The following is a 215942-nucleotide window of genomic DNA, read 5'->3' as shown; positions in this document are numbered from 1 at the left end:
ACATTACATTTTTGAGATTTCTACAGCAGTAGACTTTTATATATGTAGGATATTATAATTTTTCAAAGGACTTTTGATTATAGGATAATAGAGGCAAGATAAGTACCCTTGAATAAAACAAGTTAAGAATATTGGTTTAAGATACGTGGGATGATAGAAGATATTTAAGATATCAGAATGGTGATCTTCTCTTTACTGGATGGGGACTAGCACTGCAACATCTGTACCAGCTCGGGCTTTGTATAGTTGCCAGTAATTTTTAAATAATTTTTCAATGGAGTGTTTGCCACTAATGATAAAGAAATCTGACAATGTAAAAAGCATCAGATTTTAATCCAAATACTCTGGATAAACTTGTGTCATCTCATTTCCAGAACTGATTGCATGTTTCTTCTTGTTATCGATGATAATAAATGTAGGCCCAGGTTCTTTCCCAGAATTTGTATCAAAAAGCTTCAGTGCCTAACCCTGTTTGTCTTTGTACATAGAAGCCTATACAGATCCCAGTTCTAGCTAGATACTGTAAAGCTTATCTGCCTTCCCATTTTCTAGTAGTTCAACCACTTATATACACTCACCCTGTTATGGGTGTTCCATTTAAATCCATCATGCTAAGAAAAGAAACAGTCTTATTTTTGTCATCGTTCACTGGATCTAAGAGTTTGTGTAGCAACCTTTTTTTTCAGTGCTGATAGAATATCTTATAAGACAGTGAAACTACTTGTAACACAATAGCCACATTTATAGTCTCAAAAAACTGGCTCTTAGAAAGCAAAGCAGTCACTGCCTTCCGTTCGATGCATGGTCACTTCTTCACAGTTTAAAATATTAGAAATGATACAAAATTTCTGAGATTGTACCATATTCCAAAGGAGGAAACAACTGAGTTTTTTTTTTTTTTTTTTTTAACTATTGAGCAATAATATGATCAAAGAAAGGCAATCAAATTTAGAAATAGTCATTGATCCATTTATCAAGAATTTTTTTGGCAGGAGTTTCCATGATCTACTTTGCCAGGAAAGAACATTTTAATTTTTAAAATAAATCTTACTGCAGAGAATAATGCATTTGACAAAAAGGGATTTCTACAAAGCAGCATCTATTTTTTGTTCTGTTTCCATTCTAAGCTGGTTGAATTCTCATATTGGAAGGAACAATCTCTTGAGACTTATTTTGAAATAAAAGGTGTGAAAGAAACAGTAAAATGAAAGCCAGGTTCCTTACGTATTTAATAAAAATCTGCATAGATCAGCTAGACGTTATAGCTTTTACTGAACAGCATCAGTTTTTGCTTTACTGTGAGTTGCAACTCCCAGCGATTCCCACTCACGCTTAACTTCCCCGATGATTGGAATGCCTTCTGTGTTGGAAAACTCCTGACTTCACACATACAACTCCTAGAATTTTGTTTCCCTTCCCCTCCTCTAGGTATTTGCAAGGTACTAATAATTCAGCTATGCTTCGGTCTTACATTAAGCCATGATTACATGATGGCACCACAGGGAGCCTCAGCTTCAAAGTCCTCCTGATAAATGTTTTCTTGTTCATCAATATGTAACTGAAATCTTGTTTGTTTTTACATGGCATATCCATTTTGAATTTTCAAAGGACAAAAACGGTAAAGAAAATTTAAGAGAAAAATTTTATTTCCTACTCTTAAACTTTTGTATCTTGAATTTATGATGATGAGAAATTTAGAAGAAGAATCATAGCAGAAAATTAAGATTAAAATTTAACTTAATAAGTAGGTTTTTTGTTTTCTTGTTTTGCTTTGTTTGTTGAAGCAATGTATTTAAAATGTTTAGATGCGCAGAATAGTCCACAGCAAATTGTTTTCCTTCTGGTGCAATTAAAAACAGTTGTTACTTGAAAAGAGTTCCACGTTTCCTACCTTTGCTTACCAGACGTGTGTATAGGCTTGTGGGAACACGGCTTTTGTAGGAAAACACATTCCATGGTGCATGATGAGAGTGCCCCAGGAAGCCAGGAGAGGTTGTGTGTGTATAACCAGAACGATGTGACCTAGGAAGCCCTTCATGCGATTGCCCTATTGTAAAAATCTTCAAAGTATGTTTCTAGGTTTGGATTTAAGGTAAGTATGGCTCATGAAGGCTAGTAAATATATTTTTCCCTATATTTGTCCTTAATTTTTTTCAATCTTCATAAGCATTTATGAAGTACCTGTTGTATTCAGGGCTTACTCTACTACATTCTTAGATACTGGGGTAGGAAGACAAAGTGCACGCATTCTGCCACCAAGAGCCTCTGAGCTGAATGGAAGACTGGCTATGTAAACCAGAATTATAATAAAGAAATAGCATTTACTGCTATTCATTCAGTCTCAATAAAACTTGGACTGGTGGGTCTGTTGCAGAACCGTATATGTCCATTTCATGACAGTGACATGGCTGGGCTTCTAATTAAAGAGTCTGCATGATTTCCTATGGGAAGTACTGTGTAATTAATACCGTTTTGTTTTGCTGGGTTTCCATTTTTTTTTTTTTTTTTTTTTTTTTTTTTTTTTTTTACAATCAAAATACTGACCTGCAAAGCGGTGTAAGATTTTCTGCCCACAAGACCATTTAGTACTATATAATAGAAAATGCATTTGCAAAGATTTGGGACATGTTGATAAGGGTCCTGAAGTAGGTCATTCTGGTCCCTTTTCTAAATATAATTTTTCAGGCTGGATATGAAAGTGGAGTGGATAAATTGTTATTTTGATAATTGATAAATTATTTAATACCAAACTATAAATTGATTATTGATTAATTATTGACAAATTGATAATATTTGATGGATTATTTGATTAATACAAAAACTGTTTCACTTGACTGGTTAAGATTGTAAATTTTTAACATTTACACAAAACTGAATTCAGAGGGGTTCAGAAGGTTTTGGAAGGTTTGTGATTAGACGCTGGTAAAAGGTCCACCTCAATATTGATATATTTAAGATTCAGAAATACTTGTACCAGTATAATGCTTAACACATGGTAAGATAATTTTTTAATGAGATATCAAATACTAAATTAAATGTATCATAGTACTTCATTGTCATGTGAATTATAGTGTATTCTATAAAATTCTTAAGAATGTAAGAATACACTAAATACACTAAAATTTAGTGTATAGAATACACTAAAATATAGTGTATTCTATAAAATTCTTAAGAATGTAAGAACCTTGTTTTATGATTGGGGCCGGGGGGATGGGGTCCTATTTCCAACCCCATCTAGCTTGATTCTTAGCACAGACTATTAGACCATCTTACAAATAAAAAACACTAAGTCGGTATGGCTCAATACAAAAGCTTAATTATTGGTCAACATGAAATTCTTGTTGATGTGAATTGGGTAGTCTTCCTCCATCTTTAGGTATGCCATCTGGAACTCATGGCCTCAGATGCTGTCAAATCAGGAAAACCACAGTCTAGCAGGTGGTCGTGGATGTTTTTACAGACCAGACCTGAAAAAGACCTGCCTTCTACCTACATTGCTTTGTCCAACACCTAGACGTCTGGAATCAGCCTCACTACCAACAAGACTAGGTGGTATAGAAAATGCAGCTGTTTGATGGGCATTGATGGTTTGCTACCTAATGCAGGTGTGTGTGTGTGTGTGTGTGTGTGTGTGTGTGTGTGTGTGAGAGATATTTCATCCATTCAGTCATTTACTTCAAAAAATAACCAGCAAAACCTATTACCTGGTGCAAGGGGTTTATTGCTGATTATTAAAGTCACATATTGTTAATTTTGGGAAGGAGTGTATTTTAAGGAATGTATTTAAGGCTTCTTTTATACTCTCTATAAAAAGAGTATTTTCATACTATAAAGTTTTAAGGAATTCAGATGGTAGTTTTACACAGTTATTAAAATATCCACATTGCACAGAACATTCACAATTTCTTTTGATTCCTTGAGAGAATATTAATCTTTCTGTTTTTGAACAGTTAGTAAGAGACTCAGAATCTAAGATCATGTAGCTAGTAAGTGGTAAAATTGGAACTTAAAACCCAGATTTTTTTTTAATATTTACTTATTTTTGAGAGAGAGTGTAAGCAGATGAGGGGCAGAGAGAGAGAGGGAGACAGAGAATCCCAAGCAGGCTCTGTGCTGTCAGCAACGAGCCAGACACGGGGCTCAAACTCATGAACTGCGAGATCATGACCTGAGCCGAAATCGAGTTGAATGCCTAACCAACAGCCATCCAGGTGCCACAAAACCCAGATCTTTCTGAGCCCTAAATTTCCAGCTTATTCTAGACTGCTACAGGACTTTTTGGTATCCGTTTTTAGGTGAAATTACTCGATTCTTTACCCATAATTCGCCACTCTATAATTTTCTGCACTAAAGTGTTGGTCATTCATTCCCAGTGCAAGGCTCACTTTTGTTTTTGTGAATGGTTACCATGGCAGTCATTCTGAATTGGACATTTACCTTTTCAAGACAGGGGCATTAAGGATCTAATTCAAATAGCTCATCCCATGTAAATAGAGTAGAGGCCACTGAGGAATCCCAAGATATACCTACACGGCCTGCTTTTTCTGCCGTCTTTGTTCACTCTTGGCAATGTTAGTGTTTGTGTGCCATGTCCCTCTGTGACTACAGTCACAGTGACCAAAAACACTTTTATTGTGCACAGGTAATAGGTTTTTTATTTATTTATTTTTTATTTTTGAGACAGAGACAGCATGAGCCCGGGAGGGGCAGAGGGAGAGGGAGACACAGAATCTGAAGCAGGCTTCAGGCTCTGAGCCGTCAGCACAGAGCCCGATGTGGGGCTCGAACTCACAGACAGATCATGACCTGAGCTGAAGTCGGACGCTTAACTGACTGAGCCACACAGGCGCCCTGGTAATAGAGAGTTTTTAAATGTCACTGTGTGGTGAAACGTGGGGCATTTGTGGTTACAAATTTGTGGCACCGCAGTTACAACTGGCGGTGGTGCAAAGCAGTGGGAACATCACATATGGTCCCTCTTCCAACTTCTCGGCTGCCACCTTAGCATGAAAGCTGTCATAGTAGGCAAATAAATTAAAATGATTGCATTAGCATAAAACTTTATTATGGTCCCGGAAATTGAATTTCATGCATTTTTACATGCCTCAAGATACTCTTCCTTTGAGGGTGGCAGTAGTGGGCTTGACCAGGCATGGGCTTGACCAGGCACCATCCCAGCTGCTAGAATGGTGTGCCAGGGGCATAACCAGCAATTCCAATCCCATCACGGCAAACTCATGTTTGACCCTGTAGATAAGTGATGGAAACCCAATTGGAAGTAACTGAGGCAAAAGAATTTGGCAGCTTATCTTACGAAACACTGGTGACGTGCCCCAACAGAACAGGATGCCAAATCCGCAGTTGGAAATACAGGGCAAAGGGTCCCTCCCATCAGGAGAAGGAGCTGGCAAGGCCTGTGGAGGCTGCCGGAACCTCAGGCCCATGGGCAGACTCCAGTCCCCACAGCATGTGAGCAGAAACCCAGTCTTAGGGACCAGGCCAGTGTTTCTCATCCACAGCTATGTGGGAGAAATCAGTGACAGTAAAGTATTCATGCTCGCAAATGAATTCCTTTTATCGGTGTTTCTTAGAGCAAATTCGAGCTTATCCCTATTGTCATTCCCACACACTTGAACTTCATTACGTTTCTTGAGAGCAACAGAGGCTGACTGGAAAAAACACAGTAGCCTGGGCAGCAAGATTGCTATCAAGAGAAGACCACTGCAGGAGCCCACATTTCACCACCTCAAAGACTGGAGCACATACAAGGTGCTCTCAGGCTACCAACGGGCTGCTGGTGTTGGTCAATTTGCCCCAGAACTAGATGGTTCTCAAGCTACATGTTGAAATTCGTCACTTCTGCCTCAAAGTCATAGAATATTCTTCCCATTGAGGTTTGGAAAGAGTCGTCCAAAGCTTTTTGCTTAGCCTACATTTTCTCCTGGAATTCCTCAGAAAGATGGTCTGAGCCATTGCTGGCTAACCATGGGCAGTAGGAAAGAGGTCTGAAATGAGGTCGCCAAAGTCAGGATATTGGGATTACGTTATTTACTTTCTGGAAGCTGCCTGTGCACGCTGCCCTCTTAGGAGACACCGGGGCAAAGTAAAGCGAGAAGAATGGGGGCAGTGGTGCTGATGGCAGGTGACAGAAGCAGGCCGGAAGATTGTAGCTCTAAAGTCCACTTTGTGCACTGTCGACATGAAGAGGGGAGAACAGGCCTATCTCTTCAATCACCTGTGCAGAAATCCTGTCTTCAGCTCCCCAAAGCTGAGTGTGTGTTCAGAGGATGAACTATTGTTACAGAATTGGCTCAATTTAATATCCGGGGAAACGGAGCTAGCACTGGTTCAGTTTGCTGAGGCTCTTTCTTTCCCCAAGGGCAGGATTATATTTTATGACATCTCTGTATTGGCAGAGTTCTCTGTCCCAACCATTACTGCTACAACTAGACAGGAAGCTCTGGAGAGGAGGGTCTCTGAGAAGCCTGCAACAGAAGGGCTGTACCCCAGGGGTCCTGCAGGGTGGCTTGAGCTCCAATCCCAGACAGTGGTCTTCGGAACTGCTCCTTGAACCTGTGGACCCAGGGACAGGAACTGCAGCCTGCAAGATTCAGCCCTGGACACCCTGCATCACTTGCCTGGGGAGTTTAAAAACTATCTTCCTTCACACCTGGGGACTTACTTTTTCTCTAAGAGAAGACCCTAATGTGAAAACTCTCACTCCTTTGCTTTGTTTTGTTTTTGTTTTCTGTTTTGTTTTTCTTCTAAGATTTTGTTTATATTCCAATTAGTCAACATACAGTGCAGTATTGGTTTCAGGAGCAGAATTTAGTGATTTATCACATATATACAACACCCAGTGCTAATCACAAAGTGCCCTTAATGCCTGTCACCCATTTAGCCCAACCGCCCCCCCCAATCAACCCTCAATTTGTTCTCTATAGTTAAAAGTCTCTTATGGTTTGCCTGTTTTTATCTTGTTTTTCCTTCTCTTCCCCTATGTTCATCTGTTTTGTTTCTTAAATTCCACATATGAGTAAAAGCATATGCTATTTGTCTTTGACTGACTTATTTCACTTAGCATACAACATTATAGTTCCATCCCCATTGTTGCAAATGGCAAGATTTCATTCTTTTTGATGACTAATACTCCATCGTGTGTGTGTGTGTATACATGATGTGTATATACAATGGAATGCATGAGTGTGTGTGTGAGTGTGTGTATACCACATCTTTATCCATTCATCAGTCGATGGATATTTGAGCTCTTTCCATAATTTGGCTGTTGACAGTGCTGCTATAAACATTGGGGTGCATGTACCCCTTCAAATCAGTATTTTTCACTCTTGGATAAATATCTAGTAGTGCAATTGCTGGGATGTAGGGTAGTTCTATCTTTAACTTTCTGAGGACACTCCACACTGTTTTCCAGAATGGCTGCACCAGTTTGCATTTCCGTAAACAATGGAAATTCATCCTTGCCAACATTTGTTTTTTCCTGTATTGTTAATTTTAGCCATTTTGAAAGGTGTGAGGTGGTATCTCATTGTAGTTTTGATTTGTATTTCCCTGATAATGAGTGATGTTGAGTATTTGTTCATGTGTCTATTAGCCATTTGTATATCTTCTTTGGAGAAGTGTCTGTTCATGTCTTCTGCCCATTTCTTAACTGGGTTATTTTTTGGGTGTTGAATTTCATAAGTTATTTATGGTTTTTGGTGCAACTGTAAGTGGGATCGATTCCTTGATTTCTCTTTCTACTGCTTCATTTTTGGTGTATAGAAATGCAACAGATTCTGTATGTTGATTTTGCATCCTGTGACTTAGCTGAATTCATATATCAGTTCTAGCAATTTTTTGATGAAATCTTTCAGGTTTTCCATGTAGAGTATCATGTTGTTTGTGAAGAGTGAAAGTTTGACTTCTTCCTTGCCAGTGTGGATGCCTTTGATTTCTTTTTGTTGTCTGAATGCTGAGACTAGAACTTCCAGTACTATGTTGAACAACAGTGGTGAGAATGGACATCCCTCTCATGTTCCTGACCTTAGGAGGAAGCTCAGTTTTTCCCCATTGAGGATATTAGTAGTGGGTCTTTCGTAGATGGCCTTTATAATGTTGAGGTATGTTCTTTCCATCTCTACTTTCTTGAGGGTTTTTATCAAGAAAGATGCTATATTTTGTCAATTGCTTTTTCTGCATCTATTGAGGGAATCATATAGTTCTTATCCTGTCTTTTATTAATATGGTGTATCATGTTGATTGATTTGCTGATATTGAACCACCCCTGCGGCCCAGGAATGAATCCCACTTGATCCTGGTGAATAATTCTTTTAATGCATTGCTGGATTTGATTTGCTAGTATCTTGTTGAGAATTTTTACATTGATGTTCATCAGGGATATTGCTCTGTAATTCTCCTTTTTAAGTGGGGTCTTTCGTTTTCAAATCAAGGTAATGCTGGCCTCATAGAGTGAGTTTGGAAGTTTTCCTTCCACTTATATTTTTTGGAACAGTTTCAAAAGAATAGATATTAATGCTTCTTTAACTGTTTGGTAGAATTCCCCTGGGAAGCCATCTGACCCTAGACTCTTGTTTGTTGGGAGATTTTTTTATTACTAATTCAGTTTCTTTACTGTTTATGGGTCTGTTCAAATTTCCTGTTTCTTCCTGTTTCAGTTTTGGTAGTGTATGTTTCTAGGAATTTATCCATTTCTTCCAAATTTCCCAATTTGTTGGCATATAATTGCTCATAATAGTCTCTTGTAATTGTATTTCTGAGGTGCTGCTTGTGATCTCTCTTCTTTCATTTGTGATTTTATCTATTTTTGTCCTTTCTCTTTTCTTTTTGAGAAGTCTGGCTAGGGGTTTATCAGTTTTGTTAATTCTTTCAAAGAACAATCTCCAAGTTTGGTTGATCTGTTCTACTGTTTTTTGTGATTTCTGTATCATTTATTTCTGCTCTAATCTTTATTATTGCCTTCTTTTTCTGGTTTTGGGCTTTATTTGCTCTTCTTTTGCCAGTTCCTTTAGATGTAAGGTTAAGTTGTGTGTTTGAGACATTTATTCCTTCTTGAGAAAGGCCTGTATTGCTATATACTTCCCTCTTAGAACCAACCTTTGCTGCATCCCAAAAGTTTTGGACTGTCATGTTTTCATTTTCACTTGGCTTCCATGTATTTTTTTATTCTTTGATTTCCTGGTTAACCCATTCATTCTTTAGTAGGATGCTCTTTAACCTCCATGTATTTGTGGTCTTTCCAAATTTTTTTCTTGTGGTTGACTTCAAGTTCCATAGCAGTGTGGTCTGAAGATATACATGCGATGATCTCAGTCTTTTTGTACTGGTTGAGGCCTGATTTTTGACCCAGTATGTAGTCTGTTCTGGAGAATGTTCCATGTGCACTCAAAAATAATGTGTATTCTGCTGTGTTAGGGTAAAATCCTCTGAATATATCTGTTAAGTGCATGTACTCCAGTATGTCATTCAAGGCCATTGTTTCTTTGTTGATCTTCTGCTTAGATGATCTGTCCATTGCTGTAAGTAAGGTGTTAAAGTCCCTTACTATTATTGTATTATTATCAATGAGTTTCTTTGAGTTTGTTATTAATTGATTTGTATATTTGGCTGCTTTAAAGTTGGGGACATAAATATTTACAATTATTAAATCTTGTTGAATAGACCTTTTTATTATGATATAGTGCCCATCTTCATCCCTTATTATAGCCTTTGGTTTAAAATCTGATGTGTCTGATGTATTTCAGCTTTCTTTTGATGTCCATGTAGCATGATAAATGGTTCTCCACCTCCTCACTTTCCATCTGGATGTGTCCTTGGGTCTAAAATGAGTTTCTAGTAAACAGCATATTGATGGGTCTTGTTTTGTTTTTGTTTTTGTTTTGTGTTTTTTTTTTTTTTGTTTTTTTTTTACCCGTTCTGATACTCTCTGTCTTTTGATTGGAGCATTTAACCCATTTACATTCAGAGTAATTATTGATAGATATTTACTTAGTGTATTACCTGTAAAGTTGCTGTTCCTATAGATTGTCTCTGTTTCTTCCTAGTCTTTGTTGCTTTTGGTCTCTCTTTCCCGCTCAAAGAGTCCCCTTTAATAATTCTTGCAGAGCTGGTTTAGTATTCACAAACTGTTTGGTTTTTGCTTGTCTTAGAAACTCTTTATCTCTCCTTCTATTCTGAATGACAGCCATGCTGGATAAAGCATTCTTGGCTGCATATTTTTCCCATTTGCACATTGAATATATCATGGCACTCCCTTCTGGCCTGCCAAGTTTCTGTGGACAGGTCTGCTGCTAACCTTATGTGTCTATCCTTTAGGTTAAGGACCTTTTATCCTAGCTGCTTTCAGAATTCTCTATCATGTATTTTGCAAGTTTCACTATAATATGTCTCGGTGTTCATCTGTTTTTATCAATTTTTAGAGGAGGTCTCTATGCCTCTTGGGCTTGAATGTCTGTTTCCTTCCCCAAATTAGGGAAGTTCTCAGCTATATTTTGTTCAAATAAACCTTCTGTCCCTTTTTCCCTCTCTTCTTCTGGGATGCCTATGATATGGATATCATTGTGCTTTATGGAATTGCTCATTTCCCTAACTCTATATTCGTGATCTAATAGTTTTCTTTCACTCTCCTTAACGGCTTCATTATCTTCCACAATTTTATCTTCTGTATCACCTATTGAATCCTCTGCTACTTCTGTCCTCATTGTGATTACATCCAGTCGGTTTTGCATCTCAATTGTAGCATTTTTTTTAAATATTAGCATGAATAGTTTTTAGGTCTTTTATCTCTGTCACAAGGGTTTCTCTGGTGTCTTCTATGCCTTTTTCCAAGGTCAGCTAGTATTCTTATGACTGTTGTTCTAAATTCTTGTTGAGATATATTATGTATATCTGTTTTAAGTTCATCCCTGGCTGTGGTTTCTTCTTGATCTTTCTTTGGGGGAAAATTCCTCCGTCTTGTCATTTTGTCTAGGTTCCTGTCTTTTACATGTTATGAAACCTTGCTATACTTCCTGATCCTGAGAGTAATGCTACATTACGAAGGGGCTATACACCATCCAGGGCCTGGTGCTTCAGGAAGTGTCTCTGGTGTATGCTGTGTGCGCTCTTCTGCTGTGATGTGGCTGCTCTTTCCCTCAAGTCAGTCTTCTGCAGAGCTCTCCTTGCTTGCACTGGGGAGCGATTGGACTTGAAATGGGTGTGTTTTGGTTTTGAAAACTCTCACTTCTAATGTGAAAACTCTCACTTTAGGTGAATGACTTCGATAAATATGTGAAAATAAAATCCCCAACAGGATTCTAAAAGAATTCTCCTTTCTCGGATTTTTTTTTTTTTCTCCCAGGGATGGTGTATTCATTCACCTTGTCCTGTCCCCCAGCAGTCATCTCTAAATGATTCCACTTCCTCTGTTCAAGTCTGGGGAACCTATCTCCTCCTGCCCATGTACATTCTAGGGGGCAGAGGACAGTGCCCTGGCAGTCCAGTTTGGCCCCCAAAAGGGGTTGGTCTGCCCTTTTCTGATAATAAAATCAAATTCAGCTAACAGGAGGGATGTGATTCTCTTATGTTTGAGTGTGTGCTGTATAAACAGCCAATGTATGCACAAATAAGGAAAGGACAAGGCAAACTGTGATTAATCAAAAGATTCTTTTTTTTTTTAAGTTTATTTTTGCAGAGAGAGAGAGACAGAGCATGAGTAGGGGAGGGTCAGAGAGAGGGGGAGACACAGAATCCGAAGCAGGCTCCAGGCTCTGAGCTGTCAGCACAGAGCCCGACGTGGGGCTCGAACTCACAGACTGAGATCATGACCTGAGCCAAAGTCGGATGCTCAACCGACTGAGCCACCCACGCGCCCCATTAATCAAAAGATTCTCACTGCTCAGTCAGGTCATCTTCTCTGGGATCATGTATATACATCCAAGTCTTACAGATTGCTTCCGTGTCCTAACCTAGCTCAGTGCTCAGTTTCTGAAGCTGATCAAGAAAGCAGCAGTGTGCAGACCAGAAGGTGTTTGTGTCAAACTGACCAGTCAGTATTTATAAAGTCCAGGTCAGAGTATCTCTCCAAACAGTCTCTTAGATGACTACCAGTTCTGAGACATACAGAAAGAATCTTAATTTCAAGTGACTCATTTAACATAGAAGCAGCCTATTAAGTTGTCTATTTTGAAATTTCAGTGTATAAAATTTTTAAACGGCGTCTAAATGAGTGTTCAGCTCTATTATGGCATGTGAAGAACATTGTTTTAAAAAAAAAAAAGATTCTCAATGCATAAAGAATAATGGGGTCATCCTCCCACTACCAAACATTTAGAGCAGAGCCTAAGATCCTCTACCCCTTTCTCCATGTCTCCTACATGGGGACACTCACACCCTGGAACAATTCCAAGGGAACTCTCTTTTCCCATCTCCTGCTGGAGATGGGTGCAAGGACAGGTTGGTTATGGATTATATTCCAGTCCTGGGCCTGTCATGGCCAAGCTGTGTGCCTTCAGGCAAGTTGTCCAACTTCTCTGAGCCTTGTTTTTTCAACTGCCAAAAAGACGATTCCAGCACAGTCCTTGATTGACAAGTACGAGACACTGCCGCTATGGTGGAAGGATCATCTAGTTCAATGTTGAGTCATGTCTCTGTCAAGCTGCCCATACTCCTCACTCAGAGGTTTCAACGTTAATGCAGGAGAATCAAACATAAGGAGGTACAGTGCTTTCAAGTTGAGAAAATTTGCAAATGTAGATTCAAGGCTCATTTGGGCCCCACAGCAATCATGGAAACACAACCTCCGGGTAACATTACTATCCCCTGCTAGAGATGAACAAACTGAGATTAGGTGAGGTCAGGTAATCCACTCCTGAGCACAATGCTAACATGTAGCATAAGAAGAACCCAGGCCTTCAACTCTGGGTATTATAGATTTTCTCTTATTCTCCAAAAAAGACAGGTCAGACCAGGCATGGCCCAGCCAGTTTTATGAGTGTCAAGTAGGTGGTGACTTTTACTTCCTAAAGCCTTTATTTCACCCAAGCAGAACTAGAAGGGGAACTCGGTCCTTCTTTGTGTTTCCACGGGGAAAACTCTCTACTAGGCATTGCTGAGTAATGTGGATCTCATGAGATTTTATATCAGTTTGAGATGGAGATGAAGGCCTGAGGATTTGACCTTGTACCCCAATGCCCCACAACATCCTCACCTCCACAGACTAGTCTCTTACAATCCCGTCTCTCTGCCTCAGCCTGGGCCAAGTAGTCCAGAGACAGGGAGGGAGTTTACACGTGATGTCACATGTAAGCACTGAAGTTGATTCTCTACTCCCAAACCAATGACTGTAACCAACATCCAATCACACCCAGGAGAGAGGGACAACTTCAGACTTCCCATAAAGAAGAGTTTTGCTTGACAACAGATGTTGGCGAGGATGCAGAGAAAGAGGAATCCTTTTGCACTGCTGGTGGGAATGCAAACTGGGGCAGCCACTCTGGAAAACAGTATGGAGGTTCCTCAAAAAATTAAAAGTAGAACTACCCTAGGACCCAGCAATTGCACTACTAGGTATTTGTCCAAAGGATATAGGAGTGCTGTTTCGAAGGGGCACATGTACCCCAATGTTTATAGCCGCTCTATCAACAATAGCCAAGAGCCCACATGTCCACTGACTGATGAATGGATAAAGATGTGCTATATATACAATGGAATATTACTCGGCAATCAAAAAGAATGAAATCTTGACATTTGTAACAATGTGGATGGAACTACAGTGTATTATGATAGGTGAAATTAGAGAAAAACAAATATATGACTTCACTCATGTGGAATTTAAGATACAAAACAAATGAAGATAAGAGAAGCAAAACTAATATAATGGAGAGGGATGGGGCACCTGGGTGGCTCAGCCGGTTGAGTATCTGACTTTGGCTCCGGTCATGATTTGTGGGTTTGAGTCCCACGTTGGGCTCTGTGCCAACAGCTCAGAGCCTGGAGCCTGCTTCGGATTCTGTGTCTCCCCCTCTCTCTGCCCCTACCCCTCTCATGCTCTGTCTCTCTCTCAGAAATAAGAAAACATTAAAAAAAATTGTTTTTAATTAAAAAAAAACAGGGAGGGGGACAAAACATAAGAGACTCTTAAGTACAGAAAACAAACTGAAGTTTTCTGGAGGGTTTGGGGCGGGAGGACATTAAGGAGGACACTTGCTGGGATGAGCACTGGGTGTTATATGTAGGTGATGAATCACTGGATTCTACTCCTGAAATCATTATTACACTATATACTAACTTGGATATAACATAACATAACATAACATAACATAACATAACATAACATAAAAAAGAGGAGAAAAAAAAAGGAGTCTAGCTTGGAGGCCCAAATCTAGCAGGACGGGGGTGGGGATTGTCTTGAAGCTACATTTGTAAAGCAAGCATGCTGTTTTCATGATGGGACAAAGTGTGTGGAGGAAAAAGAAGACAAAGTGACCAAAGAGACTTCAGCATTCTTCCAGGTGCAAGAAATGGGCCCAAGATATTCCTGCTCTCTGGGGCTCACAGCCTAGAGGTGGGAGATCACACAGGATGAGCCAAACAACATGGAATAAGCTTGGGAGAAGGTGCCAGGCAGGGGCTGGAGCTGCACCACATGACAAAATACTTAGAACCTTCTAGTTATTTAAAGCTAACAGACCAATTTTCCTTTCCTTCCCAACCTCACTGGCCACCACCATCTACTTCCCTCCTGTAAAGGGGCAACTTTGGCTCATGTGAAAAAGACAAGCTTCCTTAGGACCAGAATAACTGGTTTATCAAGCCAAGAAGCAGCCAGGCCTGGTTTTTAAGGGCAGAAGGCCCTTCCTCTCTTGTCTTTTGGCCTGTCTTCTCTTCCCATGGGCCAGTTCAACACGAGGCCTGACTCCTCAAATAGCATTAACCAGTTTGTTTAAATACACACTCACCATTATATATAATATTGGGTACAGAAAAAAAGACTACTAGAAACACTTTTAAACACATGCTTATCTTTGAATGGTGAGATTACAGCTGTTTTTATTTATTTTCCTTATGAGTTTCTGTGCTTTCCAAATTTTTATTTACAATGAATAAACATTACTTTGGAGAACAGAAAATAATTGGTGTTGCAAAAAAAAAAAAAAAAAAAAAAGCCAACAGGAGTGGAGGGAAATATGAATACACAGGCAAGGAGGTGAGAAATGGAAACCCAAACCCAAACCAAATCTTGGAAAACCAGGGCAGGTCCCTGAAGGGTGAAGCTCTTCCGCATCCCTGCTAGACAAGCCTCCGACCCCTCCTGCTGCCGCGCGCCCCGCCCCTCGCGGGCCCGCACCTGCTCCGCCAGAGGGCACCCTGGGACCGCCGCCTGGCGTCCTCGCCCCAGCAGCTAGATCTCCTGCAGGGGAGAGTCGTCCTCCCACCGCCGCGGACCCACCAGCGGGAAGGCGGGACACCCGTGCACAGCGAAGCAGGCTCTGTACACAGTGGTCATTGGCACACCACACCTCACCCTGCCCACAGGTAAACACCGTCCCGCGCAGCTCAAGGGCCGCCTGCCCCCCCGCCCCCGGGGCTTTTCCAGCGGCCCGCGGGCCCGGGTTGCCTCGGGCTTCTGCGCTGGAGTCTTCCTCCTGGCCCTCGCACCAGCCTCCTGCTTGGAGGCAGGGGTGCCCGGCCGGGTCACCTCTGCGCCCCCAAGACTCACGCGGGGCGGGGGAGGTGCTCGCGACTGGACTCCACCGCTCCCAAGAGTGATTGCTTTGGCTTTTGCCATTAAACAAAAATTAGGGGGGCCTCCTGGGGGGCTCAGGTGGTTAGGCACACGGCTTTGCTCAGATCATGATCTCGGTCGTTGGGTTCGAGCCCAGAGTTGGGCTTGGTGCTGACAGCTCAGGGCCTGGAGCCTGCTTCTGGATTCTGTGTCTTCCTCTCTCTCTGCCCCTCCCCTGCTCACACTCTCTCCCTTCTCTGTCTCTCTCTCAAAAATAAACATTAAAAATTAAAAAAAAAAAAATTAGGGAAGTAAAACATAGTAATATGTCGTTATGTCAAATCCAAATTATGTGTATATTAAAAAAATCAGTCTCCCTTCACTACCACTTTACCAACTCTCCTCTCCATAAATAACTAGTAATAGGTTCTTATAAATACACTTCTATGCATGTAGTAAGTATATCGTTGTGGAGATCTGTATGTTTGTCCATGCATCCATTCGTGCCTGGAAGATGGATCAAAATGTTAACCGTGGTCATTTGTCGGTGGTAGAATTAGAATGATTTCTATTTTCTCCGTGTTCTGCAGGGAAAATGTTTGAGGCAGGGGAGTCGTTACCATTTTTGAAACCCCTCCCCTCTTAAGACTGTCCTCACCTGCACATAAACAGACCTAACTCCTGCTGGCAGCTCTGAGACTCTTGGCGTGGAGAGACTCCTCGGGATCCTGTCCTGGCTTCACCAAGCGCTGTGGGTCCCCTGGGAACAACTTGAGGGTTGTGTCTCCGTGATTAATGACTATGATGGACTAGGCTCGGCTCCTGCCTACATACTTACCAGCTTTAAGAGCAGATTCATCCGGAAAGTGTGGGCTGCTGGTTTCTGGGAAATAACAATAGAATCCCAATGATAGTTTTATCAAAACACTGTGGATTAAGAACCCATAGGAAGGGGCATTTTTTTTTTCTTTGTGATTCTTGAAAAGCGATTTTGAAAGTTTTCTGTGATTTTGGAGGCCCGAGAACCCAAGTTCTGAACTCAAGCTTGTTCTAACTAACGCTGACTCTTTATTGTCTTTGAGCGTCATGTGGTAATTACAAGTTTCCTCCTTTCTCCTTCCTGGTTTCTGAAAAGCAGAAAAGGGTTTGGTGCTGTGTTCTAAACACACGGAGCCTGACCAGGTCTTTTGAGGATCTTTGTGAGGAGTAGATGTATAAAGCCGAGAGGCTCCCCTTCAAGACTGCCTTTCAAGGGTGGTCGGATTTGAGTTCTGTAGATGTAACCAATATTAAAAATACATATATTTTGTTTATTAAACATTTTTGTTAATGTTTGTTTATTTTTGAGAGAAAGAGAGCACGATCAGGGGAGGGGAGGGGAAGAGAGAGAGATACACACACAGAATCCAAAGCAGGCTCCAGGCTCTGAGCTGTCAGCACCGAGCCCGACATGGAGCTTGAACTCACGAACTGTGAGATCATGACCTGAGCCAGAGTCAGATGCTTAAGCCACTGAGCCACCCAGGCGTCCAGCACTACTGTTTTTATAAAAGAAAGGACACATTGACATAAAAGGGACATGATCTCAGAATAAAGGACTGTCTTAAAGAGTAAACTTTGCTTTGTAAAACGTTTTACCGTATTTTCTTTAATTTTTCACGTTTCCAAAGTGAAAGTGTCACCGGCTTGCATTTTGCCCATTTTCATGTGTTAGCCACTAGAGCACAAGACCTGTAGTTCAATCTTTATTTGATCAGAGCTTTTCTTGCACTATTTTAGGGCAGTCATGCTGAGTATTAGTGAACATTGTTAAGTACATGGAGGTGAGAAGTAGTAGACATTTGGGTGAAATTATACTAATTAGGACTTTACACTAATCCTACGATCCTATACTAATCCTGGATCCAAACCTTCCAACTTAGACAAGTGTACCACCATTTAGTATTTCAGTTTTAGATTGCTTTTGTTGTTTCTGTTGGGTTTGGACTTTTAGTGCTTGCTAGATCATTGAAGGTCCTTCTACTTGGATTCTCCTCAGTTGAAGGCATTTTGCTAATGATCACCCAAAGAACTGAGTCTTTTGATACCATATTCTTTGGCGTAAAGTATTTTCCAAATTATAATCAGCGAATTTCAAAGAAACAAGTTTTGAAAGTGGGTTATACTAGCCAGCTGCTTAAAATCAGAAGGGGAGGGGAGGGGGGAGAGGAGCAAGGCGTGAAGGCAGAGGAGAGGGGAACAACAAGAAGAATCAATTAAAATGAAAGGGATGCTGTATGCCATTTTTTTAACCTTTTCTAGAATTGAAGCAGATATTAGGACCAACAATCAACCTCCCATTTCTTTTTTTTTTTTTTAATTTATTTATTTAAAAAAAATTTTTTTTTTAACATTTATTTATTTTTGGGACAGAGAGAGACAGAGCATGAATGGGGGAGGGGCAGAGAGAGAGGAAGACACAGAATCGGAAGCAGGCTCCAGGCTTTGAGCCATCAGCCCAGAGCCCGACGCGGGGCTCGAACTCACGGACTGCGAGATCGTGACCTGAGCTGAAGTCGGACGCTTAACCGACTGAGCCACCCAGGCACCCCCAACCTCCCATTTCTTAAAAGCAATCAGGCCATTAAATCACCCTGCAGTTGAAAGCAGTTTGTAGACGAGGTGCCCTCTGATCTGCATCCCTCACCACACATACCTCAGCCTGCTGACGTTGCCCAGCCCCAGACCTGGTGATATAATGACAAGGCAGCTCCCTGGATGACGAGGGAGGCGGGAGGTTTTCCGGGCACAGGCTCTACTGTATTACAGAGTAGTAATGGAAACCACAACCTTCAATATGACTTTTCCCCCCGAACCTAGCATTAGCTGGTGTTAAAGTATTTCAGCCAGGGAAAGCAAAAGCTTTTAGTGGTTTTACCTTGTCTTGAAAGGGAGAGTTTGACCCAGGTCCTAGATGTCTGGGAAAAGGATGCATTTGCAACTTCAACTCTCTTGAGCTTCAATTTCCAAAGAACCTTCCATCAGAATAGACTTTGCAGGGAACTCACACCACATTGGCACTCTCCAGTCTTCATCCTCGACTCTGTTCCCTCATTCTTTTCTGGTCAAGCCATCCCAAACTGTGTCTGCAGCCGTCACATAGACGCACACTCCTGAGTTGGTACTTTTATCCCTGACTTGTTTCCAGAGCTCCAGACGTATATTTGTGTCTGTTTGCTGAATGTCTTCTACCCAACAGGCGCCTGCAACTCAGCATATTCCAGATTAAACCAATCAATTCTCTCCATCACTGGGAGCAGCCTCCTTCGCCTTCTCTATCCCTTTCTTTATTTTGGTGAGCCACATCGTCATTTATCAGATTGTTCAGGCTGAAAACCTTGGTGTCCTCCCCCCCCCATTTCCTAATTGTCACTAAGGTCCATCCTCCTGTACCCTAGCGTGTCTCACTCTCCCTTCTCTTTTTCTCCACCTCACTGTCACAGCCCTGGTCCAGGCCTTCATCAGCTCTCACCCGCGCTGGGAAACTGCCTTCTAACTGATCTTGGGGTCACAGTAGCATCTCACCAGAAGAGCTCGCCTGCACAGCTGTCAGAGGATCCCTGGAAAACATTGCTCAGTTTCCATCTGTCTCTCACTTAAACCTATCTGATGGCTCTCATTGCCAGTATGATAAGGTCCAAACTTCTGGTCACACCACATCAAGTTCTTCCCATCTGGTTCCTGGCCATCCCGGTGTCTTCCTGGGACACTCTCTACCATGTGTCATGCAGGAGAGACTACGGTCTGCCCGCCACCCCCCCCACCCCCCCAATTTATGTTCTCTCCTGCTTCCGGATTAAAATAATGACAATTGCTGGGGCTCCTGGGTGGCTCAGTCAGTTAAGCATCCAGACTTCGGCTCAGGTCATGATCTTGTGGTTTGTGAGTTCGAGCCCCGCATCAGGCTGTGTGCTGACCGCTCAGAGCCTGGAGCCTGCTTCGGATTCTGCCCCTCCCCCACACTTGCTCGCTCGCTCTCTTGCTTTCTCTCTCTCTCTCTCTCAAAAATAAACATTTAAAAAATACAATGACAATTGCTAATTCCTGTTACAGTCTTTCTTGCAATTCAATGTGGCCAGGTGACAAAGTTCTGGATAGTGGAATGAAGCAAAAGTATCATGAGAAAGTTTCCAAGAACTTTTGCAGGAGGACATGACCTTTACCCCTCCTCTGTTCCCCCTTTTTCCATCCTACAGTCTGGAACAACAGTGTGACGGCTTCCATCTTGGACCATGAAGATGCGGGGGACACCCCAGGGAAAGGAAAGCAGCAAGCCGGGAGGTGCCACAGAGCAGAATTGCCACAGCCCTGACTGCCTACATCTGGAATTTTCAGTGATAGATGAACTTCTAACTTGGTTGAGCCACTGTTATTCTGAGTCTCTGTCCCTTGCTGCTGAGCCTACGCCTAACCGACATCGAATCTGCTAGCAGGTAGAAGATGCTCTAGGTAACCTCGTGTTTGTCTTTTCCTTTCTCTGCGCTCCAGAGAAGCCAGCCAACCCCGTGGTCTTTCAACTTTTCACTCTTTCCATAAACGTTTATTGCCATAGCGTCTTGGCTTTCCGATGTTTTGGTTTCCATAGACACCTTTTGTCCCAGGTGACCTCCTGTGATCATTTAAATAACGCTTTTGCCACTGCACACCGTAGACAGGTGGGGTTTGCAAACTGTATCTGACTGGCAGAGTTCCTTCCGGAACCATAACTTCAAGGCCTTCTGGAAATGCGGCTTCGTTCCCAGTTCTGCAGAACAGGCAAGCACACTGGGAACGGCTGTGGCCTGGGTCAGTCCGGAGTGTCCAGCTCATTGTTCTCTGTCCATCCCCTGCGACACCTCTCCCTTCCATAGACTTCCTTCCGTAGACTTCCCAAGGTGTTTCATGCCTCCTTTAGGTCACTTCTGCATTTTCCCTCTGCCTTGAATCTTGCCCTTCCCCCACCCTCACTTCCTGTGGGTTTATGCTCATCTCCTAGGATCCAAATCCAGTGCCACCCTTGGCAGAACAAATGGGTCCCGCCTGCTGCGCGGTCTAAGTAGCACTTTGGACATCCTTTGGAAATTGTCCTGGCTGAGTCATGCTCCCTGGCTTACAGCTCTCTCTTCTCTACTAGAGCGTGAGCTCCTCGGGGGCTGCGTTATCGGCACCCGTGTGCCTGTGCCCTTCTCTGCATTCCTCTTTGTATTCTCGGGCACAGGGCAGGCACTGAGGAAATATTTGCTGAACTAGTGAATACTGGTGAGGGCTCCAGAAAAAGCTATCTCCTCCCCCCAGACCGTTTAGGGTTGACAGTACGGACTCCTGAGCACAGAACTGCTAGTGTAGTCATCTCAGCTCCTCCACGTGCCGGCTGAGGGCATCTCGGGCGTATTATGTAACCTCCCTGTTGAATGAGTTCAGTAAACCCTACAGGGTTCTTGTGAAGATTAAGTAACAGTTTCTGTGGAGCACTTAGCACACAGTACCTGGCCCACAGATAGAACTCAGCAAACACCGGCCATTATCGTTTCGTGGTTGTCTCTCTCTTTCATGCTGGTTCCCTCTTCTCTCCTCTGTCTGTACTTTGCTTTTCAATAATGTTTTGACACAACAAACATCTTCTGAGCCCCAGGACTGTGCCAGGACAAACAGTCGCCGTGCTGGGGAGCACACTGGCTTTGGGGGAGGCAGACACATAAACCCTGAGCTGCAGCAAAGCTGAATGATGGAGGTTCTCCCCAGTTTTTGTGGAAGCACAGGGAAGGGGAGAGGGCAGGTCAGGAAATGATTCACAGAGGAGGTGGTCCTCCAGTTGATGCTCGAAACGGGAGTGGGAGGGAGAGGTACCTGCTGGGCAGTGAGGGGAGTGTGTAAAGGTGTGCAGATGGCCAGCACAGTGTGGCCTGGGGAGCTGCCAGTGGTTCAGAAGACTAGGCCCACGGTTCTCACACTGGAGCGTGCATCACAATCCTCTGGAAGCCTTGGTAGATTGCTTGGCCTCTTTACCAGTGTTTCAGATTTATCAAGTCCGGGGTAAGTGCATTTTTTTTTAATGTTTATTTATTTTTCAGAGAGAGAGGGAAAGAGAGAGAGAGACTGAGCCGGGGATGGGGAGGGGCAGAGAGAGAGGGAGACACAGAATCCGAAGCAGGTTCCAGGCTCTGAGCTGTCAGCACAGAGCCCGATGCAGGGCTCGAACTCACAAACCGTGAGATCATGACCTGAGCCAAAGTAGGACGCTTAACCCACTGAGCCACCTAGGCACCACTGAGATTTTGCATTTTTAATACATTTCTGTGTTGCACTCCTGTTGCTGGCCAGGGACCCCCTCTGGGTGGGGGCGAGGCACAGGGATGGTGGGAAGAAGAGAGGATTTAAGACACCAACTCAGCAGTTTAGTTTTTTTTTTTTTAACTTATTTATTTTGAGAGAGACAGACAGAATGAGCAGGGGAGGGGTACAGAGAGGAAGAGAGAGAATCCCAAGCAGGCTCTGCACTGTCAGCACAGAGCCTGATGCGGGACTCCATCTCCTGAACCATGACATCACGACCTGAGCCGAAATCAAGGGTCGGACACTTAACCAACGGAGCCACCCAGGCATCCCAGGAATTTAGATTCTATAACAACGGTGACAGCCAGAACTATGAAAGTGTTTTTAGGGGAAGAGCATCCAATCAGATCGGTGTGGCACAAGTAGGTTTTAAGGGCACACGACTTCAGAAGGGAAGGCACATGAGCAGTTGAATCCCGGTGAGTTGTGGGTGGTCTGGGCTGTGCTGGGCATGGAGCCCAGTCTGTGCAGAAGCCCCAGCCTCCCAGCCCTGGCCTCTCTCCCCTTGCTGCTCTTTTCTCCCGCTCACAGAGGAAGAGGTGCGTCCCTCTTTTCCAGGGCCACCATGCTGTCTCCTCCGGACAGACCGTCTTCCAAACATCTTCAGTTGTTCCCCGACCTCTTCCTGTTGGGCGTAGTTGAAGCCAAACCTTCACACGCACCCCAGCTTCTAGAATCACACTACCCATCGGCTCCTTTTGGCTGCTATTCTTGCTACAAAATTTATTTATTCTGTATTTCGGTATAGTTGATATACAATGTTCCATTAGCTTCAGGTGAGCAACATAGTGATTCTACACGTTTATAGAACATGCTGGGCTCACCATCTGTCCCCATACAGCGCTGTTAAAGTACTGTTGACTATATTCCCTGTTGTACCTTTCATCCCGGTGACGTATTCATTCCGTGGCTGGAAGCTTGTACCTGCCCCCTCCCCCGCACTCCCCCCTCCCCCACCAATCTGCTTCACCCATTTTGCCCCCCCATCCAACCTCCTCTTTTCTGCCAGCCATCAGTTTGTTTTGTAGTTGTGGGTCCGTTTCTGCTTTTTGTTTGCTTATTCATTTGTCTTTTTTTAGAGTTCACATATTGAAATGTCGATAACTTTGTTTTTTTAACCAAAAACTTCTCAGTGAATGGTCATGCCCGCCCCATTTCTTCACCCCAGGGCTTGACTGCCTCAGTCTCATTTGCACCTGCCTAAACAATGAAATGCAACTTGTTTTCCTTGTTTGCTTTAATAGCATCACCACTACTCCCACCAACATGTCTTTTTTTTTTTTTAAGTTTTACTTTATTTGAGGGAGACAGAAAGAGTGTGAGTGGCGGAGGGGCAGAGAGAGCAGGGATAGAGAGAATCCCAAGCAGACTCTGAGCCGCCATTGCAGAACCCGAGGCAGGGCTCGAACTCCCGAAACTGTGAGATCATGACCTGAGCCGAAACCAAGAGTCGGATGCTTAACCAACTGAGTCACCCAGGTGCCCACCCCAACCTCCCCGCCACCAACATGTCTTAAAGAGAACCCACATAAAAAGCTCTGACAAAAATAGTTAATAAATGTGGAAAATGCCTGAACAGAATTGAGTTTTTAGTCCTCCAGGCCTTTGTCAACCTTTCTACTGCAAAACAGCTTACAGGAAATCTGTATGTGGCGGGAATATTTTATTGTCCCTGAGTCAGCCGACACAATCCGATTTGTCTGAACTGATGAAATCAGAAGAAAATGGAGACTTATGTTAAGTGTCATTCCACAGAGACATTATGTCTTATACTCTCCTGGTCTGTGTACAGCCCAGTTCCTTAGAAACACGATTTCTTCACCTTTGCACTAACGACGGTAAAGAAGTGGTCATGAATTGTCCACCATTTGTTTCTACATTCTAAATTTTTTAAAGGCTTGAAATAAAAATGGGGACTTTGGGGGTCTGGGAGCAGAAGCAAAGACTGCTCTTAAAGGTTCTTCATTAACAGTTCTGCACTGACAGTGCCTGGGATTCTCCCTTTCTCTCTGCCCCTCCCCAACTTGCTCGCTCTTGAAATAAATAACCTTAAGACAAAACAAAACAAGGGGCGCCTGGGTGGCTCAGTCGGTTGAGCGTCGGACTTCGGCTCAGGTCATGATCTCACGGTTTGTGGGTTCGAGCCCTGTGTCGGGCTCTGTGCCGACAGCTCGGAGCCTGGAGCCTGATTCGGATTCTGTGTTCCCCTCTGTCTCCATCCCACCCCTGCTTGTGCTCTGTCTCTGTCTTTCAAAAATGAATAAACATAAAAAAAAAAGTTTAAAAAAAAAAGGCAAAACAAAACAAAAGGTTCTTCATTCAAATGTTGTAAACAAAACACGAAATGTTCACTGAATCCAGTTCACCCTCTTGAATGTGTAACAGGGACTGGCTTCCTTCCTGAAGAGGCTGTTTTCTGAGTGTTGCTTATAGCCAGAGATCTCACTTTTCTGTTTTGAACTTTCCCCCTTCTACTGGACCATTTCTCTTTTTGCTGTAAATGCTTGAGGCCATGTAGTCTTTTCACAGGTACCTTCCAACAGTGAGGGAGCTGAAATATCCCCCAAATAAATTTCTGACTCATAATGTCAATGAATCTGAAGAGCTGGGAAGTTACGGAAAGCAGGCAGAGAGGCCCTTCTCTTATTAGTAAGTGTTCCCCTTTAAATGTTTCTCCTCCACTTTCTTCCTTCTGTGGCTTTGCAAAAATCCACAGCTTTCTCAGCCGTTCGTGTTCTTCCCTGGGAGCAAAAGTGAAGATTCTATTTTTCTAGTCCAGGAGAGCACCAGCAACTCTTCCTTGTAAGCATCTTCTTGGGTGAAGGGCTTCTCTCTTTTTTAAGCCAGCAACTTCTTCTTTTAAACACAATTCTGGATTTACTCACTGTATTTGTTGAGAGGACACAGAGCAAAAACCCTGTGATCTTAACCCCCAACCTCTTCCTCCCCAGAGAGCTCCCAGGGAGGCAGGAGGAAGGGTAAGAGACTCCCCGGGAATCCGTGCTGGGAGAGCAGAACCTGGGCTGCGTTCCTGGAGGGAGCCCCGGAAGCCCAGTGGGACAGGGGTGGAGGAGGGGTGGGGAGAGGACAAGGAGGTGTTTGCCCCCCTCCAACTCTGAGGACCCTCTCCAAATCAGAAGAGAAGATTGGTCACATTATTTTATACTTGAGGCAACCCAGTGAGATCCACGTGTTCATGTTTCTGGTCTATTTGTTCTCTCAACTGGAAAGAATTTAGAAGTCTGAAAAAAACTGCCAGAATATTGTCTCCTTCACTCTGGCTCCTGCCAACTTAATTTGAAATTGGCTTTCTCAGTTCTCTCTTTCCCATCTGGGAAGAACCCAGACAGATTTCTGCCTGCAGATGGTAAAACCCTGCCCCACATCCACGCGAGATCTTCTTCTTCTAGTCCAAATTAGGAGGTTGGCTCAAAATGATGTTGGTGACCTTTCGGGCCACACTGGGGATTGTCCCAAGGGCAATTAGACGGCTGCCCAGGGCCTGATGGTTTTCCTAAAGACTTGCAGTTTTTCAGAAAGGGCGCGGTAGGGAATTGGAGAGAAACTATAATAAGAGAAAGTCTGAAATGCCCTGGAACGTCTTCAGGTATGACATCATGGAAGTAGTGCCAGTTCTTAGAAAGTTATCCCAAGGCTGAGCACACTATAGGCTCAGTCAGACACTTGCTAAATATTTATAGGATGAATGAATAAACACACTACTAGAATGAACTAAATAAACACTCGATAAATACGAGGGATGTTCTTTATGTTTTCTTTCATTTGTTTTGATCGAAAAATATCTTAGCCATTTCCCACAATTTTGTTTTCAGATTCAATCTTGTTTCCAAATTGATGAATACAATGGCTGCTGGCCCAAAGACCCCTTCCCACCATCAGCAAAGGTGACTGCTACGATGGCATTCCATCTCTCTGTCCCTGTTAAATTTGAGTATACCAGTGGGAAGGTTGGAAAACATTTCTGCCCCTGAAAATATATCAGACACTATCGTGTGCTGAGGATTCTACAGGCTGCATGTGACTATCAAGAAAACAATCAATCTATGAACCGCAGAGGTGGGTGTGAACACCACTGCCCTGGGGCTGTTTACATTCCTCCCAGCTGCCAGGTGAAGGCATCAGATGGAAGGTGGAGATGTCATTCCCTCTTTGCTGCCAGATGGAGGTGGTCAGGTGACATTCCTCCCAGCTGCCAGCTGAAGGTGATCTGATGGTTTTCTTCCTTGTTTGCAGTCAGCATTTCTGGAGTTTGCCCCCCAGGTATGCCATCCAGGAAGACCTCGAGCACAACGGGGTGATTGTAGGCAAGACCGAAGATGTCAGCCCTTGCCAAAGGAAGGTTATGGAGAGTGGTGGGGTTGTGTACATGAATGACCTCCCAGTCTACACTCAGGTGGGTCCCAGGACCAGAGCTCCTCAGCACCTTCCCCAGATCAGCACCCCAGGGGTCATGGAACCCAATGCCTACTCTCCTGAATCAATGCCGTACTGAGTTGCTCAGTGGTTTTCTTTTCTTTAAAAAACAATTTTTTTAAATTTTTTTGTTTATTTTTGAGAGAGACAGACCGCAAGCAGAGGAGAGACAGAGGGAGGGAGACAGAGAATCCGAAGAAGGCTCCAGGCTCTGAGCTGTCAGCACAGAGTCCAGTGCGGGGCTTGAGCTCACAAGCTGAGAGATTCTGACCTGAGCCGAAGTCAGACACTTAACCGACTGAGCCACCCAGGCGCCCTGCTCAGTGGTTTTCAAACTGTGATCTGCACAATCTGAGATATTCTGCCCAGAATGAGCAAAAATTCAAGCATTCCCACTTCTAAACTGAAGAGCTCTACTTTTTTTTTTTTTTATTATTGATTTTGTATTTTAGGCTTCCATGCTTTTATTAGAAGGGAATGCTGCATTCTTCAAGCAACAATGATAGCCAGTGAGGCCAAGGATAAGGGGTCTGACGGTTCTAACATAGGACCCTGTTTCCTATAGGCACTTAACGCATGTTCATTAGATTGAAGAAGCACCGCTTTCTCTGAACTTCATTTCCAAATTGAAACCTTTAGGACTGAGTCTGCATTCTTGTGACTTTCACTGCAGGGAAACTGAAACCAACCTGAAGTTGGACCGTGTTTATTTGCTATCGTTTAACCCAACCAACACCTCTTGTTTACAGAACACCCAGCTCATAGGGAGCACTCAATGAGTGTTTGTTGAATGGATGAGTCAAATGTAAGATGTGTAATCCTATGCAAGGGACTTGCCCTCATTTGTAAAATGAGCCTAAATCCACCTTCTTTGTAGTTTGTAGTGAGGATTAAATGGAAGAAGATAGGTGAGTTGTTTAGCACATAATAGGATCAAGAAATTTTATTTTATGCTCTTCTCTTTCACATAAGCAATAGATATACCCTGCGTGTACTTGAGGGAGGTGATCTCATAAGTGAAGAACCAGGCAGTGAAGAACATGCTGGTGGCCAACAGCAGCGTAATTGGAGGGGGAGGACAGCCAGGTGCACCGGGCTGGTATGTCTCCTCATGGTCTCCGGCTCTGTTTTGCTGGCAGAAAAGGATCGTCCACCATTCTGCCCTGTCTGGGTTTTCATCTGCTGCTCTGGACCTTCTTGCTGGGGTTCAGGCAGAGGCTGTGATGACATCAGGAAGATTGGCCAGAATGATCCTATCAAAAAGTAAGCTCTGCATGGGAAACGTGGTGGCCAAGACAAAAGTTGTCTTTCGGTGAGTTGTTTTTATTTTATTTTTTTTAACGTTTTTATTTATTTTTGAGACAGAGAGAGATAGAGCATGAACGGGGGAGGGGCAGAGAGAGAGGGAGACACAGAATCGGAAGCAGACTCCAGGCTCTGAGCCATCAGCCCAGAGCCCGACGCGGGGCTCGAACTCACGGACCGCGAGATCGTGACCTGAGCTGAAATCGGACGCTTAACCGACTGAGCCACCCAGGCGCCCCTCGGTGAGTTGTTTTTAAAATCTATGGAACGTGAGCAAAGGGGAGCATTGCACAGAAAAAAAAAAATCTGAATAAATATATGAACACACAAATAACCTAATGCATGATCTGTCTGCAGACAGTAACGGGATCCATAGAAAAGTGACAGTGGTTTCCTTACTCCATAAAAGCCTCTTCTTGCTCTGGACACAGCCATTCTGAATGCTCAAAATGGACCATGTAATTTCCACCTTGTTTAGGGCTTCCCCTGCATTAAAGCTTGCACTTTTTGTCATAATCTAGGTTTCAGCATAGGGTGAACGGATATACATTAGAAACATAGTATTTCCTTCCTACTGAGCGTTGCCATCTTCAGACAGCACACAATCACTGTCCTTCAGTGAAACTTTCTGCCTCTCAGGGCTGATTGCATGGACTGTACATATACACTTTAATGTTACTTACTTCAAGGTGAAGAGAACTGGGGAAGAATTTCCTTCTAGTCCTAAAAGATTTCCTAGGAGTTTTAAAGACGTTGTGTTTTACTCATAGACTTTGCATCCAGTCTGGATGTAAAAATCGCTCCTCTCTATGCACTGCGACAACAAGAGTGGTTTTATAATTTGAAGGGGATAGGTTAGCATCACTACTGAGATGGAGGGCGACATGTATATTTCAGATACAATGTAGGGATCTAGGTGTGTGGTTTAAGTTGGATCAAAGTGCCAGTAAAATGTTAAATTATTTTTATACAATATTCTTTTTTTTAAATGTTCTTATCTATTTTTGAGACAGAGAGAGAGCATGGGCAGGGGAGGGGCAGAGAGAGAGGGAGACACAGAATCCGAAGCAGGCTCCAGGCTCCAAGCTGTCAGCACACAGCCTGACACGGGGCTTGAACCCACGGACCGTGAGATCATGACCTGAGCCGAAGTCGGATGCTTAACCGACTGAGCCACCCAGGTGCCCCTATAATATTCTAACATATCATCCTTTTCCTCTCTTTGAGCTGATGTTGGCACACCACCGTAATGATATCTGTCAACAAACAAACTGACCTTGAGCTGCATAGAAAAACACACAATAGCTTTGTCTATGGGATCGACATCAAGATAAGCAAACAAAGCATTTCGGGTTGGGCATGTCCCCAGCTCAACATAAAATGGACTCAAGGTATGAGATGTTTTCTAGTTATACTCCAGTCTTTGACAAACCTCATTTGGTTGCTGTCCAAGAGACAAGAAGTAAACTTTAAGAGAAGCCTGCTCCACAACTCTCACGTCAGAGTGGTTAATGACCGTCATTGTCAAGTCCTTATTTCCTACACCTCGGCATAGTGGTGTGCTGATAAAATGCCTCTCAAAACCAAAAACCAAACCCAAATATCGGATGATTGATTTGTGATATTTGCCAACTTCCGTAATGTAAATACTCCTGCTGTGGCTGATTTTGAGCTACCAACAGTTGCTGGTTTGCAAAATCCCTGAATACTTAGCAGTTAGATCTGGTGAGCTGCCACAAGGTGCCTCTGATGCACCTTTGTGTCTGTTTCTCTTCCATGCTTCCTACGTCTGGGGCTTTATACCTGCTCTTACTTCTGCCTGGAATGTGCCGGTGACCCTACTCCTTACTCTGCAGTCCGGCTCTTCAGTTAATGTTGTTGGAATCCTTAAGGGAATTAAACAGTGATACAAAGCACTTGGAAGAGTGCCAGTTGTACAGTGAATGCTATTTAGGGGATGTTTATTAATATTCTTTTCCTTTAGTGACCATCAAGACTGAATTAGGCATTCCTCTTGTGTGTGCCCCGTCTGCTCTGTTTCTCCTCCTGTGCTACCCACCCCCCCCCCCCCCCCAAGACTGCGTTGTACTGGTTTCCTTTCTGGCCCTTGTTGGGTCAAGCTTCATAATGGAAGCACTGACCTCATTTTCTGTTGCATCCCTGGCTAGCATAGTGCCTGGAAACTGGAAGACACTCGATGTATACTTGTTAAGTAATAACCTGTTAGGGCATTGAATCTGTTGTTTACTACCAACTTAAGTTAGAAATTAAGAGGGTAAGGAGCAACTCGGTCGCTCAGTCCATTAAGCATCCAACTCTTGGTTTTGGCTCAGGTCATGATCTCGCGGTCCGCGGGTTTGAGCTTGGTTTCCGCTCAGGTCATGATCTCACGGTCCGTGGGTTTGAGCCCTGTGTCGGGCTCCATGCTGATAGTGCAGAGCCTGCTGAAGACTCATGCTCTCCCTCTCTCTCTGCCCCTCCCCCCTCAAAATAAATAAATAAACATAAAAAAAGACATTTAGAAGGTCAGTGTGCATGTCAGAAATGATTATGAGGAAAGGGTGGAGGGGAAGATACAGTGATAGCTAAAGAAGATGTATTTTCTGGGGCTGTAGTAGGCTTTATTTGTGCTGACAGAAAGGGTGTTCCGTTGATTGGAGTAGCCAAAGTAGGGTCTGATTCAGTTTGTGGTCTTCTGGTGCTTCCATGGACAACTGCATTATCATGGAGGGTAGTGACTTGTTGGGCATCATAAGAACACTTGTAAGTTCAGGAACTCTCTTTCTATTTAAGACCCTTATCCTGAGTGTGTGTCTTTGGCAGGGAAAGGTGGTAGGGAGAGGTTGTCTCTAAAACAGCTCTAATGAAATCCTTTTTTTTTTTTTTTTTTTGATTGACTGTAAGTGCTTCTTAACCACTTTGAGGTTACAGATTCCTTTTAAGAATTTGATAAAAGCTTCTAACCAAAAGAATGCTCTGTGTACATAAATACATAAATCTTACACACAATTTATTTGTGTACTTCCAAAGAACCCCAGTGTAATGCTCCTGTCTTCATGCATTTTGTCTGATTTATCTTCATAATATTTCTTTGAAGTTGGTAGGGGTGGAAACGAAGAGTGATGAGTTCATTTGCCCAGAATACATAATGGTAGCAATTGCATAATTGATTAGGATGGCATAAATAATGTCACCTGGCCATCCGGAGTGACTACTGGAAATTGAAGTGCTATTTTAAGGGAACTTGCTTTTATTATGAGGTACTATCTTTTATTTTTTTATTTTTATTTTTTATGTTTTATTTCTTTTTGAAAGAGAGAGAGAAAGACAGAGTGGGAGTGGGGGAGGGGCAGAGAGAGGGAGACACAGAATCCAAAGCAGGCTCCAGGCTCAGAGCTGTCTGTCAGCACAGAGCCTGATGTGGGGCTCGAACCCACGGACGTGAGGTCATGACCTGAGCCGAAGTCAGACGCTTAACTGAGCCACCCAGGCATCCCCATGAGGTAATATCTTAAACATTTAATCAAGTCCTGGAATCTTCTGCAGTTTCATCTGGTCTACGCCATGTTGGGAATCATCATAGTCATTCTTGTGTTCATTACTCACCATTGCAAACAGACAATTGGATGGGTTTTAAGCTAGCCTGAGACCCAATAATTACCTAAAATTCTATCCTTTCAGTTGTATATTATGTAAGAGCTGGACTCCAAACACAGACATTAACAATGAGATTCTCTGAACTTTCTCATGTTTCTGCTAATGGAGGGTGGGGTGCGGTAGAGGAGGCTAACAAAAACCAGTTACTCTGTATTTGCAGTACATTTGGAAAGCCAGTTTCTTTTCCTAATTTTTTCTTGCCCATGTGAATAGTTTAATGCATCTCTATTTCCTGGAGACAAACCAGGCCAATGGAAGCAAGTCAGGTCTTCTCTAAAAGGAGGGATTAAGTTTGTAGTTTCCAGTGTCTCTTCTGTTCTAACATCCCATGGTTGTCTGAAGCTGTCTTGGAGACTCTGGGGACGCAGAAAAAGGCCAAGCAGGATTAAACATGTTCTTCAGATAATCAACTGTTTTCACTTTAGCAATTAAATATGAAAAACTTCTGGGGTACTGGGTGGCTCAGTCAGTTAAGCATCCGACTCTTGCTTTTGGCTCAGGTCATGATCTCAAGGTTCCTGAATTTGAGCCCCACCTTGGGCTCTGTGTTGGCAGTGTGGAGCCTGCTTGGAATCCTCTCTCTCCCTTTCTCTCCGCCCCTCCTTTGCTCTCTCTCTCTCTCTCAAAATAAGTAATAAACTTAATATAAATAAGTAAGTAAGTAAATAAATAAATAAATAAGAAAGACTTCCGTTCTCAATCTCTTGCCAAGTTTCACAAGAACAGTGAGAGACTTATTTCTAACAATGTTGTAGACAAGTAGAGGTTTGAGAAATGAAATACTAAGCCTTATATAATGACACATATTTCAGGAAGAGAAATGGGATATTCTGAAACAAAATATCCATGTGAATGACTTTCCAAGGGCAAAAATATAAAGAACCTCTTCACCAGCATCAGAATATTTATTGGGCAGGAGTCGACAATGTTATAAGCATCTTGGGAGGTAAGTGTGACTTGAAAAAAACAGCAAGATCATCAATGAGTACAGCACCATCAAGCTTCTTTTCTCTAGGAGTTAATTCTACTTGGTTAAAAGTTTCATCTCGGATATAATTTTGAATGCTGCCGGGAACAACAGAAGTTTTCTTTCCTAAGCCCAAGTCTTCTAAATTCCTGGAGACAGAATTAATATACAAAGTACATTGTACACCTGTGTGTTTGTGGGGGTGGGGTAGGGGAGGGGGGCCGGGGGCTGGGGAGTAAAGCTTGTTCACTCACATGTACCAGATATCTGAGTTAATTCTCTGTAGGTCCTGTGACTTACTTTGTAACAGTAAACAAATTACACTTAAGAATGGGAAAATCTTAGATGAGATAATGGAATTATCTGGAGCTTTGGCTAAACAGCTTGAAAGGTTTTATTAGAGCTGTTTTAGAGATAGCTTACCCCTATCTTCCTGCCCGTGCACATACACGTAAGATAAGGAGCTTGAAAAAATAGGGAGAGAGCCCCTGAGTATACACCAAACCCAAAACAAGGAAAGATATCCCCAACAAAGGGGTAAGTCCCGCACAGGCTGTGATGGCTCCTTATCTCCACGCAAGGGAATGCTCCGGGCCCATGGTACTCTTCAGCAGCTGTGCAAGGGTCAACAAACTGCTGCCTTTCCCAACACAGATCTATCTCTTCCTAGCGGTGTTGGCCAAGTTATTGAACCTTGCTGAGTTGTTTCCTCATCTGTAAAATAGGAGATAGAAATAATAATGTCAATAATAATACCTACTTTGTACAGTTTAAGGATTAAACATGATAATGAATATACGGGGGGAAAATACATCAGTATTATGCCTAGCACATAAGTGCTCAGTAAATGGTATCAAAAAGTCAAGGAACCGAACTTCAGTCTGCCCATGGTACTGTGTTCCCTGGGCGGGAAGGAAGTGGAGACATTCAGTTACCCATTTCAGAAACATTTATTGAATGTCTTTTATGTATCAGACACTATTCCAAGTGACAAGACTTCAGACATGAATAAGAAGAATCTCTTCTGATGGTTAAGTTAAGCCACTCACCAAATAAATGTAATGTTGGGGTTGATGAATGCTTGAAGAAAAATGAGGCCAAGTAGGGTGATTTCATGTGAGAAAGAGTATTAAAGAGAGGCTGATCAGGAGAACTATGTGGAGGTAACAGATGAGCAGAGACCTGAAACAAGTGGTGGGAAAAGCCTCGAGAAGCTTGAGGAAGAGTGTTCTAAGCAGAGGGACCGGTGACTGCAAAGGCCCTGAGGGAAGAACAAGGTAGGATGTCAAAGAGTGGGAAGAAGCCACTCAGCAAGAAAGACTGAAGGCCAATGACAAGCAAAACCCAGCAGTCTAGAGCATTAGAGGTCCTGGTAAAGACTTTGGGTTTAACTTGGAATGTGTTGGATAATAATACAAAGAATATGACTTACAATTTTGAAAGATAATTCTGGCTGCTTTCGAGGGGACAAGAACAAAAGCGTTCAAATAGGGGCTATTGCAGCACGTTTGGAAAGAGTTGATGCTTATTTGGACTAAGGTATGATGGAGGAGGTGAGAAATGTTTAGGGGGAGAGCTTGAAGTTGATGGGTTAAGACATGGTATGTGGGAGAGAGAAGGGGCTTTGCCTGAACAGTCTGGTGATTGGCTAGGGGATTACTGAGATGGGGAACATTGGAGAAGGAACAGGTGTGGGGGGAGGGGGGAATCAGGAGCTCATCTTCCACAGGGTGAGTTTGAGATGCCCATTTAATGCCCAAATGGCAGTACGAAGTGGGCCATTAAAAGTGCAAATCTGGAGCTCAAGTGAGAGATTAGAGTGAAGATATAAAGCTGGGAATCATAAGCATATAGATTGTATTTAAAGTCATGGGATTGATTGAAATTATTCAAAAAGTGAGCATGGATTAAGAAGAAAAGAGGTCAAAGAGGGAGCCCTGGGACAGGGATCAGGAAGATGAGGGCATCCTACAAAGAAGGCAGGGAAGGAATAGCCACATCCCCACTTGACGATAGAGATACTGAGCCTTGGAATGGGCTCCTTTCTGGCCCACAAGTCCCCCCACCTTCATCCCAACCTTAAGCCCAGTGCAGCCTTCTCTTCAGCCAGCAATGCATTTAAAGGGATTAATCCAGAATCAGTTTAGGACATTGTAACACTCTACACATATTCATTAAATAGTATGTACAAGTGGATGAATAGATGACTATTGACAGATTTTATTTTATTCCTCCTTAAATACTTATTTATAAATATTTACTTGCATTTGATTTTTCTCCCTGGAGAAAAGATTGCACTTGCTTTGTTTTAAGGTCTATCAGAGAAAATTTTTGCTGAAGCCAGAAATCTTTTCTGTTAGCTTTGATGGCATAAACCTTGGAGAACTTTTATAAAGTAATAATGAAAACATTTGTTCTTAAAGAAAGGGATATGCAAATTTTAAATCTTACAATTTCACTGGATAAGATATTAGAGGTACCATCTATTAATATTCATTTACTGATTTCATTATGAAACCAAAACTTATGTAATGCTTATTTGTACAAAGCATACGATTAGCTGCGTGTAGGATATGGTAATTGATACTCCAGTAAGAACAGTAATGAAAATTAGTAGTAATATGTGTCAGGTCCAAAGGCTTTTACATGCATTTAGTTTTGTTTTGTTTTTTAATTTTTTTCAATGTTTATTATTGAGAGACAAAGAAAGACAGAGCATGAGCATGGGAGGGGCAGAGAGAGGAGGAGACACAGACTCTGAAGCAGGCTCCAAGCTCTGAGCTGCCAGCACAGAGTCCGACATGGGACTCGAACTCACACAAACTGGGGAGATCATGACCTGAGCCCAAGTCGGACGCTCAACCGACTGACCCACCCAGGCGCCCTGCATTTCATTTTTGTTCATGATTCCCAAGGCATCCTGTGAGAATCATACTGTTATTACTTGTTTTGTACAAAATCAAAATTCTAAGAGTTAAATAACATTCTCGTAGTCAAATGATTAGAATTGAGCAGATTTGAACGCAGCTCTGTGTGTTGACAGAGCTTGAACTCTTTTTTTTTTAATGTTTTCAATGTTTATTGATTTTTGAGAGAGAGAGAGAGCACGAGAGAACACAAGCCACGAGCAGAGGAAGGGCAGAGAGAGAGGGAGACATAGAACCCGAAGCAGGCTCCAGGCTCTGAGCTGTCAGCACAGAGCAGGAGGCAGAGCTCAACCCCACAAACCGTGAGATCACGACCTGAGCCGGAGACACCCAGGCGCCCCAACTGAGCTTGAGCTCTTAATCACTCTGCTCTGGGACCCCTTTTCACTAATCAACATCATCATCTTATTCATAGCTTAAAACTGAAAACATCATTAACAAGCTTGACCAACATAAATAAGCATGTGTTTCCAAACAAACAAAAATACATAAGTGAAATTCTGAAATCCACATTGAAGCAAGAGAAAAACCCATTCACGTTTCTATAAAAAATGGTAACATTTTCTGTAACATCTCCTGGAAAGCGCAAGCCCCAAACTGGAACTTGGGTGTCCCAGCAAAGCGCAAGGGCAATGCAGAGGCTGCAGGGAGGCGCCCCAGCAAGGACCCTGGCAGCCGCTGTCCTGGCGGGAAGCGCCGTGGAGGCCTCGGCAGCAAGAGCGGAAGCAAACACACTTGGAAGAAAGCAAAACCCAACACAGATGGTCTTGGGCTATACGAGCAGTGGTACCAGAGCCCCGATAGCGGCGGTGCAGCCTCGGCAACATTACGCACGGAGCCAAAGAAGCAAAAACCCTAAGGGACAAAGAGAGAGGAGGAAGAGGAAATTCTCTGGCATCTTCACAAAGGCAAGGGACTAACGTTGGTAGTAATCATGCCACCAAATTCAAGGACTGAACTTCAGATATCTATTTGGAATATGCTTAAGAGACACAATGATCTGAATCTGTGACTGATCATCCGCTGGATGTGTTTTAATAGGATCATACATACTAAAGTGCATTGTATATAGCAACATGGCAACTGAAAATAATTACTTATACTATTGCTATTGATTATATAATAATGATCACAAATATTATTAGTAAATAAATGGGTGATTTTAAAAACTCCATACCAAAGAGGCTTTTGTTATTTTGCCATTATTAATTCAATCTGTAATTTAAATGGCCCTATTTTCTATGTTTTTGTTTCTGTGGATAGTCACCATATAGTAAGGTTCTTACGTTGCCAGGATGACCAACTGGTTGTTATCTGATAAATCTGAGCTCAAGGATGTTAATCATTCTGTTTATGATTCCATTACTTCATTTGCCCAGGCCCTTTGCTTTCCCATAGTAATTCTTCCTGTCTTCAGAATTCTTAACGTGATCATTTTAATTGTTCCCCATTACTTCCTATTTTAAATTTTGTTAGATGGCATTTAATAAGGCTTCAGTTTTGATTATAGAATGGACGCTTTTTAAAAATTTTACGTGGCTCTGTTTCTTCACTTAAAATCACAGCAGTAGGGTTCTGTTTCCCATCAAAAGGTATCTATCCTACATAGCTTATTTCCCTTGGTTCAAAGATTCCACTGGAGAGCCACCAATTAATTTCAGATTGTCCCACACATATAAGGTAGGTCTTACTCCTCTACCAATTCTGAAAGAACACATCTTCCAATTGTGTGAATTCCAATCCTGAAAGAACACATCTTCCATTGATGAAGAAAAAAAATCTCTAACTAGGGTTGCCCAGGCAATAGAGATGGGATTTAAGGAATGTACAATTATGGCCACGGCTGTCTGGTTCTCGTTCATACTAGAACAACTCATGGTACTTTTTTTTCTTGCACTGGAAAGGAATATTAAAAAAAAAAAAAAAAAAAGCTAAGAGCCAGGGTTAGATAACTTGTGATTTTAATCAGAATTTTCAACTATAAAAAATAAGAACTTGAAGATTGGGGTTTGAAACAAAAACAGTTATGACATAATATTGCAAAATATTCTTATCGCTTAGTAAAGGCAAACTGTAAATTATAAACCTTTTTCCACACATTTGATCTTGTATCAAGTCAAAGCCCAATTATTTCTGAGGAGTGGGTCTTCTTTCAAAATAAGAGATTGTACTCTCAAAGCTTTAAAAACACCCCCCTCCCTGACACGTACACATAAACTGTCAAAGAAACATTTGCAGAGAGTCAGAGACATTTCTGTAAATGCTATGAGAAGATTGTGCATCCTAGTGTCTTCTTGACACGTATTCTGCTTGCTTTGGGATTCAAAAACGAGAGATGTGAAAAGCAAGGAGAGGCAAAGCAGCAATAATAGCAGCAGCCCCCAAAGGAGCAGCAGCCGCAGTGACACCTCTGTCCCTGTTGGTCTCCACTGTTTGGCAGCTGCTAAGTGGACACCTTTTTGGTGGCTGTCCATGCATGCAGACAGAGCCTTTTTTTTTTTTTTTTAAGTTTATTTATTTATTTTGAGAGAGGGGGCAAGGGAGAGAGAGAGAAAGAGCAGGGGAGAGGCAGAGAGAGAGGGAGAATCCCAAGCAGGCTCTAAGCCATCAGCGTAGAGCCCAATATGGGCTCAAATTCACCAATCGTGAGATCATGACCTGAGCCAAAACCAGGAGTCATGCTTAACTGACTCGCCACCCGGGTGCCCCTGAGAAGCCATTTTAAAAAGTCAGGCTTTACAGGTTGTCACGTTTTTCCTAAACTTCTCTCATTGGAGTACAAGAGGACACATTGCTTCTGAGTCTCTGCATTCAAGATGGACTGGCTCAAATAAGGTAGGATTTTAAGAGATGAATGTAAAATTCTTTTTTCATGAAACAAACTGACTGCATGGATAAAAGATGAAAGAGACCTGGCTGAACAATATTTCCTGTCAGACATAGCAAGGAGTTTTAGTTGATCATGAATTCATTATGAGCCAAGAGGTATATCACTGCCTAGAAAGCTAAGACATGGTTAATGCCCAGAAAGCGTTAAGGCATGTCAGCCCATACGAGGTAACAATTTTGCTATATGCTGCATTGGCCAGACCATGCCCGACCTGGAATGTACAGATTAGCTTTGCACCACATCCTTCAAGTTCATCAAAAAAGGTTATGGGTGATGGGGTACCTGGGTGGCTCAGTCGGTTGAGCATCCGACTCGGCTCAGGTCGTGATCTCGCGGTTTGTGAGTTCGAGCCCTGCATGGAGCTCTGTGCTGATGGCTCAGAGCCTGGAGCCTGCTTCAGATCCTGTGCCTCCCTTTCTCTCTGCCCCTCCCCCACTCATGCTTTGTCTCTCTCTCTGTCTCTCTCTCAAAAATAAAAATAAAAAATAAAACATTAAAAAGAGGTTATGAGTGAGATGGCAAGAAGTCTGGAAACTATGTTATAGGAGGAACAGTTGAGGGAATTTGATTTATTTAGCCCCAAAAAGGAAAGCTTTGGAAAGCAGAAGAGGAGGAGATACTGGTTGTTCATCTTCGATGCCTGAAGAGTACCTTGTGGAAAAGCTATCATAGTTGCTCTGGAGGTTCCCAAGGGAAAACCTAGGAACAGTTAGGGTCATAGTAGACAATTTCCAGCTCAAGGTTAAGAAGCTTTTTGTAATTACTATTTCCTTAAAGTATGCTGGGCTGCTTACTCAATGGGGTGGTCACCTTGTTATATCTGGAAGATCCCAGTAAAGGCTGAACGCTTTCGCTTATAGGAGGGGAAGATGGATGTAAGATGGGACTCTGAGAGTTTCTATTCAAAGTGTGGAAAGGATGGCTCATGGAGAGTTTGGAAGCCATCCTGGCCCACGCTGCACCCTCTCGTGGTGGAGTCTTAGACTGTGTCACCCTAATGGTGACCCTGTTTTTTCCATCGCTGCGAACCAGACTGTGGTCTTGTTATCTAATTTAAATTACCATCTACCAAAATCACATTGCTATGGTTGTTGAAAACGGCCCTAGGAGGCTGTGTTCCTCTATCTGAACTGACGATTCTTGCTCAAAGGTGGTGAGGGATGAGGCTCCCAGGCATCTGACCAGCCTGAGCCTTGTTCTTCTTGGGGATGGAGACTGAATAGCATGGTTAAGATCCTGCCTTTGGAGCTACACTAAGTTCAAATCCTAGCTCCACACATCACTATCTGTATGAAACTGTTTAACTTCTGGTGCCCCTTCATCTGTAAACTAGAGATGACACTAGTTTGAGTCTGTCTCGTGGGTTGTTGTGAGAATTAAATGAGCAAAGGGGTATTACCTACTGTGAACAGAGCCCACTGCTACTTTCATATTTAATTTTTAACCCGTATACCTCAGGCTGACACCTGCATTGAAATGTTTGCTCGAGCTAGCCTCAAAAATGATTTCAGTACGTGGAAACGCCACTTAGATTCAACCCTAAGGTGTCATCCCACCAAGCTGTAATCAGTTCTTGAAAAACAAATTGGGTTTAGAAGACCACCTAAATATTCAAGTTCCAAAGGACAGGATCTATTGAGGCAGTGGTTCTCAGAGTGTGGTCCTTACATTGGCCGCATCAGCCCCAGCTGGTGCCTTGGTCCTCTCAGGCTGCTATAACAGAAGTAGCAAGGACTGCGTGGCTTAAACAACAAACACATATTTTTTACAGTTCTGGAGGCTGGGAAGTCCAAGAGCGAGTCCCTGGCAGATTTGGTGTCTGGTGAGAGCCCACTTCTTAGCTCAAAGATGGCTCTCTTCTCATTGTGTCCTCACAAGGCAGCAGGAAGGTGATGGGACTCTCTAGAGTCCTTTTTATAAGGGCACCAATTTTATTCAGGAGGATGCCTACTTCATGACCTGATTACCTCTCAAAGTCCCCGGCTCCTAGTGCCATCTCCTATTTTCTGTACCCCTCTTAGTCTTTCATGGCTTGCTTCCTTGTTTTGGTAAAACACATTCTCTAGTGGTTGCTTGAGCAAGACTGTATGATAGGTAAATATTTTGACGTTTGAAATGACTTTCCCACTTGACTAATAATTTTAGGTGGAAACCATACTCTTTTAGAATTTCAAATGCATTCCTTCATTGTCTTTGAGCTTCAAGCGTTGCTGTTGAGAAATCTGATGATATTCTGATTCTTGATCTTTTGTGACTTGTTTTTTTTTTTTTCTCTAGAAGCTGTTAGGATCTATTCTTGGCCTTTTCATTCCGAAACCTCAAGTGCTTCAGTCCTGGAAGTTTTTCTTGAATTACTTAATTGATGATTTCTTATCTGCTGGACTGCTCTCCCAATTTTCTTATCTTTCTCCTGGAAGGACATTAGAGAATTTACCCACTCCAGAGAATGAAACCTCCAGACTTCAGTCGAGATGGGAGAGAGATAGTTGCCTAGAGACATAAGCCTGGAGAAATGATCTGCTTGTTAAGCAGCTTTCACCATATTCCCCTTATTTTCAGACAGCCTCTCCCTATTCCCCCTTTACTCTAATTCTTGAGGTACCTCTTGCAGTTCTGGAACATTTTAAGGATTCTGTGGTTTAAACTGGGTTGTTTCTCAGCTTTCCATACTTTTGGGGTTTGGGGTACTTACCTCTCATGCTTTCCAGCTTCCAAAACGAGGTTGCTGTCATCTTGTCCTTGTGGGCTTAAGTTTTTACTGGAGTTTAAGCATGAGAGGAAGCAAAATTAGATGCTTGTATTCAGAACAAATATGTGTATCTTAAAAATCTTTTAGCCATTCACTGGGGGACATGATCAAAAAAGATGTTAACTGCCAGTTGACCCATGAGCTGGACCCAGGTGATTGGAGGCTCCTCACCCGCGCACCTGTCCTTGGAATACAGGTTCCGCTTGCCTTTCCTGCTCCCAGAGGCTGCTCCAAGGACATAACCTTGAGGTGGTGATGTGGTGGTAAAAACATCTGCACGGTATTATGTGCAGGGAGAGAGAGGGAGGCACAGAATCTGAAGCAGACGTAGAGGGCAGCCACAGGGATCCATTCGTCTTGCTGCTGTCCAAGAGGAGCCTCGTATGTAAGTTCTCTTTGCTGTTCTTAAAACTGCCACCTAGCAACCTGGAGTGGCTGCCTCTGTCTTTGGTCTCTCCCTGCCCTCTGTGCATGGGGGCCGGTTTCAGAGCACCCCAGGAGAGCTCCTGAGACATGAACCTACAGTTGGTGGCAGCCCTCACTGTTTTCCATGTCCCAGCTCATGAGGCACTGACAACCCCCTCTGGCAATCCGGAAGCTGATGCCCCCTTGTTTCAGGTACAAGCTTTAGCTAAAGACCCTGCAGTAGATACAGCAGACTGGGTGCACAGAAAGAATGGCCATCACGAGGCCCAGGTGGGATGGTGTATTGCCAAAGATGCCAAAATTGCCTTTGAAGTACAGTGACATTGCTAATGAAGTGACAGGCTATCCCATGTGTTCTAAACACCCAAGGCAACTGCTGAAAGAATCTGGGGCCATTCACTGGAGTTCCCAACCAGTGAGGGACTGGCCAGTTGATCGTATTGGTCCCCTCCAAGTGAGGGTTCTAAATATGCCCTGGTTTCTGTGGACGCAGCATCTGGCCTGACCCAAGCCATCCCCTGCAGCAATGCAAAACAGGCTGCCACCATAAGGAGATTAGAGAGAGTGAGTGCCATTTATGGACACCTTCATCAGATAGCAACTGGGGTCGGGCGTGGTGGTCACATTTCAAAGGTCATGCTGTATAAGACTGGGCAAAAAAAAAATGACATTAAATGGAGGTTTCATCTCCTCTATAATCCACCAGCGGCAGGGTTGGTAGAAAGAAAACATATTAAGATAGCATGTTAAATTGTTAACAGATAAAACCAGGTGGAATAATACATTTGGATACTCAGTGAGCAGGGCCAGTTGCCCCATATGCCAGACTGGGGACCCCTGGCAAGGCCCCCAACACGAAAAAGGTGTGGAAATGACGGAAAACAGCCGTTGCCCCAGCTCTCCACCGTGGATCAATATGCTATCTGCTGAGAATGCCAAGCCCCGTCACACCTGGGAAAGGAATGATTTACTGGAAACTGCAACAGGGCATACCGCCAGGGCTGGTGAGTTCCTTCAGATTCCTGGGTGGGGAGAAACTGCCCAGTCTCCACCGGGGTCCCCTTGTTTTGCCGCAAGCCGGACCTGTTGAAATGTACTGTGTCTGAAACAGAACGTACAGCCTGAGAGAGAAGAGAAGATGGGGGTTCCTCTTCTGGCACATCCTGTCCTCGGTCTATCTCGTCACACCTCACAGTACTGCCCCCCAGGGCCAACATGTGTAGTGTGCACAACTAAGGTTCCTAAAGCTGCCAACCTCCCTCTCCTCAAGGCCAGGTAGACACTGTCTTTCACTGGTATGATTATTTGGCTACTGTCTTTGCTCCCTCCATAGGCCTGGAGGATGGTATAGCATACACAGAAGTCCTTACTAAATTCAGTCAGCACGCCCTGAACGATAGCCAAAAAACCAAAACCAAAACCAAAAAAAAACCTGTCCTTACTGAACACTGAAATGACTCTAGTGAGAAAAACTGTCTTCTTTTTAAAAAAAATTTTTTTAGTGTTTATTACTTATTTTTGAGAGAGAGACAGAGTGAGAGCAGGGGAGGGGCAGGGAGAGAGAGGGAGGCACAGAATCTGAAGCAGTCTCCAGGCTCTGAGCTGTCAGCACAGAGCCCGACACGGGACTCAAACTCACGAACCGTGAGATCATAACCCAAGCCGAAGTTGGACGCTTAACTGACTGAGTCACCCCAAGCAAAACTATCTTCTAAAATAGGATGTCCTTGGACATTATTACTACCTCACAAGGAGGTGCCTTGTGAGGCACCAAAATGTTCTGAGCTCATACCTTATGAGTATGCTAATGTAGATCTTTATCGAATCACATGAGGACACAGGTGAAAATGCCCTGAGTGATCCAACCCCAGGCTAGAAGATTGATTAAATCAATGGCTTGGATCCTAGGGCTCTTAATAGAAAGAGGTGTCACTAATTTGGGGAATTATTGTCTTAATCTGTGTTTTCTCTAACAGGTGCCTGTATTGTTGCTGTGGCATCCTCCTCCAATGCAGCAGATAGCCATCAAAAGAGCCACCTCCACGTTAATGAAACCCCTTGCTGACCCTTCAGGCATGTGAGATTGTAAGAGCCTGTTACTGAGGGTGGCGCATTGGGGAATGTCATCAAAAAGACATGCCCGCCTGCCCGTTGACCTGTGAGCACTCTGAGGCTCCTCACCCGCGCCCCTGTCCTTGGAATACAGGTTCCGCTTGCCTTTCCTGCTCCCAGAGGCTGCTCCAAGGACATAACCTTGAGGTGGTGATGTGGTGGTAAAAACATCTGCATGGTATTATGTGCCTGAGCCCAGTTAGGGCCTCTTGATAAGCTTTTTAAGACGTGGAGGGCAGCCACAGGGATCCCTTCGTCTTGCCGCTGTCCAAGAGGAGCCTCGTATGTAAGTTCCCTTTGCTGTTTTGTTAAAACTGCCACCTAGCAACCTGGAGTGGCTGCCTCTGTCTTTGGTCTCTCCCTGCCCTCTGTGAATGGGGGCCGGTTTCAGAGCACCGCAGGAGAGCTCCCTAACCCGCACCATTCCAACCATGTTGCTCAGTCATCTCTTTCAAAGCCCCCTGCTTCTCATTTGGGGGACTGCTTCCACGTTTATACTGCACGAGGAGTACAAAGGCCACGACACAAAGACAGGTGTAGAGTGCTGAGGGGGTGTCTGTGAGTTTGAGGGAGTGATGATATTTACTTGATTGAGTCAGCAGGTCTGCTGGGGGCATGAGGCACTGGCTTGCCAGGGGAGATGTTCACCACAGCCTTTCTCCTTCACCCGACCTTCATGTCCCCAGTGGCCCAGACTGCTCAGCCCCTCCCACGCCATCACCTCTGCCCTGAGGCAGGGTCTGCCTTGCTGAGAGGCTGGACCTGAGCCACCAGTTGGAGGAACATAGTCCTGCCGGGCAGTGACTGCCGTCATGGCCCTGCCGCTGCTCTGTCGCCTGTGCCTCCTCGCCCGCCGGCCACGTGGCATTCCTGGGCTCGCTCTGCTGCTGCTGCTGGTGCTGCCACTCTGGGCAGGGGCCCGCTGCCCTTGCCAGGATCCAGCGTTGTGCCAACCCATCCGCCACCACCCTGACTTCGAGGTCAGTGCCTCTCCCCTGCCCCTCCAGGTCCGGTCCTCGTGGCCCTGTAAGAAAAGCAAAACTGAGCCCTAAGAAGAGGTGGTGTGGGTGTAGTCACCCACCTTGACCACTCCCTGAGGGCCTGCCTTCAGCCGATGATGAGGAAACTCGGAGAGGTTGAGTAACCTCCCAGGTCTCACAGTTAGTGCCTGCCCGAAAGAGGCAGGCAGGCATTCAAACCCAGGTCTGACCTCAAATGCAAATTTGTTTCATTGCCCTGCTGTGCCCCTCGGGTGGCACTCTGGGCACACTAGCAAGGAAGTAGGATGATGAGGTATTTCCCAAGCAGCACGTTCCATCGTTTTGCAAGAAAATGAATATTTAGTTTGAAAGAATCTCAGACCTACAACAGTACATTGGAAGGCAGGATGTTCTGCTTACCTTTGCTTTTCCCTATCTACCAGCCCTTTCTGTTAGGTACCTCAAAACAACCCAAGAAGGGCGGTAAAAATCGGTCTTTAATTTTTCCTTTCGCCCACCTAACAATGTCTAAGGCTTTTGGGAACTAATCAAACACCCTTTGGCGGGCAGGATGAAAACCACGTGACACCTAGAGTTTGATGACTCCTGGTTCAACTCCTGTTGAACGAGGAAAGACTTAGTCCTGTGAAAATCAGAAGGAAACCTCCTTTGGAATGGAGTCAGGAGGCCAAGCAGGGGGAGCTCTCACACTGACCACTCCTTATCAACGAGGAGAGCTGGGGCACCTCGCCTGTGGATACCACTCTACTACCCTAGCAGGGGGAAGAAGGGCTTTCTTCCTCCCTGGCAACAGCCCAGCCAATGAGACGTCGTTACAACTTAGCCAATGAAAGGCCACTATACTTCAGACTCCTAGTTTACTCCGATTGACTGTTTTTAACAGCCTTCCTAACTTCTCCTTTTCTTCCATAAAAGAGTACTTTTTTTCTCCTTTGTTCTGTGGATCTGCCTATGGTTTTGCTGTAGCCTGTTTGTCCTGGTTTGCAATTCTCTGCTATTCCCGAAAAAACACTTTTTTTTTTTTTTTTGCTGGTAAAATAGCTGGCAGTTTTATTTTCAAGGTTAATATTACTTAGTGAGCAGAAGTGGGATCTAGAGAAGACCCCCAACAGCTCTGAAGGTGGTGAGCAAATGGGTGCTGGTACCCAGAGAGCCTGGGTTCACTGCTTTCTCGCCCACCCTGGGGTTTGAGGGTAAGTTTTATCCTGGATTTCGAGCTCCATGCTTTGTGTTTGAATTCTCCAGGCATTATTTGGGATTTGTTTTAAGGCCTTGGCTTTTGTTTGTTTTGTTTGTTTGTCTTTTTTTTTTTTTTTCTTTGTATGAGAATACTCATTTGGCCTTTGGTGGGACTCCTGTTTGGAACCAGACTGTTTCTACTGGAACTGTGCTGGCCTTTGGTTTGATTCCTTTTGGAACCAGGCTGTATCTATTAAAACTGCTGTTTAGAAATTTTTCTCTTTGCTCTAGAGAAAAACCTCCATGAAATGGGATTCCAGTCATCAGAATGCTTTGAGGGTGCCCCCCCCCCCCACCAGACTCTGGCTGGTTTTGTTTTAAAACAATGGTCCCTCCCTGCACGCATTTATAACTAAATGGACTGACTTAACCAAAATTTAGAACATCAATGGCTGTTATGGGGAATTTCTATCTCCCCAAACTGGTTTTACTCAAAATTAAATTAGAAAGCTGAGGCTCTAAAACAAAGCAAAAAACTGAATGGGATGCTTATATTAAATTGTACCCTGAGGCTCCCAGATATTTTCAGGATTCTAAGTTTGCCTCTTTGCAAGATACTATTTCTAATCTGAGGCAAACCAACAATTGAAAGGAATCAAAATGGCTTTTGAGGCCCCTTTCCCCTCCCTCTTTGCAGACAGGAATCTCTCTCCCCTCCTTCCTCTCCTGAGCCTGTTAAAACCTTCCTCTTTAAAGTGAAGTCTTTTGAGGATCTAAATAAAACCCAAGTTTCTTATTTTCCCTGGACTAAGACCGAATTGTGTGTGAGTCATGAAGTTTCCTAAAGTGACTGACGACCCCCATAAATTTGCTGAAGAATTTAGCATCGTTTTTCAGACTTAACTTCATTTCTCAGATTTATATTAGTTCACCTGCTTGGTGGTGAGGACCAGGCCAAAGATTGGATGAAACTAGCCCCGAGGTAACATCCTGAAGGGGATTTAGAGAAACCCCTAACTTTTGGCAACAGGGTAGAACACTCACTGGAAATCTCTACCGAGCAATTAGGGTAGCTTTTGTTAAACCTGCTAATTGAAACAAGATTCAGGCTTCCACACAGAAGCCTCATGAACCTGTTCATGACTATTTACAATCAACTCCAAATTGTATTTTAAGAATTTTTTCCTCTTCCTTTAGATGTTGAGTCTACCTGGGTAGCATTTAGTTCTGTTTATTAATGGGCTTACCTGGGATCTTTCTCTTTTAGTTAAAAGGATCAGGATGAAACAGGAAACTCACCATTACAGATTTAGTTAATTTGGCAAATCTGCTCGCTCACATCTTAGACGAATCACCTAAAAGACTGCTAAAATTCTCGATTTTCAACTCCAGCAAATGAAGCCCCCTAAACAAAATGAAAAACAAACAAACAAAAAACAACCCTTAGTTTCTGTTGTTACTGCAGAGAGCCAGGACATTGGGGAAAAAAGATTTTTATGAATTTAAGTGTTTCAAGTACCTTCAGCCTTCTAGTTGGTCTTTCCAATGTCCTCTTAATTCCCAGTGACAGAGCTCCAAGGAATTATAGGGACTCTTCTCAATCCTCCCTCTTAATTGGCTTCAGAGAAACCACTGCCCAGACTGGGAATGAAAATCTCTCTGTTCTTATTGACCCCAGAGCTACACTCTCAGGGTTTAACCCTATTGCTACAAAGCAGTGCCTTAGAGCACTAAAACAGTTAAAATAGTGGGTATCTCTAAAAAACCTCAACAGGATCCTATTTCTGAACCTTTTCCCTTTTGTCTAGGCCCTTGGAGACATACCCTTTTTCTCCTTAGTTATTCCACCCCTATGCATTTATTGGGCTGAGATTTCTTAGATAAGTATCATGCCAAAATATTTCCCAAAAGGGGGAAATAATTCTTGAATTTGACAATAGTAATAAAAGCCAATCAGGGAAATTAAATTAGCTTCTATTGGCTGAGCTACCCTCCTTTTTATGGGCAAAAGCCTCAGTTGACATCGGCAAGATGCACAGTGAACCTCCCATCAAGATTCAAATAGATCTCTTAAACCCTCTCGTATAATTAACACCCTATAAATAAACCTCTCAAGGAGACATCAAGCCCATTATAGGATATTACAAGGCTTGGGGCTTCCTTATCCTGCTCTTGGCCTGTAATACCCCTCTTTACCTATGAGAAAACCCAACGTCTGAGGATGGAGGTTTGTCTAGGACCTGCCAGCAATAAATAACCTTGTTATTCCTTGGCACCCTGTGGCTTCTAACACCCACATGCCACTAACATCAATTCCCACTGATAGCAAATTCTTAAGTGAGTAATTGATCTATGCAGCATGTTTTTAGTATTCCAGCTGGTGAGGATAGCCAATATCTTTTGGCTTTTACTTGGAAAGAAGGGAAATATACCTGAACAGTGATGCCCCAGCGTTTCTTGAACAGTCCTTTTTACTTTTCATGAAACTTAAAAGCTGATTTGGATGTGATAAAGTTTTATGCAGGCTCTATCCTGTTACAATATGTAGACAATTTGCTTTTCTGCTCCTCTTTTCAAACTGCTCCACAGGAAGAATATACCTGTTCAAACTTTTTTAATTTTTAACGTTTATTATTTATTTTTGAGAGAGACAAAGTCACAATGCAAGTGGGTTAGGGACAGAGAGAGAGGGAGACACAATTCAAAGCAGGCTTCAGGCTCCAAGCTGTCAGCACAGAGCACGACGCAGGACTCGAACCCACGAGCTGTGAGATCATGACTTGAGCCAAAGTCGGACGCTCAACCGACTGACCCACGCAGGCGCCCCTTTTTAAATTTTTTTTTTAAATTTTTAATGTTTGTTTATTTTTGAGAGCGAGAGAAACAGAGAATGAGTGGGGGAGGGCCAGAGAGAGAGGGAGACATAGAATCCAAAGCAGGCTCCAGGCTCTGAGCGGTCAGCACAGAACCAGATGTGGGGCTCAAACTCACAGACCGTGAGATCATGAGCTGAGCTGAAGTTGGTGGCTTAACCGACTGAGCCACCCAGAGGCCCCTCAAACTTTTGGACTTCAAAGGACTTAAAGTCTACAAAGAAAAACTGCAGTTTGCTCAAACTCAGGTTTGATCATTGAGGCACCTGATCTGAGAATAAGGACTACATTTGCATCCAGGCGAAACCCCTCATGACTGCTTGGTGCTGACAGATTACCTTTGAATCCCTGTGGCAATTTATATGAAACTGCTGTGAGTGCAGGTTTTTCATGGTTTACTGACTGATGGTCCTTACCTAAAGGATAAACATGATAAGTAGGATACTGAATATCCTAGTGCAACTCCTTTTGAAGTCCTTGAAACAGCACCTTTATATTTTGTATACTTCAGCCCAACATGCTGACGCCTATGGCTTTACTTGAATTTCTACTGTAGCCAAGGGTAAAACCACAAGCATTTATACTGTTAGTTGGTATGACTTTGGAATATTATGGAAACAATGGGATGTCCTTACTTCCAATGGAAATAGAATTTAGAATGGCTCCTATGTCCAAAATGTATTAGATGCCATATTTTTGTCGACCCACCTGACTCTTAAGGTTCCTGGGCATTCCAGACTCACTCCCTGTAGGCCAAAGTAATCCACCTCACTGATATTTCTGCCAAAATTGCTACTCTCAAGGAAATCAATAGCCAAACCTCTGCCACAGCTCAACGGGCTGTTCTCCCAAATGATAATTTTGGAAAAATTGGTAAGAGATGCCTAATAGCTGGCCCTAGAGAGGGAAAAACAATATTGGCTCCATAATAATAATTGTTGGCTGCATAAAAATAGAACCCTGGTTTGAACCAAATAACAATCTGGCCTTACCAGAAATTCTAAAATTTCCCATATTTCCCGCTGTACATGCATTGAACCATGCTGACAGAGGATGGCATTTATGAACCAGTTTTGGTAAAGAAAAGTTAATGAGGCTATCCAAAGTGCCTACTATCCAGAGAAACCTATTCCTACAAATGGATTTTATACAACCTCCCCTCTCATGGCTAAATGTGTTTTAGTAATGGTTTGTATGTTTTCTCACTGGACCGAAGCTTTCTCTTATAGACAGGCTAATGCTTCTGTTTGAAAAGATTATACCTGGGGAACCCCTCTCAAACTTCATAGTGATCAGGGAACCTGTTTTACTGTTTTACTATTTTACAGATGTGTTTATAATTCTGTGTGGTTTGGCTGGTTTTACAACACTTCCATTGTGCATACCATCTTCAAACAGCACTATTTAGACCCACCTCTCAAAATTTATAGAGATCTTCCAAATACCTTGGCCTAAAGCACTGTTGTTGGTCCCTCTAAATCTCGGATCCACCCACACTGGCACTCTGAGGGTCTCACCCTTTGTAATAGCACAGAATACCCAGTGCACTTAGCCCCTGCCTCCTCTGACCCACAGTTAATAAAAGGAAATCCACTTCAGGATTGTAAAAGCCTAATTGCTTCTGTTAAAGATAACCATACTTTGTTGTTTTTTTAAAAAAATTAATTCCAGTATGATTAGCATATAGTGTTTATTAATTTCAGTTGTACAATACAGTGAGTCAACAGTCCTATACATTACTCAGTGCTCATCATAAGTGTACTCTTAATCCCCTTCACCTATTTTACCCGTCCTCCAATCCCCCTCCCCTCAGGTAACCATCAGTTTGTTCTCTATATTTAACAGGGTTTTCTGTTTTCTCTTTTTTTCCTTTGTTTCTTAAATTCTACATATGAGTAAAATCATATGGCATTTGTCTTTCTCTGATTTATTTCACTGAGCATTATACCCTTTTTTAAATTCATAGGGAATGGGCTCCTTTGGAGCTCAATGGAGCTCAAGCTCCTTTCCATTGGTTCTCACAAAGTATGCTTCTCTGGGTGGGGCAGGCTGGTGCCTTTCATCAGTTGAACCCAAGTACCTTTCTCTTTGGCTTCCTTTTTCTGGTCATTTTCCTTCACACACTGTAGGAAGCTATCTCAGCTCTTTGAGTGCTTAATATGCTCACTACATGCATTAATTCTCTTGGTAAGAATCTTGCCCTTGTTTACAAAAACGCCAATAACATGCTGGCTAACACTGTAGACTCTTCCAGTTTTGCTATGGTAACGTTTGTGGGGTGTTCTTTTTTGAACAGTGCCCATTCCCTTGATGTCCACAATATCACCTTTCTTGTAGATTCCTATGTATGTGGCTGAGGGAACAACTCCATGTTTTCCAAAAGGTCTAAAGAACATATAGCATGCACCTCTCCTTTTTCCCTTTGTGTTGGTCATTTTGGTGAATTACTGGAAGATGGTTGTTCTGGCTGAAAGGCAGCATTATACCCTTTAGATCCTTCCATGTTGTCACAAATGGCAATATATCATTCTTTCTGATGGCTGAGTAATATTCCACTGTGTGTGGTGTGTGTGTGCATGTGTGTGTGTGTGTGTGTACACACATCTTTTTTTTTTTTTTTAAGTTTATTTATTTTGAGAGAGAAAGAGCGCACACAAGCATGAACAGGGGAGGGGCAGAGAGAGAAGAAGAGAGGGAATCCCAAGCAGGGTCCATGCTGTCAGTGCAGGGCCAGACACTGGGCTCAGTCCCACAAACTCTGAGATCATGACCTGAGCTGAAACTGAGTCAGATGCTCAACTGACTGAGCCACCCAGGTGCCCCCCACACCACGTCTTCTTTATCTATTGATGGACACTTCGGCTTCTTCCATAATTTGGCTATTGTAGATAATGCTGTAATAAATGTTAAGCATGCACATATCTTTGCAAATTGATGTTTTCATATTATTTGGGTAAATACCCAGTAGTGAAGTTATTGGATCTTATAGTAGCTCTATTTTTAATTTTTTTGAGGAACCTCCATACTGTTTTTTAACAGTGGCTGCATTTCCACTAAGAGTGCATGAAGCTTCCTTTTCCTCCACCACCTCACCAACACTTGTTGTTTCTTAGCTATTCTGACAAATGTGAGGTGATATCTCTTTATGGTTTTGCTTTGTATTTCCCTGATGATTAGCGATGTTGAGCATCTTTTCATGTGTGTGTTGGCCATCCCAATGTTGTCTTTGAAGAAATGTCTGTTCATGTCTTCTGCCCATTTTTTAATTGGATCATTTGGGATTTACGTTGTTGTGTAAGTTCTTTATGTATTTTGGATACTAACTCTTTATCAGATATGTCACCTGCAAATATCTTTTCCCATTCTGTAGGGTGCCTTTTAGTTTTGTTGATTGTTTCCTTCCTTGTGCAGAAGCTTTTTATTTTGATGTAGTCCCAATAGTTTATTTTTGCTTTTTTTTCTTGCCTCAGGAGACATCTAGAAAAATGATGCTATGGCCAGTGTCAGAGAAATTACTGCCTGTATTCTCCTCTAGGATTTTTATGGTTTCGGTCTCACTTGTAGGTCTTTAATCCCTTTTGAGTTTATTTTTCTGTATGATTTGAGAAACTGGTCCAATTTCATTCTTTTGCATGTAGCTATCTAGTTTTCTCAACACCATTTGTTGATGAGACTCTCTTTTTCCCATTGCATATTCTTGCCTCCTTTGTCAAAGATTAATTGTCCGTATAATTGTGTGTTTATTTCTGGGCTATATATTCTCTTTCATGGATCTATGTGTCTATTTTTTGTGCCATACCATGCTGTTCTGTTTTGATTACTACGGCTTTGCAGTATATCTTGAAATCTGGGATTGTGATACCTCCAGTTTCGTTCTTCTTTTTCAAGATTGCTTTGGCTATTTGAAGTCTTTTGTGGTTCCAGAGAAATTTTATTATTCTCTTAGTTTTATGAAAAAATACTGTTGGTATTTTGATAGGGATTGCATTAAATCTGTACATTGCTTTGGGTAGTATGGACATTTTAACAATATTGGCCCTTCCAATCCATGATCATGGAATATCTTTCAATTTTTGTTGTCTTCAGTTTCTCTCATCAGTGTTTTATAGTTTTCAGAGTACAGGTCTTTCACCTCCTTGGATGTTTGTTCCTAAGTATTTTATTATTTTTGGTGCACTTGTAAATGGGATTGTTTTCTTAATTTCTCTTTTTGCTACTTTATTATTAGTGTTAGAAATGTAACACTAATGTTATATTTACATGTAACACTAATGTTACAGTGTTAGAGAAATGTAGTTTCTCTATGTTGATTTTATAGCCTATGATCTTACTGAATTCATTTATCAGTTATAGCAGTTTTTTTGGTGAAGTTTTTAGGGTTTTCTTATATTTAGTATCATGTTATCTACAAGTAGTGACAGTTTTACTTCTTTATTACCAATTTGGGTGCCTTATATTTCTCTTCCTTGTCTGATGGCTGTGGCTAGGACTTCTGGTACTATGTTGACTAAAAGTGGTGAGAATAGACACCCTGGTCTTGTTCCTGATCTTAGGGGGAAAGCTCTCAGTTTTTCACCATTGAATATGATGTTAGTTGTGAATTTTTCTTATATAGCCTTTATTATGTTGAGGTACTTTCCTTCTAAATCTACTTTGTTGCCAGTTGAATGGATGTTGTACTTTGTCAAATGCATTTTCTGCATCTACTGAAATGATCATATGTTCTTATCCTTTCTCTTGCTGATGTGATGTATCACAATGATTGATTTGTGAATATTGAACCATACTTCCATTCCAGGAATAAATCCCACTTGATCGTGAGGAATGAATTTTTTTAATGTATTGTTGGATTCAGTTTGCTAATACTTTGTTGAGGATTTTTTTGTGTCTGTTCATCAGACATATTGGCCTATAGTTCATTCTCTCTCTCTCTCTCTCTCTCTCTCTCTCTCTCTCTCCCTCTCTCCCTCTCTCCCTCTCTCCCTCTCCTTCTCTTTTGGTAGTGTCTGTCTGGTTTTGGTATCCAGGTAATGTTGGCCTTATTGAATGAATTTGAAAGCTTTCCTTCCTCTTCTATTATTTGGAGTAGAGAAGACTAGATATTAACTGTTTTTTAAATGTTTGGTAGAATTTACCTGTGAAGCCATCTGGTCCTGGATTTTTGTTTGTTGGGCATTTTTTGATTACTGATTCATGTTCATTGTTAGTGATTAGACTGTTCAAATTTTCTATTATCTTCTTGATTCCATTTCAGGAAGTTATAGGTTTCTAGGAATTTAATCATTTCTTCTAGGTTTTCCAATTTGTTGGCATATAAGTTTTCATAATATTCTCATAATCCTTTGTATTTCTGTGATATTGTTTGTTATTTCTCCTCTTTCATTTCTGACTTGGTGTCCTCTCTTTTTCTTTCTCTTTCTTTCTTTCTTTCTTTCTTTCTTTTCCTTCCTTCCTTCCTTCCTTCCTTCCTTCCTTCCTTCCTTCCTTCCTTCCTTTGATAGTTCTGGTTACAGTTTGTTAATTTTGTTGATCTGTTCAAAGAACTGGCTCTTAATTTCATTGATCTGTTCTATTGTTTTTTAGTTTCCATTTCACTTATTTCTAATCTTTATTATTTTCTTCCTTCTACTGGTTTTGGGTTTTGTTTGTTCTTCTTTTCCTAGCTCCTTTAGGTGTAAAGTTAGGTTGTTTGAGATTTTTCTTCTTTTTAAAAAAAATAATAATTTTTTTTATAATGTTTATGTATTTTTGAGAGAGAGAGTGCAAGCAGGGGAAGAGCAGAGAGAAAGGGAAACACAGGATCTGCAGCAGACTCTAGACTCTGAGCTGTTAGTACAGAGCCTGATATGGAGCTCAAACCAGGAACTGTGAGATCATGACCTGAGCCGAAGTAGGATGCTTAACCAACTGAGCCACCCAGACACCCTCCCCCATTTTTTAAAAATTTTTATTTATTTTAGAGAGAATGAGAGAGAGAGAGAGAGAGAGAGAGAGAGAGAGAGAGAGAGACAGAGTGTGAGCAGGGGAGGGACAGAGAGAGAGGGAGACACAGAATCTGAAGCAGGCTTCAGGCTCTGAGCTGTCAGCACAGAGCCGGATGCAGGGCTTGAACTCATGAACCATGAGATCATGACCTGAGTCAAAGTTAGATGCTTAACTGACTGAGCCACCCAGGCCCCCTCTTTCTGAGAATAGCTTTTGCTCCATCCCAAAGATTTTGGATGGTTGTATTTTCATTTTCATTTGTCTCTATGAATTTTTAAATTTTCTCTATAATTTCTTGGTTGGCCCTTTAATTGTTTAGTAGTATGTTGTTTAATTTTCATGTATTTGTGGTCTTTCCAGATGTTTTCTTGTGGCTCATTTCTAGTTTCATAGCATTCTATTCAGAAAAGATGCATGGTATGACTTCTGTCTTTTTTAATTTATTGAGATTTGTTTTGTGGTCTTACCTGTGATCTATCCTAGACGATGTTCCATGTGCACTTGAAAAGGATGTGTATTCTGCTGTTTGAGAATGGAATTGAGTATATCTATTAGATCTATCTGGTCCAGTGTGTCACTCAAAGCCACTGTTTCCTTGTTGATTCTGTTTAGATAATCTATCCATTGATGTAAGTAGGGTATTAAAGTCCCCGCCTATTATTGCATTACTATTGATTACTTCCTTTATGTTATTTGCTGCTTTATGTATTTGGGTGCTCTCTTGTTGGGTGCATAAATGTTTATATTTGTTATATCTTCTTGTTGGATTGTCCCTTTTATTATTATATAGTGTCTTCTTTGTCTCTTGTTACATCTTTTTTTTAAAGTCTTTTGTCTGATATAAGTATTGTTACGACAGCTTTCTTTTCTCTTCCATTTTCATGATAAATGCTTTTCAGTCCCTTCACTTTCAATCTGCATGTCTTTAGGTCTAAAATGTGTCTCTGTCACCCTATATCTTTTGATTGGAGGCTTAAGTCCATTTACATTCAATGTAATTATTGATAGGTATGTCCTTAATGCCATTTTGTTACTTGTTTTACCCTGTTCCTATGTAGTTTTTCTCTGTTCCTTTTTTCTTTTACTGTCTTCCCCCAGTTTTCTGGCTTTCTTTAATGATATACTTGGATTCCTTTCTCTTTATTTTTTGTATATTTCTGGTTTTTTATTTGGTTGATCTGGTTACCATTAAGTTTATTTATAACATTTTTAGGCATATAGCAGTCTATTTTAAGTGGATAGTCACTGAAGTTTGAATCCATTCTGAAAGCACTAAATTTTTACTCCTCTCACCTCCATGTTTTAGGTATATGGTGTCATACTTTACATCCTGTTAGTTTGTGAATCCCTTGACTGATTTTTATAGATACACTTAATTTCACTGCTTTTGTGCTTCCTGCCTTTTAATTTTTTTTTTAATTTTTAAATTTTATTTAAATCTAAGTTAATAATAGTGTAATAATAGTTTCAGGAGTAGAATTTAGTGAGTCATCACTTAAGTATGACACCCAGTGCTTATCCCAACAAGTGTCTTCCTTAATGCCCATTACCCATTTAGCCCATCCCCCTCCAGCAACCCTGTTTGTTCTCTGTATTTAAGAGTCTCTTATGGGTTGCCTCCCTTTCTATTTTTATCTTATTTTTCCTTCCCTTTCCCTGTGTTCATCTGTTTTGTGTCTTAAATTCCACATGAGTAAAAACATATGACATTTATCTTTTTATGACTGACTTATTTTGTTTAGCATAATACACTCTAGTTCCATCCATGTTGTTGCAAATGGCAAGCAAGATTTCATTCTTTTGATCACTGAGTGATATTCCGTTGTATTTATATACTACATTTTCTTTATCCATTCGTCAGTCAATGGGCATTTGGGCTCTTTCCATAATTTGGCTATATTGATAGTTCTGCTATAAACATTGGGGTGCATGGCTTCCTGCTTTCCTTGCTCTTCCCTATGGTCTTTCCTTTCCACTCAGAGTTCCCTTGAACATTTCCTGTGGTGCTGGGTTAGTGGTGATGAATTCCTTTAACTTTAACCTTTGTTTGGGAAACTCTCCTTCTATTCTAAATAATAGGCTTGTTTGATAGGATATTCTTGGTTGCAGATTTGTCTCTTTCATCACTTTGAATGTATCATGCCACTCCCTTCTGGCCAGCCTGCAAAGTTTCTGCTGAAAAATTAGCTGATAGCCTTATGGGATTTCTCGTGTATGTAACTGTTTTCTCTTGCTGTTTTAAAAATTCTCTGATCATTACTTCTTGCCATTTTAATTACTAGGTGTCTTGATGTGGACCTCCCTGGGTTGGTTTTTTGGGGGACCCTCTGTGCCTCCTGTATTTGGATATCTGTTTCTTTCCCCAGATTAAGGAAGTTTTCAGCTAGTATTTCTTCAAATACATTTTCTGTTCCTCCTGGGATCCCTATAATGTGAATGTTATTATGCTTGATGATATTGTTGATTTTCCTTAATCAATCTTTCTTTCTTTCTTTCTTTCTTTCTTTCTTTCTTTCTTTCCTTCCTTCCTTCCTTCCTTCCTTCCTTCCTTCCTTCCTTCCTTCCTTCCTTTCTTTCTTTCTTTCTTTCTTTCTTTCTTTCTTTCTTTCTTTCTTTCTTTCTTTCTTTCTTTCTTTCTCTTCTCCTGGTCAGCTTGAATGCTTTCCATTACTCTGTCCTCCAGGTTGCTGATCCAGTCTTCTGTTTCCTCTGGTTTACTATTTATTCCCTCCAGTGTGCTTTTTAATTTCTGTTATTGAGTTCTTCATGTCTGATTGGTTCCTTTTTTCTTTTTTTTTTTTTCTTTTTTTTTTAAATTTTTTTTTCAACGTTTTTTATTTATTTTTGGGACAGAGAGAGACAGAGCATGAACGGGGGAGGGGCAGAGAGAGAGGGAGACACAGAATTGGAAGCAGGCTCCAGGCTCCGAGCCATCAGCCCAGAGCCTGACGCGGGGCTCGAACTCACAGACCGCGAGATCGTGACCTGGCTGAAGTCGGACGCTTAACCGACTGTGCCACCCAGGCGCCCCTGATTGGTTCCTTTTTATGTTTTCTGTCCCTTTGTTGAGGGTCTCATGAAGGTCCCTCCACTTGTTTCCCAAGTCCAATGAATATCTTTATGACTGTTACTTTAAATTCTCTATCAGGCATGTTACTTATCTCTGTTTCAGTTAGCTCTCTTGTGGTTTTGTCCTGTTCTTTCATTTGGGACACATTCTTCTCTGTCTTCATTTTGACTAACTCTTTGTGTCTGTTTCTATGTGTTAGGAAATTCAGCTATGTCTCTTGCTCTTGGAAGTAGTGGACTTATGAATAAGAGGTTCTGTAGTGCCCTGCAGTGCAACAACCTTTGTTCTCCAGAACCTGGCACTTCTCTCCTATGTGTGTTGCATGCACCCTACTATTGTGGCTGAGCCATGTTTGCCTTCAGTCCAGTCATCTGCAATGGCTCTTTTTTGCCTGTTGTGGGAAGGACTTAGTCCCTGTGTTGTTAGTGTGCCAGACTGGGGCTGCCTTTGGCTTGGGTTGAGTTTGACCAGGTATTTGTCAGGGATGCAGTAGCATGGAACTACAGGGTACTTGCCCTGTGTTGTCCCTTGAGAAGTTTTCTTTGGTGGGTGGGGCAACCAGATGTCTGTCCCTAGCCCACTGCTGGGCCGTGGTTGTGCTGGTCTGTGAAGTTATGTTCCTCTCTCCCCAGGGCAGGAGTCACTTTGGAGTGGTGCTGGCCTCTGTGGGGGGTGCTTGCACACTGCCAGGTTTGTGGCACTACTTTGGATGGGCTCTGAGTAAGGCTGTATGTACTGGGGGGTCTGGTCTACAGGAGAATGTGGGGTCAGGGGTGTGTTGTGCCAGCAAGGCCTGTGCTGATCCAGAGTGGGAGAGGATCTGCAGCCATCCAGGAAAACTTCTGAGGCCAGCCAATTTGGAGGAGACAGATCTACAGAGACACGTGGGGGTGGGGCATGCTTTTAGCAAGCTAGGTGGAGAGTGTTCCTGCTGCATTGTTTTCTGCCAGTGTCTGTGTATCTAGGCAGGGGGAGGGAAATGGTGCAGGCCGGCTCTTTTGTTATTGAAGTCTCCCAAAGATCTCTGCCCTTCCAGCACACACTCTTGAGTTTATTAAATAAATCTCCTTCCTGTATACCCCTGGAATTTTTCAAGTTGCTGCTCTATGCTGGATCTCAGTGGGGCTGTTTGTTGTGCTGTCTCTTTAAGGGACAGTTTCCTATTGCCCTCTGGCTCTCTCAGAGCCAAGCCAGCTGATTTTTTAAGTTCAAAGTGTTACGCCTCTTTGATTGTAAGAACTCCGGAAATTCAACCCTCCCATTTTCAAAGCCAAATGTTTGTGGGCATTTGTCTTCCCAGTGTGGGTCCTTTGTGCCTGTTGTGGGGTCTACTCCCCACCCTGATACCCAGACCTGCGGCATCCCTCCCTCTCATGGACAGTCCTGTGGGTCAGTTTGGCTCCTGACCACATCAGTGCTTCCTAACCTCCTTGATGTGGCCTCTTCTTTACATTTGGTTGTGGAGTCTGTTCTTCCAGTCTTTAGGTCATCTTCCGGGTTCAAAAATAACCATACTTAGGTAGAGCAATATTTTTACCATGCACCCTCAGGAGAAGGTGACCTGAAACATCATCACATCTTGCAACCTGGAGATTTTGTTGGGAAAAAAACAAAAAAAGCCCACCTCCATAGAGAGTCTTCTACCTCATTGGAAATGCCCTTCCTTATCAGGAACTGCAAACCAAGTCTTATGCCACAAAACTCCAGGGAATAGATTCACATGACATATCTAAAGAAAGCACCAAACCATGACCGGACCCGCATACATCTAATGACGTGAAAGTTAAGATTTCCTGGAATTAAAGCAGATGGCATCTGACAAGACAGCTTTCCCAAGATGTCTGGACCAGGCCTGTATACTTTTTTCTCACCGTTGTGTCTTCTGTCTTTTTTGTGGGAAGACAATACCTCATCTGTATTTCCCAAGCCCTTGTGGAAGGGGGAACCCTCTTCTTTTGATTATAGCTTTTTGGAAAGAGCCTTATCATGCTCCTGGGACAAGCTACTTTTTCACTTTATTTTTGAAAGGTAGGAAGTTCAGAATTCACAATTTCATCTGAACTGTTAACTGACATTGGATTCTTATCCAGATTCATGGTTTCTGAGTTTGCAGCCTTACAGATTCTTTTCTTTCTTTCTTTCTTTCTTTCTTTCTTTCTTTCTTTCTTTCTTTCTTTCTTTCTTAGCTTATTTATTTATCTTGAGGGAGAGAGCATAAGCAAGGGAGGGGCAGAGAGAGGGGGGAAAGAGAATCTGAAACAGAGCCTGATGCTGGGCTCAAGCTCATGAACCATGAGATCATGACCTGAAACAAAATCAAGTTGGATGCTTAACAGACTAAGCCACCCAGGCGCCCCCAACCTGTATTTTCAGTAACACATTTGGTTCCAAGCAGTCTTTTGAGATAAGAATACTGTTTTAAAACATCTTTCAAGTTGTGCTGTTTTACAAAAAATTCGTCAGCCCTTGCTTCAAGTTTACACCTACACTGTAACTTCTCAAGATGCCTCAGTTAATTCCTTTACTGTGGGCTTGCAGTATTTATGATTCTGTTTTCATGGTTTCTTTTTTTTTTTAGTTTTTAAAAAAGTTTATTTTTGAGGGGGAAGGGGCAGAGAGAGAGAGGGAAACAGAGGACCCAAAGTGGGCTCCCCACTGTCAGTGCAGAGCCCAATGTGAAACTTGAACCCCAAACTGTGAGATCATGACCTGAGCCAAAGTCAGACGCTTAACTCAGCCACCTAGGTGCTCCTGTTTTCATGGTTTCTTTAAGTGGAGCCTTCCAGGAGGCATACATGACTCCACCTCTGCCTACATAGGAGGAACCTTTCTCCCCTAAATTGGAGTAAGTGTCAGTAAATATTTCTGTGGCTACTTCTAGACCTAGTGTCCTGGTTTAGAATCATTATACAATTTGGAGTTGTTATGCTACTTCCTCTTTGTATAATTAAATTTCATACTTTGTGGCCTGTTGGACTTAAAAAAAAAATGTATCCAGTAATGTGATGCTGGCTCAACTCTTCGAGATTATTTCCAGTAGTAAGGACCTTGAATGGATACAGACTTTAGGTGGGAATACCTGAGTTTCTCTCTCCTAATCTTTCTTGTTACTCAAATGTGGCCTGAAGTGCTTTCCAACTATAGCAGTACTTTTCCTCTAATACAGGATGTGACAATCAGGGAAGATCCTTCCAGGTATTAGGGACAAAATCACTAAATGTGGAAAACTTGCCTCTTGATCAGTGATGCTTCCAAAAAAGGATCTTGATCAAAAGTGGGAAGTGTGAAAATTAATAAAAAGAAACCTCATTTAGACTGGAGTTGGGAGACTGGCAGAGGGAGCTCTGATGTCCTACCTGTCATCGATTGAAGACCCAATGGGGAAGAGCAGAGGTACCCTGCACATGGATACTACTTTAGTATCTTAGCAAGAAGAAAGGATTTCCTCCTGCCCCATTAATGCCCAAGCAATTAGACTGTCATAATTCAGCCAACCAAACGCCACCATACTTCAAGCTTCCAGTATATTCTGATTGACTTTGTGTTTATAATAGCCTTCTCACTTTCCTCCTTTCCTCTATAAAAGAGCATTCTTCTCCTTTGTTCTGCAGATTTACCAGTGCTGTTGCCATAGCTTGCTTGTCCCAGCTAAACGCAGTTTTTTGCTGGTAAAATAACTGGTAGTTTTTATTTTTATGGCTAACAGTGTAAAGAGCAATTCTATTGTAAAGATAGGGACAATTTCCAGTTCTTAATCTAACAGATTTTGAGGCAAGGCATTTAAATGCCAGTAAAAAGGCATATGTACATTGCTTAAGGTAAGTAAAGGTGGTAAAGTGTTTATAAAGAACCTACTCAGTGTGGAAACCTAACATCTGAAAGACTTCCTGTAGCACCCAATACCTCTTCATGGATTGGGCAGTGTATGTGGGCATTTGGAAAATCAATTATGCAAAGAAGAAAAATTTTTTTCATTTGTAAGTTCATGGTTTTTTTCTTTACTGACCTATATTCTTCAAACACAGACTACATTGCTCTTTTTTCCCTTATACTTTCAGTTGATTCATCCAGCTATATTTTTAGGATTTGTATTATGTCACAAGCTTTCAGTATTTTTAAAAACAAATTCAATCTTAATTATTGGAATTAAAATAGGGGAGAAGGTTTGTGATGTAAATATGCTAAAAACTCCAAAATATAATGGCCATTCCAATTTCACATTCTGTAATTTTTATTTTAGTGGGAAGTTACCTAGGAGAAAAATGGATTATACATAGTTAATTCTGAAAACAGAAATGAAATAATGAAATGAAATGAAATAACGGAATGAAATAAGAGAAATGAAATAATTCTGAAAACAGAAATGAATAAAAATGAAATAATTTTTTTAAATTGAGAAAATTAAGAAATGTCTGTTTTAACTATTATATCTCCCCTCCCCCTTCCATTCTCCTCATAGTGGCCCAGTGATTTTTGATCTCTCCCTCTTTCTCATTTATTAATGCAAATTTTATGTCCCTCCCCTGCTTAAACACTCTAATGGCTTCCCATTACATCTCAGGATAAAATACAAAATTCTGAGTATCTACAAAGCCCTACTTGATCTTGCCACATTGATCTTTTGGTTCTCTCCTGAGAACGCTCTTTTTTTTGTTCATAGGTAACCTTCCATCGTGTCCAGATCATTACCCAGATTTCAGTTTTCCCCCAAAGTGTGTAGCTCTACCCTGCCCTACCAGGGTAGCAGGCCCCCTTCATATGGTGTCATGGCCTCTTGCATTTCCATGCAGCCCTTGACACTATTGTAATTGAACAGCTAAAGGACCTGGTTTCTTTAACTTCTGTCACTAATGTCTAGCGAGGTGCATTCCCCATACCTTATTGGAATTCAATAAATATTTGCTAAATCAGTGAATTAAAACTTTATTTGGAATAAAATTATCAGTGAGACTTCTGTGCTTCTAGAATTATCTGTGAAGGGAAAATACTGGTGAAGCATAACATCCACCACCTTAGAACTTAACTTGAGGACTTCTTAAGCAGTTTGTTTCACCAAAAACCATTCGTAGTAAATGCAGTTATCTGGGGCGTTTGCATAGAGGCAGTGGCTCCAGCTGCTGCAGCCAGAAACTTCAATATGAATCAACCTCCTTTCTTTTACTTTACTCGTTCAATCATCACAGAATTATGTTAATTTTGCCCTTAGGATCTTCCAGATCTGTTCATTTATCTGGCTTATCTCTGCTGCTCCACAATTTTAACTGAGGTCACCTTCATCTTTTGCCTGGATTCTTCCAACAGCTTTCCTGTTAGCAGTGCTGCTTCCAGTTTTAGCCTCTCTTCCCATTTCAGCTTAAGGAATTTTTCTAAAATGCTTATGTAAATGTATACTTAACATGTATACATTCTTTTAAAACCCTTTCTCTCAGGATAATATGCTAATTTCTCAAGAGGGCTTATAAGGCCTTTCATGAGTTAACCCTGCCTAGATCTCTTTGGTTCTTTACTGCTGTCTCCTTCCAAATCCTAGGTGTCAGCTATACTCAATACTGAGTTGCAGAATCACCATACTTTGCCTCTAGGCCTTGGCTCTTTCCACATTTCTCTCTAGCCCGACTTTCGAGGCCTGGTTGATTTCCCCTGCCACCAATGATACTGGGACACCTATGTCTTGTTCACTGTTGTACTCTCAGTGCCTGGTATATGATCAGTGTTTAATGTTATTTTGGGTGGTCAGCATTGTATTCTCTTTGATTTAAGCAATGATGCTTATCTTTGTTGTTTTGGCAGGTCTTTGTGTTTGATGTTGGATATAAAACTTGGAAATTTTATGACTGGTCACAGATTACAACTGTGGTAATTTTTGGAAAATATGATCCAGAACTTATGTGCTATGCTCATTCACACGGAGCCAGAGTAGTGCTAAAAGGTGGGTAACAGTTTTTCACTAGATGTGTCCAGCCAATCAGTAAGTTTACTTGCATTTCTTGTCATCTTGACTTTCCAAAAAATTCCCTTTTCGTGTTTATCTGGTATGTGCTTTATCATCCTAAAATTAATCTCCGATACTGTTTAATTCATTTCACAGATAGTTATTTTTTAAAGAATTAAATAAACTACTCTGATTTTGAGCAAAATGTGAATCCTAATTAGCCTGATGACTTTTAGCTAGTCAGTCTACAATTTCTACTTCTAATTTGAGAATGATTTTACTAGTTATTCATAATGGTTATTTTGGAGATTGAGTAATGACTTTCTATTTTGGTATATTATTTCTCTATTTGGCAAACTTAAATTGGGGGCTTAGTATTCCAAGATAATGAGATGTTTTAAGGTGTTGTGAAATAAATTTCATTAAACTATGAAAAGCACATATGCACAAAAGATGTATATTTCTTCCATAGGAGACATACCCTTAAAAGATATAATTGATCCTACTTTCAGAGCATCCTGGATAGCTCAAAAAGTTAAGTTGGCCAAGGCACAATATATGGACGGAATGAATATAGACATAGAGCAAGAAGCTAATTGTTTTTCACCTGAATATTATGCATTAACTGCTTTAGTCAAAGAAGCCACAGACTCTTTCCATCGTGAAATTAAGGGATCACAGGTAAAAATTCATTTGCTACTTTTTGGAAACTCATTTTCTCTATCAAAATGTATTCATGAAGGTATGACTAATAGAATCTCAGCTTTATTGAGTAGGAAAGAATTTCAGCACATATATCCTAAAAATATTTTCTGGAACTTTTGAGGTTCTTAATTAGAGAAGTTTTACAGAATTTTAAAGTGCTAAATCTGTTTTCTATTCATAGCACAATACAACATTGAGACTGCCCGACCTACTTGCCTTGCAGCAAGGTTAGAGATATTAAATAGGCAACTGGATTGGCAAGAATCAGAAAGTGCTTAGCCATCCAGGCCCTGCTTTCATCAGTGCAGGACAGAAATCCCTCTTGTCTAAGAGTAGAGGTAGTTTGGGGAAGTCACTTGCTTCATAGGCTCTGAATTACTTGCAAACTGAGGTCCAATAAGTCTCAAAGGACTAACTCTATAGAACTTGACAGAGCTATGGCAAAAGGCTTCCCTACTGCCATAGTGAGCATGATTAGAGCAGAAGATCTTTTAGCTTTTTGCTAAAAGAGCAAAAGGCATATTTACAGGCAATATAGGTAACAAAAGATAATGTGGCCCTGGATCAGTGATCTCAAACCTGGCCTCATAACAAGATAACCAAGAGTATTTAAACACACATACACTCTCTCTCTCTCTGCAACAAAGCAAGTTAAATGAATTTTTTTGGCCTTCTAGTGCATATAAGTTATGTTTACATTGTACTGTAGCCAATTATTAAGTGTGCAATAGTATGTTTGAAAAATAATGTAAATACCTTAATTAAAAAATACTTTATTGCTATAAATGCAAACCACCATCTGAGCTTTTCACCAAGTTGTAATATTTTTGCTGGGGGAGAGTCTGGCCTCGATGTTGATGGCTGTGACTGATCAGGGTGTTGGTTGCTGAAGTTTGGGGTGGCTGTGGCAATTTCTTAAAACAAGACAGCAGTGAAGTTTGCTGCACTGATCAGCTCCTCCTTTGATGAACAATTCCTCCGTAGCATGCAGTGTGGTTTACTAGCATTTTATCCACAATAGAACTACTTCCAAAATTGGAGTCAATCCTCTCAAACTCTGCTCCTGCTTTATTGACTAAATTTATGTAATATTATAAACCTTTTATTGTCATTTCAACAATATTCACAGCATCTTCACCAGGAATAGATTCCATCTCAAACCACTTTCTCATCCACAAGAAGCAACTCCTCCACTGTGAAAGTTTTACATGAGATTGCAGCCATTCAATCACATCTTTAGGCTGTACTTCTAATCCTAGTTCTCCTAATGTTTCCACCACATCTGTAGTTATTTCTTCCACTAAAGTCTTACACCCTTCAAAGTCTTCAGTGAGGGTGGGTATCAACCCTCCTGTTCCAAACTCCTGTTAATGTTGATATTTTTTTTCCCATGAATCACGAACGTTCTTAATGGCATCTAGAATGGTGAATCCTTCCCAGAAGGTTTTCAATTAGCTTTTCCCAGATCCTTCAGCAGAATCATTGTCTATGGCAGCTATAGTCCTACTAAATATGTCTCTTAAATAATAAGGTTTGAAGTTTGGAATGACTCCTTGATCCATTGACTGCAGAATGGATGCTGTGTTAGCAGGCATGAAAACAAAATTTATCTCATTGTCCATCTCCATCAGAGCTCTTAAATGACCAGGTACATTGTCAATGAGCAGTCATATTTTGAATAGAAACTTTCTTCAGTAGGTCTCAACAGTAGGCTTAAAACATTCACTAAGCCATATTGTAAACAGGTGTGCCTTCATCCAGACTTTGTTGTTCCATTTATAGAGCACAGACAGAGTGGACATAGCATAATTTTTAAAATTTACTTATTTTTTAATTTACATCCAAGTTAGGCAGCATATAGTGTTATAATGATTTCAAGAGTAGATGCCAGTGATTCATCTCCTATGTATAAACACCTAAGGCTCATCACAACAAATGTCCTTCCTAATGCCCCTGCCCCATTTAGCCCATCCCTCCACCCACAACCCCTCCAGCAACCCTCAGTTTGTTCTCTGTATTTAAGAGTCTCTTATGTTTTGTCCCCCTCCTTGTTTTTATATTATTTTTACTTCCCTTTCCTTATGTTCATCTGTTTTGTATCTTTAAGTCCTCATATGAGTGAAGTCTTACGATATTTGTCTTTCTCTGACTGATTTATTTCGTTTAGCATAATCTTCTAGTTCCATCCACATAATTGCAAATGGCAAGATTTCATTCTTTTTGTTTAGTAATACTTCATTTTATATATATATATACATGCCACATCTTCTTTATCCATACATCTGTTGATGGACATTTGGACTCTTTCTATACTTTGGCTATTGTTGATAGAGCTGCTATAAACATTGGGGTGCATGTGGCCCTTTGAAACAGCATACCTGTATCCCTTGGATAAATACCTAGTAGTGCAATTGCTGGGTCATAGGGTAGTTCTATTTCTAATTTTTTGAGGACCCTCCATACTGTTTTCCAGAGTTGCTGTATCAGTCTGCATTCCCACCAGCAGTGCAAAAGAGATCCTCTTTCTCTGCATCCTCTCCAACATCTGTTGTTGCCTGAGTTGTTAATTTTAGCCATTCTGACTGGTGTGAGGTGATATCTCATTGTGTTTTAATTTGTATTTCCCTGATGATGAGTGATGTTTCGCATTTTTTCATGTGTCTGTTAGCCATCTGGATGTCTTCTTTGGAGGAGTGTCTATTCACGTCTTTTACCCATTTCTTCACTGGATTATTTGTTGTTTGGGTCTTGAGTTTGGTAAGTTCTTTATACATTTTAGATACTAACCCTTTATCTGATATGTCATTTGCAAATATCTTCTCCCATTCCGTTGGTTGCCTTTTAGTTTTGCTGATTGTTTCTTTCGCTGTGTAGAAGCTTTTTATTTTGAGGAGGTCCCAGTAGTTCATTTTTGCTTTTGTTTCCTTGCCTCTGGAGACGTGTTGAATAAGAAGTTGCTGCGGCCAAGGTCAGAGAGGTTTTTGCCTGCTTTCGCCTCTAGCATTTTGATTACTTCCTGTCTTATGTTTAGGTCTTTCATCCATGTTGAGTTTCTTTTGTGTATGGTGTAAAAAATGGTCCAGGTTCATTTTTCTGCATGTTGCTGTCCAGTTTTCCCAGCACCACTTGCTGGAGAGACTGTCTTTATTCCACTGGATATTCTTTCCTGCTTTGTCAAAGATTAGTTGGCCATGTGTTTGTGGGTCCATTTCTGGGTTCTCTATTCTACTGATCTATGTGTCTGTTTTTGTGCCAGTACCATACTGTCTTGATGATTACAGCTTTGTAATACAGCTTGAAGTCCAGGATTGTGATGCCTCCAGCTTTAGTTATCTTTTTCAGGATTAGTTTGGTTATTCAGGGTCTTTTCTGGTTCCATACAAATTTTAGGATTGTTTGTTCTAGCTCTGTGAAGAATGCTGGTGTTATTTTGATAGGAATTGCATTGAAGATGTAGATTTCTTTGGGTAGTATTGACATTTTAACAAAATTTGTTCTTCCAATCCATAAGCTTGGAATATTTTTCCATTTCTTTTTTTGTGCTGCCTTCAATTTCTTTTATAAGCTTTCTGTAGTTTTCAATGTATAGATTTTTCACCTCTTTTTTTTTTAAACAAAGGGTAGTTTATTAAAAAATAATCAAAACAGAAACTAAGTACCAGCGTGTACATTGTACATATTTAAATGACTCACAAGAATAAAGTTTTTTTCCTATACATTAAGATCATACCACCTTGCTGTTTATCAAAAGATGTTCAAGGAGAAATCTGACTCCAAACTGCATACAAGACTGCCATCTTAAACAGACCACATTTCAAACATGCAACAACACCACTGATAATAAAGCTTTGGAATGGGTGTTCATTCTATTATTCAACTGCAAACAGGATAGAAAGCAAGATCAGTTGAGAATTTAATCTAAAATAGAATAGAAGCTGTCATTTTCTGCACCAGCACTCCTCACTCCTCTGCTGCCATCTTTAGTCAAAAATACTCCTTGTTGATCTTGAAGAGTTTCCATCCCTCTTCACTGGACAGATCAGAAGCACCTCTTTTTTTGTAGAAGTTGATCGATGGTTCATTCCATTCAGCTACCAAGAAGTGCATGCTGCTGCAGTGACATTTCATGGCAACCTGGCTTAGGTTCTTCAGAATTTCTGATCCTATGCCAAAGCCTCTATAATCACTCATTCCTAAGAAGTCCTCAAGATACAACAGTTTGCCAATCCACGGGTCATAGGTAAAGTAGTACATGGCGAAACCAACAACACTGTGTCCTTCCGGAGACCAGTGCTCCTTGGGCACTTCTGCAACCAGGCAGTGGTAGAAAGGGTGCTCTCCGAAACCATCCTCTAATAGATCTTTTTCAGTTCATATTACTTGCTCTTCCATATATTCGTATTTGGCCAGTTCCTTGATCAGCTGCAGGATGTCACTGCAGTCTGCGGCAGTGGCCAGGCGGATCACGAATTTAGCCATTTTCGTCTTTTGCTTTTCTTCCCTTTGCGGACCAGGCCCCTATAGTTGAACAGCAGGAGGAGGTGGTTCCTCATTCATCTCCCGGGAGCATCCTTTTCTCAGTCAGGCTGGCACCATGACCCGGCGAACCTTTGCAAGTGACGAAAAAGCTTCACCTGTCAGTGACTAGTGCTGCAACTCACCTCTTTAGTTAGGTTTATTCCTACATATTTTATAGCTTTTGTGCAATTGTAAATGGGATCGATTCCTTGATTTCTCTTTCTGTTGCTTCATTATTGGTGTATAGAAATCAACTAATTTATGTGCATTGATTTTATATCCTGTGACTTGGCTGAATTCATGGATCAGTTCTAGCAGTTTTTTGGTGGAGTCTTTTGGGTTTTCCACATACAGTATGTCAGACACGAAGAGTGAAAGTTTGAATTCCTCCTGGCCAATTTGGATGCCTTTTATTCCTTTGTGTTGTCTGATTGCTGAGGCTGGGACTTCCAATACTATGTTGAATAACAGTGGTAAGAGTGGACATCCCTGTCGTGTTCTTGACTTTAGGGGGAAAGCTCTCGGGTTTTTTTTTTGTCCATTGAGGATGATATTAGTAGTGGGTCTTTCATATATGGCGTTTATGATCTTGAGGTACGATCCTTCTATTTCTACAGTCTTGAGGGTTTTTATCAAGAAAGGATGCTATGTTTTGTCAAATGCTTTCTCTGCATCTATTGAGAGGATCATGTGGTTCTTGTCCTTTCTTTTATTGATGTGATGTATCACATTGATTGTTTTGAGGATATTGAACCCATTCTGCATTCCAGGTCTAAATCCCACTTGGTCATGGTGAATAGTTCTTTTAATGTATTGTTGGATCCGTTTGGTTAGTATCTTGTTGAGGATTTTTGCATCCATGTTCATCAGGGAAACTGACCTGTAGTTTTCCTTTTTAGAGGGATCTTTGGTTTTGGAATCAAGGTAATGCTGGCTTCATAGAATGAGTTTGGAAGTTTTCCTTCCATTTCTATTTTTTGGAATAGCTTCAAAAGAGTAGGTGTTAACTCTTCTTTAAATGTTTGGTAGAATTTCCCTGGAAAGCTATCCAGCACTGGACTCTTGTTTTTTGGGAGATTTTTGATTACTAATTTGATTTCCTTACTGGTTATGGGTCTGTTCAAATTTGCTATTTCTTCCTGTTTTAGTTTTAATAGTTTATATGTTTCTTGGAATTTGACGATTTCTTCCAGATTGCCTATTTTATTGGTGTATAATTGCTCATAATATTCTCATTAATTTCTGCAAATTCTCTTATTTATTTCTGCAGTGTTGGTTGTGATCTCTCTTTCATTCTTGATTTTATTTATTTGGGGCTTTCCTTTTTCTTTTTGTTCAAACTGACTAAGGATTTATCAATTTTGTTAATTCTTTCAAAGAACCAGCTCCTGGTTTTATTGATCTGTTCTGCTTTTTTGATTTCAATAGCATTGATTTCTGCTCTAATCTTTATTTCCTGTCTTCTGTTTTTTTTTTTAATTTTTAAATATTTGTTTATTTTTGAGAGAGAGAGAGAAAGAGAGAGGGAGGGAGGGTGGGTGAGGGGAAGAGAAAGGGAAACACAGAATCTGAAGCAGGCTCCAGGCTCCCAGCTGCCAGCCCAGAGACTGATGCAGGGCTCAAACCCATGAACTGCGAGATCGTGACCGGAGCGAAGTTGGGAGCTTAATCGACTGAGCCACTCAGGTGTCCCCTGGGTTTTATTTGCTGTTCTTTTTCCAGCTCTTTAAGGTGTAAAGTTAGGTTGTGTATCTGAGACCTTTCTTCCTTTTTTAGGAAGACTTGGATTGCTATGTACTTCCCTCTTATGACCACCTTTGCTGCATACCAGAGGTTTTGGACTGTGGTGTTATTTTCATTGGCTTCCATGTACTTTTTAATTTCCTCTTTTTAACTTCTTGTTTAGCCTGCTTATTGTTTAGTAGGATGTTCTTTAGTCTCCAAGTATTTGTTACCTTTGCAAATTTTTTCTTGTGGTTGATTTCAAGTTTCATAGTGTTGTGGTCTGAAAATATGCACAGTATGATCTCGATCTTTTTGTACTTGTTGAGGGCTGATTTGTGTCCTGGTATGTGATCTATTCTGGAGAATGTTCCATGTGCACTCGAGTAGAATATTTATTGTATTCCATTGCTTTAGGATGAAATGTTTTGAATATATCTGGTAAGTCCATCCAGTCCAGTGTGTCATTCAAAGTCATTGTTTCCTTGATTATTTTCTATTTATATGATCTGTCCATTGCTGTAAGTGGGGGTGTTGAAGTCCCCTACTATTATGGTATTATTATCAATGAGTTTCTGTATGTTTGTGATTAATTGATTTATATATTTGGGTTCTTCCACGTTTGGAGCATAAATGTTTACAATTGTTAGCTCTTGGTGGGAAGACCCATTAATTATGATATAATGCCCTTCTTCATCTGTTACAGTCTTTATTTTAAAATCTAGATTGTCTGATATGAGTATGGCTACTCCAGCTTTGTTTTGGCGACCATTAGCATGTTAGATGGTTCTCCATCCCCTTATTTTCAATCTGAAGGTGTCTTTAGGTCTAAAATGGGTCTCTTGTAAACAGCATATAGATGGATCTTGTTTTCTTATCCATTCTGTTACCCTGTGTCTTTTGATTGGAGCATTGAGTCCATTGACGTTTAGAGTGAGTACTGAAAGATATGAATTTATTGCCATTATGTTGCCTGTAGAGTTGGAGTTTCTGGTGGTGTTCTTGGTCCTTTTAGTCTTTGTTGCTTTTGGAATTTTTTTTTCCTTTTTTTTTTCTCCCCTCAGAGTGTACCCTTTAAACTTTCTTGCAGGGCTGGTTTAGTTGTCACAAATTCCTTTAATTTTTGTTTGTCTGGGAAACTTTTTCTCTCTCCTATTTTGAATGACAGTCTTGCTGGATAAAGAATTCTTGGCTGCATATTTTTCCGATTCAGCACATGAATACATCCTGCCACTCCTTTCTGGCCTGCCAAGTTTCTGTGGATAAGTCTGCTGCAAACCTGATCTGTCTTCCCTTGTAGGTTAAGGACTTTTTTTTCCTTGCTGCTTTCATGATTCTTTCCTTGCCTGAGTATTTTGTGAATTTGACTATGATATGCCTTGTTGATGGTCAGTTTCTGTTGAATCTGATGGGAGTTCTCTGTGCTTCCTGGATTTTGATGCCTGTGTCTTTCCCCAGGTTAGGAAAGTTTTCTGCTATGATTTGCTCACATAACCCTTCTACCCCTTTCTCTCTCTCTTCATCTTCTGGGACCCCCTAAGATTCAGATGTTATTCCTTTTTAATGAGTCACTGAGTTCTCTAATTCTTGTATCATGCTCTTTTGCCTCAGTTTCCCTCTTTTTTTTCCTGCTTCATTATTCTCCATAAGTTTGTCCTCTGTACTGCTGATTCGCTGATCTGCTTCATCCATCCTTGCTGCCATGGGAACCATTCAAGATTGCAGCTCAGTTATAGCATTTTTTATTTCGTTCTGACTAGATTTTACTTCTTTTATCTCTGCAGAAAGGAATTCTATGCTTTTTACAACCCCAGTTAGTATTCTTCTTGTCGTGATTCTAAATTCTGGTTCAACATCTTGCTTGTATCTGTGTTGATTAAGTCCCTGGCTGTCATTTCTTCCTGTTCTTTCTTTTGGGGTGAATTCCTTTGTTTCATCATTTTGAAGGAAGAAAAAGAATTAATAAAATTAAAAAATTAAAAAATTAAAATTAAAAACTTAAAAACAACACACACAAAAAATCAAATAAAGGATGCTAGATATTAGGTATATTTAGGTCTGGTTGTTGAAAGAAGTGTGACAGAATAGATTAAAAAAAGGGAAAGAAAAGAAAAAAAGGGGAAAAAAAAGGAAAATGAAAATTAAAAAATAAAATAAATAATAAATAAATAAATAAAATAGAATAAAGTGAAACGATGAAAGTAAAATAGAATTCCAGAAATTTACAAAAAAGTAAAAATATAGAAAAAAATTAAAGAAAAATCTTTTTTATAAAAACGGATAATAAAAATAAACTTTTTCTTTCTGTATTCAAGAATAAGAAAATAAAAAGAAAAAAAAATGAATAGAGGGACCAGCGAACAGAATGAAATACGATTGAAATTACATCCATTTTCCCCTAGAATTCAAACTATGAAGCACTTTATAATCTGTAAACTAAGCAGGTGGAGAGATTTGTGGTGTTCCTCTAGAGTGCGGTTGGCCCAGTTGGGCGGGGCTTGGTGTAATGGCTCTGTTGTCCACTAGATGGCACTGCTTAGTTTACTGGGGTGACACGTGTAGACATATATGCCCTTACGCAGGAGGGGTGAAAATGGTGTCACCCAGCTACCTAGTCTCTAATATCAGAATTCTGTGCTCTCACTGACTGGCAATCATGCACCCTTCCTTTGTCTCTGGCTTCTGTCCACTCCCCACTTCTACACAGTCCATGACAAAGCCGTCAACCACCAGGGGCACCTCCCTCCAGAGTTTTATCTCAGAGGGGGCTGTTTCCAAACCCCTCACTTCTGAGGGACTGTGGCTTTCACCCACTCAAACCCTCTGGGGGATGGTCTCGCTGAGCAATGGTCGGGTGCCAGCCCACCCCCTGGAATGTTCATGCACCTGTAACTGCTGCAGATGCCCAGAGACTGCAGCTGGGTGCCAGCCCACCCCAGAAAAAGTTTGTGTGATCATGCAGCATTTCAGGGATTATGATAAATCACAACACACACCTGGTGCCAGGTTTCTCCCTTAATGTCCTTGTTCCAACACCAGTGAATGTGGCTACTCTCCAGGGTCTGCTGGGACCTTTGCCTGTGGGGAGGCCACACAGCCTCTACCAAATGTCCTCCCAGCAGGGGAATCACCTCTCCCCATGTTCCCTGAGGACCCCTCGGACCTTGCGCTCTGCTCCTGGGGATTTGCCCTTCCCACCAGAGCTCTGCCAGATATTGAGCTGCAGAGTTTCAGACTCTGTTCTCCCCTGTTTATAGAGACTTAATGGTATATAAGCCCTCTTTCTACTTTCTCCCCCCCCCCCCTTTTTTTTGGCTTGCAGTCCCTTTTTCTCTTTTTTGTTCAGTCCACTCTTTCTCCTTCTCTCGATCTGCTTTTGGGGGCTGGGGGGGAGTGCTTTTCCTGTACTCTCCCCTGTCTCTGTCCTCTCTCCACAAGCAAAAACAGCTCCCTACCCTCCGTGGCTTCTGTCTCTCCCCAATTCATCTCTCCATGCCATGTAACTGCTAAGTTCTGTGGTTCAAGTTGTGTAGATTGTTGTGTTAATCCTCAAATCAGTTTTCCAGGTGTGCAAGATAGTTTGGTGTTGATCTAGCTGCATTTCAGAAATAAGAAAGGCAAAAAAAAAGTTCCATGCTGCTCCAGCATCATGGCCCCCTCTTCCAGGTTTAGCATAATTCTCAAGGGCCCTAGATTTTTCATGATGGTGAATGAGAATTGGCTTCAGCTTAAAGTCACCAGCTATTTTAGTCCTTAACAAGAGACTTTGTCTGTCCTATGAAGCTTTGAAGTCAGAAATTGACTGACTTCTTTCTAGCTATGGAATTCCTTAGATAACATCTTCTTCCAATTAAGGCTGTTTTGTCAATCTTGAAAATCTATTGTTTAGTGTAGCCACCTTCATTAATTATCTTAGCTAGATCTTCTGGATAACTTGCTGCAGCTTCTACGTCAGCACTTCTTGCTTCACCTTGCACTTTTATGTTATGGAGAAAGGTTTTTTTCCCCTTCAACCTCATGAACCAACTGCTGCTGCTTCAAACTTTTCTTTTGCAGCTTCCTCACCTCTCCCAGCCTTCAAAGAATTGAAGAGTTAAGGACTTTCTCCCTGGATTTGGCTTAAGGGAATGTTGTGGCTGGTTTGATCTTCCATCTAAACCATTAATACTTTCTCCATATCAGCAATATGGCTTTCACTTTCTTATAATTTTTACTTTCTTACAATTTTTACTTTCTTATAATTCATGTTCTTACTGGAGTAGCACTTTTAATTTCCTTCAAGAACTTTTTGCTTTCACAACTTGGCTGTTTGGCACAAAAAGTTTAGCTTTTGGCCTGTCTCAGCTTTGACATGCCTTCCTCACTAAGCTTGATCATTTCTACCTTTTGATTCAAGTGAGAGATATGTGACTCTTCCTTTCACTTGAACACTTACAGGCCATTTTAGAGTTATTAATTGGCCTAATTTAAATGTTGTGTCTCAGGGAATAGGGGTGCCCAAGCAGAGGGACAGAGACATGGCAAAAACCACTGGGTGCAGTCAGAACACACACAATATTCTGGGTTGTTTGCCATTTTATATGGGCATGGTTTGTGGCACCCTGAAACTATTGCAATAGTAACATTAAAAATAACTATTCAGAAATCAGAAAAATAATAAAAAAGTTGATTTGTTGACTCATTTGTTGTTTAGTAGCATGTTGTTTAGCTTCCGTGTGTTTGGTTTTTTTCTTTCTTTTTTTTTTTTTTTTTGTAATTGATTTTTAGTTTCATTCCTTTGTGGTTGGAAAATATGTTTGATATTTCAGTTTTCTTGAATTTATTGAGACTTGTTTTTGTGGCCTAACACATCCTCTATCTTGGAGAATGTTATATATATAGATATAGATATAGATATATGTATATATATGTATAGATAGATATATGTTCTATATATATGTATATATATATGTTCTATATCTATATATATCTATATAGATATATCCGTTAAGTCCATCTAGTCTGATGTGTCATTGAAAACCACTGTTTCCCTGTTGATTTTATGTCTGAATGATCAAATCCATTGATGTACGTTGGGTTTAAAGTCCCCTGCCACTATTATATTACTGTCCATTTTTTCCTTTAGGTCTGTTAAGTTTTGCTTTATGTAGTTAGGTGCTTCAGTGTTGGGTGCATAGATATTTACAACTGTTATATCCTCTCATTGGATTGATGCTTTCATCTTATGTATGTTCTTTTCTGTTTCTTGTTATAGTCTTAAAGTCTATTATGTCTGAGATAAGTATTGCCCCACCTTTTTCTTTCCTTCCATTTGCATGGGGTATTTTTCCATCCTGTTACTTTCAGTCCATATGTGGTTTTAGGTCTGAAATGAGTCTCTTGTAGGAACATATCAATGAGTCTTTTTTTTTTTTTTTTTTTTAACCATTCTGTCACTCTGTCTTTTGATTGGAATATTTAGACTATTCACATTTATAGTAATTATTGATAGGTATGTACTTACTGCTATTTTGTTGTTTTCTGATTGTTTTGTAGTTTTTGTCTTCTTGCTCTTATTGTGATGGGTGGCTTTTTAGTGTTATGTTTTGATTTCTTTCTCTTAATTTTTTGTGTATCCATCATAGATTTTTGGTTTGTAGTTACCAAGAGGTTCATATATCTTAAGTATATAGCAGTCTATAATAAGTTGGTCAGTTATGTTCAAACACATTTTGTACATAGTTCATTTTTCTCCCCCTCATTTTATGTATGTTGTCACATTTTATATCTTTTTACTTTGTGAGCCCCATCACTACATTTTTAGATATAATTGATTTTACTACTTTTGTCTATTAACCTTCATACTAGCTACATAAGTGATTGTTCTACCTTTGTTGTATCTCCTTTTACTGGTGAAATTTTTCATAATTTTGTTCTAATTATGGCCTTTTTCTTTACATGTAAAGAAGTCCCTTGAACATTTCTCGTAACTGTGGTGATAAATTTCTTTAACTTTTGTTTGGAAAACTCTCTCTCCCCTTCAATTCTGACTGATAACCTTGCCAGTTAGAGTATTCTTGGAAGTTTTTCCCTTTCTGTGCTTTGACTAGATCATGCCAGTTCTCTCTGGCTTATAAAGTTTCTGTTGAAAACTCATCAAATAGCTTTAACCCTTGTATGTAACTAACTCCTTGTGCTGCTTTTAAAATTATGTCTTTAATCTTTAACACTTTGATTATTGTCTTGTGTACCTCCTTGAGTTCATCTTATTTGGAACTCTCTGATTCTTGAAATTAGATGTCTGTTTCCTTCCCCATGTTAGGGACATTTTTGGCTATTATTTCTTCAAATAAATTTTCTGTCCTCCTCTCCCTCCTCCTCTCCCTTTTCTCCTCCTGGAACCCCTAGAATGTGAATTGATGTCCAAGATATTCCTTACCATATCCCCATTTAAAATTTTTTTTTCTTTTTGCTGTTCAGGTTGAGTGCTTTCCATTATCCTGTCCTAGATTTTTGGTCCATTCTTATGCATCCTCTAATCCACTCTTGGTTCCCTCTTGTGTATCTTTCATCTCCATTACCATATTCAACTCTGATTTTTTTTTTTTAAAGTTTCTGTCTCCTCTTAATGTTTTGAGTCTATCCATTCTTCTCTGGTGAGCATCTTTATGACTATTACTTTAGAGTCTTTATTGGGTAGATAGCTTATATTCATTTCATTTAGTTCCTTTTCTGAATTCTTTTGTTTGAAGCATATTCTTCTTTGTCATTTTGCTTGACTTTCTGAGTTTGTTTCTATGAATTAGGTAGAATGGCTACTTCTAAACTTGAAGGAATGGTCCTATGTGTGTAATCATCCCCTGTGTAGACTGTGTGCACCTGGTAATTTTGGCCAGCTGGCTGGAGTAGTGGCTAGGATGAGTTCCCCTGCAGGGTGGGGCCACCCTGCTGAGATGTCAGAGTTGAAGTGGGCATAGGCTGGGACAGTCCCAGGGTTCTTTGTGCAGAGGGTGCCTTGGCAGGACAGGTGAAGCTTAAGTGGGTAGACTTCTCAGGACATTTGTGCACGGGTACTCTGGCAGGGTGGCTGGAGTCGAGGCAGGCACAGGCCAGGGTGTCTCAGCATGCTTTTCTGGGTGGGGAATGCCCTGGAAAATTGCCTGGAGCCAAAGCAGTGCAGGCCTGAAAAGTTTTAGGGTGTTGTGCACCTCTGTCACTTTGGTGAGACAGCTGTAACTATGGTAAATGCTGACCAGGGTTGTCTTATGTGCTCCGTATTCGATCTGCCTTGTGGGATGGGTAGGGCTGGTGTGGACTAGGAGCCTAGGGCTTACTGAAGTGGTAAGCTGCCTTGGGTACCCACCCAGGCCCTGCTCCTGTTCGTGATGTCAAGGTAGTGAGGGAATGTAAACCCTGGTGCTTGCCAACCCTTCTGACCCAAAGATTTCTAGCAGCTCCCCCACTTTTTGACAGAGTTCTAGGGCTGGATTTTGTATATTCTAATTGATTGATTCATTATTTATTTATTTTTGGGAGATAGAGCACAAGTGGGGCAGGGGCTAAGAGAGAGAAAGAGAGGGAGACACAGAATCTGAAGCAAGCTCCAGGCTCTGAGCTGTCAGCACAGAGCCTGACACAGGGCTCAAACCCATGAACAGTAAGATCATGACCCGAGCCAAAGTCAGAGGCTTAACCAACTGTGCCACCCAGGAGCCCCTCTAATCTTTTATTAAAAAGTTGCTTTTTTCCCCCTGAACCAAGGCAGACAAATCTTCTCATGGTCTCCCAGTATATATCCCTCCCCACTGCAAGTAGCAGCATCAGGGGGGTGGGGACTTCCTTTGTAGCCGTGTCTACATCTCTCTTGCTGTCTTCTAGGTGGTGTGTTTCTCTTCTGTTGTGCAAAAGCTGCTCAGTCAGTCCTCAGTTCTTTCAGAGGAACTGCTCTATAGGTGTAGATTTAGTATGTCTGTGGAGCAGGTGGTTTCTGGGTTTTCCTACATCATCATCTTGGACCTTCCCTCCTCAGACAAATACAGTTTAGATCAAGAATAGCAAATACCTGGTACACAGGTCAACATACTTCTCTCCTCACAAATTTTGTTCTCAGAAAACGTTTCCTTCATTTTCTAGATTGCTGTTACTAAGAGACTAGAGTTAGTGTAAGGGAAACAACCTCTTTGCTAGCCCAGATTATGCTACAGTGAAAGGGCAGGGAGGAAGAAATTGAACAGATTTGCAATAGGAGTGTCTATTTCTAATTTTGAGGGGCAAGTAGAACAATTTGGCCTATTATGTCAAATTCATGTATCGAAATTAGTGGAAGGTACAGTTGCTAAGGCATGCCAGATTGTGGAAGGTCCAGAATGTCAGACTGAAGCATATGCATTTTATTCTGTATGTGGTGTGTTACATGGTAGAAAGTGTTTGGGGAAGGTTATTCCATAGTAGTATGTATAATAGTCTAGAGGAGAAATGGAAACCAGTAAATACTAATCCAAGTCTAATAACTTGAGATTTATAGTTTGGATTAGGATGATGGCATAACCCTAACACTCAGGAAGTCTTCAATAAATATTGAAAATTAATGGAAAGAAAGAAGCAGAACCAGTTATGAGAAGCCACCCAAAGGAAAATGGGAGATTAGTTATGGGGTGTGAGAGAAGTCAGATAATAGCCCTAAAGTTCTTAAACTGGCCACAAAAAAAAAAAAAAAAAAAAAAAAAAAGACAAATAGAGTCTGGAAGGAGAAATGAGGTTTGGGGAAATGATGATTAAGATTACAGAATTATGCTCTTTTATTAATGTGATGTATCACATTGATTTGAGAATGGATAAAGAAATTGTGGTTTATATATGCAATGGAATACTATGTGGCAATGAGAAAGAATGAAATACAGCCTTTTGTAGCAACGTGGATGGAACTGGAGAGTGTTATGCTAAGTGAAATAAGTCATACAGAGAAAGACAGATACCACATGTTTTCACTCTTGTGTGGATCCTGAGAAACTTAACAGAAGACCATGGAGGAGGGGAAGGGGAAAAAAAAATGTTAGGGAGGGAGCCAAAACATAAGAGACTCTTAAAAACTGAGAACAAACTGAAGGTTAAGGGGAGGGAGGGAGGGGGAGGATGAGTGATGGGTATTGAGGAGGGCACCTGTTGGGATGAGCACTGGGTGTTGTATGGAAACCAATTTGTCAATAAATTTCATATTTAAAAAAAAATCATTTTGCCTATATAAATAAAAAAAAGATTACGGAATTATGGTCCTAGAATTAAAGAGCTAGAAATATGCCAGAAGAGTTCTTTCCACACAATGATTTTTTTACAGGTAGGAAAACCAATTCAGATGTTTTTAGAGACACAGACCTAATTATAACAGAGCCAAAACTAGAACCAAAATCATTTTGATTTGTCTAATATACGAATGCTGCTTTCTCAAAAATAGGAGATTAACCATTACAAGAAATCCAGGTAAAAATAGTCTTTCTTTTTTCTGAGGGAGAGAGAGGGTGCAAGTGAATGAGGGCAAAGAGAGAGAGAATCCCATGAGGGGCAGAGAAACAGAAAGGGAGAGACAGAGAAGTGAGGCTCACAAGAAGCAGGGCTCAAGCTCACTGGATGTGGGGTTCGAACTCACTAACCGTGAGATCATGACCTGAGCCGAAATCAAGAATCAGATGCTTAACCGACTAAGCCACCCAGGTGCCCCAGGTAAAAGTACTAATGCTCAGGAGAGGTAAGGACTTCTACAGTGGATTTGAAATTTTCCTTTTTAGAGGTGATCATTTGGTTTCTCTGTTACTATAGTATAGCTCCATTTTATAATAGGAACCAGTGATAAAATGGGATTGGATGTGTAAAAAATTCACTTTATAACCTATTTTGCTGTAGTGCTATTGAGGAAAGCTTGTACTTATAAAGCTGAGATTCCATTAGTGTTAATAGATAATTACAACTCTTTTTAGGACTTTGTCAAAATTCTATAACAATAAATTGGCCAAAGTGTAAAAATTTTAATTGCATTATCTTAATTTTCGTAATAATTAATGTGTTTAATGAGTATCTAAAGGAAAAAGAAACCTTTAATGATGCCTTAGAACATTTGCCCATATATAAAATAATGCAAATTAATATCTGGTTAAGGCAATAAATATTTTAAAGAGACTCATCTTTGTTGAAGACTGGCTTACAAAAATGAAAGGTAATTCATCATTCAGGTTTTATTTGAATATTCCCATAAAATAACATTTAAGTGATTTGTTCAACATTTTGAGTTGCTTAGTTTATCCCTACAGCCATAAACCACTTTCTTTAACTGTAATGTTGGATTAAACCTATCATGTAACATAATTGAATATTAGACTCCCAACCCAGGACAGTCAACTTGTACCAAGAGATGACCTATCTAGCCCACACAATATTTTTAACAACTTCTGTACTTGAATTATTTTAGTTGTGCTTACTCTTTGGTTGCTTAGTGACCCACCTACACCCTATTGTCATTACGTCTCTTTCAATCAGTTGAGGTACCAGTCTAGCCTCTAAAGACATTTAAAATTCCTCTTCTACACAGTGCCCTGCTCCTGGTCATTGTATCTGTCCAAATATATGTCTGGGTTAACCCATCGGGGAAAAAATATCTTAGAACTGTTCTTCTTCTATAAGTATATAGAACCCTATGTTCATATATGTTAATAGATCTTTTTTTCTTGGGTAGTATGAAGCAAATATATGTAATAAAAAACTGACATAATAAGCATATTTGATCATGTTACATAAAATGGTACGTGTTTTTCCACAGGTAACCTTTGATGTAACTTGGTCTCCAAAGTGCAAAGACAGGTGCTATAATTACACTGGAATTGCAGATGCTTGTGACTTTCTCTTTGTGATGTCTTATGATGAACAAAGTCCGGCCTTGTCAGAATGTATTGCAGCAGCCAATGCTCCCTATAAGGAGACATTAACTGGTAAGAATCCACAAAATGATCACTTTAACATTAAGGTTATTTTAGTATTTCTAAATCATTTGTATACCTTTTCCATTTGTAAAGCTTTCTTGAAACATGAATATCACTTAATTTGGAGAGCTTTCAAGTTTACATAAAGTTTTCACTTAATTCTTCTAAAAATTTTGTGGGATAGATATATTATTAATCCTCTATTATAGATGGGATGATGAGTGTTAAGTTCTCTTTGTATTGCTACTAAGTATTATTTAGTTGGGGCTCAAGCAGGTGTTCTAACTTCAAGTCAAAACTTTTCTCCCAAAGTTACATAAAGGAGATTATTTGCTTATCTAGAATTTGACATGATATTTTTGTTGAAATAACCAATGTTAGCTAATAGCAAAGATAGTTATAATGTGAGTAGCTACTGTGCATGATTGATAGAGGACTGTCTTATTTGGCATTTATTATTAGCACCCATGCTATATCACTATTAGAATTAAGAGTACTTCTGATCTATCATTCATATCACATCAGCCAATTCAATAAAAGATTTCTTGCTATCTTTTGGACTCAAGTGAAATTTTCTGAGATAATTGGCCCTGCTTTAAGTATTGATTAATAAAAAATATTTTTCAATTTAGAGAGAAAAATCTTAGAACCTATCCTTATCATGTCCAAATTAATAATCTGATCATATGCATATGCCACTTATAATATGGAAAATAACTGTTATAACTACAAAGTAATTCATTTTTCCAAACTGTGTTTCATAAAGGAGATAATTGTGTCCTAACAATATTAGGCTCATTATCAAATATGTTTGTGAAATAAGGCATACTCTACCCCTCTCTTGGATATTTAACAGTACACAATAAAGGCTCTTAAAAACAGCAAATTTACTTAATTCAACTTTCTGATAATCTTGGAACATCTTTGGGTGGGAAAACATTTTGCAGCATTGGGCACAGCAGGGACTGACCAGGAATCTGTTCATATTTCTTTGTTTCCTAACTATAGATTGAGTACAGAGTAATTGGGGGACATTTCTTGTCCCTAGCTGTAATTCATACTTATAGAAAGCACAATTGTTCCATGTTATAGAAATATGCCATATGAAATTCTGAGGCCATCCCTGCCAGAGAGTTATATCATGTCTTAGCAGTTAATACACAATTAACATGCTTTCCTGAAATGTGTCATTCTTCCTAGAAATAAATTTTATGAGTTTTTTGCTACAATTTGATCTTGTTTTAAATGTGTTCTAATATTCAAAACAAATCACTTATGTCATATTAGAGAAACACTCTGTTGGTATTTTGCATAAATGTACTTGTTTTTTCAAACTTAGCTTCCGAATGGTTGAATAGCTTGTATAAACCCATTAGTAGAATATAAAGTGAAAAAATATGCCTTTTCCGTCCCAACTTGATTAGGGTATGATGACTACATCAAGATCGGCATTAACCCTGAGAAACTTGTAATGGGTATCCCCTGGTATGGTTATGACTATACCTGTCTAAAGCTATTGGAGGTAAGAACAGATTATTTCCTATATGATTTTTTTCTCTATTATATTTTTGGAGCCTGTTTTGTTTTGTATATGAACATAGTTTGAGACTAAAAAGGTAGCGTTTAATTATTTAATCCCACGGAAGTTTCTGAATGTTACATATTTTCTTTTTACTTTTATTAGGTATAGTCAGGTTATTTATAGTACATATTTTATTTCTAATAGTTTTTGATTACATTTTCTGATTGGGTTTCTAAGACTTGCTTAACTGATAAGTGTATAACATGAACATTTTATATTTCTAGGATCGTGTTTGTACCATTCCAAAAGTCCCTTCCTGGAGGGCCTCTTGTGGTATTGCTTCAGGACAGCAGGTGCCCTATAAAATAATTATGAAGCACGTAAATAGTTCTATTTCTGGAAGCCACTGGGATAAAAATCAGCAGGCCTCTTACTATAACTATAAAGTAAGACTTTTCACAAGTTATGAACATTCTATTTTCATAACTGCATGTTTTCATAATTACATATTTGATATTAAGAATTTCTATCAGTTTTCTTTTAGGGTACAACATAGAGTTTAGATGAGTAAACTTGTAATCAGGTACTTTACTTTCCAGCTGAGCAGTTCAACTTATGCTAATAATATAACTTGTCATGGGCCACTTGTCATGTTAGATAAGGTTATAAAAACATGCATATCACAAACAGGATCTCCTGTAATAATTGACAGCTATGTATGATAACTGTGGCTTTGGGCCAAAATAGGTTACCACTCAGTAAGCCTTCATTTCAAGGTAGCTTAAAGGTTCTGATGAGGCTGTTTTTTATAGGGAGGCATGAGGCTGAGAATAAAGAATGCATCATCATGGAATCAGTGGAAAATGGTATAAACTATGTGACATTAGACACATTATATTACAAACAGAAACTTGAAGAAGTAGAGGAAATGACCAGAGCAATTCTGTCAGGTAGTGTTTGATAAATAGTAATTGCCATACAAAGAGGCAAAAGTAATATTTTTCATAATTTACCTTCAATATAATACAAACTTTTCCACACACCTCAATTACAAGCCATCTTTGAATTTACTTTGGATTCTGTTACTGTAAAAGGAGCCCTAAAATATGATGTAAGTTGATTCCAGTAGGAATTTATATTCCTTAATAATGGCCTGTTCCCAATTTATGAAAAATGACTATAAACCCACATATTTAATAAATGCTTTGGTGTAGAGATTTCTATACCTTTATAAACCCATTAAACTAGGGTATATTATAATCTTGTCTTTGCCAAACAGTGTAATATTTTACACTCTGGGGTACTATTTTTTGTAGTCCCTGACTTATTTTTTTCCTTAATAAATAAGACAAATTCTTTAAGGTTTTACAATTCAGGAAGCCTTTTGATAAACCTTTTGAAAGTCATTTATTTAATGGCACTTTAGACAACAGTTTAGCTATAAAACTGTTTTGTTCCTCTTTTTCACTCATTGTAAAATTCCATAGCAACCAAAATCAAGTTTCTTGTTGTGATTGAAGAGAATCGTTTTTGCTTTCTTATGCTGTTTGAGCCATAGCAGCCTCATCATGCACTCGATATTCCCAAAAGCATATGTATGCCTTAATCATGAATAGATCAATTTTACATATGCTCAGTTTTTCATCCTTTCATCCTTCACTGCTTTGAGGCATTTGAAATTTCTTAACATTATCAAAAGGGCTCAAAGTACTCACTAAATAATGGCAAAGAGATATGTGTCTTTGGATTCATCCCTGAACCTGCAAAAATAAATATTTCTATATTTACATAGAGGTTGCCTTTTAATAGTGAATCACAATTTAAAATTTTAAATAGAATATAAAATATGCTTGTAGTAAATGAGCCTACTATACTTAAATATGCCAGTTTATTCATTTACCAAGTGACTAATGTCCTGCAAAGTAGTCCTAATTCCAGTGGTGCTACCATAAATAAAATTATTACTGGCATCCATTGAGAATTGCCTTTAAAAGTTTCCCAGATGTATATAAAAATCAGTATAATTATTTAAAATCACAGTTGATTCTATTTTTTATTTCCTATCTTTTCCCCCTTTCCTTTACCCTTTGCCTAGTTTTTCTGTTCCTTTTCTCTTTCTTTTATCCAATAGCTTATCTACCTTCTAGGAGAGACTGTGTTAGTACTAGAGGCAGTTGATGCTGAGGAGGACTTTAAAGGGTGGAAGGTGAGCATAAGACCATTTTCAGATTTTCTCATCTACAAAAATGTGTGTGCATAAGTTACCCATGGAATCCACACCCGACAGGCTCTTAAAATCAATTCTGTAAGACCTGGAAAAGGAGATATTTTCCTCACCCATTACCTTTTGATATGACTGATTCATCACAGATGAAGTCATCTGCTGAGTTCTTAATTAGGCACATTTCCAGGAACTGTAGAAGAAAAAAAAAATACATAAACTGGCTTAGAGGACCAGAGCAGTGATCCTCCTTAACTGTGTCTGCATATCAGAATTATCTAATGGAATGGCAAAACACAAAACAAATGTATGCCCTGTCATCAGCCCTGAAGATTTTTTCATGTGGTGTGGGTCCCGGTAGTTTGTGTTTTTTAAAGCCACACAAGTGCTTCAGATGTACATCTTGGTTGATAATCATCAGATCAGACCAAGGAAGGAATCTTAGGGCATGAGAAGGACTTTATATAGAATATATTAGGAAGTTCATTTGTTCTCTTCTGTTGTGAACTCACCACAATCATATCTAGAAAGTACCACATACAGAATCATGGAAGCAGAAAATATTGTGCCCTAAAATCTTTATTTCATTGTATCATTTTTGAGTCATTGGATTTAATATTGTGCTGAATAGTTTAATTTCTTCTTCTAGGATTCTTCTGGCCATTTGCATCAAGTGTGGTATGATAACCCTCAGAGCATTTCTTTAAAGGCAGCATACATACAAAAGCATGGCTTACGAGGCATTGGCATGTGGCACGCAAATTGTCTTGACTACTCTGGAGATGCTGTAGCCAAACAGCAAACCGAAGAAATGTGGAAAGTCTTAAACCCAAAGCTGTGACAGATGAGCATCTTTTGTCAAACTAAGATTTAGAAAAATGATCTGTATAAATAGATCCGTTTCTTGAAGAAATGAAAATGTATACATTTTTGTCATATAATTTAGTTATATTTAAAAGCAATTAAAAGCAGATAAATGCTTTGGTTATCTAAAAACAAAGGTAAGAAGTCAACTTGCTATATTTATTCTTCTGTGTTTAATACTATAATTAGGAAAAATTGTTTTCAGAATTTTATTGCTGATTTTTAAAATATGTATAATTTGAATTGGAAATTATTTGCTTAGACTAGATTTTTTAAAACCTAGTCTTTGAGAAGCAGTTAGCTCTGTACTTTTTGTTCCAAAAATTTTTCTGCTTCCTGATTTCATATAGTACTCAAATTCTCTAAAAGCCTCCAGAGGAAAAAATAAAATATAAGTCATATTTTGAATTAGTATGTTAGAACTGCCTAATATTTTTTACCTAAATTATTTTTATGAGGTTATAGCAGAAACTTTCAGGAAAAACTTAGTGTTGAACATGATTCTATTAATATTCCTTCATTTATGAACATCTATAATTTCTTTCCATTGTTAAATTTTTTTCTATATGTGCATTTTTCCTTTAATTATTTAAAGACATTGGTTTTTCAACTTTTTTCTCTGCACAAAATCTCTCTAAAAGATAATTTTTCTAAATGTAAAGAGGTCTCTGTTCTTTTCCTCAGGGCAATTGTATTACACTTATTAAAAATCTGCATCCTTGAACTCTGGACTTACATAAATCCTGTCTTTGTACATTTCACCCTCTTCCCTCATTTGGAATAAATGATTTGAGAATACTTCCTATTTATCCAATTATTTATGACAGAGTGAAACCAACCATTTTCCATAGTATTTGTTGAATTACTATTGTCTTTGTATTTCTAAAATTTTAAAAATTTGAATTCTTAGATACTAATCTCTATCATAGCTCTGGATGTAAATTCAATATCCCTATTTATAAACTATAATTTCTAGATTGCTTTTAATCAAATACAATGAATAAATGGTCTGTATTTAAATGCAGATAGATTCTTTAAATCATATTTTAATAAATATGAAATATTGCTATTAAACTTTAAGACTATTTTATAAAATATAGTACTGTAAAATGTGTAATAGACTTAAAAACTTCAAAAATAACCAAATAGCTAGTGTTTTGCTTTTTTACATCTAATAGTTCCTGAAACATTTTTTGAAACCCAAATGAAAAGCGAAAAAAATATATAACTTATGATTTATATAAAGTATTGCACCAAGGAAAACAATGGTTACATTTTTTTGGCAAATAAGTTTTAAATTAACATACCCAATTGAGGCTGTACAGATGTGTTATTTTTCTTCTGTGCCAGTTCAGTTTTCAGCATGCGTAAATCTGAAACTGCTTGTTTTCTCACCTACAAAAACAATTACCTTTCAAAAATTAGCTTTCATTTTACTGTTCTAAAATTCAGAGAGTCCTAATTGAATGCTGCTAGTGAAAAGAATCTAGAACTGGGCTATTCAATACAGTAGCTACTTGCCACATATAGCTATATAAATTAACAAATTATATGAAGATTGAATATCAGTTCCTCAGTCACACAACAAGCTACATTTCAAGTGCTCAATATCCTTATGTGGCTAGTGGTTGCTGTATCTGACAGTGCAGATATGGAACACTTCCATCACTGTAGAACAATGGACAGTGCTCATTCTAGAAAGGGGTCATTATTCATGTCATAGAGCTATTTCTGATAAATGAATTTAGAGCATTAATTATATATGCATGAAAATAATCAGAATGAGAGACTTACCCTAGAATGGGTTTAAAAAAAAATTGAGCTCAGAGAGCTAAGTGGTTTGTCAGACTTTCATATATTAGAGTCATCCATAAATAAATTACTTTTAAAATATTGAGACTCTACTGATTCACAAGGTCCTTTTGCTTTAATTCTTAGTGAAATTTTACTTTGGCCTTGTTATAACAGGCATCTTTTCACAGGATTTACTTCTTGCATTTTTCTCACTCATGCTCTTGGTTAAGGTAATGACTTTAAGACAATCTGTACTATCTTTAGGCTTTTGATACCCAAAATTAAAACAATTTATTTCAAGATAAATGTTGTCTGATTAGGAGAAATGCAAATTACCTTAGCTTCCATTATGAGTTTCATTTTGTCAGTATCCAGTTTTCTCTTAAGTTGGTCAATAGCATGCTGTACCTCAGTGATCTGGATTATAAGGTAATTCTGTATGAAACAAAGACATTTAGTAAATTCATTTTTATTTATTTTTATTTTTTTAAGTTTGTTTCTTTATTTTGAGAGAGAATCTCAAGCATGCTCCACGCTGTTAATGTAGAGCCTGATGTGGGGCTTGAACTCACAAACTGTGAGATCATGACTTGAGCCAAAACCAAGAATCAGATACTTAACCAACTAAGCCACCCAGGTGCCCCTATTTATTTTTATTTTTAATTGTCTTGCAAACTATCAAGTGATAATACCAAAAAAGCAAATCATAAGAATAACCTATTGCATAAAATAAACTCATTGCTTTGGAGTAGATTAGAATTGACCTTTTTCTTATGTCTTAGGGACCACATTCCCTTCTGTTGTATTACATTTATTCATGTTTTATAAAAATAAGTAGATATTTGTGCAAGTTGCCTTTGTGGTGCCAATTTAATGGTAAGAAATATTACTATAAAAGGAATATACTAGGTTTAAGATACTAGCAAGGCTTTTGAAATTATCATAACAATTTATCAGCTGAATTGGATAGTATTACTTTAAAATATTTAATAATTAAATACTATATATAAGAAAACCTATTTAATATAAGAAGCTTTTTTAGTTATTTTTGTTCAGAAAAGTTTATGAGGTATAATGGTCAACAAAAACTATTTAAAATTTTAAGCTGCCTCCGTGAAAAAAAATTGTATATTGAACTTGATAAAACAAAAAAATCAGCTATGCAAGATAATTAGTATCAGCTAAGATGGATAATCCATTACTTGAGCCTATTTGAGTTTTACATTAGATTTATCTAAAATGGTAAACTTTTACTCATAGAAACAGAGAACAGATTGGTGGTTGCCAGAGGGTAGAAAATGAAAGGAAATGGGTGAAAGTGGTCAAAAGGCACAAACTTGTAGTGAAAATAAGTTCTAAGAATGTAATGTACAGCATGATAACTACAATTAACAGTATTGTATATTTGAAATTGCTTAGGAAATAGACCTTAAAAGTTCTCATTACAAGAAAAATAATCTGTAACTGTGAGATGATGGATGTTAACTAAATTTATTATGGTAATCATTTCATAATACATACATAAATAATTATGTTATATACCTTACTGAGATATAATTGGTGTATAATATTAGTGTAAGACTGGAGAAAAGTTTTATATATTCTTCTTTAGGAGGCAGATAGCCCTACTTGCCATTGGCAACTCTATTGGTACCATGAGGACAAGCAGTCTTATAATGAAGCCAATGCTGAAAATAATAGGTAAGGAATGCCAGAAGCACATAGTCCCTTAAAGATCTCATTAAGCTCCTAATTGTATCCTCTCAGCACCCATTACATGAGATCATAAATTTTCTTATTGGTTAAGTCAAGTTTTTGTTACCCGTAGCCCAAAGCATTCTACCTATGATAATACTAGCAATAATAAAACATGCATTTTGAGTAGAACTTCTCTAATAGAATGTGAACACATTTAGTAATAAGTACCTTAGAGTCTGTGATGTTTGCCAAATTCTTTGGTCTCATCTTAATGTCCCTGGCTTCAAGCTGCATGAGCAGTTTTTTATAGTAAAGTTCTAAATCTTCTCGAAGTTTTGTTAAAACCTCCTCCAACGATGCTGTGATTTTCTTTGTTTCAAAGTATTTTTTCTTCCAATCATCACAGGCTACAAAAAAAGCAAGGACTATAATGTGAGTCTGACTAAAGGATTAAACTTTTCAACTCGGAAAGGACCCTTGAGTTAATTTAAACCCTTCTACTCCCCCACTCTTCCTTCCTCATATGCTGAGGAAATTAAAGCAAAGACTGAAATGTTTATTAGATAATAAAAGGCTTGGCCTACAAATATAGAAAATAGTGATGAATCCAGGAACCAAACCAAGTTCTTTAAGCTTGTAATTATTTCTGAAAAATCTTGATTAAAAATACTACCTATAGAAAAATGTGTATATTTATTTTGATTACTTTTTCCATAGTCTGATTTCAAATCATAATTAAAACAATGAAGAGAAAGGCATAATATTTTTTCATCCCCTTAAATGACTTATGTTTTATAAAATAAGCTGATTCTGATTTATCACTTATTAAAATTATTCCAAATATATCCCCAAATGTATGTAGGGCAGAATTTAAGCCTGAGTAGTTGAGAAAATTAGAAATCAAATACTGCCAATTTAGGGAATCATTTTGACCCAATGAGATTCTAAATACAAACTTAACAGGAACACAAACTGCATGCTACTATATCAGAATATGCTTATGTTTCTCTTTTAAAAAATTATCAAAGAAATGAAAACCCCAGATATAAAAGTTGATTTCATTAAAATTCTACAACTTTATGGGATTTTAACTCAAGATTTTAACTATTTATTTCCCTCATGTCCTATATCTAATCCCTCAGCAAGTTCTATTGGTACTACTGTAAAATACTTCCAGCATCTGGCACATTCTGTCTTCTTCAATGCTATGTCCCTAGTCAGTGCACAATCATCTTTTGAAAGTGGATTATGTTTCTAACTGGTCTCTCTGCTTCCATTCCTGCCCCTCTATGGGCTATTCCATACAGCAGTCATTCTGATGTTCTAAAAATATTTTTAAAGTCCTATACATCTCTAAAAATCCTCCAATGGCTTCTCCTCTTAGAATAGAATCTAAACTCCTTAAATTGGCCTGTCTGTTCCTTGGTGAGCTTTTGATTTTATCTTCCTCTACATTCCTCCATATTAAGTTCCAGCCACACTGGCCTTATTTCAGCTCCTTAATACTGCAAGTTCACTTCCATCTCTGGACCTTGACATTTTAGTGTTCCTTCTGTTTGGACTGTTGTTTTTTTTTTTTTTTTTCTCTTATCTCTTTAGATGCCTGCCTCCTTATTAATCACATCTTAATGATATCTCCTCAGTGATGCCTTCTTTGAAAATTCAAGCTAAAACATTTTTTTCTGCCCCATCACTCTTTGCTCTTTTAAAGGGACTTTTGAGCTCTAATCAGGAGCTGATATTGTCTTATTTGTTTACATCTCCTTTCATTAGAAGAAAGCTCCTTAAGGGCAGGGCCATGTTCATCTTGTTTACTGTATCCTCAGCATTTAAAACAATGCAAGGAATTGATGCACATAGTAGGCTCCCTACGTATTTGATAGCTGATACATGCCTTTTATCTTGAAACATTCCTGTTGAAATAGAAAGTAATCATTCTCATTTTAAATGTTTATTTTTGAGAGAGAGCAAGAGAGCACATAAGCAGGGGAGGGGGCAAAAAGAGAAAGAGATACAGAATCCAAAGCAGGCTCCAGGCTCTGAGCTGTCAGCACAGAGTCTGACGCGGGGATTTGAACCCATGAGCCATGAGATCATGACCTAAGCCAAAGTTTGACACTTAACCAACTGAGCCACCTAGGCACCCCTGATACTCTCATTTTATAAACAGAAAAAGGAAGGCACAAAGAGGAGAAATAACTTGTCTACATAAATCACTGATCTGGTATTAGAATCCTGGTCCTGTGATTTCTAGTCCATTACTCAAATTTGTCTGATAAAATCACTTTTAACAGTACGACAAAACTTAGTCATTGCCATCATTTCCAGGATACCACTTAATAAGGTAGAACCTGCAGAAATACCTCCTGACATTGCCTATAACATTCAGTCAGTTCTAACACTGAAGTAATAATTTTGCTGCAAATTGAGAATCCTACAACCAGTTAATTCCATATATACCTTTTATTCATATAATCCTCCAATACCACCCAAAATGCAGTCCTCTCAAATCCTTTAACATCTCTCTACCCTGGCTTGTTTTTCCATTTCTACCTAGTCCTAGTAACACTTGTTTCTAATTCTGTTGCAGGAAAACTACCTATTTTTCTACTTAATTTCTCTTATTCATTCATTCATTTAGTTTGGCAAAACAGACACACGTACCACAAAATTAAGCATGTAGAGAAGACTAAGGGACTCAGGGGATGATTCTAGAGTAATATCTAAGCTGAGATTGAATGATTAGTAGGAACTAGCCAGGTAAACTGGGAAGGGGTGGGTAGAAGGAAAAGGAGATGTAGATGGCAGAGGGAAAGCATGTCTGAAAGTCTACAGCCAAGAGGAGGCACACTTCAGATTTAAGCATATTTAACAGTTTTCGGGGAAGCCTTTCTTGATCTCTTCCATCTAATTTAGGTGTTCTTCTTCTGTACTCCTGTGCATACAATTCTGTAATTCCTTTATCATAGCATCATCAGGATGTATTGTTACTGTTTTCTTATCATTTCCCCAATGGACTATAAGCTCTTTGAGGGCAGAGACAAAATTGTGTCTGCCTATTATCTCCTCAGCCCCTAGAACAGTGGCTAAGTTCAGTAGACAATACATACTTATTTAGTAAATGAATAAAGGAATGTTATAAAAAAATTTGAACTTAAATTTTAAAAAACCTTATGTAAAGTATGTTAATTAATGATAAAATAGTGATAAAAGATGTAATAAATTTTACCGTGACATTGCTTCAACTTGCTTTGTTCAAATAGTTTTTCAACTTTTTTAATTAGTTCTTCTCTAATTCTTTCCAGATATCTTCTTTCTTTCTTTACTTGTTTCAGTTGTTCAATAATCTTCTCTCCTAAAAGATTATAACCCGTCAATGTCCAAAAGCTAAAAGTTGGGAGTGTAAAACTTAAAAGTGCTTAAAATAGCAAGAATAAATTTTACCCGCAAATAATATTACTGATTAAATATATGCAGTAATTAACATATAATTCACATACTTTAAAATAATTTAACATTTTTGTGGTAAAATACACATAATAAAATTTACAGTTTTAACCTCTTTTAAATGTACAGTTCAGTGGCATTATGTACTTTTATGATGCTGTACAACCATCACCACTGTCCATCTCTAGAACTTTTTTATCTTCCGAAATTAAAACTCTGTACCTATTGGACAATAATTCCCCATTAATATTTTTTTATTAAAAAAAATTTTTTTTTTTAAATCTTCATTCACTTTTGAGAGAGAGACAGAGCGCGAGCAGGGGAAGAGCAGAGACACAGCGAGACACAGAATCTGAAGCAGGCTCCAGGCCCTGAGCTGGCAGCACAGAGCCCGACACAGGGCTCGAACTCACGAACTGTGAGATCATGACCTGAGCCGAAGTCGGATGCTCAACCGACTGAGCCACCCAGGTGCCCCTCCATTAATATTTAACTTTACCTCACAGAGTTATTTGTACTTACGGTATCATCATACTTACTTTCAATCTGTAATAAAGAGATATCAGTTATTACTGGAGAAACAGCAGGTTGACAAGGAAGTGAAGGAAAATCAATAAGATCTGGTAGGGTGATGCACTCTTTCTTACCTATCTGTAAGCAAACATGAAAGCCAGTAAGATCTGGTAGAATAACACATTTTTCACCTGTCTGTAAGCATGTGATAATGTACAACAGCAATGCATTTTTTTTTTTTTTTTTACTTATATGGTGACAAAATCCCAAATCTGTATTTATAACTATAGATTCTCTCTTGTGCTTCAACTTCTCTATTCCACTATTACTTGGACATTATACACAGGTACTTCAAACTTAAAAGAAAAAAAAATCCATTATTACTTTGTAAACATGATTTCTTTCCAAGATTTCTTATAACTTTAACATTTTTCTAAGATGACTATTGATTTTTTTTTATCTTGAGCCAATTTTGATAACTTATGTCTGCTTAGAAAATAAGAAAATTAATTGCATTTTCAAAATTTAGCATATATTTTATTGGCTCTGTATTTGTGTTTGTGTCACTTTTATCTTTCTTAACTTTTGTGTTTCTACCCTTTTATGATAAACTACCTCGAGCCTTACCAATGTGGATGTCTCTCCCACCATCACTTCATAGATCTTGAGTTTTCAATTCTGCTAGTTTTTTACCTCTAAGTTATTAGTGTCTCCTTCTATCTTCATTAAGCCCTTACTCCTTTGTTTTACTGTTCTTTTTCTGGTTTTTAATGTTATGTTACATTATTAACTTATAAGTTCAGTCTCCTGCAGAATAATGGCAACCACCTAAATTACAATCTCTCCACATATCCTTCCAATTGCTATAAAAAGAGAGCAAATAATACCCATAACTTATGTCTACAGCATAACTAGGACACAAAATCCGTTAATTTACATATACTTTAATTTGCATATAACTGGGGAAATAAACACCCTAGACCAGCAGAGTGTGCTCAGGAGCCCACCTCCAAGCAGATGTGGACTGCTTAAGCATTAGAGGCCACTATACAAAGATAACACAATAAACATCAACCATGATTTAGTCTGGAAGGAGGGGGCTCCACATGCATAGGAGAAATCCTGAGAGTAAGGATAAAATCTTGTAAATCAGAGCACTTTTGATGAGGAGGCCAAATGAAAGGGGATTATAAAATGTAGGGGGCCTGAGTGGTAATCATGGGAAGACAGCTTTGAAGAGAGGAAAATACTTTGGAAGAGATATTCCCTCAGGGATAGCTGGTAAGAGAAAAGAAGAAAGTGGCCAAGATAACAGCTCTGCTGAATTAAGTTAGTAGAAAAGAATTCAAAGAAAACAGACCCCAAAAGCTCCATTTATTTAAAAATAAATAAATAACTGCATTTCACTATATGAACAGAAGAGGGAGCACCCAACCTAAGAAGCAAAAGAAACCACCAACACAGGGCTCCCTGTTCCTCTATAAAAATAAAAATAAAAAATATATAAAAATAAGTTATTACTTAAACAGAAAAATTAACACAAATAAACATGAACAATATCTACAAATTATTCAAGCATCCACACAAATTTACATTTTAAAAAAACCTTCACAATTGAGAACTAAAACCAAACAGACAGCCATGAAGCAGAGAAAAACTTAAACAATACTTCCAACACAGATTAAATATAAATAAACATTTGCAGATACCACAGACACAATAAATCAAGAATTTTAAAACTCAGAATAAAAATGGAAAAGCAGGAAGATGTGAAATGGAAGTTGGCTAAAGTGAAGAAAGAAATTAAAAAACAAAATTGTCTCAGAAATGAATAAATTAGCAAGTACCCAAGAAGCAACAAATATGACCAAAAATACAGTAAGGATAGTGGAGAATACAAATAAAAGATGCAAATGAAATGAAACATAAAAAAAAAAGTGAAATAGATCAGAGAAAAGATAACGTATATAAAAGGTAAAGAAAAAAATGAAACAATAGATCTGCTACCTAAATTATTTTCTGAAATTATAATTTTAGGAAATGCTCTTGAAATATGTCTGGATTTTCATACTGCAAGGATCCACTGTGTATCCAGAAAAACCTGATCTAGAATTCTGAGCTAAGATTCAGCCCGGTAAAACTAGTACACGTTAAATGAATCCTCTGGCCTTCCAGACAAATATACCCAAGCTAGTTTGCAAAGAAAAGAAAACCAGGCATCACACTTTTTAACAGTAACATATAAAACATCAGTAGAGCAACATTTTGAAGAAACTCAAGGGAAAAAAAGATGTAAGCCAAGGATGTGACATCCAATCAAGCTATTCTTCAGGTATCAAAACTTTAGACAATGATGAACAAATTTTGTAAAGGGCCAGAGAGTAAATAATTTAGGCTTTGTGGGCCACATATTGTCTCTGTCATGATTCTTTTCCTTAAATTCCTTAAAAATGTAAAAAACCAGGGCACTTGGGTGGCTTAGTCAGTTAAGCATCTGACTTCAGCACAGGTCATAATCTCACAGTTCGTGGGTTCAAGCCCTGCATCAGGCTCTGCGTTGACAGCTCAGAGCCTGGAACCTGCTTCAGATTCTGTGTCTCCCTTTCTCTCTGCCCCTCCCCCACTTGTGCTTTCTCTCTCTCAAAAATAAACAAAATAAAATAAAAAAATATTTGTAGGTCCAAGGCCTTACAAAATAGTCTGCAGGCCCTAGTTTGCTGATCTCTGCTCTAGACAAAGTTTTAAATGTGGAAGAAGAGAATATTGTAGCTAGGTGCTTTTTCTAAATTGAACTTAATCCAACCAAGAGATGATTGAAAAGTCTTCTGTAAAAGAACTGGCAGTGTGCTGAACATATTTAATTACAGATCTGAGACTAAAACAAAGGTGAGAGGTTAAGTCTAGAAGTATGGCATATAAATGTTATATGCTCTGACAAAATAGAAGTAACGCAACTTAAAATACATAAGAAAGATTTTTTTGATTGCCCTGAATAGGACAGATCAGTGGATAGTTTTAGAGGTAACAAATGAAAAGCATAAGCATAAATTTTAAAAAACGGGAAAAGAACACTAGTATACTAACATAAATGTATTTCCGTAAACACTAGAACAAAAATACAACCTTCCTAAAACACGAGGAGAGGGGAAACGTACAAATAAACCACATAGTAACTCACAGTAACTGTAACATAAAATGACAAATCTTAAGTCAAACACATCAGTCCTATCAATAACATAAGTTGACATAATTCATCTACTAAATAAAAAATATTTTCACACACTCTCACAAAACAAAACCCAACTCTATCTGGGCTATATGTAAAAGACATATCTAAAACAAAGCAATTCAGAAAGGCTGGGGGGAAAAAGTGTGAAGGAAGATGAGGGTATATCAAATAAATGTATGCAAAAACAAAGTACAGGTTAGTATCTTGATATGCAATAAAGGAGAATTCAGACCAAAAAAAGCACTTAAGGAGTCAAAAAAAGGATACTTCATAGCACAAAAGTGATATTAGTATTCACATAAGAACAACTTTGCGCCAAGTAACACATAGAAATCTAAACAAACCAGAAACCACAGGAGATACAGGGATAAACAGTAACACACTAATAATAGGAGATGCCAATACACCATTGCTATATACGCAATATACGCAGATACCTAGCAAGAGAATGTGGGAAAAAATAAGGATAAGAAATACTAAGCAAGGTATTCAGCAAGGTAGACTATAGGCACAGAGTAGGGGAAGATACTTGCAACATAAATAAGCATCAAATAAATATCTCTAGAGTATATTAAAAACTTACACAAATCAGAAACATATGACAACCCAAAAGAAACACTTGAAAATGCACTTCCAAAAAAAGTTACCAAACTGAAGTCCATAAAAATATTAAAACATGATCAACTTTATGGGTAACCTGGGAAATTAAAATTCAAACCACAAATAGCAGTAAGCATCCACTAGACTGACAAAAATTTTAAAGCATGAAGATAGCATATTTTATTAATATCTAGATTTTATTAAAATCTAGCATATTTTATTAATATCTAATTGTCCTATTACGATAGGACAATTATTGCTGAAGATGGTGTGCCTTTTGCTCTGAAACCCAAGAGCTCTGAGCTGTGATTCGCCTACAGGACATGACGCAGACTGCACTCAGTACTCCAGCACTTGATCAGCTGGACATTAAAACACAAGTGGCAACATTGTTTGCAATGTCTCTCAGATCACCTTGTGAGCCTTCACTTCCTTTGGGCCCAAAGTTGGCGGTCTTTTGGATTACTTGATTCAAAAAAAAAAAGACTGGAGCAGTACATCCAAATGTGGCAAATCTCTCTCCAAATTCCAAAGATGTCCATCAAATGACTCATTCTCAGTGATAAATGGGGCAAGATATAAAAACCTGGCTTTCACTTTAGGACATACCTCAATATGTCCTATCCATACCACAGTATACCCAAAGATTTCACTGAATTGGTAAGCTCCTGAATTTTTTTGAGGCTTACCTCCCATCCTCTCACCTCTAAGATTAGAAAACTTAGACATTTTAAGCTGCAGTTTTGTTTCAGTTTCAGTATAAATATTATGTTGCAATACCCCATTTAAACAAAAAATATTTAAATCATACCTGATTGTTCTCTGTTCTAATGGTATTAACTCTATCATCTTCATTTTTCCAAAGAAACAGACTTAAAGGGAATGACAGATTTGAAAGTCATATTAAAAAATGATTCCATGAATATTAGCTTTTCATATTTTATCTTATTTGACATTCTGTAAACACAAATGTAACATTAAAGCCTCAAAAAGCCTGAGAACATTATATTTCAAGTTCATAAACTACATTTAGTATGAGTACTAGCTAAATTCAAATCACATTATAATATCTATAGCAAAGTAAAATAAAATTTTGGAAACACATTTTGTTTGTAATTCTTTTGTGAATGATTGTTTATAAAATCCCTTCTATTAATTTCAAAAGACTGTATGAAAAACTGTTGCCTTAAGTACTGTAATTCTCCATGAAATGATACCATGTGAAACTCAAGCATACTGATTAGTTTACCCATAACCAAGAATCTAAGTGAGGTAGAACAACTAATTCTAAGAAAGGCAAAGACAAAATTTTCTGTCAGTAGGCTGCCCCTGATGACATAAGAATTATAATAGAAATAAATTTAAGCAATAATTATTCCTCATTATTAAAGATTAGAATCAAGGTAATTTTAATTAAAAATATCCCTAATTTCACTATTTATTTATTATTTATTTATTATTATTAATTTCACTAATTTCACTAATCACTAATTTGTTGTAATTAGAAGTTCTTGTAACAGTACCCTGGTTATCTCATTCTTTATAGTTTAGATTATGACATGTAGAATCAACATCTATACTAGTTACCTTTTTTTGTTTCTTAAATCACTATTTGATTCTTCTGATGATCCTGGCACTTCAGAATTTCCAATTTGATTTTTTCCACTTTGGTTTTCTTTTGGAGTGGCTTTTCCCTCTGCTGATGTTCATGTTCATCCATGGCAAATAAAGTTAATAATATTAAGAAAATAGTAAAATAAAATTTTATACAAATATGTATATATATGGACATACTCTAATCTTGTCCTGTGTCCTTTTCCATGAACTCTACTACACATGATATAAGGCAACAGTTTCCAAAGTAAATTTCATAAAACAGTTTATGTGAAAGGAGAATTCTTTGTGTCAATTCAGTTTGAGGAAAAGAAAGGATTAAGAAACCCTACCAGGAAAACAATCACACACCCCCTTGTAGGATTTCTCTGTTTTTATGTACAATGTGAATCTACAAGATGGGGCTAAGTTAGGTTTTACTTAAACTTAATTGTCTTTAGAAAGCTTTGGCCAAAAGCATCTTTTGAAATTGTATTGAGGAAACTTCTCTGGAAAAGGCTGGTATAAATACAGAGCATATAACGTCATTTGTTATTTCACATACATTTCTATTTATAAAACCTCCCTTCATTTTAACAGAATTTCCCTATATAGGAAAACTATACAATGTCTTTAAAATGTTAACATTAATGTTCTATATGATCTATATGAACAAAAGATCCATGAACCTCACAATATTAATGCAGATATTTTTCCTTTGGATAAATCAAATTTTTTAATTTAGAAAAAATTAATGAGTCATGTTAATATTTGAAAAACCATTTTACAAGAGTTGCCACAGAATTTTGCAACCTGAAGCCTGTACTGGTTTAATTTTAGTCTAGCTGCTATATTTCCCAGCTGGTATATTTGAAATAGTCTTTTAAAGACAATAAACAGGGATTTTCTAAAGGATATATTCAATGCAAAATGAACAAAAACCAGAGGTATCAGCTGCTTAAAAGTTAATAATAAAATACTACTCCCCCCCCCCCCACCAAAGAAAGAAAAAACAATGCAAAATTCAGTAGATTCTAAGTAATTTTGATAGGGATCTGGCACATGTATCTCATTCGTAGTAACAGTCAAGAGCATGATGCACCGCACCATTCATACCTATGCAGTTTAATAACATAAAGAAATCAGGCCTATTCACTTTTGAAAAAAATCATAATAGTGTCTTGAGAGTTACAGTAATATATGCATAAAATGTTATAGATTCACAGAAAAGGATATGATAACTGTGAAACTATGTTTTGAACTATGAGATGTTTGCCTGGCAAAGAAGAGAGCAAGAAGAATTTAAGCAAAGAAAATGGCATTTGCAAAATACACAGTACAAATATATGCAGCATTTTTGGCAATAGTGAAAAGTTCAGTGTGACTCTAGCATGGTGTTGTAAATAAAGCATGGGCTTTAGTCAAACACACAGGAGTTCAAGTCTTGGCACTGTCACAGCAGGTGTGACCTCAGCTAAGTTGTTTTTTTAACCTACGTTTCCTTATCTCTAAAATGGCACGGTGCATGGAAAGCACGCAGCACAGTACCGAATCCTTAGGAGTGTCTCGACTTCAAGTTCTGATTTCTGTTCCACTGCATTTCATATTTTAGATCTTTATCACCTCAATCTATTCTCCATAGTGTCACCTAAGTGGTTTTGCTAGAATTGAAATCCAATCATGTTACTCCTATTAAAACAAAGCGGGAAAGAATACCCACTGGAGAAAAGACAGTCTTTGCAACAAATGGTGTTGGGAACATGCAAAAGATGTAACATGGTACATGGTAACGTGCAAAAGAATGAAACTGGACCACTTTCTTACACCATACACAAAAATCAATTCAAATTGGATGAAAGACCTAAATGTGAGACAAGAGAAACAAACCCTAGAGGAGAACACAGGTAGCAACTTCTTCCGACATGAGCCATAGCAGTAACTTACTAGATACATCTCTGGAGGCAAGGGAAAAATGAACTATTGGGACTTCATGAAGATAAAAAGTTTCTGCACAGCGAAGGAAACAGTCAACAAAACTAAAAGGCAGCCAACAGAATGGGAGAAGATATTTGCAAATGACATATCTTTTTTTAATTAAAAAATGTTTTTAAGCTTTATTTTTGAGAGAGAGAGAGCATGAGTGGGGGAGGAGCAGGGAGAGGGAGACACAGAATGTGAAGCAGGGCTCAAACCCACAAACCACAGGATCATGACCTGAGCTGAAGTCAGATGCTTACCCGACTGAGCCACCCAGGTGCCCCTGCAAATGACATATCTGATGAAGGGTTAGTATCCAAAATGTATAAAGAACTTATCAAATTCAACACTCAAAAAACAAATAATCCAGTTAAGAAATGGGCAGAAGACATGAATAGACATTTTTCCAAAGAAGACAGATGGGTAACAGACACATGAAAAGATGTTCAACATCGCTCATTATCAGGGAAATACAAATCAAAACTACAATGAGACATCATCTCACACTTGTCAGAATGCCTAAAATTAACAACACAGAAACAACAGATGTTTTCGAGGATGCAGAAAAAGGGGACTACTCTGACCCTGTTGATGGGAATGCAAACTGGTGCAGCCAATCTGGAAGGTGGTATAGAGGTTCCTCAAAAAGTTAAAAATAGAACTTCCCTATGATCCAGCAATTGCACCACTAGGTATTTACCCAAATGACACATGCACCTCAATGTTTACTGCAGAATTATCAACAATAGCCAAATTATGGAAAGAGCCCAAATGTCCATCAACTGATGAATAGAGGAAGATGTTGTGGTATATATATACAATGAAATATTACTCAGCCATAAAAAAGAATGAAATTTTGCTATTTGTGATGATATGGTTGGAGCTGGAGTGTATTATGCTAAGAGAAATAAGTCAGAGAAAGACAAATACTGTATGATCTCACTCATATGTGGAATTTAAAAAATGAAACAGATAAACACGGGGGAAAAAAGAGAGAGGCAAACCATAAAACTCTTAACTATGGAGAAGAAACTGAGGGTTACTGGAGGAGTGTTGGGTGGGAAATGGGCTAAAAGGGTGATGGCCATTAAGGAGAGCACTTGTTGTGATGAGCACTGGATGTTATATGTAAGTGATGAATCACTAAATTCTACTCCTGAAACTAATATTACACTATATATTAACTAACTAGAATTTAAATAAAAACTTGAAACAAACGAAGTTAATATGGCTTCCCGCTGCTTAAACATTCCTTAGTTTTGGAACCAAGGCTCTTGCAGTTCAAGTTTCTACCTACTTCTCCAGTTGTACCTCATGGTGCTTCTTCCTCCCCTTTATCCATAAACTATAATAATTATAATAATAATAAGAAGAATAGTATTACTACTAATAATAGCTAAAAGTTACTGAACCAATTACCACATTAAGCAAATCCTGAAAGCCCCATTCATATCATGATCTATGTGAAGGAAGCCTTCTGGAATTAGGCAGTGAACAATCTGCATGGCCAAACATTTGCAACCCTGGGTTTGAAGTATGAATATAAAGGGTTCTCAATGCCATCTTAAAGAACTTGGGCCTTAAGTAGTAATCAACGAGTCTTCCAAAGGTTTTTAAGCAGAGAGATAAATAATCCAGCTTGTAACAACAAGAATGATGCTGACTGCACTCTGCAGAATAGACTGGAAAGCAGATTATAAGCAAGGGGGTTACAATATGGTTTTTAAGGTTCCTTTATATATATATATATATATACACATATATATATGTATAAATACATATACATATGTATATACATATATACACACATATATATATGTATATATACACATATATACATATACATATATATGTGTATATATATATTATATATAATATATATAATATATATACATATATAAAGTCTACAGTAAGGATTATTTCAAAGCTTAAACAACTGGAAGAGTGATGAAACCAAAGAAGTCAAAGTACACTAGTTTGGGGGCAACAGTGGAGTCAAGTATTAAATATGTTAAGGTTGAGGCATGTCAAAAATGTAGAGGTGTTTAGCACAGACCCATGGGAAAGAACAGAAGACAACTAATGGAAAGAAATAGGCACTTCAATATGAAAATGGGTAAAGCATTACTCTTTCCTCCTTCATTAAAGGACTTGTAAAACATACTATGCACATTATTTTAAAAAACTTTTTTTAATGTTTATTTTTGGGAGAGAGAGAGAGAGAGAGAGAGAGAGAGAGAGGCAGAGAGAGAGGGAAACCCAGAATCTGAAGATGGCTCCAGGCTCTGAGCTGTCAGTACAGAGCCTGACGTGGGGCTTGAACTCACAAGCTGTGAGATCATGACCTGAGCCAAAGTTGGGTGCTTAACAGACTGAGCCACCCAGGTGCCCCACTATGCGCATTGTAACTGTCTATATTTGATAATGTAATGTTAGAGTTCAGATATTTTGCATTATCATGCACCACTAAAGAGTAATTTGGTATTTTAAAGAAACTATACAACTACCATCAACAAATGGAAGTGTACATATGGGAAAAAAATTAAGGAACTTTATTCACATCACACATAAAAATTTGTTCCAGGTAGATTAATAAACTGAATTGGAAAAGCAAACCAAGACATGTTTGAAAGACAATACATGACCTCAGGGTAGAAAAGGGATTAAAAAAAAAAGACATAAATAACACTATCCATAAATGAAAATATCAATAAACTTGACTATATTAAAATGTAAGAACTGCAGTTCCATTTGTGCTCAGGATTATAGAAAGATGAAACAATGCTCCCACTGGAACAAGAAGAAAAGGTAAATAATCAATAAAATAATAACTTTTCTTGAATTCATCAGAGAATTATGGTTGTGGGGAATTGAATTCCAATTCTCTCCTAGGAGAAAATGGTTTCATCTTTGGCAGAGCACAGGAGGAAGTGGTAACTGCTATTAAAAGAAATAAGAAAACAGCTAAAATTTTAAGTAATTCTAAAGGCCAGTGTGGGCTACGAGGATAGTTTGGAATCTCTGGGATCTTCAGACACAAAGGGAAGTCAATACTTAATAGCAAATTCCCTTCCAGGTACCTGTATCATATGCTCACATGGAAGACTAGGGGCAGGGCAGGAGACCTGCCAGGAGAGCCATCAGTGGCAAAAAAGTATGACATTCCATCCTTCTCAGTACTCTTCTTTCACACAAAGCAAAAGCCTTAAGCCAATTGGGGAGGAACTGGAAGCTCTTCCTTCTCAGGATCCAGGAAAAAATGTATTGGTCCTCAAGGAGGAACAGAGGCAAAAGCCATCTGCTTTGGAGGAAGAGTAAGTGACTCTCCTTTCAACAATATTAGCTTTGAAAAATCTTACCACTGAGGAAGGAGTGGAAAACCTCATCACCAGTCCTAGGCAAAGCCTGAAGGAAGGGTAGAAGCAAAAGCTGTAAGGATTATCTTGGCCCCAGGATCATGCACTGATCCTGTTTACTGTAGTAAACAAAGCATTGGTTTACTACCACTGGGTTGGGGGAGGGGGAAGAAACTCTCTCCTAAATATAAAAAATCATTTTTCCCTTACTTTAAAATTCTTTAAAAGATAACAGTGTAAAATAAAAATGGTAAAAATGTATTGTGGAGTTATATACAGAAGTAAAATATATGACAACAGCACAAAGGAATTGGGGGAGAAAACAGAAGTAATACTGCTGTAAGGTTCTTAAATTATATATGAAGTTGTATACAATTTGAAAGGAAACTTCAAATTTAAAGGCTCACTGTATATAGTTTAGAGCAAGAGTAGTAAACTTTTCCTTAAAAGGCCATATAATACATTTTTCAGGCTTATGGACCACTGAGTCTTTGTCACATCTCCTCACATCTGTCATTGTAGTATAAAAACAGTCACTGAAAATATGTAAACAAAATGGTATGGCTGTGTTCCAATAAAAGTTTATAAAAAACAATCCATAAGGCATGGCTTAAAATAAAATAAAATAGGGGTGCCTGGTTGGCTTAATCAGTGGAGCATGCAACTCTTGATCTTGGGATTTTGAGTTTGAGCTCCATATTGATATTATAATATTAATATATATTAATAGAGATTAAAAAGTTTAAATCTTAAAAAAATAAGTATAAATATAGATGTTGATGACCTCTACCTTATAGCAACCACTAAAAGTTTTCTTTTTTTAAAAAAAATTTTTTAATGTTTATATTTGAGAGAGAGACAGACAGAGCATGAGCTGGGGAGGGACAGAGAGAGAGACACACACACAGAATCCAAAGCAGGCTCCAGGCTCTGAGCTGTCAGCACAAAGCCCAACACGGGGCTTGAACCCATGAACCACGAGATCATGATCTGAGCTTAAGTCAGACAGTTAAACTGAGCCACCCAGATGCACCTAAAAGTTTTCTTAAAATGAGAAATAACTAATGAGACAACAGTGGAGATAAAATTGAATCACAAAAAACTTCTCAATCAAGAAAGAGGCAAGAAAATGGAAAAATAGAAGATGGAAGAAATGAGACAAATAGAAAATAAATAGCAAGATGGTAGATTTAAGACAAACCACATCAATAATAATTACAATGAATGTAAATGGTCTAAATACCCCTAGTAAAAGATATAGATTGCCAAATTGGACTAAAAAGTAAGATCTAAATACATGCTGTCTATAAGAAACCCACTTTGGATATTCAGTAACAGATAAAACAATGGAGAAAGATATACCATGCAAACACCAATCAAAAAAAAGCTAGAGGGGTGCATGCGTGGCTCAGTTAAGCCTCTGACTCTTGATCTTGGCTCAGGTCATGTTTTCACAGTTCATGGGATCACCCCATCAGTACCAGAGTCTGCTTGGGATTCTCTTTTTTCCTCTCTCTCTGCCCCTCCCTCAATCACATGCACATGCTTTTTCTCTCTCAAAGTAAATAAAAAATAAAAGCTAGAATAATTATATTAATATTAGAGCAATTAACCTTTAAAATAAAAACTATTACCAGAAGTAAAAGAAACATTGTATAATTACATTGGGGTCAGTTTATCAAGAAGACATAATAATCCTAAATGTCACTCATCTAATAACAGCTTCAAATATGTAAAGCAAAACTGATGAAGAGTTGATGTCAACACATTTCTTTGTAATTTTAGAGCATGTTGACAAAATTTAAGAATTCCTTTCATCAAAAGAATCATAAAGAGAATAAAAAGAAGCCACAAACTAAAATCTAGAATGAATTATATACAAACATACAAACACACACACACACACATGCACGCACACATATGGTGGAAAAAACATATATGTATATAAAATGGAGCTATATTTAAAAGAAAGAAAATGGGCAAAACATTTGAATAAAGGCAAATCCAAATGGCCATAAACATATGAAAACATGCTCAACCAAAGGGAACCATTAGAAAAGAAAAGTAAAATATTTGGAATTAAAAATTCAGTGTAAGGATTTAATAGCAGATAAGACACAACTAAAGAGAGAATCAGTAAAATAGATTTGGAAGAAAAATCTGTAGAAATTATCTACAACTTAAAGCAGAGAAACAGGAGACCGAAAATATCTGATAGGATGACAAGTTATGGTTCAATAGGAACTTTCAGACATTGCCAATGGGTACAACCACTCTGGAAAACACATGGGCATTATTTGTAAAGCTGAATATGTGCAAACAATGCCAACGCTAGTTACATTCTCTGAGATCCTCATGGACCTATACATTTAAGAGTCATGTAGAAGAATGTACATATTTGTAATATCCCTAAACTGGCAATAAACCAAATGTCTATCATCAGAACAAATAAATTATGGTATAGTCTTATAATAGAATATTACACAACAATGAAAAAAATAGTATTATATGTGAAACATGACTGAATCTTACAATGTTGAGCAAAAGAAACAAGTCAAAAATAAAATACTTTCAATATGAGTCCATCTAAATTAAATTAAAAACATTCAAAACTAAACTATTGTTAAGAAATACATATTTAGGGGCGCCTGGGTGTCTCAGTTGGTTAAGCGTCCTACTTCAGCTCAGCTCATAATCTTTCAGTCTGTGAGTTCGAGCCCCATGTTGGGGTCTGTGTTGAAAGCTCAGAGCCTGGAGCCTGCTTCAGATCTGTATCTCCCTCTCTCTCTGCCCCTCCTCCACTCACACTCTGTCTCTGTTTCTCAAAAATGAGTAAATGAAGACAATTTAAAAAAAAAATAAATACATATTCAGTTGGTAAAACTATAAATAAAAGCAAGAAAACAATTATCTCAAAAAATCAAAGTAATAGGTTATCGGGGAAGAAATAAGATGTGACAGAGAAAGACACACAAGGTTGGAAAGTGCTTGTAAGAAAAAGAACAACAAAAAATACAGCCTTAGAAACAGCCATTAAACTTCTAAAAAATAACAGGACAAATGCACGAAGTACTTAAAAAAATGTTGCTCCTCAAAAATAAATAAACGTTAAAAAAAAAAAATTAAAAAAAAAATGTTGCTCGCAGCAGTATTCATAATAGCAAAAACACTAACACAGGGTTGGATACATAAATTATACCACAAGGAATTCTATAATGATGTAGATCTATATTTATTTATATGAAATGTTTATGACATATTCTAAAATACAAGAAGAGGCTTTAAGGGTTCATATGTGCCCTCATTTTTAAAAGCCAAAAAATATTTATTATATACAAGAACTGAAAAAAAAAATAACTGAAAGAATATATGCCAGAACACTAACAGAAGCCATCTCTGGATGGTGAAATTATTGTTATCTTCTTTATAGTTACTGTTATATCTAGAACTTTTTAAAATGAGCATATGCTGGCCTCTTATAAAGTATAATTAAACTTTTTGAAGTGAAGCACCAAGATATTAATACCATTTAAAAACTACACTTTCACAAAATTCAAGGGTTAAATATTCTCACCAAAGATTGTTTTGGGTTTTGTGCAAATATCATAATTCAAGAATCTGGCCAGTAGCCCAGGATATGAAATATGACACTACTCACAGCTTTATGTGGGGCAATTGCCTACTTCATCAATCACTTGACCTTGTACTTTTCAGGAATACTGGGATTCCACTCTGAATTTTTTTCCCAGGTATTTTTTCCCTTTAACCTTTTAAGTGATATTATGACTGGAAAGCAATATTTAACACTGTAGTAAGAAGACTCGATCAAGAAGGAAGTAAAGATTCTCACTGAGCATCTTGCTGACATCAAATAATAAAGTAGGTGGGTCTCATCCACATTTCTCATCAGAAATAGTAAAACACATCAGAAGAGTAAATACTAAATGGACCTATGATTAAAGAAGGTGTTAAGTTTGAGTTGTCATTGGATATAGCATAAACTTAGAATATAAGAATGGTTATAATTGAAGATGGAGAAAAATGTTAGTGGTTAAGAACGTCTATATTTTGCAGCTGTAATGGATGTTGCCATTAACTGGGGGGTGGGGGTCATTTCAGTTATAAATATTTAATATATCTGCTTTTCCATCACAGTTTATTTCCCATAGGCATTATTTTTTTCAGTAGGTTCTTAGACAATAGTTCCACCTTTATATATTTGTTTAATTATCTATCACTTTTTAAGAACTGAATTATCAGTAAATTGATGAAAGTAATGAGATAAAAATTTACAATTCTTTGAAATACAAATGTCGCCCAGCATTAAAATTGTTTTGCTTCTGTTTGATACTATTTTCGTGGCTAAGATCCTTCTCACTTATAGTAATAATACCAGGGTTCTATGCAGTAATCACTTCCTTTCTCCTTCAGCCTTAACTATCTGAAACTATTATAAAAGAAGGTAGTGGAGTTTATTTATGTGCTATAAGTATTTTGACTTGATTTTTAACATAGTACTTAAATTGCGTTTTTTTCTCTCACTTGGTGAAACTATTTTTAAAAATCCCCCAATGGACTTGTAGCTTTCCTTTTATACTGCCACATTTGTAAGGCTAGATTTACCCAGAATTTGCTCACCGACCTGACTACTAAAATGTACTATAATAACCTCTTTGTTTTTCCCATTCCAGTTGAAATCACCTTCTTCTCGATTCTTGTTAAGAAGCTCTTTCAAAGTGTTTACTAAAAAACTGGGATCTGTTCCAGGTTCTTCCTTCACCAAAGTTACACTAACTGGTCTGTGGATTATTCCATCAGCCTCAGCAACACCGGTATTAGTCTGCCGCTCATCTAAAGAAACTGTTGATGCTGAATAAATATTTCCTAAGTGATCCATTATAGGAAGCAAATATAATTCTGGCTGAAGAGCCTAAAACACATAGGAAATTTAAAAAAATTAGCTTGTAATTTAAAAAACAGTTAAGTTAAAAAATTAGCATAAGTTCAAAATGTCACATTACATACATATGGAGGAACAAATGACTTGAGTTTCAGTTCTGATTCTTGCTTTGCCTTCACCTAGAAACAAATAAATGAGGAAAAAAATAAAGCTTTTGTATATTTTCAATTATTTTTAGTCCAACTTTTTTTTTTTTTTTGCAGAAGGCACACATCTGTGACATACAAATCAAACTTAAAAGCTGATAACTGAGGTTAGAGTCTAGAAAATGTAGAATATAATCCTATTTCTATTCACTGCACAAAACATAAAAGAAATTCCATGTCATTTAGTCATAATGACTATGGCTATCACTTGCATGGACTCACTATATGCTAAGCACTATTCTAAGTGCCCTACGCGTAATAGCTCAGTTAATCTCCACAGTTCCATGTGATGGACACACGTTTTAGTTCACAGACAACAAGAGTGAGGCAAAGAGAAGTTAAATAACTTGTCCATGATGTTATAACCAGGAAGTTTCCAAGTTGGGACTCAAAACCAGGAAATCTGGCTTCAGAGTCCAAAGCTGTATACTTTATTTCCTAAATATATAACCCATGGAGTTCATCTGTTATTCATCCATCCATCCATTCATTCATTCAACAAATACTGAGGGCATACTATGGGTCAGGCAGTATTCTCTATGGTAGGAGATACAACAGTAAACAATGCAGAGTTCTTGCTTTCATGTAGCTTCTATTCTACTTATGAGAACAGATGTTAAAGAAACAAGATTTAGAACAGTGATATGTGATTTATGAAAACAAAAGAGTGATGGAATACAGAGTAATTTAAGAGTAAGAATATCTAAAAAGTAGGTGGTCAGAGAAGGCCCTTTGGAAAAGATAATACTTGAGCTCGAGACTTGAATTATGAAAAGATGAAGCAAGCTATTTGAAAATCAAGGGGAAGTAATTTCCAGGCAAGTTCAAAGAACATAAATCAGAACAAAGTTTGCTATATTTGAGGACCACACAAAGATTTTTGTGGTTAAAATGGAAAATCAAGGAGCAAATTGCAGTAGATGAAATCTAAGAAGCAGCTTATTCCTTAGGCCCTCCATATCTCTGGCCTAACCACGGCAAGTCTCCTAGTTATAAACCCTGCCTCTAGTCTCTTAAGGCTCTCATCATGTCACATTTGATCAAAAACTCCAACGCTTCAGAAACAAACAAAACTCATTAATCTGGCATTGAAGAACTTCAACAAATGACTTTACAATTTGTTCTCTACTATTTCTTTTCACACCATGTTCCAACTAAAAAAAAAGAAAAACTCCACTCTTTCTTAGCTGCCTACTTTTTCCACTTTGCTCCTCATTCTATTTTCTCTTCTCAGAAAGCTTTCCCCACCCAACATCTTTGCAAGATCAAGTATTTATCTTACAAACTCCAAACTGAATATATCTCTTCTTTGTCAAAGTTCTCCATCTCCCCTCTTCTCCTGCTGGAAGTAATCCCTTTTTCTTCTGAATATACAAAATATGCTAATTTAATTTCTCTCCACCACTACACTGAATACTCTTTAAGGGAAGGATCCATATCCAATTCTTTTTTCTCATTTTGTTTATAGAAAAACATCAATAAATATTTGTTGAAAACAGTAAAATATTAGAAGAATTTTGGAAGTTCACTTAAATTACCTTCCAACCTAGGATTCTGTGATTGATATTGTGTAATTTTAGATATCATGAAAAAGAATAAAAAGTTATGAGAACTGTTCTTAGTCTTCTTTGAGAAAAACTTAATGAGTAAATTAAGAATCTACCATACTGAATAGAACTCAAGTGACAAAAACTTCAAATCTAGCTGCTGATCCTGAGAATTCCACATAGAAAATTTTGGGATGAGCACTGGGTGTTGTATGGAAACCAATTTGACAGTAAATTTCATATATTAAAAAATAAAAAAAAATAAATAAAAAAAAATAAAATAAAATCTGACTAAATATAGAAAAAAAAAATAAAAAAAAATAAAATAAAATCTGACTAAATATAGAAAAAAAAAAAAAAAAGAAAATTCCTTAATAGTACTACTTGGAGGGAAATGTTTCTTTTTTTTCCATTATCATTCATTATTTGTCCAATAAACATTTAGAGGTCTTTAAGAGCTAAACACCTTGCTAGGCACTGTATAAATACAATAGTGAATAAAATAAAGTCCCTGCTCACAGGAAGCTATAGTCTAATGGCAGAATCAGATGTTAAATAAATAATCACATGAATACATAATAATGACATAATATGTTAACCAGAATGGAATAGGAATTTTTTTTTTTTTTTAAACATGGAAAGTCTTGATTAAAGAAAGAAACCTCATGTTGATATGAGAAACCAGAAACTTTTGAGATCCAATGGCTTAAGAATTAAGAATTTCAGCTGGAGAAACTGAGAAAAGCCTGCCATTAAATCACAAAAACTACAAATAGGATTGTTCAACAGATAATAGCTGAAACCCCCCAAAATATATGTACATATGCTGGAGTCCTATCATTTCACACCAAATGAAGCTAGCTGTGGCCCAAACAATGAGGATCCATTTCTGTCCAGAACACAAGTACTTATTTAAAATGTTTTTAAACCTATCATTTAAATTTAAAAATACATATTACTTATACAATCACATTTTAACTTTGTCTTCCTTTTCTTCCCAAGGAAACGCACACCTGAAAATATCCCCATCATTTTAGTGTCCAATAATATGCTAATAAGACCCATCTTTTTTTTTTTAATGTTTATTTTTGAGAGAGAGAGAGAGAGAGAGAGAGAAAACGACTGGGGAAGGGGTAGAGAGAGAGGGAACAGAGGTTCCAAAAAGGGCTCTGAGCTGACAGCAGTGAGCCAGACGCAGGGCTTGTTCTGAACTCAGGAACCTTAAGATCATCACCTTAGCCCTAGTTGGTTGCTCAACCAACTGAGCCACACAGGTGCCCCACAACCCATCTTTTCTTAATGATCTATGTATTTAGTTATACTGTCATTTCATTATGATTGATATTACTTATGTTAAGAAGCTGAGTTGATAAGCATTTAAGAAACATAATTTCTTAAGGTATGCTTTCTTTAATCAAAAAGAAAAAATAAGAAAACTTACCACAGCTAGATTATTTCCAATGCATTTCAGAAATAAAAATTTTTCTGCAACAGCATCTTCACCAAGGAACTCACCGAGACGCTCTCTCAGGGCTTGTAAAGTAAGGTGAGGAGATACTCTGAAATATGACATTGCTTTATAATGTAAAATGAAATAGGTTTCAGCTGTACTACACATTTGATAACATTAGTCAGCTATCTCAAAAATGAATACTAATTTAATATATCATATATGACTTAATATATTGTGGTTTTATATTGCCTGGCACTTTGTAAACCTTCAGGAAATTTTAAAAAATGATTATACAAATAAACACTGTTTATAAAAGCCCTTTCTGTACTGAAAGGAAAATGCTTGCCTATTTTTCTCATCCACATCTAAATGGTATTATTTTTTAAAAATCTTTGTTATGGAACTTACATATTTTTTACACATATATTAAAGAATGATTTACCCACAGATAATTATTTTGGAAGTTTGACAAGATTAGCTGGTGCTTAAAAATTTCCTTGATGATCAAATGTTGTCAGACTCTACACTTTTGCTCATTTAGGGATACTTCATCACTCAAAATCTAAAATTTAAAGCCATCATTTATGCTATTTTTTTGAGTTCTTGTTATTCTAGGATCTTATGGGAAACATTATATAACTAATTCATTCAACCAACAAGTATTTACTGAGCACCCAGTATGTGTCAGACATAGTTCTAAGGAATGGGAATACGGCAATCAACAAGAGAGACAAAAATCTCTGCCCTTACAGACTTTACAATCTAATGATGGGAAAGAAAAAATTAACAAAGTAAGAAAAACATATAAATTATAAGACATTGCTAAGTACTATGGAGAAAAGTAAAGCAGAGAAGGAAGCATAGCTACAATTTAAAATATAGTGATCAGAGATCTAAACAAAAAAGTAATATTGGAGTAAAGACCTGAAGATGAGTGAGATAGGATACATAAGGGCTGAAAGAGCATTCTAGATTAAGAGAACAGCAAGTACAAGTGTCCTGAGGTCCATGTTTGATGTGTTCCAGAACAGAAAAGAGACTGGTATGCTTGAAGTGATGGGGAAGATAAGGAATAATGTCATGTATGCTTCTGTGAATGTGAAAATACACATACATATAAATGTGCACACACATATACTTATATTCTGTTTCTTTTTGAAAAAGTCATTGTGGATACACTGGTTTAACCACTATTCACAGCTTTTCAACAGGTTTCTAATTTCAGATAATTTCTCTCTATATTCTTTTTGTGTGTAACCACAGTAATATACCAGTTATACCTTTTCTGGGTGGCAGTATTATGGTTAAGTGACATCTGTTCCTCCAGTACTTATTAACCGTTATATAACATTATTTATTGATAGTATTAAGTTAGAAACTGGATCCATAACATGGACGAGAATTTTTCACTTATAACCTAAATTTCCAAAAAAAAAAAAAACCCCAAAAAAACAAACAAAAAAACAACCCATTTTTCTCTGCAGAAAAAAAAAAAGAGATTGCTTTTTCAGGCACATCATAACATGACCACAAAATACTTGCCTTATAAATCCAGCTGAAATGAATTTGTTAACAACTTCTATTGAAATGGTATTTAGCTTATAGTTCCATGATCCTTCAGGGACATAGAAAACATGAAGCTCCACCAACTGAATAAATTGAGAAGACATCAGTTAAAATATTTTTAAAATGGAAAAAATCAACTGATGTCCTCTAGAATTTTAAAGTTAATAATCATAATTGAAATAAACATGGAATACATGTATCTTTCTGAACAAACACAAAAAAGAAAATGAAGAGCCAAAATTTTAAGTTGGCTACTTGGCACTTACAGCACATCTTCTCCCTAGAAACAATGTCATAGATGTGGTCTTAAGGTGCCATAACATCCCTGACATACAGTGTTCTTTCTGTGGCTTGAAGTAAGAGTCGCAGACCACCAAGATCAGTTTTCTGATTACCAACCTTTCCCTCTCCCTTGATCCCCACCTACTCAGTTCTGTTATAGTGATCTTGTGGAATCCTTACACTTTACATATTGTCTCCCTAACATTGTTGTGATGATTGCTAGTTCTCAGCAACTGCAACTGTGCAATTCTCAACTGTGGTCTGGGAAATATTTTTGTTTCCCAGAATTCTAGGAAGAACCTATTCCTGACAGAGATGGGGGAAGAAATGGTTGTTCTTATGTAGGGCATGTCTGCCAGCTTAGCTTATCTGTACTTTTAATACCATTTTCTTGGGGCACCTGGGTGGCACAGTGGATTAAGCATCCGACTCTTGGTTTGGACTCAGGTCATGATCTCATGGGTTCCTGGGTTTGAGCCCCACATCTGGCTCCGCATTAACAGTGCAGGGCGTGCTTAGGATTCTCTCCCTCTCCCTCTCTCTCTCTCTCTCTCTCTCTGCCCCTTTCTCGTGCTCTCTCTCCAAATAAAGTAAATAAACTTTAAAAAATTAATAAATACTATTTTCTTTTTTTTAAACATTAAAAAGTTATTTTTAATGTTTATTTATTTTTGAGAGAAACAGAGCACAAGCAGGGGAAGGGCAAAGAGAGAGGGAGACAAAGAATCTGAAGCAGGCCCCAGGCTCCAAGCTGTCAGCACAGAGCCCGACATGGGGCTGGAACTCATCAACCATGAGTTCATGACCTAAGCCAAAGTCAGACACCCAATCGATTGAGCCACCCAGGTGCCCCAATACCATTTTCTTTTCTATTAATGTTTTGTTAAACCTCAATTAGAATCCTTCCACTTAGATGAATATTTAGATTACCACAACAGAAACAAAACAATTAGAACAAATATAGTCTTATCTTTTAGTCTAATGAAGTTTGTTATTCATTGCATATTAAAACTCAAATGATTATACTTTACAGTATTAAATATCTGAGTAAAACTTTAAAAATTTGATTATGACCTACCATTAATATTAGTAATTTTTATAGGAGATAAAATTGGTTCTTGAACTGAATGTGTTGCTCAAGTTGTTTTTATAGACCAAGTAAATTACTTCTATACATTTGATGTGTGTATAGTCTGCTGTAGTTTGAAGTTTGCCATATGCTGTATTTTGAATACCAGAGCATTTAAAAGATAATTTCCTAACTATACTATACTATTCACAGCTAACACTACACTATACTATTTTTTTTAAGTTTATTTATTTTGAGAGAGAGAGAGTGCAAGCAGTGTAGGAACAGAGAAAGAGGGAGAGAGAGAATCCCAAGTGTTGGGCTTGAATTCACGAACTGTGAAATCATAACCAGAACCAGAATCAAGAGCCGGACACTTAACGACTGAGCTAACTGGGCACCCATACACTATACTATTAATACTATAATATTTAATAGCTACATGATTAAATATTTGTAAAACTTTCAGAAGTCTTTAGTAAATATGACCTTATCCTTTATATAAATGCATTAAAATTTTACAGGAGAAAAAATATTTATTGAACTAAACATTTTTACTTTGTTTTTATAAACAAAGTAAATTCTGTCAATATTTCTATAATTCATGAACTATAAATCAAAATGCCTGTATAGATTTAATTCCACAATTGAGTGAGTAGGCAATACAGAGAAAATATAGTTAAAACATTTCTTGGACTTTGAAACATTTTGTGATATAAAATAATTTATAGTGGATTTGTGTTCATTTATTCCCTCAACAAATATTTACTGAATGTCTACCATGTGCCAGCACTGGTCTAGGCATTAGAGATATGCAGTGAGTAAGAAAAAGATCCTTGCTTGTGCATAACTCTACCTTCAAATGAGGTAACAGGACAAGAAGAAGAGTGAGGCAAGTGAGGCACTCACCTCAGATGCAAAATTTAAGGCTGCAACAAAACCTCCGTGATCAAGATAAATACAACATTAAAAAAAAAAACCTATTCAATGTAAAAACTTTCATGATAAGCAAAATATCAAAAATTTAAATAAAGAGAGAAATTAATACTACTATTACAGCCTTAAGCAAAAGGAAAAATATGAACCTCAATACATGTTTCTTAAAAGAAATACATTTCTGGGGGCACCTGGGTGGCTCAGTTGGTTAAGTGTCTGACTCTTGGTTTCAGCTCAGGTCATGATCTCATGGTTCATGGGTTTGAGCCCCGCACTGGGCTCTGTGCTGACAGCTCAGAGCCTGAAGCCTGCTTCAGATTCTGTGTCTCACTCTCTCTCTGCCCTTCTCCTGCTCATGCTCTCTCTCTCTCAAAAGTAAATAAAACAAAAAACAAACAAAAATTCTTAATGGTTAACTTTTTCCAGAATAACAAAATAGTTGAAAAATACTGAGAATTTTAAAAGTATATACTAAAACTCACAACATTATTTTAAGGTTAAATATTCTGTTTATACCAAAACATGAATTTATTATAATTTTACTTTTCTGGCTTTCATGGAGGCAGCTCATCAGTAATATTTTCATCAAAACTACTAGCCATTAAAAAATACATTAAAAGGTGTATTTATAGGCACATATTTTTGCCTTTTGCCTCAGGTTCCAAAATGGCCTATCAGATTCTGTTTCTCTTTAAAATGCTATTAGGATTTCTTTTGCATCAATTTTTTCATTAAAAAAACTTGTATTGAATTATTTATCTTAATTATGGAGGGGTCTTTTGTGTGTGCGGGGGCTTAAATTTTGCACCTCAGGCAAGTGACTCATTTGCCTCAGACTAGACCCAGGTCTGTGAGGGCACAGACAATAAACAGTAAATATAAAACACCGATAAATTATATAGTACATTAGAAAGCGGTCAGTACTGAAAAAAAAGAATAAGTAGAGCAGGGCGAGGAAAACGGTGAATATAAAAGAGGAAGTAGGTTTCAGTGTTTTGTTTTGTTTTGTTTTAATTTGAGAGAGAGAGAAAGAGAGAGACTCTCAAGCAGGCTCCAACACAGAACTGTGAGATCATGGGATTTGCCGAAATCAAGAGTTGGTCGCTCAACTGACTGAGCCACCCAGGCACCCCAGAAAAGGTGAGATTTAAGTAAAGACTGCAGGTGAAGAAGAAATTAGATGAGTGATGATGTAGAAGTAATGATGTAGTAGTGATGTAGAGAGAGACTCTCAAGCAGGCTCCAACACAGAACTGTGAGATCATGTGAGATTTGCCGAAATCAAGAGTTGGTCGCTCAACTGACTGAGCCACCCAGGCGCCCCAGAAAAGGTGAGATTTAAGTAAAGACTGCAGGTGAAGAAGAAATTAGATGAGTGATGATGTAGAAGTAATGATGTAGTAGTGATGTAGAGAGAGACTCTCAAGCAGGCTCCAACACAGAACTGTGAGATCATGTGAGATTTGCCGAAATCAAGAGTTGGTCGCTCAACTGACTGAGCCACCCAGGCGCCCCAGAAAAGGTGAGATTTAAGTAAAGACTGCAGGTGAAGAAGAAATTAGATGAGTGATGATGTAGAAGTAAAAAGTTCCAAGAAGAATTAAAGCAAAGGTCTTAAGGTGAGAAAGTGCTAGTATGCTTAAAGCAGAGAGAGTGAGGGAGAGAGCAGTAAAAGATCAAGTAAGAAAAATGAGGAGGACAAGGAACAAATTAAATAGGGTCTTCCAGGCCACTGTAAGCTCTTTATCTTAGAAAATGAGAAGCCAATTCAGGGTTTTAATAGAAGCACATCTGACATTCATTTTAGATTCTTATTATTTTAATATGAAAAATTCTAAACATACATACAAATAAAAGGAATACTATAAACACCCAAATACTTACTACTTAGATTCAAAAGTAAACATCATGCCACATTTACTTCTTCTCCCCCCCCCCGCCCCCAAACCTCCTTTTTTAAAGGCGACTGCCACATGCAGCACCTTATTTGGATGTGTCTGAAGTCTTGGAAACTTGACTACCCTGCCTTCTACAATCGGACCTTGAGAGATTGTTTGGAGGTTCTAGCAAGGGAGCAGAACTACTTGTATACCCTTTGACTGAAGAATGATCCTCCTCTATAGGGAAGGTCGTCCTCTTCAACCCAGCACACGACTTTTGGAGGGACACATATGGAGTTGTGAGAGAGAAAGAGGACACCCACCTGTCCAGCCAGATCAGTCCAATCAACCTTGGTCATCAATGGGGTGACAGATGTCACAACCAGATTGTCCTCAATCCTCTCTCCCTCCCTTAACAAACCATTCAAAGTAATCAGACATCATGAAAATATAATCCTAAATACTTTCGCATCCATCTCCTAAAAATAAGGACTTGTCTAATTTTTCACATTTTCACATTTAAGAAAATTAACAGTTCCTTAATGTAAAATAATATCCATTCCACATTCAAATTTCCTTAATTGTCCATTTGTTCTCAGAATGTTTTTCAGTCTAGAATCCAATCAAGGATAACACACTGCATTTGGTTTGTCACATCTTTAAAAATCTTAATCTGCAAGTTTTCCAGACCTTTCCCCCCACCCCCTCTTAATGGCATTGACTTTTTAAAGAGACTGGGTAGTTGTTTTAAAGAATGTTTTGCATTCTGAATTTACCTTATTAACTCCTTAGGATACATTTAACTTAATTCTCCAATTCCTCTCTTTTTTTAGCATAGTATAGTTTCTTTTTTTAATCTTTTTTTTTTATCATGAAAAGTATATCCTGTAATCTCCATCTCCTATTTTCCTCATGCCACCCCTTCTGTTTCTATAGTTTTTGTTTTCTATAGCTAAGAGTCTGTTTCTTGGTTTCTTTTTTTCCTTTGCTCGTTTACTTTGTTTCTTAAATTCCACAAATAGGATCACATGGTATTTGTCTTTGACCTATTGTGCTAAGCATTATATTGTCTAGCTCTATGCATAGTGTTGCAAATAGCAAGATTTCATTCTTTTTAATGGCTCTATAATATCCCATTGTATATGTGTGTGTACATACACACACACACACATATAATCACTTTTTTGTATATGTAAAATCACTCCTTTATCCAATCACCTGAGCTGCTTCCATAATTTGACTATTGTAAATGATGCTGTAATAAACACAGGGGTGCATGTATCCCTTTGAATTAGTGTTTTTGTATGCTTTGGGTAAATACCCAGTAGTGAGATTACTGGATTGAAGGATAATTCTATTTTTAATTTTTTGAGGAATCTTCATAATGTTCTGCACAGTGACTGCACCTATTTACATTCCCACTAGCACTGCAAGAAGTTTCCTTCTCCACCTCTCCAACACTTGCTGTTTCTTGTGTTTTCGATTTTAGCCATTCTGACAGGCATCAGGTAATACCTCATTGCAGTTTTGACTTGTATATCCCTGATGATGAGTGATGTTGAGCATCTTTTCATGCCTCTGGTGACCATCTGGATGTCTTCTGCCCATTTTTTATTAGATCATTTGTTTGGGGGCTATCGAGTCATATCAGTTCTTTATATATTTTGGATATTAACCCTTTACCAGATGTCATCTGCAAATATCTTTTCCCATTCCATAGGTTGCCTTTTAGTTTTGTTGAATTGTTTCCTTCACTGTGCAGAAGCTTTTATTTTGATGGTAGTCCCAATAGTTCATTTTTGTTTCCCTTGCCTGAGGAGGCATATCTAGAAAAATACTGCTATGGCCAATGTCAGAGAAATTACTGCCTAGGTTCTCTTCTAGGATTTTTATGGTTTCAGGTCAGGTCTCACATTTAGGCCTTTAATCCATTTTGAGTTTATTTTTTATGTGGTGAAAGAAAGTGGTCCAGGTTCATTCTTTTGCATGTGGCTGTCCAGTTCTCCCAACACCATTTGTTGAAGAATTTTTTTTCCCATTGAATATTCATTTCTTCTTTGTTGAAGATTAACCATATAATAATGGACTTCTGGCTTTCCTGTTCTATTCCACTGATCTATGTGTCTATTTTTATGTCAGTACTATACTGTTTTAATTGCTACTTCTTTATAATATGACTTGAAATCTGGAATTGTGATTCCTCCAGTTTTGTTTTTGTTTCTCAAGATTGCTTTGGCTATTTGAGGTCTTTTGTGGTTCCATACAAATTTTAGGATTGTTTGTCCTAGTTCTGTGAAAAATGCTATGGGTGGGGCACCTAGGTGCCTCAGTTGATTGTGCATCCGACTCTTGGTTTTGGCTCAGGTCATGATCTCACAATCTGTGAGTTTGAACCCTGTGTTGGGCTCTGCAGAGCCTGCTTGGGAGGTGGTGCAGGCTGGTGGTGCAGAGACTGCTTGGGATCCTCTCTCCTCTATTTGCCCCTCCCTCCTGCCTGCTCGCACGCACTGTCAAAATAAAAAAACATAAAAAAAAAACAATTTGAAAGGGGCCTATAAAAAAATTGCTATTTGTATTTTTATGGGGACTGCATTAAACCTGTAGATTGCTTTGGGTAGTTTAGACATTTTAACAATATTTGCTCTTCTAATCCATGAGCATGGGATGTCTTTGTGTCTTCCTGAATTTCTTTTATCAGTGTTTTGTGATTCTCACAGTACAGGTCTTTCACCTCTTTGCTTAAGTTTATTCCTAGATATCTGAGTGTTTTTGGTACAGTTGTATATGGGATTGTTTTCTTAATTTCACTTTCTGCTGCTTCATTATTAGTGTGTAGGAATGGAACAGATTTCTATACATTTATTTTGTATTCTGTGACTTTGCTTGAATTCATTTATGACTTCTAGTAGTTTTTTTTGACGGAGTCTTTAGGGTTTTCTATATATGTCATTTGCAAATAGTGAAAATTATGCTTCTTCCTTACCAATTTGGATGCCTTTTATTTATGTTGTCTAATTATTGTGGCTAGGACTTCCAGTACTATGTTGAATAGAAGTGATGAGAGTGGCTATCCTTATCTTGTTCCTGACCTTAGGGGAAACGCTCTCAGTTTTTCACCATTGAGTACGATGTTGGCTATGGGTTTTTCATACAAGGTCTTCATTATGTTGAAGTATGTTCCCTCTAGACCCACTTTGCAGACAGTTTTTGTCATGAATGGATCTTGTACTTTTTCAGATTTTTTTTTTTTGCATCTATTGAAATGATATGGTTTTTATCCTTTCTCTTATTGATGTATCATGTTTACTGTTTTGTGAATATTGAATCACCCTTTCATGTCAGGAATAAATCCCACTTGATTATGGTGTATGATTTTTTTAATGTATTGTTGGATTTGGTTTGCTAACATTTTGTTGAGGATTTTTGCATCTATATTCATGAGATATATTGGCCTACAGTTCTTTTTTTCTGGTATCTATTTCCTTTTGATATCAAGGTAATACTGGCTTCATAGAATGAATTTGGAAGTATTCCTTCTTGTATTTTTTGGAATAGTTTGAGAAGAATAGGTATTAACTGTTTAAATGTTTGGTAGAATTTGCTGGTGAAGCCATCTAGTCCTGGACTTTGTTTTTTTGGGAGTTTTTTGATTATTGATTTGCTTTCATTGCTGGTAATTGGTCTGGTCAAATTTTCTATTTTTTCCTGCTTTAGTTTTGGTAGGTTATATGTTTTTAGAAATTTATTAATTTAATTTATCCAATTTGTTGGGTGTACAGGTTTCCATAATATTCTGTTACAATTGTTTGTACTTCTGTGGTGTTGGTTGCTATTTCTCCTTTTTCATTAGTGATGTTGTTGACTTGGGTCCTCTCCTTTTTAATGAGTCATGTTAGAGGTTTATTAATTTTGTTGATCTTTTCAAAGAAAAAGCTCCTGGTTTCATTGATCTATTCTATTTATTTTTGTTCTATATCATTTTTTTTGCTTGTGTTCACTGCCTTTATTACTAATATTAAAAAAAATGTTAAAAAGAAAAAAAAATCATTCTCTGTTCTCCAATGGCTCTCATCCTTCCCTCCTGCCCACACAATTCCTGATCCATTTCCTCAGGGCCAGTTCAAAACTGAGCCTGTACACTGCCATTGTCACAGAAAACAACCAGTGCCAGGGATGGAGGGAAGAAAGTTAGATGAGGGTGACAGTACTGTCCAGGTTCTACCCAAAGGTAGGCTGGGTGGATATTCACAGAATTCAGATGAAAGGGCTGGTGGCCTCACAATGACATAGTCTAACTAAAGTGGGCTGGAGAGGAGAGGGTAACCCCTCAGAAGCTTTAGAAGATGTCTCATGGGCTTGTGTCAAACCCAGAAAAACCAACCCCAGAATGGGGAGACCAGGGAGGCTGTCTTGCACAAAGTTTCACAATTCTCCCACATTGGGAGGTACGGAAAGTCTAGAGGGCACGAAGTCTCACTCATTGTGGCAGAAAAACTTAGTCTAGTGTTGGGAAGTCACAAAGCCACGGGCAGAGAGAGGCTACATACAAGGGGATGAACAGTTTCACAAAGCACTGTGGTCAGACCAGACCAGAGCAGTGGGGATCATGCTACTGATGCAGAAACTACAAAATCCAAAAGCAGGGAGAGTGGCCTTTCAGGGAGTAACTGCACCAGTCATCCATACTTGACCCCAGGTCAACCTGGTGAGTTTCACAGAGCAACTGGCAACTTTGGGGGTAAGAGTTGTCACATAAAAAGGACTCAAGCAGCTGGAAGGGAATGGTATGAAACTGCTCCAGGGCTCTCAAGAATCGAGGGCAGTACCGGGGGCTGGGTGGACAGATGCACAAGAAACTGCACCAAAGAGGTTTCCTGTTCAGCAGTGAGTTAGTGAGGGGGAAGAGGATCTAGGAGGCAGTTGAAGTGAGTAAAGATGGGGTCCTGAAGACAAGTCTCTAGAGGCTGAATCAGACAAAAGACCACACACCGGGCACCAGTGATGAAACACAACTCTGGACCCCAAATGGGGAGGTCACAGATGGGGGTGGGTGTCACTGTCTGAGGGCAGTGGGTGGAACAGCCTCACAGTAGCCATCACAGGGCCACAAGGAAATATATGGCTGTTAGGTTATAGAGGGCTCCCTTCAGCCTCGATGGGAAGGCACAGTCTCACAGAGGAGGTCCATTGACACCTGGATGGCAGAAGGCACAGAGGTCCTCATGTTGACAGTGGCCCTTTTTGGCAAAATGTCAGCAGACAGGGTGGTAGGATTTGTCTTCCATAACTTGGGGGCCATACTTGGGTGGGTAGGTATTTTTGATAAGAGACCAACTTTTGAGTCTTTGAGGATTTCTCTGCTCTTTGTGAAAGCCTCCCCTGAAAGGACCTCCATGGCTTGGTCCAGGAAAAAGGAGGTTCAATATTGGCCCTCCACTAACCACAACCACATGGGCCACACCTGGGGCCTAGGCCTCCCCAGACTGGGCCTCTGCCCCAGGAAGGAGGTGGGAGACTCAGCAGTGGTTGAATCATTCATCCCCTTGACCCTGGAAGACCTCTGTGAAGAGCTGACTTAGAGTCACCAGGCTTTCCAGTGGCCATGGGAGTAAGGCCCAGAAGGCTGGGTGGTCCGATGGGACTTCCATGCTCCTCGTCTCCAGTCTCTTTCCGCTCTGGCAGCAGAGGCTGCTGCAGTGGTGGCTGCTGCTGCTAATTCTGCTTCTTTTGTTTCAACATCATGGTTGTGGCAATGGCTGCCTAAATCATTTATTTCTGCTCTAATCTTTATTATTTCCTTGCTTTTGCAGAGTTTGGGTTTTGTTCTTTTTCTAGCTTGTTTAGGTGTAAGGTTGAGATTTTTCTTGCTTCTTGAGGTAGACCCATATTCCTATAAACTTCCCTCTTAGGACCACACTTGAGGAAAAGATTTTGGACTATTGTCTTTTCAATTTTCATTTGTTTCCATGTAATTTTTGCCTTCTTTCTTTGTTGATCCATTCGCTGTTTAGCAGCACGCTATTTTAACCTCAATGTATTTGTGCTCTTTACAGATTTTTTTCCTGTGGTTTTCTAGTTTTAGAGCATTGCGGTCAAAAAAGATGCACAGTAGGACTTTGATTTTTTAAAATTTGTTGAGACTTCTTTTGTGACCTAATATTTGATCTATCTGGAGAGTGTTCTGTGTGCACTTGAAAAGAATGTGTACTCTGCTGTTTTAGGATAGAATGTTCTGAATATATGTTAAATCCATCTGGTCCAGTATGTTATTCAAAGCCACTATACCTTTGTTGATTTTCTATTTGGATGATTTGTCTGTTGATTTAAGTGGGGTGTTAAAGTTCCTTATTATTGTATTATCATCAATTATTTCCTTTATGCTTAACTGTTTTATGTATTTCTGTGCTAAGTTGGGTACATAAATATTATTATATAGTGTCCTTGTCTTGTTACAGTTGTTTTAAAGTCTTATTTTGTCCAACGTAAGTATTGTTATCCCAGGTTACTTTTGACATCCATTTTCATGATAAATATTTCTCCATCCCCTCACTTTCAACCTGCAGGTGTCTTTTGGTCTGAAATGGGTCTCTTGTAGGCAGCATATTGATGGGTCTTGTTAATTTATCCACTCTGTCACCGTATGTCTTTTGATAAGAGCATTTAGTCCATTTATATTCAAAGTAATTATTTATAGGTATGTATTTATTTCCATTGTTATTTGTTTTATGGTTATTTCTACAGATTTTCTTTGATCCTTCTCTTGTTCTCTTTTATAGTGTGTTGGCATTCTTTAGTGATAGACTGGATTCCTCTTTATTCTTTGCATATGTATTACTGGTTTTTGATTTGTGGTTATTAGTTTTGTATATAACATCTTCTGCATATAGCAGTGTATATCAAGTTGATGGTCAGTTTAAGTCTAAACCCATTGTTTATCCCCTCACCCCATTTTAGGTATATGGTATCATACTTTACATCTTTTTATTTTATGAGTCCTTTGATATTTATGATATCAATATTATAAAACAGAAATATTTATTTTTACTGCTTTTCTGCTTTCTACTTTCCATACTCTCACTTATGGTCTTCCCTTTCCACTCAAAGAGTCCCCTTTAATATTTCTTGTAGGGCTGGTTTAATATTCATGAACTCCTTTAGTTTTTATCTGAGAAACTCTTTCTCTCTCCTTTTATTCTGAATTATAGCCTTGCTGGATAGAATATTCTTGGTTGTAGATTTTTCCTTTCACCACTTTGAATATATCATGCCACTCCCTTCTGGCCTGCAAAGTTTCTCCTGAAAAATTCACTGATGGCCTTATGGGGTTTCCTTTGTATTTAACAGTCTTTTTTTTTTTTTCCTCTTGTTGCTTAAAAACTTTTTTCTTTATCACTACTTTTTGCCATTTTAATTACTATGTGTCTTCATGTGGAACTCCTTGGGTTGAATATTTGGAGAGCTCTCTGTGCCTCCTGGATCTGGACATCTATTATCCTCTTCAGAATAGGGAAGTTTTCAGTTATTATTTCTTTAAGTAAATTTTCTGCCCCCTAACCTCTTCTTCTTCTTCTGAGATCCCTTATGACTATTATGCTTGATGGAGTCACTGAGTTCCCTTGCACTATTCTCAATTTGCATAATTTTCTTTCCTCTCCTTTGCTCAGCTTGGTTACTTTTCATTACTTGTCTTCCAGGTCACTAATTTGTTCCTCTGCTTCATCTAGCCTGGTATTTATTCCATCAAATATATTTTCAATTTCATTTACTGTGTTCTTTATCTGTCTCTCTCTTTTTTTAATCTCTTTGTTAAGGGTCTCACTGATGTCTTCAATCTTTTCTCAAGTTTGGTAAGTATCTTTATGATCATTACATTCTCTATGAGGCATATTATTTTTAACTGTTTTGCTTTGGTCTCTTTTGGTGGCTTGGTCCTGTTCTTTCATTTGGGAGATATCTCTGCCTCTCTGTTTGTCCGACTTTCTGTGTCCATTTCTCTGTATTAGGAAAGTCATCTACTTCTCTTGCTCTTAACAATAACAGTCTTATAAAAGAAGAGGTCCTATAGTACCTTGCAGTACAGTGTCCCCTGTTCCTCAGGGCCTAGTGTTTCAGGGAATGTTTCCTACGTGCATTGCATGTGCTCTGCTGTTGAGTCCTAGCATCTTATTTCCTTCAGTCCAGTTGTCTGCAGAGGCTCTCTTTGCCTATTGTGGTCCTCAGCAGGAGTGGCATACATTTTAACATGGTGTGTAGTAGTCAGCTTGTGAAATGGGATCTGCCCCTCCTGCTCCCAGAAATGAGGCCCGCCAAATGTATGTGTCAGCAGATTTGGTGTTGGCAGGGTTTGCACCAGTCTTCTGGGGGAGGAATGTGCAATGTGGGGACTGAGGTAGATGTGACTGGGAAGGGCTGATCTGCCAAAGCATGAGGGGGCAAGACTCAGTGCAAGCAAGTTAGGTAACGAGTGTACCACCCTGGTTCCCACAGGTGGCCAGTATTTATTCCAGAGGAGGGGGAACAGGGAAGGGAAATGGTGCCTGTCTGCTCCTTTTCCTGGAGGCGTCTCTCAGCAATCCCTGTGTCTCTGGGTCACACTCTGTGATGACAAATCACTCACCCTCCCACTTCCCCTGATATGTCTCAAACAGCTGGTTCTACCCTGTGTCTTCATGGACTGTTTGTTGTGCTCTTTATGGGTGGGGCTTTCTACAGCCCTCTATACTCTTCCAGAGTAGAGTATGCTGATTTTTTAAAATTCCAGGCTTTAAGTCCCTTTGGTTGTAAGAACTAAGAAATTTGGCCCCTCTCATTTTCAAAGGCAAATATTATGGGGATTCATCCTCCCTGTTTGTAGGTGCCCCAGTGTGAAAGTCTGTTTTCTGCCTTTCTCTACACCTCTCCTTCTCCACCAAAGATGGCCATAGTCCCTTTTGCTCCTAGACCCCGTCTTTGCCCTTCCTACCTCCTTCGATGTGGCCTCTTCCCTACCTTAGTTGTAGAGTTTGTTCTTCCAGTCCTTCTTAGGTAGTTTTCTTGGTTATTTACAATGATGTGTTATCTAGTTGTATCCTTGGATGAAGCAGGCTTAGGGTCCTCCTACTCTACCATCTTCCCAGCCAACCTTGTTCAACAAGCGTTTTTGAAACAAAGACTTCCCTCTTGTAAACAGTTAACTGTGTATAGTCTTCAACTGACACAAATTAGTCAGCTGGGGGCAAGAATACTTTATAAATGGTGCCCTGTATTTCATTTTGCCTTTCAATAGGACACATACAATGTTCTACTTCCAAAGTCTACTATATTCAATAACTATTAAAGGGTTAATACAACAGGCTGTAAGGGTCAAGAAAATGGAACCTGTTATGATGCTATCTGAATAAAGTATGAGATGATGGTGGCTCATTCCAATGTACTAGCAGAAGTGATGGGAAATGGTCATATTTTCATATAATTTGAAGCTATAGTTAGTCCATTGGAAGTGAAGTTTGAGAAACAAACAAAAATGACTCTAAGGCATGTGGCCACAGATACTCAAAGGATGCATTTGCTATCACCTGAGATGGAGAATGTCATGGGGAGAACATGTTTGGGGGAGGGAGAAAAGATCCATAGTTCAGTTTGAGATATGCTAATTTTAAGATGTGTATTGGCCATCCATGTGGGATGGAAGCTGAAAATATGAATCTGCAGTTTGGGAAAGAAGACTAGATTGAGGATATAAATTTGGGAATCCTTAGCCTAAAGATGGTATTTAAAGCTATTATACAGAATGAGACCACCAAGGAATGAGTGCAGATGGAGAAGAAACAAAGAGCTGGCCCCTGAAATTCTCCACTATTAAGTGATCAGGAAGAAGAAGAAAACCCAGCAAAGAAGACTGAAAATGAACAACAAGGAAAGCAGGAGGAAAACCAAGATGTGTATGCTAGAAGCCAAGTGAATTAATTATGTTAAATATGAGTGATCAACAGTGTCAACTGCTGCACACAGATAGACCAAAAATATGCAGGATAAGAATTAAACAACAGATTTAGTAATGTAGAGGTGAATTTAACAAGAGCAATTTTGGTGCAGTAGTGGAGTGAAAACTTGATTGGAGCTGGTTTAAAGAGAAAATGGAGAGAAGGTACTGGGGGTTTGAGAAGGTATGAAATAGTTGTCTAGAACAGTGGAAAAGTAAATGAGTGAGTGGAAGACAGTCTGCCTACCAGCAAAAGGTTCCAGTTGAGATTCATGGTCCTGAATTTAAAGTGAGAACAATGTTCATGTTGGTATATTTTTCTCCAGCCACATTCTATTGTAGGCATAGGTATAGCATAGGTGAAGAATTAGATTAACCAGGGTTTTTGTTTTGCCAAGCAGTATAATGAAATGAGAGAGGGCCAAGGAGTCAAAAGTATCAGAAAGAGAGTAATCCAGATTGTTCTATGGTATTTAAACTGTGGAGGGCATCAAAAGGTGATGAATAAGACAAACAGACAAACAAAAACAAAAAACAGGTGATAGGATCAATGCACTGGGAACCCAATAAAATCAGAGTACTTAGAGGAAATGAACTACAGATAAAAGAACTGGGATAAAATAATTGTAATCAGACAATGGGATACACAGTGGAGTTAATATCTAATACTTTATATAATCCATATTTTGCTTTCTCAGAACTTTTCAAAAACAATATTAAGCAAGCTTTTCTTATATTTTCTTATATTTTAGTTTACAAGATTTTCTTACCTCTGATGAAGAAGGTCGGCTTGGACTGAGGGACATATTCACCAGTGTCTGAATAGGGTGATTATCAGTTGGAATTTTGTGGGGTGTTTTACCTTTCTTCATTTAAGTAGTATATGTAAAGGTTATAACAGATTTTTGACTTGTTTAAGATAGCATTCCACTCAATTCTGGTCTCTGATTCATTCAAAAAGTGAAAAGAAAAACACAAAAGGCTTTAAAATACACTGAAAATGAAAACTTAGGAATGTACACAATCTCATAATTTAAAAAGACCTATTACTAGTAAGTCTGTGTGTGTGTATATACATATATATACACATCTATATATGTATACATATATATATATATCTTCAATACAACTAAATAAATTGTTAAATTACATTATAAAAGACTTGTGACCAGGGCATATTTTACTATTCTAAACAATTTTCTCAAGGTTGAAAATTAAAGTTAAATATATATGGTATTTTATATAAAGTAGAAATATGTTTCTGGAAGTATAAAGACTAAATTTGTGCAAATGGCTATAGAATGATGAAAACTGTTTTACCATAAACATTTCTTCCTGGGCTTGGATATCTCAAGTATAACATGAATAATTATTCCAGATGAAAATGCCAGTTTTTAAGTACTTTAAGCTATGTTTGTGTTGTTTCCTGTATTGTTCTCAGAGGATTTAAAACAGTTTACAAGAATCCACAATAACATTTAAATTATATAATAAAAATTGAAAAGTAAGGTAGCTGAATCACTCTAAACAGGAATTATCAAAGTAGGACAATCCTAAAGTAAACGATGTGATACCAATACCAGAACAGAAGGCTTTTCAAGATTTCAAAGCATTATACAATCTTGATTTATATTAAAACAGTAAGTGCAACAAAATTTAAAATTTCTGTTATTTGGTATTGATTACAGCTCTATGAAATCATATCAGAGACCACTAATTATTCTAATGGTATCAAAATTAAAAAATTACATCCTGGGACATAACATCTTTTAAATCAAGTTAGTTTCACATATTACTTCCTATGCAAATTTCTTACAATAATTAAAACTTAAAATGTTTTGTTATTTTAACCATCTCAAACATTATTTTAATTACATTAGTATTTTTTTTAACTATTTAGATATTTCCATTTCTATACCTACCCAAAGGCTCTTTCTGCCATTGTACTAATATCAGCCTATATTATGAACCTAAACACAACTCAGATACATATATGGTAATGTCTTTATTATATAAAAATTATTTGTAATAACCTATAAGAATTACAGTCCATGGGCATGAAAATTGCTACTGATGTGCAAACTGGGAGGCTGGGATTGTTAATTTCTGTGCATGCATTAAAAGCTTGTCATTTTTGGGGTGCCTGGGTGGCTCAGTTGGTTAAGCTTCTGACTCTTGATTTTGGCTCAGGTCATGATCTCACGGTTCATGAGATGGAACCCAAGATGGGCTCTGCACTGACAGCACGGGCCTGTGCACATGTGCACATTCTCTCTCAAAATAAATTAACATTAAAAAAAAACCTTGACATTTCATTCAGAACAAATTTTTAATTAAGCAAACTCAAGTCATTAACCAAGACCTGCTTTAATATTGTCCTCAGGTAAACTGCCCCATTACATTATCCCTTCTAAAGGTATAGCAAAGAAGCCATACTTTGAATGATACCTCCATTTTGTCATTTCTGACTGGATCAATGCTGAAGACTAAATCCTGGACAATAAAATGGCATTGCATATAAAGATGAGACCTTAGAAATTAGAACTGGGAGAACTCAAGATTCAGAATTTTCAAAAATAGATTATCATTAGTCAATTATGGGTTTGAGAGGGAGTAAGTGCTCGTAGATATATCACCTGTCATCTTTGATCTGGTCTGTACTTTAAAGAGAACGACCTATCGTACTTTCTCTGCATTACTCCAAAAATCATTTTGGAGTAAGCAGCAGAACTAAAAATCAAGCTTAAAAATTTCTGACACTTGATGACCTGGTGTTGAGAATCCAGGGTACTGCCAGCCCAGGCCTACTTCAGCTCTGGGCATCCCACTGGGGTGGCCCCGATGCAGCATGCTACAAAACTCCCAGTCTGTGCCCACTCCAGCTCCAGCCAGCCAGCCAAAGTCACCAGGCACATGCAGTCTACACATGGATGGTTCCTATACAACACCATTCCTTCAAGACTGGGATAGATCGCTGTTTCAACTAATTCATAGAAACATACACAGAAAATGAAACAACATGAGAAGACAGAGGAATATGGTTTCAATGAGAGGAATATTTGTTTAAATGAAAACAAAACCACAGAAAGAACTAAATGAAATGAAGATAAGAAACCTATTTCATAAAGAGTTCAAAGAATGGTCAAAAAGATGCCCACCAGGCTGCAGAAAAGAGTGAATAAATCAAGTGAGTTTCAAGAAAGGGATAAAAACATTCAAAAGAACCAACCAGAGTTGAAGAATATAATAACTGAAATGAAAAATACACTAGAGGAAAACAATAACAGATATAGGGAAACAATAAGAGATTCAGTGATCTGGAAGACAGGGTAACAAAAAGTACCCAAGCTGAACAGCAAAAAGAGAAAAGAATTAAAAAAAAATTTTTTTTTAATGTTTATTTTTAAGAGACAGAGTACAAGTGGGGGAGGCGCAGAGAGAAAGAGAGAGCAAGCAAGCAAGCAAGCGAGCAGGCAGGAGAGGGGCAGAGAGGGTTACAGAATCTGAAGCAAGTTCCAGGCTCGGAGAAGTCAGCACAGAGCCCACGCAGGGCTTGAACTCACGAACCGCAAGATCGGGACCTGAGCCGAATTTGGCGCTTAACTGACTGAGCCACCCAGGCGCCACAAGAGAACAGAATTCTTAAAAATGAGGAAATCTTAAGAGAATTCTGGGACAATATCAAACATACGAACATTTGCAGTGTAGTAATCCCAGAAAGAGAAGAGAAAGGGGCAGAAAATTTATTTGAATAAATAATAGCTGAAAACTTCCTCGACCTGGGTAAGAAAACAGAGAAGTAGGCCCAGGAAGCAGAGAGAGAATCCCAAATAAGATAAACCCAAAAAGGTCCACATCAAACCCCTAATAATTAAAACATCAAAAACTAAAGATTGAGACTTTCAAATATAACAAGAGAAAAACAACTAGTTACATACAAGGAAAACCCCATAAGGCTATCTATCACCTGATTTTTCAGCAGAAACTTTGCAGGCCAGAGGGAGTGGCATGATATATTCAAAGCACTAAAAGGAAAAAAAAAAATACAACCAAAAATACTATATCCGGCAAGGTTATCATTCACAATTGAAGGAAAGATAGAGTCTCCCAAACAAAAATTAAAGGAGTTCATCACCACTAACCTTACAAGAAAAGTTAAAGGGACTTCTTTAAGTGGAAAAGGCCATAACTAGAAGAAAATTATAAAAGGATATAATTTCACTAATAAAAGCAAACATATAGTAAAGGTAGTCAATCATTCACTTACAAAGCTAGTATGAAGGTTAAACATCAAAAGTGGTAAAATCAATTATATGTAAAAAAAAAAGTAGTTAAGGAAGTCACAAAATAAAAAGGTGAAAAATGTGATATATACATAAAACGTGAAGGGGGAAAGAGTAAAAATGTCATGCTTCTAAAATGTGTTCAAGCTTAAGCAGCCATCAACTTATCATAGACTGCTATATACTTAGGATGTTGTATATGAATTTCATAACCACAAACCAAAAGCCTGTAACAGATACACAAATATAAAGACAAAGGAGAACATTAAAGAAAGTCATCACAAGGGAAGAGATCAAGAGAAGAAGAAAGGAATAGAGAACAATAAAAACAACCAGAAAACAATGAAGAAAATTATAGTAAGTACATACCTATCAATAATTACTTCAAATGTAAATGGACTAAATGCTCCAGGTAAGATACAGCGTGACAAAACGCATATAAAAAAAAAACAAACAAAAAAACAAAAAAAAAAACCCTCCAAATGCTGCCTACAAGAAACTCACTTCATACCTAAAGACACAAACTGAAAGTAAAGGGATAGAAAAAGATATTCACACAAATGAAGTGGGAAAAAAAAAAGCTAGGGTAGAAATACTTATATCAGACAAAATAGACTTTAAACAAGGACTGTAACAAGAGACAAAGAAGGGCATTATGTAATGATAAAGTGATTAATACAACAAAAGTATATAACAATTGTAAATATCTGTGCACCTAATATAGGAGTACCTATATATATAAAAGAATATGAACAGACACAAAGGCAGAAATTGACAGTTATATGATCATAGTAGGGAACTTTAACAACACCGCACTTACATCAATGGATAGATCATCCAGACAGAAAATCAACAGAGACTGGCTTTGAATTATGCATTAGACCATATGAACTTAACAGATATATACAGAACACTCCATCCCCAAACAGCAGAATATACATTCTTTTCAAGTGCATATGGAACATTCTCTAGGATTGATCATGTTAGGCCACTAAACAAGTCTCAATAAATTTAAGAAGACTGAAATAAAATCAAGCATCTTTTCTGAACACAAGAATGTGAAACTAGAAATCATTACAAAAAAAAAAAAAGGAAAAAATACAAATGTGGAGATTTGAAAACATGTTACTAAACAACCAATAAGTCATAAATCAAATAGGAAATCAAAACCAAGAGATAAATAAAAATGGAAACACCATGGTTCAAAATTTTGGGGATGTATCAAAAGTAGTTCTAAGAGGGAAGTTTATAATGATATAGGTCTGCCTTGAGAAACAAGAAAAATCTCAAACAATCTAACCTTACACCTAAAGGAACCAGAGAAGAAAGGAAATCCTATCAGAACAGAAATAAATGAAACAGAAGAAAAAAAAAAAAAAATCAGTGAAACTAACAGTGAGTCCTCCGAAAAGATACACAAAATTAATAAACCTGTAGCCAGATTCATCAAGAAAAAAAGGGAGAGGCCTCAATAAAATCAGAAATGAAAGAGAAATAACAAGCTTCATTACAAAAATACAATGAATTATAAGAGGCTGCTATGAGAAATTATATGCCAACAAATTGGACAACCTAGAATAAATTCATAGAAAAACATACAATCTTCCAAGATTGAATCAGAAAGAAATAAAAAATCTGAACAGGCTGATTACTAGTAACAAAATTCAGTTGGTAATCAAAAAGCTCTGGGGCACCTGGGTAGCTCAGTTGCTTAAGCATCTTGACTCTTGATTTTGGCTCAGGTCATAATCTTGAGGTTTTGAGAGTTCGAACCCCACATCAGGGCTCTGTGCTGACAGTGCAGAGCCTGCCTGGGATTCTCTCTTTCCCTCTCTCTCTGCCCCTCCGCTGTTCATGCTTACTCTCTCTCTCTTAAATTTAATAAATAAACTTTTTTAAAAAATTATTTAAAAGGGGCGCCTGGGTGGCTCAGTCGGTTAAGCGTCCGACTTCGGCTCAGGTCATGATCTCGCGGTCTGTGAGTTTGAGCCCCGTGTCAGGGTCTGTGTTGAATGCTCAGAGCCTGGAGCCTGTTTCAGATTCTGTGTCTCCCTCTCTCTCTGACCCTCCCCCATTCATGCTCTGTCTCTCTCTGTCTCAAAAATAAATAAACGTTAAAAAAAATTAAAAAAAATAAAAAATAAAAAAAAATAAAAAATTATTTAAAAAACCACAACTATTAAGACTACACCAAAATAAAAAACTTTTGCACAGCAGAAGAACCATCAACAAAATGAAAAGACAACCTACTGTATGGGAGAAGATTTCTTTTTTTTTTTTTTTTTTTGTAGTTGACATATCTGACAAGGAGTTAATATGCAATATATATAAAGAACTCCTACAACTCTACACCAAACCCACAAATAATCAAATTAAAAAACGGGCAGATGATCTGAATAGACATTTTTCCAAAAAAGACATATAGATGTCCAACAGACACATGAAAAGATGCTCAACATCACTAATCATCAGGGAAATGCAAATCAAAACCACAATGAGATATTTATTACCTTACACATATATAAATGGCTAGAATCAAAAAGACACTAACAAGTGTTGGCAAGGATGTGGAGAAAAAGAATCCCTCATTCACTGTTGGTAGGAATGTAAGTTGGTGTAACCACTGTGGAAAGCACTATGCAGGTTCCTCAAAAATTAAAAACAGAAATACCATATGATTCAGTAATTCCACTACTGGGTATTTGCTCAAAGAAAACAAAAACATGAATTCAAAAAATATATGCACCCCTATGTTTATTGCAGTATTATTTTATAATAGCCAAGATATGGAAGCAACCCAACTGTTCATTGACAGATGGATGGATAAAGAAGAGGTGGTTTATATAAACAATTGAATACTACTCAGCCATAAAGAAGAATGTAGTCTTGCCCTTTGCAACATGAATGGAACTAGAAGGTATTAGGCTAAGTGAAATAAGTCAGACAGAGAGAGACAATCACCATATGATTTCACTTACATGTGGAACCTAAAAAACAAATGAATGAGCAAAACACCAGACCCTTAAATACAAAGAAGAAACTGATGGTTGCCAGAGGACAGTAGGGCGATGAGTGAAATAAAGGGAATTAAGAGGTACAAACTTCCAGTGATAAAATAAGTCATGGAAACAAAAAGTACAGCATAAGAATATAGCCAATAATATTGTGATAATATTGTTTGGTGAGAGATGGTGAGTATGCTGATTGTGATGAGCACTGAGTAATGTATAAAGCTGTTGAATCATTATGTTATACACCTGAAACTAATATAACATTGTATGTTAATCATACTTCAATAACCAAAAAACAATCTGATTAAAAAATGGGCAGAGGACCTGAACTCACATTTTTTTTTAAAGACAACACACAGATGGCCAACAGACATATAAAAAGATCCTCAAAATCAATAATCACCAAGGAAACGCAAATCAAAACCACAAGGAGATCACTTCACACCCCTCAGAGTGCCTAGTTTCAAAAACACAAGAAATAAAAGTGTTGGCAAGGAAGTGAAGAAAAAGGAACTCTCCTGCACTGTTGGTGGGAATGTAAATTGGTGCAGGCATTGTGGAAAACAGTATGCAGGTTCTTCAAAAATTAAAAATAGAAACACTATACCATCTAGTAATTCTGCTACCTGATATTTAGCTGCAGAAAATGAAAACACTAATTTGAAAAGATATATGCACCTCTATGTTTACTGCAGCAATATTTACAACAGCCAAGGTATGGAAGCAACCCAAGTATTCATCAATGGATGAATGTATAAAGAATATGTAGGGGCACCTGAGTGGCTCAGTCGGTTAAGCATCCAATTTCAGCTCAGGTCATGATCTCACGGTTTGTGAGTTCCAGCCCCGCGCCAGGCTCTGTGCTAACCGCTCAGAGCCTGGAGCCTGCTTCGGATTCTGTGTCTCCCCCTCTCTGTCTCTGTCCCTCCTCTGCTCACACTCCATTTCTCTCTCTCTCAAAAATAAATAACACTAAAAAGTTATAAAAAAATGAACATGCAGAATATCATTCAGTAATTTAATATTACTCCTCTATAAAAAAGAATGAGACCTTGCCCTTTGCAACACGGATGGGCCTAAAGAATATTATGCTATGTGAAATACATCAAAGAGTGATGAATACAGTATGATTTCACTTATACGTGAAATCGAAAAAATAAATGAAGGAACAAACAAAACCGGAAAGAGACCCATATACAGAGAACTTACGGTTGCCAGAAGGAAGGAGGGTGGGGGGATGGGCACAATGGACGAAGGGTAATAGTAGGTACAAGATTCCACCTATGGAATGAATAAGTCTCTGGGATAAAAGGTACAGCGAGGAATAGAGTCAACGGTACTGTGATAGCATTGTATGGTGACAGATAGCAGCCACACTTGTGGTGAGCATAGCATAATCAATAGAGTTGTCAAATCACTGTTCTACACCTGAAACTAATGTAACATTGTGTGTCAATTATACTTCAATTAAATTTAAAAAATTGTGGGTAGATTTATTACTTCATTATGAAATGGGGAAACAGTGGCTCAGCAAAGTTCAAATGGCTTTGGCTTGCGGGAGGGGGTGGGGAGGGGTGGTGGTGGAGAATACCAAGGTAAGTGGTAGAGCCAGAATTTAAACCTTGGTTTTTAACCCTAGTTATTACATCTATTGTATGAATTAAACTACTAAAGCACACTGTACATTTTTGTAAAGTGATTCAAACTGTTTAGTAAATAATGTTTTATTTGTCAATTAGAGCAAATTATATGTGGATTTTCTCACTACACAAAAAATCTGAAATGTCTCAGTGATTAAATTATTCACGTTTATAGAAAGAAAACAGTAGTGTATTCCTTGATGTACTTTAATCGTTGAATAGGAAACACTTATCCTAAGCGCTGTGACATAACAAATAAGTTTCCATGGTTGAGACATTCATTGGCTGAGCCTATTTTGCTTGATTAGATACTACTGTTTCTCTCTCCAGCAACTCCTCTGAAGGTCAATTTCAAGCAGCAGGTAATAAGTTACCACTGAAATGCAAAACAAACTTTCCGGAAGCACAAAAAGTTGTTTTATTTTTTAAGGTATAATAAGCGTTAATTCCCCAAGTGAAGTGGATAACAAGATGAGACGGGTGTAATCTTCTGCAAGTACTTTGGCTTCTTCACCACCTCTTCGAGAAAACCAAGAGATGAGCGAGAGAAGCCGAATCCTGAGAAGACGCGCTTTCCCCCTAGCGAACCAGCACCCCTGCTCCCCGCCGCCCCGCTTCCCTCGGTCAGTTACGGCGACCTCCGAGCTCTAAAGAGAGCTTTGGGCCTCAGGGGGGTCTGAGGGCCGGAAACTGGCTGAAGACCGGCCGCCCCACAAACTCGGGTAGCGTTTCAGAGACGCGTCTCTAAGGAGACGGGGTGTCCGTAACTCGCGCCGGCTACTTCAGGCTCCTACTCCTCGGCTGGGCCCTTCTCTTCCCACAACCTCTGCCGCCAAGGCCAACAGGAAAACTGGAACCTCTTTGTCACCTGTCCAGCAGGCCTTTTATAAACTCCTTCAAGCACCCGCCTTTCCTAACCAGTCCTTTTCAGGTTCCCCTCGAGTCTTGGCGGCTAATGAGGAGCTTTTTCTTTACCTCTCCTAAGTCGGCCTCTCGGGAGAGGAAGATGGGCGACGGGTCTCGCTGGCGTCCCGCCGCTCCTCTGCCCAAAGCGCGCTCCTCCCCTTCTCACTCCCTTCTTCCCCTCCCTCCGGCTCCGCTCCTGCGTGGGGAGAGGAGCTGGAACTGAGAGCCGTGGAGGACACGCATGCGCGCCGCGGGTGGAGCCGCTGGGCAAAGAACCGGAAACTTAAGAGACAAAGTTCGGAGCCCCGCCCCCCGCCGCGCTGCCCCGCCGTCAGACCCCGCGGACCCTCTACCGGACCGATTCCCGCAACGACGAATCTGCCCGGCTCTCGCGAGCGCCATGTCGGGTTCCTCCAGCGTCGCCGCTATGAAGAAAGTGGTTCAACAGCTCCGGCTGGAAGCCGGGCTCAACCGCGTGAAGGTGTGCGGGGGCGGGCGGGCGGACGAGGGGGAGGGGAGGGCGGCGGCGGATGGGATCGGGCGGCCGAGGTGGCTGGGGCGAGCGGCACTTTCGTCCCGCTCCTGTTTCCTCTGGGGAGGACGCGCGCTCGGCGGCGACGACCCGATCCGGGAGGGCCAGCTTTAGAGAAGTAGCGGCGCGGATCGGCGCTGTTGTTCGGGGGTCGGTTAGTGCGCCTTTCCGCGCCAGGACTTTCCAAGGCAGGCTGGCCCCGGGGCTGAACCACGGCTTTCCGCATTCCGGTGGCCCTTCTCTCCCTCCCTCCGCCGTGACTCCGCGGCTGGCTTGGGCAACAGCTGCTCCTCCGAGCGCCGTCCGCACCCTTCTAGTCCTTAGTTTACCAGACTCCACCCTTTATTTTCACTGGACAGAGTTTTACCTGGCTTTTAATTCGGAACAGAACCTATTTGCATGTTGGAACGTTCCCAAACCCACTCCTTGCCAGCTCCTCTTATCCACCGAACACAGACTTGAAAACGAATTTTTGCAAACGCAAACTGTAAGTTAAAGAAGCATGTTTGTTTTCGAAACGTCCCCGGTGCCTAAGGTTACCACTGGTGTGTTGTGTACAACCTCATACAAAGCGTGCGTTTCATACTTAGTTGGCAGTTTACTGTGTCTGACCTTGGAAATATCTATTGGTTTGCATACCTTAGTGATCAGAGTGGACCATTCTTACTTGTTTTGCCGTCTAGTTAATACTGACCTTGTCTTGGGGCATTTACCTTGCGGGGAGAAACCTTTGTGTGTGTTGGCAGGACAACCTGACATTCAAGTGCTGTTCCAAGTTTCTCCTGATTTTTAAAATCCTAAATGGATTGGCTTCTTTCTGATGCAGGTCATCTTACAAGTGAAACACTTCTTGTAATTAAAAAAAGAAACAAGAATATAAATCATGCCCTCTGTTGAAAGAAGCAGCCAGTTTTCAAGATGACTTGATTGTGTACTCATCTGGCTAAGTGTTTACTTCTCCCTGAAATGTTTTATGGAGTAAGATAGCCTCCCATTTACCTACTTCCTTAAATAGAAATGTCAGGGACCTAGCTTACTCAGTTGTGGTCACCTCAGGAGGGAAGGGAAATTCCCATCAGTTTGGTGTGGGATTCCCCGCCCTGTCCTTTAAGTGCTGTAGACTACATTGCTGTTTGGAATCCATTTCTCTCATCTCCAGCTTCTTAACTCATCCCAGTGATTTATGGTCAGTCTCGGTTGGATTTAACTCTGAAACTTGAAACCCTATGTTTCTTAACCAACCATTACATTATCACACATGTGCGCCTTTATCACAGGTTAGAGTGGCCCAGGAAAGAAAAAAAATGGGAGTGGGATGCAAAAAAAAAAAAAGCTGGCTGAAAGTAGTAAGTGTTCACTGGGGGTACTTAGTTCCTTGTCTCGAAAGAAAATGAGATGAAGGCCTCAGATTAAAGTACTCTGAGGGTTTTACTATGAAAACCCCGGCCACTCCAGTGACTCTTCCAGGTGATGCCTGCCTCTTGGACATAATTCTTCAGGAGGCTTCTGTTCTGGAGCATTAAAGTCACCACAGGTGGCTTTGGTTTTAGAGTTATTTCATCTCATACTAGGGTTGTAGCAAGGAGGGGAGGGCGTTCCACCTTGGGACTTTAAATGAACTTTTCTTTAACTCTGTTGTAAAGTGTGGTTGGTTTGATTTTATTTTGTGCACCTATTTTATCCATGACTCTGTGCTAGATGCTTTTTTTGGTGATATTTTAAACTAGCACGAGTTTACTGTTAGACCTTTATGTTTAACCACAGTCTAACCACAGTTGATAGAAATTTTCACAAATGCTTGACAAACTATACCATATGTAGGGTGACCATGCATTGTATTGCCAACCAGGGCACTTTGGAGAGTGAAAGAGGGCACTAATAATTATGCCAGGATTATAAGGTTTCAGTCTCCTGGATGGTGATTATTACTGTGCTTTGGGGGCTAGCAGCTTGTTTGAGGTTAGAGCCTTTGTCTCAGTTCACCCACTGCTTGGAATTCTCACTGATGGTTGTTTCCCACTGATAGTTACTTGGCTGGATCTCGTCATTGAGATGTCAGTTTAAATGTCACCTCCTCAGAGACACTTTTCCTTAGGTCAAGATCTAACCACTCTATTTCTGGATAGCTCCTTGTCTGTATTATCTCCTGAACTGTCACCTCCATAACAGGAACCTGGCTATTCTTATGTATTCTCAGTGCCTAGAAGTATATTTGGCACATAGTGGTGCTTGAGAAGTTTGTGAAAGGGAATTAATTAAGTTGGAAGCCTGCCTACACTTTAGGCAGAAAGTTGTCAGATACTTACTTTATCCTTACTGCTAGTTAATGTGAATGAAACCAAGTTTTAAGATTGTGTAAAATGATACCTTGCACTCCCCACTTTAGCTACACCTTCTCTTGGTGGGTAAGCAGGGTGGCCACTTGTAGCACTTGCTAACAGGTATTTACATATTACTTTACACAGTTGCTAACCTGTGGATAAACTGTTGTATAAGTGGATAAAATGCTGTATAATGTACAAACATTTCAAGGCTTGAGATTCATCTTGGGATGATGTATCCTTTTACCAGGTAAATGTCTGGGTTACAGCAGTAATCTGCAGGATTTCTTAGAGTATTTGTGATGCTTTCACCTCCCTTTCAAAATGCCCAACTGAACTGGACACCTGCTCTCACCCTTCTTGGGGATAGTTAAAACTGAAAATAAAATGATTGTTTTTCCCATCTTCCTAAACCTCAAGACTTAGGATCTTGTATTCATTTGGAGCATCTTTTATTCATGTTCTACATCTGAACCGTTCAGTTCACTGTTCTGGTATTCTGTATCACCTAATCAGAATATATACAAATCGTAGGTGTTTAAGTGATACCTAATTCCTTAAGTGCTGTTTGAGTGGCATTGCATACATATATGAAAATTAAATCACATTTAAGCAAATACACTGCTGCTTAAAGGCAGGCTGCTTGGTGAAGTGGCTAAAATAATTCAGTGTTTGCTATCGGCTTTTCAGTTACATGACACTGAACTGTCCAGTTTTGTAACATGAAACAGCAGATGGTACATAATGCCAAAACAATGAACTGAGTGGTTCAGATTTAGAACATGATGTTCATTTTCTCAGTAATATATATGCTTTCAAGACAGTTAACACCTTTTGTTTGCATCTTGTGTACTGCTTTTAGTAAAAAACAAGATGTTGAGTAACCTGAAGGTTGAGTACCTCTGAAGTTTAATAAACTACCCAGATGGGTTTTTCTTTGCAGATGTACTAAATCATTTGATGCTTTTAATAAGCAAGCAAAAGAAAGCATACTATAAACTAGTCCACTGTATGTGCAGTGTTTTGAGTATGATGAGCTCAGTATGACTCTTTATATGTCTTCTTTTGAGTTAAGAGAAGTGTTTATTGCGGGTATTTCAAAGATTTGAGAAAACCTCCCTGAAAACATTCTCACCTCCTCCCACTACCCCCTCCTTTTGTCTTGTACAGGTTTCCCAGGCAGCTGCAGATTTGAAACAATTCTGTCTGCAGAATGCTCAACACGATCCCCTGCTGACCGGAGTATCCTCAAGTACAAATCCCTTCAGACCCCAGAAAGTCTGTTCCTTTTTGTAGTAAAACGAATCTTTGGTAAGTTTCTTTAATATTTAGGTTTTTTGTGTGTGTGTGTGTGTTTTTTTTAAACTGCAGTGTTTATGGGGACAACCTTGAATACGTGTACTACCAATTGATTTGGATTCTGATGTCATTTCTCTAATAGAAACCAGCTGTAGCACAGCATAGCAGAGAATTAATTGGGAATTGGGAATGCAAGAGAAATTCAGGATATAGTTGAATAGACTGACATGGTGTGGACATTTGTAGTGGGGGATAACAGGTTTTACTCTTTATTCTTAGGTAAAGATACAACAAGAGAGAAGTGAAGTGTATGAGAGTTCATGGTGGCAGGCAGTGGATTTGATTTCAGATTTCAGGATGGGCTGGTTTAAAGCATGTATCCATATGTTAATCTGTAGCTTCCATTTCAAGTGTCAGTGTGTGTGCAAAATTGTATAATGTTAATCCAAGAGAGATTTGACCAAAAAAACATGCTGTGGATAATTTAATATGTAATCCAAGGGTGCTGCTACCTTTTATAAATTCACAGTACTTAAGTCAGAGGGTGTACTCATATTGACCTATGAGAAGCAACCAAACTAATGGTGTTAAAAAAAAAAAAAAGACTATGGCACACACCCTTTACAAACATTCTAACTCCTCAAAGTTCAGGAAGCCAGCTTCTTAAAATACCATGTTACATAGTTGGTGCCCTCCCTAATTAAAGCTTTGTGGATTTGGGAGTATCCAGGAAGTCAGCATGTTTCCAGTAAATACAATGATTGGTAAAGATTTTGAAACACCAGAAACCACCTTTGAGTAACAGGTTTTCCATAAGGAAGTAGCTTTTTTTAACAGCCTAACATGTTTGTATTTAATAGTTAATAGTTCTTTGCTTCAGCAATATTAATTCTTCATGGCAGTTTTTGGGTATTTCATATTTTTATGGCTTATTAAAGATTCTTTTTAAACCTCTGTTCCCCATTGTATTCACTTTATAAAGTGGTTTATTTTCATTTGATATAAAATACTGTTAAGAAACGTGGCTTCTTACCTGGCTGTTAACAGTTTCATTTTGTAGGAGTCTGCAGATAAGTGTTTAAATGACTTGCTCAAAATTATAATATAGCTAGGATAAGAACCCAGATTTCAAAGTAAAATAACAGCTACTAATCCTGGCAGTTTAATAAAACAGGTTTATGGATATGATTTTAAACACCTTGGGCCAAGAAAAGGATGTTTGGATGTAAACGTATTTCTTCTCAAACTTGAATGTATCTGCAAATTACCTTGTTAAAATGCAAATTCAAATTCAGTAGGTCTGAATTCTAAGGGCTGAAGGATTTTTTTTTTTTCCTTTTTAATGTTTATTTTTGAGAGTAACTGCACACAAGTGAGGGAGGGCAGAGAGAGAGGGAGACAGAATCCAAAGCAGGCTCCAGGCTCTGAGCCGTCTGCATAGAGCCTGACACAGGGCTTGAATTCATGAACCATGACGTTGGATGCCCAACCAACTGAGCCACCCAGGCATAGGGCTGAAGTATTTCTTACAGATGCCCAGATTATACCGATGGTGGTGGTCCTGGGCCCACACTGAATGGCCGGGATACATAGATTCTATATTTGAGTCTTTATATTTACATCTTTTAAAAATATATAGTTTAAAGAAAGACAGCATAGATAACTTAGCAATAGGTTAGAATACAAGGAAAATACAAAGACCATGATCAGCGGACCTAGAGACAATCATTATTAATCTAGATTTCCTTTTAAGAGGGAAAAAAATTTATATGCTGGTTTACAGACAGTGAGTATGTACAGTTTTTATTCTGCTTTTAAAAAACCTTTATGGATGCCTGGGTGGCTCGGTTGGTTAAGCATCTGACTTCGGCGGCTCAGGTCATGATCTCACGGCTTTTGAGTTTGAGCCCCACTCTGTGCTGACAGCTTAGAGCCTGGAACCTGTTTCGGATTCTATGTCTGTCTGTCTGTCTCTCTCTCTGCCCCTCCCCCTCTCATGCTCTCTCTCTTTCTCTCAAAAATAAAAATTAAAAAAAACCCTTGAACTTTATTTCATTAAAAATTCTTTGTAGGGGCGCCTGGGTGGCTCAGTCGGTTAAGCGGCCGACTTTAGCTCTGGTCATGATCTCGCGGTCCGTGAGTTCGAGCCCCACTTCGGGCTCTGTGCTGACAGCTCAGAGCCTGGAGCCTGTTTCAGATTCTGTGTCTCCCTCTCTCTGACCCTCCCCCGTTCATGCTCTGTCTCTCTCTGTCTCAAAAATAAATAAACATTAAAAAAAAAAAATTAAAAAAAAAATTCTTTGTAAATGAAATTTTTAGTGGCTGTATTATACATCATTAATACAGCTTAAACATCATTAAATATTGCTACACTGAGGCAAATATCTTGGTACTCCTATGTATAGTTTACCTGTTTTCTTTAAGATAAATTTCTAGAAGTAAGATTATTCAGTAAGGAATGACATTTAAAATTTAATAACACTTGCTAACTGGGAACAAACTTTCCACATGGAGCTCAAGAGTGCTTTCTCTTGAGCCCTTGCCAAACAGACCTCAGCCTATTTGCTACTGTTTTCTACTGATCTAGTTTTTTCTAGTTTTTCTACTGATCTAGTAATTCAAATGTTAACTAGTTTTTTCACCATTCTGTTTAAACCCCTTGAACATTCTCGTTCTAAGACAATAGAAATTTCCAAATAAGTATAGAGAACCATGTATCTACCATCCTGAATTAAATAGTTTACCTTACTAATTTTATTTTTTTTTTAATTTTTTTTTAACATTTATTTATTTTTGAGACAGAGAGACAGAGCATGAATGGGGGAGGGGCAGAGAGAGAGGGAGACACAGAATCAGAAGCAGGCTCCAGGCTCTGAGTGGTCAGCACAGAGCCCGACGCGGGGCTCGAACTCACGGACCGTGAGATCGTGACCTGAGCTGAAGTCGGACGCTTAACCGACTGAGCCACCCAGGCGCCCCGTTACTAATTTTCAAAAAGAAATAAAAGACACTTTTTCTACCTTTCTGTATAGGTAACTTACTCTGAAGTGGGTATACCCATGTTTTTACTTTTTACTACGTTTCTTGTGTTTTGTAGTTTTAAAACATAGTTACTGTTTTTTAAGGACCAACTATTGTGTTTGAGATTTGTGTTGATCCTTGTAGATTGTTTTACCTGCTCTCTATCTCTAGTATTCAACGTGTGTATAAACCTCGGTTTGTTTATCCATTCCCCAGCCGAGTTACATTTAGGCTATTCCTAGTTCTTCCCTCTTTAAACACCACGATAGTCAACATCCATGTATGTTTCACTTTATGTATAGGTTTATCTAGGTAAATGTTAAGTGGGGTGTCTGTCCAGTTGAATGGGGGCCCCCACATGTGAGGCAGTGATCGGGTGGAAGTTGATGGTGAGGGAGGTGAAAGAATTTACCCAAAACAGAACAAAGGAGATAGAAATTTATTGCATACACCGTAAGGGACCAGGAAGGCAGGACAGCAGAAAGGCTTGTGCCATGAGGCAGTGGGAATGGAATACACCTTAGGGGGAGCTTTGGGCAGGACAGCAAAGGAGAGGCTTTCTGCAGTGAGGAAGCAGGTAGGGGCTGTTTTTAAAGGGAGAACATGAGGCGGTATGGCGATGTATGGAATCTTCCTTTTGGTAACTGTGCCTAGTTGTAAGTAGCCCATTGGTTAGTTAGGGCCTAAGGATATTTTAATGTGGATCGCCTGATGGGCCTATGTGTATTCAGGCAGGGGATCCATGTGGGCACTTTTTACATTCCATGGCTCAAGCCTGTTTGCCTAAAAGTGGCCCCTACAGTAAATACAAGTGGGATTGCATCTTCTACCTTAGTAGAATTTATCAAACTGCTCTCCTCAATGCTATTGCTTATTTTCTAGGGATATTCAGATTTTTCTGAATTTAAGAGATTTTTATGTTAACTTTTAAAAATTAGGATATAGAGTATATTTGGCAGTGATCTTGGCAAGTTAATCTATAAGTCTGTTTTTTATAAACCATGGGTGATTTGTACTTCAGAGTGGTTGTGAAAATTAAGAGAAAATTCTATTTTATACACCACAGAGATCTATTTCTCATTTTTTCCCTTGAAACCCTGTGATATGTCTACTTCCTAAAAGGCTTGGTTTAATTGAAAGCACTGTATAAGCTAACATGCAAATGAATGCCCTCAAAGTAATAGAAGATGTATTACTTTTCAGAAAAAACTATTGTGTTTTGGTCCTTTCCTCTAATCCACTCTTTTCTTTTCCATTTCAGGTTTTCTAAACCATTTTTCATGAACCAGTGCATATTCAAAGGAGAACTAAATTTGGAGCCTGTATGAAAGCTTATCCCTATAACACGTGCCATACTATATAAACTTCTACTTTTGTCAGTCCTTAACATCTACCTCTCTGAATTTTCATAAATTTCTATTTCACAAGGGTAATTATTTTATATACACTGGCAGCCACATACAATAAAATACTTAGTGTAAAAGTTTTTTGGTTAATTACTGGTATTGAATATACTATGTATTAATTTGTTTTGAACACATAAGATAATGGCAATTTCTCAATGTCATTAATTTACGTTTCAGGGCTTGTTCTACAGCTCATGTCACATAACTGTATACCATACATATGAAAGACTGTTAGAGAATTAAAGATAAGTTGCAAACTTTTTTCTTTCAAGGTCAGGAGGAGGCTGCTAATACTAGTTTCTACATGTGAGTTATTTGCAGGATTAACTTTGTTTTAATAAAAGTATTTAATAAGAAATACTAAAAAACTCCCTTGTGTAGGGTATTACCATTACACCTAAAAATTAATTACTTAATAGACTGCTCTCCTAATAAGGACAGTAGAGAAAAGACATGGGAATATTAGAAGATGTCAAAAACTTCAGAGTTTTACACAATTCTTGAGTGGAATATTACAGTACAATGTAATGAGGTACAAAGTACCAAGAAAAATGGAACTGAAGATTAGCTTCAGTAATTTGCAATTCTGCCTTAAGTCCTTGGTAAACCATTTTGCTTTAAAAATTTGCCATTCTGAAAGGCTTAAGGAAATATTAAAATATCCCAGAAACCTGGCCTCCAAAGATGTGCCAGATCCAAGTTTATTCTGGTAGAAAGCCCCTGGGTTACACAGTATCTACCAAGGACTGTATTTTTTCTCTAGACCGAATGTTCCGTGAAAGTACACATGAGAAACTTACTTTGAATCTTGATTCCAACTTATTCACAATACCTAGAAATTAGAGAATTAAATTTTAGGACTCCTAAACTGCAATTTCTAAACTCACCAAAACGACTTTTATTTGTATTTGCTACATAAACAGTGAAAGATAATTCATGGCACTTGTCCAGACATGAAAGGTTTATGAAACCCAACCAGTAGATGCCATTTTGAAAAGATGCCAGAGTTGAAATCCAAGAGGCCCTGTTGTAGCACAATCCAATACTATTCCTTCAGTACTTTATAAATGGAATTTTCTTCTACTTGTATCCATTTCCCGGGGCTGAAAATTAGAAGGAAAAAAAAAAAGTAAACAATGCTAAAAAAAACCTCTGGGTCCATCTCTGAGACTGAATAGTCTTTAGAAGTTACTGTTCTAATATGTATGTGTGTGTGTGATGAAATATAAAATTTTAAAGTAAATACTTAGGTGAAATATTGCTTATTAGAAAAGAGATGGGTTTTAAAATATTTAAGTTTTCATTTAGGACTTAAAATGATCTCCAAACTTCTACAAAACCTCTATAGCAGTAGTTTTCATACATACAGCAGAATCGTAACGCTTATAAACAGTGCTAGGCCCCTAAGTTGCTGATTGAGTAGGTCTATGGCCCAACAATTTGCCTTCCTTACAGGTTCCTAGGTGATGCTGCTGGTCCCACTTTGAGGACCACTGATCTAATTTAGGATCCTTAAATGAACCAGTGTTAGTCATCAGACCCAAATACCTTATCAGAGACTGGTTCTTTCAAGCTCGTGGAGGTCAGAAACATAAGGTATAAGCACTCAAAGCTTAAAGTACAAAGTTTCCTTCTCATTCTATACTTTTGAAATGATATAAATGGCTCTTCAAAGAATAAGGCACATACCTTATGGACCCATTCATATTCTCCATACTTAGAATCAAAGGTTCCTTTCTGAAGAGATCTTAATTTTAAGGTAAAACGTGGTCCAAGTTCCTGAATTCCCACCTTCTTTTCACTCTTGAATATGTACCTTCAAAGATAAAGAATTAGGGAAAACAGTCTGAATAAGCCAAATGTAATTTCTTTAATGTGACAGAATTCAAAAGATACTTATTTCTCATCTACAATACTTGTCACAATACATTAGAAAACATTTTATGTTGAAAATGTATTTCATAATTGAAATCAGAGTCCATGGAGTTAAATAACCTTCCTCACCTGTGAAATCTGAAGAAGATATAGTCCCGTTGATTGTGGAATGTGGCAACCTGCCTTCCAATAAACTGAGGATTATGGGGAAAGAGAGATGCAAACATACGTCCCACAGAATGACCCAGCCGTGTTGTGAAGTTATTCAAAATTATTTCTGGTACGTGTTCTGTAGGGTCTTTACCTCTTCTCTAGAAAAATTATGAAAAAAAATCACATTAAGGAATTAATATCCTTATTGCAAGTTCAAGTTTCAGAATTTACCTGACAAACTGATAAACTTTAAAGGTATCTTTCTTAATGATCAATTACCACAGATAACTTATCAATTCCATGAAATAGAATACTTCTAAAATAACTTTAACATGTAGTGGTTGTACCAAAAAATCCTACTAGAAAAGAAACTGGTTTCGGAGTAATGAAGGCTATTATTGCCTGTCTGCCATAACTCAATTACAATCTCATAAGAAAACTACTGGTAGATAAAACTTGCTTTAACCAGGAAAGCAAAGGCCATTATAAAAGCAATTAGATCTATATAAGTTACAGAGTTTACTAATCAGAAACTGCAAGGAGACCAATGCCAATTAAGGAACACGTAAAACTTACCTTAATTTCTTTACGTAAACGAACACTGCTCATTTTAAAATGAGCAGTTGGGCCACTGGGCAAGTGACTTAGAATTAATCCATCTGTTCATAAAGCTAAGAACACACTGAACTCGGTTATTTAAATCTTAAATTGCATAAGTAACTGATCCTGTGTATGTCCAAAGGCTCCTAAATTCTGTAGCTAGATGAACAGGTAGATACATGTATTTCTCTGGGTAAAAAGAAATTTTCTTACCATACCTAAAACTAAAGACCATAAGTCAACCCAAATATTTCAGAAAAATAGATTCTATTAGTCCCCCTATAGTAGTCCCACTTTGTCTCTTCATGGTATAATAAATACCTCATCACTCTCAAGAGGGTATGTTGCATATTCAACAAAGTAGGTTTCTTCAAAGAGCTTATATACACTACCCTACTAGGAATGATAGACCAGATGGAATTCTAGTATAATGTTTAGGCCTTATAACCCTAAAAATGCATACTTACACATTTGTATGTACATTTTTTGTACATTTGTAAGTATATGCTGTCAGCTTTGAAATATTGTCCCATAAACCAGAGACTCGGCTCTCTTCTTAAAATCAAGTTATTAGTGTTTCTCAAAAGACCAGCTCTTACTCTTGGGATTACTGTGCCACAAATTAGAATCAACTATTTAATAACCATTTACTGATTGTCTACCACAAACAGACTTGGTGCTAGACACTCTCAACTACAAATGAAGTATAAGAGCCCCACGTACAATCAGCAGGGGTAGCAGTGCTAGGGCTTTAAAAGTCTGGAATGCAGCTAGCTAAGATAACATTCCTCAAATTTTTGTAACAACTTGATTTTTCCAAATACTGAACCTTAAAAGGAGGTCATAATCAGACTACTTATTTCAAATCTAACTGCACACAGTTTTACAAAACAGAGGTTTCCATTTTTGATAAAAGTATCAACATTCTCCCATTAACCCAGATTAAAAACTATGGTTATCTTCAACTTCCTCCTCCTTCCCTTCCTTGCCAAATCCTATTTACCCTCATAAATTCCTCACTTCCATAACTTCCTCTTCACCCTTACTGCTATTGTTAGTTGAGGTCCTTGAGATTTTCCAACTAGATTAAAACAGGATCCTTGCTGGCCTGACGTCTCTCCCACCATTCCAAGTACATTTCTAATACAGACGGTAAATCGAGTTTGTATAGTAGGCTATGGGATGTGACTCATTGTATCTGGACCACTGTTTCTCATGTGCTAACTGAAAAACAAACTAGAAACCTTGAGTCTTGATAACTGTACCTAATTTCAGAATACTCTCACAGCAGCTTATCTACAGAGTAAAAACATCACTGTAACACTCTGTGGCCCCAAACCACCTTTCTAATCTGTATGCCTTCCCCATGTTTCCTAACTGGTAGACACTGACACAGTCTTATACACCATACATATTAATCCTATCATGTACTTTTGTTCATGCTATTTGAAACACCTGCAATATTTAACTCCTCCATTAAGGCTCACTTCATCAGTGAATTCCTTTATGACTATTATATATCTGGGTGCTCCCATGTTGGGGGCATATTTACAAATGTTATATATTCTTGTTAGATTGTCCCTTATATTATGATACAGTGCCCTTCTTCATCTCATTACACTCTGTTTAAAAAGTTTGTCGAATACAAGTACTGCTACTCTGGGTTTTTTGACATCCATTTGCATGATAAATGTTTCTTCATCCCATGTCTTTCATCCCAAGTCTTTCATCACTTGAAATCTGCACGTGTCTTTAGGTCTAAAATAAGTCTCTTGTAGGCAGCACATAGATGGATCTTGTTTCTCTACCCATTCTGACACCCTATTTTTGTTTTGCTTTTTAAGTAGGCTTCACATCCAGCGCGTAGCCCAATGCGGGGCTTGAACTCACAACCCTGAGATTAATGAGTCACACACTTACTTAATCAACTGGGCCACCCAGGCACCCACTCCCCCTGTCTTTTGATTGGAGTATTTACTCCATTTACATTCAGAGAAATTATTGACAGATATGCCTTTAGCGCCATTTAATACTTGTTTTGTCATCGTTTCTGGAGATTTTTCTACTCAGTTCCCTTTAATAATTCTTTCAGGGCTGGTTTAATAGTCACGAACTCCCTTTAATATTTCTTTCAGGGCTGGTTTAATAGTCACGAACTTCCCCGTTTTTGGGGAAATTCTTTTATCTCTTCTATTCTGATAGCCTTGCTGGACTATTTTTGGCTGTAGATTTTTCTCATTCAGCACTTGGAATACATCATGCCACTCCCTTCTGACTTGCCAAGTTTCTGTTGAGAAAGCTGCAGCTAGCCTTATGGGTCTTCCCTTGTTAAGTCAGGGACTTCTTTTGTCTTGCTGCTTTTAAGATGTTTTTATTAGTCTATTTTGCAGGTTTAATTACAATGTATCTTGGTGTTGGACTGCTTTTGATTTTGATCAGAGTCTTTCATTTTCTCAACCCCAGTGAGTATCCTTATGATTGTTGCTTTAAATTCTCCAGCAGACATGTTACTTATATCTGTTTCACTTATCTTGTTCTTTCACTTGGGATTAATTCCTCTGTCTTGGCATTGTTTTTTTCTAGGTGTCTGCCTTCTTCTCTGTGTTAGAAAAGCCCTTTAGGTTTCCTGCTTTTGAGAGTAATGGCTTTATGAAGAGGTCCCATAATGTCCACGGCCTGGCACTTCAGGGAATATCTCGTGCGTGCTGTGTGCGCTCAGTTGTTGTGTTTTGGCTGCTCTATCCTTCAGGCCAGTCATCTGCAGAGGCTGGCCTTGCCTGCAGGGGGCAATGTTTAGTACTTGGCCAGAATGTGGTCAATTTTAACTAGGTGTGCTCTGATCTGCTTATCAAATGAGACATGATACTACTTCCACTAGAACTGAAGCCCTGCGGAGCAATCAGATAGGGAGATGTGGTATGGGCAGGGGTTTCTGTTGGTTTACTGGGGAAGGGCTTGCCGCCTTGGTCACGCAAGCTTGACCAAGAAGGGCAGTACTGTTATTAAGGCTCACTTCAAATGCCACCTCTTTTTACAGTTAACATTAAGCTTTAAATCTCAGCTGTCACTGTTACTTAACTATATATAGCACTTGTCACTGATTTGAGTTATAATTATGTAAATGACTTTCTTCCCAACTAATCTGTTAACTTTTGGAAGATACATTTGTTTCTGATAAATACTAGTGCCTACCACATATCAGATTATCAGTAATGTTTGAATTCCTTCTTTTCAAAATTTCCTTCTTTTCAAAAATTTATCACAGGTTCAACTTCTTGAGGTACAGCCAAAAGTATTTCTGGATCATTTGCACAATGAAAAAAATCATACTCATGGGAGCTAAGAGAGGTAAAGGTAATTTCTTCCAACCTAAATCAACACTTCCAACCTAAATCAAATCTGCAATATCAAACAAATTGCAGATCCCCAACTTTCTAGGACATTGCAACTCAATTGTGGTTTGTCAAAACTACAAAATCCAAAATAATCCTTTCCTACGTACCCACATTGTACAAAAAGCTTTACTTATTCCTAACATAAATTCCTAACATAAATCCTGAAGAATAGGAGTTCATTATCCCTATTTTAGTAACAATGAAAAGAGGTTGAGAAAGGTTAGGTAGATAAGCTCAAATTTCAGAGCTAGGTGGCAGATCATAACAGGTGGGACTACACCTGTGCCCAAGCCCTAATGCATAGAGGTATTTTGTTATGATGACTGAGGCAAAAAGGACTTTTAGTCCCCAAAGGCCAAGAAAGCAAAACAGCCTACAAGCTGCCAAAAGTACACGACAAGGACGTACCTAACTCAAATTTCCATTTAGAAATAATCAATAGAAGATGTTAGGTGTCTCCAGGAAAAACTTCCGTGCTTTCCCCTATACCATAACATTTACTAAAATGCCCACACCAGGACTAAGGTATTATGCCTTAAAAATATAATACCTTAGGGGCGCCTGGGTGGCTCAGTCAGTTAAGCGCCTGACTTCAGCTCATGTGTGATCTTACCATTTGTGAGTTTGAGCCCCGCATGGGGCCTGTGCTGATAACTCAGAGCCTGGAGCCTGCTTCAGATTCTGTGTCTCCCTCTCTCTCTGACCCTCTCCTGGTCACACTCTGTGTCTCACTTTCTCAACAGTAAATAAACATTAAAAAAAAAAATTAAAAAAAGAAACATAATACATTTAATGTGGTCTTTGTGGGAAACCTGAAGATTTAGGTATCATTTCCTATTTTAAAAGATGAGGAAACCAAGTGGCTAAAAAACTTGACAAAAGTCACACGTAATGAAGTCTGTATTTAACATTACATCTGCCTGACCCAAAGCCACCAGACTCAGTTTAGATAGTTGACAAAGCTCTTTTCTAGAGTTAAGTTGAAAATTTATAAGCCATTCCCACCATTTGGCACTACTCTTACACAGCAGCCCTTCTGTATCTTGTCATGCCCCATATTGTAATTTCCCAAAGGCTGTACATCCTCAATTCTTTCAAGTTTTCTCCAAGTGTCATCATTAGGGGTCATGATTTGTTATTTGTAAGCCCATGTTAAGTCCCTAGGAATCATACACCATTTCTATTATGTGCTTACAAATTAGTCTCCCTTTAATTATTTGACATGTTTTTTTCTGGATCATGGCATATATTAACCAGCAGTCCTCTTTCTCCCTCCTTCCTCCACTTGCCTGTCTCATATATCTTCCCCCAGAGTAGCAAAGTCTCCTTTACAAGTTTGTGCACATAGTCTTTGAAGCCAGGATATCTGACCTTATTCAGAATTTCTAGGCCTTATCTTACAAACTTTTTATCCAAGATGGACTTCCAGGGCCCCCCCAGCAATGTCCTCATTAGTCTTGAAGACCATTCTCTGTTAACAGAGAACACAAAAGCAATTTAGGAGGTCTGCTTTCCTAGCTTGTTTCACCAATAATTTCCCATTAACTCATTACTATATATCAATTAGAAAAGAAAATGAAATATCTCTGAAATTATAAAAATCAACATCTAGGCAGGATTATACTGATACAAACTCTATTCATTAGGACTTTTAGAAACTGCTGCATAATTCTATACTCAAAATTTATAATCCTGGGACACCCATACACACCTGTGTGCATATATATTTACGTGTATAGGAGAAGCAATCTCATATTTGGATTACTTCATTAGCCTAGTTATTTCCTTAATATAAATTTGGTCTGTGTACTGATGGTAACTTAATGATCTAATGGTTAACTTACCCTACAAGGTGTCCAATATGGTAATCAGAAAAATATTAATACATTTTGAGTAAAAAGACAATACAATTTTATAAGGAAAAGAGAACATAGCTTTCTAAAGGCAATAGATGGTGTAAGCGAAACGCAGTATCCATATAAAATAGCTCAGATAAAACAAGGATACAATGTTTATTCAATTGATGAATACCTGCTGGCAGCCTTAAAATAATGATGGTTTTTTTAACTGCCAAAAATAAAAGAGGAACACAGACCTTGCCACTTTATTTTGGGAGGTAGTTTTAAGAAGGCAGCAACTACATTTTTAAAAACAGACCTCTTCTGGAATAGTTAAGTATTCAAGAGATTTTAGTTATTTTGGTACATTAACCCACAATCCAAGCCAACTTATAATATGGCCAAAAAAACATCACATTACAAAGCTAGCTTTAGTCTATTTTAGTCTCTAGAAAGCAACTCGTACAAGTGGATAACGTCTTTAACTTCTATTGAAAATAGTAAAAACCATAAAAGTTATCTAGATTTTTAAAAAATAGCTTTGACACCATTTTTTTTAAAGCAGTGTTCATTGATTAAAAAAAAAAAAAAAAAAGTTATCCTGGCAGCAGGAAACTCCTGTCCCCATTTTTTATGAATCCTTAATAATTTTAAGAATTTGACCCATTCAGTTGATCATCTTTAAAATTAGTGATCTCACAGCCACAATTTGATAAATAAGTAAAACAACAGCAACAACAACAAATACAGGCATTCTTTTTATATGATCTCATTTCTGCAAACAGGAAAAAATACCTTGGTTTCAAGTGACACAGTCACCTAGGATCTGAGACTCACAGAAAAAGGATAGAGTATTCTTGGCATCTGAAACAGTAGTAAATACATAAAATGGGCTCATACCTGCCTCAAAAATGTAATCCTGTGATACCACCTCTGGTAACATAAAACATAGCCATATCAAACTACTTGCAGATCCCCAACTGGGTCTGCTCCTTAATGCCTCTGCCGTTACAAATGGTCTCTCTGCACTGGGCACTCTTCCTCTGCCTTATTCACCTCATTCGCCCATATTCACCAAACTGAGTTAAGCATTTTTTCCGGTCAAGTCCTTCCTCCCTGATATCCCCAGGGCAGATTTTTACCAGAGTGTGCACTGTATCCTGTATTTCTCTTTAACTGTACTACCCACTCTACATTTTTGTTAGTTTACATGTCTGTTTTCTCCTACTAGATTATGAACTCCCTAAAGCTCTTGTTTATCTCTGCATCTTTTACTAAGGACTAAAGTAATGTCTTGCCTATAGCATTTGCTTGAGTGAATATTTGCTAAATGAAAAAAATAGTTTATAGATTCTTGGATATACATAATTTTCTCATTTAAAAAATTATGTTCTGAAAGTTATAGAAAACATTTCCTTATTCTTTTAAATATGTTTTAAAAGGGGGTGAAGGTGAGACAGGAAAACTTTAATAAAGAAAGGATACTTGGTGTTTTACGATCTTCATTAATAACGATCAGATCTGTGAAATCTCTTGAAATGCACTGTGGAATAATTTTTTTCAGAGCCAATCCCCTTCTGTAATAAACATGTGAGTTTGGTATAACTGTGGAGAGTTGTTCACAGAGTCGTACTGTTCTCTGCAAAACAAAACAACAGAAATCTTCTGAGGTGAAAAGGAATAAAAATTTTAAGTTGGTATACATTAATAAGGAAAGGAGAAATGATTAATATGTGTTATTAATAAAGAGCAAGGGTAGGGAAAAAAATGAAATCTGAACAGTATTTAATCCTTTATCAAAGACTGACCATCCTAAAGCAGTGGTTCTCAACTGGGGGTGATTATGCCCCACTAGAGGACATTTGACAATATCTAGAAGCATTTTTTGGTGGTTATGACTGGTGGTAATAGTAGGGGACAGCTGGCAGTGGTATCTAGTTGGTAGAGGCCAGGGATACTGCTAAATATCCTCTAATGAACAGGGCAACCCCCATAATAAAAAACTACCCAGCCCCAAATGCTAATGGTGTTGAGGTTGATAAACCCTATCCTGAAGAATCATGCTTAGAGAACCTACATCACATCACCAGTATTCATTTTATTTAGCTTACTCACAGGCATTATCTATTAAATTACTAATTAACTCAGATCTTCTGAAAAGAGTTCTTTTAAATAGTCTAAGTAATGTAAGAAAATTAAGAATTCGTTAACTACACTGATAGATATGTTTACCCCATGAGGTCTATCTGATGTTGTGATGAGAATCTTGGGAGAAGTCTGTCTGTTGAAGTAAGAAGCAAATTCATCTGTAGCTTCATCATAAGCAACCTGTGAACAGAAAAAGGATAATTTTATATCAAACACTCTACTGGGCCAGAATTTTAAAAGTAGCTCCAGCAGTATCCTATGACACTGACCTCCTTCCTGGCTGATAGGGGATCTGAAGACGGCCAGGAGGGACTTATATTAATGGTGACATAAAGAGGTTGGGTGATTTTCTACCTGTAGAATACAAGTATAAAACTGGAAAAAACTGTCAAAAACAATTTCAAGACACAAACTGAGCTGTGTTTATTCTTGAAAAATGGCTAGGGCTGTGGGCAAGAACATCAGGAATCTTCCTTAGAGCTATTCCATTTCTTCCATCAACATGGCTACAAAAATAGTAACTTTATCAACTTCGGGTCTGATGGTAGGCAAGAACCAGCAATCTTGAATCAAAGGTGGTAAACTGGATTTGGGGAGAGGTGGGTTTGAAAACCCTAGCTTTGCCAGTCTAAAGTTAACTGGGCCACTTCAGGGTAGGTGTGGATCAGCCAGAAATTTAAAGGAGAGCTCTGGAAATGTAAGAGCCATAGAGAAGCTGAGATAATCTCTCTACAAATCCCTGGCTGACAGCTGAACTATACATGGGAGAGACCTAAAAAACCAGTGCACACAAAAGAGGGAGACTTGAAAACTGGTTGTAACTTTGAATGCAGTCCTCAACCCACAGGTAGCTCAGTTGATAGGGGCTCAGAGGCTCAAGGTATCTCAACACAATCTCTGCCTGAATCACTGGCTTACGATTGAGCCACACAAACACAAGGACAATCACTCAGGAGGCAGGTTAAAAATAACAATCAAACAAACAAGGAGAGACACAGTGCTGTTAAAGGAAATTCAACTTTTAATGTTTGTGGGCCTTGCTCCTGGGCTCCCAAGGAAGTTATACTTTTACCAAGGTCAGAATGATCTCACCAAACTTCAAAGCCTGGGATCTATTTCTACCCCAAGCAAATAACCTGAAAGAAATACTTTAAACCAAAGATAAGAGTAAAAATCTCCCGGGGTGCCTGGGTGGCTCAAGTTAATCAAGTGTCCAACTCTTGATTTTGGCTCAGGTCAAGATCTCACCGTTTGTGGGACCGAGCCCCACTTAGAGCTCTGTGCTGACAGCACAGATCCTGCTTGGGATTCTCTCTGTCCCTCCCCGACTCATGCTCATGCACACCCACTCTCTCTCTCAAAATAAATAAACAAACCTAAAAAAAAAAAAATTTAAGGAAATCCTACAAGCTGAAAGAAAATGACATCAGATGGTAACTTAGATCCAAGGAAAGGAAAGAAAAGCACTGTAAATGGTAAACACGAAGTTAACTATAAAAGACTTTTTGTGTGTGTTGTATGTGTAACTTAATTTCTTTTTTTAAAAAACAATGAGATATTTAAAAAAAAATTTTTTTTTAATGTTTATTTATTATTGAAAGACAGAGAGACAAATCATTGAGCAGGGGAGGGGCAGAAAGAGGAGGAGACACAGAATCCGAAGCAGGATCCAGGCTCTGAGCTGTCAGCACAGAGCCCGACGCGGGGCTGGAACTCATAAACTGCAAGATCATGACCTGAGCTGAAGTCGGACGCTCAACCGACTGAGCCACCCAGGAGCCCCAACAATGAGATATTTTAAAGCAGAAATTACAACACTGGATTTATAACACAGACAAATGTTATATATGACAACAGCATGAACAAGAGTGAAAGAACAAAGCTACACTGGTGGAAACCTGCTGTATTTACCAGAATCATGTCAGTATGTGCTGGAAGTACACTGTGATAAATTAAAGATGCATGCTGTAATTCCTACAGAAACTACTAAGAAAACCCTTAAATATATAACTTAAAAGATTAAGAGGTGTTAAAATAGCATAATAAAAATATTTTTTTAATATAAAAGAAAGTCAAGGAGGAACAGAATAAAGGTATAAAATATAGTGGGGCACCTGGGTGGCTCAGTTAGTTAAACGTCTGACTTCAACCCAGGTCATGATTTCACGGTTTGTGAGTTTGAGCCTTGTGTCGGGCTCTGTGCTGACAGCCCAGAGCCTGGAGTCTGCTTCAGATTCTGTGTCTCTCTCTCTCACTCTGCCCCTCCCCTACTCATGCTCTGTCTCTGTCTTTCTCAAGAATAAACATTAAAAAAAAGTATTAAAAAAATATATAAAATGTAATGAAAAAAAGTAAAAGGGCAGATGTAAATATGACTGCATCAATAGTTAACATTAAATATTAATTGTCAGGGGTGCCTGGGTGACTCAGTCAGTTAAGCGTCTGACTTGTACTCAGGTCATCATCTCACAGTTCATGGGTTTGAGCCCTGCGTTGGGCTCTGTGATGAGAGCTCAGAGCTTGGATCCTGCTTCAGATTCTGTGTCTCCCTCTCTCTCTGCCCTTCCCCCACTCACACTCTGTCCCTCTCTCTCTCAAAAATAAATAATAAACATTAAAAAAATTTTTTAATTAAAAAAATACATACTAATTGTCAGGCTGAATAAAAAAAGCAACATCTGTGACACTTTATTATTATTATTTTTTAAATGTTTATTTTTGAGAGAGAGTGAGAGAGCAGGGGTAGGGGTGGGGAGAGAGGATCCGAAGCAGGCTCTGCACTGACAGCAAAGAACCCAATGTGGGACGTGAACTCACAAACAATGAGACCATGACCTGAGCTGAAGTCTGACACTTAACTGACTGAGCCACCCAGATGCCCCTGTAAGTGACACTTTAAATTCAAAGATATAAACTGGTTGAAAGTAAAAAGAAGAAATGAAGAAAGTAAAACATGAAAAAAGAAGATATACCATGCAAACAGTAACCATAAAAGAGTTTAGGTGGCTATGTGTATATGAAACAAAATAGACATTAAGAAATATGGCTATGGACAATCGAAGGGATGGGGCAATATGGGACACTGGATTAAGGGTCAATTGAATAAGAAGAGATGAATCATTCAGCAATTATAGTTTGAGGTTTCAATACTCCTCTCTCAGTAACTGATAGAAAATTCAGCAAGAATATAGAAAACATGAACACCACAATCAAACAACTTAAAACAACTCTTAATATACTTCAAAACAGCAAAATATACATTTTCCAAAGGAACACAGAACATTTTCAAGAATAGATCTTACCCTAAAACACAGAACAGTTCTTTACTTGAAAAGGACTAAAATCAAACAGAGTATGTTCCAGAACCACAATAAAATTGAATTAGAAATCAACAGCAGAAATATATGTGGGAAATCCTCAAATATTTGGAAATTAAACAACACACTTCTTGATAATCAATGAGCCAAAGAAGAAATAACAAGAGAAATTAGAAAATATCTTGAGCAGAATGAAAATGAAAACACAACAAACATATCAAAAGGTATGAGATGTAGCTAAAGCAGTGCTTTGGAGGAAAATGATAGCTTTATCAGATTATATTAAAAAGAAAGAAAGTATAAAATCAGTAATGTAAGCTTCCATTTTAAGAAACTAGAAAAAGAATAAATGAAACCTTAAGTAAGTAAAATAAACAATATAATAAGAACCAGGGAAAACAATGAAATAAACGTCAAGCAAAGAAAAAAAAAAAAAGAAATTACCAGAAGAAATGAACAAATCTCCCATTAAAGGAGATACTTAGATTTGAATAATAATGAAGAAACACATCTTAAAACTTGTGGGATATACCAAAAGTGGTACTTAAAGGGAATTTTGTGGCCTTAAGTGCTCACAATAGAAAGGAAGAAACAGAAAGGAAGATGAAAAATGAGTTAAATAAGAAGAATAAACTCAACAGAGTAACAGGAAATAAATTATAAAGATAAGGAGAGATATAAATAAATTAGAAAACAAAATTTCAAGAGATGATCAAAGAAAAAAGTAGTTTGAAAAGAGTAACAAAATAGATGTATCTCTGGTGAAAAGCCCAAATAAATAATATTAGGAATGGAAAGGGACATTTCTGCAGTCTCACTTATAAACATAGATGTACATATTCTAAACAAAGTACTGACAAACCAAAACGTGTAAAAGATAAAACATTGTAATTAAATTGTATTTACCCCAAGAATGCAAAAGAGATTTAACATTAGAAGATCCATTTCATTTCCTACATTGGTACTATAAAGGAGAAAAACTACATATTTATCTCAATATTTGCAGAAAAAGTACATAATTATCTCTATTTTCAGAAAAAGCATTTGATAATGTTTCACATTCATTCATGATAAAACAAACACCCCCCCCCCCCCGCAGCAAAAAAAGAAATAGATTTTCCTTAACATATAAGGAGAATCTACCATTAATGACACAAACATTAAAGATGGCATGTTAGAAGTATTCTCTTTAAAACCAGGACCAGGGCATAGATGCCACTATTGCGTTTTCTATTTGTTTCACATTATGCTGGAGGCTCTAGTCAGCACAAAAGAAATAAATGATTAATGGATTGAAAGTTATTTGTAGAAATGATTAGCTAAACATGAAATGAAAACAATATTTAGACAAATTATTGGAGACGAATCTAGGTGATCTACTGTTTAGAAGATCACAGTCCAAAAATCAATTGTATTTTTATAAATCAGCAAATAAAACAATTCTCAATGAGATGGGATTTACACTGATAAAAAACATAAGATAGCCATCAATAGCTCTAAAAAGATTTATATGTACACCTTGCATGAAGAGAATTATAAAATTCACAGAATTACATTTTTAAAGACCTAAAAAGAGCAATATATAAATAGATCCCCTGAATGATCTACTTTAATACAATTTTTATAATTTTATATGGCAGACCAAAGGTCCAAAAAGAGAATGAACATTCCTGAAGAGAGATTTGAGGATGGATGTGGGGAGGGGCATCTTGCTCTAATAGATAAACTTACCATGAAGATAAGTAATTATAAAAATAAAGAAGTGATACAGTGACAAACTGACCAAACTGACCAACAGCCCAGAAAAAGGCTGATATTTTGTGTGTATATGTGGCACGGTGCTTCGTGCACTGACAGATGCCAAGTTCCTAAAACAGATCCCAGTACACAGCAGGCAGTCAATAAACATTTGCTAGAAGACTGACTGACTGACTGACTGAATGAATGAATGAATGAATGACTATATGAGGAAATAGGAAAGAATGTCAATAATAGTACGGTTTGAAAGCAAACAAACATAACCAAAACCAAATTCCCTACACACACACAAAAAAAATTTAAAACTTGATTCTCTCACCATACTGTAACAAACTATTTAAAAGGAAATGTGAAAAGTGACAAGTGGATGATTATCTTGAAACCAAGAGTTTTATGAGGACACAAAAAATATCAAATGTTATCCTTATATCAAAATTTCTAGTACTATAAAACTCTATAATGAGAAATGCTTTTCAAATGATATTAAAAACAAGAGAAGTACTATAAATTAAATGACAAAAAGTTTACCTGGTCATAAAATATAATACATTTCTATAAAATGAGTAGAATCAAGAGTTTTTCCTATAGCATTATTGAGAAATTCAGTTATGAAACAATCTATAGCAAATAATATACCAACATTATAGCTGAATCAGTCCATTATACAACTTCACCAGCCATGGTGATATGTTAAATATCAACATATGAACAAATAATTTGTCAAATGTGGTCATCCAAATTTATTTAAGACTTCCAACATTACCTCTTCATCATTAGGGTCTACTATAGTTTCATCATGCACTCGCTGGTTGTCAATGGTCTTTGGTATAGGCTTTGGTGGAGCCTAAATTAAAAAAAAAAACAACAAAACAGATTAAGTTTTAGAAGGATTTTACGTTAATAATTTTGCATTTGGGTTAGGGAAGAGTAACAGAAATCTGTAAATAATCCAAAGCCTCAATCTGTTCCTCATTTCCATTGCTGTATCAATCCTAATAATAATACTGAGTAAGAGGTTTTGTTTTTTTTTTTTTAACTCTAAGCAGAGACCTAAACATACTGGAAGAATTGCTAACTGAATGAAATGGTCTAAAACCATTCAGAAGTAGCAGAAAGAAGAAACTGCGATCAAAGTAATTATACACTAAGAAAAATATCAAATAGATTGGAAAAATTATAGTGGACCCTTGATCAACATAGATTTGAACTGTGCAGGCCCACTTATATGTGCATTTTTTATAGTACAATACTATAAGGGTATTTTCTCTTATAATTTTCCAAATAATATTTTCTCTAGCTTATTTTATAGTAAGCATACAAGGGCGCCTGGGTGGCTCAGTCGGTTGAGCGTCCAGCTTCAGTTCAGGTCATGATCTCACAGTTTGTGAGTTCGAGCCCTGCGTCGGGCTCTGTGCTGATGGCTCAGAGCCTGGAGCCTGTTTCAGATTCTGTGTCTCCCTCTCTCTCTGCTCCTCCCCTGCTCATGCTCTGTCTCTCTCTCTCTCTCTCTCTCAAAAATAAACATTAAGAAAAAATTTATAGTAAGCATACAGTATATAATACATATAACACATAAATATGTGTTAATTCGCTTTATGTTATCAGTAAGACTTCAGGCCAATAGTAGGGTATGGGATTTTCACGTGTGCAGGAGTAGAGTTGGTATTCTGCACCCCAAACCCCATGTTGTTCAAGAGTCAAATGTACGAAGGTACATATATATGGAGCTTTGTTCCAATGCTTTCAGAAAGCTCTTCAGAAATAAATAACAAGGGTTGCCTGGGTGGCTCAGTTAGTTGGGCGCCCAACTCTTGATTTCAGCTCAGGTCATGATCCCAGGGACTAGGGATTGAACCCTGTGTGGGGTTCTACGCTAAGCATGGAGCCTGCTTGGGATTCTCCTCTCTCTCTCTCTCTCTGTCCCTCTCCCCACACGCATGCATACATGCACACTCTCTCTAAAATTAAAATTTAAAAAACACCAGAAATAAATAACCAAAGCTACAAATCTATCTGCTGAACTAGTAATTCCAGTTTGAGGCATTTATGGTAAGGTATGAAAGAGAAAAGCAATTTATGAACAGCAAATACAGCAAACATCCAAAAACAGGGTAAAGACTGTGACACTTCAACATAATGGAATATTGTTAGAATTGGCAATCATGTATACTCAGCTTAGACCAAAAAAACTGTGTAAATGAAATGCTACAGAGCAGGAATACAGAACTGTAAGCATATACTGACTAAAACAAATTCAAAACATATGGTTTTGAATGTTAGCAGAGATAGGAAGAAATAAGAACTGCTAAACTCTTTAGGATTTCATTTCTTATTACTCTATGAAACAAATATTAAGTTTTAAGTAATTTTTTAAAGGAGGCAGTTCTAGGAATTCATTTTTTCAGTCCAAAAACAAGAATGGTGATATATCCAAAGGTGATTGGCATATTTGCTATAACTGGCTGATTACTGAGAGTTAAAAGAGAATAACTGCTGATAGAATTCTACAGGTTAAAACAGTCTAAAACTGGCAATTTCATGTGATTTAACCTAGTCCTATTAAGAGAAGGCATGAAAAGGCAGAGTGTTTAGTTTGCATATAATCTTTACATTTTTCATTTTCCTCAAAAATGCTTATCATTCCTTGGTACCTTATCTTAAGAGACAGTAGAGGAGGAAGAGTTGTATGTTCTAAAAATTTTGCAAGCATAAATCAAAATCTAACACTAGCTATAAATAAAATTAAATTAAAGGAAAACAGCTTAGTTGTGGATGTATTTAGCAGTTCTTTTAAAAATTTTCAGTAGGCTTCATTTCTTATCAATATCACAAAAGTAGCCAAATCGTTTTTGGATGTATTATCTTTACTCTCTACTTTGCCATAGTCCATCCAAGTATCTCACTTTCCTCCCACGTGCCATTCTCAGTCTTCAAAGGGTTAATATCCTCTGTATCAGCTTTCATTCCTACACACCTCAATCCTACAACAGAACAGGCTGCATCCTGCCTTTCCCCAAGAGCCTTTGCTTCAAGTCACAAAAACTCCAACCACAGGCCTAAACTGGGAAGCTTCCCCAAAAGCTTTCCAAAGTCAGAAAGATAAGTCCCTATCTCTCAAACACGTAAAATTAAGTAAAATAAGCAAGTTAAAGTAGACATACCATTTACACGAAATTTTGAAAAAAATGCAAAACATCACTATTGTGTTCATTGTTTAGGGACACAAACCTAAAGGTAAGAAAGAAATGCATGGGAACAAGAAAATGGCAATTTCATAAGTGGTTAGCTTTGGAGGGGAAAGCAATCGGTAAGAAGCATCCAAAGGACTTCGAAAATTATTTGCTAATGCAATGTTTTCGAAGCTAGGTAATGAATGGAAAGGGGTTTGTTATTTTATTTTCATATCTTTTATACATTGGAAATATTTTATAGTAAGTTTTATTTTTTTTTATTTTTTTATTTTATTTTTTTAACGTTTATTTATTTTTGAGACAGAGAGAGACAGAGAATGAATGGGGGAGGGTCAGAGAGAGGGAGACACAGAATCCAAAGCAGGCTCCAGGCTCCGAGCCGTCAGCACAGTGCCCGATGCCGGGCTCGAACTCACGGACCGCAAGATCATGACCTGAGCCGAAGTCGGCCGCTTAACCGACTGAGCCACCCAGGCGCCCCTATAGTAAGTTTTAAAAGAAAGCGATACAACATAAACATAAGGGAGCATTACTCAACATAAGACAGAAAGCAGGTGGCTAAAAATGTTATTTACCTTATCACCAAGAGCTTCTCTCTCTTTTTTAAGTTTTTTCTTAATTGCCAACTTTTCCTAAAAGGTTTAAAAAAAAAAACAAAACAGAAAAATATTGAGAAACCACCAGTTATATCACAAACACATACTGAAACTACACATTACTAATGCTACGGCCACTTTATCTCGGCAATCTTTGTAACGCATTAAAGCAAACACCCTGACACAGACTTTCATACCAAAGTGATTGTAAACCAAATAAGCTGGCTAATCAATAAACAAAGGTCTTTCTCCTTCAAAAAACTGAAATTGGCAAGTATGAATATTTAAAGTTTGCCTTTTTACTTTTTATCTTACTATAAAGCCTCAAATTAAGTGAAAATGTGAAACGCCCATCTAAACTAGTTAATACGTTTTTGTGGCTGTTTTATTTTGCATTCCTAACAAGTTGCATTCTAAAGAAAACCATGATGGCTATGCCGGTTGCATCTCTTGGAAAATACTACAAGTAAATGAGAATGGGAGATGCGTTTTCAGATTGCTTCCAATAAACCACCATTAGTTATTCACAAATTTTACAATCAAAATATGCTTTTAAAATTATTAAGGACTTGCAAAGTGAGTTACATTTGTACTGTAAATTTGTACCTGCTGGAAATTTCTGAACAGAATGCTCACTTACACACACACAGAAAGTGCTCTCCCCCCAACGCCTATAGACCCTCCATACATCAAATCTCAGATTATAGTGTTAAGAAGTCTTCGAGGAGGCCCTTCCCGCAAACGCGCCCACCAGAATGAGATTCTCTACGTACTCCAAAAGCACTCTGGCGCTTATGAGTAAGGCACTATTCAGGGCCTCAAAAGATGTAGTATCTAATAAGAGGAGACAGGCAAGTAAAAAGAATATTATGTGCGGGAACTTTTATGATGTACAAGAATAAACAAATGCTTGCTTCCGAGTGCAACGTAACCACAAATAGGCACGGTGATCTTGAGCTTTATTTATCTCCTCATATCTGTTTATCTCCTAGAACAGTATGAGGACAACGCTACAAATATAATTACCAGAAACTTCACAGAAATACTTTAGGTAAGAGTTGCTGCCCAGGAATCAGAAAAGCATCACTGGATTCACGTACTGCCTGTATTACAGGCTCTAGAAATTTGCCAACGTTAGGTGCACGGGTCGAAGCACAGAGATGGGAGACTTTCTCCTTCCAGGTCAGGAGGGGGATTTTTTTTTTTTTTTTTTTTTTTTTTTTTCTCACTGCTAGGAGAGCGGGACTTCTTGCTTTCATTCTCAGCCAGGGAACGTAGGCAGGGGCTGCAAAGGAAGAGAATGCTCGTCGCTCAGGCAAAAAGCTGAACCTAGACAGAATCCCCAAAGCAGTGCGAGGGGACCAGGACATTAGAACGTCAGCGTCATCCTTCTAGATTAATTACCGCCTACGGGACGCCAAGCCACGGCCACCACGCAAGTGCTATTCCCTTCCCCACAGTCGTGCGCGCGCGCGGATGCAGCGCATGCGCCCTGCAGTCTCGGCCCCGTCATACCTTTCGCTGCTGCTGTTTCCACCGCGTGAACATTAAGTGTCGCCGTTGTTTGTTCTTAATTTCCGAAATGCTGAAGCCTGGGGGAAAGGCAGCCGTTTTCGGGGGTTGGACCCCGCTTTCCGTCGCCCCATCCTCAGCGACTGCGGCCTCTTGAGGTTCTTCGGCGGTTGCTTTCCGCTTCAGGCCTTTCTTTCCTTTAGTGCCGCTCTTATCCCCGGCCTTCGCCATGGTGTTCGCCCCGTAGTGTCTGTACGGAAACGGAAATAGCTTACCCCTCCGACTCCCTTACCTAGTCTTTTACTTCCGGGGTCAGGAAGTTCTTAAAGAAAAACGTGGACTACTTTGTGATTTTCAGCAGTTTTAGAAGGTGCTGAAATTTAGTTTTGAGGAAAGTTTAGGGGGGCTGCCCAGCTGTATGAATAGTGGAGTGATGAGTTCGCAGAAGTCTTTATTAAGCATCTGCTATCTGCCGAATCCTCAAAATACTGAAACAAAACAGTCTTTGCTGTATAAAATTTACATTCTACTGGAGAAAGACCTGAAATGAGCACACAAATAGTGTGATGAGCTATAAAGTAACACATGGCAAGGAAAAAATAGAACAGGATAAAGGAAGAAGAGAGGGTAGAGGGGCAGTTGCAGCTTTTAAATAGGATTGTTAGAGAAGCCTTCTGGAAAAAGTTACATTGAGCAAAGATTTGAAAGAGGTAACACATAAACTATGCAGTTATTTGAGAAAAGAGCTGCTCATCTGAGTAAAGCTTTTATCTAGAAAAAAATCTGTCCATGCAACGGAAACATACAATTCCAAGACTCCTAGTCTGCAGCAAGCATGGTACGTTTGGGAAACTGTGGAAGCCAGGAGCAATATGAGAAAGGAGGACAGTGGGTAGGGGAAGGATTTAGAAGTAAGAGATTGTGTAAGATTTTGTAAGAGCTTTGGCTTTTATTTTATGTGAGATGCACATTTCCTGGAGGATTTTAAGAAAAGAAATGACACGATTTGACTTACATTTTGAAAGTATCATCCAGGCCCTTCTTTGGAGAATAGACTTTAGGGGAAGGAAAGTGAAGGAGGGGAGAAATGACAAGTGGCCTGAACCAGAGTGGTTCTAATGGAGGTGGTGAGAAGTGATCAGATTCTTTTGCAAGGTATAGTTCCTGATGATTGAATGAAGTGCATGAGAGAAAGAGAAGAGTTTAGATGACCCCAAGACTTTTGAACTAAGCAACTGGAAGGATGGGGTTATCATCATTTGAGATGAGACAGACTTAAGGTAGAGCTAATTTGAAGGGTAAGATCAAGATTTCAGTTCTGGAAATAATTGAGTTTGAGGCACTTAGTAGTCAACTGATTGTTGTTGTTGGTTGGGATGTATGATTCTGCAGCAGGAGACAAAGGTATGGACTAGAGATAAAAATGTAGGAGTCATTGGAATATAGATAGTATTTTGAATCATTACAGTGAGTGTGGATAAAGAACTGAAAAAAAAAATAGGACCAAGGACTGAGCACTGGAACGATCCTGCAAAAGAGCTGGAAAGAAAAGGAGGACCCGGTAAAGGAGAATGAGAAGGGAAAATGAAGAGAGTGTCATAAGAGCCAAGGGAAGAAAATGTTTCCCCAATGGTTAAATTTTTCTGTATTCTTCATTTTAATTTCATGAAAATTAAACAGAGGCAAAATACTTCCTTTTGGTTTACTGTTAGGAGTTAGTTTTCCAGAAACTGCCTTAATTTGAAATTATATGTTTAAATATTGACATTGAATGTTTTGATAATCCAATATTTTGATGTCCATACTGCATTTTTTACCCATTTAAGTTCTTTTATGCAGGATGTTGAAAACATCAAAACTTCATCTTCCAGAATACAAAACCTGCTATGAAGCCACAAGTCCAAAATCGTGATTAGAAAACTATATATTTAGATACAAAACTGAATTATGCAATATAATAGAAAGGAAAAGATGTTGAGCTCTAAAATTACTGACATACTTTGGTTTGGCTGCAGTAAGTCATAAGATTTTATGTAACATCTAAAGAGGAACAATCAGATCAAGAACGAGAGGAGGGGGAAGCAAGAGGAGACAAACCAAACTTTATCTAAAAAATATAGACTGCAAAAGTATTTTGGAAATGTCTTCTAGTCTTAATATTTTATTTCCCTACATATAATATATACTTTCCTCATAAGAACACAAAATAATCCTGAAATGTATTATTTTTTAAATGTTTATGTATTTTTGAGAGAGAGAGAGTGTGAGTGGGCGAAGGATAGAGAGAGAGAGGGAGACACAGAATCTGAAACAGGCTCCAGGCTCTGAACTGTCAACACAGAGCCTGATGAGGGGCTCGAACTCAGGAATGGCGAGATCATGAGCTAGGCCAAAGTCAGATGCTTAACCAACTGAGTCACCCAGGCACCCCAATCCTGAAATGGATTTAGATAATTGTCTTAAGTTTATTCAGAGGTACTATACAAATGAGATTATAAGGTGATTAATATAGAGACTTCCTATTTTTTCTTCATGGCTTATTTGTCAAAACAGTTGTGTGAGTTGAACGAAAGGATTTCTGTTATCAGAATAAAATCCATATTCTGCAGAAGTCACAAAAGCATTGATCAGTTCTGCCAATATATATTTAAACTGCTCAATAAAGGAACAGTGTGAATGAGTACGATTGAAACAGTGGGCTCGGGGCGCCTGGGTGGCTCAGTCGCTTAGACACTATAAAATCTCAATTAAATCGCATAATCTCTGTGAGCCTCAATTTCTTGATCTGTAAATGGGGCTAATTATATTGTCATGTAGGTTGTTGAGATAATGTATACTAAAGAAACATAGCCAATAACTGCTAACTAGCTGTTTTTATAATTCTGGGTATAAAAGACTATGACAAACAGTGTGGAGAAAAAAGATATCATGATTGCCCTCAAGTAGCTTATAGCTTGGAAAAAGTTGAAGCATAATTCTAGTATATGTATTAAAAAGTGGTTCATGTTGAGTGCTCCTTAACTGGATGTCCATTTTGGCCATTTGCTTTTTCTCACTAATTGCTTCATTGTCTGATATTCTCAGGGTACATTCCCGATATAGTATATGTTGTTTTAAAATGAAACAATTTAAATATTTAATAAATATGTTTTGCTTATCTGTATTCATTCTGACATATGAGATACCCTGAAATAGAACTCTTGGACACCAGATGAATTCAATGATCCAAACTCTTGGACACCAGATGAATTCAATGATCCAAGAGTCTGTTCACAAAATTGGATCTATTATTTTACAATATGACTTAAGCTCTTTGTATCACAAAAATTATTCCAGAGGCACAAAATATTAATCCATTGCATAAGAATAAGGGGTACCAGTTTTGGGATTGGAAGATGTTTTATTTATAATGTGGTATAAACGTTTGACAAACCTTTGTTTGACAAACACTAAACTAATGCTTCCTGAACTTGAATTATGCCATTTAATTTGTTGGTAAGAACTGTTAAAGAAAAAACAAAATGGGGGCCACAGTTTGAAAATATCTCTAGACTAACCAGCACTCATAGTCACATAACCAACACTTAAACTATTCTGATTTCCCCCAAATACTGACCTAAAGCAAAACTTGAGCTTTTTTTTCAAGTCAGTGTCACTTTGTAGCTTCCCAGCTAATCAGCTGCACACAATTAAGCTTGCACAGTGCTACTACACTAAAAAGACTAAGTTTTTAGTTACCAAACACATTAAACAACAATGTACTCTCTCATTCATGCTTTATAAACTGAGTTGTAACTGCTAAAAGCTGAGCTCCTAACCCCTTTTAGCTTGAAATCTCTCTGCAAAGAGTTTTGTTTCTTGCTCAATAAAATGTTCATATCAAACAAAGCTCTCAGAAGTTTCTTTTGACAAAAACAATAGACCTATTACAGAAGTAGCCTGTCAACTGTGGGTGCTTTCATTGGTACTCAAGAGCTGTTATTGGCACTTAAACTACTTATCTCAAGGAATTTTGAGAATCCTCTTTTTTTGTTTATTCTAGACTTCAAGCTGTCTACATGATTAAGGAGGTTTGTTTCTCGGGCTTTACTGACCAGGAAGTTGGTTGAAAAGTTATTACAGGGATTCATAGTGTCAATAGGACTGTCACAGTGGCAGCTTTCCTGTGAAGTTAACGTTAGCTTCATAGTTAAGAGTATAATCAGTACAATTTTGTGAGATGTTAGAACCACACCCCCTCCTACCTGAAACTCAATTAGTGACTCAAACATGAAGATTTTTCAGATATCAAAGACCTGAAGAATAATTGTATGGTGAATGCTGTCATCTTGGTATACTCCACACTGTGAAAGAGACATAATGCATGTGCTACCCTTTCCAGAAACTAGAAATATATTAGGAGACCAGAAGTTTTCTTCCAGAAATAAGTCTTCAGATCATGCCTTTGGAATAATTTCTAATCGTTTCCTTGAGGCATTTAACTTTTTTCAGCATATTCTAAACTCGGCCATGATGCAATAGGATACAAGGGCAGTTTTTACTATATTTCCCGAGTGACTTGATGCTAAGCAATAAGCTTAGTGAGCTATTTGGATAAACAGATTCTTTTCTGCCTGTTAATATTTCCAGAGTGTAGGGGTGCCTGGGTGGCTCAGTCAGTTGAGTGTCCGACTTTGGCTCAGGTCATGATCTCGCAGTCTGTGAGTTCGAGCCCCACGACGGGCTCTGTGCTGACAGTTCAGAGCCTGGAGCTTGCTTCTGATTCTGTGTCTCCCTCTCTCTGCCCCTCCCCCTCTCATGCTCTGTCTCTCTCTCTGTCAAAAATAAACACTAAAAACATTTAAGAAAATATATATTTCCAGAGTATATATAGTTCCACATGTGTCTTACCTGGTGATACACATTCTTGACCCCTACTTGACCAGGGAAAGCAACACCACAATCAAATTGCAGTTTCACTAAAATATCATCTCCTAAAATGATTTCTGGTTGTTTGGGTCATCAAAGGAGCTTTTATGTATATCTTTGGAATGCATATGGTGCCTCTGGCTTATGTTTCTGATAATGGAACAACCATAAATATAATTTAAATAACAGCCTGGAATGGCTTTTATGTGTCTAAGAACTTTTTCTGTTGTTTCATTCATTCAACACATATTTATTAAATCATACTTCATGCCAGATCCTTTGGTTCTAGCAGTCAAAAAGAAACTATTCCCTTCCATCAAACAACTCCACTTGGGAGAGACCAACAATTACACAAGCAAATCCAAAAAGTAGAAGAGATTCTATGACTTCTACCTTATTGTGTAATCAACACCAAATTTAGAATGATACCTTCTCATGTCTTCTTCAAAGAGCCAGATTAGATGCATTTGTACATCCCTCGTTGGTAGCTGAGAATATATTTTCCATAGAAATTAGCCCAAATGTAATGACTAGATCACCCAGACTAGAGACACGATTATTCATTTGTTTCTTTTGTTTTCAGCTGTTTAACTTTTCTCCATATTTATGTTTTAATTTTCCATAATCTTAGAAAGAATTACTATGTGAAATAAAATATTCTCTACTATACATTTCACAAACATAAAGTATAGCAAACATTGGGCACAATTATCAGAAACACAATATTTAAAATGAAAGGTTATGAAGCATAGTCCTTGGCTTAAGAGTAGCAGTTCTCAAACTTTTTGTCTCAGAACCCCTTTAACACTCTTAGAAATTATTGAGAACCCCAAAGAGCTTCTGTTTATTTAGATCATATCAATATGCACCATGTAGAAATTAAAACTGAGAACAAATTAAATATGCATTCATTTATATAAAAATAACAAATCCATTATATGATAATATACACACTCTATGAAAATGACTGTATTTTCAAAAACAAAAAAATTAGCGAGAAAAGTGGCATTTTTTTACATGCTTTGCAAATTTCTTTTATGTTTGGCTTAATAGGAAATAACTTGGTTTATACCTACTTCTGCGTTTAACCAGTTGTGACATACTATTTTGGTTTAGGTACATGAAGAAAATATGGCCTCAAAAACGTATGTGATTGGGAATGGAAGGAATATTTAAGAGCTTTTTCAGGTAACTGTGGATATTCATCTTTAATATTATACCAAAAATTGAGAAGTTTTAAGTTTCTTAAAGGTTAGTTGCAATGTGTAATCTGAAATCATATCAACAGGCTATATGTACTCTATCACATTAAAATCTATTGGTCTAGCTTTCATTTTGAATGGATTTTTTACCCATGCATGACTTTGTAACATCATGCATTATAGTGGTCATTTGGAATATATTGGTGCACTGAGTCGTGCGTATCTTCCAAAAGTTGACACATTTCATTATACAGTATTAAAAAATCACGTTTGTTAAAATCATTGCTAATCTCATCAGAAGAGTCTTCAAATACTGGCATTGGTAAGCTGTCCAGCCTATGGTGGTGGGCAGAGGTTACCCGAAATTCTGATTTTCACTGAATGGGGACTTCCTTCCACCCCCACCCCCTGAACCCTCTGTCACTGATGGCAATGCAGGGGGATAGAAACAGGGGTTCAGGGGAGTCATGTGTGATGGGAGCCTCTTCTTGATGTATACTTCCCAGGGCTAGGTCATGTCCTTGTTACCTTTCTTTTTTATCTGTGGACCCTGAAAGTTGGCTGACTTTTCCTTTGCCACCATTAGTTAGCAAGAACAATCTTATCAGAAACCCTGAATATATTTGGAGTGTACTTGCAGAGGAATCCAAGGAGCGCTTTGTAGAAGTTCTTGTACCCTATTAATTTGTGCAGGATGTAAGCTACCAACCCACCATATGAAGGATCCTAAGGCAGGGTCTTGCAGGATCTAAAGTTTGTACTATTTGTTGCTTCTGACAGAGGATTTTTTCTTTTCTGACCCACTGTGAAAAAGAATGTGTTCTCACATCTTCTCTTCTTGTCCTGAGGCAATCAGCATACCTTTTCAATTTTTCTGAAGTTTCCTTTTTCTTTTTCTTTCTGTAGCAACCAGATGAAATAGAAATAAAATGCACCTTACCCTTTATCTCTTTACACTCTAATAGGGATGATGAGGTCTTATATAATGTTGGTCTATGCCTTCACAAAAACTGAAAAATTGCTAAGCTTCACTTAGGGGAAGTAACAAATGTCAGTAGCTTTCCTGGAATTTCCATCACAAGAGTCAGGAAGGCTTCTGGGAGAGAGAGAGGTAAGGATATGGAAGAACAGTTTGAGGAACTGAAGATATGTTTATGAGATCAGCACTAACATTACTTATTGATACAAGGGTGAAAAAGTGGAGATTAGGGATAAAAGACCTCTCAATAAGTAATGTTTCCAAAAATTTCCACCATGTGCCAGTACACCCCAGGAGATATTACTAATTTAGTTTCCTTACAATTATCCCTCAGTCTGCTGAGTGTCCAACTCTTGATTTTGGCTGAGGTCATTATCCCAAGGTCATGGGATCGAGCCCCGCATCGGGCTCCCTGCTGAGCATGGAGCCTGCTTCAGATTCTCTCTCTCTCTGTCCCTCGGCCCCTCTCCCCTGCTCACACGTGTTCCCTCTCTATCTCAAAACAAAACAAAACACTGCTGAAGAAGAGTGTTACATCCCTCACCCCTATTAATTTCTATTAAACAAGGTAGAGGTCTTGTTTCAGGCCACAAATTTATGGTTCATTTATAATGATATTTTATTATTGTTATAAACAATATTCTATTATTTTTAAAATGAAAGCATTAATTGAAAGGAAGACTGAATGGTAAACACCAGTTTGGAAAACTAATATATTTGTTTTATTCTCTGTTTTAGTTCTTGCACAGATATGGAATGAGATTCAACAGATTCCCTATCTAACTGATAGACAACATATCAAGTTAGGTACCTATAGTTATACCTTGTCAGAACAAAATGACTTTATTCTTCTTTCAGGCAACTACCAAAGAAAGTGATTTTCAAAGTGTAGTATCAGGACCAGTAGCATCCACATCTCCAGAAATATTGTTAGAAATGCAGATGCTGAGAATAGCCCAGACCCTCTGAATCAGAGGCTCTGGGGGTGGGACTCAGAAATCTGTGTTTTAGAAAGCCCTCCAGGTGATCCTGATGCATACCCAAGTTGTACACCCCCTGGTCTTGATCCTTTATTATCTTCTGATTCCCTTCAGCTGACTATTTAAAGTTCTGTTTCTCTAGTGACTATGGTAAGCTTCCCTAACTGGAAACTCAATCAACCTCTATTTGTGTCTTCATGTATGAAAACGTAGGTGTCCACCCTATATGATACCAAAAGAATTATTCTCATGGATATTTAAAAAAATACCCAAGCAATTACGGCAAAGCTCATATTGATGCAATCATCATCTTTAAGTAAATAAAGAAGGGATAGTGGCTGATATAAAATCATGCTTATTTCTTGCTAAAGTCAGTTGAGAACCTAAGACTGTGGTATGCCCAGGTAGCTCTTGGGCTTTCAGTTTACTTTTTACTGTTCACATTAATATTTTGACATGGATTAGCTTCATTGCCCAGAAATGGCTGATTTTTTAAATCTCAGCAGTAAGACATTAAAGTCTGTTTGCAATGTGGTATATGGATTAAATCTTGGAAGTGAAAAAAGACATTAGCAGAAAATGAATGAAATCTGAATAAAGCCCAGAGTTTAGCTAAGAGTAATGTGTCACTGTGGGTCCTTAGTTTTGATAAATGTATTATGGCAAGGTAATATATTAAGATTAGGTAAAACTGGATGAGGGTGTACAGGAACTCTCTATATTATTTTTGCAATATGTCCATAAATCTATAATTATTCCAAAACAAAAAAATATTAAAAAAAAAAACCCAACAACCCTGCCTGACCCTTCACTTAACAAAGCTGTTCAAGTATGACCAGATAAAAGAAATTAAAGAACTTCTCTATACCAACCCAGGCTGCCCATTTGTTAGGTGGAGCAACATTGTTTAATTTGTTTTCTTGGGATGCCAGCAAAGGGATGACTACTAACAATCACCAAACATATTTGTTAAATATATAGGACAGGCAATTAAAGCGGGAAAGGTGCTTCCTTTACTCTTCATTCCTTGAACTTTTATGTATAGTTTCTACTTGAGTACTTTGTACTTGGTGATATGTTGCTTTAATAATAATCCTCAAATCATTTCATGGATGACTGTTCCCATCCACCCCCGCCCTCCCCCAGAGCACTTAATGCAGTGTGATGCAGGAAGTAGGCATTCAGAGCTCAGATTTCTCTGACTAACTGACTGACTCAATGTGCTACCTGTAATTATATTTTAAAATTTAATCAGGGCAGTTCTAGGAACTCAAGGGGATAAAGTCAAAATCAACTATTCAAGTTAGGTTTGCATAAATTGTCTAGAATGAAAAGACTTCATCAAAACTTGTCAAAATGCAGAATTTGTCAGTGGCAACCAGAATATCAAAAATTTAAATCATCCATATGAAATACATTCAAGACTGAAGGTGAATAGTTCGTGTGAAGTTAACACTTCTAAAATAAATTTTGGGATGAACAGAAAGTTACCAGTGTTACTTCTTCCATGCTTTCTGTTTTAGTGTATTTTGTTTTTTAAGGTAATCAAGGATCACAAATATTATCTTGGTCTGGCTGTTGATCTGTCTTGGAAAATGCCTGTAACAGAAGGAACAATTTATCTCTCTGATACTCATCAGCAGTATCTCTGTAAACGAAAGCCAAAGTTAGTTTAAAATATCAAGAATTATGACACATCTAACCTTACAGATTCTCAAAATGTTTCCAATATATCATTTCAGACCTAAAATTCTTATAAATACATACAAGGCAGGAATTATCACCATTTTTTCCAGTGGGAAAGTGGAAACTCAAAGAGATGAAAGACAGCACTCAGATTAAACTACAACTTATAGTACTTAGGCCATTGCTCTTTCAACTAATCGTGTGTCATGCCCTTAGATCAATATTACTTAGAGTAAATTATTAAATGAACACAACCCTATACATCTGCATATAACTGCATATTCTTTTTTCTTGACTCAGCCGGGAGTGTTTAGGAACGAAGCACTTGATAACATGTGGACTCTTTAAAAGAATCAGATGCATGAAGGTTGATGTACTGAATGTAAGAGTCATATTTGTTTCTCATTGAACTATTTCAACCCATTTGTTTCTTGCATCTCTGGTGGAGCTTGATACAATTTTGGCACAAGGACGGGTGCCTGGCTGGCTCAGTCAGTTAAGCGTCCAACTCTTGATTTCAGCTCAGGTCATGATCTTACTGTCTGTGAGTTCGAGCCCCATGTCAGGCTCTGTGCTGACCTCATGGAGCCTGGTCAGATTCTCTTGTCTCCCTCTCTCTGTGCCCCTCCCCAACTTGCTCTTTCTCAAAAGTAAATACACATTTTAAAAAACAAACAAAAAATAATTTCAGCACAATGAAATTAAGCCAAAAATATATACATTTGATATATTATTTCCCATATACTTAATTAAACGAGGAAGACTTATTTTGGGGGTTCCCAATTATAGAAAGTGGGAAAGAATAATCTTTGATTCCCTGAGGTGAGGTAATAAATTGAAAATTATTTGGTTAACACAATTAAAAAATTCTTGATCAGAGGCCAGGAGAGTTATTGATTTTTTTTCCAGATTTCTTTCTCAGGAATAAAAAAAAAATTTTCAGGAATAAGACTTTACATGGTTTAAAATTTGAGTTGCTAAAAGGAGGTTTAACTGTTTTTGAACTGTTAGGAGACTATGCTTTCTACAAAATGAGGATGCACCTAATGTACTTGACATGGCTGATGAAAGACACGCCTTGCAAGGGCTTCTGTACAGTTCTGTGATGTGGGAAGGACCGCTTTTGACACCTTACCTTAGCAATGTTCCCACAGCCTCTTGGTGTTAGGGTCCCCTCACTTGGGGTGTGGCCCTCTTGGGCAGTACCAGCAATTTATTCAAGTTTGGATTTCTTCTCTGGTGTCTTCTGGGAAATCTAAACATCTTGTCACCCTAACTGGTGCTACTTCTTTTTGTTCTCCAATTCTTGTTTTTCTGTTGCTCAGGGTGCTTAGAGTAAATTAGCAAGTCCATTGCCTTGGTAGATGTCCAACCTAGCAATGAGATACTTGTATCTTTTTCTTGAAGGGGTTCTTATCTTTACAATTAATTTGATTGCATTTCCTAACTTGGCTTGTGGGAGGGGAAGAGACACATCATTTGCCCCCAGGGACTCCCTTCATATTCCGTGTGTGTGTGTGTGTGTGTGTGTGTGTGTGTGCACCTGCGCGCGTGTGTACATGTGGGTGCACGCACGCTCAAAGCCAGTTTTGTTGCATCTCATTAACCCAGTGGTTATCTTAAGATGATAAAGTTTCATCGATGCCTGTCTTCTTCAGCTTTGGAGATTTGGAGGAAATTCTGAAAATACAGGGAGAGAATAGTTTGCCATCCTGAAACCTTGCATATGGGAGATAACGGAGAAGAAAGTCAAGGATTATTCCCCATTTCTGATCTAGAAAATGAAGGGATGGTGAGACAGTGAGAAGTTAAGAAAGGACCAGCTAGTCAGGGTAGAGGGGAGGCCCCGGCTTTGATTTTGCATATTTCAAATATGAGGTACTTTTTGAAAACCTAACTGGAGTTATAAGGTAGGTAGTTGGACATATGGCCTGGTGCTCCAAGAAGTCTGAGCCAGAAGTAGAAATTTGGGAGTCATTTGGTATATGGATAATAATTAATGCATATAACCAAGTAGAGAGGATATAGCATGAGAAGAACAGTAGGTCTAGGACTGATCTTTAAAGAACTCCAACAGTTGAAGGTTGAATAGAGGAGGACAATTGGCAAAAGAGTCTGAGGAAGAATAGTAGAAGAAAAAAAAGGAGGACCCAAGAGATGGGAGTGTTTCATAAAGAGAGTGTCATCACTGTGTTGAATGCTGCTGAGAGATCAGGTAAGGTGAGGACTAAAATGTCCATTGGGTTTAACAACCTAGAAGCCATTGGTGACTTAGTGACAGCCATTTCAGGGGACTGGAAACGGAAGTTAGATTGAAGTGGGTCTAAAAAGCAGTGTATAGTGAGAAAAGGAATACAGAGCACATAAATCCTTTCTCAGTTTGTTTGTGGAGGGGAGGACAGCAACAGGGTAGTAGTTAGGGGATGAGGTAGGGTTGAGGGAGGATGTTTTAGAGGTGAAGAGACTGAGTATGTCTGAAAGCTGATGGGAAGGATCCAATACAGAGGGCATTAGAAATTGAATACATGAGAGAAGGCAGTTGGGGTGGCATCCAGGGCATAAGAAGAGGACCAACCTTAGGAAAAGGACTAGTGAGAAAGGGGTTGTGCAATTTTACATAGATGTGTGGATTTCTGTTTGGGAAATTGAGTTTCTGACCTACTGAGGTAGTAGAGGTGAGGTCATAGGGTGAAATTTTAGCTAACTGGAAACAGAGAGTATTCATTATTATTGGTTTGTCATCATCAGTGGAAGCCTTTAGATTTCAAATTCCATTTGACTTACGGCATTTCCCAAGGTAACATGTCTCACTCCCCCTTCAAAACATCCTCACATATTGTTCCAAACATACTAAAATAGCACAGTTATTTTTCCATAGCCAGTAACCTCATTTCACTCATTCATATACATCCTAACAAAGCTAAACCCTAAGAGATTAGGGAGAGGGAAAATATATTTCAGTGATTTCCAAAGTCTTAAGGCTTAATTATCATTAACAAAGCTTTGACCCTGGACCTTACAGCAAGTGCTTATTTTCCTAAGTATCAAAATACACAATGTCCTTTGTCAATTTGTAATAAAAACTACAGAAATAAGTTTGGATTTTTAAGCATCTTCTCATAGAAACAAAGTGACCATATGAAAACTCCTAAACAAACTTATAATATTTCTCATTAAATAACTTTTACTGAGTGACCAGCATGCTTAGAAAACCAGGAAAACCAGTTTTATCTAACAGTAGCTTCACCTGGACTTATAGACTTAGGTGAGTAGATGAATTATTTAAATTCCCTTTGGTGAAAGTCAGTTTTGGAGTAAATGAGTAGAAACTCTCAGATACATGACTGATTAGTAAACCTTGTAACTCTGATCCTAGGAAACAAGACTGACTGAAAATGTGAATAGTGACTCATGAATTAACTGGATTCATTCATTAGTTCTAATTCCCCCACGTTAAGTGGGGCAAAAATTGTTTTTCACCAAGTTCAAGACCTATTCCTGCCTTCCTTCCCAACTAAAAGGTGGCCCCCTTTCTTTTTTGGCCACTCAAATGAAGTAATTCTTTTGGACTCATGTTATTATTTTCCAGTTACTAAGTTCTTATGTGAGAAAGTGTATTCAACCATCCCTTTCGTGGATTTGGATTTGTGTTTATTCTCTTTGCCCCCATTTATTTATCAATTCCTTAAGAGTGATTCTCAGTTATAGTGGTTTTGAATGGTTTCTTATGTCCTGATAGTTACTTCACCAAGAACCTGAATCCTACCATGATGAACAAACTCATATTTACCTGCATTATGTTATTATACTTCTCATTTACTATATTATTTTAATGACCAAAAAATTATGATAGGAAGTACATCTTATTGCATTAATAATGGCAGCTAAAATTTCTTCAGCAATTTTCACATGCCGAGAAATGTTCTAAGTGCTTTACATCTCTGACTCATTTAATTTCCTCCACAATTCCATGTGTTGGGTACTATTGTGAGTTTCATTTTTATTTGAGGCACAGAGAGGTATTTAAGGCACAGGAAGGTTAAGTATCTTGCTGAGAGTGACTCAACCAGAACCTGGATCCACACACAGGCACTCTGGCTCCTACATCCATATTCTTAGGGGCTACGCTATAAAATGATCCACTAAATAAAACCAAGTGCTTCACTAGTAATTAAAAATATGGTAGGGTCACCTGGGTGGCTCTGTCAGTTAAGCATCCAATTCTTGATTTGGGCACAGGTCATGATCTCATGGTTCGTGGGTTCAAGCCCCACATCCGGCTTTGTGTTGAGAGCATGGAGCCTCCTTGGGATTCTCTCTGCCCCTCCCTTGCTCTCTCTCTCTTTCTCAAGATAAATAAACTTTAAAATTTTGATAATATTTTAGAGTATGAACTTTACAACTATATATCTGAAGTGAAGATAAATTAAAATTGCAAAAGTAATAACAGCAACTAAAAAGTAGGCAGAAAGTGATGCACTATGCTTGCAAGTGAACATGGACATTAAGGAAGAATTTGGGGATTCTAATGAAAACCTTATGTCCTACCTAGACCACTTTTCTCTCCCCACTGATAGTCTGCATACCCCTAGTAGAGAATTACTGCTTCAGTCAATATGCTGCATGACTCCCTACTAATGTCTTCTGTGTATGATTCCACGCAGAGTGGGCCCTTGGTGAATATTGGTGTCTGATTGGAAAATTCATTAGTTCGTTCAACAACCATCTGTTCAGAACCTCCCCCCACCAAAACCTCATAGATCTGCAGGAGAGATAAACATATACACAAATAATTACAACACAGTAGAACAAATTTAAAAATAGAGGCAATGTGCAAGACATATAGTGGGGGTACCAAAACAAAGAAGAGCAGTGGTGGGGGGAAAAGGATGACAGGAATAAGAAGGTATCTGGGAGGCATTCCCAAAGAGGAAGTATTTGAATTGGGTGAATGGTTCTCCAGGCAGACAAGGAATAGGGAAGGCCATTCTGAGAAGAGGGTGTGACACGTATAAAGACTCATAGATATGCAATAGGATAATGTGTTCAAGGAACTGTCAATCCCATAGTATTATGAGCACAGAAGTTTCAGGGAAAGAAGGGAATTAAAGATGAACCTGGAGGAAATGGCAGGTCCAGAAGAACATGAAGAATTTGGAACTTTACTGGAAAGAACGGAGAGTCAATAAATGGTTGTAAGCAGGAAAGTGACACGATGTATTTAATGCTCAGTCAAATTGAGCTCCAACTCTTCCAATTGATTATCACACATGAATAATGTATTAAAAAGTAATCAAGTATATGAGATTTTTGTATATCTAAAGTGGCCATCTATAGTGGGCCTGCCCAGCATCCATTCTTTCCTTCTTTCATTTTTTATAATAACACCTCAACTTTTCTTTGGTGGGGTGGGGGTGTTTAATCCTCCCCCAATCCCTATAATCTTCTACAATGAGCAAACAAGTTTCATACTCTCTTTAGCTGAAAGTTGAACAAAGGATCTGAGTAAGCTTCCTCTTTTTCTCCAGGAATTTAAATTTTGTGAAGAATGACCCAAGGATGAGAAAAGATTGTAGTCGATCCGCTTGGTGTCAGCACCCTGGAGGAAGCCCATACTTCCCGGTATCCAGACCACCACATTTACTTCAGTCCTCCCCTTTCTGAAGCTGGGTGCTCTCAGATTGCTTTTGATTCTTTGAACTCTCCCATAACCCTCCAATACATTCCATTTTTGCTTGATGGTAATACATTCTTTTTGCTCAAACAGGTGTAGTTTGCTTCCAAGTGAAGGACCTTGATTTATACCTAGCCTGTGGGGGTGATCTGCTTACCTTTCCCTACTGAAAAGAGCTGGAATTCTGTCCTAAAGTTGCTGTACTCTTACCAGTCTAGACACAGCAGGCAGCCCTTTACTCTGTGGATCTTGCTGCTGGACCAATATGCTGGTGAGAAGGCGGACTAGGTTCTCTTTGCTCTCAGAACCTGCAGACCTCCTCCTCTCTCCTTCTCTTCTCCCCCCAGCCACCAGCGTGGAACAAAGGGGATCTCTACTTGTGAAACTCTTCTTCCCTGTTTGTTTCTGGCCAAGATACTTTTTCCATGTTTAGCATAGAGACTTTCATCTCCTTCACAAAACCACCATGTTCTCCTAAGATCCTGGAAGAGTAATGAAAGATTTACAGGCCTTTTCTGCTTTTGGCTTTGCCCCAAAGCTACTCAGAGGTGATAAACACATAACTTTCTATGTACTTGAAATGGGAAAAGGGTTGGAGGTAGAAGAAGAAAGAAGAAAAATGAAAATACACAGAAGAAGAAAAGAAGTCCATACTTCGAAACACCCCAGTGGTTCAATAATAAAAATAGTGGGAACTTGCAAGACATCTTTACTACCATTCTTTATTGTATTTTTTCTTTGTATATTTTGTTTTACTTAATACTCATGTATGGAGAGTGTACATTTATTGCTAGACGTATTCAGTTGTTCTCTTGGGTCTATAGTGGCTCTTTTTAGTCAGTATAATGCCAGCAATGATTAAGCCTGTGTCCAAAGATGAACAATCTTTACTCATTTTCCAAATCACCTGAAAGAGCTCTTGGAAGACAAGCTTCCTGTCTGAGTGTTTGGGGCACAGCCTGTCCACCTTAAACTTTGACTTTCAGGTCACTGGCAAGGTGTTGTCTTAGTCATCTTTTTCATGCACACCTCCAGACATTGTCATTCAAAGCTTCCTGTATACATTTATGTAACATCAGATCCAGATGGGGGACTATATCATGGGGCAATAAATGACTGTATTTTCTTACATTTCATGACTAGAATTTGTAATGGTGGACTTTCTTTCCTAAGGCTCCACCTCTGCCACATTCTGCAATAATTCTCACCAGCTTGCACAGATCTTCTCATAGAACCAGCGTTCAAGGAAGAAAAATGGTTCCTCCTCGAATCGCGATCACACTCTCATTCTCCATTCCCATGGCATTGCTTTCTTCGACACAGAAACTCTGAGCCCTGTCATACATACAGGCTGGAGGCAAAGAGGAGGAGAACAGGCACCAAAAGGGGGAAAAAGCCAAGAAAGGAAGCTGGCGAGAAGGATGAAAAATTTGAAAGAGAAGGAGGACCCAATACTCTCGAAATATTTTGAAAGTTTTCAAAAGCAGAAGATTAGAAGCAGTCAACAAAAACACAAAAATATCACTTATGCTCCTCTCCTTCTGTTACATCTGCACCCCCACCGCCATCCGTCTCCTCCCCAAGCCTTTCTCATGCAAGCCATTTCAGCAGATACAGGAACACTTCACAGAAGTCACAATGGTTTTGCACTTGTTCTTCCAATGTACATATTAGAGCTGTTTCTCATCATTACTTGGGTTCTTCTAAACAGAGAACTGCTTCTGACTGCCTTCTCATTACCAGTAGTGAATAACCTTCTTGCAGAGGCTTTCCAGGGAGGATGACCCAGGAAGGGAATCAAAGTTTGAACTCACCTCTTGTTGTCATTGTCAGGATGGAGCTAGCTTGTCCTCTGGACCTTGTAATGTCATTGTCTATTCTTGTTCATGTTTGTGTGTATGTGTGTGTGTGTGTGTGTGTGTGTGTATGGGTGTGTGTGTGTGTATGATTTCTTTTCATCTGTATATCCTCAGTATTATTTTAAAACTTTTGTTTGACTCCTGCCCTTTTCTTTGGATGTGAATGTAGCTGATTATAATATAAATGGTACTTTGCTCAAGAGTGATGGCAAAGAAAGTCAAGTCCATTCCTTTTAGTATAGGCTTTCCTTCTAAGGAGAGGCTACATTGAGATGGAGGTAGCATTATTTATGCCACAACGGTTATGTGATTGTGGTGTTCCAGTATTTTATTGTTTTTTAACTTTCCGATATAATAATAAATATCTTCTTTCATCTGGTCACCTTAGAAGGGGATGGTGAGAGGCGGCTTCATCCAATGATGGTATGTCTTTCTTTGGAGATGTGTTTTAATAACCACCTAGGCTTTGATGTCTACGTTTCCATGTTTGTTGCCATTCCTTGATGCTAGAGGTGATTTCCCTCATAACCTTTATCCTCATAACTTTACTCCCCAGAGGCAAAGGACACGCTTTGTGTCTAACTGCATTATGAAATACCTGGGTTTGTCTGACCCATCCCTCCATAGGCTGCACCACCCAGGACACTATGAAAATGAAGTTGCCACGGACTGGAGGTCAGTAGTACTCTGCTGGGTTCAGAAGAGCTTACACCAACATGGAACCCCAAAGGCCAATCTGTAGAGGGTCATCTCTGAATCTGCTTGAAGTAAGTTTTCAGCCACATTATTACTTATTTTAGTGTTGGTTTTGAGATGCTACTTCATTTGGTTTCTAAAAATTTGATGCGCAGTGTGGAGGGATAGACAAAATAGGTGAAGGGGATTAAAAGATACAATCTTCTAGTTATAAAATAATAAAAACTTGGAGATGTACTGTGTAGCATAGAGATAAAGCCAATAATATGTAACAGCTTTGGGACAGATGGTAACTAGACTCGTTATGGTGGTCATTATATAATGTATATGAATATCAAATCACTATGTTGTACACCTGAAACTAAAATAAGGTGGTCTGTCAATGATTCTTCAAATAAAAAGAAAAACAAAACTGTTGCTCCGTATAGAAGCAGGAGATGTCTAAATGCAGGACTTCACAGAATGATGGTGATCATTAGTAGGCTCTCCCTTTTTCCTTTGTTGATATTTTGACTCAGTGCCTTGGGAGAAATACTTCCCAGGACTTAACTCCATTTTATTTTGTAACACTATAGCCAATAAGAAAGAGTTTTGAAGGGGAATGGAAATGAAATTTAAGAATCGATTAATAAAATACATACATTTTAGGTTTTACGTGGCTCACTGCTCATCTTTATACTATAATCAATCTGATTCTCACAGATTACCCCAAATATTATTCATTCAACAAACATCTATGAAATCAGGCACTTTGCAGATAAAGAGAGATTTCAATCAGAACATCAGTTCCATGAGCACAGGATTTTTGTCTATTTCATTCATGGTCCTCCCTAACTGTCAGAACAGTGCCTGGCACAGAGAAGTCATTTAATAAATATTTGTTGATGAATGAATATTAGCGTTTTTTTTTTTTTTAAAGAAATTCATTTTGGAGTAAGAGTTATACTAAGCACATTTGACCCGGAACCGTAAATAGCAAGCAGCAGAAGGCCCAGCATTCAGAAAAAGACTCTGAGGAAGACTTGAAGCAACCAGGTGTCAGAGAAGGCACACTCCTGTATGTTCAGGGGGGCAACTATTTCACATCCCAGACTGGTTTTGCCTCAGAGGTTAATTTCATTGCTATTTTACTCTTTTGGAAGGTAAAAAGACTTTGAACTATAAAAACAATGAATTCATTTTATTCGTTAGTTTTTTCTGTGTGCACTTAGTTCTTGTCTCTAAGGAATTCCAAGAGAATCTTCAGATGGTTATATTACACCTGGCAACTCAGCACAGAGGTTGTGAGCAGCCCTTAGGGTGGGCAGTGTGGGCTTCTGCCCAGAGCTTCGTAGGCAATGCCAAGTGGACTCTTGCTTCAGTCTCTGTGTCTGAATTTTGTATTTGCTCTTCCTCTATTTTCTGTATCCTTTTAGGTCCAGTGGTAAAGACAGGGGGTGGGTGGAGGACTTGGCTGGCACCCTCTCTGTTAGCCACTTTCTTACCTGTCTACCTTGCTCAGGACATCTTTTTTTCCTCTTTGCTCTTCCAGCAGCATAGTCAATGTGGGAGCAAATGCAGACTTGGCCAAGGGCATTCCCCAGGTAGGAGGGTACTATCACCTCCCATTTGTAGTCTCAGGAGCTAAGACTTGAGAGTGACTTTTCCTGGTTACACTGTGTTTGCAGCCGCAAGACCTGAAGTTCTGTCTGAGGCTTGAGCAATTATACTGCTCTATAAAAAGCACACAACACAGCCTAATACTTTTATGTTGCAGTTGAAGTGTTATGGGATTTCATTTTATAAGAACCTAAGTCCAACACATAAATCTCTCTCAGGTCAGTGAGCCTTTGTATTTTGGTTTTGTTTTTGGTTTTGGTTTTTTTCCTTTTCTCTCTTGTAACTCACTCTGAGTTCATCCAAGGCAAATATTTCTAAACCAGTCAGTTGGTTGGAAAAGACACTATGGTGTAGTGGGAAAACATAAGACTGTGAATCAGAATCTCAGTTCTAGATTGGACTCTGTAGCTAACCAGCTGAGTCTAGACTCTGTGCCTCATTTTCTTGGTTTATAAACTAAAGGAATTGTGTGAGATGAATGGTAGCAGCGTGTTCAGCTCTAATGTTCTGTTTGAGCTCCAGACCCTTAATCCCTCCTTTCTAGCTTCTTGAATAATGGAATATAAAGTGTGGGAAAGAACCCTGCCATTGGTTAAGTTAATGTTAATGTTAAGTCTGAGCTAAACTGAATCTAAACAACCTACTTAGTGTATAGAAGAAGAAGAACCTAGGTGAGAACAGAAAAGTCAAGTTACTTACCTAGGTCACACAACTAATTAATAACCCAAACCTGACATTTTTATCAATCAAGAATTTTTTTGTCAAAAAATGTTATCTTTTTATGGCGGTGGGGGTGGGGGTGATAATGTGTGGAGAAGAGACAGAAGTTTTCACAAAAAGGTGGAACTCCTGTTTCTGCTAAGATGGCTTCACCTTTTAGGACGCTTCTTGTACATCTCATGCCAAAATATTGGTGAGTGTTGTGCAGAGGTTTTGTTGGCTGCTTAAGGGTTAAACACAAAGAACCCTACTCTTTAAGAAACTAACACCCTAAGGGGTGCCTGGGCAGCTCAGTTGGTTAAGTGCCTGACTCTTGATTTCCCCTCAGGTCAGAATCCCAGGGTTGTGAGATTGAGGCCCAGGTCAGGCTCTGTGCTGAACACGGATGGAGTCTGCTTGGGATTCTCTCTCTCTCTCTCTCTCTCTCTCTCTCCCTCTGCCCTTCTCCTCCACCCCCTCCCCCAATAAAAGTAATAATAAAAGAAACTAACACCTTAAAATGTTTTTCCTTTTGGGGCACCTGGGTGGCTCAGTTAGTTAAGCATCAGACTTTAGCTTAGGTCATGATGTCACCGCTCCTGAGTTCAAGCCCCGTGTCGGGATCTGTGCTGATAGCTCAGAGCTTGGAGCCTGCTTGGAATTCTGTCTCCTTCTCTCTCTGTTCCTCCCTGTTCATGCTCTGTCTCTCTGTCTCTCTCTCAGATATAAATAAATATTAAAAAAAAAAAAAGGAAGAAGAAGAAGAATGAGGAAGCCTAAGATTCTCTAGGCTCATGCCGATGCTACCTCTTTAAAGTGCAAGGTGCTCTAAAACATAGGAACCAGGGGCGCTGGGTGGCTCAGTTGGCTAAGAGTCTGACTTTGGCTTATTAGTTTGAGCCTTGTGTGGGGCTCTGTGCTGATGGTTCAGAGCCTGGAGCCCCTTTGGATTCTGTATGCTCCTCTTTCTGCCCCTCCCCCACTTGTGCTGTCTCTCCCCCTCTCTCTCAAAAAAAAAACATTAAAAATAATTTTTTTTAACATTTTTCCTTCTGACTTGACTTTTAAAATCATGTTCATCGTTCAAATAGTAAAAGAGCTCAGAAAAATCTGTTCAGAGGAGCAAGAACCAGAAGCTTCAGTTCAGCCTCTGCATGAGTTTTAGAAAATCTGATGGATGAGTAGCGTGAACTAGTATAAAAATGACAACTCTGTGCTACATAGTTTTCCTGCTCTGGAGTGAGTGTTGTCTAAATATGAACTCATCTTGCTCTGGGAGGCTGGCTTTTCCTGACTTCTCTCTTTGATCAGCATCACTATTCTCCAAATTACTCACAGTTTCAAACCTTAGTCATCCCTGACCCCTCCCCTTTCTTTGATAATGTTGAAATAGTCACTAAACTCCATGGATTCCTTTTTTGCAAAGTGTCTTACATCGGTTTTTCTTCTTCATTCGTATTATTTTTCGCATGTGTCACCTAAAGTCATATTTTGTGAGCAGTTAAGCACATAGCTTTGGAGTCCGGCAGAACTGGGTTTGAGTCCTAAGCTCTGCCACTTCCTGCCTGTGTGTCATTATTTAACCTCCCTGACCCTTAGTTACCTTCCTTGTAAAATGGGGTACACAGCTGTATGGGCCTCAAGGGGTTGTTGTGAGAATTAGCTGAGAGAATGTATGTAAAACATTTAGTAGGATGCCTAGCACATAATCAGTGTTGAACACATAATAATAATGATCACTGCTCAGTACTCCTAATTCATTCTACTTTCTGCCCTCAGGTTAATCCTCTTAAAGTCCAGCTCTGACTGGACTTTACTCCTGAAGAGATGCCTAATCACAGGGTGATGAAAAGCTGTCCTTTGCAGTTGGACTGCCTGGGTCATCATTTACTAGCTCTGTACAGGATCTTGAGAAGTTTCTCACCTTCTCTCTGCCTCGGTTCTCTTATGTACAATGGGGATAATCATATCTACCTCAAAGGGTGATTATGAGGTTTATAGTATTTAATATTAACAGTTCATATTTCAAAGTACCTGGTACATAATATGTTAATATTAATTTTTGATAAATAAAAACCTATGTTGGTTTCTTTTATTTGCTCTTTCATAAGCATGTTCTATAGTCATTTCTCTGGTGTTACCATTCCTTCTATCCAGAATGCAGCATGGTTTAATGGAAAGAGTACTTGCAGCGCAGGGAAAGTAGATTTCACTTACATGCCAGATTTGACTTAGTAGTTGTAGTTACCTGGATTACTTGCAAAGTATTCCGAGGCTTTGTCTGATCTCAGTGTGTGATTGGCCAGTTGTGTCTCCCACGGGCCCTGAAGGGAGAAGTGGAGATAACATCCTTACATTTTGCACAATAAAGAAGTCATAGTCGTTTATAAGAATCTCAGTGCTTTCACAATAAAAAATATACAGTTTAGGGTGAAAAATAAATTTTCTTAACACTGATGGCTAAAGAAAAGAATTCTCCATGGCTCTTCATAAACAGTGTATTTCTAACTGCTTTATATACTGGAATTCATTTAGTCTTCACGGCATTCTCTGGGGGAGGTACTATTATGTTTTCAACCTCTTTTTACAGACGAGGAAGCAAAGGTACAAGGAAGTCAAGTAACTTGCATGAGATCATGCAATTCATAAATGGTAGGTCTATGATTTGAAACCTGGGAAGTCGAGCTCTGAAATCTACACCTTTGGCTGTCATACTAAACATTACTCTTGTTTGGGGGGTTGCTTTTTAAGTAAATCTAAATTAACTTTAAAAAGAAGGTAACTTATGCAGTACTTTCAGAGAATTAATTCTATAAAGGCCCAGATCTTGGTTCAAATGTGTATCTCTCTGATGGTTTGGTTTGATACAACAACAAAATTGAGAATATCTTGAGCAATGGATTCAAGCCACTCCCTAAGAGGGCACAGAGGTTTATCTGCATCTGACGATGGTGAGTGGCTGAGGGGCTCTGAGCACCCCCCCCCCCATTTTAATCATGGTAGCTTTATTTATTTAAAAATTGGGGTTCTGAATATGATTTGCTTTGAAGAAAGCAGTCTTTGCCTTTAAGAAAGTGAAAAATCACTAATCTAGAGAAACAAATGGATAACATATTTGGGGGAAACTCTTATTAAATATTATTTCTGGTCAGTAAGCTGCCAGTGTGAGTTTGGCAACAACGTGTGCAAAATTATAGTTTTGGAAAGAAACGGGAGTGCAAATAATGTTATGGTCAGATACATTTTTTTTTTCTGATACATATTTATTGATGGTCTGTGGCACAAAGGGCAATGATAATATTCTCTAACAAAATCTGGAGTACCCAGCTTGGACTCACATAACAGTCACTGGGATGTTCCTGTACTCACTGGGTCATTCCTTGAATTCTAGTGATTTATATGTTGAAATGAAGTATTAGGTCTCCATGTAAACACCCAATTTCTTTGTCTTTATTGTTACTGAGGGGCACATGTTTAAGCTCTTATTCTTGCATAATAGATAGAAGTATTATATCTGGCTTCAATGGATTTTATCTTATTTTTACTGTTCAATTTTTTGAAAAATCCTGCTCTTTAATACGAAGGTGTGCCCAGGTTATCCTGATATTGGAACAGTTTCCTGTAATCTACTTTTCATCAAATTAAAGCACATGTCAACCTTGATTTGGAGTAGAGGAGAGAACTGAAAAGGAGGAGATAAGCAACAAATGGAAGAGTGCTCCTTGGATTTACTCCTAAGAATCCAGGGAAGGCTCTAAACATACCCTGCTCCTCTCCAGGACCAACTTGTCAGAAGGCAAGTCATTGGGTTACCCTGGGTCCTGGATTAGGCCTTTAGGCGTATACCTCAAAAAGGTCATGTCTTCAAATAAGGTATTATTCTATTAGCAACCAGTATCCTAGGAAGCAGGATTGTGGTGCTAGTTATTTAAAACTTTAAGTAGCTTGTCTAGTCTTGGGATATCTTTGTATTATTATCCTGTACTGGATTTTCATTCCTAATTATGGTTGGCTTTAGGTGGGTGATACTTATAATCACTTTAGTTTGAGAAGCACCCGTCAACTGGGAGTAGGTCATGTGGGTTTGGGAGAATGCCGATAGCAGCGGAAAGCCAGACTGGTCTTGACGTTCTATGTAGAAAATGTACCAAAATAGGAATCCACATAGGGAATAACTGAGAGTTGATTTTACAAGCAAAACCCATTACTCTAGGTGATATGTGGCTTTGTTCAGCCGTAACTCCACTATCCATGCCATACCTTGTCAATATCTTTATCTCTAAGAGTGGAATTAAGATTCTGATAGAGCACCAGGAGGGAAATCCTCAGTGCTCACCACCAGCACTGCCAACAAAGCCCTGGATAGCTGCAGACTTAATTTAAAAGAAGACTTTACTTCCTGCTGAAACAAATTTAACACTTGAAAATTTGTAGAACATAAATGCCTGCTTTTGTTTTTTCATTTAAAGTTACCTTTCAAAGGCATTCTTGAAACAGAATCTTATAGGAACTCCTGTGGAAGGCAAAATCGTGATCTGAAACAAGGTTTTGTTGAGTGAACATTCAAACAAAGCACCTTCCAGTGGGGTTTTATAAATGCATTTGGGTTGGGTTTCTTGCAACAACTTTCATTTAGAAGGGAAGAGTTTTGGAGAAGTTGAACAAGTAGTCATATGGAAAATTATGCTCGTTCTTTCTGTAGTGGTTTTGGGTGTATGTTGATGATTCATATCCATGACTTAGCTAAGGAAGTAGAACCTTCAGTTTTTCTGAGCAACACTGCCTCCTTGTGTAAGATAATTACTGTCTAGTCCATTAATTGATATATTTTTTTGGAAGGCATTTTCATTTGAATTAAGTGGCTTAAACAATCCAAACCAGATAGGGTGCCTCATTGAAGAAAGTCTCTTCGTGCCCGTGTTTGACAGTTTCCATTTACAAAACCAACCAACCTTTTCTCTTTTTTTCAGGTACAGTTTGCCCAATTTGACATTACCTATATTTTTTGCTTTTACTCCTAATCCCTTTTATTATGCCTCTAGAGTGATAGGAATAGAGAAAGTGGATGAAATACAAAGCAATATTTTTTCTACTTATTACATCATCTTTGGAAATTTTTGTGGGAAGACAGAAACCCTTGGATAAATGAAAAATATTTGCTAATCAGAAGCTTCACATTATACAGGTGTTCTAACTTTGTCAAAAGCAGTTGATCCAAAGTAGTAAAGCCTAATGAATTTAAGTCACATATTTTCTCACCTTTTTTCTATTTATTCTTGGTTCAGGAGCTGGTGCTATTTGACTTCATGCAATTCATTCAACAAATATCTATGCATATCTGTTAGATACCAGGCACTCTTTTAAGTTCTGGGGATACTGCAGGGAACAAAACAGAGAACTACCCTTCGTCTCATACAGCTTATCTCCTAGTGAGGGGACAGATAAAAAAGATACTAAGGTAAACTATTATTTTTTTTAATGTTTATTTATTTTTGAAGGAGATAGAGACAGAGCACAAGTGGGGAAGGGGCAGAGAGACACAGATTCTGAAGTAGGCTCCAGGCTCTAAGCTGTCAGCACAGAGCCAGATGCGGGGCTTGAACTCATGAGCCGAGAGATCATGACCTGAGCCCAAGTCAGACACTTAACCAACTGAGTCACCCAGGTGCCCCAAATATATATATTTTTAGATGGTGATTAGTGCTAAGGAGAAAAAATAAAACAGAGAAAAGGGGTCAGGAATGTCCAGAGTGAGAGTAATATTACAGTGTTAAATAGGGGAGATGTTAGGTACTGAGGAGGTGACATTTGAGTGAAGTTGTGGAAAAGCAGAGCAAACTACAAGGATATTTGGGATAAGAATGTTCCCTGCACAGGTAACAGCAAGTGCAAAGGTCCTGAGCAGAGTGTGTGTGTGTGCCTGGCTTATGTAAGCCCAACACGGCTGGAACAGAGTGAACAAGGCACAGGGTCATAGGAGATGAGGCCAGACAGGATCTTACAGACTATGTAAGGATTTGGGGTTTTAGGCTGTTGTAGGATTTTAAGCAGAGGAATGAGGTCTTCTGACTTCTTTTTTATTATATTTTTATTTAAAAAAATTTTTTAATGTTTATTTCTGAGACAGAGAGAGACAGAGCATGAGTGGGGGAGGGGCAGAGAGAGAGGGAGACACAGAATCAGAAGCAGGCTCCAGACTCTGGGCTGTCAGCACACAGCCAGACGCGAGGCTCAAACTCACAAACTGTGAGATCATGACCTGAGCCAAAGTCGGTTGCTCAACCGCTCAACCGACTGAGCCACCCAGGCGCCCCGACTGACTTCTTTTTTAAAAGGATAGAAAGAAAGCAGATAAGGGTGAAAATAGAGTGGATGGCTAGATGGCTGGAATTAAAAAAAAAATTTTAATGTTTATTTTTAAGGGGTAGGAGAGGGACAGAGAGAGGGGGAGACACAGAATCCAAAGCAAGCTCTAGCTTCTGAGCGGTCAGCACAGAGCCTGATGCAGGGCTTGAATCCACAAGCCACGAGATCATGACCTGAGCTGAAGTTGGTTGCTTAACCAACTGAGCCACCAGGAACCCCAGAGATCTTGATTTTATAATCATCCCATCTATACTGGAATATGCACACCCTCATGAACCAAGAATTTGTTAGTAATGTACTTGTCATGATCAAGGTTTGTCATTAATAATGAGTTACCATATAATATAAAAGTTGAACACTAACCAGGGAATAATTTTTAAAAATACTCAACAGTTGGCTCAGCAGTAATCAAGGAGATTGTTAAATGAATGATTAGACTTATGAATAGAAATGTAAATATGATTCTAATTAACATTCTGTGTTTGTAGAAACTTGCCCCATTTTCCAAAATTTAGGACATTTAGGAGTAGTCCCTCCTTGACTGTGTTAATCTAGTCTAAAAATTCCAACTAGGAAGTTCTTTTGATAAGAAATGGAATAAAAACATGCTTTCTTTTCTTTTATGTATGGAAACTCAGCCTTCACACCTGTTCTACTTTCCAGCAAAGTCTTTATTTGCATTGCCATTGTTTGTGTTTTCCTAGAATTATTTGAAATGCACTGCATTGTCACTGTAGTCAGTTTATTTTTTTGTAATTAATTATTGGAAAACTTTAACACTGCTATGAAAAGTTTGTCCCTGAAAGCAAACAGTATGTGTGTGCTAGCATACTTCCAGAAAGGGCTTAGCACATTTTTAGATATACAGAGATCTTTCCACAACCCTTTCACACAGGAATCATTGATTCTGGGTACTAAAGCGTATAATAATAATGATGATGTTCAGCTAACACTGATGTGGGGACGCTCAGGGATTCACCCTGTGCTCCCAATGAGACTTTATTGGTGATCTCAGGTCAGAAAAGACTTCAAAAATCCCATGGCTTAATACTCACAAAAATTTTTCATTATTTGTTCATTCAGCATATACTTATTCAACACCTATTACATGCAAGCTGCTGTGGAGAGAGTACAGATATTCAAGAATCAAAAGAAATAGCCTAATAAATGTATGAATTATTTTTAATCTATACTTTTTTTTAGATTTAACCAAATTTTATTTATTTATTTATTTATTTATTTACTTACTTATTTATTTTTTAATATATGAAATTTATTGTCAAACTGGTTTCCATACCACACCCAGCGCTCATCCCAAAAGATGCCCTCTTCAATACCCATCACCTACCCTCTTCTCCCTCCCACCCCCCGTCAACCCTCAGTTTGTTCTCAGTTTTTAAGAGTCTCTTATGCTTTGGCTCTCTCCCACTCTAACCGCTTTTGCACCAGCAATCTATACTTTTCTACTAATAATAACTTTACCACTGACCTTAGGCTTTACTGTTCATAAGCTAAAAATGAATCCTTGTCACATAAAATATTACAAATATAGAATGTTACCTTTTCTGTATTGACTCTGGATTTGAGAATCGCTGTCTTCTCTCTTCCTCAGACTTAGAATAGACAAGGATCTAATATCCCTATCCTTCACTTCTCATCCATGCCCAAAGTTCTTAAACATATATTTCATCTTATCTAATCACAGTCGCTGATTTCCTCTGATTAGCCAAGCTTATTTGTTTGACACAAACCTTGTATTCAAACCTCTGAGGAATTTCTCTGTCAATTCTAGGAGGGATTACCACCTGTGTTCCCTTAATTATGTTTCCTTGGATACCAAAAAAAAATTCAAGCTTTTTGCCTAAACTGTGTTTAGGGCCAGTTTTAGCCGAAGTGTGGAATTTTCCTAGGTGTTCATAGCCTTGCTCAAGGCCCCTCTCCCTTGCAGGCTCTTTGAGCCCCCATGATGTCCCTCCACAGTTTGTGCTCCCCCCTTAGGATCACTTGATAGGTCCTCTTCCTCCCCCAAGCAATCTGAACCTCTCCTAGCTGCTGTTCTCCTTCAATTCTCCATCTAGAATCTTTTAGGATAGATTATTGAACAAATAAACCCTTGTGGATCTCCTCAAACCTCAGCAAATCACCACATTCCACTTTGGGGGTAGTTGCTCTGTAGATTTATAATCATAGCTTATTTTTAAAACTAGAAAGAGGGGCACCTGGGTGGCTCAGTTACGCATCCACCTTCGGCTCAGGTCATGATCTCGTGGTTTGTGAGTTTGAGCCCCGCGTTGGGCTTTCTGCTTTTAGCACAGAGCCTGATCTTCTGTCTCCCTATCTTTCTGCTCCTCCCCTGCCTGCACTCTCTCTCTCTCTCAAACATAAAATAAACATAATAAAATAAAATAAAATAAAATAAAATAAAATAAAATAAAATAAAATAAAATGCCTGGTCTCATCTGCAGCCCATTTCCCTATTGGGTGTTTGACTTGCTTATTTAAAAAATATAATCACTAAAAAAAAAAAAAAATAAAACTAGAAAGAAACTTACAGCTTTTCCATTTTTGTTTGTTTGTTTGTTTTTAATTAGCACGACCTTTTCCTAAAAGAAGCCTTACTTGGAAATCTAGTGTATAAAAACAAGTAAGCATAGAGCAGTGCTAGACAGAATGGCAATCAGTCCCCGGCCTCCCCCAACCTCTCCCCTCCACATCCCAGAGCAGCCCAGAGACCATTGAAACACTCTGCCACAAAGACCTCTGAAAACGGCCTGGTATGCTAGCTGGGGCTTGCCCAAGAGCTTCATTTTGTACTTCTTCCAGCTTCTTGGAGGTCTGATCTCTGTTCTAATGAAACTGAGGCTGTTACTTACCTGCCCCCAACTTACTTGGAGAGCGAGGGGCCAGCCCCCTGGTGGTCACAGGCTTAACACCCTTCGTGAGCGTCATGAGGCTAGGTTTGATGGAGGAGGGTCCCTGAAACTATTCCAGGAGCCTGCACCTCAGTGCTAAGTTTTCACTCATTAGAACATTGCACTCTTAAAAATATTAAGCAAAAACAGAGACTTGTGAAAATGTCCTCCTTTCCAGTGACTTTGGTGGGAAAGCGCTTTCCTGTGAGTTTACAAAGACACCAAACATTTCACATTCTCACCTCAGCTTTTGACCAGCAAAATCCAGCTGCATTTCCTTTCAGATCAATTATCTTTGTCCTTGGAGGAATCTAAGCTTATTTTCATTACTTTAATGGAAGTGGAGGGAGGACTGGCACGAAGCTGATAGTGGTGATGGGCTTTTGGAAAGGTCCACATTAGAGAAGAACATATTGTTTTATTTGCGTGGCCCACATGACAATTTAGGACAGATAGAAGATAATCAGGAAGGCTTGATTGTAGGCAATTTCCTTCGGTTTAGGTTCTGATTTAAAAATAAGGGGCACCTGGGTGGCTCAGTTGGTTAAGCATCCGACTCCAGATTTCTGCTTAGGCCATGATCTCAGGGTTTGTGAGTTTGAGCCCTGCATCCGGCTTTGCACTGACAGCAAGGAGCCTGCTTGGGATTTTCTCTCTCTCCTTCTCTCTGCCCCTCCCCATCTTGCACACACGCACACTCTCTCTCAAAGTAAATAAATAAACTTAAAAAAGAAATAAAATGAAATCTTAAGTTTAATGGTGAGGGAAGAGGAAGGGAACAATGGGAGGGCTCTTTTGTTTTTTCTTGCTTGTAATTAGATTTTGTCATCCCATTAGACCACACCCTTCTGGCAAGGCAATGGGGTAGTGGAGAAAGCACGTGAACTTTCAAGTCCTTTTTTCATTTCTTTTTTTGTCATTAATTTATGCTTTCTCTTCCTTCCTTTTCTTTTTCTTAACAATTTGTTTTTAGGCTCCTAAAACGTGCTTGGTGTTGTTAGCTGCCGGGGGCATAACACTAAATCATACTTTATAGTGCTTATAGCCTGGGGAAGATTCTTTACCATTTACTCCTGAGCATTCTTGGGAAAATCACTTAATCTCTTTGAGCTTCAGTCTCATCTTTTGTAAAATGGGAGTAACTTCTCACAGAGTAGCAACAATTAAAAGGGAATTAAATGAGATAATATATACAAATTACCTCCACAGAGTGCCTGGTACATAGTAGGAGCTTAAAAAATTGGAGCCTATTATAGATTCCCATCTTTGTAATCACTATAACCTGATATTTAGGTTCATCTTGCAACATTCCATGAGAAATTCTCTGAGGGTTTTGGTATCTGGCTCTTAGTTTCATTCTGCCTCATAGAGACTCAGGAACATTCCCCTCCAGTAATTCATAGACCAACAATTGCTTTACCCCAGAGATCCCAAGTTATCAAAACCCCTTTCAGACTCCAGCTTCTGTCCTTTAACCTCTAAATTTACTCTCCCATTAAATGGGTTTTTCTGTCCCTTTGATGTCTCTGGTCTCTGGATCTCATCTTATTTTCCCAAACTGTCAGCCATACCCCTCCACCCTCCACCCTATCCCTTTTCTTCACACCATCTTCATTTCCTTTCATGTTCTTCCTGCATACCACAGCCAAATATTCATTGCCACAATCTCACCAAGACAATACTCTTTGTCCATTGCATTGGCCGTGGCAATCTATAACTCTGAATCATCCTAGTTACTTATTTTTTTTTTCTCATGCCTTTGGTTTACATGTAACTGCTGGAGAAATGCTACTCAACTGTGTTGATGCTCATCTCCTTCAGTTTATATTTGCTGTCCTACTGTCCCCTCTGTACTGCCCAGGGAGTCTTTTACAAATCTTTAATAGGTTTGATTTTCCTTTTCTCATATAGCAACTGCTGTAGCACAGAACCTTTACCCGTCTCCTTAGACCCTCATCTCAGTGTGGTCCTCTGGAAATCACCACTCGCGACCACCATTCAGAAGGCACGTCCTTTCCTGCCGTCCAGCTGTCCCAGAAGAAGATGTATTCTACTCTTTTCCAAGACTCAGTCTGTGCTCTTGATCCTTTCCCCTCCCAACTTCTCTTGAATCTGTGAACCATTCATTCTTCTCTCCTCTTTCCCTCTTCACCGGCTCTTCCTCATTAACCTCCACACATATTCAAGTTAGCTGGTCTTAGGGAAGCATTTCCTGCCCCACTCTCTCCTGTGGGCACCACCCTGTTTCTCTCTTCTACCTCACTGCCAAATTTCTCCATAGTGTTGTTTGTCCTCAGTACTTTTACTTCCTCATTTATCATTCAAATGGTCACTCAAATGGGGTCTTCCCCTCCACCACCGTACTCTTTCGGGGACACCAGAGACCTCCTAAATAACAAAGCCAATGGTTTCTTTAAGTTTTTATACTTCTTGGTTTCCCTTTGGTTTTTGACACTGTTGACTTCTCCCTTCTTGAAATTTTCTCCTCCTTGGTCAAGCTGATAATAGTTTCTCTTGGCTTTCCTCCAAAATCTCTGAGGATTCTGTCTCAGTTTCCACTAATGGTTCTCCTCTTCTGCCCATTCTTTAACTGTTGGTGATGTTCCCCAAGTTCCCATGCTGAGCCCTTTTCTCTTCATTCTATTTTCTCTTTTGATGACCTCACCCACACCCATGACTTCAACACTGACATAAAGGTTGATGATTTTCAAGTCTGTAACTTCATTTCCCAGCCCCTCTCTTGAACCCTAGTTCCTCTGGTCATCACTGACTGGATAGGTTGCAGGCCTTTCAAATTCAGTGAAGGGCATCTGCCCCTCCATAATCTGACCACCCAATCGTTACCACTTATCACTTGTCTGGGCTTTCAGTAATTTCCATAGTGAAAGAAACTAAAACCTTTGTGGAGTTCTGTTTCTTGCCCTCTTTCCTCTATTACAAGCAACTGGTGAGGAGCAAAAGTTACTGGTTAATATTATAAGCAATTCCCTGCCTCAGGCCTTTTCAGAAACTCAGATGTCACCCAAAGAGCTGAAATTATCACGGTGAAAAAGGTCTTACTTTCCAGACTCACTCTGAGTTAGAGATGAAACAAAGAAATAGCCCCAAGCAGGGAGAAATCTGGCACCTGGTCAAAATTTGCCTCCTCTGGTCACACCTAGCAGGAAAGAAAATATTCAGTGTTCTTTAAGTAAGTTTATAATATCCTTACCAATTTTGCATTTAAAGTCTTAATCTTTTTACTAACGATGTCTAATCGCCTTTGTTTTTAGTGGTTTTTTTTTTTTTGGTTTTGTTTTGGATTGAAAAAACAAAAAAAAAAACAACCTGGCTTCTTGGTCAGCAGGGGGAGCACTACTACTTTGCTCTGGCAAGATTTTTACCAAGGCAACAACTATCTTTAATATAGACCACATCCTAGCAACGAGAAGGAAAAAAACAATGATACAATCAATACATTTGCTCCCTCGTGGTTGCAATTGTTAAAAATAGCTTTTTTTTCGCCTTTGTAATTCAATAGTGTTTGCTTAAGAAGATGTCATCTGCTGTCTTTTCATCCTCTCTGTCTTGCCTTTCGGTCACATTCCAATTAGAGAGAGAGGTGTTTATTTAGTCCAGGAGATAGGGTTTTAAATGGGTCACGGAGGCTAGTGTTACAGCACCTGGTCAGCATTTAGGCAGTGTCTATGTGACACAAAAACAGACACTGATTTGCTCAAACTGGCCAATACAGTGAAAGAAATCAGTCAAAACCAGATTTTTGTCTAAAATGACCTTTTGTTTGAGTGAATGGATTCAAGGAGATCGCAATGGGGACACGGTGTCCTTCCCACACTCAGCTGGAGTGAATCCTATCAAGCAAGGGTGCCAGCGCCGTGAAAAGGAACAGTCAGACCAAGTTCTCATCTGGATTCCGCTCGTGATCACGGATGATATATTTCACCCAACTCTTTGTACTATGATTTCTTCTTTTATTAATCTCACAAACGTTTTATGAAGAGGAAGTGATATAATAGATTTGAAAACATCTTGAAAGATCAAGAAATAGCTATGCAATAATTTACACTAAAGATCTCATTTGACACATATAGTGCATGTGTACTCCATGTGTGTGAGTACATACATGTGTATGTGTATATGTGTGTGTATATGTGTGTGTATATATACACATATAGCTAAATAGATATATTTATATCTATAATAAAAAATATGAAATCTCTCTCTCTCTGTATATGCAATCTATACACACAGAAAGTAAACAGGTGAAGACAATTTTTTTCTGAAAGTGTTACACTGTTTATAATAATTATTCATTCCACCCACTCACTAAGAACAATAATAGCTTACAGGCAGAAATAATAAAGAATCCAGGACTCTTGATAAGCATTTACTTTCTAAAATTCTTATCTGGTGAGAAGAAGTTCGTATCTCCTATTTCCCATGCTCAATTTATAAGGAAAGAATTAATGATGATGCTTCAACTAAAGCTTATAATACACACCCATCCTTATCTAATAATACACCTGATTAAAACACTGTGTCAGTTCACTTTTCCCTTGTCTTATTTGTACCTTGAATAGAAGCATGGCATCAAAATTTTTTGTAAGCATTTTGAGAGAAATAAGTGGCAAAAAATATACATGATTCTGAATAAAGAGAAATCTAGTTCAATATGATAAAAAAGCATATATTTTATTCACTTAGTTTCTAAAATGGCTGATTTTTTTCAGTAAATCTTTCTCTTTTCCCAAATGACAACAAATAATTCAATATGACATTAAGATTGTTATTTCTGAAGGTAGTGAATTTTAAAGAAACAAATAGAACAGCTTTCATTTTTACCAATATGTTCTTCCATCAAAGAATGCAATTTGAGCCATTTGATCTATGGCTGGTTAACTCAGAGGTTAACCTAACCTGCGAGGTTAGATTTACTCATTACTATGGCCACAGACACATCTCTAATCTTAAGTATTCATTCATCCTATCAATTATTATTGCTGTCCAGATCTGAGACCAGACAATGAAACGTCATCTGAAGAAGGCAAAAAACCATCTCTATCAATAAGAGGCACCCAACTCTAGTTCCTTACCCTACCTCTAACTGTTTTCAGTATCATCTTGGGACAGCTCTTCATAATTATATTTTATATTTACATAGTACTTAGGAAAGATCGTAGGTTGAAGAATGTTAGGTTTTTTAGTTGAACCCTATAGGAAAACTGATATCATACCAGACAAAAAGCTAAAGTGCAGTGGAAAATATCCAGGACTGGGAGGTAAACATGCAGTATTTGAATCCAACTCTTTCATTTATCACTTTTCAGCACTTAGACACGTCACTTAACATTTTCCAGCCTTGATTTCTTTCTGGAATTGGGGAGAGAAATACCTACCTCCCAGTTTATTATATGAATTAAATAAGATAATGTATGTATATGTAAACTACTTAGCATAGGGTTTGGCACAAAATAAGTAGTCAGTAACTAGTAGCTATCTTTATCCTTCTCATCATTAGTATAAATCCTACTGAAGAGGTATTGTGAGAATTAAATGAATATGGAATATGGACCACGTTCTTTCTTGAGTTGAAAATATTTTGTATAGTATTAAACATTAAATTTATGGAAGGTATTACTCTCTTACTAGAAGGAAATGATGCTAAGAAAAGTTAAATGATTTCTTTATTAATTTAAAAGTCACTTGGCATGTTATGGTGTATTATGCACAAAATACTGAGATAGGTATCAAAAAGTCTTATATAGGACTTTCTTTTCTGGGTAAAATGTAATAGGTCACAGAAGACCAACACTCCTCCTAGTACAACAACTAGGATAATGTATAACTGACAAAAAATTGTACTTTAAACACATCGGGTTGCTATGGAATCACTGAGGATTACATAAACTAAAATTCCAGAGAGAGTAGAATGCTTTCCAAAGTGAGATGACACCATCTGATATTTTTTCCGAAGGGCCTTTGCTGATTCAGAGTGTTTGATGAGGATGTTGCTTAGGCAGAGAACCTCTGCTGGGGCAAAGAAAAATCAGTAAATGTCTTAGCAGTTATAAAGGGATGATATGACAAATAGGGATGGTGTGACAGATAAGAAGGAGGAAGATTCAAACACGTGGCTGATTTCCCCCATAACATATTTGTGGAATTCTGGCACTCTGCAGGAGGCTACAGAGCTAGGGTAAAAGCTTCTAAGAGACAGACTTCACTCTTGAAATGCTTAGGAAACAAAGACCCTTTGGGGAGAACCTTGTTTCAAAATGCTTCTAGTCTCTCAAGACATTCACCGGAGAACAGTTGAAGTTGTGGGGGACAGGTAGGCTGAAGAGCTGGTCTGGAACTTCTGAAGGACAGAGCAGGATCTCCTACAATCTGTCAGGGCTGACGAGATGAAGACTCTTAAGCTCAGAAACACAAGGCCAGGAGAGCTAGGCCCAAGGAACAGGGGCTGGTCACAGGTAGAGCAAGCTTAGTTAAACTGCAGCACGGGCCCAACACATCCCAATTTCTCGTGTAACTGAAGGAGCCAAGCCCTTACCCTCTCTGCCTAACAGAGAAAAGGGGGGACCTTCCCTCATGAAATATAACACTAGGACTCTCTGTGATATTTTTATGTCTAATCCTTGGTATAGGATATAAAACTAATAGACGTGATGAGGCAATAAAATGTGGGTAATGATCAAGGGAAAAGACAGATAATAGAACCAGGCCCACTGATTATCTAGATATTGAAAATAGCAGTCAAGAATTGTAAAATAATTCAGAGCATAAAGGGGAAGACAACAAAGGAACCAACGATTCCAATACAGAACAACAAATTATGATTTCGCTATGATTTGAGAGGGAGTGTCCTCCATCAAGAGAAATTATCCTGTTTCTCTCCCCCTTATATAGGGTGGTGGTAAGAGAAAGGGAGGGATGGTCTTTGGCCTGCACAACAGGACCAGGATCTCAAGTCTTGGGTAGTGAATGAGAATAAATCCAGATTACCAAATGCAAAATTCCAAAGAGAAGCCCAGGAGTATAGCACGAAGTTCAGGAATCAAGACCTGAAGTGTGAAGGTGAGTACTGAAGCAGTACCCTGATCTAACATCCAGTAAAGCAGCACACAGGAGGCAGTCTGGAGGAGATAGATATAAGAGGTATTAAGGAAGCAGAATCAAGAGGAAGTGGTAATCATTTGGATGAGTAGAGGAAGGAAAGAGAAGAATCTCTAATGTCTCCAAAGTTGGGTTACTGGATGAGCGGTTCCCAAACAGGAAAAACAAAAGGGGCAGGTCTGATTAGCAGAAAAGAGTCTTGAATATAGGACATTTTAAGTGCCATTCCAATAGAGATATTTACTGCATTGTTTTACACACTCACCTGCACATAAACACACACATAAGTGAGAACTTTGTCAATAATATATATATGGGTGTCATCAAAGCAATAGTGGATAAGACTGCCTAGGGAGAATGTTTCAAGTGAAAAGAGATCCAGAGATGGAACCCTGAGAAATATTGACACTGAGGTGGAAAGGGAACTTGAAAGGAGGTAGGAAGAAAATAAAGCAGAGCAGTGCCACAGGGACTTGGAGGAAATTATGGCTTATGAAGGGGGGCACAGTGAAATGTGCAAATGAAAAGGTGTAAAGATAAGATTAAAACTTTAAGTAGAGTGCACTGGAAATTAGTAAGAGAAGATTCCTTGGACAAGTGGCCATGAGACTCAGCCCATTCCTAAAAGTTTGATTATGAAGGAAAGGCAAGGCATAGGTCAATTCTGGAAGAGCGTGGGGTGATGTAGGGCCTAGGCAGGTTTGTTTGTTTTGCTTTCAAAGTGGGAGACAGCTAAACATGCTTATATGCTGAGGAGAAAGATCTAGTCGCGAGCACGTGGCTGACAGATAACGTGGGAGGAGAAAAATAACGGCATCAGGTTCTAAAGGAGGTAGGAAGATACGGGATTATATTTAAAAATAGGTATAGCAGCACCTGGGTGGCTCAATAGGTCAAGCATCTGACTTCAGCTCAGGTTCTGATCTCACAGTTCGTGAGTTCAAGCCCTGCATTGGGCTCACTGCTGTCAGCACAGAGCCCACTTTGGATCCTCTCTCCTTCCTCTCTCTGCCCCTTCCCTCCTGGTTCCCTCTCTCTACCTCAAAATAAATAAATAAAAAAGAAATAGGTATATATGTGTATATATATTTGCATATCAGTAAGCCTATATAAGATAAAAATCAACTCTCTCCACGTGGGATTTTTAATATGGTAACATAGAATATAACTAATATTTTAAGTGGAGGTACTATTAATAGCCACATAGCACAACCCAAACCTACATGGTGACTTAAACATTTTATTTTGAAAACTGATTTTTCCAAAATGCTTTACTTTGCCTTCTTAAAATGTTCTGAACATAATTTGACCTTTTCTTGATGATTCATTTTGAACATCAGTCATTGCCCAATGCTATAATGCTGCCATGCCCTCAGGAACATTTGAGATCCTCAGGGCTGTTAGCCCAATACTAAGTGGTTTCAGACAGCTGTAAATTTAGAGATGTTCTGTCTTCCCACCCTGTCATTTGTCACTTCTCTGCTGTTGTCAGTGCGTCCTGACTCCCTGCTTCTCATGCGTTGCCCTCACTCTCTACACGCCTGCTGGCTGAGGGCCTGACAGCAGCTCCCACCCCCCAACCCCAAAGCACAGACACAGAGTCAGGACAACTTGTGTAGCTTCTCAGGTGCCTTCACGCGGACCCGTGGCCCCAAGGATCTGGGCCTTCCCGTCTCGGGGCCCCCACGCAGGCTTCAGGTGGGAGCTGAGGAAGCCGCAAGTCTGACTTCTTGGATATAGGGACACACCTGGCAAGCCCCGCAGCTTGGATCGGCCTCCCGTTGGTCACCAGGCACTCTTCTTCCTCCTGGAGGTGGAGAGATAGACCTGAGTCATCAGGAGGCTCTCATGAAACCCTCATCTGCATATGGTCCTGAGCGACTGGGCACCTGCTATAAATGAGTCACGAAACGACTAGTGTTTTATTTCTGTTTTTGTTTTCCTGGCAACGGGGCCACAATTATTTGGTCCCTGGTAGAAGTGGCTAGATTTTTATAGCTTCTTTTCCAGCTCTCTAGGAACCCGTTAACCCCTGACAGATTACCCTTGAGTCAGAAGCTTTATCTAACCCTCCTCTTCCTTTGGCGGAGCAACCTACCTGCGCGCATGTGCGCGCACACGTGCACGGAGGTAGAGGCAGGTGCTCATTGCTGTCACTTCCCTTGCAATTGGGTCCGTACGTTGACATCCATATTAACTGCAGGGAAGGTTTGACTCTCCTTTCTCTGGCTCCTTCCTTGTTCCTGAGGACTCCCATAGACAAGAAGGAGCTGGCATTCAGGGTTTCAGAATTATGAAGGAAACCACCACGTCACTCCGAAATATGCCATTTTGGCAGAGGATTATTTCGAGCTAAAGGCACTTGAAAAACAACGAGTGCAGGAAGGATGCTTCTGACCTTCCCTTTTCTTCCTAAAAGCAGATGAAACTCCCATGTGAAAGATGCTTTCCCGGGAACAGGAGGAAAGAAACATTCTTATCACCAGAATTGGGTAGTCGAAGCTGAGAGAATTCTGTACAGATTGTTAAAATGATTATTTCCTTCCTTTAACCTTCCCATAGTTTCTTAGTAACTCTTCCACAATTGTCTCTAATGATCAACCTAGTATAAAAGCATTTAGGTTTTGCCACTTTTTTGGGTCTTTGTTTCCTTACGAGGACTCCCATGTCACATAAAACATACTAAATAAAATGTGTGTGATTTTCTCCTGTTAATGTGTTTTATGTCAGTTTAATTCTTAGACCCAGCTGAGGACTCTGGGAGGGTAGAGATAAAGTTTTCCCTGTCTTTCAATTACCTTTGGAATATGATTCCTTTGCCTCTGGAGGAAGTGGTCAGATTTTTCTGTTTTCATCTCCTTTAAAATATCTAGTAAAACTCTAGATGCAGAGGCTTGTATAGTTGCACATCAGGCACAAACATGTAAGTGGAATCACACTTACGGAGGCACCTATGATGCAATCAAGGCTATTGGTAGCAACTGCCAGGGGGTTACTCGGCAGTCAGTTGTCATTAAATTATCAATGGCAAGTGTTGCTAGACAATGCGTGCAGTGATTGTTAAATCATCAATAATGAGATCCTGGAGCCTGTAAAAAGTGAAAATAGTTTCCTGTTTCTCTCTCCCCAAAGCAATTTCTTCCCTTGGGTGTTACGTAATAAAGCTTTATGGGAGCAGTTGGTTATGGTGGTCAAATCTACTTCCAAGTAGGAGAGTGAAAAATTAAAATTCCTAAGAACCACTTACATTTGTTAAAAAAAATGATACCATGTTTTGTGTAAACAAACAAATATATAGATATATGGATACATATAGATATACATAGATATGTGTATATATAGATACATAGAAAATCCTTAAAATGTACAAAAGGGTATTAATCGTAGTTTTGTATGGGTGACGACAGAAGTACTTCGAAAAATATTGACTGGCTCTATAAGGAATACTTTATATACACTCACACAAAATACACTCATTTTAAGCATACAGCTTGAATTTTGACAATGTATACACATTTGTAATCACCAGCCCAATCAAGACAAAACATTTGTATCTCCCCCTGAAGTTTCCTCACGCCCCTTCTAATCAATACCACCTCCCCCAACTGCTCTTTTGCAGCGCTTTGTACTTTCTTCCTTTTGCTTATCTGTGTATTGGAATGTGCTTCAGTGAACATATATCTTTTTTTAATAAAGAAAAAACGTATTTTATTTTCTATTCTTTTTAATTCCCAAATTTAATTAAGACTGTAAACGTTTGAAGATGCTCAATGAACCCCAAACAGAATAAACAAAGTTCAAAACCACATAAACCAAATCACTATATGGTTTAAGAGTATATACATATGGTAAAAACAAAGAAAAACAAACACGAGATTAACCAATATTCAAGATAGTGGTTACCTCTGCGGAGGATGAGGAATGTGGTCAGAGGGCAACACAAAGCTTCAAATGTATTAGTATGTGCTGCAAAAATGTATTTTAAAAGTAAAAATATTTAAAACTGAATCACTAAATTCTACTCCGGAAACCAAAATTACACCATGTGTCAACTAATTAGAATTTAAATAAAAATTTGAAACAAAAAAGTTAAAAAAAGAAAAAAAATTAAAACTCTGATTGAAAATAGGAAAGAAATGCCAAAAAAAAAATTATCTATAAGGCGAAGTCATTTCAAAATTGATGGCTGTATTTCTCCCCCACAACATATGCATCAAAGTATGGGATTTCCATTGCCTGTTTTGCTCCCTGAACTCTAAAGGATTTCCCTCATCCACCCACCTACACACACCCTAGTCATTTAGCTGACCCAACGTTGCTCAGAACAACCCATTTCCCCCAAATCAGCAGCTTACCCCTCCCCTCGTGAATCAGTAGCCTCTAGAGGTTACAACAATCTTCTCACTCCAAATGGAAAAAAGTGAGACAGCCCCCTTTTTCAGAAGGTGGTACATATGTGACATTCATACCAACTGATTGTTTAGGACAATCATTTACATTACTCCTTTTCCTTCAATTCTGTTTGAAATACCTTCCAGTCATAGAGTGATAATTAAACATAGTGGAAGCTTCACACAGTCCAAACATAGAAAAGAGATTGCGTTCCTGAATGTCTCTCCTGCCGAACCATGGCAAACATTTTGAGACTATGGGAAAATGACAAACAGTAGTGAATGAACTAGACAGGATCTTGGGATTAGGGGAATATGGTGCAGACCTGGGAAGCTGGTGACTTCCCTGCCTACAAATGCTATAAAAAGGATCCTAGACTAGCTATGGGGTACACAAGGCACTTTCATTAAAGCCAAAACAAATGATCAAATATTTATTGAACACCTGCCTGCCTAATATCCAGATACAAAGTCTTCCTTTGTACCAAAGTACCACGTACGCTTCAGATGATGCAGCCTAGAAACCCTGAGCAGAGCACCCAGTTTTATTTAGTTAACATTGCCCTAAGGGAGTAGGGAGACAATGTCAACTGCCTGCTTTCCTTGTGTAACAATGTCACATTTATTACTACTCTTCTTAATTTTCTCCATCTCACAGATGAGGAAAGCAAGGCTTTGAGGGTTTAAGTAGATCCCCCGAGGCTGCTTGGAAAGTGGCAGAACTGGAATTTAAGCCTCCAAAGCCCTGCTCCCCTGAAGGGCCTCATGCCTGTTTACTCTGCAAATAATGGCAGCAGCGCCCTTTAGTCTGCTTGTTAATGTTGTACTGAAAGCATTTGCGAAGAATTTTCATGCACATTGGTAGGGTTTATGCCTGTACTTCCCCTTCCCTGAGAATATTCCTCCTGATTTCCTTAAGTGTGAGATAAAGTAAAAAATGACTGGCTTTTATTAGTCTATTTGTTATTGAAAAAACACTATCACCATGGAGAAAGGGAGCAATTCAAATAAATGGCATTCTGTATTCCTTTACTCTATTGACACCAACCTGTTAAACCGATTTCTTCATGGAACCAAGTTGTGGTTTGAATGCACTACAGGCAGAGCTTTTGCTTTTCCCTCAACCTCTGGAGTAATAAGATTAATTAATATAGTTAATATTTGTTGTTCTGATAGTTTAAAATGGAAAAGGGGGAAATTTTGTATGTGCTAGGCACTAAGTGTTTTACATAGATTATCTCATTCCTATTATCAACAGTCTTGTTCTCCAGTTTAGAAAGTGGCTTAGAGAGGTTAAATAATTTGTTCAAGGTCACACTGCTGGTAATTGCTCAAGATCGACAGAGTCAGGTTTCAAAACCAGGGCTATGTGATTTCCGAGCTGTTATACCGTACTATGCTACTTCCCAAATTTAACTGGGCTCTGAAGAGGTAGCATCCTGAATTCATTCAATAATGCTAACATATTTAATATTTCTTTCAAAAAGCTTCAGAAGAAATGAGGAAAAACAACAAAAATCAAGCAATGTTAGAAATAAATGAGTCAAGTGCAAAGAGAAGAAAGGGAGACCAGTTAACAAGGAAAAGGGCATGAAAAGGGGTTAGGCCAGCAGGGATCTTGATCTCTAACCACCACTGCCTAAAGCAGGGAACTGTATTGATGCTTCAAAGGAGATTCAACAGAGACTGATGAGACATTTTAATTGTTTGGCTGGTGTGTGGCTTCTGAAAGACTTTTGTAAAGAGAAATGTCAGGAAGGGTGGGAAGAATGATACTAAGGGATGGACTTTTAAAGTGATTAATTGGAAAGAATGGCATTCATTTGTATGTCTAAGTGCTGGCAAGATGGATAAGAAATCATTTTAATCCCTTTATGGTGCTGTCTCATATAGGCCTGGTCACAGAAGGTTTAACAACTGGTCTAGATGGAGCGTGATTCTAATAAGGTCATAGCCATATAGGCCCTTTTGTAATAGAAGACATCTTTTGCACCTGACCACAATCAGCTGGCCACCTGCAGGATAGTGGTGACAAAGGAATCTCAGTGAGAAACTGTGTGTAAATCCATGATCATCATTACACAAAGGCTTGTATTTATCTTGCCAGTGTTCAGTGATGGGATCTTTTCATGGTACAGAAGCAAATATTTATTGAGTACCTATTAATTTAGAAACGAATTCCTGGTAGATTGTTCTTTCTTTTTTAATGTTTCTCACATTGATCTTTTCCTGTTTCACTTGTTACCATCTTAGGTCAGGACCTCGTCTCTCACATCAGGATTATTGTCAGATCCTCCTAAAATGGAATAGAATAGAAATAAACTGTTTTAGAATGGAAGGGACATCATTTAGTCTAAGTCAGTTTCAAGGCTCAGATCTTATCAGAGACTAACTTCATTTTTTCTCAAGTTCCCAAAGCAGATCATCTTCTTGAGTTGAGCCTAACTCCTCGTGGTTCTCTCCTCAGGTCTGCCTCTGAGACTTTGCTCATACTATTCCTTTCTCCTAGAACATCTTTCTTTCCAATTCCAGCTGTCAAAATTCCATCTGTCCTTGAAGAGCCCTTAATTTCCACGTTTTCAATGAATCCTTCTTGGCTCTTCTAATCTTCATTAATTACCTTTCTCTGAACTGTTAGGGAAATTATAATGCATCCCTTGACTTAGTGTTTAATTATAGAATTTCAGCATTGAAAAGGACTTTAAGATCATCGAGTTCTACCTCTCAATCTATGTGTGATTCCCTCTATCACAGCCTTCCCAGTAAACTTTTGCTCTGCACTCAAACGCATGTCTAGGCAGATCTTGCCATCTTTACATTCATTCATTCAACTCACATTTACTGCACACCCAGTGCTCCAGACAGGGCACAAAAGACAGGGAATTTGACAGTGAACAGGATGTAAAACTCCACTTTCCCTCATGAAGATCATATCACTTAGTGACAAGTGCCAAAATAAAATAAATAAAGGGTGTTGCATTAGAGATGCTAACTTAGGGTGGCCAGAAGAGGCCTCTTCTAAGAAATTACTTCAATGCTGATGGCCTCACTGATGAGAAAAAGGCAGCCATGTGCACATATGGGAGAAAAGTTTTTCAGACAGCAGGAACAGTAAAGGCATGCCTTGAGGAATGGGGGTGAGTTTGGAGAGTTTGAGGAAGAGGAAGAATGGCAGTAGGTGAAGTGCAGTGAGTGGGTGGGGGAAAGGTGGGAGACTGGCTGGAGAGTGAGCCTGGGTATATGCTGTAGAGCTCATGGGTCAAAGCAAGAGGTTTGGATAACACAGCTTGTATTTAATTTGAGCTGAATATGGCTCACTCTATTTTCTGTTCCTTTGTCCTGACTCTGCCTCTAAATGTCATAGGGAACAAATGTAGACTATCCTCCACAGAATATATATTTGAAGAAATCTATCCTGTCCCCAGTGAGTCCTTTTAGGGATAGACATTCCCATTTCCTTCCACTGTTCTTTCTGCTGTCTCAGGAACCATACTATTCCGGCCAACGTCTTCTACTCATCCTCCACTCTGTGTTCCTTATAACAGTGATTATCTAGGTCACCAACACATGATAGAGGTTGTGTATTTCCTTATCCTTTCTAATACATGTTCCACTCACACATCTCAAGATTTTATTAGCTTCTTTTTCTCTTTGCAGCCAGTTATAATGACTTTTTGGCCAAAACCCCTGGATCGTTTTCTATATCATCTACTACTAAACTGTACCTCCCCTCAACCTATACCTCTGTGATGGCCATCGTGCAGGGTTTTTTTTTTTAAATTTGTTTTAATATTTATTTATTTTTGAGAGCGAGACAGAGCGTGAGCAGAGGAGGGGCAGAAAGAGAGGGAGACAGAATCTGAAGCAGGCTCCAGGCTCTGCGCTGTCAGCACAGAGCCCAATGCGGGGCTCGAACTCACAGATTGTGAGATCATGACCTGAGCCAAAGTCGGACACTTAACCGACTGTGCCACCCAGGTGCCCCCTTTTTTTAATTATTATTATTCAAGGGAAGAGTCTTATATTTATCTTTATTGTGTTTAGTATTACTTGGTTTAACCCATTACACCAGCCTTTCAAGGCCCCTTGGGAGGCAATTTTATCTGCTGGATCTGCTATTCCTCTTACCTGCTGGTCATGTACCAATTTAATAAATGTATTTTCTGAATACTCACCAAATTCATCTAAAAATGTTTATGGAGCAAGGCTAAGCAGAGACTTAAGTATAATATTTATGGGGGCAGAGACTGTCTTCTTCATTGTTCCTTTTGCCCATCACAGGATCTAGTACAGAGTATGTTTGATGGAATAAATTGGGAAAAGTGCTTGGATATAACACCATGAACCTCCTTTCACACTGACACAAATCCACTATTACCACGCTTTGAATAATGCGTAAGTTCAATGGACTGTATTCACATTCACCCAATGTTATCATCTTGACCATAAGGATATCAAGAGCGACCTTTGTTTTGTTGCTGCTCAAGTATATCATACCTGTTGCAATCTTATTATCCGCTGGTCTTAGAACTTTTGTAGAAAAGGGAAATGACCCACAGAGAACTTAGTGCATGCTCACACCTGCAGATTGTCTAGTTGATGGCTTTGTAAGTGCTTAAAATTTGGCCCTTTAAAGAGGCACACGGAAACATTCTGGGGATTATGTTTAAGAACACATGTTCCATCTGATTTTGTATATTAAAGTGACATTTGTCTGTCTTCTGTGTTTACTTAATGTTCTCTGGTCTTTCAGTCATTTTCACTGTGATTTGTTGAGCTTGGAAACATGAACTCATTGTAGGGAGCTGTGTGCTCTCTTAAGATTGCTTTGCAGAGGTCTTGATTTAGTTCTCCCTCAGCACTTTTTTTTTTTCTACCTTTTTAGTTTGAATACCAAACTAAGCATCTTTACCAAAAAGACAGAAATAAAAGGTTTTTGTTTTTGTTTTTGGCATTCACAAACTCCTGTTAATTCCAATGTAAATTGTGATTAAATGTAAGTACAAAACTTTTTTTTTGTTAGCCTTACCATTTTTTTTTTGCAATAAGTTTCATAGTACAGTTTCACATAATTCAGTGAACAGATTGGTGCCACTTTAAAGAATTTTTCTTGTTCAATGGGCTTTTTCTCCCATGTTTTAGATGTACCTGTTATAGAGGAGATTGGTAGAAAGCAGGCTGTGTAATTACATTGTTCTCTCCCTTTCTTCCTCATGGAGAAATCACATAGTCAGAATTTCTTTTTGATGATTTCTCAATCTCTTGAGCTATATATCCTTTTAGAATCTTTTGCCATGGAACCATATTATTTTCTGTACCTCAATCTCATACTATCTAAACTTGAACTACATTCAACTTTTCTTTCCCTGATGATCCTCTGGGGACACTTTTCTCCTGGGGCACCATTACTTTCATTTCACCAGCAAACTCCTCCTTGCTTGCAAGTCTTAGGTTCTGAGTTGAAACTTCTCTGGTCATTTCATCTCCTCTTTGGGAAATGACATAGTGTATTTAGCCAAAAATTAGCCAAAAATTGTTTTAGCTGAATGAGACTCTTAGTAAATGTCCAAATATTTGAGACTATAATCAGTACTCTTTCTTATGCTTCCCTACCAAATCCTTCCTAATTCTTCCTGTGAATGTACATTTGTCATGTTGTGCTACAATCTCAAGTGTACCTCCTCTGTAACCCAGCTTCTGTGTTAGTGTGTAAAACATCTGAGATTGTGGGACTTTGAGAGTTGTTTAATGACCCATTTTTCAGTCATTATTTTAATTGAAATGATTTGACACTACATTCACAACTGTCATTCTTATTTCTATATAACTTAGATGAGAATTGTTTGCCTGCGAGAAATAGGTACGTATTCAAGCCAACTTAAACTAAAAATGGGCTAGTTAATGGGAGAACAGAGTCATATGTCATAGAATATGGGACTGGGAGAAGAGCTGGGCTCCACAAGGAACTCATCTGACATCTGGACATTTGGAATTGATATCATTCTGTGCTCCTTTGATCTTGAGGTGAATTTGCACCCTTCTCTGCTTCAGCAAGCACAAGGCAGACAATGGTGATCTGATCTCCAATGGACATGACCCTCCAGATCAAGTGCTCATACCCCAACACTCAGTCTTGATACCCCTACTTCAAACTCTTCTCTGAATCATATTGCCTTGGAATGCCATGAGGCTTATTTTCTTTTGTGTCACAAGCTCACTCAGTCCAGTCATTTGGAGCTGGAGAGGAAAGGGTTGCATGATATAGACTGGGGAAAATAGCTTTTCTAAGAAGCTCACACCTAAGCAGGATGGGAAGGCACAGCAGACATTATTTAGAATTTCGATGTCAGGATTGCCATCTTCCCCCCTAATTATTGCCATATGTCTATTTCTGTGTTCAATGTCTTTTCTCTGGAATTACATTAGGTAGTTTCCAGCCAAACACAACCTAACACTTGTTTGTAAAGTACACTCCCATCTTAGACATGAGTCTTTAATTCCAGTATTTTAAACCATGGTTTAGAATTTAAATTTCATTCATCGTTATCTCCCATATCCTCCTCTTCCTCCCAAAGGGAATCAATGAAAACATCCCCTATAATCTCAAATGTTTCAGTTTCCTTCCAATGACATTATAATTCTGAAGATACTCCCCAGTGTCTCTATAGGAATCAGCATGACTGGGTAACAAGCCTCGGCATATGCTTGAGAAAGATAGTGATACTAGTTTCTTTAGTCTGTTGTAGCTGCTTCTAGCACATCACAATCATGCTACACACAATTGTAGCACGGCATGGTAAATGTACTTTCACAGGAAGCCATAGGAAGGATTTGATGGGAAAGAATAAGAAAGAGTACTGACACAGTTTCAAATATTTGGACACTTACTAAGAGTCTCATTCAGCTAAACCACTTTTGGTTAGTTTGTGGTTAAATACACTATTTTATCTCCCAAAGAGGAGAAGAAATGACTAGAGGAACTACCAACACCAAGCAAGACACATTCTTTCCTCCCAAGGTCAGTATTTGATATTCTTGAACTACTGAGGCTGTTCAATTCCTTTCCAGCATTTTTTCCTCCCTCAAGGAAGGTCTAGTCACTTCTCTGCTCCGCTTCAGTGGGAAGCACATCGTTAGTGTGCATTGCCAGTGGGCCAGCAACTTCTTTGTTTTCTCTCTGTCACATTCTTATACTCTTTATTGTACAGATTCTGATTTTGATTCTCCTCTTCTTTAGATTTTTCTTTTGAGCTTGAGATAAAACCACTTTTCTAGAAGGACTGGATTTACCTTTTGGGGGAAGCTCATACCTTAGTGTATATTTTCAGTCCAATAGAATTTCTTATTCAATTGACCTTTGCTTTCTTTTTTTCATTTTCATTAATTCCTATCTGTGCTGTTGGATTAAGATATGACCCTTTTCACCATTAAAGTCAGGATCTTGTACTTTTTTTTTGTTTGTTTGTTTTAAGTAGGCTTCCTGCCCAGAGCAGAGCCCAAAGCGGGGCTTGAACTCACAACCCTGAGATCAAGACCTGAGCTGAGATCAACGGTCGGACGCTCAACTGATGGAGCCACCCAGGCACCCCAGGATCTTATATTTTTAGTTTCTCTTTTAATCCTATTTTGTTGGAATTATTTATACTCAGATACTTTATGTGAGAATAAAACATATTTTTCAAATCTCTTCATACATTCAAGCATGTAATTTAGCTAGCTAGTATTCAATAGGCCTTTCTTTAGCTTATCTTTGCTTCTGACGGGAAGACAAACTTAGCTTTTTCTCTGCTTTTCATTGAACTAGTGCCATCATGTCCCATGAATTTTGGTGGTATTAAGACATCATATATATGTATTACCCTATATTGCATCATTTTCATTTATTGTCTCTTGGAATATAAGTAAAGAGCATAGCCTTAGAGTTCAGATAGACCTTCTATAATGTTGGGTAAGTTACTGAAGCTTTGTAGACCTCAGTTTCCTTGTCAG

General features: G+C 38.6%; 4 protein-coding genes and 2 pseudogenes across 7 annotated transcripts; 2 read left to right on the top strand and 4 right to left on the bottom strand.

Moving 5' to 3' along the window:
* The first annotated feature begins 44113 nt into the window (after positions 1–44113).
* CTBS (chitobiase) lies at positions 44114–86683 on the top strand. 2 transcript variants are annotated; one of them, XM_042952413.1, is made up of 8 exons: positions 45419–45733; positions 63438–63576; positions 64052–64260; positions 81311–81479; positions 82895–82992; positions 83277–83438; positions 85124–85198; positions 85863–86681. In XM_042952413.1, the coding sequence occupies exons 2-8, from the start codon at positions 63534–63536 to the stop codon at positions 86052–86054; spliced, it is 948 nt and encodes a 315-aa protein (XP_042808347.1). In that variant the 5' UTR covers positions 45419–45733; positions 63438–63533; the 3' UTR covers positions 86055–86681. The 2 variants fall into 2 exon arrangements, with proteins under 2 accessions (XP_042808348.1, XP_042808347.1); XM_042952414.1 differs by lacking the exons at positions 45419–45733; positions 85124–85198 and adding an exon at positions 44114–44519 and having other exon boundaries at positions 85863–86683.
* On the bottom strand, positions 68154–68908 carry LOC122227735 (annotated as a pseudogene).
* On the bottom strand, positions 81260–138082 carry SPATA1 (spermatogenesis associated 1). The gene is given in 17 exon segments (XM_042952411.1): positions 81260–81459; positions 84708–84752; positions 85337–85406; positions 87385–87415; positions 87417–87472; positions 88208–88306; positions 89798–89976; positions 92799–92924; positions 93556–93667; positions 98170–98230; positions 98946–99057; positions 108986–109214; positions 109310–109363; positions 112379–112496; positions 113933–114039; positions 128855–129028; positions 137994–138082. Coding segments are annotated over 16 exon segments (1530 nt in total). The 5' UTR covers positions 128957–129028; positions 137994–138082; the 3' UTR covers positions 81260–81430.
* LOC122227736 lies at positions 123254–123877 on the bottom strand (annotated as a pseudogene).
* Positions 138083–138165: 83 nt separating the features above from the next.
* Positions 138166–146490, top strand: GNG5 (G protein subunit gamma 5). 3 transcript variants are annotated; one of them, XM_042952417.1, is made up of 3 exons: positions 138166–138405; positions 141948–142088; positions 146359–146490. In XM_042952417.1, the coding sequence occupies exons 1-2, from the start codon at positions 138166–138168 to the stop codon at positions 142071–142073; spliced, it is 366 nt and encodes a 121-aa protein (XP_042808351.1). In that variant the 3' UTR covers positions 142074–142088; positions 146359–146490. The 3 variants fall into 3 exon arrangements, with proteins under 3 accessions (XP_042808351.1, XP_042808349.1, XP_042808350.1); XM_042952415.1 differs by lacking the exon at positions 138166–138405 and adding an exon at positions 138431–138943; XM_042952416.1 differs by lacking the exons at positions 138166–138405; positions 141948–142088; positions 146359–146490 and adding exons at positions 138431–138943; positions 140922–141939.
* Positions 146491–147381: 891 nt separating this feature from the next.
* On the bottom strand, positions 147382–167147 carry RPF1 (ribosome production factor 1 homolog). Its single transcript, XM_042952412.1, has 9 exons — positions 166890–167147; positions 165354–165410; positions 162351–162431; positions 156597–156692; positions 155850–156003; positions 149108–149190; positions 148508–148689; positions 148193–148319; positions 147382–147606 (listed from the first exon to the last, which is right to left on the bottom strand). The coding sequence occupies exons 1-9, from the start codon at positions 167115–167117 to the stop codon at positions 147565–147567; spliced, it is 1050 nt and encodes a 349-aa protein (XP_042808346.1). The 5' UTR covers positions 167118–167147; the 3' UTR covers positions 147382–147564.
* Between the last annotated feature and the right edge of the window lie 48795 nt (positions 167148–215942).

This window comes from Panthera leo, chromosome C1 (assembly GCF_018350215.1).
Source record: "Panthera leo isolate Ple1 chromosome C1, P.leo_Ple1_pat1.1, whole genome shotgun sequence".
Lineage (NCBI taxonomy): Eukaryota > Metazoa > Chordata > Mammalia > Carnivora > Felidae > Panthera > Panthera leo.
Note: the sequence above shows the minus strand (reverse complement) of the source record. Positions and strands in the feature narration are given on the sequence as shown.

Excerpts from the sequence above, each read along its gene's own strand:
- RPF1 (XM_042952412.1), bottom strand. The coding sequence starts at position 167,117 with ATGGCGAAGGCCGGGGATAAGAGCGGCACTAAAGGAAAGAAAGGCCTG. Across the intron at positions 156,004-156,596 it reads CATCAGATAGACCTCATGGG|AGAACAGTACGACTCTGTGA; the intron begins GTAAACATATCT and ends TTTGTTTTGCAG. Across the intron at positions 147,607-148,192 it reads AATATGAATGGGTCCATAAG|CCCCGGGAAATGGATACAAG; the intron begins GTATGTGCCTTA and ends TCTAATTTTCAG.
- GNG5 (XM_042952415.1), top strand. The coding sequence starts at position 138,455 with ATGGGATCGGGCGGCCGAGGTGGCTGGGGCGAGCGGCACTTTCGTCCC. Across the intron at positions 138,944-141,947 it reads AATTTTTGCAAACGCAAACT|GTTTCCCAGGCAGCTGCAGA; the intron begins GTAAGTTAAAGA and ends TGTCTTGTACAG.
- CTBS (XM_042952414.1), top strand. The coding sequence starts at position 44,352 with ATGGCCCTGCCGCTGCTCTGTCGCCTGTGCCTCCTCGCCCGCCGGCCA. Across the intron at positions 81,480-82,894 it reads CTATAAGGAGACATTAACTG|GGTATGATGACTACATCAAG; the intron begins GTAAGAATCCAC and ends CAACTTGATTAG. Across the intron at positions 83,439-85,862 it reads CCTCTTACTATAACTATAAA|GATTCTTCTGGCCATTTGCA; the intron begins GTAAGACTTTTC and ends TTCTTCTTCTAG.